The following is a 288,358-nucleotide window of genomic DNA, read 5'->3' on the forward strand; positions in this document are numbered from 1 at the left end:
TGTTGCACAAGTGGAACTCTGTGTGCAGAGCTGGATTCAACTCATTGATTTCAATGGGTATACTCTGAGGACTAATGTTGGGTATCACCCTCTAGACATAAATACCCAAGTGCAAAGACTTATATGCCAAAGGAAATGGCTCTCTTTGCTCTCACTTGTAGTCTTCTCAAAGTGGATTAACTCTTCTTAGGCCCTTTAAAAATCTTTAGTCTTTTATATTGTTAACATACGTTGAATTCTGAATGGTTCTCAAGGAGGTGAAGCTATCTATGAGTAAACAATTTTTTTTGCATTTTAACGTTGAGGATAACACTTTTCAAAAACATACTGGAATTTAATAACAAAAGCAAAAAATCCATATTAAATAATAAAAATGTAAAACAATCAGTCCAAGGTACATCAATACTGGCGATAAATGGTGATTTAAGTTCACAAAGACATCAAACTGGGATGGGAAATGCTCAGTCTCCCTCTTCTAGGACAGGGAACAGACGTTACCCTTTGCTGAAGGAAGGTCAGATAAATCAGAAAATAGCAACAACCCTGAGATGAATACATGGAAAATATTTGCTTATTAAGGCTCTGCATATAAAATTTAGGACTGCTTCACACATTGTCAAGAACAAACGCTTCCCCATTCAGTATGGACTGCAGGAGGACGTGGCCAATTGGAAGCTCCCGGAGATTTGTACCTGTGCACCACATGTTTGTTTTATTACGCATATTTTTTTCGGTATATTGTTTTTAGCATGTATAATATGCGCACATGCTAAAAATGTGACTGTATGAAGCAACCCTTATTTGCTAAGTGAGCCACAAGTCTTCAAGTCTCGCAGTCAAACCACGTATGCCAATCAACACAAAGATAGCGAGAATCCCTCCCCACCCAAAACATCTACAAAGGAGTTGACTGGCTTTCAAAGCACCTGAAGAATCCTGTGATGAAATGAATGACCCAAGGCATTTAATTGTTGAACACATAAAAGGAAGTATATTTAAAATAAAAAATTGGTCAGAATGTAGAGTCATTTACCGTTGAAAGGAATTTACAGGGCTGCGGCAGATGAGTCTTTTGGAATTGTTAGTTCATCGCAATGCCTAAACTGGTTTCTTCATTGCACAGTATTTTCTCTTAAAATGTGTGCATTTTCAAAACAATTACATACATATTAAAAATCAGCATTTCTTTGCTTAAACGTAATTAAAACGTTAATACTCTCAGACAACACAGATCTGAAATGGTGAAACCAGTAATTTTTTCCCCCTCCCACCTTTACAACAAATTAAATTGAGACAAAATTACAAACACATTTCACTACATGATTATTAATAAAAATTAGGATTTTTGTTTATAAAGTTGCCCAAAATGCAAGGGATGTGCATAGGTTTTACAACTTAGTCATAGTACTTAATTTTATTCCCTTGGGTACTTCCCCCCATGAACGGAATGTACTTTGCTGTAGATTACAGTTTTTTTTCAACACAGATACACCAACAGCATGAACGCTTGCGACTGTCCACATGCATTAAGAGTCAAGACCCAACTTCAAATCTCTATAAGTTTTACAGAGTTCTTCAAAGAGACAGTATCACATTATTCGGATATTACATGAAAGTACTTCAAAATACTATTCTAAAAATAAAAAAGCAAAGGAAGGCCATTAGAATTTAAGAATTGATCTTGTTATGATTGGGCTAATAATTTCAAATAAATAAAGGAAAGCAAGGTATTCCAATTCACAAAATCAGACTCTAAAAAGAATGTAGTGTTCCAACCCCAAGTTAAGTAACAGATCATATTATTATTAAAATAGATTATAGAAAGCAGCATCTATTTTGTGCAGTTTTAGGGGCCTTTGAAATTAAAAGCTATGATTTCCAAAAATATAACATTCCAAAGGATTGAATAATACATATATTTAAAGATACATTTTAATAAAGTTTAGGAGAACTGATTAAAAAAGATACTGTCTCTTTAAATTAGCATTTTCTCCTCCTATCTATAAGGACATGACGATAATTATAAATTTAGGTCACACTACATCTAGGTAGTCTCTAGGGGCCAAGACCTGTTGACACAAGGTCAATAACAAAGAGGTTCTTCCATGTATGAGGTGGTTCCCAGTAATGCTAAAATTCTTCCGGTGATAAGATTAATACACCCAGGAGACGGGAACCCATTGCGAGGCTGTACAAACAAGCTCAATGGCTTCCTCCAGATGCCTGATTGTTTCATCAATTTCATTGTTGATAATTGTAAGATCAAAGTAGTGTGCATATGTTCTCTGTAAGATTTCAGATTCCTTTTGCAAACGCTGAAGAGATTCATCCTGCACAGTGATTGGGAAAAAGGGGAGGTGAAACACATGTATTATTTTCTTGCCATTATATCTTGCATGTGTTACTACCAAATGAAATTCTTACCTAAAAATTTGTCAGTGATTTAGTACCCTAATAAATGCCAAATTCCACTTAATTTGTTATACAGTTTGCCATATTCTTAGGTTTCTCACAACACAACCATACACTTATCTACTTTCAGGGAGACTTAAATGGACAAGGAATGAAATGAGAAAAAAGGATCAGCATAAACAAGGACCAAGGGGTATGGAGGGCTATGTCATTAAGGACAACACACCACATACAACCTATTTGTCTTCTGTCATGGCATTGATTTGATTAAGGCACACGAGCAATCGAATTCATTTCAGTGAAAGAAGCAGATCTGCACACATAAAGGAACATGAGCTTGATCCTCTTGTCTCTTTCTAAATCAGGGGTGGGTGGGGGTGGGGCTAACCTGTGGTCTTGCAGATGTTATTGGATTCCAACTCCCATCAGTCACAGCTAGCATGGCCAAGGGTCAGGGATGATGGGAGCTGTAGTCCTGAAATGTCTGGAGGGCCCCATGTTAGTCGCCCCCTTATTTAAATGAATGGGGCGGCCCTTGTGAAATCGCTTAATTCACACAAACTGGAAGTTCCTTTATTCACAACGAATTGGTAGATGGTGTTGACTAAAAGGAATACATTGTATGCTCACTGGTACACATGAACTACTAAAGTGTATTAGAGAACAGGGAAGTTGGGAAACCATTACAGGATCATATTAAGTTTTTCTGATGTGCACACTTTTGCAAACCCTTTAAAAGTGTGGGGAACCTGTGGTCTTTCAGATGTTGGATTTTCAACTCCCATCAACTCCAGCCAGCATGACCAACAACCAGAGAGCCGTATGTATCCCACATGTGCTCTAAGCCTATAAATGCTGGTGTTGCCTTCACAGGGACAACTCTGTTCCCTCCAATAGGAGCAGCCTATGCACACAAAGAGCTTCTAGTTTGGGTATTGTGCATTAGCAACATGAGACCTGTGGTATCAACTAATCCACAGATATATTGCTCCCTCTTCATTACTTTGGCCTATATGAAATTGCCACCACGGGAAACATTCACAGATCAAACCACACTCCTCCTGAACAGGCACGTATCGGGAAAGGGAGGTGAAGCAGAAAAGTACTAAGATTCAGAGCCAATGGATTCAGAAGCCAGGCATGTTATAGCCACACCCTGGTGATACTATGGACCTTAAAATGATCATGGTGTAAGGCAGGCATCTCCAACCTGCGACCCTCCAGATGTTTTGGCCTACAACTCCCATGATCCCTAGCTAACAGGACCAATGGTCAGGGATGATGGGAATTGTAGTCCCAAACATCTGGAGGGCCGAAGGTTGGGGGTGCCTGTTGTCAGGCAAAGAAAGTGCAGTTGTTCCTCATTAGTCTAGAAGCTGCATTTTGGCTTCAGGGATATAACATTTTCCTATCAACAGAGGCAGTGCTTTTTTTCTGCAGTACTCAACAGTATGCAGTACTGGCACCCCCCCACCAATCTTGCGATAAGGTATATGGAGGGTGGGGAGAGCAAGCAAGCAAGCAAGCAAGCACCCATGGCTAAAAGGGGGATTGCGAAAAGCAGGAGGCTGAGGCAGCGGCAGTGAGGAAAAGGAGGTCCTTGTTTGGGGCTGGAGTTCCTGCTCTCAGTCAACAGGTTGCATCATTCCCCCTCTTCTGCCCTGGACATGCTCCTATGCTGCTGCCTTGCAGTGCTGCAAGTGGCTGAGCGAGTTAGTGCCACTTCCCTTTCGTCTCTGCTCACTCTTTGCATGTGTACGGGGTGGGAGGGAGAGAGAGAAGGGGGACAAGGCTCCACCGCCCTCCATTCTGTGGCTGGGGCAAGCCATAGAGGCGAGTGCGGATGGTGGCTGGGAGGAGGGGAAGGAAGGAGAAAGGGAGGGCGGGATGTTGGGTAGGTGTGAAGAGCAGAAGGGACAAGGTTGAGGGAGAGGTTAGAGAAGTGAGAGGGGCACACAAAGTAGGCCTTTAATTAATGGAGGGGGGGACAGGAGAGTGTGTGTGAGAGAGAGTGAAAAGGGAGGAAGAGAATCATGGTAAAAAGTGTCACCCTTTTTTTCTAGAAAAGAAGCACTGAATAGAGGTACTATAATTTTATATTTGGGAAAATGAAATATTTCCTTCATACATTGTTACTGAGACTCCTGCATGGATTGTAACCTGTGCATTCACTGGTCTGTGACATCATTACTGAAATGCAATTCCTGTTCCTGTCCATGTCTGGCACCTTTCCACTGTGCAACTTAAAATAATAAGGATTATATATTATTGGTTCCTAAGCTGGTACTTACAGGCAACTTTCTGCACCATTTTGGCAGCTAGATAAAATTAGTACAAGTGCAAGAAAATGAGAAGAAAAGTAAAAATGATAATTCAAGAAAAATAAACAAAACAAGGGCAGTCACATAGGAGGATATGTCTGTGACATCACCACATCTTACACTTCTTTTCATTTCAATTTCTGTCTCCTTTTGTCAGTTCTGTCATACAATTTCAGTGAACAGGTGCTTGCTGCATCTTGGAATCACGAGTTCAGCATTTTGCTTTTTATAAAACGCAATACCAAAATATATACAATTACACCTAGACACCACTGACACTTGATACAAAATGAAATTAATAAAATAGATCTATATGGAAGTTTTAAGCAGCTGGGCTTGGACGAAGTAAAAAACAAACTCCTACTTTCCCAATAAATGTAAGTATGCTAAAAATTGTTTTAAAGATTAAAGGAAAAGAAGATCTGATAATGTCTTCACATCACAAGAGATTGTCCAAACTAAATCTATACATTTAAAAAAGTCATTCTCTATCTGTGTGTAAAGAAACTTGATGTGAACTTCTATTTAGGGACAATCAGTGACATAAAACAGATAGAGAGGCAGACTCCCATCATCCTCTCATGCATTTTCAGTGAACGACTGTGCAGAAATGAGTGGTACAGACATGTCCTTAGAAATATGTGCTTTTAAGGTAGGTTTTAAAACAAGGCAAAGCAGGTAAAGAAAAAGGGATATTTATGCAAATGATGATTTGAAAGGAAAATGAATGAATGGACGTAGTCTTAAACTTCCATTACAGTACAGAGAAACAATAATGAATATAAGATTTCTTCATCAAGATTTCATTCATCACTATTATCTATCACATTAAATTCTGTCAAATAGGGATGAAGTTTCTGTTTGTGCCTATTCTTAAGTACTCTACAAATGTGATTTCACTGCAAAAGTCTTACCTCGTTAATGCCTGGGGTAATCGTAGGTGCAGCGATAAAAACAACAAAAGGAGCAAACTCTGCAGTCCTCAGGACCTTCAGGGCCTAAGGAAAGAATATTTTAGGAGGAGGAGCATGGCATACATTGTAATACATTTGAAGACAAAACATGACTCTGGATCCTTTTGGAAGCCAAATTGTAAGTTGATAAGTGTTTCCAACCTTGCAGTGCCTGAAATGTCTATGCATTGTTAGAACTTGTTTCTGTCAATGGTACTACTGAATGTAAAAAATAAATTAAATATAATACAAGGGCCCCCAGTTTTATCTGGGCTTGGCAGGCAGACACTATTTGTGGTTCTCACTGACCCCACCTGTCCTCTGACTTTCTGTTTGTATCAGGCATTGGTGACACTTGGAAGCAGGCTAGAGAACTGAGGAGAGTGACAGCAAGAGGGGAAGAGATCTTTACCACCTTTGATTTCTCTGTGATGTGCAGAGAACTAGGTGAAGGGGCTTTCATTTGCTACTAGGTAACCAGAAATAGCAGGTATGTGTAACTGCTAATGACTACCAGGTCGCAACAGTTGTAGGTATTTGATGTTTGATGTTGAAGATTTTGCAAACCAGTACTCAAGCTGATATCATTGCAATTTATACAAATGAGAGAACCCATGTGCACAATTCCTACTGTCCATAAGACAACCTGCAGTTTAAAATACTGTTTCCCTCTGCAACTGTTCTTACTAGTGCTTGAAAAATAGCAAGAAACACTTTGGGCTATGTATGAAGTCTTTTCAAGAGCCCCGTGAGGAAATGTTCCCCCACAAGCCCCTTAGCTGCACCCTTTCCCACAGCTGTTCACAGCTTGTTTATCCCTCTATTGCTGATTCAGCGGCATTTTATATTCCCCAGGTTTTCTTCCCTGAATGATCCCAGCTGATCAGGGATCATGTTGCAAAGGCAATGGTTTCACAGACAATAAGGTTTGGCTATGTGTCAACCCACATTCTAAACAGGTATGGAACATCCTTGTCGCTGAGGTGGTTATACCCCACTAACAAGACAGTGTACTGGCCTGATTACCTAAATAATTAGGGGCACCCTTGTAAATTATTTCCACACACTTTTGTGGCCCACCCGGGATGTAAAACACATTGCAGATGGACTTTTTGTTTCATATTTCTTTTTGCAAGAGACAAAAATGTTCATAAAAAGGATACATAGTTAGCTCTGTTTCATTTTATGTGGGGAAATGTCATGTTTTTCATATATACTGTGAAAAGAATTTTATGGTCTTAGATATATGGCAACGTTCATAACCACACGTACATAGATCAGCACAGGAAAGCCAACCTGGAACCATTTTGATTCCTAAACTGAGTAAATGTTTCTCTGCATGGTCAAAATGGAAAAGCCTCCCCATTGTCTCTTCCTTCACAAATCCTGTCTTAATCTGTGTTTGAATAAGGGTGTGAGCCTTATCATTACAAAAGACTGCCCAGGCTCCCCAAGAAATCCAATCAAGTAACCTGCCAGACAGGAAATAAACAAAGCGACAGGAGAAAACAACATGCAAATGTTCTGTTTTAGACCGCCTTATCTGAGGGGTGGTCTTAGGTTACACCCCTTCTGTGATGAATGCATAATGTTTCTGGGGGTGGTCTTGATCTAGAGGAGGGGAATTTCAAAAGTCTTTATAAGCCCTTGCACAGCATTTTTGGGGGTCCTCTTCCTCTCCTGCGTGTGAGGGGAGTACCCTGTTGCAACAGATCAATAAAGATCAAGCTTACTAGCTGCTTTGCTTCTCAAATATTCTCTGGTTGACCTCTGTTATTTTCTCCTACCAATAGGGAACCTATGTAAGGACTCTATATGGGCTCTTGGATACCCCATAAGGGAAAAGGGCATATTTTTATTTACCACAGATGGCGACCACGAAGGGACTTTTGGTTACCCGGATTCTGGGGGCGAGGAAGGACTGGTTATCCAGCGCGCACCAGGCAGTTTGCCAGGAGGAATAACCAGTCCTCCATCGATCCCAGGGTCTGGAAATAACTGGAGGTTCAGCGGGGTTAACCAGGGGAAGCAACGCTTGATCAGGCCGGCCTTAAACAACCAGTCAAGAGATCGTGGGATCACCAGGAACAGCGCATGCGGAAGTGAGTATTAAGTAGGAAACACGGGTAGTGGGTTGGGTTCTCTAAACCACAGCAACCAAAATTCTTTAATTCTTCCAAGTTCATATATGAAGAAAAGCTCATTAACATATCAAATGTGTTAATTTAGTGCAAAAAATAAAATCATGTTATATATTTGTAATACAATGAGTTAGTCACTTCTATATCTACCTGAGGTTCTACGTCAAGTATTGCAATTAATCCCTGTTCGTGGATCTTCCGTATTGTTTCCAGTTTTGTCCCATACATTGCATCTTCATGGCTACCATATTCCAAATATTCGTTGTTTGAAATGTCCTGCATCATTTGGTCATGTGATACAAAGTAATAATTCTTTCCATTCTCTTCATCTTTCTTTGGTGGTCTGGTTGTATCTGTAATTACAAGAGTCAGAACATTGAAACTAGCTCTTTGTTCACTCCCCATGTTTCACACCCAATCTATAATACGGACATACATACAGGATGGTTGCCAATGCTGTCCATGAGCAAGTGGAGCAGACTTCTGCTCATGTAAGGGGACTTTAACTTCCCCTCAACCCCTTTGCAGTAGCTCCTTGCATGCCCTCAAAATTTGCTCCAAAGGATTATAGACCATCCATATATTCTGATGCCAAAGACATTCATAAGTAAATATGGTGGACTATTATTTTTCTCGAAGCAACTAACATGAGTCTGACCAAACTGCGGGAGGCAGTGGAAGACAGGAGTGCCTGGCGTGTCCATGGGGTCACGAAGGGTCAGACATGACTAAACGACAACATTGTTTTTCACCTTCATATATTTGTATTTGCAAAGACTACCACTAATTATTTCAGTATTTTTACATTGTTTTGTCATGCTATGGAAAACAAGAATGATGTTTTTTAAATTGCAGAACAGTGAAGAAAACATTTCTGAACACAATTCTTTAGAATAATTTTTAAAAAATGATTTTATTACGAGTATAGCAGCCCCATATTTTTACTACCCCCAGTTCATAATATCTCAACCTCAGAAAACGTATAGGTGAGTTAATGTTGTAGTTATCCATAGCTGTATCTATTGTAAATGTGGCTGGGTGAAAGTTCCACATTTGTACTGTGAGAAGCGGACAGCCAGGGAGTTGTACTAGGGCTGGAGGTGGAAGGGAATAGGAAAAACTGACTAAATCTGCCACGACAGATCACAAAACAGTGTGAATTTATGAGGGAAAGTATTTTGCTTCTGCACTAGGGTTCTTTGATGCTGTTGAGGTATTCCTCTTCCACAATCAGCTGGAAGGGGTATATGAAAGAACATGCTATAATCCCCATTAGGTAAAGGTAAAGGGACCCCTGACCATTGGGTCCAGTCATGACTGACTCTGGGGGTTGTGGTGCTCATCTCGGTTTATTGGCCGAGGGAGCCGGCGTACAGCTTCCGGGTCATGTGGCCAGCATGACTAAGCCGCTTCTGGAGAACCAGAGCAGTGCACAGAACTGCCGTTTACCTTCCCGCTGAAGCGGTACCTATTTATCTACTTGCACTTTGACGTGCTTTCGAACTGCTAGGTTGGCAGGAGCTGGGACCGAACAACGGGAGCCCACCCTGTCACAGGGATTCGAACCGCAGACCTTCTGATCAGCAAGCCCTAGGCTCTGTGGTTTAACCCACAGAGCCACCCACGTCCCATAATCCCCATTACAATTCTGCAATGCTCATTGCTTGTTGTCAGGGCCCACTCTAGCTGGGGTGTCCCCCCTCACTTACAGAGCCAATAGACACCATCTGCCCTATGAGGAGGAAAAAGAGGGCAAAGACAACCTCAGGGCTTGCTCTAGGTGGACCACCCAGGGCCCAGACACAAAACCCTCATGAGGAGGAAAAAGAGGGTGAGGCACAGAGAACATGAGGTCAAGCAGTCTCCCCACCCCCCAAGCCAACTTTACATACTGTATCATTTGTTGTAGGCCTTTTAAACTGTAAACCACCCTGGATGCTTTGGCAGAAGGGCAATGAATAAATAACATAATTTTGCACACAGAAGATAGTTGTAGGCAATCTCCGGTAGTAGATGATGTGAAATATTCCTTCCTGAGATCCTGGAGAGCAGCTGACAGAGTAGAAAATATTGGGACAGACAGCAGAAGCTGCCTTCTACTACTTCAGATCATTGGTGTACGTGGCTCAAGTTGCTACTCTGAGATTGGGGTTAGGATGCAGAGAAAGGAAGAGTTGAAATGTCTGTATTGAAATGTGTTCCAAAAAACACAGCCAAGGGTTTTGCGGTCAGGAAAAGGACAGAAAATTTATTTTCAGCCTTATGATTGAAAGGGCACACAAAAAAGCTGGAAGCGTTTCCAGGAGGCAGTTCCTCTCATGCTGGTTTGATCAATGATCTCTACTGGGTGTAGAGAGAAAGAGAAATTGCCTTCTTAACTATCAGGTGCGTTCTTCATGCAGCACCTTCTCCCGCAGTCGTCTCTTGCAATGTATTTGCGCTCTGCTTATTGCACAACAATGTATATTATTAATTAAATTTGTATACTGCCTTTCATCTGTAGATCGCAGGGCGGTTCCCAACATAAAAGGTGTGCATTAGTTATGGTCAACCTCTGACTGCAGGATTGCAAACAGCCTGGGGATTGTTTCCAGTGTACAGTAAATTCAGGCCATATTCCATACATGGTTTACAGAATGCACAAAATGAAGCAGGTGGCAAGGGACTTGATGGATGGAGTTGGTAGAGGAACTCTGAAAACCACCACTATATTTAGCTTTTAATCAAATTACAATTGTTGGAAAGTAACAAATTAGGTATATCATAAGTAGTTAATATGCAGCTATCTGCCTCATAACACAGTTACTTACGTGGAATAGGGTATGCAAATCTGTCTGGATGTTTTGTGATTAGTGTATTTTTTATATGTCGTCTCCCAACACCATGTGCTCCTACAGGAAAGGAAATTTAATATTATCACAGAGATTCAAAATTATGTTGTTTAAATTTCAATTATAGAACAAAAATGATACTTGAAATTACCTAGTAAGACTAGTGTTTTCCTTTTGAATGCTGGCAATTTTACTACTTCTTCATATGTGACAAGATCTAATTGATCAAACACTGAAACAGAAAACAAAAGCCAGAAATAAGGTGAAAAAGTATAGCGAATCTACCTAATTTTCCACAAATGCCAAATTTATAAGCTAAACCAATATTTTAACCAACCATTTCCTTCTTTCAATTTATTAAACAAACTAATTTTGCTTCAATATTAAGATCATATTTCAAATTGCATGCTTAAGAATTTGAGATCATGCACTATGCACGTTACAAAAAATTAGTGCTTCTGGAAAATTCTGGGATTCCTGAAAGTGAGCGATAAAGTTTGTAGACAGATGAATACAAATATGAGAACATCTACTTACACAGACAATAAAGATTTAGATTTTATCAAAACTATGGAAATGCATTAAATTGTTTGGTTTTATTGTTTTACTTACTCTTCCATGTACATTTATCAGATTAATTGTAAGTAGAGTTCTCTTCACACAGAAGTGCTAATTTTATATTAACATGCTCTCTAAATTTCAGACGGTGAGTAAAGATCTGATGACAGAGGATGGCTTCACGGCACACTATAAAGCCACCACCATAATTCAAGCATTTAATAAAATATGACTCTAGTAAAGGTTCTCAATTTTCCTTATGTTTACTGCAATGCGATCTCAAAACACTGTCAATTGCTATGATACAGCAAATCAAATTAACAACCCTGTCCTTACTTGTGGCCAATAATGACAGGTTTCTGGTGCTTTAATAATTTCTGTAGAAAACAATTGTCAGCTGAAGGATTTAGGCCAATTGTAATGGTATATTTGAATAACTAAATTATGATGATGTTAATAGTGAAGAAGCCATTCTATTAAACATTGTCTACTATGATTTTGAAAAAAAAGGGAGGACCTAACAGTATGCATGGCTTAACTTTAATCAATTTATTAGAGTACCATTTAAAATTTAGATTCAGAACCAGGACATCCAAACATTTTTTCAGTCCTATGTCCCCAAAAAGCTGGAAAGATGTATTTCCAGGGCAGGACAGTCAGTGGGTGGAAATTTCGTCCATAGTACTCTCATGCTAGAGGAAATTATTTTTGTCATTGGTCAGTTTTCCCATTCTCCCGGCAGCCTCCTCTGCCTTCCTCCCAAAAAGCTGCTCTGGGGGACCAGGGAAGCCTTGGAAGAGCACGAGGAGGGGCGAGGAGGGTTGCAGAGGGAGTGGGGAAATGAATGACAATTCCCCCCTCCCCTTCTTCCAAGGGAAGTCTCCACTGGATCTCAGCCTATTTTGCCCAGCTGAGGGTCCCCTCTCATTTGTGGAAGGCTACGTTTGGACCAAATCTATTTGATGCTTATCTCCAGGTACAGCAATATTATGTCAGGAATGTCAGAAAGGTTTCAATTTGTTTTCTTAAAAAATAAACCCCACACACCATATAGCTGCTACGGTGGCAGAGGTGTCCCTTGAGATCAAAAGGTGAGGCATAAACACTTGATGAATTAAAAGCCAATATCTACTTCAGCAAGCGAAACATTTTAGTTTCAAAAACATTTCCAGGCAAATTCTAGGTATTTTTTGATAGGATATTAATATTTACATCTTTAACATTTCTTCAGAGCTATCCCTAAACATGTCTCAAGAACTATATTGCCATGTACCAAGAACGTGTGTCAGTTATATTCTCAGGTTATTAAAATCAAAGAGCTTGTTCTACAATATCCCACCTAAGTCAGTAACTAGGAATATTAAGTCCTAAAAATTTTTCCCTTCTGAAAAACTTCACTCCAGCTCCCCAAAATAATATATCATGCTAATAAGAACAAAAATGGTCACCCGGTAGTATTTTTCAGGCCCTTGCTATATTTGCTAAGAGTAGAACCACCCTTAGTGAAAACAGAACACAGTTCCTTAACTACAAAACAAACAGAATAAAACATTCTGGTAAATAATCATGACCACTAATAATTTCAGGGTTTCCAACAGAAATGAAGAAATGACTTTTTAAACACAAATTCAGGAGTACATGGACACATTTACAGACTGAACTTTTAAACACTTCTACACTTCTAGCTAATAAAGAAAAGGAGTTATTGAAAGGAAACCGTAAGAAGCAAATAAAGAGGCATTGTCACTTGACAGGTTACTTACATGCACAGAGGCCATTGGGATTAAGACAGCATGAAAAATGTACAGGGGTCATTGAAATATGGCTCATAATATATTAGTAAAATAAAAGTATATGCACAAAATAAACTTCACCATGCAATAGTCTAAACACAAGGCAAATAAATCACGTTAAATGATAAGCATGTTTTATAAAAACTTGGCTCTGTCCTGTAAGTTGCTGTCATTGGCATTACCAGACGAATAATTGAATATGCCTATGGTCTGGTGTTTAGAGAAAAGAAACCCACAACACTTGGCCTTTATAAATTCAGGGTTGTATCCAATGCTTCTGTGTGCAACTGGAAGTCCACTCACAGAGCACTAGATTCCACTCTTACTTTATAATTTTAAAATAAAACTTAGAAGTAATAACCTGCACTTCAAATTAGCTGTAGATATTGATGGGCAAGAATGAGCCTCATGGCCAGAATTTCTAAAATAACTAGGATAAAAAGGAATTCAGAGATAGCAGAAATAGGAGAGAAGGTAGGAAATACTGCCTATACACTATAAATACAGGGTTGAATTCCATGGTGTCCTTCCATTCAGGGAACAGTTTGATCTAGAGGACTATTTCCTCCCCATTTTTTGTAGGATAGAATGCCCTTTCCCCCTGAATGCTTAAATCCGCTTCACAGACTTATAAGGATAATTCCCTCTTCTCTTCTGCCAGTGGAGGTCTCCACTACATCAAAGATGCTTCTGCAAAAGGAATGATTCCTTCCAATTGTGGAAATGCACCATCGGATACCACTCAAAGGGAGGAGAAAAATAAACCAGTTTGAATTTTGGAACTTATTTTAAAGAGCTTTCCTTTCCTTGTGAAGTATGTGTCTAGCCATCTGGTTTGTTTGGAGGACACCATTTATAACTTGTATTTTTTAAAAATTAAAAAACACATTACTAACAAGGCAGCAACATGCCTCCTCATCAGTATTGAGAATGAGATGTTGTGCATGTGCAAAGGTTGAGTAATTGAAAGGAAAAGGTGGAACAATGGGGCGTGAAAGAATTAAGGGAGGAAGGGTTGCAGAGGTGGTTTTAGCAACTGGTCTGTACACTACAGATTCCATAGCATTTTTAAAAAACCCAAATATATTAAAAACACACAGATTGAGGGGTCCTGACAATCTCTATGGTAGCAGCAAAGCACAAAGAACTCTGGATTTATTTTGGGGGATTGGTGTCTGACACCCAGAAAGTTTCTGCCATCAGCCAGCAGTTTCAAATTCTCTTTGATAAGAGACTGTAGTAGGGACAGGACCAATCATTCACCCAAAGCACAAGAAACAGGCAAGAAGATAATGACACACAAATCAGGTATCCAAGTTATGTGACTCCATTTTTGCCTATGTACTTACTTGTTATTGCCTCAGATTTAAAATACATGTACAACTACCTACAATTTATTGTGACTCATCATCATAATAAATACTGGACTCCTCCTAGATTCCATAAATTATGAATGGACCAATCCCCACCAAACCTAGAATATTAGGTGAATTGGGGGCATGAAGTACGGTAGTTCAAATGAAGTGCTGTTAAATCCCATTCATTTCAGAGGGTGAGTTAAGCACATGCTTAAATCTCTCTGCTGAAATCAATTGGACTTAACACCGTTTACCTCAGATAGATTGGGCCTTTCCAATTTGAAACATTTACTGTTTGTTTTATTCCTGTTACCTTAAACACATTTGAGTTTTTCATAAGACTCTATGCAAGGAAATGCACCCCACCAGCAATATGAAGCAATTTCCAAATTGCCTGCCCATACTTTGACAAATTCCACATTTTAATGAGCATGCTTTGGAACATGGTGATTTCTGCATTTGATGGTCCAAATTAAAATGCACTAATCCTAAGAACAATTTAGAAGAAAGTCTCACTGAATTCACTGCCTCTGATTGTATTGTAACAGTTTTTTCACAAGGCAGATCCATCTAGGTAATGGTCCATTTTGAAGTACATTATTGCGCTTTATATTGGTAACTAACACAGCAGAATAGTACAGAGTATTGTGTGAGAAAATCCACTTCAGAAAAACATTCACAGTAGATTTCAATCTATCATTCAGGTGACACGCGTTTGCAGGCCATGGGGGAACTGCTTGTGGTCTCATATGAAGATTTGATGTTATACACAGGAGCTTATAACCACACACTGGAATATGTATGCAAACTATATTTTCACACTTTGACTATTACTTTTAATCTTCAACTTGTTTTTGTAAAAAACTTAAATATTTTTAAAACAAACAAACAAACAAACAAACAAACAAACAAACAAACAAACAGGCACAGTCCTAATTTTAGGAGCTTGGAGCAAAACATATAGAATAGAAATAATTATGCTAATAAATATGAAAGGAACTTTTGTCTTTAATATACAAGCAACCCTTATGAATATTTGCACTGTCCTTTTCTATTTGTCAGTGTAGCTATGTGTAGCTCGACTATAAAAAATATCCGTTCTGTTGCACCAATGGATGCCCACTCACAATACATTGTATCTAATGCTTAGATACTATTTCCAACTGTGCATAGGACACTGAAGGACAAAGTGGGAGGTGTCTATGTTAGCATGAAAAGCAAGGGGGAAGGATTTACAGGAATTTTCACTGCTGCATTCATATAATATATTTTAGAGAATAGCCCCCAAATGTAGAGTCTGGGTGTGTGTGTGTCTCAAAATGTGTGCACAGTTCTGATGAAATATTTCCAAATTTGGCGAGAACCTGGAACTGTCACATTCAAGATATCAAAACTCCTCAGTCTCAGTCATGTTCATTGCTCCTCTCCTCCCCTGCCCCACAACAGAAACTGTACCTAGGTTGTCCCAAATTTCCCACCCTTTCTTCTATAGCCCTTTCCCAAACTCCTTAAAAACAAAAATCCCTTCCTTCAACTATAGCAAAGGAATGAAAAATATACAACAAATTGTATATTTAAGCAAGTTCCAGAATTTGGAAGTGCCCTATAATGCTTAATTGTCTGAGTACCACAATACATCTTCATCACAAATACAGTGCCCACAGTCACATTAGACCAAAATGTCTTAACACAAAAACTTAAAATATAAACCCCTCAAACGCAAACATACAGTAGATGAAAATATGCATAATTTTCAGTTGCATTGTAATGAAATCCATGATGTACCCAGTCTCTTTCTTTTTGCTAATTCCCTTTGAGACTTCCTCAGAAGTGAGAAGCGTCAAATGTAATAAATTACACTAACTCTCAAAAGATATGCATAATGCTAAACTTATTTAAACTGTTTTATTTCTTAACAGCACTGTATTTTCTTGGAAGTTCAACTGCATATGCAAATTCTGTACAGCTGCAAAAACATTCTTGTACAACATCTCAGATTACCTAAGACTATCTCCAAGATGCAGATCTTGCCCCAGATGCATCAGCACGTTTTCCATATTCAACTTATGCTAACCATTGCTTTTCCCATATATTGTTTATTCACCAGTATCTGTTTAGCGCTTATGCTTTCTTACGCTTCAATGTCTGGATTTTTTAAGTTAAATGTTTCCACTGAGAGACATTGGTGAAATTAAAATTTTACTTGATAATGAACAATGCAGCAATGTTAAATACAGCTTTATGTGCATTATGTTTTTCTCACCTGCATTGTGCTTTGCTAAGTATTTGTCTTTGTATTGCTTCTTTTTCTTTCCAAACCAAGTACAGCTTGCCTGCTGCTCTTGTTTAGTCTTCTCCATAGCAATACAAGCCACTCGCCTTGTAGGTGAAGAGGAAAAAACTATCAGCTTGTTACTAAAGATTACTTTTTAAATGAAGCAATGTTAATATTTATCTTTAACATAATCTCCCCCACCATTTTTTTTTTTGCAGGACAGATTAAAATTCATTCCCCAGCCTTCACATTGGAATTTTTGATGACCCTTTTCAAAACACCAATTCATTGTTTACCACACCAGCAGCCACCGTGGAGTCAAATGAGTTATTGCTGCTTTAAAATATAGCTGCAGCTGCTGAGAGGAGCTAAGGCAGGGGCGGAGCAGCACTTTGACAGCTGTGGCTCTTTTCATCTGTCACAGCACAGGGCATGGCAGAAAGTACTCCAGTTCTCAAAGCCCCTCAGCCTGCCATGGCTACTGACTGTCATGACTGATGACAGGAGGGAGCTCCTGGGGCAACTCTCATGAATACAATCCTCCAATAGCAGGGTGATCTGAAAACAAACTTAAATTACATGACCTTCATAGTCTAAACATGAAGGAAGGCCTTGATTTCATTCGCATTGCCAAAAGCAGGATGGACTGCTGCTTAATCCATAGTGGTCCAGTTTGTTCCACCTGGTCATTTAGTGCAACATCAGCCACAATTTGGGTACGGAGTAGATCTCTGATCTCTACAGTGGTAGCCTTCCTTTTAGTAGATAACCAGTACAGACTATATCCACATATAGGATAAGGCTGAGGCTGAGATTTTATCTTAGAGACTTCCTAATAACAGACCTGGTCTTCAGGTTTGCTATTATCAAGCCTTTAGCAGGAACTTCATGGCTGCTATGACAATCATTTGGCTATGCTGATGTGTTACAAACCCAGATAATGGCCTAAGATTATATGATGCATTTCTGCTACTGAAGTCTAACAAGTATGATCTTGGAAGCTGCCTTGGTGGGGTGCTGACTAAGAACCATATATAAGTTGCTCTGAGCTCCTCAGAGGAAGACCAGGGTGTAAGTTTAATTAATTAATTAGAAACCACACACAGAAGGCAGGATACACTCTTGATTAAGTGTTCTGTAGCGGGAGGCAGTGGAAGACAGAAGTGCCTGGCGTGCTCTGCTCCATGGGGTCATGAAGAGTTGGACACGACTAAACAACAACAGCGTCCTGGATTTAGGTAGCCAGGGTATGAGGGTATCGTTGTAATACATTTTGTCATGAATTGACCACAACCTTATGTAGGCCTGAGTAGTCTCAGTTCATGCTCTTTGCAGTACTTCTCCAGAAGCTGATGGATCCTTTGGCTTACAGAATTATTTGGAGGATTTATCCATTGACACTAAAGGTCACTCTGGTGACAGAATGGTTGATATATGAAATCAAAAGTTGAGTATGGCTATAATGCTGTGGCAGCTAGGCATTCTCTTCTCACACTTTTGTAAGGTGCTACTCCTTGGTAACTGAATTGCTAAGAAACTTAAAGCAGCAGGAAAAGCAACTGAGGGCAAGCAGTGTAAGATTCAGGCCGAATCAAACTAAGCACAACACAGATATCATCTGAAGGTCATGCCATGGGAGTGAAACAAATGCCATGCCATCTGGTGGAGCTCTTCTGCGTAGGCAAGGGCTTGTTGCCCTCTCTGGTTGGTCACTTATGTGAACTAACTGCAGTTTGTTATGGACTTGCTTTGCAAGGCATTTGCAGAAAAACAACATTGTCTTCAATCTGATCTGGACACTGCTACTACATGATAGTATCCAAACAGAGGCACTGAAAGTATCCTCTTATTTGTCTGATGCCAACATGGTGTATGGGAAAATGTTAGCAACCATTTACACTAAAAGGAAGAGCAGGTTGTTGAATGGGATTACCAATACATTTTTAAATTAGAGAAAGCTGCTGCTGCCTCAGATGACAGCAATGATAAAAGCCCTCTGAAGGCTAGTGTATAAGCAGATAATTTATACAGCTACTATCTAGTGTCTAATCTCACTATTATTTTAAAGATGGTGGGGAACAATGGTTGCTGAATCACACAACTCTCCCCAAACAATTTGTTTGGTTTAGTAGACTTGGCAGTCTAGCCAAGGAAGGGCAAATGCAACACCATTTTCAACCATAAATTTCTCATGGATTGTCCACAGCACTTGTTCAAAATATCAATGAGAAAACGTCATGGCAGCACTCATCTGCGTCTTCACTGAATTGTTGATAGAAATGATTATGGAAGGCATATTTTAGTTTGTGGGGCGTCGTATCCAGTGGAATGGGTGTTCACCTTGTTGTGAGACATGGTAAACACCCATTCCGTTGGAAACGACACTCCACTCCCAAAACTACACTTCAGGTAAGACCAATTTTTCTTTTCTTTGTCACAAAGAGGCTGCCTGAATAAGTTCCACAGGGACTGATCTTATCACTGCAGTGTTACCACCACTTACCTCTCCCAGGAGTAGTCTCAGGATATATGTGCATGTTCTTGCTATAACAGTGTATGTGTGTTTTGAGCACTAGACTGAATGACCAATTTAATTGACTAAATCAAACACCTTTTTTTGCCAGAAAAAAGGGAACAAATGTTTCAAATCGTAGGCACATTTTGACAGACCAATTTATTTTAAATTACAGACATATTAATTTTATAAAATTCCAAACATACCATTCCTGAAGCTCAGGAGAAGGAATGAGGCCTGCAGTTCCATTTTTTGAATTCTCCAGTTTACCCTGCCACCAATTGTGATCATCTTTGCTAATAATCTGGATAATATCACCAACTCTAAATCTGATACCAGCTTCTTTGCAGGGAATGAGGTCATCCTTTGCTGGGTCATATTCAAATTGTGCTCTTACATATATCTATAAAACAGGAGTTTGTGAAAACAATGCGATGTTAATATGGTTAGAACTGACAAGTGAAATGTTACTCTATAATCTAACTATCACTGTTTGCATCCAGGCTTAGGAAGATACCAGTATTAGACATAAGAATGACGGCTGAAAACAAAACAGAAAAAGCTGGAAAGAACTGTGGTGATGATTTTGATGAAGCCTTTAATTGGAGTGCTTTAACATTCCATTGAAACTTTGAAATTCTACTTCACCTCTTTGTCTGTTTGCATTAAAATATTGTTACTAGTTACTCAAAATATGAAATAGAAATATGTATAACTTAATGGACAATACCTTAACTAACAAAAACTTTAATTCAGAAGATGAAAAATAATAATGCACACAGTGCATCTTTACTATGTGCTGAACACAAGCTATATTACTAGGGGCATATCTATAGGCAGCTTCCTGTGTTCTAAATCTTTCATTTTTATGTACGTTAAGATTCCATTTGACCCAGACCCTGGAGGAAGAGGACTGGGACCCCATGGCAGATCCCACCCCAACTGAAGACCTCAAGCAACTGACAGAAAGCCAGTCTATAAACCCCTGTTTCAACGATTCCTTGTCTGGGCTCCTCAATAACTTCCTCTACATCATCTCAAATCCTGTCTTAATCCTCAGTTCCCCCTCATGCACCTCCAGCCTTCAGGAGTCATGACAGCTGTAGACAAGAAGGACAGAATCATAGAAGGAATGCCTAATTTTGCTGTCAGATGGCCAGAGGTCTACTGAGAGAAGGAAAAGATCTAGCCCTTAGATTCAACATGTATTGTATTAAATATATATACTAATTTTAAATCTGGAATTCTTGGTTGTATTTTCCCAAGTCTTGGGATTTTTTTTTAATAAAGATGCTACTATTTTTGAAATTGATGAGTTAGTTTGAAATAATTTGTTGTTCAAGTGATGTTTTGGAATGAATTGCAAGCAGACAATACAGGATGCAAAGAATTTTTTTGAGAAGCGTATCACTAAAAACATTAAGAGCAACCATTTAAGGAAAAAAGACATTAGAAGTAGGACACCTGCTAGACAGGCAGTTGGACCTTTGGAAGACAGGAAAGTTAAAGATGTATTAACAGGAAGAAAAGGAAATTGTGAAGAAGCTGAATGAATTCTTTCCATCTGTTTTCACTGTGGAAGATGTAGGACAGATCCCTGTAGCTGAACTAACTTTCTCAGAAAGGGAATTTGAGGAACTGTGCCAAACAGTGATGACAAGAGATGAAATTCTGGGTCTTATTGACAAATTAAGGTAAAGGTAAAGGGTCACGACTGGACCATTAGGTAATATCTGAATCAGGGTCTAGATTGGTGTTTGAATGCAGTGGGCTGCATGAGGACACATAAACAGAGCTCAAATCCTATGTCTATTCCTCGACTGAGATAGCTTGGCCACTGTGGGTATGGTCCTGGTACCCAGAAGACTGGACTACTACAGGGTGCTCTATGTGGGGCTGCCCTTGAGCTTAGTCTGGAATCTGCAGCTGTTGCAGAATATAGATGCTAGGTTGCTGACTGGGACACCCTGTTTACACCACATAAACCTCTGCCACGGTACTGCACTGGCTACCAATATGCTATTGGGATCAGTTCAAGGTTTTGCTTTTAACATGTAAAGTCCTAAACAACTTGCCTCACCCCATATATCCCTGCCTTGGAACTACACTCTTCAGATAGAGCACTGCTAAAAGTATCACATGCCCCAGAGGTGTGATTAGTATGCAGTAGAAACTAGGCTTTTAGTGTTGCAGCTCCAGCCCTTTGGAATCAGTTACCATTTGAAATCAGACAAACACCTAGCTGTTTTTATATTTAACTAAAGGGAGTTTTGTTTTAAAAGGCTTTTCATGAAATGTGACCCAGCCATTTTGTGCAATAATAACTGTAACTACAGAACTGGTTTTATTGTCCTTTGTCCATGGTGTTTGTAATACTTATTATTATTTTATTGTATACCACTTCAGTATTTTTTTGTTGTGAAGCAGTTTATAAACCTGCAAGCAAGCAAATAAATAAATATATAAATTCTAAAGGTATTGCCAAATATTATCAGGATACCTGAGTAATAATCATAAATAAAAAATTCCAGCTTGTAAGAACTGTCCCTTAATCATCCCCTCCTCAGCATAATGAAACTTAAGAAAATCTAGTATTTATTAAGACCAAAATACTCAAGAATGCACAACTACCACACATGAAAAACTGTTATGTATAGTAAATGCCTAAATATTATTTTCAGGGCAGCAAACGACAACCATGAAGATGCAATGAAAACAAAACATGAGGGAGACTTCCGGGGTGGCGCCATCGGTAATGGCGGACTCCCTCTGAATTGGAGGGACCAGCTCCGCATGAAACGGGTCTTTTCCGCTACGGCGAAGCGGGGACCCTTCTGGAAATCACAGGCAGATGAAGCCTGTGACCGTGGGACTCAGCGGGCACCCTTAGCGCCCCCCCAACCCGCAAAGGAACCCACTAACGGGCTCCGAAGCGACGAGGGGGAAGTGGCGCGGTACTGTGAGTCAATTGCTTTTTCTGCGGAGTGAAGCCGTGTAGCCGTTACCGGAGAGCGCTGCCTTTTTCCTGGGACAATTTGGCATCTAAAATAACCACCCGTGAGTACTGAAACACTGAATAATTGGACTTGAATTAAGAACTGGCGAAATAGAAAGGAATTTGGACTTAAAATTTACCCTAATTTGGTACTGAAACGGGAAGGTTTAAACAGGAAGTCAGCCTTCCGTTTCCTTGTAGCCAGAACAAATCAAAGACAACGTAAACTAGAGCTTTGAAAATCACTTTTAAAGGATTGGCTTTCATCATTTAAAATCGCTGAACCCCCCTTCGGCAGCAGGAGAAGAAGGGGGATCTTTTTTGGGCTGTTTAAACCTGCAGAAGTGAGTTTAAAGCAAAGTAATTTTCCACCGTCCTGATCCTGGAGCGGGGTGTCAGAATTGACGTTTGAAGCTCATTGACCAGAAACAAACGATTCTGACAGATAGTTAAGAGAAGAGAAACATAGTGATTCCATTGTTTCCTTTCGCATTTTAAAAGAACAAATATGGACAAAATATTATAAAAAAGAAACTTTGTTGCTATTGTTATCAAAAGAAAGAACAACTAGAAGCTTTCCCCCTAGAGGGGGACTGTGAAATTGTAACTAATTCCTGGGAGCTTGCAGCTGTCTCAGATTACAACCGTGGGAAAGGATTTGTGACCTTGCAGGACAATGTCTTCAGAAGCACTGTTGGGTGCTTTCTGTAAAATAAATGCCCTATTGGATCAGTTAAGCCAGAAGACGGATTTAATGACTAATGCGGCCAGAACCCTTGAACAGGTAGTGGGAAATTATATGGAGCCCACCCAGGAACTAAAACAGGAGTGTGCCATGACAGAACAACTGAAAGAAGAGGATGTTGCTGAATCTTGGGCGCCAGAGACGGAGGGAGCAGCGGCCCAGCAGGAACATAAATTTTTGGAGTTGACAAATGAACTTGGAAAAAACCAGACTTGGAAAGATAAAGTCTGGTTAGGTTTGGAAGTGGGGGGATGGATAGACCCCCCTTTACAGGGAGATTTGGACTTTTCGAGTCTGGCAATGGGCCGTCTGATGTCTGGAGCTGTGGGGGCTCTCAATTTTGGAGGGAATCTGGAACATGTTTTTAAATACCATATGGAGTCCAGTCTGGTCTATGGAAAGGGGGCTGATTTGTTGAAAAGGGTCCAAAACATTACCAAGCTGGAGTTCCCGAGAATGAAAGGAAAATATGAAGAAGAGCTGCGGAAGGGACATGGAAGAGACTTGAGGGCCTCGGATATAAGGTTACCAGGTTAATGTGCTAGATTAATAGGTTAAAAAGGACTGACAAAGCCCGGGACCAGGAGGAAGGGACGCTGGATGAAGATTGGATTGTTTTTCTCTTTTTATTATATATAATTAAGATTGTTCTATAAAATTAATGAATGTTAGAAAAATGTTGAAATGAAATTACTTGGCTCTCGTAAAAATGTCTAAAGAATTAGGTAAGAATGTTATGGTTAGGAGAAGTTGGTAAAAATAAGATTTAAGCTTTAAACTTTAAGGTTTCTATATGATAAGATGAAAATAGATTAAGGTAATGTAATGACAGAATATTATGAATTAAGGAAAGGATTTGCTGCGATTATTATTAATCAGGATACAAGAAAAGGGAGGAGGAGGAGGTCAAAGAAAGAAGGTATTGAAAGTGGGGAATCTGAGAATGATGGTTTTATTTTTTATTTTTATTTTTCTGTCTTGTTTTTTCTTTGTGTGTGTGTAATTTTTTTTTATTTAAAAAAAACAACCTTTTTTCCAATAAATATCATTTAAAAAAGAAAAGAAAACGAAACATTAGAAGAATGATGGCATCAACACATCACATGGTCCTGAATCTAGCTACTATTAGAAATTACAATAAAAGTTGTAATAAAAAAATATATACAACTACATTTCAGGTCACAGGAAAATGGAACTACGATGAATCAGCTAGGTGAGTAAAACACAAAATGGGAAAAGTTTTTAGAGTTAAAGTCAGCACATCATGGAATACCACATTTGAGATGGTAAGGAGCGATTGCTACAAACTAAAGGTGCTAAATTAGGAAAGCTTCCACGTAGAATAGCTATTCACCTGTCGTCCTTTTGGTTGTGTTGTTGATGGCAAGTCCTGCAGAACAAAGCCAACCCAGGAAAAGAAAACTTCATTTTACTTTGAAAGCAGTCAACAGTATCAAAGCAAATAGTTAATTTGCAAGTATTAACAACAAATTTATTTTCAGAAATAACAATTTAATAGGAAAAAATGTCAAATCCAGGCTGTTTAGCAGCAAGCTGAAGAAAGCAGGTAAAAATTAAGCAGACAGAAAATGTGCTTTCAATAAGAATTCATCATCTTCAACACAAAAGCACCTGTAAGCAAAGGAGGACCCCTCTTTTAGTCTTAACATTCTAATTATATTCCTATTGGGACAATTATATAAATAAATTGTTTTTACAATTTGAAAGCTACTGTGTATCCAGCCGTTACGTCTAAATAGATTTCTAATTCATATAAATCTTAGTGTTTATACATAAACCAAATTATTCCTTTAGCTAATTACAATGGCAGTATTTTAAACAACATATAGAACAGTCTATATTGACGTTAATTGAAAGTTCGCAGAAACAGATACCATTTCTCATCTTATAGTACATGTGTTAACAGCACAATTATCTAAGTGTTTCTCAAGGAAGATCTGTCTACAGGTGCTTTCTAGTGTTTTACCATATATGTTCAGAGAAAAACAAATGATAAAAAATAGCGGTGTCTGCCATTATGTTTAACAGTACCTTTTTTTCCTGAACATATGACTAAAAAGAAAGTACTTTGTGTTAAAGATGTGATGTTAATAGCTTGGGATTATAAATGCAGTTTAAAGCCAGTTCCTTTTGCTTTTCATATCCAGGCAAGGCTCATATTTCACAAAAATATGTGCACATACCACAACAGCAGAGGACACACCAATTCCTTAACTGAGATAGCGGAAACCAATACTGCAATCTACAGAGCTTTAAAAATAAAAAATGTCCAGGTCTAAAAAAACCAAAACCCTCCAAATACCTGCTGTGCAAATATTTTGCTTCAAAAGACCACTTCAAAAGTTGAAAATAGAAATTAGCCTTTTTGTTTAGTTTTGAGCAAGTCAGGATGAGGGTAATGATAAGCATATTTCAGGGATGAGTGAATTTTTACATTACAGTTGAATGTAACTCATTAAAGGGATTTTAATGAGAAGATTATGTTGTCGCGTAAACCCTTGAATGAGAGCAAATGGGGAATTAGACTTCTAAGTATTCTTGATTTTATCAGCAGAACACAATTTTCTACTGAACATGTAATCATAACAGGAATGGTAGATGAGCACCAACAAGATCTGAATACTCTCTGTCTAGAAGTCTTACCGAAACAGAATTGTTAATGCTGCTATGGCCATTAGCTGGGGACTGTCTGGATGTAGAGGGGGAATCTCTCTGAAATAAGACACAAGGTTCATTATCACACAACACTACTGCAGAACACAGATATATTCATGTCAACAGTTATATCCACAGGCTTATGACCAATTATTTTGCCTTTTCTTTCCCGGTCTGCTTTCCACATCACACAAAGCCAAAGCACAGCTTTGTGCAAACTCTGGAAGAGAGGCAAGTGGCTGCTTTGCTTCTCCCAGGTGGTCCTGATGCAATATTGTACTAAGCCATAGTTTGGCTCTGTGTATTGTTTAAACCTAGTTGTAGTTTAGCTCTCTCTAGACTAATGTTAAGCTTTATCCAAGGTTTTGTCCCATGGTTTACAGTTTAAGGTTTGTCTGGGAGAGTGAAACCATGCATCCAGATTCAGATGACACACTGAATCAAGCTATGGCTCAGCTCAGCAAAACAACAGGGGAGGAGCAAAATGATTACCCTCTCCTCTTCTGAAGTTCATGCTAAACCAGTGATGGCCAAACTTGGCCCTCCAGCTGTTTTGGGACTACAACTCCCATCATCCCTAGCTAGCAGGACCAGAGGTCATGGGTGATGGGAATTGTAGTCCCCAAACAGCTGGAGGGCCAAGTTTGGCCGTCACTGTGCTAAACCATGGATTGGCTTAGCATTATGTGGAAACCAGGAATCTCGAGTGTTTTCATATTTTTTTAATACACAATCTTAATTAATGTCTATTTTTTATAACTTTAAACGTAAGTGGGACATACTATAGATACACACACGTTTGTTTGTGTGTGTGTGTGTGTGTGTGTGTGTGTAACTTGGAATGGCCTCTCTTTCATATTATTTTGAAATCTTGGGACATAACTGAATAGAAAACTTGCTATTATCTTTCAGATGTATATGGGGAGGCCTGCCTCCTATAAATAATCTGTAAATTCTCTTGGGCTCTTCATAGTCTGCAGTTCATCTGGAGGGCAACATGAAGAAACATGGCTTGCTTAAAAACAAATGGAATAGTATGATATTGTAAATAAATAATAATAATAATAATAATAATAATAATAATAATAATAATAATATGCCACCAATCTGGCTGGGTTTCCCCAACCACTCTTTAGAAGACATATCTTTACACTCCTGATGGGGCATATAATACATGACAAAGTTGTCAAAAAAGAAAACTCAACTTCTTTTGAATACTTCTGTAGTAAAACAAATCACATTATAGAAAAAAGGACTGAGGCAAAAGTACAGGACTCTGATATTTTAGGATGAGAATATTCAGTTGGGTTTAATAATTTCCCCAACAATAAGTAAAATATGTCTAACACCATATTAGATTGCAACGGGTCAATAGCTTCTTGTGTTACAAAACAGCAGAGGACATGAATGGCTTCCTCCTACATTTCGGCTTACACAGTTGTGCCTGGATCTGAGAATATTAATGCATGCATATGTATGTTTTGGGACTACAATTCCCACCATCCCTAGCTAACAGGACCAGAGGTCAGGGATGATGGGAATTTTAGTCCCAAAACACACAGACATACACACACAACAGGGGCAGCTGCATATTTTCCTCAAAAGAGCTCACCCATCTATTGATATGAGAAGGAGTAGTTTCAGTCAAGAAGCGCTATCAATGAGGAGATCTAGCAGTCTTTATTGTTGTGGGTCCCATATTTCGTATTCTTTGCCTAGGGAAGTCTGCCTAATCACCAATAATTTGCCTTCTAGGAAATATTGTAAGATCATCCATTTAGGAAAAATGTTCGGACTCTATGATTTTCAAAATAAAGTTGTATCCAATGCTAGTCCTGCTCAGAGTAGACCCACTGAAGATGAACATGATTACTCTGGGTCATTAATTTCAACAGTGCTACTCTGAGTAGACTAGTATTGGATATAACCCATGATTTTAATAGCCTTTTAAACATATACTCGCAGGTCTTGCTTATCGAGCACAATATTTTCTGTGAAAATCTTTCGTCAGGCGAGTGTTCACATAATGAGTTCATGATTTCCATTATTTCTGATACAAATACTTCCAATCTGGGATTTCCCCAATTTCTCCCCCATCCTTTTCAATTTTTTCTGCAGCCAATCAGCAAAAGAGAGACAAAGGGAAAAACTGATTTGTCTGATCCCTCCTACTGATTCATCTGATCTTGCACCCTCAATCCCTTCATAGTTTCTGCCTAAACATAGCTGCTACCAACCAGCAAAGCAGAAGCAAGCAAGCAAATAAGGAAGTGGGCAAACTCTGGATTTTTGGATATGTGAATCTGTGGTGTTTATAGTGAGGTTTGGGCACAATTCTTTACTTGTGGATTGGTGAATTTTTGCATAGCAAGTGGGTCGATAGTGGGATTTGTGCGTATAATTTCTCTCCTTGGCCATACTTTTTTCATATCTAACTCTCAGCTTGTATTTTCAGACAAGTGAGGATCTTCAACAAAATACTGCATTGTTCCTTCGCATTCTAAAACTAATCCTCCAGCTCAGAATTCCAGGCAGCCTGAAACAGGAGCCTTGCAGCACTATTTTGGACTTGCTGTGGAAGTTGACATGGAAAAAAAGAGTGTCCTGTTATTTATTTATTTCCATCTTCCTGAAACCTTAACCTTCTGTGCCATACTGTGCTGAAGAGCTCAAGTCTGGGGCTGGGATGCCAACACTGATTTTGAGTGATCTGCTGCTATATATCGCAATATCGGGTGCCTACTGTTACCCCAGCTGGATTATCCTTTCCCCCATCACAATACAATACCATTTATCACCAAGGAGAAAGAGAGGGAGACAGACAATTTCAAGTGCCTGTCCTTGAACTACTAGCTCTTCCCTTCCTATTAGGCCATAAATGTATGGGGTTTTTTGGGGGGGGGTATCCATGATGACATGTAAAACATGTTGTGAAGTTCAGTTAAGAGTAGGATGTTCAGAAGGGGTTCAGTTAAGAGTAGGATGTAAATCTATTAAATAATGATCAGGACTAAGCGGAGAGCTTTCTGGAGAGTAGGAAAGGTGTGAGGAGGCAGCCATTTGCCTTTTTTTACCTTCTTATTGCCTGAAGCATCCCCATATACTAGGGATGGCGAAACAGTGAGCCTCTAGATGGGCCTTTCTCAACCTTGGGTCCCCAGATGTTGTTGGACTACAACTCCCGTCATTGCTAGTTAGCAGAACCAGTGGTCAGGGATGATGGGAGTTGTAGCCCCACATCTGGGGACCCAATGGTTGAGAAAGACTGCTCTAGATTATGCTGGAATATTAGCCTTGACCACTGTACATTCTCCTGTAGCCAACCATACAATTTGTTTATAATGTTCCATTGATTTGTTATGCTTTATGCCTTTGTATCTCAGTTGTCTTACCAAAGGCCAACTCAAAATTTGAACTCAGTTTAAAAAGCAAGGTGTTCCTAACATAGCTACAGTTCTGAACACCTGAAATTACAAAGCAACTTGCAGAACCCAATGGAGGAAACATGGATTTGACTTCTGCACAATTCCCAATGTTCTGCTATAAATAATGAAATCAAATTTCCATTTATCCATGGAATCTTCACTTCATGCCAGGTTTTCATATGCATTGCTATTCTCTGGCTAAATTTCCTTCCTCTGTATATATTGTCTCATTTTCAGATAATTACTTTTGCTACTTGCAGAAGAAGGAACACATGGACCTTTTAGGAACAAGCGTCTCAAGCAATGCCTCATGAACTAAAAGGTGTGTTCTACCTTTCAGTATTAAGGGGGAATGTCACTTAATGGATGAGGAGCCTGAGGTTAGAAATTTTACCCTATCTCAAAGTTAAGGGATGCAATATAATACTGGTTTGTAGGGCATGCTCAAACCATAGTTTGTTAATTCAAATGCGATGGCAAATTAAGGTTGACCTCAAACCAGAAGGGAAGTAGTGAATCACTATGTTCACATAATGCCAACCCATGGTTTGCCATTAGGCCTGAACCATTCTAGAGAAAGATACTCTAAGCAACATATTTTTGGGGATGAAATTTCAACACCACGTTTGAATTCTATTAGCCTATCTTACAGCAACTAGGAGGAGAATATTTGTTAGTTCTGTTCCATGTTGAGTTTTGCTCAAGAGCTAGAGGCACAATGTGTCAGAGATTGCATTACAGTATAAGAAACTGGGCATAACTAAAATACCAGCTGTAGCATAAAAAATTCTAGTAGATCATAATAAGCTTGTGCAAAGTCCTACAAAAAAACTTGTACACATGGAGAAACTCCTCTGGATCTGGGGATTATTTTCTCACACAATGCTTTCCTGCTAAGTCAGAAACAGCCCTTCCATGCATGGAAGACGCTTTCCATCGACTGATGGCATACCTATGGTTCCAACCCAAAGCCTATATTTCATGTTTTCACAAATTTTCAGGTGCTTTTTTAAAAATGCGAAGCTTCTCCAAAGAACTCAAACATGCATTTCAAGAACTTGTGTTTTGAAATTTTGTAAACTGAGCTTATTACAGATGCTAGAAGTTGAGTTTTTTAATGAAAAATCAAAGTGTGGATAGACTACTAAAAAGAATGGCTAGTAAAAAGCAAAATGAAAAGAAACACAATAACAGATCTAATTCTACTTCTATGGATCAAAAACCTCCAATTGTATTGTTTTAACGTAAATGAAAGTAAAGTCATCTTCTCTTTTTTTATTTTATTTTGTAGGAGCAGGAGAGCTTTGACCAAGGCAGCATCTAAAAAAAGAATTCTTAAAATTCAAAGTGATTATCAAAGTCTAAAATACATCCTGAGAGTTCTAGAAAAATAGTAACTTGTTTTCAGTGCTTGACTACAGATATGTGCTTAATCATTTGCAGAATGCATTTAGAGAAATAAGATTCTACTGTATACAAACTATCCTTTAAAAATCATCTTATGCTGAGGGTTAGTATTAGAGGTTGAAGCTATTTCACCGCCTCCTGAATTAAAGCAATCTTGGTATAGTCTATAACCATGTTAGGTGTTTTGAAGGGCAACATCCACTCAACATTGTCGTGCTTTGTATCACTGAGTAGGATTTATGTGTGGGACATTGTGGGTTCCCCGCTAGCATATTCATTGCTTCTTTGATTGTTGAGAGGACTGCGGTGTGGAAGTGTCATGGGCACCTATTCAGTACAGTTTGTAATGTGACTTGTGATGCCAACACAGGGTTTTTTTTTAAAAAAAAAAATCCAGGCCATTTTGTAAGTATTACTTATCCTTCTAAAACAAAAGGTTTGGAGACTGTGCACTGAATCAACTGCACGACTCCTGAACAGGAGTGTACAACTTGTCAAGGTTTTAAAATGGAGAAACAGTAGCATGGCAAGCCTCCAGTGCAAGGTGGGCCTCTCCTTACCTTTTACATGAGTGTGAAATGCTGTGCTATTGACACAAACAAGTAATCTACATGGATGTTGAATAATGGCTTATATGCGCTTCTGGCAACTACTGAAATAAATACAATTTACTTCAAAATTAAATAATTGCCATTTTAGAATGTAAGATGATAATTTTGCGTATCTGTATATCGGCAATCTATAATATGCTACGAAAATCCACATAGGAACAACTGATACATTGAGCATGCAGTATTTTAAAGTATGACATCACTTACATAGTATTTCTCCCAGTTTGTTTGCTAAGTAGGAAAAACATCCTTCCTTAAAATGAATTTAATCAAAACAAATCTATCAAAGCATATTTTATACAGGTACAAAACCCCAAACAAGCAATTAGAAACATTTTGCATGGGAGAAAAGAGAGTGGAAGGCTCTTTGGTTTAAGAAGTTACATGTACTTCCTGGAAAAAAGTGTTTTAAATAGTTTTACAGTTAGGCATTGCAGAATTAAAGATTATGAAACTAGAAAAAAATTTAAAGAGGTAACACAACAATAATTTAAACAGAATTATATTTAAATATTTTCTGAAAGCTGTTTGGCTCACAATGTGCCACTAATTTATCTCCTTGCTAGTTTGCCTGATATCAGGATATTCCTAAACTTTTAAATCTTTTTTAAATGTACAGTTCAAAATCTATGAACCACTTCCCACTTTTTGGAAGTATTGCAAACTGTGTTATATTCCTAATTATAGTTTTCTTTTAATATTTTTGAACAGACATCATTTTCTTTGGCTAGATAATCCCCCCAAAATTTCATTCTATCCATGCCTCATTACAATTATGAACTGCAAAAAGAATCCAAGTTACCATAAGCCTCTGTGAATTTCTACTTCTTACAACTAACAGTGATTATATGGAACTTTGGGCTCAGGATATAAAGTACAGTGGTACCTCGAGTTACAAATGCCTCAGGTTACAAACGCTTCAGGTTACAAACTCCGTAACCTGGAAGAGTTACCTTGAGTTGAGAACTTTGCCCCAGGATGAGAACGGAAATTGTGTGCCGGCGGCACAGCGGCAGCAAGAGGCCCCATTAGTGAAAGCATGCCTCTAGTTAAGAACAGTTTCAGGTTAAGAATGGACCTCTGGAACAAATTTAATTCGTAACTAGAGGTACCACTGTATTAAAAGCATGAAATAATTATCTGTGATTTTGAAAAGGGCTGGCTTTTCTCATAACTGCAATTCTCATAACTGCAATCTTCTCTTTTTTTCTCTTTCTTCTTCTCTCTCTTACAAGGCATTTGATCTGCCATACTACTGCCAGGTAGATAACTCTACCCCCCCCAAAAAAAATCAGCATTTTCAACAGGAACAGACTTTGTAAATCTACCCTAAGTATGTTAGAACATTTACTTGTCTCATGAAATAAGTTATCCCATGAAATAAAATTGGTATAGCGTTGCTTACTCCTGACAAAGCCAAACATCTACTTAATTTCTATCATAAGTGAGAAGTTTCATGACTGTACTTCTCACTAGGTACTAGAGACAGAAATTTGTCCTAATGTATTAAATAAAAATAATTATTTCCCCATTTTTTCTGATACCAGTGATTCTTCAGCCATTTGGTGCTTTTGCTTTCCTCTGGCTAAATTGGTAGATTAAATGGATATCATAAATGAAATATATCATACATCCCAATGACAAATTCATTTTCAACATTCTTTTCCTGTTTATCTGTATAACTTTTACCTCTTTATTGAGTATCTTGCCCTTTGGTTACATGATTATCCTTTTTATAATAAAAAAATTATTATAAAATTTTCCCCCATTAATTGATAATCATAATCCTGCTAAGCACTTACAATTTACTTATCTTTTTGCTAATTTATTTATCCTCTGTGATGTTTAATATTTTCACTAGATGCAATATATTGGGCTGTTGGCTTGATCGGTTTGTTTCTACTGGAACATCTACATACGAAATGTTTCCCTTTTTCTATTTAAAAGCTTGTCTTTAATTCTCACATTTTAAAAAACCCTGCTGCTACAGTGTGTGTTTCCTTTTAGTATCATCCTTCTGTCTCTGACAGTGATTTGCTATAGTAGTTTAAACATTTTAACTCCTTGAGAAACAACAGACCATGCATTCTGAATTTATTTTGCCGTTACAGTCCTCCTGAACATACCATCTTATTCACTGCACTAAAAAACTTACTTAAGCCTGCTTTTTACCACCCAACGTCCCAATTATGCCTAAAATAAAGCAGGAAATAGTACAAGTCCTTTTTCATATTATAGGCTGTTAGGGAGCAATTAATGAGCTGATGTAATGAATATGAGAGAAGGACGACACAGTAGGTAGGTAGCGCTACTCCTCTGTTCCGTTATCTTTGTTGTAAAATTGGTGTGCGTGATCTAACAGCACAGGCAGAAACAATTTCCCAGAAAGCAGTAACATTCAGCCATCAGCAGGCAGTTAGGTTATAGGATTGAGAAGAAAGAGAGTAACTCGTTAAATTCATTACCTCACATGAAGAAGACTGGGTGCGATAACTTGGCACAATCTTGAAGGTGATACTACCTCGCATTTCCCTCTGGAGAAAGTGAAATACATTTTTTAAAAAACAAAAAACACAACAGAACACTCAAAACCATCTAATATTTCAAGAAAATAAAACACCTTAGGGCTTCAGAAGTTCTTTCAGAAATTCATGTTCAGAAATAAAATAGAAAATATGGCAATCATGTGGCTGTATTTCAAACCAGATGCACCTGTACTGTTCACTAGTACTCATTAGAGGTCTTCAGAAATCAGCAAGAAATCACAAACATTTTGAACCTGCAAGCTGCTTCTCTCTTGGTGATTTCAACCTTTTCTCCTTGTCATTTCCAGGCTTACTTTAGCAACAAAGACATGCGACTATTTTTCAATTCACACGTTAAATTCAAAGAAAATAATTTTGATATAGCATAAAATTTGTTATACTGAAGATGGAAAAATAGAGAGTGGCACTGAATACTGAAACACTAACATTAAAAACTCTAACCTAAATTGACCATTATTATAAGGTGAAACCTGCAGCTTGCTGCAGATTTTATAATTATTATTTATTTACATAGCACGCAAAGGCTTGTCATAATCCATTATTTCTTTAAAAACAACTATGAGGCTAAATTCAAAGAATGGGATTATTTTATGAACAACAAATGCAGGCATACAAGCAGAAGATAACAACAAGGATAATCAAATCTTACAGATGAAAGCTGCTTAATAGAATGCTTTGAAAATAACTTCCTTCCTGTGCTTAGTACTACTATTTAGATTGAGTTAAGTATTTTATATAAAAATGCATCTCCAGCCCTGAATAGAATGTGTAGATTAAACTTACACAACAAAAGACTGAACAACTTCTACAACAGCAATCACTGAAGACACAATATTTTTCATTACTGTTTTCATGAAAGAAAGATCAGTGTCACTGAACATTTTCAACTTCTGTTCCTTACCCTAACACACACACAAGTTATTTGTACAAACCTAAAAGGACAGGATCAGAATGGTCAGTCTAATTGTTGGGAGCATTACTTTTCAATGGAAGAGAAAAAGAAAATTTTTTTTAAAGACAAATGTTCTAATTTTCCCATGATGAGTATCCCTAAATCATGCTGTGTTTGTGTGTGTGTAGTACAAGTCATCCTAACTGAAACACTTAGTTAGGGTTTATTCATGCTTACCTTTCCTCTGCTATTTCAAGGCACAGCCGCGATTAAAAGCTCTGTGTCTGAGCCCCACCACCTCTTTTTGCTTTGAAGCTTTCCCCGTGAAAATCCATTCTTTAAAGCTCAACTGGAGCAAACAGCAATCCGTGGAAAACCTCAACTGATGTTTGCTTCAATTCAGCTTTAAAGAACAGTTTTTTGTGCGGGAGGCTTGGGGCACACACACCCTCCCATGTTCGGACACGGAGCATTAAAATGTGGACCAGCGTCTGGAAAGGGCAGGGCAAAAGGAAACTGTGGATAAGCCCTCAGGGACAGTAAATATCTCGTCCCACTTTAGTTGGTAAGAAAATCAGAAGAAGCAAGGGGAAAGGACAACAAATGCTTTGAGGCCTGAGGTTAAGCTTGCAAAGAATTATCTCTTGAAAAAACAGTGATAGGTGATGGGGAAGCAAAGCTCACAGCACTGGACTCCATTAGTTTAAGAAGCAAATTTGAGTTTTTATTCCTCCATTGAAGTTAGATAAATCAGATGCATAATTTGAATACTTACAAGCATTTTTTGCAGCTGTTCCACTGTTTGATTTGCTACACTGATTCCATTTATTTCCCGAATTTCATCACCCACATGAAGCGTACCTATAGAAGCAGGAAAGCAATATGGCATTGTGTAACAGAAGCATCAAATCCCAAAGAAAAAAGGATTGGCAGTAAAAGGAGTCATACCCGAAATATTATTAAACTACATCAACATACTAAATATTAACATCAAAAATACTCTACTTTCATTTCTCTTATTCAACACACACTATATATATCAGTGGGTTTTCATACTCTCATGTTTTTAATGCACATCTTTTTCTTTATTAAATGTACAGATTGCTTTTTGCTCCAAGACCTTAAAGTGGTTTCTAACAATCATAAAATGATACGATCATTAAAACTTAATACAATTTAAAATCAGATCCATACTAAGCAGTAAATGCAAGGATGGCAGAAGAGAGAGAACATAACACACAGCAGAAACAAAATAAAATGCTGTAGGAAGCCCACCATGCACAAGCCACTGGAGATGGGCCCTTGGCTGCAGTCCAGTTAGCTCATGTCTTAATGAGGCCTTACTCATGACTCTGGTTCACAAAATATAGTATGAAATCAACCTTTGCATTATATGTCGTTTCTTGAAGCATTTCTATGCTTCAGGTATAGCAGGCACATCCAACAGGTAGATCATGATCTACCGGTACATCACTGGATGTCTGTGGTAGATTAGTAGCTCCCCTCAAAAAAGCTCAGCAGCTTTGACCTGAACCCCCCAAAAGGGGGTAGATCACTGCCAGACTTTAACTCCGTGAGTCAATCGTAGTACCTTGGGAGTTGGCCACCCCGGGGTATAGCAACAGGACTTGCTGAAGCAGAGAGGTATGGGATCATAGCCACTGAACAATTCCTAGCACCAGGTACTCTTGCGTCACTTGGACTCAATGCCTCTAAGCTCTGCATGTTTGCAGGGTACCACATGAAAGTTGTGCTAATTTGCTCTTGTGCCAACATTACCTTGTCTGTGAATCATTCCTCCATGCATAATTCTCGCTACAATGCAGTGGTTCAGTTCATTCATTTTTAAAGTGATTCCCTAGTAAAAAGAAACAATCAATTCAGAAAATAGGGAACAAGTATCTTCAGAAACTAAATTTGTTCATATGAGTATTCTTCACAGATGTGTAGTAGAAATAATGTCTGACCCAGCATGTTTGAAATTGCAGAGTCTGTTTATGGCAACCCTTAGATCACTGGATAAAATTCTGTTTTTAATTATAATTGTTTTTAGAATATTTTTAACTGAAATTGTATTTAGAAGGTTTTTTTTTTAACTGTAACTGTTTTTGTTTTAGAATGCTTAAAAACAAGACATAACGAAAGTTTGGATGTGTTTGCAGCCCTGGGCTGCTTCAAGAGGACGGGGAGAATGAATGAATGAATGAATGAATGAATGGGGTCACTGAAATGATTTTATTGAAATGTACTGTTTTTGGTTTTATGTTATACCTTCTTTGCTCTGAACCTTTTACAACTTACTTAGTGACTTTTTATAGTAAGCAACTAATACAGAATATAATAATAAACCTACCACTTTCTACTTTGTTTGTGCAAATTGCATAAACATTGTAGTATTTTCCTTTCAGATACTGCACTCACAGAAATTACCAGGAAGTCACAGATCGGATGTGCTGGGAAACCAGGGATATGCCAGCTCAAACATTATTTCCTGTATGCAGGCAGAATCCTCTGGGTCACTTGGGCTGTTAGGTGATAGTTTTTAAATATCTGAACCAGCTGAAAAAATGGCCAATTCTATGAACGGATTCGTGGAAGCTAAAGGCTTCCATCTACAATATTAGCAAATAGTTGTTCTTTAGAAGGTCTATCATGCAAACTCTCCAAGAAAATATTCTGTTATATCTGTTTATGTCAGCTAACATTCTAAATCAAGGCTTATCACAGGAAAACTCTACTGCAGGTACACCAAGAAAGGTCGTAATTCTTCTCTTGAGAGAATATCCTCTATCAGATATTTGAAGTTCACTTGGAGGATACTTTTGTAAGCTAGAAATCAGATATATAAACAGGTAACCTTTCTGAGAGTATCTATGACTTTATTCTTCTGCAAAATCCCAAGTTGTTGTTGGAATAGCCATTATCATTTTTTTCATTGCAATTTAAGGATTTTACTTTCTTTTCAGCATAACAATGTTGCTTAGGTTGCCAGCAATTCAGTTCTATTTCCCCTCGCCTATATTAGCCAGAATTCTATGACAGATGAGCATGCTCAGTGTTCATCGGTTCCTTCTGCAGTTATTCCTGCCCACATGGGCTTCCCTGCCTAGTTTTGCTTTTTTTGTATTTCTGCAGAAGTTCTTAAGAGTTCTACCAACTTGGATTCTTCCTCTTGTGTGTAGATATTGTTTCAGTGATACATGGACTGGTGCTCAGCCATCTGTGTTAGCTATTAGGATGCGCAGGTGGGTCCTCACAACAGAATGGTGTGTGTCTGTTTCGAGGGGAACCTTCAAAATTTTCCCTTTTTAGGCAGAACAAGCAGGCTTCAGCTAGCAAGAGCGTGAATGGTCAAGTACTTTTATATCTATGTGTTTCTGCCTTATTTTCCAGCCATTTCATTCGATCCCCATTCCTATCCAGTTTTCAGTCCTGTCCCCCACAAAGAGCTAGCATTCCATGGGCACTGAGTCCTCACTGGTCTACTTTTGGGGATTCTTCCCATGAAACTCCTTTGTATGGCTGTTGCTTTTTTGGCTACATAAGCAACAACACTTGGAAAACTGAATTGGAATGAGAACAGTATGATATAGTTGGGCTAAGCAGCTGCAGCAGCAACACAGTTAACTACAAATTGAAGTCTGTTTCTAAAGTTAGGAAAATGCAATATGTAATGCTACAACTTGTTAAGAATCCCCAATAAAACATTTTTAATGATTAGCTATCAAATGCCATTCTAAAGATAGAAATTAAAAATGGTTTATAACTAAGTTTTATATGATCCAGTCATTAGTCACAATTTACCATCTGGTAATGAATGGATGCATATCAGATATCTTTATATGGGAGCAGCTGTCTATTTACCATTGGTTCATCTGTGTTTTTCTGGAACTGAACCAATCGCACTCTTGTTACATTCTCCATGTCCATGTCTCCATTGGCGCTCTCTGGAGAATCTCCATTTAAATATGGAGAGGTGGGAGGTGGTGTAACTCGCAATGCTTCATCACTGTAAACTTCATGTGCCACAACGTCATGAGTTTGAAGCAAGGCCTGTAAGAAAATAACAGTTAGGTTGTTCCACAATTTCTTGTGTTTACTCTACATGTATGAGGATTGAACATATTCTACATACATAATGAGAGTGTCTCAGAATCATACTATACCTTTTGTGTCAGATTTCAAAACCCAAGCCACAGTGGTACCTTGGTTTACGTTCTTAAACCAAAGCATTCTTAAACCAAGGCGTGCTTTCCCATAGCAGCGGGGGACTCAATTTACATGCAACAGGAAGCGGAACATGTCCTGCTTCCAAGGCAAAGTTCACAAACCAAAACACCTACTTCTGGGTTTGCAGCATTCTTAATCCAAGTTGTTCATAAACTAAGCTGTTCTTAAACCAAGGTACCACTGTATTTACATTATTGTGTGATGTGTGCGTACTTCACTGACACACATGCACACCTCTTAACTTTCCTTTAAAAAAATATATTGTGGTTTATTGAAAACAAGAGTATTGTACACTACGGAAATGGTGAGATAATGTTTGCTCCTAATAGCACCCTTAATTCAGTGAAAACAAAAACTAAAGAGTGGGTAGATTGATTGATTGATTGATGTTTTTGAGGGAACTGCAATTACTTTAATTAAAAGAGGAGTTCCAAGCGACAGCAGCAATACTCATCCACGTGCAGAGAAAGTATGGCTGATGGCCTCCTTTCCCAGGTCCTTTTTTGGGGGGGGAGGGAAGTGGGTAGATTTTGTCACATTCCCTACTGCAGACCTAGCTAGCTTATTCCAGAACATAATAAATTAGCTCCACATTTCCTGTCTTGATTTGGCCATGCCACAGTCCAGCTATGGCTGATCACAGTGTCAAGGCTTTGAGTTACAGGGTTCCTCTTAGCCTATAGATGGCTAAGGTATCAGACAGGCAGGACAGAAATAAGTTAAATAAATACATTTAAATAATAATATATTGCTGATTAGTTATCACAAATTTTATACTATGATAGTTGATTCATCTCAACAGATTTGCTTTTAAAATTATTTTACCTTAGTTAACTAACATCTCAATCCTATACATGTTTCTGCTCATAAGGAACACTGAATTCAGTGGTATTCCCAATGCAGAATTTCAGCCTTAGATAAAATAATTGTTTCTGGACTTTTCTGTTGTCACTATGACTAGAAGATGACAAACGCCATAGGCAAGCATGATCACTGTCAACTAAAATGTTAGGAGAGTTAATCCAAATCGTTGATTAAGCATACTTCTGTGCGCTTAGCTAGATTTTTGTTTTAATGCTCACAGGCTTCAGATGGAATTCCGCCCCCCAATGCAGAGGTTTCAACAACAAATGTTAAGAATGGCCACTGCAACATTTTACTGTTATAAAACAATATAAAATTGTTTTACATTTTTAAAACAAACAAACATTTGCTTACCATGAAATGAGGTTGTGTTAAAATACGTTTCAGTTCTTTTGCATCACTGTTTTCAGGGTAACATGAAATTTCTTCCAATACCTGGGAACCAAATCAGCAGACATGCTAATTAAATGAATTGAACTTTTAAACAAATTAATTTCTGTCCCCCGATCAGCCATAACCCCATCATATGAATGTTAACTCTATAGAAGGTCTAAAAGAAGTGAATTACTTAATTAAAATATCTTACTTTTCTTTTGACAGTTGAAATAATGAGTGTTAAATGAAACCTTTCAATTAAAATTAAACAAATTTAAATTATTTAATTCCAAAGCAAAGTGCTAATTATCAATAGCATTGTATTTATTTGTTACATTTATCTCCCACTCATTCCCTCCAAGGAACCTTGATGAGTCTACAAGAGATTCATAAATAGTCTCAGATCTGCATAACTTACTAGCCATGTGTACCCCACACTTTAGCAGAAAAAGCTCCTTAAAAAGGCCCACAGTGTCCTGGGACAGATGCTAATATGCCAGTGTCAGGACACACAGATTTGTGCAGTAGTGGTAGGAAGAGCAACGTGTTTGCTTTACCCATGAAGGGACTTTCCTAATTGGGAGAGGGCTTCACTCTGTAAGTGGATTTTGATGATTGTTGGGTGTGGATGTATCACTCAGTATGTTGTATCCATCATCGGTGTGTGTGTGTAAGAGAGAGAGGAGAGAGAGAGAGAGAGAGAGAGAGAGAGAGAGAGAGAGAACAATAGAAAAGTGGGAGCAGGTGTGTGAGAGAGACAGAAAAGGGGAGTAGGTAGATAGGTTGGTGGAAGAGGTGGGGGTGTGAGAAAGAAAGAAAGAAAGAAAGAAAGAAAGAAAGAAGAGGGAAAGTATTTAGATAGTTGTGCATTGTGTTTGTAAGAGTGAGAGAAAATGGGGTCAGGTAGATCAGTGCAGTCTAGGCATATGAGTGAAAAAGGGGAGAGCTAGATAGATTGGTGTGCATGTGTGAGAAAGAGGAAAAATCGGAGTAGGTAGATCTGTGTGGTCTATGTCTTTATGAGAGTAAAAGAAAGAGGGAGAGGTATGTTGGTTGGTTGGTTAGTTTGTGTGGGGAGTGTGAATGTGTATGTGTGAGAGAAGAGAAAATAAAGGAAGAGGAGGAGAGGTACACAGGTATGTGCTCCTTGTTGTTACTAGATAGCAACATCATTCTGTAGGGGGGAAACCAATTGTGTTATTGCCACAGTTGGGATCAGCAGGATATCACTGACTTCTTCAAGTTCCATTAGGATAATCATATTATGTATCTTTGAAGACTCTTAACACCACTGTAGTTACTCAGGCAAGCTGAACATTGTGCACGGAGCATGCCACAGCACCATGGGTAACATTTTGACAGTTATTTCATTTGTATTTAGGACATAGAAGTCTGTATTCAACCAGTTCAAACATGTTTAAAATGCTTACCTCTTTGGCTCTCTGTACAGCATCACTTGGCGGATTCCTGATTTGCGGTGAAGATTTTGTGTTAATTTTGTCATAAAGCTAAAAGGAAAAACACAAACATCATAACTACATAGTCTACCTTTTGCTAAAACATCTCAAAAAATTCTTTCCAAAACAAACATAACCACACAACACACAAAAATGGTTATATCTTATGGCTATGCTAAAGAATAGGAATGGCCCCAAACCTTTTTTGATGGCCAACATTCCCCAACACTATTTACTGGACACAGTAGTGCTGCATAAAGTGCCTTTCCTCTGCTGGCTGCCACTGAGAGCAGATATGAATGGCCTGAAACAGTAAGTAGTGCTCTGATCTGCTATGAAGTTTCCCAAGTGCTGGGGACAACCCAACATGCAGAAAACACAGGTTCACACCTCCCTGTTTCCAGAGTGCTCTGACCTGCTCTCAATGGTAGTGGCTAGAGCTGTCTCCCATCACTCCTGACCACTGGTCCTGCTAGCTAGACTGCAAGCCAACATACACTTATGAAACAGTTAAGTTGCACTGAACTCTGTGAGATTTGTTTCCAAATAAATATTAAAACTCAAGATTTATTTTTTGCAAGCACAGAAACCATTGTACAAATATCCCTTACCTTAAAAACCGTGTATGAAATAAACTTCATAAGTTGATTATTCATATATTTCCAACTATAGCTATAGAGCTGAGGACAGACAAAGGGGGCAGCACAAACTAGCCTTGGATATACAAAAACCTATACTGTTCTATCACTAAGCAGAAATTTAACTTGTAAATCGAATGTCATCTCTATTCAGAATCACCCATGTAAGTTGTCCCCGGTAGATGACTAAACTGCTTGATTCCATAAGATAAATTTAATTTGTGCCCACCAAAGTAGGCAGCAGTGAACTATTAGTGAATTGAGGATTTTTTTGCTGTCATCCCCGCCCCCCAGCAGCAGTTGTGTTGTGGGAAATTGGGCAGAATATCATTTTCATAAGAAAAGTAAAATGGAAATTCCTTATGTGGGGGTTACAAGTTTCATGAATCAAAACTAATCAATTTGTGCTATATTTTCATGACCACCTGTAAGGTACGTATATAAATTAAGAAGACAAAAGCACTGGTGCTCCACAGAGTACTTGCATGAAAGTCCTACTGAAGGCAATGCAATTTTCACAGTTTGCTTTTCAGAAGGAACAGTGTTGTACAGATTTACATGGTAGTAATTCTAAAACAGGAACCATAATTGTGATTCATCATTTGACCACTTCCAGACTAGATTATTGTTACAGACATTTTATGGAGTTTTCTATGAAATGTGTTTGAAAACTATAACTGATCATGAATCCAGTGGCCATGTTTTTAGCTGCATTCAGTGACAGGTGCCACTGAGCCCAATTCCTGGTAAAGCCTTTCTCTCTGGAAGAGCCTACTTCCTAGACAGAGAAGGGAATCCTCAGTGTCTGAGACACTGGATGGTAGCAAGTAGGGAAGAACACCAGCTTTCAAGGAGTGATAATGGCTTCCAATTAAGGTGTATGCACAATTCAAAGTGCTGGCTGTTATGACTATTTATAGAACCAGCTAAAATATACCAGGCACTGATCACGATTTTGACATGAAATGTTTTAAGGCAATTTGAGGCTAGGGTACCTTAGGCACTTCCTCCTCCAAGCTGTTTCAAGATCTATAGCAATTTTAATATTCTCCACAACCAAGAAACATTGATTTGCTCAAAATATTTCAATAACCAAATATGTCTGCCTAGGAAAATACTTACATCTAGTAACGTATGAAGATGCTGATCCTGGAAAACACTATGTAGAAAATCTAAATCTTTTTCACTGCAATCTGTAAGCGCATGGATTTCCTCAAGGCTGTCCAGCACTTGTGAGACTGCTCCTATAGCCAAGGACACAGAGAAGAAACTACTTAGAGAAAAGACTGAGGGCTCAAGTGGAACAAGAATATTTCACTATGAATGAAACAAGACAGGAAGCTGTAACTTTTGCTGAGGAACTGTTATTTGAACATAATGAACATATTTTCCATGTATTTATAGTCTATAAATTAAAAGTACATTAACACAAAACAATTTTCATATAGCATATAAAAATGGCTTCCCCAATCCAACCATGAGTTTGTCAGCACAAAGCATCTAAAGTTGGTTCCACCTCAATCCAATTATGCTTAAGTCTGTAACATGATCTGACAAGAGTGTATTGGTTTTAAATCAGAAATGCAAGAGCAGCCAACATTTTTCACTGGTTGAGTTCATACATCATGTGTAATCCACGGTGTAGCATGGTATGTCTGAGTTGGAAGGCATCCAAGCTCCCCTCCCCTCTTCCCTTGAGGCCAGAAGGACGACTTGGGCAGTGTTGTGTTTCGGTTTCCCCTAATCTCATCTTGCCATTGTCTGTGACTGTGGTTTGTAACAGTCTATGGGCAGTTTAACAATCAGCTTCAGAAAGCACAGTTTGAAATTGGCTTGTTCTGAAACTGAACAGAATTTGTTATAGATTATGAACTTTGGTTAAGATGCAAAGATAAGTGCAGTGCTAGCTGGGCTGATGCTAGCTGTAGCCCCACATGTCTGGAATGTACTAACTAGGTGAGCAAAGGCAAAAATTAAAGTAATCATTGGCCCTTCTTGAGCAGCGACCCACCCCCATCCCCAAATCTAAAATGTTAAATCCCACCATCACCAAATGGTTTGTGAAAAGCAGTTTGTGAAACGAATGGTGGACAAGCACACAAGAGGAAAAAGGTCAATTTTGCAGAGCAGAAACTGAGGTATAGTGCTCAAGACCTAAAGCAGGTCTTTAAATCCTAGCTACTACCTTTTGCTGACTGAAGCTGTCTTGTTTCCACATTACATGAAATACTGTGTTTATCAAACACCATTTCATTCAAAAGTATCATACCATAAGTACTCCAACATGCTACAATGATTTGTCTTTAGTAAATATTTGATGTGGGTGGGAAAGTCAATGTATTTCCATATGCATAAACATGGAAATATATACACCTCATATCCCTAGCTTACTGATTTTGTGCAATCTTTAATAATGGTAAGGAAATGCCACTTCTTAAAAATGAACAAAATTTAAAGGAAACTGATATACATTTTATAGTTAATTACCCCTTTTTAATACCTGACCTACTTTTTTTAGTCAGATACTAGACCACAGTTGTCAGTGCCATATACTTGAACAGTGAAATGCATACGTGTGTTCATATTAGAGCAACCAAAGAGAACTTTCCAGAAAAGTAGCAATTTTAATTCTGACATCCCATTCTAGGACCCTGAGTTAGAAACTGTGATACCCAGGATACCAAATTCTGCAGCAGATATCAGATTCCATTGTTGCATGGCAAACCTGCAGACGTGCGGAATGCATACAGCTGGTGACAAAAAAAAAAAAAAAAAGCCCATTGTGGTAATCGTATTGCCTATACAGATCTGACTCTTCAGGGCACTTCACTTAGAGGAGATCCTGAGATTTAGAACAGGATATTATCTTCTCAAGTGTCGTGAAACTTGTACTAATATTTAAAATAAAGAGGATTCTACACAGAAAGGAAAGGCATGTTCATTCACAAGTCAATCAAAAGCAAGTGAGGGGAAACCTGTCCATCTCTAGCTGCTGCCGGTCTGAACAGACAATATACAGAGTTATAGTCTGACTCACCATAAGGCAGCTTCAATATGTTTACCTATTCTAACCACAGTTTGAAGATCAGGCTGTGTGGTGGGTTCATGTTCTCCCAACTCCAGCTTTACATGCAGCTTCTCCATTCTGCTCCATGGGCTGTGATAACCAGCAATTGGTGAGGCATCTGAATCACGCAAAACTATGGTTAGCACTAACCAGGAACTGTCTCCAAACTATGATTTGAGGCCATAATTTGGAAGCAACACTAGTTGATGCTACACATAGTTTGCGCACTTTTGGAAAACTACAATTATTGCAAAAAATGAAAAAAAGGGGGGGTTGAATGCGAGAGTGGAGAAGAGAGAACACGTGTATTATAAATTACTCAATATGTTGATATTCAGTAACTTAAAATTACAGGAAGAGAGAGGGTGGGGCACACAGACCTCCCATTTCCCTTAAGGCAGGCACAGGCAAATTTGGCCCTCCAGATGTTTTGGAACTACAACTCCCATCATCCTTAGCTAACAGGACCAGTGGTTAGGGATGGTGGGAGTTGTAGTCTCAAAACATCTGGAGGACTGAGTTTGCCTATGCCTACCTTAAGGCCTTCGTGTGCTTCTTTGTGCTTTGAACTGAGGAAGAGAAACAGGGCTGCATTGATTAGTTGAGGAAACCTGCCATATGCAGGTTTTGCACCCTTGCTTGGAGAAGAATTGTGTTCTTACTACATCAAGAACAGCTTTAAAAAAAAAATCCAGAAGAAACATTTTTTATTATACTTAACTACCAAATAGTGTATACAATTACAGCATGCTTTTATGTTTCTTTTAAGCACAGGCAATATAAAACTGGGATAAAGGAGAAAATAGAAGATTTAAACATGCAAGCCAAACACAGAAGCAGAATGCAAAGCTTTAGAGGAAAACAAAGGGATACCTACTTTCTGCAGCTAGAAGTCCTAGCAGGAAAGGCAGCATTTGGACAAACAACAAATAGCATGAAGATTTCAAAATAAGCAATTATAAAAGCTGCAACCTGGCACACTAGCTTAGCCACACAAAAAAGATGAACACACAAACACTTTTTATTTATTATAGGTTATATTTTAATATGTTGGTTAAAATAAGCAATACAAAGTGGGGAAGCAGACCCTGTCATACATTTTCCCTATGCTAAACACCTGACTTTCTGGCAGTTGTATAATTTTTGAAATTAAAACAAGTACAATATTATTGCTATCAGTTATGCCATACAGGAGTAAGGAAGTATAAGTGTACATGATATATATGCAAAATCTGTGTGCATAATTATATAGCATCATAGCTTTTCACATCGTTAGTAAATTTAATCTACCAGGCAGTTTGATCATAATTTCAAAACATTAACCTGTGATTCAATTGTGAGAAAACTTTTTTGTAGCTGGAGTAGCTAGGAAAATTATTGTAAAAATGATCTTAAAACTGCTCAGACAGGAAAACAAATACATATATATAAACATTATGGTGAGTAGATGTATTCAACATCAGGAAGAAGAAGAAAACAAGTGTGATGCAAAGAACAGGCTGTTTACCTATAATGCCAGTTCTCTGAGTAGTCATCTGTGCAGATACACATATGGATTTTGCACAGAGTCTCATTTGGGAACATTCTCAACCTAAGCTAGAATTTGGCAGGCACTCCATCCTCAATGCACCCACCTTCCCACTCAGTTCAAATTTTCAGTGGTAACAACACATATATAAATGAGCCATGTAGAAAAATAGTAATGCCTGCAGCAGGGGACAGGCTGCATGGCTGCACAGATGACCACTCAAACAACAACAGGTACAAGTCTCTATACAGTCACACATATTGGTAGAGTAGCAAGCTTACTGGAGGTGGGACAAGGGCTAAGAAAGCAAAAAGCTAAGTACAGACAAAGAAGGCATCCATCCGGGATCTCACATCCAGCTAGAAGTGATGAACAAGGGCTGCAATGTTGCAGGGGGCCAAATATTTAGTAGTGCAACTCCCTGAAAGAACCCAGTGGAAGCTACAATAGCCCATGGGAATAAAGCTGGACCTGTTTCAGTAAGCTTTGCCAGTCCATACAGGTGAAGATGGACAGTCAGTGAATGAAATGTTGAACTGAGACTAGTTCACTCAAATTTTGCATACTACAGCCTTGCTCTAGCCTTGCTGTCTAACAAACTCCTGCTGAAACACATGTCAACATACTGTGCATGCAGGGAACTGCTGCTGGCATCAGCCTAGTCAAAAATTTATACTGCACCTGGGCTTCAGGGCTGAGGCTCACCAGGGATCCCTGGGCCACAGATTGAAAAATGCTGGCATAACATTTTGTGAAACTGACTCCACTTAAAAAGATGTATAGTCTAATTCCAAGTTGGGAGACACTTTTTGGGGTAGCATGGATGGAGAGGAGTGAAGTCACAGGGAACCAAATCGCACAAAGAGCAGTAATAATAACATGAAAATTAATGTTACAGTGACAATCACAGCTGATCAAATTGAATTTCCTGACAACATGCAGTCCAGCAGTTTTAAGATGGAGTCTAACATCAAAGTTCCTTTGTTTGAGGATGAGTGTCTTAAGTGTCTTGGTATGTCAAAATATTCTCTAGTATTACAAGTTCTGATGTCAAATTTGTGTCCACTTTTTGTGTTTGACCTGTTCATCCTGCATAGAATACAGAAAGACATTGCTGGCAGATGACTCTGCAATGTTTTGGCTGACATTATTAGATCCTGTAGATACAAGGTCAAAATTGGCATCTAGTTTTGTTGTAATAATGTCAACCACAATGCCACAGTTTCATTTATCTGCTTCTTTTCATTCAGGCTACAACACTACTGAAGAATGTTACATATATGCACATACATATTTTAGCTCATTAAGAAAGTATTGTGCTTTAAAGCAGGAGTGGGAAACTGGATCCAGTCAGAGGGTCTGACTGAAGCCTGGTAAACCTAAGACCTGTGGACTTGGGGCTCCCCTTTGCTGCTTCAAAGATTGCATACTGCATCATTTTAGGCATAAAGTATACAAGTAAACATTAACATTTGCCAGTTAAGGAAATGGTCCCAGAAAGTTAATTCTCTCTGCCATCTAGTGGCAAATCAAAGCACTTAAACCTTCAGTGACAAACTCAGTTCGTCATATCCAAAAATAAAACTCAAACTCCTGAGTGATGAGAGTTCTGTTAAGACAATCATATGGGTTTTTTTAAAAAAAAGAATAGTGAGATTCCCTAGACCATTTCTTTCTGTAACCAACCCCCCCCCCATTTTCCTTTCAAGACAGTTTTATTTTTCTTATACTGGTTTAAATAACTCTGTTCTTTTTTTGTTCAAGCTCAGATGTTGGTTTGGTTATGTGATCTGGTCTACCTGAATAGTCTAGCCAGTTTGCTCACACTCTATGGGCTTTAAGGGAGATGTACTTTTGTAAAGGGAAGGGTATTTAGTTGTTTTCTGATTTTTTTATTTTAATTGTTCATTGTAATGTGTGTGTTATATTTTTGTAACCTGCCCTGGGATAATTTGAAGAAGCGTGGTCTATAATTATCGGGGTGGGGGGTGCGAGGGTGGGATACATCGCAGAACTGGACTCTAGCTATCTGTAAGCAAAGTGCTGGTTTGGATCTATAAACTCTTAATACCTCAAGGACTGCCTCTCCCCATATGAACCGACCCAGACCCTGCAATCATCATCTGAGGCTTTTTTTTGTTTCCCTCCTCCACCAGAGATCTGGAGGGTAGAAACATGAGAATGGGCCTTTTATGTGGTGGATTTGTGTTTGTGGAATGCTCTCTCCAAGGAGGCTTGTCGGGTACCTTCATTACATATTTTTAGGAGCCATGCAAAAATGTTTCTCTGTAACCAGCTGATTCTGTACAGCTGTACAGCTGATTCTGTAGCCTTTTAGAAGTGCTAATGGGAGGGGGGTTATTGGTAATCTTCGGATAAAGGGTGGTATACTAAGTAAGTAAGTAAGTAAGTAAGTAAATAAATAAATAAATGTAATATCCATAATAAATAATCTAAAGTTACTTCACAGTGTGTCCTACCTTAGGATTGCTGTGACTGTTTCTCTTTTTGTTACATTATTTATCTTGAGTATTGCTTCCTTACTACCTTATCAAACTGACATCTTTTAAAACCAAAATATAATTTTCCTCTGGCATTCTGTTAATCTAACAACAAGCAGAATGACATCCTAAACTTTTGTTGAAGTGCTTAGGCAGGATTGTAATTATAGAATTTTAAAATAATTTTGGTAGTTTAGTGTATCAAGCACTAAACACCAAACATGTCTTAGATTATTTCTTATAATTACAAGCAAAGCAATAAATACAGGTAATCTAAAAATACTTCTTTTTAGCTCCTGGTATCCGAAACCACTACACATGCTGACCAGGGCTGCTGGGATTTGGGAAGACTGCTTTATACCCTACACGAGTGCTTTTTTTCATAAAAAAATGTTTAGGTGTACTCTCATTTTGACTCAAGAAAATCACCACTTTATAGTTCAAACTGGGAAAAATAGATACAGTACATGTGGAAATGTACAAAGATTCACAAAATGTTTAGGAGTGTGTGTACCCCTCTATCCCCCCAGAAAAAGCACTGCCCTACACACCATAACTTTTCCTTACCGGAACTGTCACATTCCAGAAAATTCAACTGATATTACCTTGGAAAGAAGAATCCCATTTGAAATTTGCATTCTGAAAGTTTTGCCAGTAAACAACCTGCATTTCTGCTGATTTCCATAATTTTATAAGAATAAGTATGATATTGAAGATATTGAAGAATTAATATTATTGCAGAAACCAGCAGCATTTGTACAATGCTTTTAAGTGTTCAAACCATTGCTAATCCGTACAACACACTTGTAAAGCAGACTATGTTCCCAAAATAAATGTTAAAAGACCAAGGCTGAGAATTAGGGTTTAGTGCACATTGTTCGCAGCTCAAGAGATCATGCTTCTTCACCTTTCCCCTCAGATTTAGAATCATATAGCACTACTTCCAGTGGCGTAGCGTGGGGGGTGCAGGGGGGCCCGGCCGCACCGGGCGCAACATCTGGGGGGGGGGCGCGCTTGCACTCGCAGTGCTAAAATCAGTACTAAAATCCACGGGTTAGGGGGCGCAAATTACTTGCCTTGCCCTGGGTGCTGACAACCCACACTACGCCACTGACTACTTCAGTTAAATTTAAATATAAAAGCTTAACTGAAGATTCTTAAGTTCCTTACTAATAAGCTTGTATCTCATCCCACATTCGTTTTTTAAAAATTGAATTCTTTTATTTCAAGTAATAAGGTACAAATCCCTCTGAAGGATTCTCCAGTGAGAACAGTTAAGTTAGTGTCAAAAAACCATTCAAGCCCCTCCTTCCTGCCTCTGGAAAAACAAAAACAAAATAATACAGTAGGATGGCATTACACATAGCAATATAGCTTAGTAGAGCTATATAGCATCAACACATTCCTGCAACCTAGTGTGAGAAGGAGGCGTCTTCAGTTTCATAACTCTTCCACCTGACATATTTAAGACACAAGGATGCATGCGGAGACAAAGTAAACCAACTATGAACCTTTGCTTTAATACATGCTGATATCTTCAAATGAGGAAGAGAAATCATGCTGATGCTGTACAGAAAATAAGAGGAACCATGCAAGTTTTAGAACAGGAAATATGACAGGCCAGTTATGCAAGTGGGCTACTGCTTCTATTAAGATTGAGGAACCAGTAGAAAGAAAGCCTTCCTGAATCTTTAATAGATGGCTCTTGAAAAATATAGTGCAAAATGCAAAAATCTTGAAGTGAAAATGTATATTATGCAAAGTTGTGACTGACTTTCGGTGTACTATAGTACATTTTAGAGATCAGAGATAACAGCTAGTGGGAAATATGTCAATGCATTAATAGTGTTTGTGGGTGGGTAATCAGTAAGTGCTCCCTTTTGGTAACAGAACAACTTATCAAGATATGGCATGCAGTAAAATTAGTTAACTGAATTAATTATGTTCAGATTATAAATATTATGTGAGAAAAAGAAAATTCATACAAACTGGGAATCACTTACAATATACTGAACAGGAAAGAATATTCTGAACACTTTGGAGATGCATTTGTTACATCAATCTCAGGATTATTTTTTCATCACCTTAAAGGTTCCTTTACTCTTCCTAATTGTTTTGTTATTTGGTTCTGATTGGGTTACTAGGAGGCCTCTATTTTTCCTTGCCACAACTACTCACCTCAAAGAGTGGCTGGGGAAACCCAGCCAGGTGGGTGGGGTATAAATAATAAATTATTATTATTATTAGTCAGCTAGTAGGTGCAAAGGACTTGGGGACAAAGATAGAGATTTGCCTCAATTCTACTGAAGTATGATAGAAGTAACAAAGTTAGAGACTTTTGCTGTTTTTAAATTCTTCAAATTTCAGTGTAAATAACTGAAAATACCTCTCACCCAAGCCACTATTCATTAACTGAAGTACTTGCATACCACTTTTTATCCAGAAAAAGATCACAAAGAGGTTTACAAAAAATCAATAATACAATATAAACAATAAACTTTAAAATAAATAACTGAAATAAAAAGTGAGACATCCTACAATATCAAATTATCATAAAACCTACAGAATCAGACAGCATTAAAATGTAAAGATCCATAGATGAGAACAGATACCGTACTTTTTGCTCTATAAGACTCACTTTTTCCCTCCTAAAAAGTATGGGGAAATGTGTGTATCTTATGGAGCGAATGCAGGCTGCGCAGCTATCACAGAAGCCAGAACAGCAAGAGGGATTGCTGCTTTCACCGCGCAGCAATCCCTCTTGCTGCTCTGGCTTCTGAGATTCAGAATATTTTTTTTACTAGTTTTCCTCCTCCAAAAACTAGGTGCGTCTTGTGGTCTGGTGCGTCTTATAGAGCGAAAAATACGGTAATTGTGTCCACCATAAGCCTGAGCAAGTTTTAAATGGTAACAGAAGCTCATCAAGGAAGTAGCTGTCTGTGCTAATAGGGGAAAAGTGTTTCATAATTGGGGTGCCAGCACTGAGAAGACCCTATCCTATGTCCCCACACTGTGAATAACATTAACATGAGGGAGAAAAAGCAGGACCACAGGGACCGTTCTCAAAGCCTCAACAGGTTGGTGCTGGCAGAGGAATTCTCTCAGATACCCAAATCCCAAGTTGTTCAGAGCTTTATACATTATCAAAAGCACTTTTACTTGAGTTAACTGAACTAATAGGCTGCCAGAGCACTTGCTAGAGGACTTGGGACAGAGATAGATTTCTTGCTCCGAATACGAATTGGGAAGCATAGCTCAGTGGCAGAGTATCTACAACCAACCCCAGGTTTAACCCCTGGAACAAAGGTTTTCAACCTTTTTGGGTCCATGGCTCCCTTGACCAACTGCATTCTTTCTGTGGCACCCCTGTGGGGCTCAGAAGCCCAGTTATGTCACCCTTTGCCTTCAGAGCTGGCAGCCTCTCACCCTTTTTCGAACACGTTCCCTTGTGGAGTGTTCTCTCAAGTCTCCTCTTCTCTCCCCTCTCCTTGGGAGTCCTCTGGGCAGCCGCAGCTGCCACCCCTGGTCTCTGAGCTGCACCCCATGCCCCAAAGAGAGGTACCTCCTCACACTGTCCCACAGGCCTGGGAAGCACCCCCTGACCAGCACCAGAGGCACCATTCACATGCGGAGCTTGTAGCCAGGGCTGTTGCAGCCACTGCCCTGGAATATCCATGGACAGCTGATAAAGATTCCTGTTTGAAACCCTGGAAAGCCATTCCTGGTCAGTATAGGGAATACTGAGCCAGATGTCCTAATGGTCTGACATAAATTAAGGCTGCTTTCTATGTTCCTACTTCCTAGTCTGAGCTGAAGTTTATCTCTAAGGAAGACAAAGCAGGAATCTCTTCTGCTGTTTCTAACATTCTTCAAACATGTATTTTTTTTAAGCTGTGGCTGGTAGACTACTGAGTTCAGCTCCTTGGGAATCTTATTACATCAATCCTGCTTCACTCTGAACATTTCCTGCTTTGAAGGCCAGGTGGCGATAGTCACCCATGTGGTGGTCTGACACCCAATGAAAATATCTCTTGTGCAAGCGGAAATTCTGGTTTTAGCAGAAGTGCTCTGTTGGATACCACCCAAAATTAGAATACGTCTGACCAAAGGTCACTAGAGTAATATTCTTTTAAATGGAAATACCTGAGGAGGTAGGGTCTTCAGAGAAGTCTGGCAGTTCTTCAGGGGGATCACCGTAGAAAGAATTGAATTTGTGGCTTGATACTGCTGCTAGTACTGCACCCTGAATAAACAAAAAGCTAAAGTCACAAAGTGCACTATCAGTAATGTTCCCCCCAATACTATAGATCCTAAAGCCATCATTAAGGCCAATGGGGATTCTAAATTTAGCACTAGCAAAAATAGTTACTTGCTTGTAATGTGTATTCAAATGGTCACCTATGAATTCAACACACCTTTGCAGAGCGAACTCTGTGGATATTTTAATAGCCATTCTAGGGTGAATCAGTTGAATCAGAAACTGGTTTAAAGTTTTTTACTTCTGTGAAGTGTTTATGACTGAAACAAAGGATTGTGCAATACCAGAGTAACCATTAAGCTTTATTCTCTGTAGCACAATTCCAAGTACAGTGGTACCTCAGGTTAAGTACTTAATTCGTTCCGAAGGTAAAGGTCCGTTCTTAACCTGAAACTGTTCTTAACCTGAAGCACCACTTTAGCTAATGAGGCCTCCTGCTGCTGCTGCGCTGCCGGAGCACGATTTCTGTTCTCATCCTGAAGCAAGGTTCTTAACCTGAAGCTCTATTTCTGGGTTAGTGGAGTCTGTAACCTGAAGCGTATGTAACCTGAGGTACCACTGTAGTAATATGTTCTTCAGCTGACTGAAGTCCTGAACTCGGGCACAAGTGCCCTATATAGCCGGGCCCTCTGATTGGCTGATTTGAAAACTAGGAGATGGTGGGTTATCCCACCCTCCTTTGCAACTGGTGGGGGAACTCCCCAGCAGCTGGCCACACAATGGAGAGGCCTTTGGTTCCGTGGCACTGAGGGCCTGCAGCAACAGGCTGCAACTGCTGCCCACTCAGAGACTGCGTAAATGGCCTATTACTGCTTCACTCTGCTGAAATGCAAGTTAGTGACGTCAGCTTGCAAATACTGCATGTACTTGGGCAATGTGGATTTCATTGTTCCTAATTCTTTTATTCCAATTTAAATAATTCAAATTATGAGGCTATCCACATTATTTTCATGAAGATTCCCCCCAACAATCACCACCCCCAAATATCATTAAGGCCAACAACTAGAATAGTATTCTGAGAGTGATTTTCAGCTAAGTCATATTCAGAGTAACATATAAGTCTGGCATGGATATGACTAACTTTGGCAATCACCCTGAATGTTATTTTGGTATATTTTAATATAAGTAGTTTGCTTGTTTTCTTTACCTTTAACTTCCTTCTTGCATTGAATTTCCTCAGCTGTTCCACAGTTTCTGGAAGGTGAATCTTGTATGCATAGCGATCACGTTCCTACAAATAAAATATTGGAAACAATGAATTGATATCATTTAGAACTGTTTTCAGTAAGAGTAAGCTATTAACTCAAACACATGTTCAAAACAAACAAAAATCCCCTGAAAAATGTATGTTTGTAAGTTTCAATCTGAGCCAGGGCAGTTCTCAGGAATTTCTCTCTCTCTCTCTCTCTTTAAAGATATTTATCTCTCACAAAGTGTCTTGAGATAGCTCATAATCATTTAGAAAAATATTTAATAACAACCATTAGACAAAACACACACACAAAAAACCAAGGAGCCATAAACAGAAAAACGCAAGCTCAGAGTAGCAACTCAGAGGACCCTAAATGCCCCTGAAATAAAATGGTTCTTCACTGCTGCCATAAAGTTAGGAACAAGAATGTGAAATTACAGATAAACAGAAGAGAATAATTAAGGATGGTATTGTAGATTTTTGACAAATATTGGAACATTACAAAATACCCTCTTAGAATCCATCCCTGGGTGCCTTTTGACAGTTTGAGACAAACCTTCTCTGTGGCAAGACCACAATTGCAGATTCCCTTATGAAAATAGGTTAGTCGCATCCTTGATGGTTTTTAGGCAGCAAGTAAACCCTTTTTATTTTGTGTATTTTTCTACAGTGTTTAGAACATTGACATTTTAATTTTTTCTATTCTTTTGGCTTCAAATATTAAATGTGCGCAAATATTTTTCTAATGTTTTGTTTAATTATATTATTATTATGCCATCTGAGGGCTTGGTATTAATTCACACAAGTTAGCAACAGTCTTACAAAGATTTATAAACGTTGACAGATTTGGAGAGCTGCTGTTCTTTTACACCATTTATACTGCTTACCTTCAGCCAAGGATGGTTGAGTGCCTCGTAAACAGTTATTCTTTCAGCTGGGTCCAGCATAAGCATACGTCGTACCAAATCTTTGGCACTTTCAGAGATATGGCTCCATTGCCTTGGATTCATCTAGGTCAAAAACAGTAAGTTAAGCTAAGGCACATAACAGGGGTCTTTACAACAAAGAGTTCCAGAAGCATGCTGTAGATTGTTAAAAAGCTGGAAATGTCAATCCAAGTTAAAACATTTGTGCAGATTACTGCACAACTACTTTTGTAAGAACTGAAACAGTTCACCAAGTAATCTACCAGATCAAGTCAACTGAATTCTCCAGTATTTAAAAATGCTGAACACTTTGAAATAGTGTAATTGCAAAATACTTCTCTATTTATTGCTGAATAGCCGAACTTAGACCTCAGCAGCAAGGGCCTAACTTAACACTATGTACAATGCATATAAAGAAACTCTCTCAAGGGCATTAAAAAAAAAAGTAATAAAAGACAGTTCAGGTGGTGGTGATTTAGGGTATAAGATATTTAACAAATCACCCACCCACCCATGTCGCTTTCTCTCCTTCATGTACTCCAACAGTATGTTTTTATGTATTTGAAACTTCATGCACTGAAAACAGTAACAGCAGTAACAGGATTTGGTATGCAAAAGTGAGGGGCAGGGAAAAGGTTAAGTATCCCCCCAGAAAAGAAAAGAGCAATTAGGGTTTCATTACTCATATTTGCATGCAATATTTAGCTAGTTTCTAATAAATAATAATAATAAATGTATGTATGTACGCATGTGTTCAATACAAATAACATGTACACATTACAGTGGTGCCCCGCAAGATGAATGCCTCACTAAACAAAAAACCCGCAAGACGAAAGGGTTTTCCGATTTTTAGCGGCTTCGCAAGACGAATTTCCCTATGGGCTTGCTTCCGAAGACGAAAGCCCATAGGGAAATCTCCGGGGGCAACGGGGAAGCGCAGCGCGCCTTCTCCTCTGTTCCCGGACCTGTCCTGAAGGCTTGCGGTGGGAGGTCCGGGAACAGAGGAGAAGGCGCGCAGCGCTTCTCCTCTGTTCCCGGGGCTTGCAGTGGGAGGAGGGTTTTTCCTCCCCACCAACATTCAGAACAGCATTCTGAATGTTGGCGGTGGGGAGGAAAGCCCTCCTCCCACCGCAAGCCTTCAGGACAGGTCCGGGAACAGAGGGGAAGGCGCGCAGCGCTTCTTGCGGATAGCAGCCTGCTACCCCTATCCGCAGCTTGGAGAGCCCTGCGGGGAAGTCCTGCAGGGCTCCCCAAGCTGCGAATGTCTGCCCTGCGCGAGCGGCGCTCTGAAGCAGAGCGCCCCTCGCGCGGGGCAGCAGACTGCTACCCGCAGCTTGGAGAGCCCTGCGGGGAACTCCTGCAGGGCTCCCCAAGCTGCGAATGTCTGCCCCGCGCGAGGGGCGCTCTGCTTCAGAGCGCCCCTCGCGCCGGGCAGCAGGCTGCTATCCGCAGCCTAGGCAGCCCTGCGGGAACTCTTCTGAAGGCTGGCGGCGGGAGAAGGGCTTTTCTTCCCACCGCCAGCCTTCAGAAGGCTGTTCTGAAGGCTGGCGGTGGGGAGAAAAGTCCTTCTCCCCCCGCCAGCCTTCAGAAGAGGTCCGGGGACAGACTGTCCCGGGACCTGGTCTGAAGGCGGTCTCCATAGGAACGCATTAATTGATTTTCAATGCATTCCTATGGGAAACCGTGCTTCGCAAGACGAAAAACTCGCAAGAAGAAAAAACTTGCAGAACGAATTAATTTCGTCTTGCGAGGCACCACTGTACATAATTCAGCTTTTTTTCCAATGGAATCTGTTACCTAAGTTCAGGTTTCTTTGTGTGCATGTTTGAAGTGTACACATAAACCGCCATTGAAATATAAAATACATACTCAATATTACTGCAAACTAAGGACAATTAACTAAAGATGGTTTAATTCTCTCCAAAGTAAAGAAAATTTCAGCAAGCCACAAATGGAAAACAGCCAACTTTGTGCAGCTTTTATTATATTAAAAAAATGGTTCAGAATCACTTTATAGAAAGTGTTTTTGTTGCTCTTCTTTTAAAAAAGCAGAGACTCCCCAGCTGATGAACTATAAACTAAAACCTAGTATTTGGCTTTGAAAACAGGTACTAGGAGTTTTCAAATGTCAGTTTTGAATAAAACTGTAAACTTGAAACTAGACTTTATTGTTAAACCACTGTGATTTGGAAACTATGTGGTTTCTAGCTCCTCCGTGTTTTCTACAAAAGAAGAACTGAGTAGTAAGGAAACACAGGACAGCTTACCCACAGAATGATTTTAATATGCTTTAATTTGTGTGATTTAATGGCACCAACTTTATGTAAAAAGTGTTGTCACTGTTACCAAATGATATATGATTGCAACTCCAAAAATACAAACCAATTAATAAAATCAGAAAGAAGGCTCAATACTTGCAATGACCTTTTTAAAAAGTGAACACATTAAGAGGATTTATTTGAGCTCTTTAAAAATTATGGCACATTAACCTGGCTAACAACAACACTTCCAGTGCCATGGGGAAGGGAAGCACTACTGTAGACTTCAGTGCTTACCTGCAGGATCAGGGGAAATAATGCAACAACAAATGACTAGGGATGAAGACTGTACAGGTCAGGGGTCTGCAAACTCACTTGCCGTGCTTTTTGTGGCAAGTATCCATGATGAGTGTGACAGGTCCTTTCATAGTGAATGCCCACGACAAGTCCCTGCCCCCTTCCTGAACTTGGAGCTGGGCGAGGGAGCTGCCCCTCTAGTTGTTCTGTATTTCCTCAGTGCTCAGAGTACAATTGTTCAGGAGACTGCTGATCTGATTCATTCTTATGTGGGCAAACTCCAGCCTTTTTTGATATTATAATGCATCAAAATACATTTTACAAAAATGCAGACTTCCTTCTCCTTGAGAAAAGCAATTACTATAACGTACCTTGTATTTTCCTTTGATAATGCCTTCAAATAATCTTTCCTTTGTTCCATAAAAAGGCAAACAACCACTGAGCAGAATAAAAAGGATCACTCCACATCCCCACACATCTACAGGCTTTCCATATGGCTCTCTTTTTACTACTTCTGGTGCCATAAAATGAGGCGTTCCTACCCGTCCTGAAGGAAAATACAAAAATGACTTTAGTTTCTGAAGATGGAGCTATGATCTGAGCAGCTTCTACTTGGAAAAAGATACGGCGGCCCGTAACAGTTCTACCAGTGCAGTAACAGCCCATGACACTAGAAGCTTGGCTGATCTCAGTGGCCTGAGGCCTGGTAAATGCACCCCTTTTGTCTCTCCTCCTCCTTCCTTTGTCTCCACTGAATGTTACATGACATGAACACAGGCGTCCTGGCTTTAATTGAAACAGAATAGCAAACTGGCAACTTTTAAGGAGGGGCCTCAAACGCAGGCCTAGAAGGTTTTTTCTCTCTCTCCCCACCCCAATTATACATGATTCATGGCAAAGCTAATAAGTAGCTCAAGGATTGTTTATTTAAAAGGTGTTAAGACAGTCAAAAGACACTGGGGGAGGTGGGAAGGTGATAATAATAATAAAAAATTCTCAGGAAGGGAACATTCTCACCACGAATCCTCTTTCATTTTGACTGTCATAAAAACCCCTCCCTCACATACAACCAAGAGAAGTGAAAGTGTTTTTAGGTAGTTCCTGCCTGAAATGTTAATTAGCCATTTTGAGCTCCATAGCACCTCTTTTGAAACACTTGCATTTCTTACCTCCAGCAACAAGTCCCGATTCCCCTAATTGAATAGCAACACCAAAACCACCAAGTTTCACAGGTGCCGAATTTTCCTTTGAGGCAAGTAGCACACAGTGCGGCTGAAATGACAAAAACCCCTCTGATATTTAATTTAAAAACACAAATTTTTGTATAAACAAAACATTATGACAACAGAAAATAGGCTTATGTCTTTACAACAATCACAAGCACCATATAAATGGCAAAGTATTCTTGGTGTAGGACTTCAACAGAGTTAGCTAGGCTTTAGGTATTCACAAAAATACAACACACATTTGGTAATGGTATTAAGGCTAGAAAGAATGTCAGTTGACACTAATGGATGCATCAGCTGAATAGAACCATGGTTTTGGCACGCGATATCGGGACAGCTGAAAGCGGGAATTTGTTGAGAAAGTAATTTTGTTATTCTTGTAAATTTCTGTTCTACCACCAAGGAGAGAAGCACCCAAAACCTGTTAGATTTCAATCCAGGGATGGCAAGCCTCCTTCTGATGGCTATATGATGTCATGTTTAGGGTACGGAGACATACATTGAATTGGCTACACAACTGAGCACCCTCTGGCGAACTCAATCCTGCAGCCTATCCCTGTAGAAAGCAGGGCTGAAGTTAGCTGATGGGCAGTAAGTTCAATCCTACTGGACTGGCTGCCTGCCTGAATTCCCTGTAGGGAACTCAATTGCAAAGCTGGTCTTTGTAGATAGCAGCTTGTCACTTTGCTGGCAAATCCCATCATGCTGCGGTTTGCAAGTGCCTGACAACCAGGTGGTTGCTGGGTGCTTGGGACATGTTGCACAAGGAACTTTGACAACCCACCCATCAACTGTCTAGTATCAGGTGGTTTCTTGCCCACCTGTTAAAGATGGCCTATGGGGCCAAGGAATGATAACGATCTGGCCCCTTGAGTCAAAAAGGTTTCCCACTCCTGTTCTAATCCCTCACAAGAGTTTCACTGAGTTTGTTATTCAATTTAACCAGATTATTCTTCCACTAATCTGGTTTAGTTTTCTGCGTAGCACAAGCTCAACCAATGAAGAATATGTACAGGAGGATAAGGAAGATTCTGTGTAAATCGTCAGCCTAACCTATGTTATCCAAAGGTATCCGGCTACTTCATTGTTGGCATAAATACAACCGTTCACAACAAGGGATTGGTTACTTTGTTAGGTTTCCCTACACTGATGGTATGGTGCATTTATAAAAATAGGTTTAGATGACAAATGGGACAGCACATTTATGCAATGTAGGGGCACACTGGTCACAAGAAATGCTGCATGTAAACATATTTCAGGTAACATCTTATCACATTTTCTTAATGCCAAGAACCTCAAAAAAAAGAGAATAAAGTTAAAACACAGATTTTTATTTTCATTTGTTTGTGGTGGAGGACTTGTGTGTTTTTGTGATCAACATAACACACTCAACCAACAGAAGCGTTATTTTCCTAAACCTATCTGATTTTATTCCTAATGAAAATTTCTTGTTAGTTCACCAGAGCAAATCCAAATTTCAATACAATAAAAGGCAATTAGCCTATTGCCTATTTTTGTAGAGAAGTCTTTAACTGAACTTTAGGAGCAAAAATAGAAATTTCTGTGTCATCTTGCATACCACACGTCTGGCTACCTGCAGCTAGTGCAAAAGGCACTGGTTCAACTGCTTACTGGGACCTCTTGAAGATACCATCTCATCAGGAGGTCTGTTCCAAACAATGTAGGAATCAGGCCTTTAGTGTGGTGGCACCTATTCTTTGGGACTCCTTCCTATTACATATCAAAGAGGCACTGTCCCTATTATCTGGTGCAAAAACAGAATTTACTAAAACAAGCAACACACTTGTTTTGAGCTGGAAAACTCTTGCAAAATTCTATTTGCATGAATTCTTCTGTACCTTCTTATAAATAAATAAATAAATAAATAAATAAATAAATAAATAAATAAATAAATAAATAAATACCTAGCTCTTATAATATGTCTAATTCCTTACTGTTAAATTACCTTTTCACAACAAGTTCTCATTTTGAGTATGTTTGATTCAGTAGTACCCCTTACTGTTTTACACCTAGCAAACGTTGACAAAACCAGTGCATATTTTGTCCATCCACTCCTGTGACAATACTCCTCTGTCAATCACATCTAACCTATCCACGGCAAAATTCACCACACACAAACTGTGATCTCATTTATCTCAGCTGCCTGTCCTTAGGTTGCCAAAATAGCATGATCATGCACAAAGAGGAGGTATCAGCAGACTTTGGGGAACTACAAGTTTTGCAGAGGCACGAAAAATATTTAGGGGAGGGAAGTTGCATTCTGAGGTGGACATACCATTATCGATTTGACATTTTATTTAGACATTATAGCAACAATCAGAGGAATAGCTTAAATGGAAGATTGAAGTATGAAATTTGACAGCATTACTTAGTGCCTGGAAAAGGATTGTAGGCAATATTTCTTTCACCAAAAAAGTAATTGTCTCTCAATAATCATTAAAACATTGGAAGTAGGTCCAGGAAAACACACTACCCAACCACCCTGTAAAGTATCCCTTTCTGCTGCCTTAACTCTGATTAAGCTTTGCCTCATCAGCAAGCTAAAATCATGGTTAGAGCTAACTGGGATTTCTTTTTAAATGTGCTTTTGTTTTCAGCTATGGCAGCTCTCTTATTAGAATGTGTTTCTGCGTTCCCCTGTATTTAGTGCTCATATTTTGTCCTCCACCATATCCCAATGTGTGTTTATATATACCTGCCATTCCCACGTGCATCTTCATGCACCAGAGATTTCTATTACACATAAAAGCTCATCACTACCCCCCAATCCTCCTACAGATATCTGGAGGAAAGCACAAAAGACTAAAATAGCTGATGAAGCTGATTCTTACCAGTTTAAAACAACCCTAGTCACAGCTTTCTAATAAGACAGACTTCCTTTCCTTCCTTCCTTCCTTAAACACAAGTTCTGAAAGCAGAATTCAGTAGAAAAGACTCCGTCACTAACCCAAAAGTGAGTATTTCCTTTTATTATAGTTCAATTTTCTCATATGTTAAGTGTAGAAAAATAGTTTTATATTTCTAGTGCAACTTTCTTGAAAAGCACTTTTCTCAAGAACATATTCTACTTTTCTTTCACTTTTTTTCTTTCCTTTTAAAAAGGCAGAGAAATGTTAAGACTGCCACCTGGATAACATTCACAAGCAACTTTATCAAAGTATATTTGAAACAACAGGCAGTTTAGGATTTGCTGCCGAGGAAGTGTGAATACAGCACAACCTCATTCATGGCTATTGAGGAGTAAGCCCCTCTGAGCTTAATGCTGCTTGCTTCTATTAAGAGAGAGAGAGAGAGAGAGAGAGAGAACACGAACACCCACACACCTACAGACACACACACACAGAGTATAAATATATAAAATGTGATATAAATATATAAAATGTGACACACTAGTAAAATTACAAATCTAAATCTTTCAAGGTTCATGTTTTCATTTTCAACAATGAAATCATACTCTAAACTACAAACACAAAGTAGAATTTGATTTCCCATTTTGAATCCACCCTTAAATAATCTGAATCTGTTTTTATGGTAACAAAGTCATTTTGGAATGTCACTTTATTATGGGCTCAGGTATCAACATGAAAATATTTTTGCAGGAACTCTCAATCAAGTTAATGCATGGGGAAATTCTCATAGCCACAGATCAAGCATATTGCCAGAAATCATCTATCAGCTTCCTAACAAGATCTTTGTTCCATTTATAACATTTCTTTGCCTAAACCAGGTGTGGCACCCATGGCTCTCCAGATACTGTCGGGCTCCCATCAGCCTCAGCCACCACAGACAGTGGGGAATTCCAAATAATTATATTTGGTATGTAAACAAGATCTGCTTCTTACATTCCTAAGATACTACTTAGCTAATATCAAGGCACATTTTGTATTTTTGATTTTTTTTGAAACCACTGTTTGTTTGTTTTTAATGTGCCAAAGGAGATTTTACGTACTATTTGTTTATCACCACTTGTTATCAATGCAATCATCTAAACACTGGGGATACTGGATGGATATCAGATTTTATAGGAAGCCTACTTTTTGCTCTTTCCTTACTTTAAAAAAGGAGGAGAAATAAAAGGAGCAAAATGTTTTCATAAACAAAGCAGTTATAATTGCAAACTTGCTCATAAATAGTTTCTGGGTGAAGACCCTATTTTGCTGATTTTATGCATGACTAAAATAAGGCTTATGACAGAAAAGCTTCTGAGTTTGTTTGAAAAGTTAATCAAGTTAATTCCACACTGTACTCGTTGCACTGTCTTCCATTTTATTCCAGGCAAAGTGTAAGTGAAGATTTACTAAGAATTTTGACTTCCATACCGTATGCACAAGAAAACCCCAGCGAAGAACATGAATTTTTCATTTGCTGAAAATGAAACTGGAAAAAACTCCACAGAAATGCCTGTTACTTACTGTGATACGGAAGAGAAATCACTGTCTTTAACTCTACTATTTTCATATTCGGTCATTTTTGTAATTGGATTGGTTGGCAATATTACTGCCCTGTATGTTTTTCTGGGCATTCCTTGCAAGAAGAACTCTATCCATGTTTATTTGCTTAATGTTGCCATCGCAGACCTCCTACTGATCTTTTGTCTCCCTTTCCGAATATACTATCACATAGCCCAGAACAAGTGGCTGTTGGGCTTGATTTTTTGCAAGATTATAGGAAACTTATTTTATATGAACATGTACATCAGCATCGTACTACTAGGGCTTATTAGTTGGGACCGTTATGTAAAAATTAACAAATCTATACAACGCCCTAGAGTGTTAACAGCAAGACAAAGCGTATATTTGTGTTGTACGCTGTGGACAGTTGCAATAATGGGATTTATACTGATGGTTGTTCAGTCTACCAGGAAGGAAGATAAACATTCATCAAAATGTTTCCATTACAGAGAAAAGCAAAATGCAAAAGTGGAAGCAGGTGTTAATTATATTCTTGTTATAATATTTTGGATTGTTTTCATTCTACTGATTCTGTCGTATGTTAAAATTGCAAACAATCTTCTGAAAATTTCCAAGAAGAGAACAAGTTTTCCTAATACTAGAACATATGTTGCCATTGCAAGGAAATCTTTCATAGTACTTATCATTTTCACATTATGCTTTGTTCCTTATCATATATTCAGATTAATTTATATCACTTCACAACTACAAAAAACCTCTTGTCACTGGCAACAGATCATTCACAAATACAACGAGATTACACTAGTCTTCTCATCATTTAACAGCTGCTTAGATCCAGTTATGTATTTCTTAATGTCCAGAAGTGTCCGGAAAACTGTACTTCAACTGATTTGTAAGCGACTTCATGTGGATTCAAGTGTGAATGAGAGTACTTCAGAGACAAAACAAGGACATTCTTTTCAAGATAATTCAGAAATCCCAAGTCACCATTCCAGAATGCATCTTAATAAGATTAACAATTAACATATATTTCTGCTCAGAAGTAACTTCCATTTGAGTTCAGTGAGTGAATAGGATTGCAGCTTAAAGTTAACAAATCCTGTCAACACAGATAACATTTTTGCATGATCTTAGTTTTAGTTACTCTCATGCAGAACTTCCTTAAGAATTCGCTTTGGTAACCACATATATAATTTTGTAATAGCTAAGATTTTTAAATTTAAGAGTAAGATTTCTGAGAAGAAAAAGTAGTAATAGCTGTGGATTCAGTAGACTTTTGAAAGGGTGTGCACGTAAAGTATTTTAGAAACAGAAAGTAATCTCCCCACAAGACTCTTGTGTATGTAATGATGTTTGCTAGCATTAATTCTCAATAACATTTTATAACTGTACTGCATACTATAGACTTACATTAATTAAAACTATTTGTGTCAATGGATTCCAAACTATTGTATCTATATACCGTCCACATGCAGACACGTATCTCAAATATTACAAAACAAGTTTAGTGTGCTCACTCAATTCTTTTCATTTTAATATAAAACATAAAATAAAAATTACCTTATAAAGCAGGAAGAAAAAAATGATAAGAATCTAGCAGAGTAAATATGCTTAGAATTACACGTACAATGAATTGTTAACCATGAATCCTTAACAATGAAATTGAAACAGAGCGGGTAAAAATTCTATATTGCACTTTCCTGATTATGGCTACTAACCTGTTGCCGACACTACTGAATTAGAAATGATTGGAAAGCACTCTGTATTGCCAAGTGTGGGTGCCAAGCAGGCGATGGCTGAGGATCCTTTCACAGCTATGTTTAAAACGGACAGTGGCATGTGCAGGTTGCCATGCAAGAATGAAAAGGCTGCACTTAATATTTGTCTTCTAGCTAGTTATTCCTAATTACACATGCCTCACATATAGTAGAACCCTAAAACACATCTCTGTGTTTTGATAATATTAAGATAAAATGAGAAAAATGGTAGTGCCTTTTGAGTGGGTTTGGGCATTCTAAGCCCCTGCAAGTGGTTAAAATCTCATTGTGGTGTTCCTGAATAGAGAAGAGTCAGATACTGTATCTGGTTCCTCTGATCTCAACTGAATAACACCATCAGCAGCTGACTGCTTGATTCTGCATTTGTTTTTGTAAGCAGCAGTCTAAGTTAGCAAACAAAATTTCCTGAGCCACAATAATTTAAACGATTGTTGCATTATGGATGTTTTTATCGGTCTGCTTGTAACATGCATTGCAAAGTTCACTTCCTAGCAGGCTTCTATACAGTATAATATGTCTAGAGGATGGCCGTAAATAGGTGAAATGGTGGCTCCAACATCACAACTTATGTTGGGGTCTCAGCCCATAACTGGATCCATTGCTGGCAAAATTATACAGTGGTACCTCAGGTTACATATGCTTCAGGTTACAGACTCCGCTAACTCAGAAATAGTGCTTCATGTTAAGAACTTTGCTTCAGGATGAGAACAGAAATCGTGCTCCGGCGGCGCAGCAGCAGCAGGAGGCCCCATTAGCTAAAGTGGTGCTTCAGGTTAAGAATGGTTTCAGGTTAAGTATGGACCTCCGGAACGAATTAAATACTTAACCCGAAGTACCACTGTACAATGAAGAACCCTTGCTATGTCACCATGGAGGTACAGCACTGGACAGTCACAGTCTTTTAGTCAAAAAGGACTAAGTGAACTTGAAACAAAGTGGTTATACAGGAAGGTGGGTAGAAGATGTTTCATGTTGCAGAGGTTAAGCAAAATAGGTTTGCCTAGCCCTAGCCTGCCATAATTCAGAAGTTGCTTTATCTGTAGCAATCAGAGACACTGTTTAGTCTTTGGGCCTATAAGCCCCAAATTTCCAGTTCTAAATAACAACACACATGCAGGAAATAAGTGTTCCCATACTGTACCATGCCTTTGCTAATGTTATTTATTTCTTTGGCTTCAAGTAAGAACCAAAGCTAAAGAAATACCTACTATTTTACTTATTACATTGCCTCTAAAAAGGTTTAAAATTAGTGTTGAATATCTCTCTGGTAAAGCCACATATAATCCCCAATGTATCAATGCAATTAATTAAAAGTGCTCAATCAAAATGCAGCCATAGAAACTCTCACTCTACTAAATATAACAACAGAACAGACCTTTACTCTCAATTTCTGTTCAGTATATCAATACTAATGCTGCTATTCAATTTGCAAACACATGTACAAATACGGGGTGGGGGGAGATAAATATAATTTACAATTAAATCTTACTGTGGAAAACACCGAAGCAATTTTTTTTTACAGATTACAGAAACCATTTACAGGCAGCACCATACAATATTTTCATTTTTATTTGATGTGTAGCAAAACACTGCTAAATAAAGAAGATTTTCATCAGATACTCTCCAATGCGGTTCAAGAAAAGCAAGCTCAAAACTCCCTTCAATGCAAGGAGTTAGTTGAAGAGTTCTTTGAATTCTGGCCACAGATTTAATCAAGCTATTTTGACTCACATGTTGTTAACCTAACTTGTGTCACACAGCAACTATTTTTGTTTAGTGGTTAGAAGCACCCTGTGACTTTTGCACCTTCCTGAACAAATTAAAAAAAGTTTGTTGTGCTTAGTATTGTAGAAAACATGGAAAGAGAAAATAACATTTATTCTAAAGAAGACTGCAGAATACATGCAGATAAGAATTATTGCTTAATTTTCCATTTCCAAAATCCTACCCAGACATTTAAAAGTCTAGCTATTACAAAATCATATAAATGGTTACCAAAGTCAAATCTTAAGGAAGATCTACATGACACTAACCAAAACTAAACTAACAAATACCAGTTAATAGTGACCAAATCTAATTCCTAAGCATCATAAAAGCTTCTGTACATTATTTTTTGGGACGCAGGTGGCGCTCTGGGTTAAACCACAGAGCCTAGGGCTTGCCGATCAGAAGGTCGGCGGTTCGAATCCCCACGACGGGATGAGCTCCCGTTGCTCAGTCCCTGCTCCTGCCCACCTAGTAGTTCGAAAGCACGTCAAAGTGCAAGTAGATAAATAGGTACCGCTCCGGTGGGAAGGTAAACGGTGTTTCCGTGCGCTGCTCTGGTTCGCCAGAAGCGGCTTAGTCATGCTGGAAACATGACCCGGAAGCTGTACGCCGGCTCCCTCGGCCAATAAAGCGAGATGAGCGCCGCAACCCCAGAGTCGGTCACAACTGGACCTAATGGTCAGGGGTCCCTTTAACTTTACATTATTTTTATTATGTATTACATTACATTATTATACAGTATAATGGTATTGCAATTGTTTTCAATATGTTTTTTGTTTTAACACTTGTTGTTTGCCACCCTGGGCCCTTTTAAGAGGATGGGTGGGATAAAAATTTAACTAATAAAATATAATTCATCATCATCTGAACCTTTCATGATTTAAAAAAAAATTCTAGTTGATAGCTTTAATAATTTTTAAACAGTATTACTGTTCAAAAACTGAATATATGCACATTGACAAAATGCATTATATAAATGTTATAAATACATAAATAAAAGTTATGTAATGCAACAGCATGTAGAGTTTTCTGTTTTAGTGCAGCAACTCCAGGAATTGAAAGGACACTACAGACATGGATTCATCATATTTTCATTATGTCCCAGCTAAATCTGACTCGTAAGTGTTCTCTGTTTAATTCCTTATAACTGTGAAACAAGACTGGGTTTCTTTGATAAGGCCTTACTCTATGTCTTAACACAGCTGAAGATCAAATGTATTCAAAGGAATCAAACAGTGACACCTAGCTTATGGCATTAGGGAACACAAGCAAGCAGAGATCTGTAATTTCCACATTCCACATATTCACAATAGCTGAAGGTTTGCTGTTAAGATTTATAAACTATTGTAAAGGAAAAGAAAAAGCTTCTGTTTTAATATATGTTGTAAAATCAATAAAAATTTATTATAAAAAAAGGAAAAGAAAAAGCTTCACAATAAATAACTGTTTTTGTTGTTTTAAAAAATAACTGTCACCTTTGTATGATACAAATTCATCTTCTCTAATCTTTCCATGTACCTACAATCATGATAGGGCTTTACAATCAGTCTAGACTCTATATTAATAACTGTCAATATGAGCAGAATATAGGGTGGTATCCAACACTAGTCCTACTCAGAGTAGATCCACTGAAGTCAATGGATAGGACTAAGGTTCAATGCGTTGAATTCAATGAAGTCCTACTTAGAGATGACCCACAGAAATTAATAACATGTAGTCATATCCATCAACTTCAATGGAACTATGATTAGAACTAGCATTGCATACTACCTACTGATCTCAAAGGGTCTACTCTGAGTAGGACTTAGTTGAATACCACGCATAGCATTTATTTAAAATTAACTAACATGGAAGACAAGGGTGTGATTTTGTGTGAATCAAGAGATGAATTCTATTAAAGTTTGACTACTTACTTTTTTGAAAGAGCACATGACATGTACTTTACATTAAAAGAGGGTAGAGTAAACCAAAGAGGACTTAACAAGTTAAAGCAATTATCCTTTGATTATTGTCCAAGATTATACTTCTAAGGCTTTCTGGCCTCACAACCTGTATTTTCTCGCCTCCTACAGTAGGTTAATGAACAGTTTACTGAATTTCCCCCATCCTTATATCATACCCCTAAATCAAAATAACCAGAAAGTAATTCTATACCCCTTTATTATTGTGTAGATTATAGCATTTTTGTCTGGATAAAGAGCAAGACCAAGTTGCTGCACAGATAAGGTTTATTAAGAGGCATAGCTTTTACAATCAGCTCTCTCCTTTCAGCCTTAGAGCTGATGTGTCCCCTTCCCTAGCAAAGTGACTACATAAACATTTATCTCCAGCAGCACCTCACTGCTGCTGTCTACACATTAGTCAAAAAGTTCCCCTTCTCCGTAAGCAAAACTCTTAAGAGAGAATCCCCCAGAATCTTTCTTCATACACGGCTAGTGGAGTTTAGAGATGTTTGAGCAGGGATTAGACATGTGAAAGTGTGGCTTCTAAATCAGGTGTGGAGAACCACTGGCCCTCCAGAAATTGCTGAACCACAACTTCCAGCATTTCTGCTTGCTGGGTCTGATGGGAATTTTAGTTTAGGTTTCTGGTGTGCTAAAAGTTCCTCACTCCTGCTTTAAATGTACCAAATACTCAGCAAAGAATGAGATTTCCGTAAACCTTTTATTAGCATCTATTAGTCATTAAATAAAGTTTGTACAGTCTACAGAGCAATTCAACCTCAAGTACTATCACGCTTACTGCAAAAATATTGAAAACGAAGCGAAAAGGAAACTATAGTTTGTACCTGTAATACTTTAATAGGAACATCATCACTGGCACCAGAGATGGTAGAAAGGCAGTTCAGAAATATCATTAGAAAGATAAAACAAATAATGAATAATATTTAGGGACCAATCCACTCAAATGTGGGCACAGCACCCACACATGGGCCCAGGTTGCATGTGATGCTAAACCATGGTTTAGCACTACATGCATGTGCTGGATGGAGCTTTGAGCAAACCCTCAGGCTCATATGCCCCCCTCCCCCCACGCACACCTGCCCTCTCCTGAATGGCCAGGAACTTGGTTAGCATTTAGTTTCACTATCCACTAATCCTAGCTCTCTGTTGCCAAAGATTTAAAACAAGCGGGCAAGTTAAAAAGCCAGCTTCAAAAAACACGACTTGTACTGAAACAAACTAGTTTGTTTTAAATCATGCTCTCTGGTTCAAATTTAATAAGCCAAGATTTGTGCAAAATTTTCTAAACACTGCATAACTCCTTGTCCCAGTCAAGTTGGAGGAGAAGAGGGAGGAGTGTGAGAACTGGAGGCTTACATGGGTTCGTTCTAGCTCATACATGTGGTATTAAAGTATGGTTTTAGCATTACTTGCAAACAAGCCCATTGAGTCTCACAGCACTAATAGAGCTCTGTTTTCATCATTCCCTACCATAGTAGTACTGACATTTGTAGGTGCACGGGAGCACGGCAGAGCCTTGGAGACCTATGCATACCTTCCACATTTTCACTAAGCCCTCCCTCTTTGTGCCATGCAAGTTACTCAACTGGATCAAGCCCTATGTTTTATGAAACATTAAAAATACGTATCATCAAGGGTCTACAGAGGCCCAACTGGACTCTCCTGTGCATTGAACCTGCACTCAACTGGAACAATAAATAGCAGATGTTATGGAAACAAATGAATATAATACATAGCCTGTGGAACACATGCATTTATTGTAGCCTTATGTTCTAGCTTCTATTTTAAAGAATGTGGCTGTGGAGATAAATACAGCAGCAACGTATTTTAAAGGATCATAAATTCAAGGCCAAAAAATGTAAAGACAAAAAAAGTGTGTGGTGTGTGCGTGTGAATGCATAAATGATTTGCTAATTTTCAGCATTTTGGTAGTTGTACCAATGATTCTGGAAGTCCCAGCTGCTAACAGGTGCTTTACCTTCCAAGAATGGGTTAAACTACATGGCAACAAAGAAAAAGGCAGATAATATAAATGCCACACTTTACTGTTAACACAGTAAAGGGTAAATATTTTTGTGATGTTAATATGACTTACCTTCACATCTCTGTGAATTATGTTATTATCATGACAATAGCGTAGTGCTTCCAGTATCTGTCTCATGTAATGACTGCAAAATCAAAATATAAATAAAATTATTATAGCTTTACAAATATAGCATAGGAATTGTACTCAGGTTGTTTTTGAGACCATTTTAAGGTCCAAGGCTGCAATCTTATATACACTTTACTAGGAATAAGCTCTGTTGGATACAGTAAGTGTTACATTTGAGTAAACCTAGGATTTCACCATTAGTCCCTAGAAAGAGCAGACAACCTCCTTCTCTCAGCCAAATGGATTATCAATTGACAAGGAATTGGAGAGAAAAAAGGTGTCTTGCCAGGTGTCATCCTGTAACCAACCACAGATATGATTTATAGACTTCTGCTGCCCTCTTAGACTTATGGATTAGTGCACAAAATACCTAAATCCAGTGGTTCATTTCCTAGTTTCCCTCCATGGCAGCCCTTTCTGCGTGCAGTATCTACTATTGGATCAAGCACTAGCATATGATGTATGCAACATGCACATATTAGCTGCATTTGGACTTCACATTAAGCTATGGTTTAGTGAGACACCTGCTTCGAGGCTCACACCTTATTTTTAACTATCAAAGCTAATATACTTCTTCTCCATAACACTGTCCAGTTCTTTATTAAAATCAACTCAACTAGTGGTCATCACTACAGGGATGAATTAATTCCCTGTTAATTATGCACCACATGAGAAAACTTTTCTCTGTCATGAACGTAATATATGTATGAGAATATATATATATGAGAGAGATTAATACTAGGGTTTTAAGGGAGGAATAATATTTGTTTATTCTGACTAGATTAAAGGTAAAGGTAAAGGTACCCCTGCCCGTACGGGCCAGTCGTGTCCGACTCTGGGGTTGCGTGCTCATCTCGCTCTAGAGGCCGTGAGCCGGCGCCGTCGAAGACACTTCCGGGTCACATGGCCAGCGTGACAAAGCTGTAGCTGGCGAGCCAGCACCAGCGCAGCACACGGAAACGCCGTTTACCTTCCCGCTATAAAGCGGTCCCTATTTATCTACCTGCACTTAAGAATGCTTTCGAACTGCTAGGTGGGCAGGAGCTGGGACCGAACGACGGGAGCTCACCCTGCCGTGGGGATTCAAACCGCCAACCATACGATCGGCAAGTCCTAGGCACTGAGGTTTTACCCACAGCGCCACCCGCGTTCCTATAGATCTAGTCCCTGACTAGATTACCCACAATTTATTTTGCCCCCTTTTAGTTGCCTTTTCGAAACTATGTAAAGCAGTTTTGGACACAGAGCAGTGTTCAAATGAGAGTTCATTGCACTGGAAATCTTGAACTGAAGGATGGAATAGAAATGTTTTAAATGAAGAAACAAAATGTTTATCTTTTAGGAATTCTTAACATTGAATTTGCCTTTTGTCTGCTCCAATTCTAAAATTTCCAATGAGCACTCTACCAATCACTTCAAAATTGTTTCTTTAGTAAACTGTAAGCTCCTTGAGGCAGAGAACTGTATTATGTTCTTTTGCAAAGTATCATACACAGTGATGATGCTATGCTGCTGATAATTATCATAGTCTTAATCTTCCAACTCTCCTAGTTTTGGCTGTTGGATTTATCTGGCTTTTAAATGCTAATCTGCTGAAGTCTAATTACACTGGATTGTATAAATTTCAATTGATAGTGTATCATTTTCATTTTTTGGTAAACTACTTTGGGAGGCTGTATGTGTGAAAGGTGGCATATTAATGTTTAATAACATTTCCCCTAGGGACTAGTACTCACCTATGCAATCCCACATGTTCATTCTGAAGCAACAATGGTATTTAAATTCATCACTATGTTATTTTCCCCATGCTGCAATTTACTTTGCCCAGTGGATGGCACTCTTCTACTCTGTACTAAACTAGTGCCAAAATAAGTGTTACTACATACAGAATGGTGTGAAAAATCTGGATTTTTAAAGATTTGCAGATTAACATATACCATACTTCTGAAAAGCTACCTTTTATGAAACTACCTTTTATTCAAAACAGAGCTGAAAAAGGAATAGTGAATAAAAGACCCAAAATTTATTCCATGTGTAAGAATACATCCTAGTTTTCAGTTTGCTTATTATTTACTGAACTTGTACACCTTTCACCCAACAAGGGTTTAAAGACTGTTTAAAGCAAAATAAAAACAAATTAAAAGCAATCCAGTTAAAGCCAATAACAAAAAAAACCACACAACATAAAAATCAACAGAACACAGTGGCAATTATGGAACATAAGACAGCAACTGAACTAACAAGTGTCTCAGCCTGCCTACAGGACTCCAAAAGAGCCAAAATGCACATCTTGTGGAAGAACTTTCCTCTATTTGAGGGATCAGGTTGACAGAAAGCTGAACTTTCATTTTGTTGCTACATCTAAATTGACCCACTTAAACTTAGAGTCCTCATAGAATAACAAAGCAGCAGCACCATTAACAGCTTCAACTGATCAATGTGGACCCCATCTGACTATATGGGTTGTATGCCCAGAACAATTACTTAGTAGTGCTGCAGCAGCTGGTGGAACCAAGCAATTTCAGTGCAACATCCACGTTTCCTTTACACAGCATCATAAAACAGATATTGCTTGATTCCTGAAATAATTTACATGCAGGTAAGCAATACAAGGTGGAATAACTCTTCAAAGCAAACTTTGGTGATATGCATTTTCCCATTTTCAGGGAAGAACTTACATTCATATCAGCCTGCACACACTTTAAGACTGACAATGGAGGCTCATTGCATGTGCCTGCCTCCAACATGGACAGGACCTTATCTGTAGTGGTCCCATGTCTCTGGAATGCATTACCAGCTACACTTCAGCACACACCATTCCCTCAGGTACTTGGGAAAGCATAAAAAAACCCAACTTGCTTTTGTTGGATTTTTCTTGAGTTGCTTTTATTCTCCTGTTTACAATCTTGTTGAATGCTTTATTTTGCATTTTAGTATTTGGACTGGAAGTTCACTGTCTTATTTGCTGACTTCTATTAACAGTTTTAATGTTAGATTTGTAGCATACTATACTTTAATTGTAAGCCACCTTGAGAGGGTTTTGCCCTTAAAGGGAATATATTAATATATGGATTGTATTGGAGCTATATTAAAAATAACTAAAACCCTCTTACACTTAATTATTCCTTAGCTAACTACACAGCAAGCTCACACCATAATGCCAATTTTAAAGCAACAAGCTCCTCAAGAAAACTCCTACTCTGACCAACCTGAAAAATAACGTCCATGCTTTTGGTTTGCCTTGCTTCACTAGGCAGGTAGAACAGAAAAGCACCAAATCAAAAACATCAATTATATTCTCCTCAAACCTGTTCTAAGAATCTTCCACAAAATCTACAATCACAAGAAAACTCTATTTCTCCTAAGATCATTGCACCCCATTTTGTCCATTCATTTTATTCACTCCTCCCCCCATTAAACTCATTGCCACCCTTTGCTATACTATCAAATGCACCCAAACCATTTTTCAGACACACTAGATTTCATCCTTGAGTATATTAAACTACCCTTTCCCTGCCTCTCCCTTCTGTCACCATAAACTCTGTGCCCTTGAAAGCTCTCTGCAACATTTTATGATCTATCATCTATTAATCTTTACTCATATACTTTTTGGCTTGAAAATATTCCCAATGTCAGACATCCTCAACTCTTGAAATGCCAGATAATTAAACTTTATAAAGGGTAAATAATTCTGGGAAACATAGCCACTGAAGGTGAAAAGCTTCTACCTATAACCTACAAATGTGTAAAAAGAGTGAGAGAAGAAACTCCTCAGACATTTTGTGTTGCTTTGTAAAGCATACACACACACATGCACACACAGAAATTTGGAATATGAAGTTAGTGGGATTTCATTCAGATGGCTCAACCAGAAGAGTTAAGCAATACAACTTATTCATTCAATACAGAGTTATAGAATTCTCTGCCTCACATGTAATGCTAAAACCATGGGTTAGTGTTATAAGGGTGTGCTGCTGTGAGACTAAGGCTTATGGATTGTTGTTAATAATATTATTATTATTATTATTATTATGCACTCTCTCCTTCCCTCTGCTCCTCATTGTGATGGTGCCAGGGATCTGCTTCCATTTCAAATTAACCAGAGTTTAGGATAACACCCAAATCCCAAACTGTGGTTCATAAAGTATGCTTTGGAGCTGGCTTCCTTTCACTAACCATAGTTAAATTTAACTGTAATTGGGTTTGAACACCATGAAAATGAAAGCTTCTGAACTCCTTCCTGGAGGAGGACGAGAGAGTGCACAAGGCTGGCTGTTGCACCTTGTCATAATGCTAATGCAAATGCAGCCAGTGTGTTTTTTTGGGTACTGGTTTACATGATTTTAAGAGGGGAGAGCAAATTCATGGGGATCTTTCAACATCAGCTTATGAGAGCAGCTGACATGGTGACACCAGTCACCAGTGTTACTGCTGCTTACCAGGATGGTTCAGAGGTGAGGCTGGGCCTGCATAGGCACACCAGCACAGCCAATCTGGTGCTCTTACCAGTGAACTGCAGTGACACTGGTGTCAAAGGGGCAGCTCTGTGGCACCATTCCACCCACTCTTTAGTTTAATGCAGTGTTCCACTAAATACCAGTTGTCACAGGACAGACAGGCAGGACTATGCTAGCTTCCTAAAAACATCTGACTAGTCACTATTGGAAACAGGATGCTGAAGCAGGCAGACCACTGGCCTAATCTAGCAGGGTTCTTATGTTCTTAATTTACATTTGCTAAATTTTGGCTGGACCAGGGCCTTTTATTCTTTTGCTATTTTTAATTTAAAAAGAAGTATGATTGACAACATATTGCCAGCAGCAGCGTGAGATAGCTGAGTAGTATAAATTGCTGAGACAGCACTGGTACAAAAACATTTTGTTCCACTCTGACTAGCAACAATGTAAATTAATCCCATCGGAAGTTCAAAATCATACCAGCCACCCTTTGGATTTTTAACCCAAATGCATTTTAGTCCACTTTCATACTTTAACATGCATGAAGTTGGTTATAAAAGCATACACTATATGTGCAGTATTTGTGTGTGTATGTATGTACACACACACACAAATGTTGGATATTTAAGCATCTAATATTAGTCATTTATGCCCCCTCCATTCTCCCTAACGATTTAATTAAAATAAGAATACATACCTGGCTACAGCTTCACTGTACACAAAGCCAGCATCTGCTCTCTTTACAATTTCAAAGCAGAGGTCTGCACCATCCATACTGCAGGTTAAAAAAGTAAGAAAAATGTGATTGTAGAACAGGAAATAGAAATGTAATAATGATAACGCTCCAATTTTACACTTTTAAAAGTATTCTAAAGAATCTCACACATTACACTAACCAAAATCTTAGACACAAATTTTTTATTTTTAATGACCAACAATATTTGAAGTCTTAACCATCTTTCTTATTGCAAGCTCAGTGCAGCTCAAAACGTAATAGAATTGTGAAGAATGGTCTCAAGCATGAACAGCTATCAGTATTTCTAGATGCTTATGGGTACAGTTGGAAACAAAGTTAACTAAAATACTGTATTTTTCGCCCTATAGGACGCACCGGCCCATAGGACGCACCTAGATTGGGGGGGGCGGAATAAAGGGTAAAAAAAATATTTTCCCCCTCCACAGGCACGGGGCTGGGGCGGGGGAAGCCCGAGCTTCCCCCGACCCCAGCCCCCAGAACGGCTTCAGGAAGCTCTGCACAACCCTTGGGGCTCCGCCGGGCTCCGTAGGGTTGCGCGGAGCTGCGCGGAGCCCGGGAGCGCAGGCAGCTCTGCGCAACCCTCGGGAGCCCGGCGCAGCTTCGCGCCGGGCTCCGGAGGGTTGCACAGAGCTTCCTGAAGCCCGGAGAGCGAGAGGGGTCGGTGCGCACCAACCCCTCTCGCTCTCTTGGCTTCAGCGAAAGCCTGTATTCGCCCCATAGGACGCACACACATTTCCCCTTCATTTTTGTGGGGAAAAAGTGCGTCCTATAGGGCGAAAAATACGGTATGTAAAGAATCCACCTGTACCATTTCTACATGTATACTCCTGTATACTCTGTATACTGCACCAAAAATAAGACATTATTACCAAGCCAGTTTGTGATTGCCACTGCTTCTTTGCAACAAAGCAGTGTCAGAAGGAGACAATCTATAGAAGTAGAAAAGTGCTGAGAGGAAGAGGGGTGCTTAACCCACTTCCATTTGTCACTTTCCCACTGTAACTCTCCCTTACCAGCTGGGATTCCAAACCTGTGTATGCAACAAAGCAAGTCTGTAACCAGGGAAGAAGTAGGGTGAAGAAGCAGTAGTAAGCAAAAGGTGGTTAGGTAACATCTCATTTCCTACACTCTTTTTCTGCCAAGTGTGGAAATTCATGATATGATTTATTTATTTATTTTTAGAAAATTTGCTGTTGTGATAATTGTCTCTGGAATGACAATTCACTTTTAAAAAAGACAGTTTTATCTTGAAATCTCAGACACTACATGCCTTTACATACCAAACAAAAAAATTACACTATCAGTTTGGAATATGGTGATGTAATAAATGTTTTGCCAGTAGATGGAGACAAACTCCTAACTAAATGATGTGCCATTTAGTTAACCAGCCACATGAGAATCTTAAAGTGCTTCACAAAAATAAGAAAGTGCACTTTTACAATGTGTCCAAGGACCAGACACTGTAATAAGATTTTAATATTTCCCCTTTCTGTTCCCCTTCCTCATAGATGTCTGATCAGGGTAAGAAAAAGTAAGCAACTGCTAGTGAAACTGTAAATATAATCACTGGATTAAAAAATTCATGCTTTAATAGCATCTAACATTACACAGTAAATCACTGCCTGTATATGATGGAAATCCATTAAATTAAAAAAAATGTTAAGGAAAGTAACTGTGCAATGCCCAATCTGCATTAAAGTAAAGAAATGCTACTATCTGCATGAGTCTTTTAAATAAATAATGATATATTAATATATAACTCTAGATAAATATATTGTCTGGAATCCAAATACTATGTGAGTGATAACCATTTCCAAGCATGCTGGCTATAGTGAGAACTAGATGCTTCAATATTGCATCATGCATAGCTTCTAAGGTTCTCTCAGGTGATTCCTCTGCAAGCATTAAAGGATACAGAAGGAGGGAAGAGCAGAAAAGCATGTGGATATAAGCAACACAGTTTAATAAAACAAGCAAGCAAGCAAGCAAGCAAGCAAACAAACAAACAAACATTTGCGATCCCATCCCCTCAGAAAAATCCAACTAAGACAAGCATGTTTATGTCCTACTAATTTAGAAAAGAGTTTATCATTTGCTTAGTTTTCTTGTGTTAACATCCACGAGACTTGCTCAAATTTGGCTGGACCTTTCTTATGTCGTAAACATTAAGGTTTTGCTTTGTTAGAATGTGTGCATTACAATTATAGTTCAGTATATTAATGAAGTCCTATTTTCTTCATGATACTTTTTATTATATATAGGACAAGTAGCTTGGAAGGAACCATTTGCAACTATTTGAATCCAATTAAAAAATTATGAAAGGTTAACTACCACCTAATCTAATGTGTTAGCCTATTTTGGTTGGCTTTAAGTGCATGCTTGACCATATGAGCAAAACATATGAAGAGTGTGTATGAAATATATAAATGTAAAACTTACAATTCGAAAACCATATATAGCATTCCATCGGAACTGTAGGTCTCCAAAAGTTCAACAATATGAGGGTGCTTCAACATGTGACAGATACTGGCTTCTCTTTTCAGATCTGTTGAGAGACAGTCATTGCTGTATAATTTGTACTGATAACAGAACACACACAAATGATGCACAGCCATTTGAATACTTAACACCAAGGTACTGGATTAATTTCTGAATCATTTTCAAGAGTTTAAATAGGTTTGGCATGTTGAACTCTCTCCTTATAGCTGAAGTATTAATGCAACATTTTATAGATATACATATTTTATATATAATGGTATAAAATCAAGATGATTTATTAGACACACAGTAAAGAACAACCCTGCAAATATAAATGAAGACTCATGTGCAGTTATAAAATGCAATGGAAGGGCATTTAACATATGTGTGACAATATCTGTAAAGGTTATGTAAACACCTGAATCTCATCATGAGGATCCCAACCAATCAGTTCCAGGCCTGGCAGAGTGCACGTCCTTAGAAAGCAACAGGCATATGAATAGGACACCATCAAGTAGGTTGCAGAGTGTAGTTCTTTTCAAATTACAAATGGATATACACAATCACAAACCTAGTATTCACTGTCACCCTACTCCAACTGCTAAACTTATCTAGCAGACAACCTCTGCCTCCAATGTTCCTGCAGAACTGACATTTTGAAAATATATGCATCAGACACTTCCCATTAAGTGGCAAGTTCATCAAACGCATGTTGAGGTTAAGTAAACTGTCAGTTCCTGTATGCATTTTCATGTGTACCCAACTAGCCATTCATGTGCACTATCTTTCTGACGATCATAATATGGGATCTGGTGCTCCCTACAATCCTCAGACCTACTAGTTTCCCTCGCATGATGGGAAGGCAACCTATATTGAATATATATGACCCTGCAACCTGGACCATAAGTCTAAGTGTCTGAGTCACAAAAAGGGGGGCAGTCAGACCAGACCATGAGTATTGCATTACAATTCTTCAATTGCCAAGATGCTTTGATACAGAAGCAGGTTTTGCAAGATAGAAGTGTGGGCTCTCAGTTTCAGCTCCAGGAGGTCAATGTAGGAACAGGATGATGTCACAATAAAGGCAGTGCCATACTAGGCATCCCCAGTTGCTGAGGGCAACAGGACATGGATCCACAGATGACTGCTACTGCCAAATGAAGAATTACCCCTCCAAGGTCCCTGTTTTTTAACCTAGCCTTCCAAGGCTGCAGTCAATCCACTTGCTTCCTCTGAAAAGCTTGTGCTAGACAAAGACATGTGTCCACACAACACAGCAATATTTTCTTGCCGCACCAAAATCATATAATAGTTTGTGAAGTTTGATTGGCCCAGCAATGGTACAGGAAAGACTGAGCTACTGCCTGACAAGTCTCCATATCTGTTTAGCCACCAAACAGCTTGCAGTTGTCCCTATGTTGGCCTAAAGGTGATTTTCTAGGTTAAAACCTGCTACTTGTCCTTTGAATTACACCTTGACTATGATTTCAGCAAACCAGACCTGACACCAAGCGCAGGAATCAGACTTCATTAGCAATTCTAAGTCAAATCAAGGAAGATTAAAGGAAACAAAAACAAAAAACAAAACAAAAAAAAGCCTTTCATACTGTATGAATTACATTTTGCAAGCTTGATTTCAAATCATTTTCTATATAGCAGAAGTACATTCCATGTAACTGTGCCTTGGTAGTAAACATTATTTCACAGGAGATAATTCTAAGAATAATCAGATTTTTAAAATCCCATCAACCTGAAATCCAAACAATAGCCAATTGTAGGAAAAAATGTTTCCAAGAGCCAAACATTTCTGAAATTAACTTATCTCTGTTCTAAAGGAGCATGATAGAGACAACATTTTTTTATTTTATTGCATGTCCTACATTAAGAACCACTGAATGAACTGATCTCCATCTTCTGGAAAAGCAGTATCAAGGATTTTTTAATCACTGTTCTGTATATTCTGAGAGGAAAATAACTAGTTTCAGTTAACAAGCAGACACAATGGGAAATGTTTTCACACAGCTGAACTCTCAGCATGCATAAAGAACACTACGGTAAGTAAAAAAGGACATTCCTCTTGCCTTGAATAAAGCACAAAGCTACATATACTGAAGTATTTAATGACAGACAATTAGTTCTCTTCTATTTATCACAGGGACATTTAGCAGCAGGTCATTGTTAAGGTGGCCCAGGTATCCATTCCTGCCCCCCCAATATATTTTTCTTTTCTTTCTTTGCTACAGGGCAGCTGGACACATTGCAAACTGCACTGCTGGTGAGACCCCAGCTGTCTACCGCCTTCATTTGGAGAGGGCCCATTCCAACATATTGGGCCCAGAAAACCCTGTTGGCACACCACAGATCAGAGTAAGTCCCAACAGCAGGAGCCAGAGTGTGCTGTTCCCCGCCCCCCTGAAATCTTAAATGTACATCTGGCACCTAACATTATGCCCAAGAGCAGAAAGCAAGCTTCCATTCTATAGCACATCAACTGATGGGCAGTAAAGTCCAAACCTCAGGTGGTTTAAAGTACCATACAGCTCTCTTTGCAAGTCCTGCACGGTGCTTTGAAGTCCCTACTTTGGGACTTAAAGCATCCAATTACCCAATGTCATTGTGCAGTCAAGTGATTGACAGGCAGGCAACCCTGCCCACTTGTCAAATTTGGCCCATGAGGCTAAGATCTGATGATGATCTAGTCCAGGGTGGTCCAGCCCAATAGTCCTTTTTTTGACAGTCTTTGGAAGCCATTCAGAAGAGAAGTAGCTGTGAGGCGTGAGTGAGTCCCCATCTTTCCAAACAACCAAATGCCTCTGCCACCACCCCCACCTTAGAGAACCAGGGGATGGAGCATCTCTCTATGTTACACAGGTGTGCTAATGAGCAAATCACTACAGCCTGTGAAGCACGACATTTGCCCTCTTCCTCCTTTATGGCACGGAACTGTACAACAACCAAAGTTCCCTGTTTATAACTCGTACCACGGGTTATTTTGCTCGTTGCTATGTGACTGGTGGTTTCTTGGTGGTTTTCATCCTCGAACCAAGGGTAGCTCAGGTAAGCAGAGGTGAGAGCAGGCTGATGAACTGCAGATCAAAGTTTGGAGTATGACGTCCATACTTTTCAGAGACAGCCTTTGGGCTGGGAAGCAGGGGAATGGATGTCATGGGCTGCCTGCTCTCTTCATCCTTCTGCTGCTTGGGCTCTGGTCCTCTTGCTCATTCCCATTCCAGGGGCCCTAGTTGTGCTATGTGTGCCTAAGCATAGCCACCTTGTGTCCTTCAGAGCCACAAGGGTCAGTTGACAGCATGGCTTAAAAAAAAAGCAGCAGGCAAGTAGGCAGTTTGTGCTCACACAGACTTTTCCGGCTGCTTTTCGATCATAGATGGATGAAGCTTTTGTTAAGGGCATGTGGGATGCAATCTCAGCTTATTATAGTGTAATACCCATCGGAATAAATAGGACTTACTCTTGAGTAACTGCACACAAGCTTATGACCAGGATGGGGAATCTATGATCCTCCAAATGTTGTTGGTCTGCTATCCCTTCCTATTGTCTGTGCTTATTGTGGATGATGGGAGGTTGAGGTCAGCAGCATCTGGAGGGCCACAGATGGGTGGATGAGGGAAGAGGCTGGGCTGCAGGCTGCACTGTCCCATAGCATGCTTGTGGGGTGGGGTGTGTGTGTACGGGTGAAGTTAACAGCAGTGGCAGTGGTTGGTTCTCCTTCTGCTCCTTCCTCCCAGCCTTCCCATAATGCTCATATGTTCTGCGGTGGCACCAGTGGTCCTGTGAGGAGGGGAGGGCAGGGAGGCAGAGCATAGCCTTCTAAAATAATTTGTGCATTAAATTTTGTTTAATAAATAAATACATTAAATCTTTTAATTTGGTATATTAAATAATATGAACTATATTGTGAACACTTTAATTTATGATATGGAAATTTATATTGGTGTGTGGCCCACAGGTTCTGTACTGAAGTAGTCTTGCATTTTCACTTGGTCTGAGAGGCTGGACCACCCAGATCTAGGCCATGGAGCCAAAAAGGTTCCTTAATGTGGTCTAGTTAGTATGTGCTGTACAGTGGTACCTCGGGTTACAGACGCTTCAGGTTACAGACTCCGCTAACCCAGAAATATTACCTCGGGTTAATAACTTTGCTTCAGGATGAGAACAGAAATCATGCTCCGGCGGCAGCAGGAGGCCCCATTAGCTAAAGTGGTGCTTCAGGTTAAGAACAGTTTCAGGTTAAGATCGGGCCTCCAGAACGAATTAAGTTCTTAACCCGAGGTACCACTGTATTCAATATAGGGCTAAGAATATTGTTCTGCTGTGCAAAGAGAAATCCTTCCACTGACATAATCATCTCCCCCTCTCCTCCCTTTGTGCCCCCTAAATCTGTTCTGGGAATTCCCCAAACCCCCCAGAGCATATTTGGGGTGAGCATGAGGGAAGAGGAGAAATGTCATGCTATTTTGAATACCACACTATTTTCTGATAAGCTGAAGATTATTTTATATGATTGAGACACTATCAGAATCAGCTGACACGATTTGCACAGGATAGATAGAAAATTTAAAGCTTTTAAAGGCTGACATGCCATAGCATGCAAACACACTGAACTGTGCTTGAGGACAATGAATATGTATGGTTTGTTGGCCTTAAAAGATACTGTAGTTTCTTTTTAGGCAATTACTAGAATTTAACCAGTAAGGCATGGGGGGGGGGGGGAGGGAGAACAGGAGCATAGGTCTTTACATAATTAGACACTCTTTTGCATAGAGAATTCTACAAATATAACTTCTGACTCACCACACCCTACTAATAACAAAAGGACAAATTACTGAGCAGTGCATTTTTACTCAGAGCTAATCAAAGCCTTTCAGAAGTAAAGATGGACAATAAAATAGCTAGAAATTTCAACTCCAAGACATGGGTTACTTCAAAATACAGTGGAAAATAGCTATTTTGTAAAGGAACACAACCACAAGAGAACAATAAAAATAAGAGGTACTATTCAGACAAAAGTACAGCATGTTTAATTCTGACTGAAATAGAATCAAACTTAAAATCTGCTTAACTGGATTGTGCCCAAGGACATTTAAAATTTCTCTGTTGAAGTTTCACAGATATTCACTTATCTGAGGAAAGGGGGGGAGAATAAATGTCCAGATTTGGAAATAAATTATTACTTTTCATAATGTAGCAATCCAATTCATCTGACTGAATGGACATATTTTTAAAAGGAGAGGGGAAGATCATGTGCATCAAGAGTATGATAATCAGTCTCCCCCCTACCTGTTTGAGTTCCTCATTACAGCTGACTCTAAAGACAACCCTACAACTACAAACATATAGGAAAATACCAGGCGCAATTTCTTTAGCGCAGAGCAATCTGACCAAGGGAGGTAGTAGTTGTTAATTTCTACAAAACATTAATGCTCTTGGGCACAATATGGTAAAGCAGTTTTAAGTTCAGATTCTAATTCAAGCATCCTCCCAGAGACCACTGAATTGGGCTTTAAAAAGTTTTTAAAACTCTGGAGCATTTAAGTAGTAAACTGGGGACACACTTTAAAAGAATTGCTTGTGCATGAAGATACTGCATTCATGGATTAAAGCTAAAAGATAGGAAGACTGAAATTCCATGTACCCAAAGGGAACTTTAGATTCATTCCTTAAACAGCTGCTCCTGTTTTTCTCTTCCTTCATTCACCAAAGGAGGACACTTTCAAAACCAAAAGCATGGCATGGGGCTTGAGCTTCATTAAAAACAACAACAAACAAACAAAAAACCAAAGAGTGAAAAAAGCTCTACTGGGCATACTCACAATTTTCACTCAGCTAACTGACTATTAATTTCACTTTGCAGGAGTGACACTTGCAGTTAAACCATTATCTATACTGTAGAGAGATCATAATTCAGATTAAATCAAGAGGCTGTATTTGACACAGAATCATTCAGCATTTTACAGCAACTTTTCAGAGAGCTCTTAAATTAAACTAAACTTCTAATTCACTTAATACTTCTAATTCAACCACACCAATTAATGATAATGTTTCTACTTTATGAACCATTTTTAGGAGATAAGCATCACTATGCTTGATTCTTCAGAGTGGGCATAATCTAGTTCACCAAAAGAACAGCGCCTGAACATGGAGGGATCTCCATGGGACTGAATTGGAGCCATGTTTTCTCACATTGATGATGCACACACAGGAAGTCTGTCTTTGTTTCCCACATTCCTATCCAGCCTCCCTCTGTATCTCTAGGAGGTGTACACAGGTCTTCTATTGCTCATAATGCATATACAAATCACCCATACACTTGGGTAAAGAAACATGTTCTATGATAATCCCTCCATGTACATGGATCAAGCCCAGTACTGTTTATAACTACTGTAGTCTAAAACTGTAAGATATGACTATGTCTGCAAGCTTTTCTGTTTCCTTCAACATCCTAGATGCATGACAGAAAAGAAGTTTGCTGTATAAAATTGGTCCAGGTTTTTTCAAAAACACACCCACAAAGCTTAGATTTGAGAAATCATCCAAACAAACCATTATCCTATGCAGACATTTAATTAAGTGCAAATTTCTTACCTCCTTTCATGTACATATTTAGCCATTCCCTGAATACAGTGGTGCCTCGCAAGACGAAAAGAATCCGTTCTGCGAGTCTCTTCGTCTAGCGGTTTTTTCGTCTTGTGAAGCAAGCCCATTGACGGATTAGCGGCTTAGCGCTATTAGCGGCTTAGCGGATAAGCGGCTTAGAAAAAGGGGGGGGGAGGGAAAAAAACCCGCAGGAACTCGCAAGACATTTTCGTCTTGCGAAGCAAGCCCATAGGAAATTCGTTTTGCGAAGCACCTCCAAAACGGAAAACTCTTTCGTCTAGCGAGTTTTCCGTCTTGCGAGGCATTCGTCTTGCGGGGCACCACTGTATCATCTCTAGTTCCTATTCCTAGACAAGGTATTGAAGTTAATTTATACTGTATTTGGGTTTATCGTTCACACCTGCAATGAGTTACTGTCACCATTGCTACAGTGTAATGTATTCATAAAAACCTTATTGCCAACATGCTCAGGATTTTATCTTATTTTACTGCCACTATGGTTGCTTTTATCACTTGACCAGCAGATATTTCTTATTGTTACCACCCTCTATAAAAATTAGTACTACAATCTTATTGTAATTGTAAAATAATATAGTTGAGCATTTCCTGAATTTGAAATCAATATTTAACACCAGTGGTTCTTAAACTTTTTTTCTGGGCCACACTTTCAGAATAAAAATTTGCTCACACCACACTGATCTTTTTATTAGTAGGAAATACACTGGAAAACAAAAAGAAACAACTCCTAGCGGTACTTGATTTATAACATAAAACACAACTACTTTATAATATGATCACGGGACATCCAGAAAGTATAAAACAATGCATCTACACGAGAAAATGAATCATTCCCAAAATATAATTATAAACGAGCCTCTTACATATGTACCTTGCTTTTGCTAGGTAATCTCATTTATATCACGTCTAATTTGAGAGAGACAAACTCTCATCAACATTAAGAAGCCATTCTCTTTTCTGATCTTTCATATTTGTCCGAGTTAAAAATCCCTGTTCACCACAATATGGCATGGAGAACTGTAGAAGAATAGCCAAAGCTCTTGAAGAGAGGCATGGATACTGTTTCTGGTTGTACAGTATATCCCAAGATAATTATTTTGATACTGTACTATACTATACAGTCATACCTCATATTACATCCGCTTCATGTTACATTCTTTCAGGTTACATCCCGCAGCAACCTGGAAGTACCGGAAAGGGTTACTTCCGGGTTTCGCCACTCGTGCATGTGCAGAAGCGGCGAATCACAACCCGCAGGTGCACAGACGCGCCGCTGCGGGTTGCGCTCTTTTCATGTTGCGAACGGGCCTCCGGAACGGATCCTGTTCACAACCAGAGGTACCACTGTAGTACACTGAAATGTCCCGGAATAACTGAACCATGCTTCCTCAATTTCTACAACTTCCACTCAGCTTTGTGCCCAGGCAATAGCCATAGTTCCCCCTGTGCACATCCACATTAATTCATTCCTAACCACTTCCCCACCCCCTTTGGTTCACATATGGTAATCACTGCACTTTGTCAAGGGGCCAACTGAACATGCATCTTTCCCCGTCTCCTTCTCCCTCTGTCTCCACATATTGATTAGCAATCAATTCTGTTGCAATTCTTTCTATTACAATTCTTTCTGGACTGTTTTACCTCCTTCCAAATGTCACTGGTAAAAGGCACATGGTTCTTTAAATGGCCATGTTGATAACATTATAAAGACCAGTTCGTTGCTAGGCATTCTTTGGATTTAGCAGCATGGCACGCACAGTAGGTACTTATCAGTGTTGCAATAATGGCAAGAGATGTGGGGAGAAAAGAGTATTGGTGTGATGGCTGAAATTGTCACAGTAACTGAAACCTGCTTTCAAAGTGATTTTCTCCTCTAAAACTTATGGGTAAGACATTTGAGGGGATTTGTCACAAGTGGTCACAGATGATCAATACCAGTCTACTGACAGTCCCCACAGTCTACTCAGCTGCCTAGGCTAGCAAAGATGCTGAAAAGGTGGTTGTGGATGCCCTGAGATATTTGTATATGTGAATCATTTTTATACTACAGTATCTGAAAGCTTATTTTTTAAAACCCCAAATAGTATCAGTATACTTTTATATGACACAAACAATACTAATACTCTAACTGATTCTGTCATCACATATACATATAATACTCAGTAGATTCTGCTACTTCCTGGAACACTGAGAAAGTGTCAATGGACTGTATTTGAAGTGATAAATTACAACACTACTAAGACTGATGACACAGAACCAAATACCATGAATACTAATATTTGCTTCAATAGAATTTTGCATATACAAGATTTGCTAGTTGTCAGAATTCATTACAAGGCATTTAATACAATTTTTGTTCCATTACAAGATACCTGCATTACATGGACACTTTGATAATTTCCCTCCTCTCGTTTATGTGTTATGCATATATGGAAAGTGACTGCTTCACCATTAAGAAGGATCAATGAAATAATACTCATTTTCCCCCATGAAGCATCAATTTCTTAGGTAATTGTATTTTAAAAGCAAAAACCTACTAGGCCTTTTTATTTTTCAAAATGCGATAGGGGGGATATGATTTATACCACAATCATTAATAGCAACAGCATTGTGAATCTGAATGAGATGGATTCTGTGCACATTTAATTTGAAGTACTGTTAAGTTCTAGTAGAATCAGTAGAACTTCTGAGAAAACATTACTATGGCCAGGCTCTAAGATTCCTTTTGCTAAAGGACATTATTTAATATTTGTTCATCTGTATTCTTATAATGTGCATAAAATCAAATGTAGTGCCGATGATTAAAAACAGTAGGCTCTATTTATATTTGTCTCTAAAAACTTTCTTCATTCCGAGCCAGTGTGATGTAGTCAGAGAGCTGGACTAAGACTTGAGAGACCAGGGTTCCAATTTCCACTGAGTGACCTTGAGGTAGTCACTAACTCTCAGCCTGACCTATCTCACAAAGTTATTGTGATGATAAAATGGAGAGAGGGGGAATGCGGTGTGCTGCCTTGACTTCTGTGGGATATAAATGTAATACATAAATTAAGAATCCTTGTTGCTAGTAATATTTCATAAACCATTGTCCAGTTTAGGAGCTTCTCTCATCTTCTTTGCTTCCACTATTGCCTCAGTCTTTCTAGTGGAGAAGCAGAAGCATCTTTGTTACAGTCCACTGTTGCTTCCTTAGTAGAAAAGGGCGGGGGCACGTGAATGAACATGTATATGAATGCCTGGTATGTGATTAAAGAACAATGGCTGTGCATGAACATAGCTGTATGTGTTGGAGCAGACAGATAAAAAAAATAAAGTTATATATGTGGGCACATGTAGTTTTGAAGTGAAGTCTTCCATCTGTCAAAATTAGCAATGCCCTAGTTCAAAACAAGTGCTCTCCAACCTTGACTTAAAGCTAGAATAATTCAAGAAGATGACCACCTCTCCTCTTATCACTGAACAAAATTAATCACTGATTCCTCCTATCCTCCCAACAAGAAACAGATGCAGCTGGTGCAAAAAGATACATTTACATGGGCAGTTTTTATGTTTTCCTGATTTGTGATTCCTGTCATCTCCATAAAATCAGAAGACTGGGAAGCTGTCTCAGAAAAAGGTGCCAAAATGTGATATTTGACCTTGAGAGATGCATCCTCATAAGTAATTCAAATAAGGCAGGAAATGGGTGTGGATGGAAAGCAACATAATTAAAAGGCAGAGCAAGGAGCTCTATAGCTCTGCCTGCTCTGAACACATGTGCTAGGAATCACTGAGTTGGAAGGGGTGTCGGATGTAATCGAGTCTGAAATCCTGCTTGGTGAAGGAACTACAATGCACGTTGCAACTACAACATCCCTGATAGGTGGCAATCTAGCCTATGCTTAAATACCTTAAGCAATTGAGAGCCCACCACTTCCTGAGGCAATCTGCTCAATAGATGAGCAACTTGTACTGTTAAGGAAGTTTTCCTATTGTTTTGCTGAAAGTTATTTGCCTGCAATTTGATTCTGGTCCTGCACCCTTGAGCAATGGAAAACAAGTGCACTCCATCTTCTGCACAACAGCTCATCAAATATTTGAAGACAGCTAATAATGTTAGCCAAAATGAAAGGGTAGCCAGCATGGTGTCCTCCAGATGTTTTAAACTACAATGCCCATCATTCTCTACCATTGGCCATGCTGACTGAAGCTCATGAGAGCTGAAGTCCAAAATATTTGGATGGCATCATGTTGGCTACCCTTTTGGAACAGATAAGGCATGAAGCCATGCACTCAATGACACAACTTTACACTGGCCCAGACCTTGTACAAACGATTTCTCTCCAATTAAAATCAATTGAAGGAGAAACTTACAAATAGCTACTTCCACAGCGGCAACTCATGTTGCCATGAATGTGCACAGGAATGGTGTATCTCAGTACCTTTTCACAGCTCACCACCAGTATATGTGAATGCGACACGGAAAGATGACAGTAGGGCATGTGACATAGGGCTACATTCCTCTGGATCCATGTCATGTACACATAGAGCTCACAAGGGTGACAGGAACGATTTGTAAGAAAAGGGAGCACTTTCTCCAAAACACATATAGAAATGTAAGCAATTTGCTAAAACTTTTCTTACTAGATCTCTAACCAGTACCTTGCCTCGGGACTCTAGACCCAAATACCCAACAAGAGCCACCACTTCACTGCAACAAACTGGTGGGTGTCAGAACAGAGCAGTCCACATAGACAAGAAAGGGGAAGGGCAAACATTTGTTGCAAACTGTGACAGTCTTCCATGTTTGCTCTCCAACCCCTTTGACATATGCATAGCCTAGATCTTGTCTGAACTGTATTTCTACAGCGTACTCTCCCCCCACCCCCAGCACAACAATGAGAAACCAGTGTCTTCTACACAGTGGAAGCACACAGCCCCATGTGGAGTTAAGCACTCTGTTGACAAAAGCCAGGTATTCTGCTCCAACCATTGCTGGCCCAACTCATGAGAAGGTTGCCCTGCAGGATCGCAGACGCATGGAGCAAAACAAGCTGTCACCACATATACAGAGCCCTGAAACTCCCAGAGGGAAAGGGATTCACAGTCAATGAAATCTACCCCTCTCCCCATGGGGTGGTGTGGTGACTGAAGCATGGGCAATAGTTGAACACTAAGGTGGCACCACTCATTCTTCCTTCCACTCTTTTTCTCAGCAGACTCCTCTCCAACAGGTACTATCATTGGGGCCAAGGAACTGCCCATCTCATGCAAACCATGAGGAAGACTCACCCTCATCTTCTTCAACACTGACCATGACCAGCATACTACTAGATGTTCCCTGTGAGGCTGCAAACCAAGCAGGCGTCCTGTGTCCTGGCAAGCTCTGTGGTAGTCTGTCAGACAACATATGATGTTGCCTCTAGCATAGACACTAAGCAATGAGGCTTAGCACACTTTCTTTACTTTCCTCTGTCATGCAAATGCCAAAGGCAGTGACTGCCTCGCCATGCCACATATGCTTTTCCTACTGTTTGCTGGGGTTGGTAGACAGATCCCACACCCACAGCAAGCAAACCCTAGACAGGAAGTGGAGCAACAACAGGAGAGGGGGAAACACATCCCAGAAAGACCCTGTCCCCCTCTCCAGACACCAGGTATGAGGAAGGCAGGCCAATGAGGAAATTAAGCCTAATGGCCTAATTAAGCCTATGGTCTGGAGGTTTTACACCACTGGAACAGAGCTGGATTCCATCCTCTTTGCCTGTTTAACATGGCAAGATTTTAACAAATATATTTACCGGTACATATTTGCAAGCTGCTGTCTTGTAATAAAAACCGATACCATAGATCTATACAAGCAATATGAAATATATAATATGTTAAAGATTTTTTTTATCCTGAATATTGTTTCTGCTTTATAGACTCCAGAAGAATAAAACTCCAGTATACATGGCATCAGCATATAAAAGTACATGTAGATTATAAATCCACTTGTATAACTCTGTAAAATATGCAAACATTTTTTTAAGAACTCAAGAAGAACCCTGCTGAAACAGACCAAAGTTTCATTCAGTCAAGCGTCTTGTTTTACTTAGAGGCCAAATGGATGTTTCCAGAAAGCCTACAAGCAGGGCATAAAGACAACAGTACTCCTTCACTCTTGATCTCCAGCTATTGGCGTTCATGGCAGATTGTGCATCTCATGCTCCATATAACCATCATGACTAGTCACCACAGACAGATGTATCCACAATACTGTAAATGTAAACCAGCAGCCATCACTACAAATTGTGGTAGCAAATTCCATAAATTAACTATGTGATTTTTGTAGTAGTACTTTAATCTGTCCAGAATTTATTGCTAATTATTCCACTGGGTGACCCAAAGCTCTAATATTATGGGGAAACTAGAAAGAATGCTGGATTCTCTTTCTATGTGCAATGAATAATTTTATAAACTGTTAGAATGCCCCCCATCATCTTTTTTTTTTAACACTTCAATCTTCCCTTACAAGGTGCTCCAACTACCTGATAATTCTAGCTGCACTTTTCTTTATCTTTTCCATGTCAACAATATCCTGACTGAGATGGGTTGACCAGAACTATACACAGGATTCCAAATGTGGCTTCACTGTAGATAAATAGGCATTAAATGTCAGCTGTTTTATTTTCAATCTCCTTTCTAATGAGACAAGAGATATAGAATCATAGAATTGAAGAATTGGAAGGGACCCTGAGAATCATCTAGTCCAATCCTCTGCAATGAAGGCATATACAGCTGTCCCATACAGGGATCAAACCTGCAACCTTGGCATTAATAGCACCACATGCTAACCAACTGAACTACGTGTGTGTGTGTGTGTGTGTGTGTGTGTGTGTAATACTGTACAACCAAAAATAAAGGAAAGGAAAGGAAAGGAAAGGAAGGAAGGAAGAAAGGAAGGATAACTACTGATTTTCACCTTCTGTACTTAATCCTGGACTTGAGGTGAACTTTGCTACATCGACAATCTTCACAGCAAACTGTTGCCCCGTCTCTCTGTTGATACATCGCCGCACAACACTGAATGGACCCCTAGAAAAGAAGATAACCCATAGTTAATTGAGTGTAAGCTCCAAAATAGTTCACACATAGCTTTGTTTTTCTTTTTGATCTGATTAACTACTACTAACATGAAATTTTGAGAGGTTTACAGTGATATTTAGTCATATACAGGATTTCATCATTCTAAATATTACTTATGGTTATTACATTGGTTTTAGTCAGTTTTGCCAAAGCTTATGTTTCTGGAATTAACACCAGAATAGAAGACACTAAAAATCTTTTGGGTATGACTCTACAGCAAGGGTTGCCAACCTTTTTGGACAAGTGGGCACATTTTCAGGAAATGCCATGGGCACCAGTTACACATGACTGCTATGTGAGACATCACTTCAGGCATCAGAAATCCCTTTTACAAGGTAAGAATCAAATAGTCTTTTCACTTATACCTGTAGAGCTATCCCCAAATGAGACATACCAAAACTGGCCCATGAAGAGTAGGCATATACAGAAGCCGGCATATAACTGCTTGGAAGCACATATAAAGTATTATTTTATTTTTTATTTTTGTGTTGTGAACCACCCTGTGATTATTGGATGAAGGGATATACCAATCCAATAAATAAAAAGTAAGTAACATAAATAACATAAATAAAGTCAACGTTCATTCCAATATCTCTGTCTAGAAAGCTGCTCCCTTTAAAAACAAGTATAGGAGTCAGATATTACATTGCATTTTATATCTCTCCTGCCCCCCCAAAAAACAAATCTGGGGATTCAAATGGGCTTTAGAACTGAAACACAAAATGTTATTCTGAATGTGCACACCAACTTTCATTCACTTAAATGTCTCAATTTTCAAGTACATTATTGTATTGCAAAATATTTGTATTTTCCTTCCCCCAGCAAGTATTTAAACTTGAAACACAGAAATATCACCTAAACTTGTGTATATACGGTAATTTTATTCTATTATATCAATCTTCAGAGGAGTTATTGTATTACAGTCATACCTCTTGTTATGTTTGCTTCAGGTTGCGTGATTTCAGATTTCATCCTGCGGTGACCTGGAAGTACCAGAAAGGGTTACTTCCGGGTTTCGCCGCTCGCGCATGCACAGACGCGCAAAATGACATCATGTGCATGCGCAAAAACAGTGAATCGCAACCTGCGCACACGCAGACGTGGGTTGCGTTCTGCTCATGTTGCAAATGGGGCTCTGGAACGGATCCTGTTCACAACCAGAAGTATCACTGTACTTACAAACAAATTCTTAAAATATTAAGCCAAAGGACTCACATCACTTGGCTGATCATCTGTTTACAATTCAACCCCATGCAGATTTTTCATGTAAAATAATAAAAACATACTTTCTTATTCCGCTCTGTGCTTTTTTGCGTAATGCCAAAAGAAACAAATGCTTTAAGTCTAGCTAATGTTAATCTGTCATAATAACAACATATAAAAATTTCAGTATAGATATATCTGAATAAAGAAGATCTCTGGAAGTATTACAACCAATGAAAATTGGGATAGTTGAAGCAAAGGACTTTGTCCCTACTTCATTAGCCAAATCATTCAAGAACAAACCTTGGCTGCAGCTTATGGTTAACGTGAGGAGAGAACTGAACTATGAGTCCCAGTTCGAATGACATGCTAAGCATGGCACAGCACTAAAAGGGACTAGGGAGAGAAAAAGTGGCCATCAGCTCGTCTCAGAGATCCCACATGCTTGTGCAGTCTCAGTATGCCATAGCTTGGCTTGCCATCTTGTACATACCAGGTAACTGCTCATCTCATGTGAAGGTACACTTGTAGCATATATGCTTTCTTCCCACAAAAGTCTCACTTCTGTGAAGGAAGACAGCAGTCCATAAAGTGATCCTGTATAAATTCAAAGTTCTTTTACAGGATCCTTTTTTACAGGACTAAATATATATATATTGACAGCATTAGTTTAGTTTCTAAATTTAGGCAACATGGGCGCTTAAGACTATATGCAAAATTTTGTTATGGTTTCTAAAATTCTTATGAAGGTTTCTTTGGAAGAGAAATGCATATTCACTGTATGTAGTCTTAAAGCTCTTGCAAAAATAAAATCAGCCTTAAAGCCTGTTAAGCATTCTATAGCCCAAAGCTAGTTAAACATTCTACTGCCAAAGGATTGGCTTTAGAGCTATATATAGCTGGAAACAACAATTGTCAGATAAAGCTTATTAAGCAATTTAATGATCACTTTAGGGTTTATTAAAGATGGAACAGTTCTAAAATAGCTACATTTCAATATCACTGACATTTAGAAGTAGTTAATGCATATAACACCATTTCTAGAAGAAAACTGCTCTTGTGAACAACTTCAAATAATTTTTTCAGATGGACATTCATGAAAGGGAAGGACTACTCTGAGGACCACACACCTGTGCACATTAGGGCTGGGTGGTATTTCAATACATTGAAACCCACTTGAGGTTCAGATCGCGATAACAGTTTCAAATTTTTTGAGCTAGGAATATATCATGGTGCTCACCCATGGCAGCAGAGGGAGCCCAAGAAGGTGCTCACCTGTTTGCCTGCCTTCACCGGAACAAGCAGGCTGCCTTCTTCCTCCCTTCCTCCTAGTTGCTCCTCCTTCCCTCCAGCCCAGCTGCCATCTCAGGTGATGATCACACACAGAAAAGATAAGACTTGGGAAGGACCGCAGTGCTTGCAGCAATAAGCCTTGGGAAGGACTGCTTGAGGTTCTTTTAATAAGAGTGATGGCCTTAGCAGAGAGAGCCTAAGAAGGTGCTTGCTTGCCTGCCTGCCTGCCTGCCTGCCTGCGACCGAGTAAGCAGGCTGCCTCCTTCCTCCAGGTCGCTCCTCCTGTTCCCCTCCCTCCACAGCCTAGCCATCCCTCCTTATTTCAGACATTGTGATATATCACTATACTGCAATTGTTAGCTGGTGATATATCACGATCTTGAAAACCAGATCTTGCCCAGCCCTAGTGCACATGCACACTCAACACACACACACAAATCCACACATCTGGCAGTTTCAGACTTATACATGTACACACACATATGCAGGCAGAAGCATGAACACAGGCACACAACACTCTGTTCACAGCTGGGGGAAATGCTGTATTTTGCTCTTCACAGAACCACCTCTGAAGAATAAAAGACAGGGTTTCCACTCACTCTCATCAGAGCTCTGTGGTGGTGGTGGTGGTGGTGGTGGTGGTGGTGGGAGAGGAGGAACAGCATTTTGTTCTCCACAGAATGATCTGTGAAGAGTAAGCACAGTGTTTCTTCTAAGCGTGCACACCTGTTGAGTGCTACAGAGAATACCTTCTAAAGGCATCCCTTCTTTCTCTTGCACAGCACCAGGGTGGAGGTGTTACTGACTGTGCAAGAGAAACAAGAACGAGTGCTCTTTCTTAAGCACCTCTGACCTAGCAATGGTGCCAAGCAAATTGAGGAGGGGAAGCTTTCACAAGGTGAAGTATCACCACCTTTGGAAGGCACTGATTAACTAGGGGCTTGGGCCTGATGTTGCACTGGACCATGGAGTTACCACTCTGTCCTGCAGAGAGCAGCAAGAGCTAGAATAGAACAAGACATCATCTTTTGACCTCTAAGCAAGTGCTGAAAACAGTGCACAATGGGAAACTTTGTAGACCTCAAAAGATTACCCACCTAACAGAATAAGCGCAAGCACAGGACATACAAACGTTAGTGTATTTTGTATTCATGAGGCTCAGAAGCATCATCCCACCCACAGATCCTACTTGGTCGCAGTTGAAGAGATATTCAATTCTTCCCTCTCTCATAGCATACACCAGGGGTCCCCAAACTAAGGTCCGCAGGCTGGATAAGGTCCGAGGGACCCGTTTATCCGGCCCACGGTGACCCACGCTACTTGCTGTTACCAGCGCTGCGCTGCACAGAGCACCAGAAATAGCTTTTGCGCATGCACAAATGTTATTTGCGCACGCACAAACGTTATTTCAGTGCACATCTGCGTTGGAAGAGGCCCGTGCACACGTGCACAAGCTATTTCCGGTGCTCCTCCCACCCGGAAGTGAACTGGAAATAGCGTGTGCGCACGCGTATGGGCACACACTCCCCCGCTATCTGTGAGATCGGCGCTGGAAACACCGGCCCGAGGCACGGTAAGTTTGACCCCTGACATATATAATGCCGCTTGCTGTTCTTCATCACAACCATTCAAGTCTTTCAATCTTCAGTGTTATTCCCCCACTTTGCCTAACAATTACTATAGCAATCAAACAGTTTAATCCTTTGTGGCTCCTACAAATGTTTGCTGTGGTCTAAGAATATGAACAGTTTCCAGCTCTTTATTATGCTATCACTCAACTGTACCTTTTTGCCTATAAAAGTTAAATAAATAATGCTGCACTACAGATGCATACTATGAAAGTGGATAAAATTTGGCCTGTAGAAATGTGAATACTAAACAACTAAAAAGCTAGATTCAAATGACCAGCTGGATCAAGGAACTCAGCTCTACTCTACATGGCACAGTAGGAAGAACTGTGCAATGCCCTATTTAGACTACAGAAAGCCCTGCTGGAATTGACATCTGTTCACACATTTTACAAGGTTTAAAGCGTCTAGAGACATGGAACACAATTCCTCCTGTGCATAAAGTTCTCACCACTGTACTTGTGGGAAAGGATCCTCAATAGAATCTTTCCCTCCCTCTCATCAGTTCTTGCTGTGTGCAAGCATAAACAAATGGAGCAATACTGCTAGTCACCATCACCTATTATGGGATATATACGCAAGTAAGGCTTCACTTGAAGAGTGGATCCAGATATGAGATGTTTATCCACATATGGGAGAATTGGTGAGAAAGGGGCAGAGGGAGAAAAGAGCTTGATTCAATCTTATATGGACCCCTTCTTGCAGGTGCTGCAGGCTGGAATGGGTTGGATTGTGCTCATGTGGTTTTTTAAAATGAAGATAAAGCAGATTCTAGGCTTATGTGATGAGGCCAGAGATACAGACAAATCAAACCCAGTCAACAAGTTATTAATAAAAACTGAAGGTTTTTTTCCTGATCTCAGCCCAAATAATCATATTAGGTTTAACAAAGTAACAGGAGTCAAGACTCCTCTACAGTTCTCTCAGTGCTTGTTATTAAGCCAAAGTGACTACCAGCACTACCAGCAAAATTATCAAATAAATCATCCAGTCAACTATGCATATTGCTTCCCCACTAGTAAGCTCCAGAGAAGTTGCAGTCTTTATGATATGCATGCTAAAGGCAAACAAGACAATCAATGATCTCAATTTTCTAATGCAATAATAATCAAATCTCTTCTCTTCTACAATATCTCAAGACCAATACCATGTTTGAATAACGTAGTAGCTGTAACAGAAATTAAACTCAAACATGCCCACAAAACAAGATTCAATGGACAAACTAGGCAAAAAGAAAAGCATATTATACATACACACATGCACATACACTATTGATCCAATCACACATGTTGCAACCACTTTGCTAAAGTCTGAATCTGGTCAGTGCCTTGATGAGAGACCATAAGGAAACCCAATGTTCACAACCTTGAATTCTGAATGACAAGCAGGATAAAGGTGCAACTACAAGGGGCATTCATTAAAGATTTCCCCTGATGTACCGTACTTCCCGTGGACTGAGACAACTGGGCACAGTTATTAGTCTCTACATTGTTACCAGCAAGAGTCAAACACTTCTCCCATCACTTTATGTAGCTTTGAAGACCTCGTCTGTAGAGGTTGGCAGGTTGCGACAGAAGCCACAACTTGACCTCAGAAATCAGCATTTCATCGTCTGGAAAAAGCTTACCCTTCAAAAATAACTTCATGATTGAAAAGTGGTGGAAGTCCGATGGTGCGAGGTTGGGAGGATAAGGGGGGTGAGGAAGGATTTCATAGCCACAGAACCGTGCTTCTGTCTGAGCAACATGTGAGTTATGAAGTGGTGCGTTATCCTGCAGGAGGCAGACACCTTTGGTCAGCATACCACGCCTCTCGATTTTTATGCCCTCCCGCAATTCTGCAGCAGTGAAGTGTAGTATGTCCTGGTAATTGTGGTACCCTTGGCCAGGGAATCCATTATCACTACTCCACGCTGGTCCCAAAAGACCCTGAGCATGACCTTGCCCACTGACAGTTGAACACGTGCCTACATTGGAGGTGGTGAGGCAGAGTGCTTCCATTGTTTGGACTAGGATTTAGTCTGAGTCATAATGATGGACCCATGTTTTGTCCTAATTGAAGTCTGGTGAAGAAGTCATCATGGTTTTTGTGACACATGGCCAAAAGAGCCCGTGAGCATGTGACTCGTTCCTGCTTCTGGAAAGGCATCAACAGCCAGGGAACCCATGACGCAGCAACTTTCCCATGTGCAAATGGTCATGAATGATTTTTTCTACAGAGCCCACACTGATCTTGACATCTGCAGCTAGTTGGCGAACGGTTATGCTGTGATCCTCCAAAATGGTGGCCTCCACTTGCCAGATGGTGTCTTCATCAATGGCGGACTGTGGTCGCCCAGGAATGGGAGCTGTTCCACTGAAGTCCAACCACAAGATTCAGCTATTGTGGTACACTAAGAATGAAACTCCTGCTAGTGAAGTAGCTGTTGTATGAATGGAGTACTACAACTGGACATCATTCAGAGAACTGTGACATCACTCTAGGCACATTATATACTCCTGTCCTTCTAATAGCCTTCTGGAGGAGAGTAATTACTGACAGCAATATCTGTTTAGATGACAGAGAAGTTATAGTCTGGAATGGAAAAAAAATGAGTATATAACATGGTTGGCATCAGCCTAGGGAAGCCATTTGGGCATCTGACACCATCAAGCATGGCTTATCCATGCTAATGACAGCTACAATATGTAGATCAGAATAAGGAATTAGAGTACCCTATGCCAAAACAAAACACTGGGCTAGGTATGTTTCAGTGTAATCTCATAGAGGACACTAGAGGACACTCTCCTGGAGATCATTTGTGGTGGCCCAAAGCTTGTTTTGAAGTGCACATTTACAGCTCCTTATTCTTTTCTAGTTATAATACAACAGCATTGTCAGTTGGTAGAACATGAGACTCTTAATCTCAGAGTCATGAGATTAAGATTAATCTCAGAGTCATTGCCACACTGGGCAAAAGATTCCTGCATTGCAGGCGGTTAAACTAGATGATCCTCGTGGTCCCTTCCAACTCTACAGTTCTAGGATTCTATTATTATGTTTACTCTTATTGAAATATCCCAATACTTATAGTTTGATATGCATTTTATGGATATAGGGGTCATGCTTCATGAAATAGGTATTGCAGAATGTTGGTTAACAGCCATTATTGGAAAATGGTTTCCACAGATTTATGCAAACCTGCAAATGAGGGCTACTCAATTTTCTTTCATTCCAAGCACGAATTGTCATCAGAAATGACTTTCCTACAGAATTCAAAGATAGTGACAGAATTCATATGGCAGTATATTGGCAAAGAATGTGATCTGAAGTCAGACAACCTACTGTTAAGAAATTATAGTGAAGAAAACTAGGAGAAACTATTCTTGATAAGTACTGTTAACAACCAAAGCCAGTATTGACTGAACAAAGCAAGCAGCAGAGAGATATAGTCAGCAGATGGAATTGTAAGCCTTACAAAAGATCCTAAACTACATACATATACAAGTAAGAATGCCTGTAAAGATTTTTTTTACAGCTTTGCAAGATTCCATTGTCTTAATAAGAGCTCATGCATTATCTCTCAGAAATCTATTTCAACTGATAAGCAAACATTTTTTCTCCAAATTTTTCCCCAGTCTGTAATTTGCATAGTTTACATCACAATGAGACAAAGCTTTATAGTGAGCATAGTCTATTTTAAAGAATTCTGAATACTATTTTTACAATTACAAGTCAAAGCATTGACTCTTTGTTCAGAATTTTTGTTTTATGAAGGTTGTTGTGAAACATGAAAGCTTGCCTTATCTCACCAACCTTGTACGTTTTTATGTAGAATCAGTAGGAAAACCCATACCTTTGTCAACCTACCCATCAAATGGATAATTTCAAAGTTCAAATTGATAAAAAAATAAATAAATGATATATGCTCTTCTATGTCACAAGAACACCCAGCAGGATTTGTACTGATTTCAATTGAACATAAGACTAGCAAAGGTTTGAATAACAGTGATTTGATTGAGGATTTTGCTTCAAATAAGTCTAAAAAAAGTTCATTTCATTAAACAGGGTAGCAGAACATTGACTCTTAAATCACTTAATCACTTAATCAGTGAACAGGCTATCACCAATTCATCATATGTTCCTCTTACCATAAAATCATATCATATGCTTTTTAGGTCCTCCCCTCCACCTTATTTTTGTTTATGTAAGAGCATTACATACAGTGAGGGGGGGAAAGTATTTGATCCCCTGCTAAATTTGCCTGTTTGCCCTCTGACAAAGAAATGACCAGTCCATAATTTTAACGGTAGGTTTACTGTAGCTGTGAGAGACAGAATAACAACAGGAAAACCCTCAGAAACCCAGAAGACAAAAGCTTCATGTATAAAATTAAGTGAAATGTTATGCCTGACTTGCTTTTATAACTTTAATGACTCTCCTGCCCAGGACCCCCAAAACCCTTCGGCAATTCCTAGTTTAAGTTGCAAATGGTCCCTTTAACACTGTAAAGTTTTTGGGAGTGGGATTAGCATTAGGCACATCAATATTTGTTGCTGCACTTCACTCAACCCCAATTCTCCTCTCCCTGCAAAAAACAAACAAACAAAAAAAAACACACCAGGTAAGCCTCTCTGGGGAGAGCATGCTACAATCAGGAAGCCACCACAGAAAAGGCCCATTCTCTTGTTGCTACCTTCCAAACACTCTGGGAAGGGGGATACAGAGAAGGGCCTCAGATGACAAGCACAGGGTCTAAGTCAGAGAGAGGCAATCTTTAAGGTCCTGAGCCATGTAAGGCTTTATAGGTGAACACCAGCAATATACGAGTCATCACTCTGCTCCACATACGGTACTTGTACTATTACAGTGGTGTACCGGACTTCAAGTAACATGAAACTGAAATTACAATCTAAACCGTAAAAAGAATAGGAGAAACCACAGACCAATATGGCTACACCGCTTTGTCTTTAATAATAATAATAATAATAATAATAATAATAATAATAATAATGTAGAGACATCACCTTGCCAACAAAGGTCTGTATAGTAAAAAATATGGTTTTCCCAGTAGTGATGTATGGAAGTGAAAGCTGGACCATAAAGAAGGCTGATCGCCAAAGAATTGATGCTTTTGAATTATGGTGCTGGAGGAGACTCTTGAGAGTCCCATGGACTACAAGAAGATCAAACCTATCCATTCTTAAGGAAATCAGCCCTGAGTGCTCACTGGAAGGACAAATCCTGAAGCTGAGGCTCCAATACTTTGGCCACCTCATGAGAAGAGAAGACTCCCTGGAAAAGACCCTGATGTTGGGAAAGATGGAGGGCACAAGGAGAAGGGAACGACAGAGGACGAGATGGTTGGATAGTGTTCTTGAAGCTACCAGCATGAGTTTGACCAAACTGCGGGAGGCAGTGGAAGACAGAAGTGCCTGGCGTGCTCTGGTCCATGGGGTCACGAAGAGTCGGACACGACTAAACAACTAAACAACAACAACAACAACAACAATAATTATATGCTGCCCATCTGACTGGGTTGCCCCAGCCACTCTGGGAAGCTCCTAACAAAAAATAGTAAAGGAAATACAATAATAATACAGTGGTACCTCGGGTTAAGAACTTAATTCGTTCTGGAGGTCCGTTCTTAACCTGAAACTGTTCTTAACCTGAGGTACCACTTTAGCTAATGGGGCCTCCAGCTGCCGCCGCGTGGTTTCTGTTCTCATCCTGAAGCAAAGTTCTTAACCTGAGGTACTATTTCTAGGTTAACAGAGTCTGTAACCTGAAGTGTCTGTAACCTGAGGCGTCTGTAACCCAAGGTACCACTGTAATCTGCAACCAAAGGAGAAACATAGAGTAAACAGACAGGCACTGTCCTGATATCCAGAAGTCTGGAGTATGTTGTCAGCAATATGCTGATGACACACAGCTCTACTTTTCCTTTACATCTGCAGGTGTGGCAGTGGATGTGCTGGACCATTGTCTTGCTTCGGTAATGTACTGTATGAGAGCCAAGAAACTGAAGCTCAATTCAGATAAGACTGAGGCACTGTTAGCGGATGGTTCCCTAGACAGGATGGATGGGAAGTTGCTTGCTCTTGATGGGGGTGTGTAGCCCCATCTGAAGGAGCAGGTACAAAGGTTGGGGGTACTTCTGGATGCTTTGCTACCTATGAAGATGGTTTGGAAACTTTACCTGGTGCAGAATTCTGTGGTCAGGTTGCACACTGGAACAAGGCGGCTTGAGCATATTACACCAATCCTGGCCCAACTGCACTGACTGCCAATTAATTTCCAGACCCAATTCACAGTGCTGATTTTCCTATAAAGCCTTAAATGGATCAGGACCGCAGTACCTCAAGGACTGCCTCTCTCCATATAAATCTACCCAAATCCTGCAATCATCATCTGAGACCCTCCTTCATGTGCCTACTCCACAAGAGGTCTTGAGGGCAGCAACACAAGCAGGCCTTTTCTGCAGTGGCTCCCCATTTGTGGAATTCTCTCTGGGAGGATTGACTGGTGCCTTCATTATGCACCTTTAGGTGCCAGGTGAAAACATTCCTATACCCTTTAAAATGTGTTTGTGGGAGAGAGTGGGGGCGGGGAGGGTGGTATTGTGGGTGGGGCTTTTTGTTTTGGTTTTTCTTGTGTATTTTGTGTGTTTTTCTTGTATTTTTATGTTGTGAACCTCCTGAGATCTACGGATGAAAGGCGGTATACAAAATTAATAAATAATAAGAAATAAGAAAACACTGAATGTCATGAAAAGCATTGAGGCACAAATCTGCAACTAGGAAGAGATTTTAGAAATACTGCTTCCATTTTCCAGTGGAAGACTGGAAAAAGTTGTAAATGGACACAATATGTGAGACTGTTGAATGTGCTTATTGCATTTGTGGAGAGGAACTTATGGCAAGTGCATTAGCTTTCAGCTTTCATGGTTTTCACTGCATGAGTGAATTTGTAGTTAGGTCTTCTCAAACTGAAGGACTTTTGATCTCAGAATCAATAATGATAAATGCCTTCTCATAGATTTCCTTTTCTCTGTAGTTATTGCAACCAAGTAGCCACTGAGTAGTTCAGTATTCTGAGTTGAGAATTTTTATTGTCCTTCTTTATCAAACATCTCATTAAAAATAATATGTCCCCCCCCCTTTTCAAAGTGTAAGTATGTCTTGAAGATGTAACCAGAGTTATTATTTTTATTAAATTTAATGAACAACAGCTACTCCTCTTTAAAATAATTCAATCTGACCTGTGCAACCAACTTCTGATGCTTCAATGATTCTCAGATGCTCTCTGAATACACACTGCATGTCAGCTGCTGGTTGTACTGTCCCTCAGCTCTGAATACTTCTATTAAAAACAGCCTTTCAACTATAGAAGTACACAACCATATAGCAGTGGGAGAACCACAGCATTCTGTCAGTCTAACCATACTTATAGGTATGGGAAACGTTCCCTACCAATAGATCAGGGTTTCCTAAACTTGGGTTTCCAAACTGTTGTTGGACTACAACTCCCATCATCCCTAGCTAGCAGGACCAATGGCTGGATGATGGAAATTGTGGTCCAAAAACAGCTGGAGACCCAAATTTGGGGAACCCTGGTATAAATCATTGTCATCCTACCTGGTACAAAATATCAAACCTTTGAAGAACAGCAGTTTGAATAGCCAGAGCACCTGCAATGATAGCTGAGATCCGAGTATGAAGAAGACTTGTTAGTCTCTTGTTACTCAAATGTCTCCAAGCAACTTGCAACAAATTTAAAGCATAAATATAAATACATTATTTCATAAAAACAAAACAAACCAACCCGTCTAACAGCCGCAGGAAGCTTTGGCAGCATACTAGTAACAAAATAACAACATCTTGGTCTATCAAAAGCAGGGAGGAAAGAGAAGTGAAAAAGATGTTGATGAAGGCAGAACTTGCTGTGGACAGCATTCCGCAAATGGGGAAGCACAACTGAAAATGCCCTCTTTCGTTATCACCCCCATCCAAGTCTCCCTCAGAGAGGGGATCTGAAGGCTTGAAGGGTGGAGATTGATTCTGCTGGTGGGAGTTAGAGTCTCACAATTGGCTCTGCTGGCTTGTGCTGATGGGAGCTGGAGTCCAACAAGGCTTCCCACCCATGTTACATCATCATCCGTGAAGTCACCTCTCTCTCTTAGAAAATAAAATGCTTGTTTGTGGCGTACTGTACAAATTTTGTCTTATTGTCAATCACCTTGGAATTCTTTTGGCAGGTGGAAAGATGGGCTACATTTTATATAAATAAATATAAGCAATACACCCAAGCTAATCATGCCAGATAAAAGCCAGAGCACCCACTGCTAAGCGGGCTTTGGTATGAGTGTTCAAGTTACTCTGCACTGGTTGGAGAGGGGATCCTGAACACCCAATCCACCCAGACTTCCTCTTCTGTTATGTAGCAGGCAGCAGGGTGACCTGTACACCACCAGAATACCTCTCCTATCTCAAGATCCCAATACCAGATACATATACTCAAAACTGATAGTCCAGTAGACAAAATACCCGGAAAAGGACTGGAATTCTAAGTCAACAGCACCACTGTGTCCCTGCCCTACACGCCAACATACACAAAGGAAGTTGCTTTATAAATTGTGGCACAACCACCAAGGAGACCTGTGTGCTCTTACTTGCTCCAAATGCAATTCACAGAATGGCGTTAAAGAGTTCTCAGTGAATTTGATGGCTAATTAATACTTGCTGGCAGCTGCCTCAGAAGACTATCAATGGACTTGTGGACAGGCCACACTCACACAGAACATCTGGCTCACAAATGGCAAATCAGTATAAGCTGTAAGCTAGTCAGAGCTCCTACACACTCCTAAGGCACTTGCTTGGGAGCTGCTGGCAAATGTGAGACAATCTTGAGAGACTATGGTATTGACTACCATGGATATCTTTTATGTTCAAATACAGGATATAAACCATTGAAATATATTGACAAAACCGAATGAGGCACTTTCGTAGCTATCTTGGTATCTGTTTAAAACATTAGGTCAAGCACAACAACTAAAACAGGAGTTGGTATAAAACACTGATATTGTTACGTCTTTCCATAAGTGAATAATCATTTGCTGAGTGTCCTTCCTAAGCAATTAGGAAAGAGTCATAGTCTGAAGCATAGATGTAAATTAATTTCAAAACGAAAACAAAAGAAATTCAGGAAGTGTTAGGAAGGGCTTGCCTTTTCTTCCTTGTAAAGGTTAGTGGAATGAGCTAGAATGATACCTTGTCTATTTTTCTAAGATCCAACAAATAAAGGTCACAATATCATAGGGTACTGCAGAAAATAAGTTGCATCAGAAATGCCATAGGCACTATTCAACAAGTGCTTGTAGCAATCACTTCCCAGAGTAGAAAAATAACAGATTTCAATTTTGAGTGTTAGAAAAGTTGAAGACCCCTTGAGCTTCCTGTACAAAGTTTTGCAGGAGAGCTTTGCAAAAATCCAGGTAGATTCCAGAACAACCTCAAAACTATTCTAAAGCAGCTGTGTGTGTGTGTGATTAAGAACAGTTAACTCTGGCTCACCTGACATTCCAACAGACTGGAAATTGGACAATTTATAGAATTGTCAGAGTCACAATGGAGTGATCTACTGTATCAAAATACTGAAATCAAAACATTTCAGATACTGAATTGCTTATTTACTGGCTAGATTTCAGTTTTTCTTATGCTTGCTTTACCACTCTATTACTGGAGACACTCGGGACAAAGATGTCTGTCTACATTATATGCTACAAGCAGCATTTCCTAAATGTAGCTATTGTGTTTGCCAATATTTACAACTTCAAAACCTGGAAATGATGTCACATTGCTGCCTCCCTCCAGTGCTGTAATATATTATTATTATTATTATTATTATTATTATTATTATTATTATTATTAGCAGGGGGTAGGATGCATATACATTTGTCAAACATCAGGCTAAAGTACAATTTAAATACATATTCTAGTGATAATGTAAATATTAAACACTCAGCACTAAATGCAACATAAAACAGTGGCTAAATACAGCAGTAAACAGTGGCAGTAGTTTTCTATAACACAATTGTAGTTTTGAATGTTATACCTCCTAATACTTTGCAGAGATGGGGAGCAAAAATGAAGACAACACAACATGCTCTAAACAAAGCCACCAGTTCTTCACCCACAGTGAGGTGATTCTACAAGCCTGGAATCTGTCCATTCATACTGTAAAATTCATTAAGCTGTAGCAAGAGAATAAAGAGGGAAAAGGCATAGGGAACCATAGAGTGAAACTACATATTACACTTGATGCTGAGATGCCTCCCAAAATACCATTGCTACATAACTTCTTCTTCCACATATCATGTAGGAATGCTTACCTGATAGGCAGCCCCACAGAGTGCATTACACTACCCATTAAAAAGTTATAGAATCATAGAATTAAGGAAGTAACACATGAAACAACTAAAGAAAATTTATTTCCATTATCTTATAAAAAGGCTCCTTGGTCTTCTGCAGTCAGGAATCATAAGGGTGTAGCCAAGGATATGAAAATTGTCAATGATTTTGGTACCATTGCAATGGCATCTCATATTCCCAGTACTTGGTATACTATATTTTGAACACTAAGCATGCTATTCTTGCATAGGCTAGCATATCTATTGCTTTTGAAACTACCATGTACAATATAATGATTCTAATCACAGACTACCTAAACCATTTACAGTGGAACCTCGTGTTACGGACGGGATCCGTTCCGGAGGCCCGCCTGCCACATGAACTGACAATTTAGTGCTTCTGTGCATGCGTGAGTGGAGAAACCCGGAAGTAACCCGTTCCGGTACTTCTGGGTTGCCGTGGGACACAACACAAAAACACGTAACCTGAAGCGGACGCAACTTGAGGTTGACTGTAGCAATTTTACCACCACCACACTGCTCTACCTCCTAGAGCAGTGCTTTCCAAACTTTTCACTTTTCACTTTTTAGACATGCATCATTTTGCAACCAGAGGTGCTCTCCACTGGCAGAGCATGTCTGCAAGCTGCCCAGGGTGCAGGTGTGTGCACTCAGCCCTCTGCCACATTGTTGTTGCAGCCTCCTCACACCACCATCCCTGGATCCAGGCCTTGTAAGGCCACTTGGGGAGGATGGTGCGGGGACGTGACAGCCACGCACCCTGATTGAAAGACACATAATTTTATTATAATTATTATTTATTGAAATTATATACAGTGGTACCTTGGGTTACAGACGCTTCAAGTTACAGACGCTTCAGGTTACAGGCTCTGCTAACCCAGAAATAGTACCTCGGGTTAAGAACTTTGCTTCAGAATGAGAACAGAAATCCTAGCCTGGGATCGAATGGCTGCCATATCCTCCACGCTGCCGCCCCAGCAGCCTTGCTACTTGGATTGCAGCCTTGGTGCCTGCTTTTGTGATGGAAGAATAAAGCACAGAGTTGTGCGTTTTGCTTTGCTTTGCTTGCTGCAAACCTGGAAATAAGTTGTCTCTCCTCTCTCAGGTGAGGTGCTTCAAGGGTTAAACCTAGAAACTGCCCCATTGCCTAGAGAGGCCCAGGTCTCACAGAGAGTTTTTTGGGGGGATTTAAATACTAACACCTTCCTATTCTGTTCTAGCTATTCTGGGGATAAATAAAATAAAAGGCTTTGGGATTTCCTAGGAGTAGTATTGTTGGGAGGGGGGGTTGGTAAATTTGGAGGAAATGTGAGTAAATACCATATTTTTCGCTCTATAACATGCACCCAACCATAACACGCTCATAGTTTTTAGAAGAGGAAAACAAGAAAAAAAAATATTCTAAACGAAACAGTGGATGTATGATTTTTGTGGTTCATGCTGTGGCCACAGACATGTGATCTGACGGTGAGTTTGGGGTAGCCCAATGCAAAAATCCTGAGGATCCATGTGGATCTGTGCTTTGTAACCACGTTTTAAGTGGGGAGGGAAGGAAAAGCACTCAAGGGACAAGGAACATGCGTGGGGTGGGTGGGGAAGGATGCTGCTAATAATGCAGGCGAGGGGTATAAGAGGAGAAGGCTCCTCTACTCTCCCGCTTTGCTCCTTTGAAGCAAGGAGGCTCTGCTTCTCTCCCACCTCCCCAGCTTAGCGAGCTGAAAAACTTTGCTGCTATTTAGTAAGCTGAGTGGGGAGGAGAGAGGGACAGAGAGCATGGTTGCTTTAAAGGAGCCAACCGGATAAGAGCCGCTTACACGAGTGTAAGCGACTCCTCTCCTCTTCCGCTTTGCTCCTTTAAAGCAAGCAGGCTCTCTGTCCCTCTCTCCTCCCCACTCAGAGGCTCTTCTCCCGCTTTGCTGTTTTAAAGCGAGCCACGGAGGAGGGAAGGAAGGGGAACCATGGATCCTCTGCTCATGACTGCAGCAGATCCCCCCGCCATCAGTAGGCATTCGCTCCATAACACGCACAGACATTTCCCCTTACTTTCTAGGAGGAAAAAAGTGAGTGTTATGGTGCAAAAAATACGGTAATTCCAAAAAAGGGGAGGATTTGTTGCTGCTTTTCAGAGAGTAGTGGGGGGGGGATGGAGGATGCAGATATGGAATCTCATTTCTTTGCAACCATCAAGTTCAGCCAGGGAGCAAGTCATTTGCAAAAGGGCTGATTTCAAGGGAGGAAAGTGTTAAAAAGGTTCGAAACTGTCAGATCTTAAATCGGCCCCTGTAGATGTTTGCTTTTAAATGGTGGGTGTTGACCTGCAGGAATTAAGCCCTCTGGAGCTGGCAGCACAGATCACCTGCCTGTTTGCTGCAGATGGAAAGGTGTGCAGGCCAAGGCTGGTGCTAAATGGGCTCTTCGCCGGCTGTATGCCCTTGCTGCTCTCCCCTCCCTCTCACACACCAGATTTCCACCTGGCATGCACAGAGCCCTGACAGGGGTGGCAACGGCCGAAGGAGGCGAGGAAAGGGCAGAGTGCACTGTGGTGCAGGTGGCAGAGATGGGCAGGCTGGGCAGGAAAGGGTTGTGCCGCTCTGCACCAGAGAGGCTTCAGCTGCTTCAGCAGAGGGGGAATAGTAATTCTCCTCAGGTAAAAATACTGGAGATCAGCTGGTTGGTCCAGCATGACGTGACATACCCCCACACTGAAGTCAACATACTAATGTGTTGCGACACACGGTCTGGAAAGTTCTGTCCTAGAGGAAGCAGATTAACAATTTCACAGTAAAAACTATGCATTGAAAGAGCAGCAGTCAATGTACATTTTTACTAGGAAAAAAGGGCAGATAACGTTAAAAGTATTTTGACTTTTAGAAAATATGGGATATAATCATAATCAGTCAGTTTAGGCAGAGGACTGCTGAATAAAGTTGGTGATTCTAAAAAGTCTGCCCATCAGCAGTCATTTCATCCAGCAATTTCTGTGGGAGAACAAGACCTCATCTACTAGCCTGGCTGGGACTGACAGCTATTTGGCTGCTCCTCTTCCAAAATCATCTCCTGCACTGGGCCATTCCACCTCTGACCTTTATGTAGCATTGTACACAATCAATATCAGTATTTGCCATCCCCCTTCTCTTCCCTTTTTTCTTTTCTATTTTGCCTATAAAACATTATTTTAGGTTGCAAAGCACATCAGGTGAACTGAAAAAGTATATAAATATATGAAAAGTTGCATAACATTGTATGGCTAGTTGGATCAAGGCTGAGGCTGTAGCTCTTATGTATTCTTAATGTTTGAGTAATGCCTGATTAAAAGCTCTGGATTGCTGATGTGATAAAATCAACTGATTGCCTTTATTACAAAATAAAAACCTGTGATCTTTATAACTATCCAGAAAACATATAACAGAAAATAACTAAAATGTGTGCGGACATTTAAAGGTTCCAATTTATTTTTTACATTCATAGTTCACCCTCCCCCCAAAGAGCTCAGGGCAGAACATATGGGGTTAATCCAATTTATCCTAACAACAATCCTGTGAGGCACCTTAAACCGCAGATTGAGAATCTGCAGAAGCAAGCTTCATATCTGTAAGGATGTGAATCCTGGTCTCTTAAGTCCGAGGCCAATACTTCACCTATCAGATCACACTATTAATTACTCCACACACACATCATTAATAATTACAGTAGCTTATACTGCACATTAAAATACAATATTGAGTACTACTATTCAGTGGCTGTTGCTGTGTATGCTCTCAGAATCACATAAGTGTGTGTGTGTGTGTGATATATATATATATATATATATATATATCGAAGCTAAGTTTTCTTGACCAAGTTAAGAGAGTGAGCCCATTATAAATTTATTATTATTATTAATTAAATGTCTATACAACTCTTCATCCAAAGATTACAGGGCAGTTTACAACATAACACAAAAATCACAACATTACATTAAAAACAATAATGCCTTCCTATGCCCAGTCTTTCCTTTTTAAAGAACCAGGATACCACATTATACATAGTTGTAGGATCTTCAGCAGCTTACTCAATTTCATCTCAGGATAATGCAGCTAAGAGCCTGGGTGGGGGGAATATCTAAAAGGAATGATGAACTTGATCATCATTCTGCAGATATCTGGAAAATGTATCTCACTAATTAGCTGGCTCTGGACAAATGAATTTTGCCAGGACATTTGCTATAAAGATAGTGTGGAATGCCAAAGAAAAGAGAAGCCAAGTCCTGGCTTCGAAGTTCAACAGTGGGCCAAACAGAAATAGGTGACAAAGCTTCAATACTCTTGTTTTAGAAGGTCAGTTTCTGAATGTGCCACTGTAGAATGCTGAAAATAGGATTCACATCTAAGAGAGTCATGTAAAATAAAAGGGCATTACTTTATATGCTTGGTTACAGAATATGCAAATTTATTTAAAAGCCAGATAACAAGTCAACTGGGGGAAAAAACTTTTAATTTTTAGGCCTAATACATGGTCTTAAAATAAAAATCTCCAGCTCATAACAGATCCAAATAAAAATACATTACATTTCTTTTAAAAGATACAGAACTTCTTCTGAGGCTTAGCAAACCTGTTAAGCAGCAACAGAATATACAAGAAAAAGGTCTCAAACTTTGTTCTGTGGGTCACACTTGCAAAATATTTTTTTTCATGCCACACCAATTTTTTTTATTAACAAGAAATGCATTGGAAAACAAAAAGGATCAACTCCTAGCTACATAAGAATATGAATCATTCCCAAAATGTAATTATAAACAAGCCTCTTACATATGTACCTTAAGTATATATACAAACTCAATGAGAGGTGTGAATTTGCTTGTGCCAGGTAATCTCATTTATATTCGGTCTAATTTGAGACAAACTAACTCATCTCCTCATCAACACAAAGAAGCCTTTCTCTTTTCTGATCTTTCATATTTGTCAGAGTTGAAAATCCCTGTTCATACAAAATGTCACAGAGAACTGTAGAATAATAGCCAATGCTCTCAAAGAGAGGCGTGGATGCAGTTTTTGGTTGTATATTCCCACCCCACCCCATGATACTCTACTGTACTCTACTCTACTGAAATGTTAAATGCGTCTTTGATTGTTCTTGAATCTTCCTGCCATACTTGCCATCATCTCCTGCCACACCAATGTGGTGCGCCACACCGTTTGAGAACCACTAGCCTAACCATAGATTAAAAAGAGCACACTGGATTGTTTTCAAAGTTTGCTTTGCATTAGTGGGAAAAAGTGAGATGGGCAGAAAATATACCCAAATGAAACCTTACTTTTTCTGTGGAAATATTTTTTGTAAGTTTATTAGCAACTATGAGTAGAAGCCAATTAAAATTACAACATCAGGCAAACTTAGCAATATAAAAGGCTTTAGCTTTATTTACTATATAAAAATGACAAATTAGATAACTCTCTAGAACAGCCTTTCTCAACCTTGGGTTCCCAGATATTCTTGAACTACAATTCCTATCATCCCTGACCATTGGCCATGTTGGCTAGGAATAACAGGAGTTGTAGTCCAACATCATCTAGGGACAGAAGGTCAAGAAAGACTGCTCTAGAACACAACAATTTTTTTATCAGAATTAGCTTAATTTGTATAGGAAATTTTTCCAATTCAAAAATTTCCAGAAAACCCAGATCACTGATGGAAAAGCACTTATGTTCATGCAAAGTGGGGCACCTGATTTTTACTGATTTTCCTCTATCCACCAAAGCAATATGGGATACAGCAAAGAGAGCTTCTATAGATGGTTGAGCAGATCAGTTAAAATTAGGTGTGTGAACAGAAGTATTTTCCATTAATGTAAAATCACCATTTGATACAAGCCCTTGAGTTGTGCCTACTGTGCTATATCCATAGCTAACGCAGATGCTACAAAACATCGGTATAATATGTGTCTGTCCTCCAGAAGCCAGGTTATAAAATTCCGTAATAAATCTAGCTTTGTAACTGTCTCCTAGGGCTATGTCACATAGAAAACCATTGCAGTAGTCATTTTTCAAGTATTATTGGGATTCAGCAATATATTATCCTGACATTTGTTGTTGGAGCAAAATTTAAAGCCACAGGGAAGACTTGGTTTTTAGGCAACATCAAGAGGTTACCTCTGTAGAAGAAAGTATTCTACAACAGCTTGAGAAGGAGATTACAGCAGGATTTGGCTGCAAGATACAAGGTAATGCTACCAAGAAGTTGAGTAACTCCTAGCACCATTCCAATAATTCATTCAAAACTGTTTTTAAATCTGGTAACAGGGATGGATTGGCTTGCCCACTCTAAGCCAACCGCTGAAAACTCTATCATGGTTTCACCCAATGAAACCTGGCAATTGCAGTTTTACAGTTCCCAGGATTCTTTGGAGAGGAACCCACAACTGATTTAAGCCGTATAATGCTGCTTTAAATGTATAGTATAAGTGAGGTCTGAGTCTAGGAATTTGCTTTCAATTGAAACCAATCCATTACCACTTTTCACTCCACAAAATAAGTCCTCTCCATGCCGCCCCTTGCTTACTGCAGGGATAGCCAAGTTCTCAAAACAAGCTTCTGTGGAAAAAGTTAGCAGATCATGTCCTTTAGAAATGATTTTCATCTCCAGCATCCTCTATGTAGTTAAGACTGGAAAAGTCAAACATATGCTGAATGTAGACATAAAAGGATTTTAAAATGTTAAATGTTCTGAGCACCTAATTTCCATCAACTAACAGAAATCTGGTATAATTTGCTTTCTGGTATCCTTTGTTTTAGTTTTAAGGAACCTTGGTTTCATGTAATTAGACATTCTATGCTCCAGCAATCCTAGGTGCACCCTGAAATCTACATAGCACATGGTTGATCCTAATCCAATTAAATCTGTTATCTACTCCCACACTCCATTTTAAGACTGTGACTAAATACAGACTTTGTGGCTTCAACATCAAGCCAGCTCTTTCCCTTCCTCTCTCTCCCTCCTGTCCCTCCCTTCACTTAAGTTCCAACCTGATTAAGAGTCCTAGGGAACTTAAAAAACTTACTATTTTGTGGCTTTTTGGTTTGTCCTAATAAACCTATTGCCAGTTACAGATAGGTAGCCGTGTTGGTCTGCCATAGTCAAAACAAAATTTTTTTTTTTCCTTCCAGTAGCACCTTAAAGACCAACTAAGTTAGTTCTTGGTATGAGCTTTCGTGTGCATGCACACTTCTTCAGATACACAGTGTATCTGAAGAAGTGTGCATGCACACGAAAGCTCATACCAAGAACTAACTTAGTTGGTCTTTAAGGTGCTACTGGAAGGAAAAAAATTTTTTTTGTTTAAACCTATTGCCAGTCTGTCAATTTCTGAACAATTTTTATAGAACAACATAGGTACTTTTTAAAAAAACATTGCATTAAAAAATTATGTAACCAGGAAATTCCATTCAAATTCCTAGAGATTGCAAAGTGTTTCAGAAGTTGAGCACCCTCATATTAAAATGCCAGATCAATGTATAAGATTATTTATTCATAAAATTATTTACAGACCACCCCTCATACATCAAAGCTGTGTGCAACAAAGTATGCAAGTACAATAAACATAAAATACAATAATAATCATACAAGTAACTAGCTATCTTGAAAAAAATTAAACAACTGAATAGGCCTGTCACATAAAAAGGCCTCTAAGAGGCATCTGAAAATTAACAGTGAGGATGCCTGCCAAGTCTCTGTTGGAAGAGTGTGTGACTATCAACACTAAGTGCCGGGCTTCTAATTGAAGCCAGTTGGTCTTCTGAAACACAACAGAACAACTAATAGCACTCCTCCAGGTGACCTCAGTAATCAATCTGAGATATATGGGCCGAGGCGGTCCTCAATTTTACTAAGACATTTTCAAACAGTTTAAGAACATAAGATGCTGGGTAAGACCAATTCTCTATCTAATGCAGCACTGTATTTTCAAGTGGCCAGCTGTAAGCTTCAAGAAAGCATGAACACACATATTTGCATATGTGTGTTACATTGAGAGAGAGAAACTTATCAAGCTCCCCAACCCCTAAAAATCCACCTTATAGCAAGTGCAGTGGTTACTAGCCATGAAAGCTATGTTCTAACTCCACTGTCAAGAGGCAGTATGCCTCCAAATACAAGTTGCCAGGAATCACCAGTGGGGAGAATTCTATTGTAACTGGTTTGTGCTTGCAAGCTTCCCACAGGTATCTGTTTTGTTGTGAGAACAGAATCTGACTACATAGTTCTTTGGCCTGATCCAGCAGGGTTCTTCTTGTGCCCTTAGCTGCTTTGTAGGAAAGAACATCGGATGCTGCCTCCTGCTCCAATGGGGCTGGTTGTTGTATTTTCTGAGCATATGTGGTGTATCCTCTATGATGACTGGGCCAAAGTCTTCCAGAGTTTCATTTCTGAGTGGGGAACAGAACTGGATCTCCACAGTCCAATTCCAATGCTCTATCCATTAAATCATACTGCCTCTAAGAGGCAAATCTTTCCTCCACTGCTGGACCTGAAATGTTATTCTTACTTGGAAAATTACACAGAGATGTGCATTACAAAGTGGGCCAGAAGGCCGAGCAATGTAAAAAACAGGAGTGTAACATTAAGTATGCAGAACAGAGATGAGCTGAAAATACAACCAGAACATTTGAAAGAAGTATGCAGAACATTCGAAAGAGCTGAAAATACAACCAGAGTAGATGTGTAACCCACTTGTAGTGAATACGGCAAAGTATGATGGCTAGCGAGTATAAGCACTTAAAGAGTGACAAATATTTTCTGTAGGAGCTAGCTATGCTCACTTTCAATTGAGCCCAACCCCTATAGTAAAATCTCCATAGGTACAAGTAACGACACTTTAGGCACATCCAATGGATGCGCAATGGCTTTGGGACCCAGAAGAGACAGAAAAGGGGCATAATGGTGCGGGGCACACTTATACATGTTCAGGGCTGCCATATGTTCTGATTTTCCCAGACATTACAGTGGTACCTTGGGTTACAAACACCTCGGGTTACAAACACTTCAGGTTACAAACTCCGCCAACCCAGAAGTAGTACGTTGGGTTACGAACTTTGCTCCAAGATGAGAACGGAAATCGTGCACTGGTGGCGCGGTGGCAGGCCCCATTAGTGAAAGCGCGCCTCAGGTTAAGAACAGTTTCAGGTTAAGAAAGGACCTCCGGAATGAATTAAGTCTGTAACCCAATGTACCACTGTACTGGGATATCAAAGGTGGAAGTGACATCCTTTTTGTTTTTAAAAAAAGGGGGGCTCAACAACTTTAGGGGTGTCCTGGATTTTACAGAACCCTGTATGAAATGGTCACTGCCTGTGTTCTAACAGCAGCTTCAGTCTCTAGAGTCTGCCTGTCTCTTTCTGGACACAACAATGCAACTATGTTATTCCAGGAAGGAAAGCCCTTGCCAAAATACTGCAAACTTTAGTAACTTCCCAGTAGGACTATTGTAACAAACCCAACATGAGACTGCCCTTTAAATCATGCTCAAAAATTTAAGTGGTTCAAAATGCCACTGCCAGAATAGTAACTGGCTCTGACAAGACAAGAATACATAACTTTTAAAACTGTTAGTTTTTTCACTGGTTCCCAACCCCAATTCAAAGTGCTGGTTCAGCTAGCTTTCCAAAAACTCCAGCACCTCTAACTTGTGTATGCAGGCAAAGTTGGGATACTGATCAAGCTTTTTAAAAAAATCATCACACAGAACACAAGTACTGTGCAAAATTGCCTGACCTTTTGAAACCACAAAGCTGGGTATACTAAAAAGTCCTTCATACACATGATTATGCAAATTCATTATAAGCACTAGTTCAAACTATACATTTGTAATAGTTTGTCATCCTAGAAAAACTTCATATGGAGGAGACAATATGAATGAAACATGTACCAAAGTACTGGGGACGCGGGTGGCGCTGTGGGTAAAACCTCAGCGCCTAGGGTTTGCCGATCGCATGGTCGGCGGTTCGAATCCCCGCGGCGGGGTGAGCTCCCGTCTTTCAGTCCCAGCTCCTGCCCACCTAGCAGTTCGAAAGCACCCCTAAGTGCAAGTAGATAAATAGGTACTGCTTTATAGCGGGAAGGTAAACGGCGTTTCCGTGTGCTGTGCTGGTGCTGGCTCGCCGGAGCAGCTTCGTCACGCTGGCCACGTGAGTCGGAAGTGTCTCCAGACAGCGCTGGCCCCCGGCCTCTTAAGTGAGATGGGCGCACAACCCTAGAGTCGGACACGACTGGCCCGTACGGGCAGGGGTACCTTTACCAAAGTACTGGAGTGTGCATCTTCAATATTCCGGCCAGTCAGCCACACCCTCAATTCAAGATGTTCCATTCCAGTCCTTCCTCTGTGGGGTTTTCTGTTCCCCCACCCACCCAGCTCAGCCCTCAGTGAGCTGTTTGATTCCCTGCTGTTTAGGAGGGTTGATAAAGTTTTCCTATGCTTCTGCAAACCTTGGAATTCCTCCCTCCTTCTCAATGATCCCATTTTGGTGACATTCCTATTGGCACTATGTTAGAGAGGGGTGACCAATTACATCTATTACATCATTTATAATATATGCAAACATGCCAACCTGAACAATATCAAAAACAAAATATTACTTTATCTTGGAGACATTAAAATTTAAACATATCCCAAATCTAACCAAAGCTTTACAGGCTTTACTTGGTTAGTCAATGTGAAACACAACCCACTAACTGTAATTCTGTGTCAGCCTGAAAGTCCAGCTATATGAGATTCTCTTAACCAGCAGCTACCTCTTAGGTAGATTGTTACCAACAGGAGGCTGGAGATGATGCAAGGCAAACAAGCTTTCTGTTTCAGTACACGGATAACACAAGTGGATCCCAGCCTGAGATTCTGTCCAGTTTCACTGTAGATCTTTACAACCAAACAATTGTTTAGCCAACAACACAGTTAATTCTGATGTTTTAAGCGTAAGGATGTAAAATGTTGACCTACAAAGCAACAAATGGCTTCAGCCCTGTATACCTGAAGGGGTGTACCCCATTGTTCAACCTGGACACTGCGGTCCAGCTCTGAGGGCTTCTGGCAGTTCCCTCATTGTGAGAAGTGAAGTTACAGCAAACCAGGAAGAGGGCCTTCTTGGTAGTTGCGCCTGACCAATGGAATGCCCTCCTATCAGATGTCAAAGAGATAAACAATCATGAGACTTTCCATATACACCTGAAGGCAGCCTAGTTTCAGGAAACTTAATGTTTGATGTTTTGTTTTGTTGTGCTCTGTTAAATTTTGTGGGAAGTCCTTCAGAGCGGCTGGGACAATCCAATCAGACAGGCAGGGTACAAGAACTATTTATGATTATTGAAATTAACAATTGTTTTAACTGCATACTTTTATCCTTTTTAGGGGAAACCCAGCCAGATGGATGGGGTATAAATTATTATTATTACTATTATTAGGTATGTTCACACAAAAATGTCACATGCACTTTCCAGTTTGTCTCCTGAAAAATTCACTTTTTCCTTCAATTAAACTAACTAAATATGTGAAATAAAACTTCCTAAAGTGTTAACATTATACTTGAGAGCTTTTATCAGGTCTTTATTCAGTGAGTATAGTTGAATACTATTATATCATATCATATCATATCATATCATATCATATCATATCATATTATAAGTGTGTGTCTAAATCCAGATTGTAATAAGTTTTTGCTGACATGCTAAAGTAGAAGCAAGAGTTTAATCCTATCCATTCAGAATGATGTGAACTGATAAAAAAAATGCCTATCACTTAGATGAAAGCACCATTGTTAAAGCGCTCATAAAACAGGTTCTTTGAAACTCATGTTCCTTCCACAGTAAATATCAGGAGATCATCCTTATCTTTGTGAGATATTTACACATAAAATTGCATGAATATTTTAAAGTTAGAGACTAAGCTATTTAGAAGTTAAATCAGTATATCAAAACTTTACACCTGCACAATTGTGTGGGTAGAGAAACAGCTATCCAAAATAAATTTTGGCAGATCATAAATTTAAATAAGAGAGAAACACAAGGTATGTCTACTAGATTCTAAATAGATACTGGTTATGCAGAAAGTTAATTACAACAATGATCTTTCTGACCCCTATTGAAAGAATTTAAGAATAAGATCATGTCTAGTTAGCATGTCTGGGAATGTAAAGATCTGGAATTCATCACTGGTTTCTTTCCCCCATTAGATAATAACATGTATTTTCACACACCAAACACGTTCACACAACCACCAACAGCAACTATTATTATTACTGCTATATATGATCATTCGATACAAACAATAATGGCTACATCCTTAAGCACATCTGAAAATAAACTCCACTAGAATTAATAAAACTTAAAAGTAATTTTGCTAAGGGTCCAAATATGCACGGTTGCAATCCTGATGAAGTAATCCAAACCTTTGATCTGCCATGTTGGAGGGGGTGCATGGATTAGCTGAGGTGCCTTTCTGCCCAATCCTGCTAATAAGGAGCACCCCAATGCCCAAACAAAAGGCAGGCAGAAGTTCCCACCTGCAGTACCCCTTACCAGCAGTAGTCAATGGTAACCTTCAAAATGAGACACTTTGGGGGGACTTCCGGGTTAGCGCCATCAGCAATGGCGGAGTTCCTCTGACCGAGAGGAACCCGCTCCGCGAAAATCGGGTCTTGCCGCCGCGGCGAAGGTGGAGACCCTTTAAAAATCTCATGCAGAGGAAGCCTGGGAACCTGGGATTCGGCTGACACCAGGAGCACCTCCCCTACTCGCAGGGAAACCCCTTTTTCGGGGATCTGAAGCGACGTTGGGGTGAGCGGTGCGGTGTTTTGAATCGACTGCTATTTTTACGGAGTGAAGCCGCACAGCCGTTGCTGGAGAGCGCTGACTTTTTCCTGTGGACAATTGGACTCTAAACAAGTACCCGTGAGAAGAGTTGGTGGAAGAAGACTGGAAGAAATTTAAAGACTATCTTCAGAAATACTGTAAAATTAATGAATGTTAAAATGATGTTGGATTGAAAATAAGTGGCATTAGCAACAAAGTTAACAAGAGTATGCAAAATTGAATCAATAATGGATGAAAATACAGAGTTATAATATGTTAAGATATAGAGTTAAGATAAACGAAAGAGGGTAATTTACAATTTACAATTTATTTATTTACGGCTATTAGCCCATAAAATATGTACAAACATAAAAACACAGGGACATAAAAACAGATATATCCGACATTGAAGGGTGGGTCATTGAGCAGAGCCAAATGACAGCTTGGGGCCAGGAGAGCTCCAAGGGACGGATCACAGAAAAGGAAAACTGAAGAAAGAGGGTAAGGATTTGCTTATTTGATTACTTAAATGGGAATACAAAAAGGGGAGGTGTGAGGAGGCCAAGGAAACAAGATAATGAGTTAGGGTTACAAAAATGGATTTGTTTTTATTCTTTTTTTTCTTTTTATGTATTTTTCTATGTTTTTTTTTTGTATTTCTTTTTATATGACCTTTTTAAATTTATGTTTTTGTAAATCTTCAATAAATATCTTAAAAAAATAAAATAAACAAGTACCCATGAGTAGAATGGAAAATTGGATTAAGAAACATTTTAATTTGGCATTGAAGCGGGAAGGTTCTAAACAGGAAGTCCGCCTTCCGCTTTTGTAAATAGACTGAAGCAAAAATTGTGCAAGCTAAAGTCTGGAAAGTCGTATATAAAGGTCTAAAATTCCTCCAGTTTTAACCACCAAAACCCCTCTTGGAAGCAGGAGTAAAGAGGGGGAATTTTGATTGTTCAAGCCTGCAGGAGAGAGAGTAAAGAAAGATAAATTTCCACCGTCTCAAACCTGGGAACGGGGTGTCAGAGACAGAGATTTTTGGGGAAGTTCATTGACTGTGAATGGAACGTCTTTTGACAGATAGTTAAAGAAGAGAAACAAATTGATTCCAATGTTGCCTTTTGCATTTAAAAGAAACAAAAAATTTGAAAAATAAAAGTAATTCTCTTTTGTTGGACCTGCTTTCAAAAGATGGATACAAATAGAAATTGTCTCCTCTAGAGGGAGCTTGTTAAATTGTTGCTGGAGTCGATCTGGGGATTTCACAGCTGTGGAGATTAGGATCGTGGGACCAGACTCTGACCTTGAATAAAAATGTGTTTGGAAGAAGTTTTGGTGCTTGCTTTTTGCAAGACAGGCGCTTTGTTGGAGCAGATGCATGAGAAGATGGATTTGATGACGGTTGCAGTCAAAAATTTTGGACAGACAGTGAATATTTATACAGGAACCAACCCAGGAACCTGTTTTGACAGGGCAAGTGCAAATGCAGAAGATAATGGAGGAGGTTGCTGTTGAACCTCAAGTAACACAAATGGAGAGACCCGAGGCCCTGCAGGAGCATAAGCCGCTGTTCTTGAAGACTGAATTTGGAGTGGGCCGGGGGGGGGGTCTGGAGTTGTGGGGGCCCTTAATTTTGGAGGGACTTTGAAACATGCTTTTAAATACTCTCTGGACTACACTGCTGACTGTGGGGAATGGGGCTGTGGGGAATGGGCTGATCTGCTGAGGAGAGACGGAGATATTTTTGAGTTGGAGTCTCCCCGAGACCTACTCCTCAATGAGAAAGGAAAGAAATTAAGAAAGAGATCAACAAAAGACAAGGTAAAGTGCAGGTATAAACAAGAAGAAGATCTGCAGAAGGGACATGGAAAAGACTTAAGAGCCTCGGACATAAGATTACCAGGTTGATGGACTAGATGGAATGGACAGTAAGGACTGACATAACCCGAGACCAGGAAGAAGAGACGATGGATGAAGATTAGAAGAAAATTTTTAAAAATTTATTTTTGGAATTAGTGTAAAATTAACGAGTATTAGGAAATATGTTGGAATGAAACTATTTGGCTTTAGTAGAAATGATATAAGGAGATATGTACAAATAAATATTAAGTTTTAAGCTTTAAGGTATTTTATGGTAAGATAAGGTTAAAATAAATTAAGGTAAATTGAACGACAGAATATAGTGAAAGATGGAAAGGATTTGCTGAGCTAATTAATAGGTTAGACTGTTAAGATAAATTACCCAATAAAAATTGAGAAAGATGGAAAGAATTTGCTGAAACAAATAACTAAACTAGAATACAAAAAGGGAGGTGTGAGGAGGTCGATGAAACAAGTAAATGAAAGATAAAGATATGGAATATTGGATGTGTGTTTTTTATTGTTATTGTTGTATTGGTTTTTATGGTTTTTTTTCCCTTTTTTATGTATTGTTATGTATGTTTTGTTAAATTTTTTGTTGTTTTCTTTTCTTCTTTTTTCTGTAATTTTTGAAACTTCTAATAAATACCATTTAAAAAAACAACAACAACAAAATGAGACACTTTGGGACAGAACTTTTTGACATCAAGCCCAACTGAGACCTCTCAGGTTTTGCTAGCCTGGGAGCTCACATAGCAAATACAGTAGACATTTTTGCCTCTCCCCACCCTTCTCCCCACCTGACTAGTGCATGTAGCGGGGTTGTGGATGCAGCAGTGGCTACACTGGTCTATTTAGCCCTGCCACTGCCAACCAGGGATTTGGACTGCCCATTAAATTCATTTCCATGAAACACACTTATGATCTTAGAATTGATTTGATTTCAAAGTAAAGACCTCAAAATCAGCCAGCGTATACCTTCAAATAATTTTAGCCTTTGGGTCATATTCCTATAAGACCCTTATCAATGCCAAAAAAAGATAGTTCAGATCCGGCCAGCAGGGTCAATGGTAAGAGATGATGGGAATTTGAGTCCAGCAACATCTTGAGGACCACAGGTTCAACATACCTGCTCTACAGTATGTAACAAATTGAGCAGTGAGAGAGAAAATTGCTGTGCCATTGTTCTTCCATCCCTACAGTCAAAGTTTGGGAGAATACGGAACCTAAAGATCATACAGCGAAGGCTATCATAAACCAAGGAAAAAACAACGAAGACTCAAATATAAGTACAATTAACAATTAACTGATTAAATAGTTATAAGAAAATTCAAATATAAATGTGTGCTTGTCAACTATCTCATTCATTGGTAGCAAAGTAGATTTGCGTCTGATTGAGCAAATTAGAAGAATGATGTGCTTTAAGTAAAAGGGTTATCATACAGTCTTCCACTGAAAGCTAGGAGAGGAAGAGGTCAGGAATATCTCAGAAGGAATCAGAGTGCCACAGCCTCTTCACAAATGCTTATACCTGTCTTAAGAAACCTGCTAGATGTGTATTCCAATGCACAGCCTAAAGAGAGCAATTACTTTAAAAGCTCACAAGATGCCTAGGCATTACTACTGAGAATTAGCTTTGTAGATATTTGCCAGTTTAAAAGAATCATTAAGGCAGCCCTCCTGTTGGAGCTGGGAATGTAAGAAGTTGCATTTTGCCAGGTCAGACAATTTTCCAGGACTGTCTACAGTCTGTCTTGCAGTTCATGGAACTCACATATTCATACTACACACAGCAATAGTGTGCCAACAGCTCCACTCCCCCCAAAGTATGCAATGCTTTTTATGTACACAGTCTTAATAATACTGAATACAGCAATACCTTGGAAGATAGGCCAGAATATCCAAAAAACAGAAAGGGGCTGTGTCTGATTGATACCGGTTTGTCTAAAGCCAAGTAATGCAGTAGTGGACCTTGGAGTCTCTAATTTCAGCAGCACCCTGTACCACTCCAGAATTCAGCACCTCTGCCTTCCATTCTATATAACAGTTGCAGCACCCTGAGTCTTTGTGCTCCCCTAATCCATCTCTGGTCCCGGCTCAAAACACACAGACAAAGGCTTCAACTTGTAAGTAGGAAAGATATCCTTATTCAGGCAAGTAACTGTACAGGCTTGGCAGCAGACATAGTGCTCAGAAGTCATGATTCAGGTGTTCAGGAGCATAGAAAGTAGAGAAGAAAGTATCCCAACAACTTTCCCTGCCCTCACCTCCCAAGCTTTTAAAGATAAGGTATGCCTGAGTTTAGTCACAAGAGTCACTCATCTTGTGGGAATGCTGAGATTACAAACGCATGCTGTCAGGGCAGATGGGTCATTTTTTTGTCAGTGAAGGCAGCACCTGATTCTAGGTCACAAGACAACACCATTATGTTTATGCTTCTGTTCAGTTGCTGCTGCCTCCTTTTCAGCCTTAGAATAATAGAATCAGACAGTGTTCGAAATTATCCATGCGCCAGGTTCATTTTGCACCTGGCTTTCAACCACTTGCAACTAAGAGAAGATGCTTAGGAACCAGGATGGCCCCTGGCACCTCCATCATTTGGAGGTGCATGCCTGGGGATCATTGGATCTGGACTGTTTTCACACACCAATACCCCACCCTTTAGAATTCCATCAGCTATATTTTATCTGTACTATCAGAATGAATTTCTGGAACCAAAATGCGTTGGGGTTTTTTGCAGCCTGAGCAGGAGCAGTCACTGCTAACAGAAAGAGGTAGGAATAGGCCAATAGATCTGTGAACTGCCCCTGGATTGAGTGACTTTTCTTCTTTAAATTCTAAAAGTACTTAATCTAGCTCAAGTTTGTCATCTGAACTAGCCAGATGTTTAACTGAGAATCAATCACAGTCAGTCCATCATTTGAAAAATAAGACTTTAAGGCAGTTTTACCCCAAAATGGCAACTAGACATCCCATTTTGGCAACTGTAGCCTTGGTTTAAGGAGGCATTTGGTGCTCATCTTATATATCTGAGTTTCTAACACTGGAATCAGAGTTGGAAGGAACCACAAGGGTCATCTAGTCCAACCCCTTCCAATGCAGCAATATTTTCCCAATGTGGAGCTCAAACTCACAACCCTGATACAGTGGTACCTCGAGTTACAGAAGCTTCAGGTTACAGACTCCGCTAACCCAGAAATAGTACCTCGGGTTAAGAACTTTGCTTCAGGATGAGAACAGAAATCGCATGGCGGCAGCAGTGGGAGACCCCATTAGCTAAAGTGGTACCTCAGGTTAAGAACAGTTTCAGGTTAAGAACAGACCTCCAGAATGAATTAAGTTCTTAACCCGAGGTACCACTGTATTAAGAGTCTCATGCTCTACCAACTGAGCCATCTCAGCCTCCTCCCTCCTGGCTGATCAAAGCCCACCCCTGCTCTTTAGGAAGGTCGGAGGGGACAGCCGGCATCCCAGCTTCCTCTTGCACAATGGTTAAAGACAGCGTGGAAAGGGGAGGTCCCTTTCTTACAAATAAGGCTTCCCCAATTCACCCCCCCATTTCTTCTTCTTCCTGTGAATCCAATCCCAAGGCCTATGGTCTCACAACACCTAATAAACTTTACCTAAGGCTGAATCTAGGACTTCTTCATTCATCACTTATGATCAAAGCTACACCATTTGTCATTATTTATTAAGTTACACCTACCCACCCCAATCCACCTTTTGGGCCAAACCTTCAGAAAATGGTTTAGAAACGAGGACATTAAAATAAAAACCCATAAAACAGCACCTAATTAGAACAAAGAGAACCAGCATTAAAAACCAAGAAGAGGTTTGGTAGAGCAAAAAGAGGGTTAAGAAATATTTAAAACCTAACAGAGGGCCAAATTAAGTTATCATACCAGTAAGTTCCAAAAGTGTGAGACCACAACTGAAAAAGCCCTTTCCCAACACTAACACCTTCTGATATTTATCAGTGGCAAGACAGGGAGCAGGACCTCAGAGGTCAGTCTTAGAGTCACCTAGAGGGAATTCTGCATTTCCTCAAGTACAAAATAGTGTTAATTGACTGCAACTTCCCAGTGAAGGAGGAGAACCTTTTGGAAATACATGAGTGGTAGCACATTTATTGCAAAAGCAACAAAACAAAGCCCTATCACATGGTATACTGGAGCAGCAAAGTTGAATGAATGAATGAATGAATCTGAGAACTATGGAGCAAACATGAATTTATAACTGATGCTTTTAGGGTTCTAACCAAATTATCTCTCAAAAACTGGAATTCCCATAGACAAATTAATAATTAAGAGTTGGGAGACACTTGTAACACACACAATTCAATAAAGTATTTGGCAAAAGGTGTTACAGGACCAAATGTCCTCAAATATTTTGAGCAAGCAGACACAAATTTTAGCTTCATAAAAGAAAACTTTGAGGGAAACATGACAAAATAAATGCTAATATTATTTCTGCATTGTCTTACAGTAGACAACTATCTGACAACTATTATAGCAAAATTAGAATGAAAGAAAACAGTGCAATCCTATACTCAGAAGCATACCTTACTCCCAGGTAAATCATTTCCAAAGGCGTTTTCCTCACCATGTAGTTATCCTTTCAAAATCTGTAATAGGAAAGCCACCTAAGTGCTAAAGCATCTTCAGTTAACTCCAATATGCAAAGTTACCTGTTCTTTCAAAATGGTGCATCTTATTCTACTTTTGTTTTATCACCAAGAACTATAAAAATAAGTAGAAAGCTCACAAAAAACACAGTATCACTACTAACCTAAAACTATGAAGAAAAATAAAGTGTGTTTTGTTTCCTTTTAGTATCATAATTAATTTTATTTTCCACTAGCACAGAATTGCACAAGTTACAAACTAAGAAGACTTGAGCTGCCATTTTCAAACAACCTACCAAACTGGCCACTCCAAAACAGACAGGCAGTGGCAGTTTAGCAACCGCTGCAACTTCAGTTTTATGCAAGCTCTTGAACATCGATTTAAAAGCAGTTGCATAAGCCCCAGAAAGGCAAAAATCTCCTTCTGCACTCTTCATCATTATTATTCCAAGTGGGTGGGGGTGGGGGATAGAAATATTTACAGAGAAACTGAGCATTACCTGAGTGTCACTTACATCGTCGCTAACGAGCTGGGCTATTATGCAGCAGAGCACAGGAAGGCACCTGGCGTGCAAATATACCAGGCACACCACACAAGAGCAGAAAGATGTGGAGGGAAAACATCCCCCGCCTCATCCCTTCCTTGCCTACCTTCCTGGTCACACATAGACCTCTGCCAACACCGGGGCAAGCAGAAAACCAGGTTAGCTGCAGGAGCAAACAGCCGGTTTAATCTGAGTGCCCGAAGGTGGCGAGGAGGGGGGGAGGGGAGGGAGGAGAAGAAAAAGAAACAGCCCCCCCCCCCCATTATCAAGTCACTTCCCCCACCGTGTGAAAGCGCGTGGGCGCCACGGCGGATTCACTTGTCATGTCACTCAGCCCCAACGCCATGGAGCCGGTCCCTCTCTCCCCCTTCCCTGCCTCAGACAGACACGGCGGCCGCAACAGCAGCAGCAGCAGCTCAGGTGGGAACGGAGCCGAGCATCTCTCTCCCCACCACCACCTCCCGTCGGGGAGGAGGCTTTGCTGCTTCGGTCACGGTCGCCTCCGTCTCTTTCTCTCGCCCTCCCTCTCATTCCCCCCCCCCCGGCCATTTGCCTCTCCCGCCGCCACTTACTTGCCGATCACCTCGCAGAGCTCATACACATCCTCGAAGAGCACGTCGTCGTCGGCCATGGTCCAGATGGGGGCAATTCGCCACACGGGCGGCCGAGGCGGGAAGGGGGCGCGGGCACGATCCCCTCCGCGCTCCCCGCACGACGCGCCGCCGCCACCACCGCGTTAAATCCCAGCCGCCTCACGCCGCACAGATCCAAATCCGCCCCGGAGGCTCCAACGGCCACGCCGGGAATCCCTTCAGCCGCCGCTCCTTGTCCCTTCCTCCTGTGGGCCTCAGCCTCCCCGCGTGTCTCTCTCCGTCTCTCTCGCTGCCGCCGCCGCCGCCGCCGCCGCCGCCAGGTCCTCACCTTTCCCCACCCCGTCCGTCGCGACCCTTTTCCCTTTGCTCCCCCACCGCTGCGGCCCTGGAGGCTAATGCCGGCAGGCGGCGGCGGGCGGGGTGGAGCAGGGACCACGGAGGGGATGGATACGGAGATGAACCGGCGGAAGGCAGAGCCGCCTCATTCGCCTCCCCTCCCCCACTGGTGCACACTCACACGCGAAGGGGCCGGGGAGAGAGAGGGAGAGAGAGAGGGAGAGAGAGAGAGAGAGAACGCGCGCGCGCGCACAGGGAGGGAGCGAGGGAGAGGCAGGCGCGGCTCCGACCACGCGCCAAGCAACTGCCGCGCTAAGCTGTTTAATGGAGGGCGGGCGCGCCGCCGCCGCCGCCGCCGCCACCTTTCTAATCAGTCACGCAACCGCCCAGAGCCAGCGCGCGCGCTCCCTTCTTCGAAGTGCGCGCGCGCAGTCTTCTTCTTCTTCTTTGCCTCCTCCCCACCCCGCCCGGCCGTTCTCTCGTCCCCCCTCCCTCCCTCTTCCCCCATTTGACAAGTCCTTTGCCAGAACCGCGCGCAGAGCCACGCCCACAACACCCCCCCTCCAGAGGGCGCAAAGGGAGCGCTCTGCGCAGACGCGGGTGTGTTAACGTCATAGGGAAGGCGAAGGGGAAAATGAGGCGGGGCGCCGTAGCGCTCTTCTGGGGGGCGGGCAGGCGGGCTTTCATTGTAGTAGCTTTGGAGCCTGTGCTTGGAGAGCGTAGTGAGGCTTGTAGGAGCTCGCGCGGAGAAGTGAGAGCGGCTCCCTGGCGTGGCGCGGCGCAGCAGCGTGTAGTGTTTGCGGAGAAGTAGCTGCGGTTCCTTCTCAGCGCTGTTTTCTGTCCTCCGTGACTAGTTTTTATGGGAACAAGAAGTCAGTTTGGCTTGTGCAAGAAGTTAGACGGGGCTGAGGAAGGACAGGTAATGTAGCCGGGCGTGCCTCTTTGGCGCTAAGGTACCTGACCGGGGCAGCCGGACAGGTTTTCTTCGGATCCGCACAAGGAAAGCGAGGAAGCCGCCTTGGGGAGCTGATTTTGGATGTCGTTGAAAGGCAGCACATTGTTGGCTATTTAATTAATCATTTGCATTTTCCTTGTTAAGCAAGAGGGAGAAGAGCTTGCGGGGTGTTTTTGTTTCTGGATGCTGTTTTATTAAAATACAAGTTTGGGTTCTTTACCCCCACTCCCCCAAATGCTTGTGTTGGATGTTTGACTTAAGTAGGAATGTAGTTATTTTTAAAAGGTGGGTTTAAAGCATACTTGTTAGGCTGCAACAGGAGACAGGCGTGCTTCATGACAATATTCATAACTCTGAGCTGGTAGTCACACCCCTTCTAAGACTACAGAACAAAAATGTATTTTTTTACTTATGTGGACATTATGGCTTCAATACCAAACTAGCTTTTTTTGCTTACTCAAAAGTCTGCTCACTATTTTGTAATACTTTATCTTATATGGTGAATTTATCTATGAGAAAAGCTCACTTATTTATTTGGTATATAGACTGTGATAAATAATGCTGCAGTAGATATCATCCTTGCTGTGAAATAAGTGGTGGATCCCTTTCTGGCTCTGCCACTCCACTGTTGAGTGAAATGCTTTCTCTGTGACCACAAAACAAAGTTCTCCTTTTACTCTCTCACTTAAGTTTAGCATGCCTGAAGTTTAATGGAAGAGTATGTGTTTTATGTGCAGGAGTTCCTGGAATCTACAGCTTCAGTTAAGAGCCTGTGAAAGCTGCTGCCAGTGGGAGTGGTTGGGTAATGCTTGGCTAGATGAACCAATGCAGCTTTTATGGGTGCTACTCCTGAATCTGATATCCCAAGAGCGTGAAAGCAAAATGAGAAATTGTGATATTTATATAAAACTGTTGTGAAGTGAAAGGGTACACAAAAGACATGGTTCAGATGTGCCTTTCTGCCCAGGATATGTTCAAACTGCAGTTGCATATTAATAACTTTAAGCAAATGGACACAGCAATTATATATGTAGTGCAACTGTTTCTGTGTATGACACTTTTGCTGTAAGAAAAAGAGCTTAAAGAAATGTCTTGCAGACATGCAGCCTGGTCTTCAAGCTAAGATCTCCCTTTGTTATCTTTGCATATGGGAAGGTGACTTGCAGTTACATCTACAGTCATACCTCCGGTTACAGACACTTCAGGTTGCGTTTTTTCGGGTTACAGACACACCGAAACCCGGAAGTACCAGAACGGGTTACTTCTGGGTTTTGGCGATCACGCATGCACAGAAGCGCTAAATCGTGCTTTGCACATGTGCAGAAGCACCGCATCGCAACCCGCACATGTGCAGATGCAGCACTGCAGATTTCGAACGCTGCGGGTTGCGAACGTGCCTCCCGCACAGATCACTTTCGCAACCCAAGCGTCCACTGTACATTGTATCCTGCTGTACTGTCTTTATTGAAAATTTTATCTTGACTATTGTTTAGGCTAGTCTCTCCTACTTACAAGAGTGAGTCCCACTGAGCTTGGTGACTTCTGAGTAAACATGCAGTGGATTGTGCTGCTATGCCTGGATAAAGCAATCCAAACAGTTGCTCCTGGACCTGCTAAGGAGGAGTGCCTCTAGACACCTACCCAATAATCGGAGGGATGGAAGCCTAGGTGGCATCCCAAATTCCCAAAACAGAGCATGGTGGGGAGCTGCGCCAGCACTGCTGCCCATCATGTGACAACAACAGGCCTGATCCAGACCTTTTTGGTGTAGCAGCCCAGGAGCTAGTATAACAAAGAGGCAGTTTTCCTGTCCCCTCACTTTGTCATGTTGGCACAACCAGACGGGTTGTGGCAATGGCTGTGCCACACTCCATTAAGCCCTGTCATTGCTGGCCCCTAAATGAAGAACCTAAAAAGAATCTGCAGGATCAGGCCAGTGACCCATTTAATTCCAACAATCTCTTCTCAAAGTAGCCAACCACATGGGAAGTACATGAGCAGAGCTCAACAGCACTCTCTCCACTTTGGACGCCCAGCAAGTGGTATTCTAGTTCTAGTGTTATGAGGGAGAAAAACATTTCTCTACCCACTTCTCGCACATCATACATACCGGTAACTTTATACACTTCTGTCCTACTCTTTCTCCTTTTTACTCAAAAACCTTTCCTCATAGGGGAGTTGCTTCATTTCTTTAATCATTTTGATTATAATTTTTGGATTTTTTTCTCCCCAGCTGCACAATATCATTTTTGAGATGAGGCAACCAGAATCGTACACATTACTCCAAGTGCAGGCACACAATAGATTTGCATAATGGCATTATGATATTGGCTGTTGTAATTTCAATTCCTTTCCTAATGGACCCTTGCATAGAATCTGCCTTGTTCTCTATTGCTGCACCCTTGGTCAACATCTTCACTATGACCGCAGGGTCTTTTTCCTGGTCAGTCACCACCAGTTTAGATCCCATGAGAGTATATGTGAAATTACGTGGAGTTTGTGCATAGACATCACTTTATACTCTCTTATGTTGAATTGTGTTTGCCATTCTACCAACCGCTCACTCTTTTTGGAGAATAAAGGTAAAGTTTTTTTCCAATCATACTGACTCACAAGTGGAAAATTTCGTTGCAAATCTTGGCAAAGTCTGAACCTGAAACTCTTTAAAAACAGTGTAAGTTGTTACTTGGAATTGGTTTTCAACAGTAGAAGATAGGTAGTACTGCCACAATACAAATGTATGGAAGGGGGAAGACTTGACTTCATCAACTGCTCAGCCTCACTCCCTTGCCTTAGTGGAAACTACTACCTGGGAACTGCCATCAAAGGAAGACTTGGGTTTGGCAACAGCAGAGAAGACCAAGAAAGGCTGCCTTAACAAGCCTGGTGACATGTTATTTCTGATTATATGTGCAAATCTTTTTTGAATGTGAACCTCTTGTAAATTGTTTTGAGAGCCTCTTGGACCTATAAAAAACCAGGATGGTTGAAGACTTCTGGAGATAGACAACTAGTTTTGCCTGACAGAATGCAGCTTCCTACGTTCGTGTGATCAGTGGTGACAACAGATCATACGATAGACTCAATCAGCCAAGAATTTCAGGTTTGCTTCATTCATATCTACATCGTATCTTGACACCCACCCATTCCCAGATAGACATTCGCACTAGTCCAGAGAACTCTGATTGCAACAGATAATTGCCATACCCAAGGAGCTCTACTCCCCAAAATGTAATTTGAAGAATTTGAGAACAGCACCAGTTATCTTAAGAGGTGTGGTAGAGAGGATGCACCTAGACGAAATCTGGGCGTCTTATTCACACATGCCCTAACAGGTGTGGGCAAAATGGGTGGCTTGTGAAGTGGTGAGTGACTTTTGCTCTAGGTAGAAAGCACATGGAGTGACACAATTGTGGTTTAAATATGTCAGACCTACTGGTAGTGCTGAAATATACTCAGAGTCGCAAAGTGATTTCATGCTCTTTATTCAGCTCATAGTGGTGAGGAGGAATGAATGAAAGTCCCCTCAAGGTATCTGCTTTATATACATTATTTACACAATGGGCAGCACATGATTGGCTAATTCCGGAATTCTACTGTAAGCCAATCAGGTTGTGGATTCACTTCTATCTGGAGCATGATTGGGTGGTTCCTGCCAACCAATCATACTGCTGCATTGTTCTAGGACCAATCAGACTGCTGCCTTTTGGATCCTATTGTTCTAGGACCAATCAGACTGCTGCAGTTTGGATCCTATTCAACTCAGTACATAACAAGTGCCAAGGCAGGTACACAAAGACCTGGTCATACAGTTGCTCCTAAATCAGCTGAACTGACCTTGCCTTCCCCACCTTGCAATATTTTGGAATTATACATTTTTGCCCCCCACTCCTCTCCTATCTTTCCTTGTGGAGACCATTTGTTTTATGTTTTCAATATTAAGGTTTTATAATGGAATTACTGCACTTAAGGCATTAGGCAAAAGGTAAGATATAAATCTTAAAAAGAAATGACAGCATATTGCTTATTGTGGCGGACCTGTGGTGATTTATTTGCACACAGTAGTATGCATAACTTTGCTGTGGAGCCCATTGATGAGTGGAGTAATTGCACATTGTTCCTCATTTCAATTAAAATGGACAGTGCTGGGCTCCAAGCTATATGGTAGACCTGTGATCCGACCTTCCACTATTTTAAAAAAAAAATTAAAAGCATCTCTGGTGGACTCCATCCTAAACCAGAGACAGTCCCCAATGCATGATTGATCCTTTGCCCTGTGCTGTTTTCCCAATCTAATTTGCACCCAAAGCTGCTGTTAGCTATACTGGGGGTGGGGAGACAATCAAAATTTTAGTAGAAATTGTGATTCTAAAGGCAGGCCTTGTTAGAGAACTTTATAAACTTCATAAAATGTGTCATTCTTAAAGGATCCACCTTAATGCTGTCATAAAACAGGAAATATCCTCTTGGACAGAGGACATATTGTGGTCACATGGGGAGAAATAATGTTCTAGGTAGCAATTACCACTCCCCAAATCTGGGCAACTTGACATGAATTATCTAAATCTTTTTCCTGTTATGAAATACTTAGCTTGTTTTGTTTTTCTGCCTGTTAGAGTATGTTGCAAAAAGTCCCACAATACTAAAAGCGTTGATATACTTTCAAGTTTTTACTCATATGCATTCCTTGAGTGTATTTGAATATTCGGGGGGGGGGGGGCGGAGCATGATCTAGTTTTAATTGGATTATATCAGATCATGATGCAGGGGACAAAACAGCACATTTGAATGCACCACTCAAAGTCTCTATGCATGTAAAGCTAGTATCCCTGGGAGAAATACTTACAAAATGGATCAATAAAACAACACCCCCCTTCAAACTATCAACAACAAATAGCAACATCCCCAGCCAATGAGAGCAAGTTCAAATTAAAAGTCTTCTATTAGCTCTGAAACACAGTAAGATTTGGGCACAGGCAGGATTGTAAGGGAAAGGGTTCCATAACTGCTGGCTCCGGAGGAGAGAGAGAGAAGGGAAGCTTACTATCAGCATTGATATGAAGGTAGCGTCATCAGGCTCCTCCCCCTATTAACTCACCAGGCAGCAGTCATTCCATCAACATCTAATAGAGAGAAGGGAAGCAGGGCTCTCTCTTAGGTGACTAGCAACTTTGCACCTTGAACTTTTTTCATTCCAGCTGATGGTTATAAGAACCAGTGCCTGAGTTTGCTTTTCCCTCATCCCTCCCTGTTGCTTTTTCTTTTGTGTCATGTCTTAGATTCTAAGCCTAAGGGCAGCTCTTCATAACCCAGCCCAGGAGCCTTATTTGGCTAAAGCGCAAAGTGTTTCAAATAACAATAACCTTGGCGCTATAACTGAGAACAAACATTTCCTTCTGTCCCTTTAAGACACACAGGATGTTCCAGAGCAGGTTTCCCATAGTTCTCCAAATCCATAGCAGACAAAGCTGTCTTTTAGCTTTTAGGGACTATGCCAACTGGTACTTTCTTGATTTATGCCTGAAAGCATGCCAGTAGCCACTTCAGAGTAGGACTGAGATGAGAACAATTCCCAACTGTGCCACTCTGTTTGCAGGCTACAATTAAATATTCCTCCGTGTGAGTGGAAGGACTGTGAACAGGGACAATTTTTTACCTTGCTTCCCAGCAGCAGCAGCATCCTATTCCTGACTGACATCTTACCCTTTTTATACACAAGACACCAGAGAGTGATCCAGAAGCGTTAGCTTCTGTCTGATTTGGCATCATGATGATGTCACATATCCAATGAAGTCTGACATCTGCAGCCAAATTAGAATGAGCTTGTTGCAGAGCCTGCAAAATCTAGAGACAGTCTCAGTGAAGTAGCCATGGGGCAAATGTTGATGTCACCCCAGACTCAATGGCGGCCCTACTCCAAAGTTAGCTTTGTGCTGCACAAAGTATGCTGATGACATGGGGTAAGGATTGGCCGTCTCTGATTAATGTACATGATCTTGGCAGCCTCATTTAAGGCTGAGTTCCAGATATAAGATTTACTACCAACCTCACTTTAAGTGATAGACTCAATATGAGATTTCTATTTCAAGACTCTTTCACAAGATCAAAGTCAATTTCCCTTCTCACAGCCAGGAATGTCATCTACAGCCACTCATATAAAGACAAGTCTGGAATGTGCCTCACTCCCCAGAAGTTTCCTTTCCAGCACTACTTTCTGAGATCATTATGTCCTCTCAGAGGTTTGTATGCATACATATATTTACACACCCTAAAATTAATCTTTTTTTTTTTTTTGGCTTTGAAACAGGTTTGCAAGAGATTTCAGAAAGCAAGATAATTGTCAACAGTCTCCCTCTCCCTCTATTCTCCCTCCTGCACCTCACACACATGGTGGCAGCAAAATAATTGCAATGGACTGCCACTTGAATATTGTACCACACTATGAACCTGAGCTACACCTACCCCAGGAAAAAACCCTGGTAGTCAAGGCCTCCGATACTTGGCATCTTTTCACAACTCTCATTTCTTTCAACATAAGGAACATTACCTAAGATACAGCCACACTACTTTGAAAAAAGACACTTATTTCTGGCAAGTTAAGGTACTGTGTCATGTGGACTTCATAACATTCACCAATGCCTTAGATAAATTTTATCTATATCATCTGTAGATAGAATAATATTGCCAGTCATTAATAATTATTACAGTCTTATCTGGCCAGCTACTAATGGAAACAGAATATTAAACTTGATGGCTTGACTCTTGGCCTGTTCTAGATATCATTTCTTCCATCTGAAAGAAACTATAGGTATAGTTAATAAATAGCTGTTCAGAGACAAATTAGGACTGTCCATTCTTTTATTGCCTGGAATCATGGATATAACATATCCAGTGTTTTTTCTTCAGGGTACGCAGTACCGGCACTTCTTTTTGTTGCTGTTAAAAAGTGTGGCACTTACTGTCACAACTTAATGGTGAGTAAAAGGTAAAGGGACCCCTGACCGTTAGGTCCAGTCGTGGACGACTCTGGGGTTGCGGCGCTCATCTCGCTTTATTGGCTGAGGGAGCCGGCGTACAGCTTCCGAGTCGTGGCCAACATGACTAAGCCGCTTCTGGCAAACCAGAGCAGCACACAGAAATGCTGTTTACCTTCCCACCAGAGCAGTACCTATTTATCTACTTGCACTTCGACGTGCTTTTGAACTGCTAGGTTGGCAGGAGCAGGGACCGAGCAACAGAAGCTCACCCCCTCTCGGGGATTCGAACTGCCGACCTTCTGATCGGCAAGCCCTGGGCTCTGTGGTTTAACCCACAGTGCCACCCGCGTCCCTAATGGTGAGTACCAGCACCTATTTTTCTAGGTGGGAAAGCACAACATATCACCCCGGAGGTCTTTGTATGTGTTTCATCAAACGAAAGTTGTTAGATCTTCACTATCTTCTAAATGAGACAGAACACTTCTGCAGTACAAATGAACTGGTTAAAAATGCTTTCAGCAGCTACTACCCACAAAAATTTCAGACTGGAATGAAGCAAGTGTTTTGCCTGAGGGTATGCCAGGAAAATACTGACCTTTTTCGAGCCATGTAGTCTTCTCTCCTCTCCCTTGTTGTCTTGTTCCTGATGAGACCTTCCGCTCTAAGTTCTTAGTAAACCACCAGAAAATGCTTTCCATTAGTTTCTGATTAAGTATTAAGGAAGTTTGCCTTCCTAATAAAAGCAGGTTTTGCAGGGAACCCAGCTGCTTTTCCCACAGCTTCACAGTCAGGGAGGAACCTGTCTGCCCACCTACATTATACGACTGTCACTCCCAAGTTCCACCTGCTCTGATCAAGTGTCATGATTTAAAAATTTAACCCTCGGTTATCTTGCTTCCCTAAGAATGAAATGCTTTCCATTCTTACAAATAGAGTGTTAAACCCGACAGTGCAATTACGAATATCTTTATGTACAAGAAGATCGAACATGCACTTCAAGTTTCTGAGTAAAAATTAAAGGGAAAAAAAGAAGAAGTGATAATGTAGGGGATTTGCTATAGACTGCCTCACCTCAGCAGAAAACAGACAAAACAGAGTAGGGATCACGAATATCCATAAAACATGAAATAATGCAAGTTCTAAAACACACACACCCATGTATAGTATGTTGGTTACCAAGAGATAGTAAGTGACCAAAATATGCCCATCTGAGTGGGAATTTGAACTCAGACCTCCTGGCTTCAAGTCAAATACTCTGCACTAGACTAACCTGGCACTAAGTGTTTTTATCTTGTGGATGCCCATGAAGTGGCTATAGCAGCTATTCACAGGTTCAGCAAAGGAAACAGATAAGCTATGTTAATAGTTTTCTCTCTTACTTTGGTTAGAATCAGGTGATCTGGAAAAAGGTTTTTAAAGTGTGCAATGGCTTGTTAAATAGAAGAAGAACGCTAATTCTTAAGACTGCATTTTGGACAAATGCAGGGGAAAGTATTCAGGGGGATTATGGAACATCTGTTGTCTTAAATGTGCAAATATCTGTCTCTAGTAGACTGCAAAAGACTGTTGCAAAAGCAAACCTTGCAACCAACCACCCTCTGGTATCTCTTAGTTGTAGTATTGCTTCCACTATTTTTGGATCAGTGCACTTCAAAATCAAACATGGGGGAACTTACTATCTGGAAGGGAGTCTGGTGGTCCCAAATCTGAGTTTTGAGCTGGTTCAAATCCTCCCTCAGTCAGGAATTCAGCTAGGAAAGCTTAGTCAGACTGCTGTCTCGGCCTCGGTTGTATGAAATGCTCTGAACACTAAATAAATACAATGTAAAATTTACATTCTAAAGGTTTATGACTGTCAGTCCTTAGAGTCAGTCACACTGAGCAGTTTTGAGCATTAAAGTGTATTTTATTCCCCATACAATCAGCTTCCCACTCTATGCATGCTCTTTCAAAGTCAAAATGCACATCTATATGGTCACTGTTAACTAACTTCATGCACCTACACATAGGTCAGTGATAGCCAAACTTGGCCCTCCAGCTGTTGTTGGCCATCACTGGCATATGTGAACCTTTGATTGTGTGAAACAGCAGTGTTAGAATCTGCCCCCAGTAAATGCAGTCCCCCCCTGCAGGATTGCAAGCATTAAACTAGGACTTCAGCTCAGACTTGCAAGTATTACAGAATGTCACACCTTTACTATGATTGCTACAGAGTTTCTGTCGCATTTATATAAATGGGCTACCACCCAAAAGATGCTTGCGACATTTTAGAGTGTGGAAAACATATTCCTGGTACAGTACATAATATATTTGCACTCCTTTATTTATAATGCTTGCTTTGAATACACCCATCAGAGGTGCTTCTAAGCTGCTTAAGATGCAAGCCAAGACAAAATGCTTCATTTGGTACAGAACCCTTTCCATTAAGTGGGAACAAAAAAACAAATGAGATGTAGGAGATTTCCACATGTTAGGCTACTGCATACAGATCACTGTTTTCTTAAAGTTAACCTCCTGCTGTAGAATATTCTATAGATCTGGGGTGAGGAACGTCATAGCTGAGGGCCAAGTGCAGTCCTCCAGAACTCTCTATCTGGCCAATGAGCCCCTCCCAAGGCCACACCGCCATCCCAGACTAAACCTTTCAGCAGCCTGTTAAAGAACAACAACAACAATTTATTTATTTATACCCCAGCCACTCTGGGCAGCTCCCAACAGAATATTACAAACATGGTAAAACATCAAACATTAAAACATGAAAAACTTCCCTAAACAGGGTTGTCTTCAGATGTCTTCTGAAAGGTAGTTGTTTATTTCCTTGACATCTGATGGGAGGGCATTCCACAGGGTGGGCGCTGCTACTGAGAAGGCCCTCTGCCTGGTTCCCTGTAAGCTCACTTCTCACAGGGAGGGAACTGCCAGAAGGCCCTCGGAGCTGGACCTCAGTGGGGGTGGAGATGCTCCTTCAGGTATACTTCAGGTATATATCAGTTTAATATGCATAAAATGTAACATTTGTATGCATCGTGTTTTGCAAAGAAAAGTTTGCATTAGGCATGGGATGTTTCACTCAGTCAAATGTGGCATAAAAGGTTGGATGTTTCTGTTTCAGTCTTTAGACTAACCAATGACTTGTCTTGGAAACCTGAGCAGCTGCAGATCTCTCACAGCAGGAGATGGAATGAGAACTAAGCATCTTTGTTAGCAATGAAGCCGACAGCAGTAGCAGTAGTGGCTAAGTTGCAGGATGATGCAAATTGCTTAGGATCTCTCTCTAGGATCAGAGAGAGAAAAGTTTATTGAACTGTATTAAGGACTAAAAAGAAGACAGGACCTCATTGCTTGCTTGTTTGAGAGCAATGTGTTCCTTTGAATCTTGTAATGTTTATTTGCAAACTCATTTCTGTGGGGGAGAGCAAATTATTTTCTACTCTACACAAGGTCCAGATCGGAGATTCTATTGCAGCAACTCTAACATGGCCCTGCTCTGCATTCTCCTTGAGTGCTTGTGCCTGGCTGGAATGTGTGATTGAACTGCAATAATGCCTCTTGCTTGCCTGCATGGAGGCACACAGACACACATGTGCACTTGCACACAAACAGAGTAACCTGATTTTTGCAGGACAGGAATGTAGCCTACTGTAGAGTAGTAGGAGTCACCTTCATTGCTCCACTTGCTTTTGTATCTAATCTCACTAGCATGCAGCCCTGGGAACATGATTGTTGAGTTGAAAAAGTTCCCATGCACACTGTGTCAGATGAAAAGAAAATCAGAATCCAAATTTAAATCAATGGAACCTAAGCTTTGCCACTGTCTTCAGTGGGAATACATGCCTGCACCCCGAAGTATTGTTCTTGTTTGTTTTATTGTGTGTCTCAAGAATAGTGAAGCCTTTGGGGGCCTCTCTACTCACTATCTATGTAGGTATGCACCAATTATTCTTTATTTATTTTTTGTGTATACATAACAACCAGTGTTTTAATGCAAGAAACCAGTGTTTGAAAATATTTATCATATTCCACTCTCATCTCAGATTGGCTGTGGTTCCCTGTTTGATATATACACTCAGTGGCAAACCTAGATTTATTGCTGCGTCATATATGAAATCACTCCAGGGAGAGCTGATGATATGGTTCCTTTTAGAAATTCTGAAATGTCAAATTCAGCATTACACATTTTCTTTATAACAAGTACTAAAGCAGACTCATCTCTGTATTTTTATTATATACTAGAAAATATATCTGCTATCTGCTTCCAGTTGTTTCCTCTAGCACACAGAATGATTAGTGTGTATATTACATATATGCAGGCATTAAGGTCATCCTTTTGACCAGCACAAACTAGAATATATTTCAACACTGAGGCTGGGCCGGACAAAACAATGTACATACATATTTACAGCTTCTTTATCACTGTAATTTGAATGAAGCTCAATCCTGTTATTGTTTCTGCAGAAGTAAATCCCATTGCATTCAGTTGGACTTGGTCCCAAATAAACAAACATAAGATTGCATTCATAGAAGTGCAGTCCTGTGCATATTTGATTCAGCTTGCAAACAACAACAATGGCACTCTTGCCCATTTGGAGAGTTAAGTCTGCCACCTGAAGGGGGGCAGGCAGACCTGGAGACTTCTGGCAAATCATAATGTGGACCCAGATATTATATGAAAAAGCCCAATCCCAATGCAACCTTGCATACTTTGGGCAATCTTGATTGGTTTGCCCAATGCATGTAGGTCCGCATTGGTTTGTGAAGTGATAACAGATACATGTTTTGAACAGTGGCGTAGCGTGGGTTGTCAGCACCCAGGGCAAGGCAAGTAATTTGTGCCCCCTAACCCGTGGATTTGCGCCCCCTAACCCTAACCCCCAGATGTTGCGCCCGGTGTGGCCGGCCCCCCCTGCACCCCCACGCTACGCCACTGGTTTTGAAGCATGTGATTCTATCTATTCTATCTATTTGCTTCCTCACACTGTGGCCTACATTCTGCATTTCTTACTCAGTGGCAATCCATCACTTTGAAAAGACGAAAATATGCTGCTGGGAAAGATGAACCAGTCAAGGCTTCCTGGCAGTAGCTCAGAATCAGTATTTCTCAATGCTGGCCTTGGAGATATTCACACCTGATGCAAAATTCAAGATGTCATCCTCCCTGGCTATTCTTTTGTTAAGTGATAAAAAGAGATGGAGACTGCACCCGTCTGGAATCTGTTGCCTGAAGCAACTGTTTCATGTCCAGGAAATCAACCATAACGTTGGGAAAACAATATTTTAGGTTTTAAATTATTTGCTTTAAAGGAATTTCTCCTTCTCTGTTATCTCTCCTTTCAAAATTTCAACAATTCAGAGAATAATTTTATTCCACTTCCACAACACACAGGTCACCACCAGGTACATCAAACCTTTTGAATCTCTTGGGAGTTTGAAAGCAAGTCTCAGTGCTGCATATGCTCTGCTGTGTTTCTGAAATGCATTGCATACATCTAATGGAACTATCTGAATTCAAAGAATCATAGGGTTCTTTGTAGAGGTTGGAAGGGATCACAAGGGTCATCTAGTCCAACCCCCACAGTGCAGGAAGCTTTTGTCCAATGTGGGACTCAAACCCATGTCCCTGAGATTAAGAGTCGCATATTCTACTGACTGAGCTGACTTTTTACTACAGTGGTCAATCCTCTTTTAACACCATACTGCAAATTGTTCTATAGTAAAAAAATATTGGAAACATTCTATATTTTAATGCATGAGAAAGAAAATCTGTGGTTGTTAAAATTCTTCATTCTACTCTGGTCCAGAGTATTGGCTGCTCTGGACATTTAAAATTAGGCAATACAAAGAAGGTTTCTCATCAGATGTCCATAAACCCATGCAAAACTGGTCTATGAAATCTTGTTTCTCTAAGTCAGCACTGTCTCTGCCTGTCCTGTCTTATTTTGGTGGGTGGGTGTTTGCCTCAAATAGAGAGGTAGTTGTACTAGAAAAGTCAACATGACATCGTAACCTTTTTTCTCTTTAACGTGATACACTGAGATAGAGTCTGGAAAATGGGGTCATCTCTAGACTTGCTGCCTGAATGTTGCACCCAGAATTCAGGTACCCCCCTCCCTACAATCCCATGGGAATATTAAATAATGGCTACAATCAATGTAATTTAAGGTTATTAATTCTTCTCATGGCATAAGTGATGATACAAGCAACATCCAGTATCAGAAAGTCCTTTGTGAGGATCAAAACATGAGCAATGTGTCTAGGGTACCTTGGGTTGCAGAGCCTATGAGTTCTGCTGTTTTCTGAACATTTTTATTGTGCATAATTCTATGGTCTACTGAGTTTCTGAAGTAAAACTAAGCATAATCTGATTGAATGATGGGTGAAGCTTGTAACTATGTGAGTGGAAAGCAGCCATCTGAAAAGAGATGCTGATACCAACTATTACGTTCTTATTCAACACACAGCAAGGTTACTTACTTTGTAGGCCCAGAACAAGAGGCTGTTTACTGATGGGCATTGTGAAGACAGAAGCAAACCATTCATTCAGCTGCTCTGGCATCTCTTTATGCTCCCTTAGCACAAATTTGACTTCATTGTCACCCAAAGGTCCAAAAATCCACTGTGTGAAAAAGGGAACTATATTGCAATGTCACTGGTGAAGGGATAAAGATTGCAGCTCAAGACTAATGAGGATTTGGGCAGGAAATGCCTAGCTATCTTAAATGAGTAGGCGAGGAAGGAGGGCCCCACAAAAAAGACCAAACAATATGTCTTCAACACCATGGATGATAATGGAACAGAATATACAGGAGTCTGTTTGTTAGCATCTTGATAACATTGAAGTGATCAGTAGAAGCCAACATGGAATTGTCTAGAATAAATCCTGTCAGACCAATCTGATCTCTTTCTTTGACTGGGTTACAATCTTAGTGGATTGTGGGAATGCTGAGGATGTCCTTTATCTTGATCTTAGCAAAGCATTTGACAAATTTCCCTACTATGTTTTAGTCCGCAAGTAGGTTAAATGTGACCTGGTAGGAAAATGACTCCATATGGACTAGAAGAAAGTTTTCAAATGGGGTGCTACTGGGTCCTGTCATGGGCAAAGTACTCTTCAAGATTTCACATCAATAACATAGATGGAGGGCTAGAGGATAATCCTTATCAAATTCCAGAAGAAGCAAAACTGGAAGGGATACCTAACAGCTCAAAAGACAAACAAAATTTGAAATGACATTGACAGGAGGGGGTGGGATCCGAATGTATGGGGATATCTGGTTTGGCAGCAGTACATATGAACATATTCCCAGGATTGTAATCTGCCACAAGCAAAATGTGAGTCAGCTGTGTGATGTGACTGCAAAAAAGGGTTAATGCAATTTTAGCTGCACTAACAGAATATTTGTTCCCCTGAAAGTAACAGTTCCACTTTATTCTGCACTAATAGTCATACCTCATCTAGAGTGCTGTGTTCAGTTCTGGACGTTGCACTTTAAGGTTGTAGACAAATTGGAAAAAGGTTAAGAGGAGGCCAACAAATATGGTCAGAGTTATGGAAAACAAGTACTTTGATAAGTACATTGATAAACAAGTACATCGATAAGAGCTACTGTGTGTCTTTAGCCCGGGGAAGAACGTGGGGGGACATGATAGCATTTTTCAAGTATCAGTGAAGTGTTGTCACAAAGAAGAGGGCAAATACTTTCCTTCTGTTTCCTCTGAGGACATAATTGCAAGAGGGTAGATTTCAGATGTATATTACGTGAACTAAGAGCACTTTGACAATATAGCCTACTTGACAGGAACGTTGTAGTTGAATGCAACCAGCAGCTCTAATTGTGTTCCTTGCCTAACTTGTGTAGGCTTTTCGAAGGAGACATTCTCATTTCTATATACAGTTCTGGGAAACAGCTACTTCAGGAAGGGCATGTGCGCTTTTTGAAAATGGTGAATAGCAATATCTGCAGCTGGACATACAAATGGTTTAGAACTGATGGATGAAGTAAACTGCATTTGTCTTGGGTGCTTTAGTTGAGATTCCTGCATCGCAGGGGGCTGGACTGGAGCACCCTCAGGGTCCCTTCGAATTCTACAATTCTATGATTCAGGGAATGGAACGAATTGCTTAGAGAGGTGGTGGATTCTTCCTTGCTAGACTGTGAGAGGAGAGACTCCATCAGGCAAGTCCTCTTTCCTTGCCCCACCCTCCAGCCCTAGGAGTCCTCATAAGGGAGCTGTTCCTGAAGGAAGAACTGTGAGGGGAGAGACTCCATCAGGCAAGGCCCCATTCCACCTGCCTTGCTCTACCCTCTAGTCTCTGCTTCTCAATGTGTATTGTATTATTTTATGTACTGTGGCTTGCCGTTGTTTTACTGATTATAGTTTAGATATTATTTATTGTAACTGCTGAGTGGATTTCTGTTTAACTTTTATATGTTGATATTATTTTATACTATTCTAATGATTGTTGAATGTTACTTTTTGATGTAGGTTGCCTATTTTAAAGTTATGTTTTATTATCACACTTTTGTATTGCATTATATTGTTATAAGATGTACATTTTTTGTTTCTTCAGCTTGTAAACTGCCTTGAGTATTGTAAGATATAAAGATGGTATACAAATTAAAAATGATGATGATGATGATTCCACAAACAGAAGCTGAACAGCTATCTGTTGGGGATACTCTTGTCTCTGGATTTCCTGCATTGCCTAGGGGGTTGGTCAAGATGCCCTTAAGACCCACTCCAAATATAAGATTCTATGATTCATATTTTCAGAAGGAGCCATACAGCATACAGCTTGACTCTGTCCTCTTTCCTTTGGTATGACTACTTAGGCCTTTTTGTAGGTCCTCACTGAGGAGGATATCAGCTTCTGGCAATCTGTCAATGCTACTGTTTGCAAAAGCATAGTCCACACACGTCACTAGGGCAAACTGCCCAAGAAGGCAGAAGAAAACTCTGCAACAATTAACAGTACATTTTGCAGCAGTGTGCGCGAACTCAAGCACACACAAAAAATTATAGTGTCTCTTTTTATTTTCAACCTTTGTCTTCCCTGGGTTCAAAATAACTTTCCTACAAGAAAATAAACATATTTCTCTCTGGGTTGTCTGTCAGAGAATAATCATGGTCTGCAGCTCCACTAGCCACCAGGAAGTGATAAAGCATAATTGCATCTATTAGGCAAAGAACTTTATTTCTTGTCACCATTGTTTGCTTTAGTTTCTCAGTCTCCCCTCCTGTAAACGTTACTTCAAACACGGGGATCTGGCTATATATTCCATGAAGGCAGATGCACAGAATTCATTCAGCTTCTCTGGAATCTACTAATGCTCCTTTAGCACAGCTTCGACTCCCTTGTTATCCAAAGGTCCAGCCACCTCTCTAGCTGTTCTCTTGCTATTAATGAAATTAAATAATTCCTTGTTCTGGGTCTTTATGTTTCTCAAATTACTATCTTTTGTATCCCTTATTGTCTGCTTGGATTTCTTTTGCCAACATGGGTGATCTTTTTTGTTCTCATTTGGGCATTATTTTGAAGGAAGCCTCTAATGGCATCTTGAACACCATTCCTTTGGCTTTGGCTGTGCCTTTCCTGATCTGTGGTATATGCTCCAGTTGAGCTTCTTTTTAAAAAAGCAAAACAAAAACCCAAGCATTTTGGAGCGATATTAATTTGCCTATCAACTTCTGTTTTTAACCAATCACCTTGTTTTGGGGATTCAAAATTTCCTCTTTTGAAGTCAAAGGTAACTTTTGGATTTTCTTGACAATTGACCATTTGCGCGTACATTTAATTTAAAAGTCCTATGATCACGACTCCCAATTGCTTCAACAATACATCTCACACCAGCTCCTGGCCATAACCCAAGAAAAAACCCAAGTTTGCTGCCCCTCTGGACACCTCCATGACCAACTGGTCCAAGACACAGTCACTTCAGGTATCTAGAATTTTTACTTTTGTCATGACTGACCTATGTGAGGTTTGCTGAAGTCATCTATTGTTACATTTCCATCTTGGGATGCTTCCTTGATTTCGTTCTTCATTTCAAGATTTCCTTGAGCATTTTGATCAGGGGGACAGTAGCATGCTACCAGTACTAAATTACTTTGGAGGCCTAATATTACTTACCCACAATGATTCTGTGGAGGCTTCTGGAAACCACAGGAGGGAAGAGGGCTGGGAGAACAGGATGGTGTGCTAGATGGGCCACCGGCCTGATCCAGCGGGCTCTTATGTTCTTAACATTGTCCTATTTAGTATTTCAGTACACTCCAAGCATTATTTTATTCTTCATTGTGGATTATTCATCTACCTGTTTAGCAATTTCTATTAATGTTATTTTCATACAATTAGCTCCCCTGCAGGCCGATTCGTACTGATACTATAATGCACACCTTCTAGACATCTTGTATAGAAGCTCATTTAAATACATATGTGGCTTCTTCACAAACTTTTAGGCAGACACCTTCAGATCCTTGTGATTTACTACTGTTTCATCTTGCCAGTGAGATATTCATTCAAAGTAACAATTTTGTTCCCTGTTTTTAAAGAAAGAGTGACAAATGGACTTGTTTGATTGATATCTCACTCCATTTCAGAGGCTCTGAGCAGCTTACACAAATATTTCAAATATTTACATTAAAGAAGGGAAAAAACCTGGCCTTCCTCTTGCAGATGCTCTTGCTTGGTGGAAGGGAGCTGGTGTTCTTCATCTTATTGGTGACTGACTAACACCAGATAGTTTCTCCCTCACCTCTGCAGCTACATGAAAACAGTCTATTGCTGCATACCTCTTCTTCTTCTTTTGTGTTTAAGAGTGGCTTTTGATCCTCTGCTCAATATCTGAGGCCAGGGTGATCTTCCCTTTGCTGATGTCTTGCTGGAAGGAAGAAAGGAAAGCATCTCTCAACAGAATTTCTTCATCCATCCAGGTACCAGGGTTAAAATATCCTTCCCATCACCTCCATAGCCATAGGGCAACATGCCTGCTGCAATGCCCAGTCACACATGAATGTGCTATTTATTTGCCTTACAGTTTGATGCATGCAGATCCATAGCCGGATAGCTGGTTTGAAACAGGGCCATCCCTACTATTAGGCAAAGAGAGGAAGTATCATGAAAGGGCAGCAAACTTAGTTATTTAATTCATTATTATTTTATTTTTATTCACAGGGAGGGGGAGATAGATTTGTAGGATTTTCTGCCCATGTGCCAGAATAATGTGGCTGGTCCCGGGAGCCCTACACTTTTATTAGCCATTCATCAGGGTTACCCCTTTTCGGGTGTCTCACAGTATATTAAAACATAATCTATTACAAGATTGCAAACCATAATAAAACATAATCTAAAACACAACAGAACCTCTAATATATATAAAATTTCAACAGCAGACTAAAAGCAATGGAAACAGATAAACATGATACAAGCCTAGAACCAGGCAGCAAAAACAGCAAGTTCAGAAGACCTCCTGCAGTAGAAAGCCAAACATAAATAGTGACTTACATCAGTTTGGGATAATTATAATGAACATTATTCAGTGGAGTGAACCTATGTTCGACTTCCAACTGATTTCAGTTAAGGTGCACATTTTTGTTGCAGTTGCAAAATTCTATGTACGTCACCTTAGTCAGAAGATGAATGGGGGAATTTTTGTATTTTTAAAAGCAGCTTCCTGAATGGGGATGTATCTCCTCGATCAAAAGCATCTGTTTCCCAGATGCAATGATTTACAGTGCTGTCTGTGGTCACTCCAGACATTTTATTGCTGCTGTAATCATTCATGCTAGTGGCAAGATATGCATCTATCACATTCAGCTGACCGTTCCTGTAAAATGAAAATCAAACCAAGGGAAGCAGAGGTAGTAATACTTGCATGTAGTCCCTTGAGACATTTGTCATCTTCCCAGACACGATGCTCTCAAAATAGATGAGCACCTTTATAAACCAGAGTGTGAGCAGCAGCAGCAACACAAACCTTTAAAGAGACATATATAAATTATTGCACAGAATAGGGTTTTTTATTTTATTTAAAGAATATGCAGTAGCACTGCAAGCAGGAGCAAGAGATTACACAGGAACCACAGTTTGAACATGGACCTTCAACACAATATGGTTGAAAAATTATTTCATGATTATGTGTGTCTCCTCTTTCTCCAAACAGCTCAAGGCGACTGACCTTGTGTTATCCTTGTGAGATAGGCTAGGCTGAGGGTTTCTGACTGGCCCAAGTTCATTCAGGGATTCTCATGGTCTCCATCTGCTAAACAACTTTGCTCCATTAGATAAACAACTTTTTAAATGACATTTCTTGATGCATTGTGTGAAATAGTACTTGGCACTAAACCAGGGGTGGCGAACCTTTTGCAGGACAAGGGCAACTTTCCAGGGGCCACATGACAGTGGTGGGTGAGGCCAATGGCAAAAAAGAAGGAGAAGTAAGGAATGCACATCTTTTGTTTGTGTGCAGTAGGCTCGTTTCTGCACACTCGCTCACACCACTGGCATTATCAGAGTTCAAGGGCACATTCCAGTCAGGCAGCGATCCTCAATGAAGGCAGGAAGCAAGGTTGGTGAGGTGGGTGGGGAGAGATGGTGTTCTGGGGAGGAGATGTGGGATGGAGACAGCTCCAAAGGCCAGACAGAGAAGCCCAGCAGCAGTGGAGGAACTTTGGGGTCTCAAATTTCAGCAGCACCCTGTGTGATGCCATAATTCAGCACCCCTGCCACTTGGCTTCCATTCTACATCATAGTTGCAGCACCCCCTGCAGTTCTCCCAAGGCTCTGCGCCTGGTGCAACCGAACTGACCTTGCACCCCGAAATGCACCTCTGCTGGAGGACTGTATTTGACCCCTCAGCCTGGGGATCCCATTCTCTGTTCCAAACACATGCCAGGCGATTCTAATACTAATCATGCCAGCTAATTTAGACATTTAACCTCCCATTTTTGTTACTGTTTTTCAAAAGAAGGATGCAAACAAAGTGGAAAGAGGTTTGACCTATGCATGTGAAGAACATTTAAAGGTAAAGGTACCCCTGACCTTTAGGTCCAGTCACAGACTCTGGGGTTGTGGTGCTCATCTCGTTCTATAGGCCGAGGGAGCAGGCATTTGTCCGCAGACAGCTTCCAGGTCATGTGGCCAGCATGACTAAGTCACTTCTGGTGAACCAGAGCAGTGCACAGAAACGCCGTTTACCTTCCCACCGGAGCAGTACCTATTTATCTACTTGCACTTTGATGTGCTTTTGAAATGCTAGGTAGACAGGAGCTGGGACTGAGCAACAGGAGCTCACCCTGTCGTGGGGGTTCAAACCGTCGACCTACTGATCAGCAAGCCCTAGGCTCTGAGGTTTAGACCACAGCGCCGCCCGCGTCCCTTGAAGAACATTTATGCCCCCAATAAAGCAAGAGTGCCTCAGATTTTCTGAAAGCTACAGTATAAGGTTTCTACCCAGCTAGGGTGGCTCTTTGAGAAGCATAGCAGAACAAAACAAAACAGGAGTGCTTCTTCTGATTTTGAGCCTTTTCATTATAAATAAATATTCTCTTGTATATTAACAAAACTGGATGGAGCAGAAAAGTCAAAGGTAAGTAAAGATTGATAGAAGTCCAAAGTCTGGTATGTAAGGATGGATATGGTCTGTACAAATGTAATGACACATTTCCTTTCTCTTAGTCCCCATCTTACTATTAAAGCAGGCAAGCAGAGCACCTGACATGTATGTCTCTCTCTCTCTCATCTCACTCACAGAGCTTAAATCCCTTCTCCTTGCAGCCTGCATGAAGACCTTGAGGTTACTTGGTTACTGTATCTCATCAGCAACTCGAGCATGCCAACCAGACCAAGCAGAGTTGGTTATTTCAACACAAGCGCCAAGATAAAACTGTCTCTCAAAACATATCCTTGATAGAGCACAGTTAATTGTTCATCAAACTTGCTTCACTGGTCACGGGGCACAAAGTGGCTTTCCTCTGGATATTTTTGGAGGCTCCAGCTCTCTGTTAATTGGCTAAATATGAGGTGTCGACTGGGCCATCTGTCACAGGTCATCTGAGGTCTCTCACAATTCAAAGGTGATAATCATCTATGTTTTAAAATCTATGGGCCTGCACTGGGGGAGGGATGCTAGATACAGCTGGGGCTTTCTTCGCTGCCTTTTCCCCCCTGCTGCAGCTCTGTCACCCTGAAGAGACTGAACATATGCTTTTCAATTTGAAAAGCAGCTCAACTTTTCAGCAACAACAAGAAAACTACACATGTGAGCTCCTTCTCCTAGAATGTGCATATAACTTCTTTAGACACTGAGCTAAGTGTCATATTTAAAATGCTATTTAAAAGGTGGTTATGAAGAAAAAGGAGAACAGATCATACCTGCGTGCGCGCGCGCGCGCACACACACACACACACACACACACACACACACACACTTTCTCTCTTTCTGTTGTAGTTCTTTATTACGCCTAGTGCCTGTATTAAAGTACATAAAATACAAATGAAACGTAGGCCAGTACTGACTTGCAACAATCAATACACAGTGGGGCTTACATACTGACCCCATGCTCTATGGATTTCATATCACAGCTGATTTATGCTTAGTACTACAAGACATTCTGCTCTAAAGTTGTTCTCCGTTGTTTTAAGATTTAGTATCTCAGCACCTGACTCTCAGGAGATTTAGTCCTCCCCCCCAATAGCCAAGAGTTCAATAATTTTGCATAGAAATGGCTATGGGCAACTTTTCATTCATTCTTCTAGGTTCTAATTTCAATGCTCTGACTTCCTGTTTGTGTTCACAGTGATGTGATGACAAACTGGGATTACTGCTTCCCTAGACTTTCCTTTTGATATTACATCTGTGAAAAAGATGGGGGTGAAGAACAGCTAAATACTGTTTGGAGGAGACATAAATGTGAGCCAGTCGCCACATAGCATCATTGGTAGAGTGATTATCAATCTTTTTTAAAGCTGTGATAATTGTCATATGGGCATGATAACAGTTTTTAAGTTAGGCTCTGTATATACCAGATATTTAAAGCACATTCAAAGCCTATCCCCCCCATGGACACTGATGTTTACTTATTATGCTCTGCTAGGTTTTTCTTCAGCGAGGGAGTTTATAAAGGACCTTCATTATCACCAACATTTAAATACATTGTTATAAAAAACATTATTTTGCAAATACTGCCTGTACATACGTTTCACTATGTCTGCATATACCAGCAAGCCACAAGCTAAATGCATCTGTAAAGAACACTGATGTAATTTGTATGTCAAGTACAGCAGCCTGTTAGAGGCACATCAAGTCTCATGCTCATGCTATACGGCACTGAAAAGCATATTGGTTCACTGTGTTGTTGTTGTTTTTTTAAAAAAATAAACTGCAGTACAAGTACCACAGAACACAATTTGTTCCTTCACATCATCCTAGTTTCCCCGAACTCAAACCTCATATATTGCTGTATAACTAAATTTTTGTCAAGCTGATATAAAAAGTAGACCTTATCTTTGATTTTCATTGTGCTGCAGACATGCACTGAAATTTCTAGACAGCCTTATAAAAATAAATCAAGGTTAGCCACATAACCCTACAGGCTTCAATTTGCTCATATTTTTTAATGAAGCAGCATCATGGTATGCTTCTGCAGCTCAGAGTTTATCTAATTTGACACCTGCCACCTTGTTTCTGTCAAAGGTGGTATGAAAGTTTGCTGCAGCTTCCCCCTCCGACTTTCTGGTCTTGATCCACAGGTCTTCAAACACAGCACTGGGCTATTGGATATTACCATCTTCATGCAGGCACCTGCAGAACAGATGGTTGCTGTGTTGCTGGGACAATGTCAATCATCCGTTGAGGGTAGAGAGGAAAGGGGCCACTGATATTCATGGACTCTAAACTCTGAAAATTCGACATTTTAAAGTAAGACTGAATCCAGCAAGTGCAGCTGTGTACAGCACCTCTGGTAGTGGGTGCAAGGAGTTTTAACTGCACACAGAAGCCTTTTGAACACAAAGGGTTTGAATTGAGAAAAGCAGAGTGGGGTGGCTAGTCTGAAGGCTAGATACAGACCACCAAGACATTAGAAATGGCCTGTCAGACCCCACAACTTCTGTTCCTTCTCTGCTAGGGGGATAAAATGCTCTGTCTACTTTAGAGTTCTCAAAAATTAGCATTAAGCATCCAAGAGCACTAAGATAGGAGATTAAGCCTTCTGCCTGCTTTTTAAGACCATGGCCACCACGACCACCACCATCAATTAAACGCGTATACTCCCCTTTACCCAAAGATCACAGGCTGATTCACAACATAAAAATGCAAAATGAGAACACTATATAGTAAAACAACAAGAACAAACCAATGAACCCCTTCCCTCAAACACATTTAAAAGGGCATACAATGTTAATCCGTCAAAGGCCTGGTTATAGAAAAGTGTTTTGCCCGGTGCCCAAAGATATGTAGTGAAGGAGCCAAGGAAGACTCTCTGGGGAGAGCATTCCACAAACAGGGAGACACTGCAGAAAAGACCCATTCTGTATTCTGTGGTACTGGTGAAGGAGGCACACAAAGGAGGGCCTCAGATGATGATCATGGGATTCATATGGAGAGAGGTATTGTGGTCCTTAGCCATTTAAGGTTTTATATGTCAAAAGAGAATGAATTGGGTCCAGAAACTAATTGGCAGTCAATGCAGTTGGGCCAAGATTGGTGTAATACGTTCAAACCATCTTGCCCTGGTGAGCAACCTGGATGCTGAATTCTGCACCAGCTGAAGGCTCCAGACCAACCTCAGAGGCAGCCCAATGTATAACACATTGCAGTAATCTAACCTAGAGATTACCAGAGCATAGATGGCAGAAGTTATGCTATCCCTGTCCGGATAAGGGCACAACTGGACCACCAGCCAAAGCTGATTGATGGAAGCCCCTCCATGCCACTGAGGCCACCTGAGCTTCAGTGACAGCAAAGAAGTCAGAAGTAGCCCCAAGCACTGTACTTGCTCCTTCAGAGGCAGTTGAACCCCATCAAGAGCAGGCCACCTTCTATCCATCCGGTCTAGAGGACCACCCACTAACAGCTGCTCCATCTTATCTCTGTTGAGCTTCAGTTTATTGCCCAGTCCATTGCTGAGGCGAGACGATGGTCCTGCACATCCACTGCCACACTTGCAGATGTAAAGGGGGGGGGGATATACATGAGGAATTGAAAAGAATGTTCAGAATAGCAATTGGTAAAAAGCCAGAAGCATTCCTTTTAGGAATCCTAACAAATGACATCCCCAAAGACATGAAGAGAATTTTTCTATATGCAACAGCCGCCGCTAGGTTATTGGCTGCTGAAAATTGGAAATCAGAAGAAATACCATCAGTAGCAGATTGGCAACATAATTTTTTTGAAATGAATGAATTAGCAAAAATGACAGCAACAATTAGAATGCCATCTAAGCAAAAACTCAAACAGGAATGGAAGTGTGTAGACGAATACATGATTAAAAGATGCTCCAACAAAAATTTATTGATATGTATAGACTGATCTCACAAAGTAGATATAAATAGATATACAAGAATGTATGTTTAATTATTAAGATACAAGAATACAATCACAATAATAAAGTTATAAAATAAAAATCACGCACGGGTGGAGGGAAGACATAGGGTAAGACAAGAAGTAAGTAAGAAATGACTAAATGTTGATACATAATGAAATGAAAAATGTGAATTTACAAGTATAATGTATATGTAATATTATGTAAACATTTTGTATATGTATTGAGATATAAACAAACAAACAAACAAACAAACAAAAAGTAGGGTCTGAAAAGGTAGAAGATACTGGGGCTCCTATTTTAAAGGTGTCCATTTGGTAGCCATCACTACTTCTTGTAAAATGAATTCTATTGTTTAGCAACGCATTGTGTGAAGAAGTGCTACAGTCCTGAATCTTGTATCCCAATCTTTTAAGAGATTGCTTCCTTCTTCCTCAGAATTACAGCCTCCTTCCCTGAAGCCCCCCTTCACCAAGACAGTAGGGGAGCTGTCCTCCTGGGAGCAGGACACAGCTATGACATCTCCAAAGGCCTCACCCACCAACCTCTCTGCCTCTTTCATATTCTCCAGATTAGACACTTTGGCCTTAAGGGAACAAACACATTCTCTGAGGGCCTGGTGCTCATCGACTTCCATCCTGCAGATAGATACATGTGACATACTGTGCAATACACTGAATAGTCTTCCTACCCCTACTGGCTTTCTAACTGCATGTCTATTTTTGTACTTCATTGAGTTATTTTTCTGAGGGGGAGAACCGCCCGCCCTGCTGGACTCACTTGCCAGTTTAACTCATGCACTAGCTTGATGCTCTGTCAATGTGGCCCCTTCTAGCTACTGGGCTACTTTCTGGACTGCTCTAGTTTTACAAGCCTGGCTAATTAATGCAAGCAATGAGATCAAGCACAGTGGCTGAAATTCCAGGGAGTAGGAATTTGAAAAGGGGCTCTATTTAGGTCAGTATAGAGCTAAAAAGTAGCCTTTGAGCTATAAGTTAGTACAGGATTTAGCTCCTAGTACACAGCGTCCTTACTATGCCTGTATTCTCTTTATAACACAACCATCATGTTCAGTTACTTTATTTATTTAGATTTTTTGTATCCTGTTTTTTGTACAAAAAATAAATAAGCAAGACAGCACGAAATACAGTCAGAAGATAAAAGCTCACTCCACATATTGCAGAAAAGAAAAATGGCAAGCTACAAAGATATGTTTCTACATCTATTTGTCTATCTTCATTCTGTGAGACCAAGACTCCATTGGCAATGAAGTTCAGTATTTCATTCCTCTCTTTTTTCCAATGTAATTTTTTTTAAAAGAAAGGTATGAAATATATCCTGATCAGATGCCTGGTCTAAATAAACAATCACCCACATTTCTGAGTCATGTGCACCTTCCCATCTCCCATATACCACAATTTTCCTGATCTATGGTGGAATGGAATGCTTCACAGATGTGATTCTCTGTCTAAGAAAATGTTGTTCTATCCCATCAATTAAACCTTGCTGGAAGGAAACACATACTTTTTCCCAGTGCTTGGTATAGAGAGAACATTTCTGCATCTGCAGGCAGTATTATAAAGCTGGCACTACTATGAAAAAGCCAGCAGTTTGCTTTCACCTTTAGCATCAAGTGTGTATCTCTGCTATTAACCTGACCTCTGCTAGCTCAAGAAGTTAATTCCACATTTGCTTCCAGAACTTATAGTAACATACTGTGCCGATGTCATGCTGCTAAGGTGGCCACATTAGGATGTTAAAAAATGTGCTCTGAAAGTAAGTTGCATTGTACTATTATGATTTTTTTTGGTACTTGAAACATGCCAGCATTACTGCACACAATCTACCCCCATTATAAGATTCCTTGCTAAAGAAACTGAAAATTTGTTACTACAAATTGTTACAAAAGCTCATTTAGTCCAGCATCTTGTTCTCACAGTGGCCAACCAGATGTCTCTCGTAAGTTCAGGATCTGAGTGCAAGAGCACTCTGCTCACTTAGGATTCTGAATTGCTGATATTCAGAGACATACTGCCTCCAACAGTACTGGTAGCCATCATGGCTAGTAGCCACGGAGAGCTTTCTATTATTGTCTCACGCCTGGAACATCAACTTTATTTCCCTGCGTAAGAAACGCTAGCCAGTGGTTCTATTGAATGCATATAGTTCTAATGCACATATATGAACAAGATCTCTCCCGTTTCCTTCCCTGTTAGAATTACAGACCAATCCTATGCATTTATGCTCAGAATGACATCCAATTGACTTCAAGCAGGATCATTCTCTAGTTAGAATCCCTCCTCCCACACCTGTAATTAATTAAATGAAAATTAGGCACTTAGTCACATTCCACACATTTAAGTGAATATCCGTTTTGGCTCTCAGAGATGGCTGTGTCCACAAAGCTGACATCTGCCCTTCAACCTTTATCTCAGCAGTTTTCAATACTATTTTCCTTGAATACTTTTCAAGGTAATTATTTCTGAAAGTTAGAAGGCAAGGCCAAAAACTGTCAGTTCTAACTTATTTAGATGACAGTAAAGTTCTTCTGAATCAACAACATCATCATCATAAAAAAAATTGGTGCAGGGAATAGTAATAAATATCCTTCCACATATGAAAATGTTATCTTATAGGCACATGAAACCAGTGAGAGTACCTATACATGAAAAACCAGAACAAGTAAGGTACAGTGATATATTGTTGCTATACCTCAGTTATTTGGATTTCTCATAATTTCTTGAGGTTTCCCTTATTGTTGTTGTTGTTGTTGTTTATAAAGTAAGCATGTCCAGTTGGCATCCTGTGGACCAAATTGTCCTCCAAAGCCATGTTTTCTGGCTGCCAACTAGCCTATCAAATTTTAGTCAAGATGAAACTGCTCAGTCATAAGTAAAATTATTATTATTTCTATAAGAATATGGCCTACACATGGGTTATACTGTATGTGAGAAACATTGCACATTTCAATGGATTCAGTCCCAGACTTGCTTATGCTTAGAGTAGATCCATATAAATTAGTAGGGCTTAAATCAGTTGTGATTAACTTGTTCCATTCATTTCAATGTGTTTACTCCATAAGTCTGGGCCTAATCTAGGGCTTACATCCATAATTGGGTTTTCTATACTATTCCTGAGCTCAGTTACTGTGAAACTCTTGCTCCTACTACCTAAACTCTGGTGAAAGATTTTGTCTATTCTTCTGTAAAAATTTAGCTCTGATCCCTGGTCCATTGTGTAGTTAACTGAACAGCCCCTAATATTACAGAAATTGGCCATTCCATTGGCTATCCTTGTTCTTTCATTTTGCCTTTGAAAACTGAACCTGATTCAAAATCCCTTGCTTTATATCAGCTGTGCTATGTTGTTTTTCTTTGGCTTTAAATAATTGTCATTTTAATTTTCTAAACTGTTCTGATATGTTTCATGAACAGTGGTCTAGAAATATTGTAAAATAAATAATAAAATACTACCATCCCCAACAGTGTTTGCTACAGGATCACAGCCCAGGAACCAGGGCACAATCATTAATAGAACCTTTCCACAGGGCTAGTCCTGTTGTACTTCCTTTGTAACCCCAGCTTGAACGTCCAATGACTTGACATTAGGTGATTGACAGGTGGGTATCAAGGATTCACTACTGACTCTAGCCCTTTGGCCAGATCCATTTCTCCACTCCTTACCTAAAGTGAGGAAAAAAAATATCACCAATAAAAAAATAAGTGCTCAGTTTCTGATCTATAAGAACTGGAGTTTGATGAGCTCCATAAGATCTTTCTTAATAAAAGCACATCTCAGGGTTTCATATAGATTGCTTTTTCTTTGTAGTTACCATATGCAATCCTTACCTAAGGAAAAAAATGTTTTCTCTTCCTTCTTGGCCCAGAGGAAATGAAAAAGCAAACTTTCAGCTACTTTCTGTTAATTGACTTTTATTAGGCTCCAGTGGGTCCAGCTGTCACTAATTATAAAAGTTGCAGGTTGTGCAATAATCAGTGACCAAGAAATGAGTCAGAATGGGTATCCCACTATATACATGTTTATATTTAGGTTTTCTAAAGTAGCAGCATGAAACTTAGAAAAGTAAGTGATAGACTGCACTTGCTTTGAAACTGGAGAAATTCTTGTTCCCAATTTATTTCTTCTAAGTAATCTTGCTCCCATGCATTACAGACTATTTCCCACCCAAAACATTTCTGTCCTTCAGAGAATGCTTCTGATTTTTGAGAGTGAATTAGGTCCAGTTTTCCAAAAATCAAATCACTTATTGCAGTCAGTGGTATTGGCCCGGGTTGTGCTCCCCATGTCTCTCTCCCAATGCAAGTCATCAATCAGGATGACCAAACCCATTTCGGTACTGAATCCAGGTCTAAAGCAGATTGAAATGGGTTGAGATGGGTACAGGCTAGTAACCTTTCTTGTAAGGCAAATGTTGCTAAACATTTCTGACCTAATTTGAAAGGATGTTTGGAATTATTGAAGTAAAGTAACCCCAACTTTGGGCAAACAAAGAATCCTTTTGTAATTTCACTCCTACAGTACTAATTGTTCAAATGATGGCCAGATAAATAACAGTTGAAATTATTTTAAAGCAGCAGTTCTTCTGGGGTGTTTGCCTTTGATTATCCTCAAAATTAACAAGTTAGCCAAATGAAGTAGCCAACTTGTTAATTTTGGTGAAAATGACAAACCCAGCCCATTTTTTTCTTTGTGAGGTGGTGTGAGCCATACCACTCAATTTTAAGAAAACCCAAAGTTACCCCCAGGTTCAAGTTAATTGCTGTTGTGACAGTGCCTCCCCACCTGTATGAAATTTGCTGAAATTCTGTTTGAAATGAAAAATGTTCTGAAATGTTGGGCAAGTTACTTGCTTTGGTCAAAATGAAACATTGGCAAACGTTACTATGGATTTTTATATATGTATAAAAAGAGCTGTAACCTTTCACAAGCAAACAGATGGCAAAAGTATATTTTTTAAAAATAAAGGCATCTGCATTTAAGGTTAATTCATTCTGACAAGCTGCATGGGAAGGATTTGGCCATTCTGGTTTCTCCTCTCATATTTGTATTAGGGATCTTGCAATACCTTGCTATCAAAATATTGGGCCTTTTGTAAGCAGGGGCCTCCTGCTATGCATGCCTGCACAACAATCTGTTCTTCACAATGCAACCAAGAACATGTTTCTTGTTAGGTATGAGCAAAGCGTGGCAAGGTGTAGAGTGAATATGTCAAGTTGTGAAGTTGTAATGCATATCCTGAAAGTCAGGACCAATAAAGGCAGACTGTCTTTCTAACATGCTGTTGTGCTGTAGGAGTATCAAAAGCTACCAAGATATCTAATAAAAGAAGACAGGGTGTTTCCTAGGCAAAGAGATGAGTCTAATTAAATTGTCAGATAACGCAAGTTTGTAGTGTGTGAAGAAGATTGTTGTGCAAGAGTATATCTGCATAATATAGCCATTGCCTAAGCCTTATTAGAGATAAATCCTTAATGCTGGTACATTATGTTGATTTGCTCCCAAATGAATCAGCAATTTACACAACATATTAAATGCTGGCTTCACAATAAAGTTCCTTGAACAGATAAAGGTCCTTCTCTTACCTGAAGGCAGCGTTGGAGAGATAGATTTGAAAGAGAGATCCTTGCTCTCTTGTAGCCAAGTTAAGCACAATGATGATTGCCCCAAGCACATTACAACTTGGTTAGATTTATATCTGCCCTCATTCACCTTTAAGTACATGTTCCCCACAAAAATACCTAGGCTAGAACAAATCACAAGGGAAGATTTTGCTCACAGAGTTTCAGAAGTTACAGCAAGCAAGTCTCCATCCACTGGAAGAAAAATGGTTCCAAATGACTTGAAAAGGACAAGAACTTGGTTTCCTTACAAAAAGGATCATGCAGCCTTGCAGTTAGTAAAGATGAGAAGAAGAAGAGTTTGGATTTGATATCCCGCTTTATCACTACCCGAAGGAGTGTCAAAGCGGCTAACATTCTCCTTTCCCTTCTTCCCCCACAACAAACACTCTGTGAGGTGAGTGAGGCTGAGAGACTGCAGAGAAGTGTTACTGGCCCAAGGTCACCCAGCAGCTGCAGGTGGAGGAGCAGGGAATCGAACCCAGTTCACCAGATTACAAGTCCACTGCTCTTAACCACTATACCACACTGGCTCTTCCAGGCTATAAAATCGCCCTTTTGGAAAGATTCCGTTCACTTAGTTTTTCTTGCCGTTGGGAGCCATAGCCTCATGGCTTCTTTCTTGTTTCAGGAAGCATGAAGAGAGAGAAGAAAGGGGTGGGGACTAAGCCTGCTGAGAGCCTGATAAGTCACACCCACACTGTCAACTTGAGCTCAGGGCTTAGGTTAACCCTTTCATGCACACAAGTGTGAGTTAGTAACTGTATACTACAACAGGCAAATCCCTCTATCAAGTTCAATGGGTGTAAAACAGTGGAATTTTTAACCACTACATGGTCTGCTACTTTAATACTCAACTCTTTCTGTCCATCTGCTCTCTCACCTTTGGTTCCATATCACAGGTAATTGAAGTGATTCCATGACCCCAGGATTTTAATTATAGCTGGGTGAATCAGTACAATTTATACTGTACAATTCCTATAAAAAAGAGTCAGGAAATGGTTCAGTCATTCATCTATCCCAGACTTTGGATTTCAGCTGCCTCTCTTCTTATGTACCTTCAGTGCTGGGCTGTCTACCTTCACATAGGCCTTGTTTTTACCTATCTTGGTTGTGGAAGACTCTAGCATTGGTATTTCTCTTACAAAAGAGGCTGAGACACAGAGAGTCGGCTAAAGCAGAGCAAATAAATTCAGCCTAGTTCCCTAACTACTAACTTTCTTCTTGATCTGATGGAGTTGCCCAAAATAGGGTGAAATTGTTCCATAATTAAAAGAACCCTCAATATCTCCATTATTTCCCCCCTCTTCTCTCAGAAGCTAAAGACCAAACTGTCCAGTCCCTTTATCCACATGGCACTTCAGTGGTTTTAATATGATGCAGAATTCTCCCCAGAATTTAATTCTATAAGGAGTCAAGTTAGCCATTTGACCTGAAAGCCCATCTTCAGAATCCCCAGTGTGTGGGGCTGATTCTGTTTATGTAATGAAAACACTTTGCACACATAAAGGCTGTTTCTCCTCATTACCCATTTCAGAACTGAGCCACAATCCTAAACGAAGTTTCTGGGACTTGTCAGTCCTGAACCTGTTTTGGGGGGAACCATTTGTGGGATTAAAACATCTGTTTGCTTTACTGCACTGTCAACTCTTGGTTGTGTTGAACCGCTGAAACAAATGAATGTCTCCATGTGTCTGTTTGTGCATGTGTTTGGGTATGTTTTTGTGTGAAGCAAGAACAAGAGATGGCATTTTAGTAATACCAGACACCAGCCCTGTAAATCACCACTAATCTGTTTTATCCTTTTGGGCAGAGATAATAGAGGCCTGCTGCCAAACCTCGCAGCTTCTTTCAGGACCAGCATCTGGCTTGTTGGCGTGTCCCTTACAGTTATGATGTATGACTTGCCGGGACCTTTGCCTGCAATTTTGTTTGTGGATGGAACAAACGGACATTAAACAGGAACATTATTGATTTTTGCTCGGGCCCAGTAGTCCTGCCATCACAGGTGCTCTGGTTCCCAGTGTAAACACAGAGAGGCGAGCTTGTGCTTCATAGAAGCATTGCTCCTTTCTTTCATCTCTTTGATATAAGCAGCAGGCTGCCTCTACTCATCTTCACATGGGGCTTTGTAGGTTCTCGAAAGGACATCGTCTTCTCTTGGGATTCTATTCACTGCAAAGGGTGCAAGTTCATGACGTATTGATGGCTCTTAATAACTGATTCACACAAACAATTCTGTTTTTCAATTTTTAACTTTGCCTAAGTATATCGACAGAAATAAACACATTTGTTCTTTGATAATAACGAGATATAAAGTAAATTACAAGCAGAACAATGATAAAGGACAACCATAAGTTCTTACAGTTACCTAGCCAATGGAAGTATTGAGTGGTTATTAACTTTTATTTACTTCTTTGAATCATTAAACTAAATGGTCTGTTTGGATATATGGTATTTCTTTTACAATAGTTAATATGTCCAATTTCCCCTAAACTTGTCCCATTTCTGCTGTCCTTTGTGCTTTTAACTATAGTGTGGAAATTTGGCCATAGGAAAACATTATTATTATTATTATTATTATTATTATTATTATTATTATTAATATGCCACCCATCTAACTGGGTTACCCCAACCACTCTGGGTGGCTTCCAACAAATTAAAACACAGTAATACATCATCATAATATCCAGGATGACATTTTGTGTCACCACAAACTATCTGAATGCCCTAGCTCCTCATTTAGGTTGTAGCCTTATTCACACTTACCTTGGAGTAAGCTCCATTGAACAAAGTGGGTCTGTGAATAAACATGCCTAGGATTTCACTGAGAGTTGCTTACACATGGACATGGATCACAGCAGGTGTTCATGCAATGATCTCAAAAAGATGCACAACTGTCGCACATGTGCAGACTCATTAAGATTTATATGGACGCCAGAGCACATAGGAAACTAGAACACATGTAGAGCATCAGTAACCATGTCCACATTTCTAGCTTTGTTCTAGAATCATAGTTCAGCTAGCAAATCCAATTATGGAGAAACATGGGTGTGTGTGTTATGAACACCTATTTTGTTTCTTAACTGTTTCCTCTGGCCACTGTCAGAGATAGAACACTGACACAATGTTCTATTGCAACCATTGGAGCTCACTAGGAAGTAGCCTTCAAGGCCTCATTAGAACAGTCTGAGGCTCAGTCTACACATGAAGACAGCATTCAACTAAATAATCAAGCCAGCAGTATGACTTCTGCTTGTGCAATGGGACTTCCTCCTCCCCTCCCCTCTCCCTATGCATGTTTTGCACCATTCTCAAATCTGCTCTGAAGGGTTGGAGAATACCTAGCACAGCTTTAGGGGTGCACAGGGGAAGGAGAGGAGGAAGGTCCCAGTCCAATGCACTAGCAACAATCTTTTTGCTGAGGGGACCCTGACTCAGCACTACGTTGAATACAACCCTTATATTCTTAAATTATTATCATTTTCCAACTACCTGTAATGCAAGTGGGTGGATCGGAAAGGGGGCCATAGTCATAGAACCACAGAGATGGAAAGGACCACGAGGGTCATCTGGTCCAACCTCTTGCAATGTAGGAATCTTTTACCCAACGTGGGGCTTGAACCCACGACCCTGAAATTAAGAGTCTCATGCTCTACCAACTGAGCTATCCATAGCTCCACACTGAAGGGTTTGTTTTAAAGAAGATACACAATATGTGGGTGAGTGATATTAAACTCTCACCCTGCCCACTACTTATCTCCCTACAGTTCTTCCATCCAGGTCAGGAATGGGGAACTTGCATCCCCCACCCAGATGTTGCAGGACTCCAACTCCTATCATCCCTGACCATTGGCTAGGTTGGCTGAGGTTGATGGAAGTTAAGAGTCCAACAACACGTGGAGAGCCACAGGGTCTCTCCCCACCCCCACCCCCATTCTGGGTGCTTTTGTCCCAGATAGGCACATGCCTGGTGTCAAAGCATGCCTGAAGGAAAAGTTAGATTACAGTCAATTTTGCAGTGAGGAAAACCATGGACAGATGATAGGAGAGTTCAGTACCCCATGCCTTGCACCTCATTTTGCTCTCCCCCCACAGTCTGCTTTATAATATAACTAGGACAGGCTCACATGAGGCACTTTAAAATATTTTTTCCTCACGCTAGTGGTGACTGCATCCTTTTGCATTAATATTCCAAGGATAAATGATTGCAGGCCTCCTTTTCTTTTTTCTTTTTTGTTTCCGATTTTTATTGTTACACATATAATTGCAAATGAAAGGGGAAAAGGCAGAACACAGTGGCTGAAGGGAAGAAAGGGGAAACAAATCCATTCTTTTCCTCATATACGGGCAAGAACAAGCTCCAGATTAAAACAAAATCTACAATGGTATCTCAAAAATGCTTTCTATCTTTTTTGAAACGGCGCAGCAGGAAACATCAATAAAAGGGGGAAAGATAGAATAATAATAATATAGTTTTCTATAGCGGTGAGTGTGAAACTTTTATTAGCAAAAAAGTTATAATGGAAATTGAATTTCATATGTGAGCAATAGGACATGGCGATATACAGAGTCTTGTTGCAGCTATTGTATAATACCAAGGTTTCTTTGAAGGGCAAAACAGTTTCTTGCAGCCACACAAATCTGTGCTTACACCTAGAGTTCTCCCATACTACAGTGGACTTCATATTTTACAAGAAATAGAAAACACAGTTGCTGTCAATAGTTGACTGTAATGAACAAGAACCTGCAGCTAATTATATGGCATAGGATTTCATGGTAAGATCATTCAGATTCTCCATTTTCAAATTTGCATGTAGTCTTCCAGTGCAATCCAAACCATGCCTACTTAGAAGTAAGTCCTGTTGGTTTCAATGGTGCTTAGTTCCAGGTTAGTGGAGTTAAGACTGCAGCCCAAAGAACTAATTTTTGAATTCAGGAGAGAGACCTTGAGACACAGATGATAGTTCAGTGAAAATGTAAACTCAGTGTGTGGGAACTGTTAAAATAAAGAGGCAATTTGGATGCTAGGGATTATTAAGAATGGTGGAATTGTAAAGTCTTTGTATAAGTCTGGATTCAGAGTTCTCATGAGTGGAATACTGTGCATGGGATACCTTAGCTAGAAAAAAGGTGGGAAGTGGTTCTGGGGTTGCAGGAGAAGGGAGAATCGGCATAAATTGCTTCCCCTCTTCCTGCAATGGAAGGCTTTGCAGGTTTTCAGCTCCTTCCCCAAATGAAAGAGTCCCAGGGTAACTGTAGATCCAGCCCCATGTCATTTTGGCTGTTCTTGTCTGCACGTTTTCTAGCTGTACAATATCTTTTGAGCTGGGACAATCAGATCTGTACAGACGAAAAGTGCAGAAGAGGGCAGTCAAGATGGTCAAAGGCTTGGAGTATCTTCTCTAGGATAAAAGGCTTTTGTCATCACCCCTGAGTCCAGCAGCAATACAGAAACAGGCTGCAGAGGCCAAGCTAAGGAGTCAGGCCAGGATCGAGAAGAGATTCTAAAACTTTAGAAGCCGTGGACAAAAGCTTTCTAAAATTATTTTTCAATGAAAAACTAATGTTGGGAGAAATGGAAAACAATACACAATACAGTGGTACCTCGGGTTACATACGCTTCAGGTTACAGACTCCGCTAACCCAGAAATAGTAACTTGGGTTAAGAACTTTGCTTCAGAATGAGAACAGAAATCATGCTCCAGCGGCGCGGCGGCAGCGGGAGGCCCCATTAGCTAAAGTGGTGCTTCAGGTTAAGAACAGTTTCAGGTTAAGAACGGACCTCCAGAACGAATTAAGTTCTTAACCTGCGATATCACTGTACTTATCTTTTAGCACCCTTTATAGACTGAAAGTTACTTTGTTAATATAGGAACATAAAATGTATTATGTGACAACAGAGGTGTTATGTGTCTTGAGTTCTCAAGTCTAGGATCTGGAGAGACAGCCTATTCTGGGCCGGGTTGCACTCCCTTGAAAGGAGCAGCAATGTAGCTTCAGGGTGCTCCTGGATTCAACCTCTGTCACTGGAGGCCCAGGTGACCTCGATGGCTAGTAGTGCCTTTTTCCAGCTCCAGCTGGTCTGCCAGCTAGGTCCTATATTAGACAGAAATGACTTTGCCACTGACCTCCATGCTCTGATAACTTCCAGATTGGATTGCTACAATGCGCTCTATGTAGGACTGTCCAGAAACTTCAGTCGGTCTGAAATTCAGCAGTTGGGGTTCCATTTAGATCTGGCATAGCCCCACTTTTAAAACAGCTGTATTAGTTACCAATTCAAGGCTTTCACATTAGTATTTAAAGCCCTAAACAACTCAGACCACAAGGGTCTGAAAGACCTCCTCCTTCCCTATAGACCCTCTAGCTGGTCGTCATTAAGATCAGCAAAGGGGTCCATCTCAGTAGTTCTGCTTCCTTCAGAAGCTCTTCCCCCAAAGAATTCTGGGTGCTTTAGTTTGCTAAGGTAGTGCCAGATTTATGTATAAGCTAAACAAGCTATAGCTCAGGGCCCCACTCTCTTGGCCCCCCAAAAAAAATTAAAGAAAAAAGAAACTGGATGTACATTTCCAAAATATAAGATAAAAAACAAATAAAATAAAACTTAGATACAGCAGAAGTGTTTTGTGTTGTGTAGGCTCCTATTAGGTCGATAAATTACCATATAGCATATATTCAACACAAAAAACAGCGACAATTTGTTCTTGGCAAAGGACAGCTGGACATATAAAGGGCCCCATTACCTTCAGTGGCTTAGGGCCTCATCAAACCTAAATCAGGCCCTGTGCTAAGGTGTGGGAATTGTATGTCTGTGAGAGGTAAACAACATTTCCTTGGATTCCTAGGGGTAGGGGAGCCATGCGCCTCAAATGTGCATTAAATGTATGTCTGGGTGTGATATTAGTTTGTTTTCAACCTCTGTTGGATCAGGTTGCTGACTCAGAGCTATCCATGGTTCTGCAACTCCTGGCCTGCCTTAACCGCCTGGGATCTGGCACTGGACTCAAACACGACAGCTTTTTTGTTTAGAAATGACAGCTAAGGAAAGACATAATAGAGCAGGCTTCCTCAACCTTGGCCCTCCAGATGTTTTTGGCCTACAACTCCCATGATCCCTAGCTAGCAGGACCAGTGGTCAGGGATGATGGGAATTGTAGTCTCAAAACATTTGGAGGGCCGAGGTTGAGGAAGCCTGTAATAAAGGTTTATTAAATATTTATTTATTTAAATAACATTATTGTAAATTTATTTATTTATATTATTTATTTATATTATATAGCTGCTTGGTCTTATCCAGCAGGGTGCTTCTTAAATGGACACTCATTGTTGGGATGCTATGGGAACGCAACAGATGGACCTTCTATATGTGAAGAGATTTTCAATTTTCAATTTTGTTAGCATATCTAAGATTAGAACTTGGCACTCTTACATTCGTTATGTGTAAAGAAAGTATGAGCTTGTCAAAAATGACTAATACACTGAGAAAAAGGAAGGAAACAAATTCAGAAAAAATTGTCAAACAGATGCACAATATATTTATTTATTCACTCTTTAGAAGAAAAGAAAAGTCTGCCCTTAATAAAATAATTGAGAGTGTAAAACTCCATATTCATGTGGATCAGCACAAAGCAAGATTGGAGGCTACAGCCAAAATTTTATTTAGACAAAAGAAAGATTGCTAAATATTTTTGAAAACTTGTCCATGTTTTAAAAAAAGATACTTGAAATGCCATGGTTATTTTTTTTTTTGGGGGGGGGGGTTTACACAGCCAATTGACATGATAATTATGCCATGTCCTTCTTTACACGTATATGTGAGTTGTAATTTGTTATGTAGATGTGTGCCTGATTATATGTGCATTTACTCAGAAGTAAATGCCTTTTGACTTAAGCTATGGTAAGTATGCTGAGGATTAAAACCTTCCTTTAAAAAGAGAGGGAAATGAACCAACTTGTAATTAGGAATAGCAGTAGCTGAATGTTGCTGTTAACTCTTTCCTGGGAGGAGAATAAGGAACTTTTCATCAAGTGCAATAAGAATATAAGAAGAGTTCTGCTGGATTATGCCAAAGGCCTGTCTAGCCAAACATTCTGCTCTCATTGTGGCCACTCGAGGCCCCTGGGAAGTCCATGAACAGGACTTTATACTATCCCCAATTGTGATTCCAAACAATTGGGTATTCAGAGGCATACTTGCTCTCATAGTGGAGGTTGAACACAGCCCTTGTGGCTAGTAGCCCTTCATTGTATTGTCCCAGGGTATGGTATTAAGACTTATAATGAAACAAAGTTGATGAAGCTAAGCAAATCTGACCTGATCAATTCCTGGCCAGGAAACTGCTTACAGTTCCTCCCCACCCCAGCTTCATGAATTAGTGCAGACATTGTATCACTTCAGTTTGTTGGGTTCCCTAGGATTCTCCCATGATGGTAATTCCCTTGTTTGCGAAAGGCTCAATACCTTTGCATTGAATCTTGAATTAGAATCAGCACTGGCCAAAGGACATTCTCAGATGATCTGCTCCATATTTTGAAAATTCAATATATTTTTCGTGAGATAACCCTGAGTGCAGATCTACCAACCTAAAAACAAAAGAGATACTTAACACTCCCAGTCGGTGTTAATTCACTCACACGACTATATTATGTTGGGGCTATTGTTCAGCTATGCAAAGTCTATCTAATTTGTGCCCTTAACGTATCACAAAAGGCTTAATACAAAAAAGACTTAATACATTCCTCCCTAAACTGCAACCCCCTCAAATTTACTGTGAATGCTGAGACATGAAACTCTGAAAGTAAGACGCAAGGCAAAAATGTAACTGTGATATCGTTATATAACATAGCTGTTTCTGCTTCACATTTCTGAAAGGAGTTATGTTGCATTCCAGTTTTAAATACATTTACCTAGACATAAGCATGGTCAAGTACAATAGATCTTATGTAAAAGTTAAGGTGCTTACAGTGCGGTCCTCCTAAGCATGCTCACTCAGAAGCCCATATCACTGTATGCAATAGGCTTACTCCCGAGTAAGAGGATTGCAGAGTTGCACAGTAGTCTCAACAAATTTACTATCAATTCCTATTTATTTCTATGGAAATGTACTTCTCTGCAAGTGTCAAGGCTGCAGCAATAGTGGGTTATGAGTCAAAACTCCCACAGGATGGATGTCCACTCACTGGAAATGCTGTAGAAATAAATTTCCTGTATTAACAGGCGGTTGATCTAGCTGACCTATGAGGTTCTTTTAATTTTATGACACTGTGGCTTTCCCCAACAGTATTGAGTAGAAATTACTTTTATGTTTTCTTTGCTGTGTTAGTGCTCCAAATGTGTTGTATATTCAGTGTCATTTTCTGAAACTATTCAATGCATTTTCCATGTTGGGATGAGCTATCTGACACTCATAATGATTCAGCAGCATTTATTACGCTTTCTAAGCCCACTGATTCCAGGAGGTTCAAGGCTGTTTAAGTCTGCACTGAATTGTTGTCTTTTTTGTCTAATGTCTTTTTCTTTTCTCATGAGGAGCAGAATTCATTAGCAGAATAAGGTTTTGCTACATTTTCTTCTTAAGATTTGGTTCTGCCAAGAGGTTACATATAAGTATTTGAGTTACCAATAGCTATTTGCAAGGCATTTTTTCAGCCGGAATTTGCCAGAATTCAGTTCCAGCACGTCTCTGGTGGGTGCCAATGCCATTCTAAGAGGACAAGGGCAGTGGTGGAGGAAGGGAGGTGCGGAGTGGCAGTCTGCCCTGGGTGTCATCCCTGAGGGGGGGTGACATCACCGCCCCCCCGGGACGCTCACTGTTTGCCGGGTGGCACCCCCTGGGCCACTCACTGGTGCCCCCACAGGCAGCTAGCCCTCCAACCCGGGTGCACAGCATGTGTGCCGCTCTGGGTGCCAGAGCAGCTAGCTCTGCCTCTGAACAAGGGAGGTGCTCATGGTGAATTTTGACACCCCTTTTTCTCAAAAAATAACACTGGATAGCCTGTTTGACATTCCCAGTGGCCTTGGGATTTATTTTTTATTTTTATTTTGCAGAGTGTATATCTGATGTAGACTGCTTCTACTTGTGGCATTCATGATAATGCCACTGTAGAAATTAGCATTGAAAATCCATCACTCAAGCGGGAGCAAGGGAGGACCAGAAAAGCAAAGAACACACTTTGCACTGGAAGACACAAAGAATTAAAAGCAGATATCAGAACAAGTGGAGTGAAGCTGACAAGATGACTGTGCTCTCAGGTCTTCTCAGAATATTTAGCCCTTGGGGTAGTAGCTGTTTCGAGCATTTGCACATCATTGTTTGGGTGTGACAACAACATGAGGCATCTTCTGCCTTATTATTATTTTTTCTGTATAGAAGTAAAACCTGGAAAATGTGGCTTATCTTAATGATGGCATCAAACAATAAAAAGGTCAGCTTCTGTGTGGTTCTAGGGTGACAAAAGTTGCTTAGTTCACATTATTAGCTTGAGACTTTGGTCTATGATGTTTATTCCCCTAAATATAAATACCATATCATGCAAAGTTCAGTTGTGCATGGGGTAGTTTCTTACAAAAAGCTAAGCAAAAATATTGTCAGGGCTGTTAGAAAAGGGCCAAACATTTCTGTTTCTGGTGTTAAAATGGCAGAACATGAGGATAACGCAAAATTGCATGCAGATTGTGTAACGATATCATTATTAAACTCATTCTAGTCTTTTAGCTTAGGCATAAGAATTTTTTTCTCTTTTTAAAGTATTATCAATCAGAAATGATGTAGATAATAGAATCAGGGAACAAATTAATATCTGAGGGGATGGGAGGTAATTAATTATATTAATTTATCTTCAAATTTGATGATGAATAGCAACTTTTCAAAATAAGACAGCTTTTGTTGATAGGAAGGATCTTGATCCTGATAATGAATTGCTTCCCAAATCACTCTTCTTTTTTGCTCTACCAATTTCAGTCCAAATTTTATGAGATGTATTTCAGACCTAATTCACTTTCAGTCATTTAACTGGCAAATTCAGGGTTAAACATATTCACAGTGCAATCCTGTGCATGTCTACTTAGAAGAATCACTTGATACGAGGCACACTGAACTAAAAATGTACCTGTACTTCAAAAATAAAAATGTGGAAGTGTGCAGATGCAAGATGGTGAGATATGACAACATAGATATAAGTAATTGAGAACCATATACCACAAGTGGTATATGGCAGTAGGAGAATCTTTTTAAATATTTTCTGAATATTAGACATTTATCAACTGCCCATTAACTATGTCTTCTGGGTGGTTTAGAGTTAAATCAACAAAATATACAATTAAAAATTAGAATAAATCAGTACAATGACTATATAAAAACCAACAAAATTCTTTCCAAAGTGTTTAAAAATTAGCTAAAAGTGCTGCAAGGAATAAAATTTACTAAATGTGGTGCTAAACAGCCTGGAAGAATAAAAAGGCTTTTACCCACTGTCCATTTTTTTTTAAAATGAACATGTATGTACAGTCAAGCCTTGGATCCCAAATGCCTCTGTTTTGGAATGTTTCAGCTCCTGAATGCCAAAAACCTGGAAGTAAATGCTCTGGTTTTTGAATGTTTTTTTGGAAGCCGATTGTCCAGGGGAGGCAGCGGGCGGACTGTTTGGGCAGCATGGAGTCTGTGGGTGCCTAAGCCACCATGTCACTCCTAGGAGAGACGTGTGGCTCGGGTGCGCTGCAGGCCTCACAGTGAGTGCGGTCCCGCATTTTGTCACCCCCCTCAGTGGTGACACCTGGGGTGGCCTGCCTCCACCGCAGCCCCCTTCCTCCGCCCCTGCGTGGCTTCCGCTTGAGTGCAGCAACCAATCGGAAGCCACGCATCGGTTGTCAAACATTTCAGAAGCCAAATGAACTTCTGGAATGGATTATGTTCAACAACCGAGATTTGACTGTATAACTCAGCATTCAGTGCTTCATTCACAGAAATACAGACCCATAGTGAGCTAAGCTGAAGTTGGTGACATACTAGTGTTGCCTATTGTGAAGCCTTTCCAGATCCTTATCTACTAACTCTCTGGGCTTTTATTAGGTCATCCTCAACATTAGGAAGAGAGCAACTGTGATTTCCCCTTCATGGGAAATAAGTGGAGGGCGCAGAAATTGGACAAAACCTGGGCTGTGTACACTCTCTATTTAAAGCACATTCTTTCTCCTAAGGAATCACAGGAACTGTAGTTTACTCCTCATAAAGTCCCCAGCACCCTGAACTAACTGAAGTTTCCAGGATTCTTTGGGGGAAATTATGTGCTTCAAGTGTACGGTCTATATGCAACCTTTAAAGAAGTAAAAGTCACAATTAAATGTCACTATATAGGTATAATTATATCATCAGCCATACTTGAAGGAGGTACTGGGCAGAATTAGAAAACAGTAAAGTGCAATACACAATAATCCTATGCTTCTTTCCTTAGGCGTAAGCACCATTGACTTCAACAGGGCTAAATCCCAGGAAAGTGTGTATAGAAGTGCAGCCATAGTCAGAGTAACACCCAAGCGCACTAGACAACAGATATTTCACCAAAAAGCCAATTTAACAGCTCTCACCAAACAGCATCATTTGAGTTTACAACTCAGTATTTGCTTTTTAATGGGCTCAATATTGGTCTCTTCTGAATCAGCCTTACTTCATGTTCTGAGAACTGTTTTTAGAAACAATCCCAGCTTGGCAGCTCCCATGTGCTGTTTACAGATTACAGTAAACAGCCTCCAAGAGCTGCCGAGCTGATTCAATGGAACATTCCTTTGTGTTTTCTCTGCATTTTCAACTCTTTCTCTCCACATTCGCCCCCCCCCCCACTACCCAGTGTGGCCAGCAGCCTTTGAACAGTGGAAAGATGTGGATGAAATCACAGCATTCTTTGCTGCAATTCATAGCCAGCCACAATAGGAACTGAGGAACTCAATACGTCGAACGCTCTCCTTGTAGAGTATATAACCCAAAGATATACTTTTATGTGCCTGTCTTGACTGTATTCTGCACACTCTGCACACTCAAAACAGTACAGAGAGGCTGAAGAAAGGTTTAGGAACAATTTAAATTGAGTCAAAGACGTTTTCATCTTGTTGGAAAAGTGAGTGCCTGATATATCTCAATAGGGATGCTGTTAAATGATAATTTAACATCCACATGTGCTTTGCTCTCCTTTGCTCCTGACTGTGTCACATGGGGAAAAGAAACAAGCCAGAGTCTAGCTTGCCATGACATGCAGATCAAGGATTGTGGCTTCCATCTTCCAAACAAACCATGAATGGTAAGCCAAGGTAGGGGGATAGTAAGACAGCTATAGTAATAGGAGGAGAGAGGGTCAAATCAGTATTCTCTCCTGTGGCAGTGCACAGTGCAATTCCAGGCTAATAGTGTTAATTGACTGAAGATGGAGGAGGGTGACTTGAATTTAAATCATAGAATGGTAGAGTTGGAAGAGTCATCTAGTTCAACCCCCTGCAACCCATGAATCTCAATTAATGCACCCATGGCAGATGGTCATCCAATCTCTGCTTAAAAGCCTTCAGTGAAGAAGATTCCACCACCTTCCAAAAGAGTGTGTTCCACTGTTGAACAGCTCTTACCACCAGAAAGTTCTTACTGATGTTTAATCAGAATCTCCTTTCTTGGAACTTTAATCCGTTGGTTTGGGTCCTAGCCTCTGGACCAGGAGAAAACAAGCTTGCTCCATTCTCTGCGTGACAGCCCTTTAGATATTTGAAGATGGCCATTATATCTCCTCTACGTCTTCTCTTTTCCAGGCTAAACATACCCAACTCCTTCAACTGTTCCTCATAAGGCTTGGTTTCCAATTGAAGGCTTATTGGAGTGTTACCCCAAATGGAAAATATGCACAAGCAGTTGAATGTCTGAGTGTGTTCATGTGCGCAGACAGGACATCAATCAATGGAAATAACTAAGTAAGATACAAATTTGTAACAATATCTAATATACAATACACATAGGATTTCCCCCACCCCAAAACTTTAGATGCACAGGATTTCTTTCTTTCTTTCTTTTTTAATGAAAAACAGTATTACAAAGACTGCTGCCTTCAGATGTGGGGAGTATTGTATTCATTTTCCTGATTATAATGCTACTGCTTCTGTCCTGTTCACTAATGTTCCTTTCATACTGCTGTACTTGTTGTGTTATGGAATGGTGAATTTTTAACTGATACTCGTACCAGCATATCATGCTAGATTTCATGGTTTGGTGTGACACAACAATCAACATCATTGGACAACGTTGCTATGCCCTCATCATTTCTGCACATGTATTCTTTGGTTTCCCAAGATTCTCCCATGGAAACAGCAGGAAGGAACTGTATACCACCCCAAATGTTGTCACTTTACTCTCACGATTTTCAGGGTTAAGGGGGCTGCAAATGGATTTTTTTATGGAATCAAATACCATGGAAATGAGGGTTAAACATGTACTATATTCCATTAGTTTCTTTTGGAAATGGGTTTTACATCATGTGAAAGCTCAGATAAAACGTGGAAATTAACAGTTAGGGGGACGTTGGGGAAATGGAATAAATTGCTGTGTAAATGCAGCCAAAGAGCCCATATGGTCTGTGTTTATTGGTCTGTGCAGGCTGTTGCTAGACCAGCCCTCTCTGTCAGTTGGCTGGCATATATGACTGGCATACACACTGGAACAGCAGGAGGGCCAAGATGCCATCATAAACATTTCAAGTTTATTATCAGCACTCTAAATTAAACACTCACCTGATTTTAATAAGAATCTAAAATAGAAATCTTTTACTCTTGTAAGTCTTTTCCTCCCTGGGCTGTGCTATTTTCTCTAAACTGTCCTACTTACATAACATTTCTGCTAGTATTAATTCCACTAGACTAAGAACTGCTGAAGCTCAATTTTGTCTCAACCCAAAGATGGGATTTGGTGTGTGAGTGGATTAGCCACTATCTTTTGCCATCCGAGACTGCTACATGAATCAAACAATTATTAAATTGCAGAAGATAAAAGTCTTTGGTGAATGAGCCAAACATATTTTGTTGATAGCAGGCTGTGACTTAAAATGCATCTGGGATCCCTTTGTACTATCTGGAGTTCCTAATTTTATCATATCTGTTTTTAATAAAGGGGGTGGGATGGCGCTTAAGAAACGAGTCCATTGTTCCTCTGCTATAGCCTGTTTGTGCTTGTCTGCAAAGGGATTTTATATCTGTACTTTAGAAGATAAGAATGAATAAGAGAACCCCAGTCTGAGCTGCTGACGGCCCCTAAGGACAGCACTGGCATGTCTAAGCAGTAGGAAGGCAACAGAGGAAGGAGTATATAACTTGCCACAGTTTTAATCAGAATGCTCCCTATACAGCACTTTGACCTTTCAGTTGATTTCTGAGGCTAGGAATATACAGATCTATATATCAGGGAAAAATTATCGGTAGGCCCACCTTTTGTAAAAAAGTACCCCCCCCCCAAAGAGAGTTACAGGATGCTTGGGGAGTTTTCTGGGCTCTATTGCCCAGGAACCTTCCTTACATCCCAGATCTAAGAAAGAAAACCCACTTTGGATTGTACTTCTCCCAAAGCCAGAGGACACAGAATCTAACAAAATCTTGTGAAATATCCTTAGAACACAAGGGGTATAGTAGGTGGAAAATATTCTTGTGAGAACTGAATTTTTAAAACCAAGGAGGCCAAATGTCAAAGTATAAAGAATTGTATTGGGGGTGGGGGAGAGAAAGGGAAAGGCAACATCACACAGAAATACTTGCAAACTGAACAGAAAGGGAACTCTAACAAAGCCAGTTGCATATTATCTGCTTGAGAAGAGCCTTGGGTTTCAGATAATGTGCAGAGTTCCTCACAGATGAGTTGGTGTCTTTGGTGACTGGTGATGGGCAGCGTCTGCCGGCACCATATAACACTGCCCTAAAAGAACTACATTTGCTCCCAGTACATTTCCAAGCACGATTCAAAGAGTTGGTGCTGACCTTTAAAGCACTAAATGGCCTCGGCCCTGTATACCTGAAGGAGTGTTGTTTCTTCTTCTTTTTTTAACAAAAGAGCCAACCAGTTCCATCTAGTTCAGGTGTAAAAGGATGTTGTGGACTTCCCCAAAGAGCGCCCTACTCCCAGACTCTCTAAGTGGCACTGTTGAGTTACACTGGAATATAGGAGTTCATCAAAATATATTGTGCCAGTGATCTAGATCCTAAGCATCCTTATCAAGTACTTTATTTGGTCCATGTAGTATCTCTGTCTGGATCTTCAGGTCTAAAGAAGATTCCAGAAACAAGAGGTTGCATTATACAGATTTATCTTCAGTCTGTATAGAGAACATAGAAAGCAGGCATTTCAAGATGAAGGTTAACACACATTGCTAGCTACCCAGGAGTAAATCTTCTCTAAAGGTTTGTCATGCGACAAAGTGTGTGCTAAGAATTTACAATCAAAGTAACAGAATCAACAAAGTTGGAGACAAATGCAAGGGGGACGCACCTACCGTGTGAACAGGAAAGACGGAGGACTAGAGATTCAAATACTTTCAGGTGTGGACTTGTCCAGTCCAATTCAGATGGAGAAAAAGGATTAACAGCTAAATGATGCATGAATGTGGACAAGCTCTAAGTGTCCTAGTCTGTCATTTATTTTTCACTGTTGTTCTTGTCCCTTAATTATCCCTTTTTGTGCATCTGCACTGCACACAGCAGTATGGGGACATCCCAGGGATGATGTAAGGCAAACAAAACAAAGCCGCAAGAAATGAAATGTGACAAAGAGCGATGGTGCGTGCAAGTCTAATTTGATCAGAGGCTGTTTTGTCAAAATAAGTACAGTATAGGCCAAATGGCACAGTGTGTACATGCAGGCAGTGAAATCTAGGTTAATTATGCAAAGTTAGGTTTAGCTGCTCTAGGGTACTTGATGGTGCCAGAGTGCTCAAGCGCGGTGAAGAGAGCTTTGTTTGCGTGTTTGTTTATGTATTCGTGGAACTCCTCTTTGCTCAGGAGAGGCAAGTGACTCAGCATGAATCTGCAGAAATAAGAATGGCTTCTGAAGAAGTCTTGGGTAAATCTGTTCACAAGAAGCAGCATGAAGCACTCAAGAAATGGAAAAAAACGCTATGCTTCTAAAGTTCTAGAAAAGGGAATCCCCCCACTTTCAGTCAATCAAAAAGAAAGAGAGAAAGAGAGAGAGAAAGGAAAAAAAGCTGGCTTCTTGAATCTTTACATTTGGCACATGAATTGGGCTGATGCAAGGAAGATTTTGAGTTATGAAGTAGATCCATATCTGCAAAACATGAGAACAGGACCACTCAGTGTTTCTGCACAACAGGGTTCTGACTGATTTTTCTTGGTTAGCTGACAAATGCTCAGGATTTTCCTCTCATCTAAAAATAAGGGTTTATTTTCCAGAAGACTGCAATTTCTGTGTAGCTTTGGTTTTACAAAATGTTACCAATGAATGTGGTTAAATCTTCCTCCAAGCAACAAAAAACCCACACAAATATTTTTGGGGACATTTTCCTCACCACAATCAGAATTCAATTATATCTTGTGGTTCTAATATATTCCAAAATAAGCGACCCATGTGTGTGGTGTTGGAAGGACATTGAAGACTGAATCAGTTTTTGTTTGAAAAACCACATGCATTTTTTTTATCTCTTTGTTTCCCAGTGGCAGGGACAAAAATATATTTCAGCCATAGGAATAAGCTGGGAAGTTATCTGGATATTTTTTGTCTCAAAAAATTCTTTGTATAGGGAATAAAATTGGCTTTTGTTTTTGTTAGTTTGCCTGCACCCCTGCACCCCCATATTACATTAGCAGGGACAAAATATGCCCCAAACACAAGTATCAGCTGGGATTCTTTCAGGATTTTTTTGGTCCCAGTAGCTTTTTGTGTATGAAGGGGAAGCTGTCAATAGTAAGGTGCTGAAATTTGCAGATATTCCTTACTACTGTGCAGGTGACAATTCCCAAGAAGGACTATGTTGTAAGTCTACTTTTGTGTAAATTCTGCAATGAAAAGTATGCTCAGGTTAGACTTGTACACCACCCTTCTCCCAGAATGTAACATATCTCTTCAGAAGCAGCTTGCCAGGTGGAGCAAAACCATTACACTAGCTTCCTGGAAGGTGGGTCACTGTTGCTTACTGGGAGCGAGAGGGAGAAGGGGAATGGCTAAGGTGGCGGGAAGGTTGGTGCAGTGCAAACACACCAGCTGGATCACCAGATTGGCTCCGTCAGTGTGCTGGTTGTCCAAAAACATCTGGAGGGCACCAGGTTGGAGAAGGCTGACCTAGATAATCTGAGAAGGAAGGGGACCCTTGCCCACATACTGTGCTGGTGTTATAGACCATGGTGGCCAGGGTCCATTGGGGTTGGTGGAGTGGAAGGCAGGGAAGCCAAAAGTAGGTAAAGCCAGAACCAATGAGAGATTGAGCTACCCTTTGACTGGTTGTAAGTGAGAAGGCAGGTGGGGTCTGGCTAAGGGCAGTCTGAATTTGGTGGGGCTGTGTCTCCATTGGTTGTAGATGCTGCTGCTGCTGCTGCTAAAATAATTACACAGCATCTTTCCCAACTCCTGGTTGGGGCAACAGCAGCACTGGAGAAGAAACCTACCCCCTCACAGCACACACACTTTCCCTGACAACTCCTTGGACATGCTGCCCTCCCCAAAACATATAATACCAAAGGAAATAGGTAAAGGTAAAGGTAAAGGTACCCCTGCCCATACGGGCCAGTCTTGACAGACTCTAGTGTTGTGCGCTCATTTCACTCTGGCCGGAAGCCAGCGCTGTCCGCAGACACGTGGCCAGCGTGACGAAGCTGCTCCAGCAAACCGGCACCAGAGCAGCACACGGAAACGCCGTTTACCTTCCCGCTGGTAAGCGGTCCCTATTTATCTACTTGCACCCGGGGGTGCTTTCGAACTGCTAGGTGGGCAGGAGCTGGGACCGAAAGACGGGAGCGCACCCCGCCGCGGGGATTCGAACCGCCGACCATGCGATCGGCAAGTCCTAGGCGCTGAGGTTTTACCCACAGCGCCACCTGCGTCCCTCGGAAGTACTCTACAGATAATAACATGAATAATAATAGCTGGATTCACCTACATGTTCATGTGTTTGTCAACACTGCAAGAATGCCAGCCAGAAATGGTTAAGCCAGCACTGCTTAGAGGTAGGGGCTGGTTTGGGTTTTTTTGCAACTTCTCATGCATTAGTCTTTTTAACCTTTGTACCCCAGAGGCCTCTGTGATTGTCTTTTTCAAATGAGTCAGTATCATTCATTTATAAAGCACACCAGGAGTTTCATCTGTTTTATCTTGTTCTAAAACGTTCTGTGTTTGTTTGCATGGTGAGGCATGGGTTACATTTGTACCAAACATTTAAAGCGTTATGGTACCAGCTTAAACAGTCAGGCTTCCCCCAAAGAAGCCTGGGAGCTGTAGTTTGTTAAGGGTGCACTGCTAAGAGTTGTTCGGAGACCTCTGTTCCCCTCCCAGAGCTATAATTCCCAGAGTGGTTTCTTAATCAATCCGTCTTCACAGGGAACTCTGGGAATTATAGCTCTGGGAGGGGAATAGAGGTCTCTTAACAACTCTCAGCTAGTTGTATTTTCCCCGGTGGGGCAGATAGCATATTCATGTTCTGAGGTTTGTGTGGGGAGTATAAAAATCAGGAAAACTTCTTGGGGAAATGGTTAAACACCCTTCTCCCAGCAATGCCACTCTAAGAAAAAATGGATCCCCCCAATATTGCTTTGATGTTTGGATTTCAGAAAGTTGGGATCTGGTCTATTTTGTCCTTTAGAGAATAGATCAAGTGAAGGATATTCTGTAGTCTGTCCTGAACCCTTTGAAAGACTTTTTTTTTTTAAGTGCTAGAGTAGTATTAAAGTCCTCTAATTAAAATATTCAGCAGATGCAAAAAAGCAGTAGGGCAAAGACTGTCAGATTTTATTTTCTGTGGGTTTTGGGGTTGTTATATTATACAATTGCAACAATCTATTTCAAACTTCAAGGCTATATTGCAGCAAAGCAGAAACAGTGTAAGTGTTGGGAGGGAGATCTAGTGAAAAACCAGCCTCACAACTTTTTTTGTTGTTGTTAAGTAAGCCAATTAGCAAACACCTTGGGTGGATAATATTACCCTTGATATTAGATCAGCAATCTTTTGCAAAGAAGCAAATAGCAACTTGAGCTGGATTTCTGAGCAAGTAATAAACCAAGTAGAGCTTCAAGAGATTATGAAAGAAATGAGGTCTGCTGATGTGCAGGATTCTGACTTTACAGTGTCAGCACTAATTTACAGAGTTCAGGTGGGATATGCTAAGGCATATTCCATTCTCCATAACTGGTGATCAAAGATGATAATTGTTGTTGCAAACCAGCACACATTCAATGCTTGCTTTAAAAACAGGCAATAACAGAATGTGAAAGCACAAGAGATTGTGAATGTGAAAGGGTAAAAAATACTGATTAAAAGAGGGAGAAGCCCAACAGCCAGTTAATACTTTACTGATAACTATATCAACAGGACGATGAGTTATAGATTGACAGTTCTGTGTACGGTCTCTAAAAGATCCAGCAAATGGCAATACTGAAACTAGATATTTCTCTCTAAGCTTTAATTAAATTCTGACACCTACAGACCTGTAACTATACTATTAGTAAACAGGTGCTCAGCTGAAATGGTGAATGGGTGCAAATATATATAACAAAAATAAATATTGGGTGGGTGGCTGGGAATCTCCAGCTGGCATTATCTATAAGAATTCATCCACTCTAATTTAAACATATAGATTAATATAAGCATTCTGTATGTCCAAACAGGTATCTACATTTTGTTTTTTTAAAATATATATTGAATAGTTGTTTCACTGTACACTGCATTGGTATTATTTTAATGAGAGCCAGTATATAAATATTTTAAATGAAATTTTAAAAATGCATCTTTAGCTTCACCAGTTTAGTATAATCTTCCACATATTAACACAGAATTATGTCCCACTGTGTTACTTACTCCCTGGTAAATGTGCATCAGATCATGGTCTTAATCTGAATAAATCTTCCTTTACCCTGGATTTATTGGGGGTGGGGTGGGGGAATCATTGTTAGCATTTTAATTAGCCATACTTACAGAAAGGTGGTATCTAGCTAAAGGATTAGCCTGGCATTTGGAACAAAAGGAGCAGTAGCCAGGAGCAAAATCTGATCCAGTGCAAAATTCATTGCTAAAAATAATGTGCAGGTGTGTATGGATCTGCACATGAATATATTCAGAAGTTCCAGGTAAACTGATTAACAATACTGTTGTGATTTCTAGTATACTTATTATGCATGTAATCATTTTTTAATAGCAGTGTTGGTTTCCTCCCCAGTACATTTGTGTGCCCTACTAATAAGCTTTATGCAATAATGGAAGACTCAGTGAGTGGGTGTATGATAGCAATTTCCATTTCTCATGCCTTATTTCATTCATTACTTTCCCCACATAGCACACTTTCATAAGATGTCAGAAGCTCCTATTCAAAGTCCAAATTGGGCCACCCTTGCTCAGACTAAAGTCCCATAAATAGATTACCCACCTGCTATTGGTATGCAGTTCATTTAAGGCAGCCCTCGGCAATCTGGTCTGCTCCCAATGGTTTGGACTCTTTATTTTTATTTATTAAATTTCAATACTGCCCTTCATCTGAAGATCACTGTTTAAAATAGAAAAACACAAAAACGCATGCATGCTACAAACATGCTACAACTCTTGGTGGGCCTGATGGAAGTTGCCATTCAAAACATCTGGAAGGCATCAAGGCTGATCTGGGGTGCAGATGCTATCGCATTAGACTCACCCTACTTTTTCATTGCCCTGGGACAGTGAAAGACTTGCAGTCCTGTAAGTCCTGATTCAGGTGTCTGCACTCAGGTGAGTATGCACATACTTGTTACCCTATTAAGTGAAACATATCGCAATCAGGGCAATGGCTGGATTCAACGAACCTGGTGCATTAGCAGAAGCCAGTGCTAGCACAACGGGGCTACTACTTTCTCCTCTCCCCAACATGCACCCCAACATCTTCTTGTGCAGGCAGAATGTTTGTATTAGCATGATGTTGAATTCCACCAAATATACAGTTGTCAAAGATGCCAGTGTTTCTCCACTGGCTTCAGAAAACTCTTTCAGAGACACTCGTAAACTGGATGTACATTAGTGAGTCTGAAACACTCTTTGTCATTGCTGGTTTCTGCCCATGTGTGAGATTTAGCTACTTCTGCACAGAGCACTGAGCAACAAGGAGGAAATAGGATTGCCAGATGACTAGCCTACATTCCTGGTGTGCTATCCAGTGTGTGTTCTAACTCAATTTGTAAAAGCGAGAAATGGCAAGCTGTTTTTCACTCATTTTTCACCCCAAACAGGCGAAAAATTTAGAATTGTCTATGTAGCAGTGTCAGGAAATTATTCTCTCCAGAATGATAAAGGACTAAATTAAGTCCTTGTTTTATTCCTTCATCTTTTTCCTGCCTTGCCTTTTATTTAATTCAGAGTGAGGAAAGTGTCAAAACAAGCAACATTATTTTGCCCCTTGAAATGTGCCTTTTTTTAAAAAAATGAGAAGATATATAGGCTGGGATATACATACAGAGAAATTGGTGGCAAAGTCAATGGTGACTTGTCGCTGGTCATGTATGCCTACATGTGTGGTAAATCCTGCCCTGTGCAAGGGGGAATGTTTCTTTTTGGCAGGCCTGGTGTGGGAGTCTTGTTAAAATAAAGTTATAAACTCAAACGGAAAAGCAGCTGGTTCCTGGTGCTGTTCTCTTCAACACCCTCCCTAGTATTAGTTATAGGGAATAAGCTTGGTTAAAAATGCTTCCTGAAACTCAGTAGTTTCTTAAATTGAGGTGTGTTTTTTGTGTCTTGCTATTGTATCCATTTAAATCCTAGAATAATGAATCACTGTAGTCATTTGGTCCACATGAGATTGCTTTGTAGTCTATCTTACAGCGCTGTTAACTAAAGTGCTGTTCAGAGCTCCAGCTAAGATGAGCAACAGGTGTCTCAACATGTGCTCTGAATCCGAAAGCTCGGCTGAATGTTTTATAACAAGTCTCTTATTCTCAGTGAATTTTTCACTTTCAGATGTCTGCATTTCACTAAGCTTGGACATTTCAGGGATAGTCTAGCACAGCTTGATATTACAGAGCCTGAGAAGTATACAAGGACATAGAGGTACCAAAATATGTTTTAATGACACCTCTTTGCCTTTGACTTTCATGCCTTTTTAAGTGAGCTGCTAATATATAGTCTGAGCAAGGAAATATTTTATATCAAGGGCATTTTTATGTTGATAGATTTTGCTAATGGATACCAGTATATAATAAAACTACTCAGTAGACCAAGTGTAAGTGTGATCAGTCAGAACCGTTAGTGCGATTTTTCTCCACAAAAAGACAATGCAAAACCTTTCCTCACCCCATATTAAGTGCAGACAATGCTCTTTTCTTGTCTAAATGCAAAGGGTGTTTGAACCATAATCTGTACTATCAAGCCTAGGTATCAGTTAGATGAGACGGGGTGATTTTATTTTATTTTTTTAAATGGGCAGTTGGTTTCATTGGTTTAAAAAGGGATATCTCACTAAAACCTTTCCCATGTGTTAAGATACGTTTGCCAGATGGGGTGGAGCTGCTACCCTAGCTCTCTGATCATTGCTGCTTACCAGGAGAGGCAAGGTTAGCATGGTGCAAATGCGCCAGCAGAGTTAACCTGGTGCTTCTGCACATGCATTTGCACTGCACTGGCCTTCCTACTACCTCACCCTTCCTCCTCTTAGTAAATATCAGCAGTTCACCTGCCAATAAGCTAGCATAGTGGCTCCACCCCACCTGGCTTCTCCCATACCTTTGTTTTATAAAGATATTTCACAAGGTATGATGTAGACAATTTGGTTGAATTTTGGCATCCTTTTATAAAATACTTTACTGATAACACTGAAGGAATGTCAGCCACTGAAATCACAGGCTGGGCTTTGGCAAACTTAAACACCCCCTGGAGGGGGGGGGTAAAATGGGATTTTGTATTTGTATTTTTTCCCTTTTTTCTTTCTTTTTTTTGTAATTGTGGTTATATAATGGAAATTAATAAAACTCTATAATTGAAAATAGATATCCCACAAGATTTTGCCATGTTCTGTGTCCACTAGGCTTTGGGTTCCTTAAACCAAAGCTTTTCTCTTTACTTTCTCCCCTAGAGCTGGTCCCAAGGGAGGGACTCTGGGCAAATGGGCTCAAAAACATTCTAGCAGCTGGATGGACTGATGTGGCTGAAGATTCATCCCGTCTTGTAACAGCCTGTTACACTCAGGTTCCTCACTTCTGCCCTAAAGTGAGTTTTAGATTTTCATTGACTGACAGCCCACTCCAAGCCCCACTTACCTAGGAGTAAGCCTCACTGAATTCAGTGGGACTTTCTTCTGAGTATATATGCTTAGGATTGCACTGTTGTTTTATTTTAGTTTTATTAAAGCTGATGTTTTATTATAGTCATATTTTAGTTTTGAATCTGCCATGCGATTATGAACATGAAGAAGTAAGGGACAGAAATAAAACAAACAAAAATGCCTGGGGGAAAAACCTCCGTCCTGCAGACTTTGATGTGCTAAGTGAACAAGCAAATCCTTTCTAATGAAGCAAGGTTTTGATCTGTCAAACCTGTAACCTCCTCCATGAGGGCTCAGCTTTTTCAAAGACATGAGTCTTGCCTTTGGCTAGCTCTAAGACTTGAGTCAGTAAGAACTCTCCCACCGACTTGAGTTGGCTTGGGAGCAGACTGCTCATGCAGCATACATTTTGAAAGGTAAGCTTGAAAATTCAGGGGGAGGGGAATGCTTCATCCACGTTCGCTAAAAACTACCTATAGCACTTCAAGTATCACATCCTCCTTCTGATGATTCAGCTGGAGAAGAAAATGCTCAGGTCTTTTCACACATAGATTTCTAAATACAAATGACCTTGCTTTTTTATAAGCGAAAACTTAACAGAGCATATTTATGGCATTAAGAACATAGAGACCAATTGTCCTCTCACTCAGATGTCCCTCATTCAGTCTTCAAGGTTCTGTACCAAATTCAGAATGTTATTATTATTTAAATGAAATAATAAAGGATTCCATTAGGACATCAAGACCAGGGAATTAGGAACGTCAACATCTGGGGAGAAATTATGTGAAAGTTTTAGAAGCACCCTTACCTGCTGCAGAGTAGAGTAACTATATGCAAAGGACAGCAGGACTTCCAGATGTTCAATAATTAGTACCTCACTGTAGAAAGACCCTTAAAATTCCCTTGCACCTATAGAAACATAAAGGAAGCCTGCCTTCCTGTGTTTCTGTCAACCTGTTCTTAGCAGATTCTTGTTTTTACCAGAATTGTGGTTCTTTGATAACATGGCACAGACTTTTTTTTTTAAAAAAAACCTGCTACTTGAATGGGTTATTCCTTACAATAAGAAACATGGCATTCAGAGTTTTTGGAAGTTCTTCTGGTACAGATGTAACTTTTCAGAAGCGATTTTAACAAAAACATTCACAAAAAAATCTTTTTAATCTTCTGCCTTGTACTTGAAAGATCAAATTGTGCTTTTATCCCTCGTTTTATTGTCTAATGTAGTCGGAAATGATTCATGGGGAAGAGCCAGTGCAAGAAACACTCAGGCAGCCGTTACAAGTCCTGTTTAATTGGCTTCACCCTTTATCATGAGTCGGACACTTAAACACGTTTCACTTTTTTTTGTGGAGGGCAGAAGAATGCTACCTGACAAGTAAAAAGCTATTCTTCCATAATACAGATTCCCTGCCCCCTCTTTAAAATAATGTAGTTGGACATTTATCTTTATGGAGCAAAGTTTCAAAAGCCAACTATTGCAATTTAGGTAACTTTAACACTATAGGAAGGTTCTGCAAAAAAAAAAAAAAAAAGTTTTAGTTGCAGTGGTGAAAGTGCCACAATGTTGAATAAAAACAGACGGGGTAGACTTTATTTTCCTATACTGCAGACTACACAAGCAAAGCAAACAGACATCAAAGTTTTCATGATGTTTTATTGTAGTTCAGTTTCTCCCCTCCACAAACACCCTGCTTGCTCTCTCCATGGGAGAATTACCATATTTTTTTCCCTTTCGGAAAATGTTAAATTTAAAATTGTCAGTGGATTTTCCATGGAAATCAATTGCCTGGAGCTAGGGAAATGGGCTTGCAATCTTCACTTCAGCAGATCAATAATTACTATCAGCATTTTGTGTTTTAAAGGGAATCAGACTTTAAAGGGTAGGTCTGTGTTTGAACAAATGTATTGCAAGAGGCCAAGGGAATATTCGGGAGGGGAGTTTCATTTAAGCTGAAGCCACTCTTGATGTTAGTTTTACATTTTTTGGTGGAAGGAATTGTTGCTAATACCAAAAGTACAAATCTACGCATGCCTACTGAGTTGAGTGTGCCTTACTTCTAGATAAGTGTCTGTAGGATTGCCGCATTGGATACCAAAAAGGGATACAATTTTACTGGACCAAAATCATGTCAGTTAAAAAAAAGGGTGGGGGGAGAATGAACCTTTTATGGCTCACAATGCTTTGCTTCAAATAATCAAAGTGTTATAATAATTGATTATCAAAGTGTTTTGATAATCAAATTATCAAAAAAAGGAGAGGTGTTTTCTCATGGTCCCATCAACTGAGCGTCAGCCAGTGCTGGAACTGGGACCACAAGAAGGGCCTCATTTTAAAGAATGCTTCAGGTGCCACAGCAGTGTAGGGTGGCATGTATGTGAAAGCAACATATCCAGCGCTAGTTATGAAGAAGAAGAAGAAGAAGAAGAAGAAGAAGAAGAAGAAGAAGAAGAGGAGGAGGAGGAAGAGTTTTGATTTGATATCCCGCTTTATCTCCTGTCCCTTCCTCCCCCACAACAAACACTCTGTGAGGTGAGTGGGGCTGAGAGACTTCAGAGAAGTGTGACTAGCCCAAGGTCACCCAGAAGCTGCATGTGGAGGAACGGGGAGGCGAACCCAGTTCACCAGATTACGAATCTATCGCTCTTAACCACTACACCACATTGGCTTAGATATCAAAGGGTTCTGTACATATCTTTCTCAATATACAGATCACTATATATCCAGCACAGAGCTTAACAGCTGCTCTGTGCTGGATATATGTGCAGAGGGCCCAAGCTGCCTCCCCAACACTAGTGTCGCTACAGCTTACCTGGATGGTGCATGGCAGTGAGGTCGGCTCTGTGCAGATGCACCACCAGGAACACTGGATTGGCTCTGCTGGTGTTTCTGTCCCACCCATCCCTACTGCTGTCCTGCCCCAGCCTTGTCAGCTGCAGCAGCGCTAGTGTCAGGAGGACAGCTCCACCCCAACGCCCTGACTCTCACACCTCAAAATTGATCATTAGGGACTATTCGACTGGACAGCTCCTGCCATAGGTTGGTCACCTAAGTGAGTGTGGAGAAGACATAAGCAAAACTATAATGGCAGCCCCAGGTTCCCAAATAAGAGGAATAATGTGGTATGGTACCAGATCAATTCCTATAATTCAAATAGATTACGACCAGGATCCAAAGAGCCACACTTTGCTATAATTACCCTTCTGTGTACATCCCCTCTGCCACATAGCAAGCTGCTCTGTGAAGGTCATTCATTTGATCTTCATAGAAACAGGAATCTACCTTATGCCAGGCCTATTTATACCACACGATCCAGTGAGCTCAGTATTGTCTCCGCTGGATGCCACGTGTTCTCCAAGGCCGCCAGAGCTCTTTCCCATCACTGCTACATAATCCTTTAAACTGGAGATACCAGGGTTTGAAAGTTGGCCTTTCACCAAGCAGAGCAGGCTGTCTGCCCCTGAGCTGTGGTCTTTCTCCAAAGAAATGTGTCTGTGATGACAGGCAATGAGTTTGCAGAAGAAGGGCCTGATTGGCACAGGCTCTTATGCCTGGCACCGGTTCATGTCAAAAAGAAGGACTAGCCTACAATTTAGGATGAGGAAAAGGGGTAAGAAAACTGAAAAAAGTCCCAAACAAGTACCGTATTTTTTGCTCCATAAGACGCACCTGACCATAAGACGCACCTAGTTTTTAGAGGAGGAAAAGAAGAAAAAAATATTCTGAACGAAACAATGGATGTATGATTTTTGTGGTTCATGCTGTGGCCACAGACATGCTATGTGATCTGATGGTGAATTTGGGGTGACCCAATGCAGAAATCCTGAGGATCCATGTGGATCTGTGCTTTATAACAGGCTGCCTGTATTTGTTTTGAAACTTTTAAATAAAAATTAGAAAGGGAAAAGTGAAGAAGCTTCAGTGCATATTGTTATGCTCGAGAGCAAACAGGGAAGACTCCCACTGGTCTTTTCAAGGCTTTATTATCTGTGCAAAACATTTACAGTGCAGAGCGTCTCAATTCCATGTCTGCTCAGTCGCTAGCAGAATCTGAGAGTGGGCGGTCCTTAAACTTTTCCCAGCAGAGCAGTCTTTTGACCCCCATCCTACGCCTCCCCTCTCTGCGCGTAAACCGACTGCGCAGAGAGGGCGTGGGCAAAGGGGGACCTGCCTCCCCCCCCGCTTTGTTCAGGCTCAGTGTTGCGGCTCTCTCTTGCATCTTCTGAGCCCTGCATCCCTTCCCCACTGGAGGCGGGGCTTCCCTCCTCACCGGAGGAAGAGCTGCTTCTCACGCTCTTCGGAGGCTCCCTGTAAGCCAACTGCCCTTCCACCTCTCGCCTCTGAGCTGATGGCAGTTCCCTGACACATATGCTCTTGGGATCATGGCCAAGAGCTGCAATTCAATGTGCAAGTACGCATGCTTATATTCTGATCATATGGCTGTAGTTATGCACCTGCCTTGGTGCCACTCATGCTGAAATGATCATGCTTCTGTTCATTCTTCCCTGGATAGTGCAACCTTATTCTCCGTCAAACTCCTTCCAGTCCCCAGCCTTTTGGCACAACCTGAACGGTGCGTTTCATGAAGCCAGATCCCTTTGAACTTTGTAAAAATAATTCAAGCAGGGGAGGGGGGAAGTTTTTGCTGCTGAAAGCACAGTATACTCTGAGGAAATATGTGTGACAAGGCAGGATACACATTTACATAAACAGACATTACACATGTTCTGGTGCTTTGTTGTCCTATACAAGAATGCTCTCTTTGAAAGTTTCATAGCCAATTAAAAGCCCTGTTAATTAAACATTATGCTCTTGCATCAATTAAATACGCACAATTGGCGCACTGTTTTTAAAGGCAAGTGTCAACATCCTTTAAATGCCACAATGAATAGTTTGACTTACTACATTGTTGGGCCGTGGAAAACATTGCTTTCCAAAGGTATAATTAATAAAAACTGAAAGATGGCATTTCTCTGTACACTTCATGCTACCAGCCTATCTTCAACTGCGGCTTTTCATAAGCTTGAGAGAACAACAATACCATTTCCATTTATTTAAATGTATTCTGAAGCCTCTTAGTTGTGATGAACACAAAGAGGAAAGAAATGGCATTCAGCTAAGCGATGATTTGATATATGAAACTGATCTGTAATCAAAGTGGTCCATTCAAAAATTAGCCTATATGACCTTTTTGTATATATCCAGTCTTTGTATAAACATTTTTGAATTCTCTTTGCCTGAAAGGAAGCTGACCGGTAAAAGGGCATCATGTTTGAGCTTACTACATGAATTAACCAAATTTTGGAAACTCAGTAAAACAGAAGTTTTAATTGCTGTATTAATTAGTAGGAAAGGCTGGAGCAACTAAGCATGTACAATTATGTATCTGTTAGCTGAACCTCTGTAGTATATAAAAGCCCTTGAATAGAGGTCAGGTCATACAAAAGTGGTAAAAAAAAGATGAAATTTTATACAAATAATATATCTTCCTGTGGCAAAAACATCGTGCTTTTTGGGAAAGAGATATGCCATTGATACAGGTAGCAGTCTAATGTGGAGATCCTATTTGGTTTGGTACTAAGGGGAAAATGCCCCAGAATGTTTGTTTTTTAAAATGGGCTTAATGACAAAGAGGTATTGAGCTTGTATAGGGTGCCTTTTCCCTTCTATGGATAGATGTCCCACTTAACTCATGCAGGCTAAAAGCAGGACAGCCTTGGGCTAAGAGCATTGAATAAGAATATTTTGTCCTTCCAGCATTCGTTTTGGGCACTTTTGTAATTTTAGGTCTCTGTTTGTTTACATTTCAGGCGCATGAAACATCCTTCCTGTACAGACTGTGAGCAAAATCAAGATCTTGTGGATAAGAAGCCTAACAGATGGATTTCCAGAAGATGTGAGAGGAACGCTTGGCCTGCCAAAAGGGATACTGGCAAACATACTTCAAAAACAGTACGTGGCTATTAAATCTTTATTGGGCCACACGAACTCACGTACATATGAATAATACTAATAGGCTATCTAATAGCTAGGAAATTTGCAGAGTGCAGTAAAGGCAGAGGTCATTTCTTGTGCCACTGTTGGAAAGGGATAGACTGGACGACCCAAGTAATTATAGGAGGGTTAGTCTGATATTGATTTGGGGGGGGGATGATGGAAAAGCTAATGATGGATTCAGTCAAGAAGCATTTAAAGCATATACTGCCATTAATAACAAGTCAACCTTCCTCTGTGGAAAATGGGTCTCATCAAACAAAAATAATTCAGTCTTTGCTGCGATTACAAATCTGGTTACTGATGAAAGCAACTCAGCTGATATTATACAACAAAGATCTCTCTGCCCTCCCCCCTGTAGTCAGTTGACCTAGGACTGCCTGAACAATGCATTGCCAATGAGACACAAATTAAAAGAAGAAGAAGAAGAGTTAGGATTTGATATCCCGCTTTATCACTACCATAAGAAGAAGAAGAAGAAGAAGAAGAAGAAGAAGAAGAAGAAGAGGAGGAGTTTGGATTTGATATCCCGCTTTATCACTACCATAAGAAGAAGAAGAAGAAGAGTTTGGATTTGATATCTTGCTTTATCACTACCCAAAGGAGTCTCAAAGCGGCTAACATTCTCCTTTCCCCTCCTCCCCCAGAACAAACACTCTGTGAGGTGAGTGGGGCAGAGAGACTTCAGAGAAGTGTGACTAGCCCAAGGTCACCCAGAAGCTGCATGTGGAGGAACGGGGAGGCGAACCCAGTTCACCAGATTACGAGTCCACCGCTCTTAACCACTACACCACACTGGCTCTCTTGTACAATATCAACCAGTATATGACAAAATTAAATTATAATAAAATGATGTTCTTTCTGTTCCAGACCCAAGACTTAATATCCTCATTCAAGAATCTGAAAGAGGATTTCAAAAATATTTGCTGATCACAGGAGTGGATTACACTTGCAGTAGGGGATCACATGCTTAAACATAGATGAATGTAAGACTGCATCCTGGACATACTGTGCAACACTGTCTATGAGTTGCTTATGAGACTAAAGATGTACCTCACCAGCAGACCTCTGAGTAGGCAAGTACAAAATAAGAGTAAGGAGTTTTATTTGCCCTCTGTATGCGTGGAAATGGCAAATCAGCTGAAAGGAGGAGCAAAGATTTGGCAGCCATGGTCTTAAAAATATATCAAGGGAAACAGAGACACCAAAGAAGTCCCAAGAACGAGTAAAATAAATGGAAGAGAAACTGCCCGTCACAGTTAAAAAGCTTCTTAAACAGAATTTGATGACTTTGTTAAGCTTAGGCCTCAGATACCTGAAGGTGTGCCTCCTCCCACATAGACCAGACCAGGTGTCAACATCTGCAAGGGAGGCTCTGCTTGCAGTTCTGTTGCTCTGTGAAGGGCCACCAAAACCCTTAAAAGGCCAGCCAATCCATTGTGTTGCTTCAATCTAGAAGTCATATCATTGAGGTTGAAATGTCACCCCACTAGTTTTTCAATATTGTATTTTATTTTTTTTACATCATTAGGTCCTGTAACCGTGTCAGGTGGGTAAAAATGGGAAGCACAGGTGCACTGGACCATCTCTGAGCCTGGGAACCCACACAATTTTTCCTGTGGGTGCCTGGCCTCTGCCCCCCTCCCCCCTGCCCAAGGTCACCCAGTGAGCCTTTATGGTCAAGTGGGCTTTGCATCCTGGTCCCCCAGGTCTTATTCCCACACACTTCACCACACTGTCTCTCATACTGGCTAGCATGATTGAAAGGTGTTCCTCAGTCTTGAAGGTGCTGCAGCTGCAGCTGATGGGGGCTGGGAAGAGCAGCAAATTGAGGTGAAAAGGGTAACTTTGGACATTCTTTCAGGAAACACTGCAGAGCCCCAGAAAGCCCCTTTTCATACCAAAAAATGTTTGCTGGAGAACATTCAGTTCAGCCCTAATTGAATCTAATACCAAGAGCATTAAAAATGGAAGAAAGGCACACATGTAACAATGAAGGTAATTAACCTTTGAAAGAGGCAACGAAGGGAAATCTCTTCAAATCTTCAGTGTCGACCTTCAAAAAGATGTTTTAATCAAACACACCAGAGAAGATTTGATATAGTAGTAACCGGGGAAAGTAAGATGCTGTGTATGAAACCAGTTGTTATTTCATCATCACTGCCTGACATTACAGTAAAACCTTTACACTGCCAGAATGAGAGAGATGGTAATAATAAAACCCCAACTCAGCCTATTTTTCCCTTCAATTGTTTTGAGATAGATTAGGTGCTATTAATCCTTCCCCTTTGCCAATAATTTCCTGATTAAATTTGAACCCATCCACCCAGCTGCTATTTGCCTCATAATGCAAAACATTCAGGTACCCAGATTTGCCCTCGGTGCTTGTGGCTGCTAGTTTCCCCCTCTCAGAAAATAAAAAAGAAAATGGAAGATTGAGGATGAAGTATGTGGCAAATGCAAATTTCCCAGAACACCCCCAGCCCTCCCTTTGTGTTCTAGAACTTACTGCGAGGAAGTGGGGCAGCCAGTGGCAAGGAAGGCTGGTGTGGAAGGAATGGGGAACATCTTATCTTTAAGGCCCGGGTGCTGCTGTGGTGTGTCCATTGCTACCATAAACCTTGAGTAAGCTGAATGGCTTTGGGGACAGAGTTTCCCAAGTTCCCTGGCGGCAATGGACTCTCCTGTAGAGCATTCAGGTATTACATTAATCTGTCCCTACACACAGTCTTCTTTGCTGCTAGTTCCCCTTCGTTGCATGGGTAAATTTCAGTCAAGAAGGGGAGGGCTGCTGTCAAGAAGGACTGCCTGGCAGTGGACAACACTGCAGTTTGGCAGGTTTGGGACTCAGTTCACAAGGACTTATGATTTTCTGACCACCAAGCTCAAGTGTGGGATATCAGAGCACCCTTCAGAGTGGCGGATTGTCGGAAGCACAAGGTTGGTCTGCATATGCAGCTGCCCTTTTCTTCTAACATCTGGATCCTCTGCCTCATCTGTTGCCTCGCTTGTCTACAAGCCATCTACAAATGACTACGGCAAGATTCTTTTTTGTGTGGTGTCAGACTGACATGTGTGTGTGAACTTGTGAACTTGTGTGAACGAAAAAAAAAAGCTGCAGCCAAAGAATCTTGATGTAATCAAATTCAATTTCATTTATTTCATTCATTTCCCCACCCTCCATCCCATAGAGAGGTAAAGGCAAAAGGAAGGGACTGAAAACTGCCATAAATGGCCTGCACCCCAGTTCTCAAATTAACTTTAGGAATTCTCTGACTTAAATCAGAATGCTGGGGGAAGGATGACAGCAGAAAGCAATAAAAGGACAGAATAGGGGAAATCTGCTCATCCCAAACCTTGCCTTCATTAAAAGGCAGTGTAGGTGTGTGTGATTTGTCGAGCTTTCATTTGGGTGTCTTCCTTTCAGGGGTATCAGCAAGACAGATTTATTAAGAGGAAAATCCTATATGAGTCTACTTAGAAGGAGGGGTGATGGAGAAATTTGAATCAGTTCTCATCTGAAGTAGAAAGTTTATCATTCATATTTTCCAGAACAATCAAAACACAGCTATCAATTGAAAGTCACACCTATCCAAATTTTGTAGTTCAAGAACCAAAATGCATATATCAGGAAAGACTGTGCATAAAAAGGAATGCTTTGGTGAAAATAACACATAAAAAGTGCATTATAGGAAAACTGCAAAAATGTGTCCGTTAGTGAAAATGGCACATAAAAATGTGTCAGTTAGGAAAAATTCACACTAAAATGCTGGTGAATTTTCATGAGATATTTTTTTAAATTGCTAATTGCTGTAAGATTTGGAAAATTGAATTTAAGATTAGAAAAATGAGAAACTGGGAAAACCAAAATGGACAGATCCTTCCATTCTTACTCAGAAGTCATAATGAGTTCAGTGGGGTTTACTTTGAAATATGTGGAGTGCAGCCTGAATGGGTAAATCTATCAGAGTCTTTCTACTGCTTATGAATACAATTGACCTTGAATTTGCTGAAAGGCACCCACAAGCAATTGTTTTGCTTGCAAAACAGAAGCTCAAAGACTTGTTTGCTCTCAGCCAGTTATGTCTGGAGAATGGAGCATAATCAGATGTGGCTGTGAGACTAAAGTTGCATATGCTTGCTGTTCACCCCATAATACCTGCTTGATGCGCACATTTGTAAATTAATTAAAGTTTTATAAAGTCACCATAAGTCTCCAGTGCTCCCTCGCGCTCTCCTGTGAAAGAAAACTGATCTTGCGAAAGGTGCCCTAGATTTTCTTCTGCTTAGGCAAAATGTTTAGATGCAATAATAGCAGCCATGCACAGAGGCACCAAATTTCAGAAAATTGAAGCACTGGTATATCTTTTTCTCCAGAAGGACACAAGGCCATCTCTTGACATTTTCTCTTGTGAAGTATATAACTATAAGTTGCATGATCAACAATGTATTCAAAAATAAAATCATTTTTGGCTTCAAAATACAGAGGTCCTGGAGTCTGAGTAATAATATGCTAATATGTAAAAACAACTTCCCTTTGATTTCTAAGCTTACACTTCAGGCTTCCCTATGCAACAAGAATCTAGGCATATATGCATTGTTTCTGAGATTGGGTAAGCCATGCGGTGGGCAACTGAGAAAATTATGGAGTAGAACTCTTGTCCAGGTAGAAAATGAGTAAGGTTTCAAACCACCCCCAACTCCTTTCCCTGAAATTAAAGAGCTAGTGGGTATTGCATGCACACGATCTATAGACCTATTAAGGATCAATGGGTTCAATCAGCAATGGACAAGTACCCAGTGCTGATCTGGGGGAATGCGTACTGGGAAGAAGCATTTGGTCACATGCTTCTACTCAGCCACTGAAAAGTCTTCTCCTTCCTCATGTGTCTCTGAAGCTCTGATGACCTCATGTAGGTGGGAGATAATACACTTGTGCTCCCTTCTGCCACTGAGTTTGCCAGATTTTCAGCCAGCTTCCATAACTGTGCTGTTTTAACTGCAGCATATTATGGAAACTTTAGCAAGGGATCATGTTGATCTCCGTGCTATGGAAAGCTTCACCTGCTGACTTCTGCAGAACAAGCTAGAGTATCGAGACAAGATAAGCAGGCGAGTTTTTTCTGGACAGCTGACAATCCAGTCTGAAAGTCGAAAAATACTGTCTACTATACAAGCTGAGGATGGCACTACCCACATCCTAATTGGACTGAGTTCACAGGAAAGTGCAAAGGCCATGTTTCTGCTTGCCAGCTGAACCCAGGCCCAGGCCCCACTCTAGCCTTGTTCATGCATGTTATTCACCTGGGTACAGAATATGTGAGAGGCCGACTGAGGATATACATGACTAGACCCACCCCCAGTTGCCAACATGTGCACCGACCTTGCCCCCAGCCAACACACCATCAGCATTATGCATATATGGTTGTATGTACATAGAATCCTTCCATAGGGGTCTGGTTGACCAAAGTTCACATCCCTATGAGGGATTCCTGTATATGTCAAACTGGTACCAATCACACATTGCCCCAGGGTGTGATCAGCATGTGTTTTCAAGGTAAAGGTACAGGACCCCTGGACGTTTAAGTCCAGTCAAAGGCAACTGTGGGGTTGCAGCTCTCATCTTGCTTTCAGGTTGAGGGAGCCGGTGTTTGTCCACAGATAGCTTTTTGGGTCATGTGGCCAGCATGACTAAACCTCTTCTGGTGCAACGGAACACCGTTAAACATAAAACAAGCATTTTATGTTAACAGCATATCCTTGGAAGCAGATTCACACATTTGGTACCCAGAGGTAACAAATGCATGAACAGGGCTTGTGTTGGTTGGAATGTGGGTACCCTTAGAATATGCAGGGAACTGCAGCAGCCTGGAATACAAGAAAAATATAAGTATTAGTGGCAGCTGAACACTTGTGGAGCACTTGAGAGCATGTAGAATCTTCACTAAGGGGTAGCAGTGAGGGAGGCATCCAGTACTTAGTGGGTCAGCCACTGGGATAGTGTTCAACATGAAACTAGCCATGAAGAACAGCTATGAAGCAGAGAATGCAATCCTGAACTGCAGCACTTAGGATAGTTTTCAGGCAGGAGACAACCTGCCCCAAGTTTTCTCCCTGATGGCGCTGCTACCTCTCTTACGCTCTATCCCTTCTTTGAAAGGGGAGATCTTTAAAGGTAGAGCGTGATGTTTGATGATTTCCAGATGGATTCAGTGGAAACTCTACCATGAGTGATCATGGAACTTTTGATAGAGAATGTGATAGTTCTGGGGTGTGTGTGTGAGACTTAGGGGGTTCTAGAGGTCTGCACATGGTTCAGAGTGCTTGATCAGTAGCTAAGTTAAAACGGTCAGTATTTGGGTCCTTTATAGCTGGAATTTCAAGGTCACAGGGTTACCCAGACCTCTTGTGTCTTCTCTTCCAAGTCACAATCTTGGTTACTGCTCTAGGCTGAGGTCATGAAGAGGAGGTGGTGAGCAGCAGAAACCAGAGTGACAAGCATTAAGCTGCCTGCAGAATAGTGTGTATGTGCACATTAGACATTATTCAGATGAGGCTAGATATTTCTGCCTCCAAAAAACAATATATTCAGCTGACTGAATTATTTTCTCTGAAATCTCTCCTGTGATCACTTTACACATGACCAGTTTTGTTGGTTGATTTGTATTTGCTTAAAGGAGAAATAGATGTGGCAGAATAAAAAGGAGAATTCATTTGATGCCTAGATCGAGGTTTGGGGCAAGTACTCTTTGGTGAGAGAGCCCCAGCAAAGATTTAAAATCACAAAATATGCAGCAAAGTTTGGAAATACAGGCTGTTAGACTTTTAAAATGTCCCCTTCTAAGCTGCTTCTAACTTCTCCACTTCCCTTAGCATAGAGAGAGGCTACATGTTTGGTTTACTTACAAACTCTTCAAAGGCCAGATTCATATGCTTTTCCATGCAGCAGCAAGAAAAGACACGAAATATAACTTAGGTTCCAAAATGGTAAATGCTTCTAAATTATTTGTATAGAAACATAAAGATGGCTTGCTTAAGCCACACGGTCTAAGCTTGGAGCCTCCAACTTAGACTTCCTTACCTGTAGGGTTCAAATGGTGGAAGATGAGAGAACAAATAGTTTAGTAATCCTTCCTCCCAAGATGAGGGGAAGTGACCTAGCTAAGCCTGGCAGGACAGCTTCCTCAATGGTTTAGATCATGAGTAGGCAAACTAAGGCCCGGGGACCGGATCTGGCCCAATCGCCTTCTAAATCTGAAGGCAGCCCTGTTTAGGGAAGCTTTTAATGTTTAACAGACTATTGTATTTTAATATTTTGTTGGAAGCTGCCCAGAGTGGCTATTATTATTATTATTATTATTATTATTATTATTATTATTAATCAGGCCTGCGAACAGTCTGGGAATCAGCGTGTTTTTACATGAATAGAATGTGTCCTTTTATTTAAAATGCATCTCTGGATTATCTGTGGGGCCTGCCTGGTGTTTTTACATGAGTAGAATGTGTGCTTTTATTTAAAATGCATCTCTGGGTTATTTGTGGGGCGTAGGAAGTCATTCATTTTCCCCCTCAAAATATAGTCTGCCCCCCCACACGGTCTGAGGGACAGTGGACCGGCCCCCTGCTGAAAAAGTTTGCTGACTCCCTGGTGTAGATATATAACTGTTTCCCATATTATGCAAAGGGTTGGCTTTGGAAAATTTCAACTTGGAAGGAAGTAGAAGGAAATATGTGAGGAAGGATGTTATAGAATCCACAGTTCTGCTCTATAGATTCCTGAGTTGTTGCTAACACTTGAATACTTAGACAAAGCAATGTGCGTACCCTACCAGTGTGTAAATATGGGCAAGCTGATCAGTGAAGTTGTCAGAGCTGTGAATGGATGGCAGGGCACAGGATCCATGGATTGTGAGATAAGAGGACCGATGAAGGGTTTGTTGTTATTGCCCGTCTGCATGGCAAATAAACTTCTATTCTGATTCTGTGCCAAAAAGGCATGTCCTGTAGTTGCACACCAGTACTTCATAATGCCAGCATGTCTTGAATCTAAAGTGGCTCTTAGCTATTTTATTAATGACTGTTTGCTTATTCTCGCCCAGTCTGTCTCCCGGAGTATAGATAACTGCAGTGCACATAGGCTAGCAGATAAGAAAGGATGTTAGAGAAATCTTAGCTGTGCAAACAATAGTTTAATGTGACTTGTTCAATTTTCTAAGTAATTTTGTGTGAATGTGAGTCATCTAAATGAGCTGCCTCTCATCATCTTTTGTGGGAAAGCGTTCTCATTCATAAGCGCCTGGCTAGACTGTGTCTCCGTGTTGAAGTGCCTTCCAAGAAACATGCCAATCACAGGGCTCAGGATTTTGGTCCTTGGATTTGGAAGCCAGACACTGTCAGCTGTGCTAGAAACTCGGGAGTTTCACTTCCATACAGTGCCAAGCACATTAATTCTTTCCTCTCTTTTGTAAATTGCCTTTTAACATTTCCCCTCTGGCCTGCTGTGTTTTATTTATTTATTTTAAAATTTGGATGAGGAAAAAAGAACTCCACCCTTTCTCTCTCCTTTCTGTTGCAATGAATTTGATTTGGAATCATAAGGAGGGGAGAAGGGAATAAATAGATTCAGAGGGTGGGGGAGAGAGAGAGGAAAAGTACTGTCAGAGTCTTTGCATATCAAAATGCAAAAATAACCAAATCACTCTAATACATTCATATAGTATTATACCCTTATATTTAAAAAGTCTAGAAAACAGAAAATGCTTTTTTTTAGCTGATCACATGTATCAGGAAAGGTTTCCATGAACATTTATTATGCGTTTCAGTAGGCTTACGTGTCCTGAATGGATCTTGTAAATAGCTGAGTGCATGAAAATTCATTTAAATTACAGGGGTCAGCAAACTTTTTCACCAGGGGGCCGTTCCACTGTCCCTCAGACCTTGTGGGGGGCCAGACTATATTTTGAGGGGAAAATGAATGACTATGCCCCACAAATAACCCAGAGATGCATTTTAAATAAAAGCACACATTCTACTCATGTATCATCTATCTATCTTTTGGGGGGGAATGAACGAATTCCTATGCCTCACAAATAACCCAGAGATGCATTTTAAATAAAATTCTACACATTCTACTCATGTAAAAACACGCTGATTCCTGGACTATCCGTGGTCCAGATTTAGAAGGCAATTGGGCCGGATCCAGCCCCTGGGCCTTAGTTTGCCTACCCATGATTTAAAACATCAATATTCCCCCCTTTTCTCTGCATCACTGGAGCGGGATAGGGCAGGGCAGGTGTGAACTTCTGCCAGGCTCCACCAACCTCTGGTGGAGGCCTCTGCTGTGTCCACTGGGCAGGAAGGTTCTTCACTATGCTAGAGATGAAGGGGTTTTTTTTGGGTGGGGGCACCAGTGGCTTTTGATCCTCCGGCTGCAGTTGGCACAGCAAAACAGGATAAAACAACCTCCTCCATCCCCCTTGGCTGGTGTGAATGGCAGGGCTTAGAATATCCCATCCAGTCCTTAGGACTGCTCTGTCCATCACCTTCAACTCAATGGGTCTTACTGGTTGCACTGTAAACAGCTAAAAACAAACCCAAGAGAACAAAAGGAGCTCTAGCCTTCTTGTTTAGTTACCGGTATCTGTCACCAGGCACGACTTAAGTTGTCACCTTATTTGCTATAGTGGCAAGGGGGGATTCGCCCTACTGACTCGCAGAATCAGATTGAAATATGAAAATATTTTAATAATTGTTTTTTTGAATGTATTGTAGTAACTGAAATCTGGTTATATTGGGATACCTTTAGAATACCTGGCACTGCTGTGGCCAGTGGCTGATAGATTGAGCCAAACTATAAGCAAAGGTGTGACTGCTTTGCATTTAGTGGAACTACCTCTTCTTAAGAGCAATTAATGGAAAGATGTAAAGCATAGTATGAAGGCTGGAATAAGCAGTTGAAAGAGCTGTTTTCACTGTTTATGCAGAGACCCGCTTTAGAGTGACATATTGTCTCTGACATCCAGAAGCACAACAGCACAAAGAAAGTTCTCATAGAGAATGAAAGCGAATTTAGGGCAATTCAAATAAAAATGCCCCATGCTTATAATTAACAGGAATGCAAATGTTTGGTTCCCAGTGCAGATTTACCATTTCTCAGTAGAAATCTCATTGATCTCTATGAGCTGCTTAAGCGTGTGAATATTGCGATGTGATGATGAATATTATCCGGACTACGTAACACACATTCTACCTCTTTTGAACAAAGGCTGTTTCCTGAGAAAGGATTTGACTCTTTTAATGATGCTGCCAACACTGATGGGGCTCTTATTAGGGAGGAATATTTCTGCTCCTCAAATCTAGTTATAGCACAGAACCAAACCTTCAAAGGCCTTCACGCAAGCCAGGTCTTTAAAATGAGACTCTGACGAGGGCATGAACTTGAAACAATTTACATCTAAGTCAATTTATTGACAAACTATGAAACCTCTGGGCTACCAAAGTACCGAGAATCAAGAGAATACATTCTCTGTGAAACCTTTCATGCTGTTAATAGAGTCCTAGTTACTCATATGAACATGAATTGCAATCGGTTAACAATCCCTATTAATTTGTCCACATTGTATTACAGCATGTTTGCTAATGCCTCAGTTTTAACTACTCTGTTTCTGTAACAATGGAAGAATCACTCACTTCAGTTGGACTCAAGCTTCTTAGGGAGCAGTTCAGAATTGCTTTGGCCCTTTAGAAGGGCATTCTCCATTTCCCTTCCTGACTGAAATAGAGTTCCAAGCAATATCTTCATGTGTGTTGCCACATTTCAGTATTGAACCTGTCAGACAGCATCTCCCCCAGTATAAGGGATTTCTGACTTCCCCTGGAAGGGGGGAAATGTCTCCTTTTCTCCAAAAGGACTTTTAGAGGTGAGACTCTGCTTTGGGATTCTTGTCCAGTAAAGACCTTGCAGTAAGACCATCTAATGGGGAAGTCAGCTTGGAAGCTTCCAGGGAGTTGTTAAGCACTCAATACAAATGTAAGCAGGGAAGGAAGAACGATCTATTCGAAGAAAGATATTTCTTAATTACATCCATTTGGTCTAGCCTTATCAGATGGCTGGCAGTCAGCAAATGTATTGTGGCTGAAGAGAAAAGAGGTGTGAGTTAGACTGTGGGTACATTTATCGTGTCTTAGAATGCTACTAAGCCAGTATGCTCTCATGCTTGGCATCAGTTTTAATTTGCAGATAGCTGGGATATCACCAAAAAACAGCCCAATGCTGTACCACATTTATTTTCTGGAAGAAGAGCTCTTTTTTAAAAAAAAGTCCCACCAATATGGGGCCCAAATGCCACCAACATCAAGTGGGGTGCACTGGCCAATGTGTTGTGCTTCAGTTCAAATACCTGCTCCGTCATTGTGTTTACTTTGTGGTCTTGGGCAGGTATCAGTCTCTCAGCCAAATCTACCTCATATAGTTTTCCTGATGTGAAGGGGCTGAAAGGCACTGATGGCGGCATTGAAACAAAAAAACAAAAGGAGAACGCGTTATAAGATAAAATATGGATTTTATTTTCAAAATAGCCCAACACATTTCAGCTGATGCGTTTAAACGCCTTCTTCAGGGGCTATAAAAATAAAGACAACACATCACATGACTCAAATATATGCAACAATTAAAAACAAGTTGAATTGGTTCTATTCAAAATTGCAAATAAGCCTATGTATACTTACTTAAATTGAAAAACAGCCTGCAGAGATCTCTGTTAGATATATTTCCCATTAACTTTGAAAGGAATTATTATCCAAAGGCTGATTATTTACTTTCTAAAGAATTGTACACTGGTGCTAATGTGTGGTAAAAAAATCAAGGGCTTCCAGTTGTAAAAGTGACAGTACAAAATAGTCTACAAAACAGGAAGAAGATGCAAGTCTGCAGTGGCCATCCTTTGATGCCTTGCCTCCTGTGTTACCTGCACCCTGGGTCTTTGGCCGGCTAGCTAGGTTCCACAGGTGCCTGCTGTGCTAACAGTACTGGCCTGAGTTCTGTCAGCAGACCATACAGCTCAATAATGAGGCACCAGGCCCTATGGATCCATTCCTTCTGGCAACAATGGACACTGCGTGGCCTTGCTTTGGCAATACAGTATTTTTTAATCTCCAATCTGTCTGTGCCTATGGCTATGTACACATTACCACTTACTCTGGCTTCTGTGTGCTTCCACCATGGGCATTTGAAGGTGAGTACATCTGACATTAGCCACAATCCATAGGCTGTTGTTGTTTAGTTGTGTCCAACTCTTCGTGACCCCATGGACCAGAGCATGCCAGGCACTCCTGTCTCCCACCGCCTCCCGCAGTTTGGTCAAACTCATGCTGGTAGCTTCGAGAACACTGTCCAACAATCTTTGTTGTCCCCTTCTCCTTGTGCCCTCAATCTTTCCCAACATCAGGGTCTTTTCCATGGAGTCTTCTCTTCTCACGAGGTGGCCTCAGCTTCAGGATCTGTCCTTCCAGTGAGCACTCAGGGCTGTTTTCCTTAAGAATGGATCAGTTTTTCTTCTTGCAGTCCATGGGACTCTCAAGAGTCTCCTCCAGCACCATAATTCAAAAGCATCAATTCTTTGGCGATCAGCCTTCTTTATGGTCCAGCTCTCACTTCCACACATCACTACTGGGAAAACCATAGCTTTAACTATTACGGACCTTTGTCGGCAAGGTGATGTCGCTGCTTTTTAAGATGCTGTCTAGGTTTGTCATTGTATCCTATAGCTTCTCAAGAGATATTCTTGTTTGAGGCGCTTTCCCTCAAACTAGCTTCCATTGGATTTGAAAATGGAAGCCACTGTTAAGCATGCGTTTCAGACAGTCATTGCACATGTGCAGTTGACATCACAAATGTAGCTGACAACTCCAGTGAATTGGAGTTCAGGGACTGCAGGGAAATAAATCAGGTAATGGGTATTGGGTGACGACATCACTGCCACTCTTTTGGTCTATACAACAATGTAAGAAGCCAATTTGAAATGCAGCCAGAAGGAGTTGCATTTCAAGCTGCTGATGTGTACATAGCCTTGGTATCCTCTCTCCAGTCCTCACTTTCTGTTTGCGCGCGCGCGCGCGCACACACACACACACACACACACACAGACAGCTTATTCACAAGCATGCATCCTGCCTTTGGCCTGTGTACACATTGATCTGAATCCACAAAGGTCTGTTGCGAGCAAGAGGCTGCTTTTTATTAATGGCTTACACATTTGAATGTTGAGTGTAGCTTGTTCCTAAAAACACAGCTCTGAGCTCTTTGAAGGAACATCAGCATATAAATGAAATCAATCCAGTGCCCATCCCAAAAACACTGCTTCTGAGAATGTTTAGTAATGGGTCAAGATGAGCTGGTGCTGCTTTTTGAAGAAAAAGAAGAAGGAAGGCTAACCTTGTGTTGTTGTTAGATGCATAACAGGAAAATCAGTTTGAAAAGGAAGTGTAAATCTGTGGTTTGTGTGAGCTAACTCTACTGTACACACTAATGCATAGAAAGTACTGATGGAACCGTAATCAGTTCTGAATTGGGCCAAATGCACATTAATATGGTTACTTTCCAAAAAGGCATGCGGCGCCATTCAAATAATTATTTTATGAGCCATCAGCAGCCTTCTCTATTGACATGCTCAGCATATGGCCAGTTCAACCAATGCCCATAGCTAGATTTTGGAGAAGGCTAGCAAATGAAAAAGAAAAATGATTAAAAAATTGGCATGCAGACTCTCTAGGCTCAGGGGGCTAAACTAGAGCAGACGGCTGTCTCTGACAACCTGCCGATTACCTAATGTTGACATGGAGGCTGGGAAGAAAGAGAGCTGAGATGAAATGATGCACAGCACACTGCCTAAAACACAACAAAGGAACAGATGAGATGGTACAACAGCTTTCCTCTCATTTGTCGTTGTGTGTCTGGGACATGTTTGTCAACCAAACCGAGAATTCCTTAAGTGAATGGAAGGTAACCCTCTCTGGCCTGTGGTGCCTTTAGCATCCTGGAACAAGAGCCGTGTCTGGCAGCTGATTCACAGATATCAACTGCAGAGAAAGCACTGTATCATTCATATATATATATATATATATATATATATATATATATATGTATATGTATATACACACACCATATTTTTCCGTGTATAACAGGCTCCTGTGTTTAAAACAACACCTATTTTTTTGGACTCCAAATTAAGAAACCGGGGGGGGGGGGGGTTACCCAGAGTTAGTGAGCTTTTTGGGGGGGGAATGCCCAGAGCTGTTGAGCTTTTTTGGGGGGAGACAATTGCTCACCTGCTTGACCGCCGATGCTAGTTGAACGCCTTGATGAAGCCACCAATTGTCTGCCCGCTCACCAGCAGCCACCGTAAATCACACCAACAATAGTCACAGCAGCCAATCGCCCTACCAATCGCCACAGCAGCCAATCACCAGCAGGCCTTGCCACAGCCACCAATAACCCGCACAATTGCCGCTGACAATCTCCTGCTCGCGGCTGCCACCAATCGCCCATTCACTCTCTGCACTATCCGTGTATACGACGAGCCCCCATTTTTGACATTTTTTAATAATAAAAAACCCTCGTCTTATACATGGAGAAATATGGTATATTTTATTTTAATTTTGAAAACAATATTTTTATACACTCTTAGACTTTCCCCTCCCCTGGTTTCCAATTTTTCCCTATTTTTTTTTGCATCTCATTACATTTTTCTAATCCAGTCTCTCTCTCTCTCTCTCTCTCTCTCTCTCTCTCTCTCTCTCACCTTAACTCATATTACATTATAAGTGTTATAACAATCATGCTAACGTTTTTAAGTATTTACAGTGGTCTGTAAGATATTCTATAAACTTTTTCCACTCTTGACTAATTTTTTATCATCTTGGTGTCTGATCTTCACGGTCACCTTTGCCATTTTGGCATAGTCCATCATCTTGGTTATCTATTCTTCTTTGGTTGAGACTTTCTCTTCCTTGCACTTCTGGGTGAGAAAGCACAGTATCAGGCCTTCTCAGCTGGAGTGAAGCTGTCAGGAGAGGGTTCCTACAAAAAAAGGACTGGGCTTTAGAATTTAAAAAGCCACTTTTCATTTAACAATGCCATACATGTGATGACACTGCCATATTTTTTTTTTAAACTTGCATACTTCAGAATTCCTCTTCCTGTTATGTATGCAATAAGAAGTATAGAGAATGCAAGGCCTTCTCCACCCCTTGCACACAGATCACAATCCTGCGCTTGTCATTGTAGTGCATGCGGGCTCAGAGATGTCCTTGGGGATTTTCCCTGGTGCCCACAAAGTCTCTGGGCCTCCCTCCCATACCTCCCCCCCGAAAAGTGCATAGAGCTGAAGGAGGAATTTGGAAGAATGGCACACTGTCTCACTTCCTCTCTTCAGATCTGTGCTTTCCAAGGCTTAGATTGGCACCCTTGAAAGCGAACAGAAAGTGAGTACCATATTTTTCCGCCCTCATGTATAAGATGCCCCTTATTTTAGGGGACTCAGATTTAAGAAAATGGGGGGGGGGAGATGTATCTGTGCATAAGACACCCCCTAATTTTTGACTTTATTTTTTTTAGGGAAAAAACCTAGTCTTATATATGGAAAAATACGGTAGGTAGGCAAGAAATAGGAGTGTTCTGGGAGAACAGGAAAGGAAAAGAGAGCAACCATTGGGGAGAAAGTGAGATGTCGCAGTAGTTAGGAGAGAGAGAATGGGGAGGGGGTAGAAAATGGTGTGTGTGTTTGAGGGAGAGAGAGAGAGAGAGAGAGAGAGAGAGAGAGAGAGAGAGAGAGAAAGAAATAGTGAGGGAGAGAAAAAATGACAATGGAGTGCCAGGGAGAGATGAAAAGAATAAGTGTATGCACGCACACAAGTCAAATCTAACAAAACCAACTGGTCACAGGATGAGGCTTTGAACAGAAAGTCTGTGCCATGGGCATGCCTGGGGGGGATGACAGGCAGCAGGTAGCTACCCCCCAATCAAGTAAAAAAAATAAAAATACTTAACTAATTGACCAATTGTATCGCAGATAGCTCTGCTCTGCTCCCCTGTCATAAATCCTGGCTATGCCCATGGTGTATGGCTGTGCACATGGTATACATGAGAAGCACACATACTTCCTTTCAGAATCCTGGGAGCTGTAGCTTAGCCCCCACAGAGCTACAGTTCCCAGTACCATCCACTACAGTTTGCAGGATTCATTGTGTGCGTGCTTGAAATGTGAGCCTAGAATGAAAAGCTGCCTCCTAGTTATAGCTGCTCTGCCCTTTGCAGGCAGGTAGCAAAGGGCTATGGAAAACAAGTAACTTTAGAAATATAATTGTTATGGGAATTAATGTTTTGGCAAATACAGAGGCAGACAGAGTAAAGCAGACAATTCCTATCTGTGAGATCCCTTATGGTCTTGGGTAATTTATAAGCTGTTTTGGAGGGGTAACACTCATGGAATGTGAAATTTTGTTTTTCGTGAGGAAGCTGTATCACACGGCCCCTTTTACTGATCCTTCAATTCTCCTGGTATGAAAGGCATTTCTTTAGTGGTTATTCCAGATCCAGTTCCATTTCAAATTAGCTTTTTTGCCCTCAGATTCTGATATCTGCATTAAAAAGAATTGAAAGGGAGAAAAAACATCTCACCCTGTCCAGCCGGAATACTATTTCTCTTGATCAAATCTGTATGAATTTGAGGGCTGGAAGGGGATGTTTTTCCCCAGGTTTTTTGACCTTACCTAAAAGCCAAATCACCCGATTTAAGTTTGGCTCAGTGGTGGGGGGTTAATCAAATATGCTTTTCACTCTTCATAGTTTTAGATTTCTACAGCTGTAGTATTGAAATAGCGCTGCCAGCAGAGGTGCTAAAATAATGTGATACTTTTATACTATTTGAAACCAGAATGAAAAATGACAGAATAACCAACATTTCTTCATCAGGTTTGCAGTCACATAAGTTAGGTAACTCTTAACAGATTCAAAAGTTTTTGCGAAAAGAAAGTTGTTTTTATCTACTGAGAAACTCAAGGACAAAACTAAGTACGCCACAGTTGATAAGTCAACTGTTATCTTCTCATTATCTTGAAATAAAAGGGTCCCCTCCCCTCCTCGAAGTAGTAGAATTTATCTCCACTCAGTTTCTTTAGGAAATCGCTTGTTCTCCTCTAAGATAAATGCAGGAAAATACAGAAACATACAGATTGTATCGCAGAGCAGCAACTTGCAAGCAAATGCCCAAAGGCGTAATAATGTGAAATAGTCACATCTATGGCCTTTTCAACTGTGTGTGGTGGGGTTGTTGTTGTTTGCTGTTATGCTATGCATTTCTGTGCTACTATATTGTAAACTGGGATGCGGGTGGCGCTATGGTCTAAACCACAGAGCCTAGGGTTTGCCGATCAGAAGGTTGGCGGTTCGAAGCCCCACGATGGGTGAGCTCCCATTGCTTGGTCCCTGCTCCTGCCAACCTAGCAGTTCGAAAGCATGTCTTAGTGCAAGTAGATAAATAGGAACCGCTCCAGTGGGAAGGTAAATGGCATTTCCGTGCGCTGCTCTGGTTCGCCAGAAGCGGTTTAGTCATGCTGGCCACATGACCTGGAAGCTGTCTGCAGACAAACGCCGGCTCCCTTGGCCAATAAAGAGAAATGAGTGCTGCAACCCCAGAGTTGTCCATGACTGGATTTAACGATCAGGGGTCCTTTTACCTTTATATTGTAAACCATCTTGTGCTCTTCAGATGAAGGGTGGTATAGAAATAATAATAATACTATATAATATAGAGTCTGCAGAGAGGAGTTGGCACCCCCAACATACAATCTTCGTGGTTAGAAGGGCTTCACAAATGCGCCTGTCTCAGCCTTGGCTCTGCCAGCCCTGCTGCCATCTCAACAGCAGTGGCTCTTGGTGGTGGTGGAGGAAGCCAGTAAAGGCAGAGTTGGAGCTTGCATGGCACTCTAGCCAAACAGAGAGAACTGCAAGATGGGCTGGCTGCGTGGTTGGGGGTTGTTTCAATGGGGCTGGGGGTTATTTTTATTCCTATTTTCTTCTTATTTTAAGGAGTGTGTAGTTGTAAATTGTGTTTCTTTTTAGTACTATTTTTATTGTTTTATTGGTTTTAATGTGCAGTCTGTATCAGATAGCTTGTTTATTTTTTGTAGGGAACTGCCCAGAGCAGCTGGGGCAACCCGGTCAGATGGGTGGCAAACAAGTCAGCAAGCAAGCTATATTTCTGCAGGTCAATTAGGATTAGCATTCATATTCATCTATTTACTGTAGATATTTATTTACTGAAGAATATTTTGGCACTCAGTTTGCTTGAATGGATATTTGAAATAGAGGAATAGCACTTGAAACTGACAAATCAATATTAGTTTCAAAGAAGTATATATTGAGTGTAATCTTAATATCACAAATCAAATGGAGTGGAGCTTTTATCCTAATTGAGACTTATACCTTTATGGTCTAATTCTGTGTTTTGAATGATATGGCAAACCATCATGTCAGTTTTGCAAAAACTTTATACGGTACTGGCCTTTTGACATTTTCCCTTTTTCTAATGTTTGCAACAGTATCCACCCCGCACCCCAATACTCCGAAGAGTTTATGTTTCAGATTATACACAGCACAAGAACATTTAAGGACAGAAGGCCATATGGTCCACGTAAAGCTTTAAAGCCCTAAAAACAATCTGATGATTTCTCATTACATAAATTGAATTAGTAGCAGCACCTCTGCCATGTAGCTTGCAAAATCTAGTTGCTCAGATCTTGCATCTGTACTTGGCTTTATGGTTTTTTTGTGTTTTTTTTTTAATTTTTGTTCTCCATATCTGCGATCTGTAATGTTGTGCATACCTACAGTGGTAATATGCACTAGGGATATGGTTCATTACTGGCAAATTACTACTGTTATGTTAACTGGCTTATTGGAACCAATCTGTTCTTTCTCTTCACAGGTGTTGCTTATCTTTTGCAATTCTCAAACAATTTTTCTTTTTCCATTGGCTCACAGAGGCCAATCCAGGTTACCTTTTTGCAGTTTAATATACCTAATTGCAGATCCTACTGGATTAGTTTATATTGCATCTTCCTAGTCTCCACAATATTTTCTTGTTAATGAGGTGTGGCAAAATTTGCATAGCAGTGTAAGCTTATGTGATTATTCTTGCTGTTCAAATGGAGTTGTGTTGTTGTTGGCCCCACTCTGCAAACCCCCTCTTTTGTCTTACTGAGTTTTTCATATTCCTAGAATATAGACATTTGCTTGTCTGTAATGTTTAGTTTCATCTTTATGTCTAAGGAACCAACACCTTATACTGGACTTCCCACCAAGTGTTTATTCCATGAACCACAAGAGAAATCTACCTAGGGTGAGATTGCTGCTGTTTAACATTAGGGGGGAATGTTGGAAAAGTTATATACTTAGAAGCAAATGCAGGATAAAACAAAAAGAAGATAGTACTCTTATGCCTCTTTCATGGCCTTATTTAAAACATGTACTGTGGTACCTTGGTTTTCGAACATAATCCATTTCGGAAGACTGTTCAACTTCTGAAATGTTTGAAATTTAATTGAGAAAATTGAGAATAGCTATTTGACTTCCAAGGCAGGTTTGAAATGGAAGCATTTACTTCTGGGTTTTTGGCGTTCAAAAACTGAAACGTTCAATTTCCGAGACGTTCGAAAACTGAGGTACCACTGTACTCAAAAAAGGTGACTAGATGGGCCATGATGCTCTTAAAAGTCCTTACAGGAGCAATGAGAATAGGGGTGAGCATGCCTAATGCATTTGCCCACCAACTCATAGAGGATGAAGGTCTAAAGCAAGAGCCTTCTGCAGAGGCTCCCTGTGTGATTTGGAATCCTGCACACATAGGGAGCTTCCTTGAGTACAGGAGACTCCTTCAGATCTTCGCCCTCCGTGTGTTAGTTAGGCAGAGCCTAGAGTGTCAGTTTTACACATGAGCTGAACACCTGCACAGGGCTTTTGATACTTTGCTGTTCATAATCATGGATTAGAAAAGCAACAAGAAAATGCTTGTTTTTTTCCAGGGGAAGTGAAGTGTAAATCCACACCTGTGTGTGATAAAAAGAGAGCAATGTCTCTTAATTCATTTTTGCTTAGCTGTGGTAAGGAAATTTGTTTTACAGCAAATTTAGTGCTGTATTGTAGTAAAATGCCGCCACCCATTAGTGGTACTTGCTTTTCTTCCCATCAGCTTGCGAGAACAGATTCAGATGAAGGTTGGGTTTTTTTCATGTTTACTTTACAAGCACAAAGCTGGTTTTAGAGCTGTTAACTTCGTCCGAAGATGAAGGGATGGGCACACTACAATTTTAGGACATACCCTCTGTGGTTATTATGAGGATTCCTGTTATGGCTAGTTTATCACAAAATATATTCTTTCCTCTCTATACCATTATGAAACAAAACATGCTAGACATACTGGACTTTGTGGAGTCAGCTTCCCACTTCCCACAGTGGAAGCTCTGGTTTTCCAACAGCTGTTTTTAGTGGTGTGTTACTCCAAGTATCTTGCTGAAAAAGAGTGCTTTGAATATGCACAGTACATCCCTCCAAGGTGCTTCTTAGGTCACTGAAGTTATAGCAGAAACAAAAAAAATCAACTTGCAAATATTGTTAGAAACACAAAGTGTCCTTGTTTACATCTTCACAACAGTGAACAGATGGCTTAATGTATTAACTGCAATCATCTCTAAGTCTTTTTTTCCTGATCCCTGTTCTATAATGTGATTTTGAGTTCCTTGTAGGTTACAGTTTAAGATATTACTGTAGGTGTCTGGGATTTAATTTAAGAGCTCTATTCTCTCATTAAACTGTTTTATTGTTTTGTGAAGTTAAAAAGACACAATGCACAACCAAAATGCCAGGGAATATCACACAATGAGAATGAATTACCTCCAGGTTTACAGATTTATAAATTAAAGCTTCAACAACATGCACATTTTCTTTGGGGTAAGCCCCATTGAATATAGTGGGACTCCATTGCTTACTAAATGTGCATAAGATCAGGACACATGTTGCTTAGAGTATTTCCCCAGCTAATTCCTTCAATTAGTTCAGAACTCTTTTCTTTTTCTTCCATGAAATATATTATTTTCATTCATTGTAACCATGTAAAGCACCAGTCAAGAAGGACAATGGAATGCTTCACATGTCTAATATCTCACATTTTGGTTCAATTTCTCAGTCTTTTGATATAACCTAAGTCAGTGTTATAACAAAATGTATGGGCAAGCTCAAGAATTTCCTGAATAGCAGCAGCAGTACAGAGGTACCTTGGAAGTTGAACGGAATCCGTTCTGGAAGTCCGTCCGACTTCCAAAACGTTCAGAAACCAAGGCGCAGCTTCCAATTGGCTGCAGGAAGCTCCTGCAACCAGTCGAAAGCTGCGGAAGCCCTGTCAGACATTTGGGTTCCAAAGAACGTTCGCAAACCGGAACACTCATTTCCAGGTTTGCAGCATTCAGGAGCGAAAACATTTGACTTGCAAGGCGTTAGGGATCCAAGGTATGACTGTAATAGGGTCCTGGACTGAGAACTAACTTCCTAGCTTTGCTTACACTAGATCTGTTCTTGCAAAGCAACTGGAGGAGGTGGGGGAGAGGACAGAGGGTGAAGAAAGAGCTGCGAGTGCAGGGGCCCCTTTCCCATCCTTAGGACTCCCTGGGAAACTCAACAAACCTGTTCCACCCAGGGTGGAGAATGTAGCTGAATGGGACACAGCTGTGGGCAGCCTGAGAAAATACCATCCACTTTGGTTCTGCCCATAAAAAGCAAGTCTAGAGTGAGAGACTAGACTAGATGGTTATCTGCTGTTTCCAGGAACTCTTCTCATTGAGAGACTTTTGAGGGTGAGCTGAGAGTTAGTTTGGACCCTGGGTGTAACTATGTATTCTTCTAACATTTTGTTTAAGTTGTCTGTTGTTGCTTCAATTTTTTTGTACAGCGCTCGGAGATATATTTAATATATTAAATACTGTACAGTATATATCTTTTTTCAGCGGGAACTCAGTTCTGGCACCTCTCAGGTGGATGCCATTGCCATTATAAGAGGACAAAAGGGAGGTGTTCCTGGTTAGTTCCGGCACCTCTTTTTCTTTAAAAAAATTGCGCTGGGTATGGAAAATTAATAATCAAATCACTGGTTCTCCTGAACCTGTATCTTAAACATGTATACATGTATACTACAGACCTTATTGATCAGGGTGGCAATCATAAACTCCTCCCCCAGTGGACTTCATGTGGGTTCTGTTTCAATTAGTTCTTAGGTACAGGCTCATTACTTGACATTAAATCATATGTTCACATGCTTCGTTTCAGACAACTGAGGTGAGATCTCTTGGAATCCAAAGCTTTTTTCTTTTTTTTGAAACAGAGGAAAGCTCTTAAATTTATATATGCTACACATTCACAGTAAAATGCTGTACAACACTTAAAAATAGATTTAGAATTGCCAGTTAGTCAGTCATGCTTCTGGTAACTTTATTTAACATCATGGCTGTAATCACTTCTGCAAGGCCTTGACATATTTTATAATTGAACTGCCAGCTTTGCACTAAGCTGCAATTCATTCACACATAAGTGTGACTTGTTAACCAAATTATGTTGATTTCCTCTGATGTGGCTGGATAGCAGGTTATAGTCTTAACTTTTCCCTCAATATGAGATTACAGAGCAACAACAGAGCATTAGCATAGTCAAAGAAAGTTTATTATTTTCTGAATTAAATCACAGCTTCACTTCCTTTATCTTTTGCCCAGTGCTTTTTTTGGTTAAAAATGAAGTGCCAGTTCTCATATCTTAATAAAAGTGTTGTGGGTGGCAACATAAAATGGCTGTCCTGGGCAGCAAAAGAGAGGTGCCAGTTGTTCGGATCCATCCATCACGAGAGACAATGGAGTGCGCCTCTGGGGGTGAGGTCAAACCGCTGCATTAGCAGCACCAAAGTGACCTCCTTGGGGCGCAAGTGTGTGTGGAGGTCCTGGGCTCCCCAAACATCCAGACCCCACTCTTGGCCACGCTGATGTGATCCAAAGGACAGCAGAGCAATATGTTCGGCACCAGCTTGGCTGCAGGAGTTTCCAGAAGGAGACTTAAAGGCACCATTCAACTGTCTTAGGCACTCCACTCCAAACTTTTGTAGGGTTTACTTTACTCCTTAGTGTTTTCTTCCCCTGAAGATATCCTGCAAGGCAGCAGAGGTTTAGGTTTGGAGTTTTCCTTCTCCTGGATGGGCTATTTTCCCAGGTTGATGAGCTGCATATGCCCCTCACTTCCCTCTACAGCACATGCAGAAACAGCCTTCTGAGCTGTTGGACCCACTATTGGTCTCATTCACTCAATCCACTGGAGCCTGTCTTTGCATGCAGGGCAAGTCCCTAACTCACCAAGAGTTTGAGACCCATCAGCTATCCTCACTTGATTTAGCCGATCAGTCAAAGCCATTCCTGGGCTGTGGCTGCTTTCACATTTTGACAGCTTCTAGGAGCCACAGGTGAGAGCTGAGTGCAGAGTGGGGACCAAAGGTGGACAAACTACCTCAGAAGGAGAACAACTTGTTCCCCACCAGGGGTACTACCCCACTACTAACAACCCATACACCCTAATTGCTTTTCAAAAAGCATTGCTTTGGCCGCAGGAAGCATTTAGTTAACAAATATGTGCTTCCTTTACAATACAACCCTGTACATGTCTACTCAACAGTAACTCCCATTGAGTTTAATGGTGTTTAATCCCAGGTAAGTGCATATGGCAATGTAATTTTAACCAATGTTTTATGTTGCTATGCCTGTGCTGTGGGCTTAAATTAAAACCTAAGAAAGATCCAGGAGCCTCAAACCTGCCTTATTTATATTTGGCTGTGGTTGTTTCAAATTAATACTTTTTAGACAAAAACTCAGAAGGCTCATTAAGGCTGCAAACTTACAGACGTATGCATGTTTACTCTGAAGTATGTCACACTACCACATTCACATCAAACATTTAAAGTACTATGATACCACTTTAAACACTCATGGCTTCCCCAAAGAATTCTGGGAAGTGCTATTTGCTAAGAGTGCTGAGTTGTTAGCAGACCCCCTGTATTCCCCTCACAGAACTACAATGCCCAGACTGGTTTAACAGTCAATTCTTCTTCACAAGGAACTCTGGTAATTATAGCTCTGGGAAGGAAAGGGAAGGTTTGCTTTAGAACAATCTCCATCAGATTGTTCTCTTCCCTGAACAGTTTCAATTACATCTAGTCATTTAACTTTAAGAACTCATGCCTGAGCTTGCTTTCACCCTTCCCTCTTTTTCTTTTGTGCTGTGTATTTGCTATTATTTATCTATTTATCTACTTATGGTATTTTTCTGTCTATAAGACGCCCCTATGTATAAGACGCCCCCTATTTTGGGGACTCAGATTTAAGAAAATGGGGAAAATCTATCCGTGTATAAGACATCCCTAAATTTTGGACATTATTTTTTAGGGAAAAAACCTAGTCTTATACATGGAAAAATATGGTACTTGTTCTCTTTCAGGGTTATCTCCCCCATCAGGCAGCTAACAACAAATTATAGATGTAATATGAGAATTATAATATAGAACACATCTAAAAATATAATAGCAGCTGCTGCTAAAAACTGTATTAGCAGAATAACATGGATCTAGAATAATTGAAAAACTGGCCACAATTCGTCTTTAGTGTTCTTCTAAAATGGAGAGCGGGGACATACATATCTCACTAAGAGGAAAATGCCAAAATGATGGAGCCATTATAGAAATGGCCCTGTCCCTGGTACTAAACAGTCTAACAACTCCCACTTATTTTATTTGCGAAGGCTTCAGATTGTAAGCCTGTGGACAGGTATACAATTGATTGTGTTTCGCACAGCTACTGATAACTTTGAGCCTTTTCCTAAAGAAAAGTAAATTGACATTACTGCTGCTCTGTATATGAAAAAGCATAGAGATGACCCTTCATAAGCCTTAAATATGTAGTCCTAAGATGCTGGTTGCACCTGAGATTCTTTTAAAAGAAAGACAAGGTGGAAATGCCCATTGTTTCCCACTAACTGAACTTCTAGGAAGACTGTATATTTAGGGTGCTTCTGGACTGTCACTATTTTGGGGTGGGATTCATGCATCCTGGCAAGTCCAGGTTGTGCAATTATTATTGTTTGGGAGGTCTTGTACAATGAAGCCAATCAGGCACGCTGCCTTGCCACTGTGATTGAGGGGGCCTGGGGTTTCCAGATGGGTGGGGCATAAATCATAAATTATTGTTATTATTATTATTATTTAATCAAACCTTAATTAATTCTAACTTTGACTGAATCCAGAAATTATGGGGAGGATTTGGCACCCAAGCATTTAGGTGACTCTGCCCCCCCCAAAACCCATAACAATAGCTAATGTCATTTAATTTCCCTACAAACAGGTCAGGATTAATTCTCAGTAAACGACAAGAACCCCCAACCTGAGTTTTGGCTGCTAGAAAGAGTCTGTTATCAGCGACCCTGAGTATCCCAGCCTTTGCCAATTCAGAGATTTGAACTGTAGCTTATGTCTAGATGATAAACTGCATTCTGTTGACGAAAAGCCAACTGATGGAATATACATTTTATATGCAATCTCACTCTTTTCTGCAAATAAAGTAAAAAATAATTGTTCCAGAATCTACTTTCTGACAAACACACATGTTTCTTTATAATGCTAGAAGCATACTTAGCTGGCAACTAACTCTTAGCATAAATTTTTGATTTAGGGAATTCTCCTTTTAGGGCTGCTACACATTAGAAATGAGCATGTTCTGCAGTTTTTAAGCTCATCCATCCTGGATTCTATTAGCTGCTTTTTCCAGGATATATAAAGGGAGACAAGACGTGGCTCTTAAAAATGCATGAGCTATTACAGTAAATCACTATGTTTACAGTGTGTAATCACTAAAGTTCCATGTGGCTAAGCATCTTTGGCAGGACAAGGTTTTGTAATAAACATATCTGAAGACTTCCATGGTTTTAAAAAATGTTGCGCCCATGCCCAGTCTAGCAGTGATTGACTAACAAACCCGGGAACTGAATCCCTGATCCCTTACAGACACATTAACTCATTTCTGAAGAAACTAATTGTGCTACATTTTCTTCTTTTAAAGATGCAATTCAAACATAAGAACATATAGAATGGAAAAGGACAGCATTCATTTTTCCCTCCTGAAAATATGTCCCACTAAGAACATTTTCACTTGTAGAACAAAAATTCCATCATTCATCAATTTATTGGTATGCCACCTTTCCATAGTTTAAATCATCCTCAAGGTGGCCTACAGCATGAAAAAAATTGCATAATTACAACCATCACAAAAGTGGCCATAAACAATAAATAGAACACCAAAAAGCACACAACCAAACTGAGCAATTCCCACATAAATATGAAGAAGAACTAAAATAAGATAATAATAATATCAACAAGAGCAACAGCCACAGCTCAGTAAAGATTTCCACACTGTTTCCCTTTGGAAGCTTGAGTGGTCAGAGTTTCAGCTATACAAGCCCTTGTTTAACACTGCAAATACTTCCTCCTGAAACATCTCTTAATAGGGAAGTTATAATATAGGAAGCTTAATAGGCTAGAGTTATGGCATGCCTAATGACATCTGGCTACCACAGCTGAGTCATCTTAATGACCCCTTAAAGATTAAAATAGTATAACTGAAGGGTTATAGCTGATGAGAATTGTAGAACTGGGTCAATTAAACAAAGATATATAAAAAAAGAGAGCAGTGTGAACTTTTTTTTGGTATATCATGGAGAAATGCGATCATGAAGAAATTCTGTTTGTGCATAAAGCAAATTATACATAAATCAAATTATGAATTATATAAATTATATGCACACAATAACATTTGAGTTAGTGTGTGCACACTGTAGCTGTATTGGATCAGATTGTTATAATATGTGTGATCTCTTTTGTTTCTTCAGCTTGTAAACCCTCAACTTGTGTATTGTAGTATAGAAAGGTGGTATACAAATTAAACGGGAAATGAAATGGAAAAAGTCCCCTCCCCTCACCAGCAGCCACCCCCCATTTTTCATGAGGGTGCCCAGAAAGTCATTTTTGGGAGGTGCAAGTGACTTCAGTAAGGATTGCCCTTTGTGAACTGCCTCTCTCCAATTGCTGAGGGAGCTGAAGAGTTCAGAGGAAAGTCTTCTCTTTACCTTGTGACCTCTTTGCTCACCGACAAGCTCTCTGTTGCTGCCTCTCCCCAAAAGCAGGGAGGTAAGGGGATAAGCAGAAGAGGTAACACAACCCAGGCCCACTTTTCAGTCCTGTTACCAAAGGGTGTAGGAGCTAGATAGGTACCCCTCCTGCTCAACTTTGACAGGCACATGTCTCAATATTAATGTAAAGCAGATCAAGAGTTTATTCAGTGAAAGAAAAAAGAAGCAGCGAGGGACAAGTAAAAACCAAGGAAGATCTGCTAGGTCACAGTCTGCAGTTGAATATTCAGAGTACTGGCGAATATTTGTTTCCCGTTTCAGCTACAAGTTACTACTTCGCTGCCAAGTCATAATGAGGTAGGGCCATTATTTGGTTTCTGCATTTGTTTGTGTGCTTGTTCCAGATGGTTAATTCATTGCGTTGGGTCGGGGGAAGAGGTGGGTTTTTCTGTGTGCGGAAAAAATAGCTTTGTCGCTCCATTGCTTACACTGAACGATGATGACGAGGGGGAAAAAAACACAAAAGGAAAAACGAAAAACAACAACAACAACATTTTGTGGTAAATTCCTGGCAGCAAATAGCTCCAGCTCAGAGAATGCCATCTAGAGATGAACATTGTATCATTCTGATCAAACTATTCATAAAATTAAACCCATGGCACTGGATTTGTTTTGTTTTTTACAGATATGAAAACAAGCTAAGAAGTGTGGGGCACATTTGTTTTGGACATTTTTCAAGATATGGCTATTAGTTATATTATGCATTAGCTCAGGGCAATGAAAGTGGAAATTCTAACTTAGCAGCGCTCAGTTTAGGATGCCCAGAGTGTGTGCTTTGCTCTCCATCTCAAGCATCAAAGCCAAAATAAGTAGGACATCAAATTATTAAATGCAAGGATCAGATAAAAGCTAAAAGAGAATGACATCAAAATGATATTAATTCCAATAGTGAGGATTGGGTTTCTAATGCTGTGATTCATGAAATTTCAAGTCATTTTTAGGTGACAGATGATTAATGAAGGACCCTGCGTGAGAGGCAGGGAAGAGAAGAACTCCCAGGCTGGGAGCTGGGAGAAAAAAATTGAAGTTCCAAGGTGAGTACTGGTAAGGTCCACTCCCTTCTGTGCGAAACAAGGGTTAAGATCTATCACAGAGAGAGGGCTCTGTATTCTCTCTCTCTCTTTTCCTTCCTATTTTCTCTCTTTGTTTTCTCCTTTTCTTTTCTCTTCTCATCTCTTTTCCCTTTTCTCCTCTCTTTTTATTTAGATTAGTTTTGTTTTTATTGTATTCTATGTTGAAAACTTTCAATAAAAATTCAGATTTAAAAAAGGAAATTTCAAGTCATACTAGGGAAAAGAAAACTGACAGACCAGTCTGATGCACACTGACTAGTATGATGGTGCAGACTGTAACCTGAACTGTGAGAGGGAGGGGAACCACACATCCAAACCAGTACCTTCTCTGTTGGTCTTCACTGACACCACTAAGTGGGTGTTTTTCTTTCCTGGCTGCCTCTTCTAACCCTTAGAACTTAAAAATGTTGGTTCAATGAAAAACAGGACTAAAAGGAGAATTCCCTGGATGCCAAGATCCCAGTCTGGGGCAGGTACTCTTTTGTAAGAGAACCCCAGGAGAGATTTAAAATCTTTTGTGAGTTCCAAAACTTTCCTCTTCCCCTAGCATAGAAAAAGACCATACCAAAGTAAACCAAAATGGTTTACTTACAAAATCTCCAAAGGTCAGGTTCATGCACTTTTCCATACAGCATTCAGAAAAAGTTGCACAGTCAATAAAACCTGGCTTAGTTACAGAGCTCCTGATTAAAAGTTTTAAGCCTTCATAAGCAAGTTAATTTAGCTGTGTGACTTTGTGATGCTTGGGTGAAGAACACTTCCTTTGCTTCCAGAAATTCTGATTTATAGACTTTGAGAGAACTGGACTTTAAATTCACTATTCTGAAATAGTCCAAGAACAAGACTGGGGAGCATTATCATGTGGGATCACATGTTACAACGGAAGTTTTGGTTCTGCGCATAGGATTATGTGACAATGGGATAAAAAGATATTCTTCAGACTGAATTTTAACTGTCAGTTTTGTCTCTGCTTAAACAAACACTCTCTATATTTTTATTCTTGTCATGCTTGTTCACTGGAGAAGTGATGGCTCTCCAGTTCTTAGGTTCCAGTTCTGTTACAGAGATGCCGGTCATCTGAAGGTAAAAAGTCTCAGTGATTGCAGTATGTTGTCATCCATCTTAAGAGCTCTGCAAGTGCAGAAATCCTTATATATTATTTTCCTCTAATAAGCTTTTTTAAGAAAACACTTATGGGGAAAAGGTCATAATATTGAAAGGAGCAATCTTCAATTTCACTCATTTTTAGGTGAGAGGATTAACCAATGTCAGCGTTGCTGAGCAGGGAACTGTGGAGAGGAATCCTAAACACATTTCCTTAGAAGTCTGTGTTCAATGGAACTGTCTCTCAAGCGACAGTGCAAAGCTTTACAGTCTTAGTTTTTCCTGGTCCCGGAAATGACAAGCCATGTTACTTCAGGATACAAATCAGAGGTCTATTTCTAGTAGCAGTTGCCCTTGTATGCAGTTTTTCTTGTTCAGGAAGATATGCTATAAGTAATAGCTGGTTAAATGGGTTATTGCTTGAGAAAACCATAGGAGCAGCAGAAGGCTTCTACCCTGCAAGGGAATGATAATAGCTTGCAGATAGGTTGCCAGGTGAGAATCCTTATTATCTGATAGTATATGCATTGTGGAGTTACTGTATATGGGAGTTCGCTTACACCCTGAAGCTGCTTGTGAATATCTAGCTCAGAATTGCCTACAGACATTTGCCATCAAGTGATTGCATGCCCTCCAACATTTCTCTGATGAGAATAGGGACGCCCTGTTCCATGATGATGACAACGATGATGGATGATGATGATGATAATTATTTATTTATACTCTGCTCATCTGCACTGGTGGAGGAAGGGGGGTGCAGTGGGTGCGGTCCGCCCTGGGTGTCATCCTGGAGAGGGGGTGACATCGCTGCACCACCCTCCAGGACACTCGCTGCTGGCAGCTAGCCCCGCCCCACAGAAGCCAGCTAGCCCCGCCCCCATGGAAGCCAGCTAGCCCCCCCCCCATGGGTGGCTTGCTCCACCCCCGGGTGCACAGCATGTGTGCCATTCTGAGTGCCAGAGCAGCTAGCTCTGCCCATCTGACTGGGTTGCCCCAGCCATTCTCAGCAGCTTCCATCATATATAAAAGTATAATAAAACTTTAAACATTAAAAAGCTTCCCTATACAGGGCTGGTTAAAGCTATGGTTTTCCCAGTAGTGATGTATGGAAGTGAGAGCTGGACCATAAAGAAGGCTGATCGCCGAAGAATTGATGCTTTTGAATTATGGTGCTGGAGGAGACTCTTTAGAGTCCCATGGACTGCAAGAAGATCAAACCTCTCCATTCTTAAGGAAATCAGCCCTGAGTGCTCACTGGAAGGACAGATCCTGAAGCTGAGACTCCAATACTTTGCCTACCTCATGAGAAGAGAAGACTCCCTGGAAAAGACCCTGATGTTGGGAAAGATGGAGGGCACAAGGAGAAGGGGATGACAGAGGACGAGATGGTTGGACAGTGTTCTCGAAGCTACCAACATGTGTTTGACCAAACAGTGGGAGGCAGTGGAAGACAAGAGTGCCTGGCGTGCTCTGGTCCATGGGGTCACGAAGAGTCGGACACGGCTAAACGACTAAACAACAACAACAACATACAGGGCTGCCTTCAGATGTCTTCTACAGGTTGTATAGTTACTTATTTCCTTGGCTCGGGAGTGACATAACTCCATATCCTCTGACATTTCTCCAATGAAAATAGGGACGTCCTCAGGAAAAGCAGTACATTCTGGGACTGAATCAGAAACCTGGATGGCTTCTGTCAATCCAGGACTGTCCCTGGAAAATAGGGACATTTGGAGAGTCTGTGATGGCATTCAGAATGAGGTTTAAAGAGAATCCATATTCCCCTGAACGAAGGGAGTCTGCTTACAGAATCTAATTTTTCAAGTGCTCTTCATAAATACAACAATTAGCATAAACTGTTCTGGTTCTGTGATTTCAAATGAACCCCCAGGGAGACATTCACATGGAAACTTTTTCTGTTCCCAATTTCAGCACTAGCATATAAAGCAGAGCCATGGAAAAAAGTTACCGGAATTAAAAGAAAGATTTTGCAGTGACATCACCCCTTCCAGGAACTGAACCTCCTTGCTAAACTGCAGCCTGCAGCCTAAAATATCTGTGAATTCTGTTGTGAAATACACAAACTCACCTGTACAGCTTTTAGGTAGCAGTCAATAAAAATCACTCCAAGCCTATTACAATAGGCTGGGCTTCAGCTCAGTGCAGCCTGTGGAGACGGAGGTCAGTTTTCTGCCAACAGCGTAAGGTGCTTTAGCATAATCACTGCTTCAATTTGAATTCAGCTGTACTGAGACTAAGCTCTGGAGGCATCTTGGCAGGTTAGAGCAGTACATAATGCATCAAATGACACAAATTCTAAATTTGATATGGCGTATATTCGAGTGGCAAGCTATAGAATATATTAAGCACACTTCTCAAGAATAGATGTTGCTGAGGACTGGAAGGCAGATTTTGTTTCTTTTTGAAATAAGAACTTAAGAAGAACCATGCTGGATCAGACCACTGGCCCATCTAGTCTAGCATCCTCTTCTCACAGTGGCCAACCAGATGCTTGTGGGAAACCCACAAACAGGGTTCAAGCACAAGAGCACTCTTCCTTCCTCTGGTTTCTAGCAACTGGTATTCAGAAGCATTACTGCCTCTGACTGGGGCTAGTAACCATTGTGGCTAGTAGCAATTGATAGCCTTATCCTCCAGGAAATTGTCTGTTGTTGTTGTTTAGTCGTGTCCGACTCTTCGTGACCCCATGGACCAGAGGACGCCAGGCACTCCTGTCTTCCACTGCCTCTCACAGTTTGGTCAAACTCATGCTGGTAGCTTCAAGAACACTATCCAACCATCTCGTCCTCTGTGGTCCCCTTCTCCTTGTGCCCTCCATCTTTCCCAACATCAGGGTCTTTTCCAGGGAGTCTTCTCTTCTCATGAGGTGGCCAAACTATCGGAGCCTCAGCTTCAGGATCTGTCCTTCCAGTGAGCACTCAGGGCTGATTGCCTTCAGAATGGATAGGTTTGATCTCCTTGCAGTCCATGGGACTCTCAAGAGTCTCCTCCAGCACCATAATTCAAAAGCATCAGTTCTTCAGCGATCAGCCTTCTTTATGGTCTAGCTCTCACTTCCATACTTCGGGCACTGTGGTGAGTCTTGCTTTGTAAAAGTATATTTGTATTCACCTTAAAGTCATATCCAGAGAAGTAATCTTGCCACACACAACATTTCATTTTTACTCTTGTTACCCAGTATCCCAACACTAAGATTTATGTTTCTCATTCATTTGTACTGCTTTCGGGAATAGCAGGCCTCACATTCTTACTTTTCCTCCTAAAATCATGCTTAATTGGATGAATTGTATGCATGCAATTGTGCACCTGGCTATGCATCAAAAAGTTACATTCACATGCCAAGGAAATTGAGGAAATGGCTGACCTGAGGCCAGGTTGGATGACCCTACTTTAACCTCAAGTCTTGAACAATGTACAGTCTATAGATATACAGTATATAAATTAACACATGATTTTATGTCAATCTGTGACCTCTTTTGTAGTCTTTTTTGTGATGCATTTCCTCTTTTTTTTGGAGCTGAATAAGTGGGCACCTTACATTCCATGCATCTATCAAGGAAATGTATACTGGATCCAAGCCTTCCCTGATTTGCCCATGACACCCCTCCCCACAATGCCCCTTTCTGCCCTTATTGCTCACAAAATATTATTATTATTATTATTATTATTATTATTATTATTAATAATAATAATTATTAAATGCTGCCCATTTGTCTGGGTTGCCCCAGCCACCCCATCAGAGTTTTCTGCTGCTGATCAAGGGAGGACCTCTGCAGTGCACTTCCCTCTCTGCACATGGACCAACCTTTCCTCTAGCACAGGGTTGTCCAATTTCCAAGAGACTGCAATCTACAACCACTATAAAAAACATGTCAGTGATTGGATTGGATTGGATTGACAAGAGTTGAGCTTTTTTGGGGAAACCATCATCAAAGTTGTGTTGAGCTTTTTTTTGGGGGGGGGACCCAGTGATCGACCAAGATAGACCAGGGGCATCCCACAATCGACCAGTAGATCACGATCGACCTGTTGGACTGTTGGACAGCCCTGCTTTAGCAGACAGGGAGATCCTCACTATAGATCTCTGGCAGGAATCCCTCACAGGGGTCACTGAGTCATTTCAGCTTGTCAGGCATAACCATCCCCCCTGTTCTCCCCCTGTGTGTTGTTCTCCTAACCCATTATTTTTGGCAGTGCAGGGGTGCAGAGGGTGGTAGAGAGGGGTGGAAAGCCCCGCTGTGCCAGCAGAAGTCCTTGCATGAGCTTCCACTAGCAAGACTCATTAATTGAAATCAACCCCTAGGGTTGTACTCGACCAAGTCCAACTCAGAGTAGACCCATTGAAATTAATGAACACAAGTTGGCCCTGTCCACGAGTCTAGTCTTAGTAGGATTAACATTGAATTCCATTCATAGGATTGCTCCTTAAATTATGAAGGAAATTACTCCCATCTGGGTCAGTACCATGATGGATAACATCCCCCCCAAGTAAAATAGTCAAAGGGAGATGTTTTTCATGGGCTGATACTTCCTCCCCCTCCCCACAAAGAAATACTAGAGAAAGAGGTCTTTGGGACACTGACCCAATCAGCTTCAGTGAGCAGCCAAATCTATTCAAACCTCCAAATTTACCTCCAGGCAAAGTCCACCTCTATGATCAAGTGACTTGAGTATTTCCTTTTCAATGAGCCTTCATTTAATATGCTAAAACGCTCCCCCAACCTGACTCCTTATACAAGATTAAAAAGTCTAGAGCTTGTCACTTTAAAGGGATGGATGGGCTATTAAGGTATGGGGCTGGTAAATATTTGGACAAAAGATGGTCATTTTGCATTTGACAAGCACCTTAGGCAAGCACTTTCCAGAGCAGAGGACATTTTGGCAATTTCTTTGAAATACACAATTCCTAAGAGCTACACTCAGGGCACATGATTCAAGCAGCCTGTCTTGATGGAGGCAGTTTGGTTTTATAGATGACTTGTAGTTTCAACGACAAAAACTATGGATCAAGAAAGGGCTTTTCTGTCACAGCACCAGACTGTGTGACTAAATAAAGTTGGGAGAAACCTTGAGATTCATCAGGAGATACAATGTCTGGCTCCACTGTCTGGATTATTACCCTTTGATATTCCTAAACTCAAATGCTGAACATTATTAATTAGCATCTTCAAAATCATTATCATGCCTCATTAACATGCTTTGGAAACTGCACACAGCTCACCATAAACCGTATGTTGCTTCCCAGGTTGTCTTCTATGAACAGACTTCTCTGTATTCCAGCTTTGTTGTTCCAAATATTTTGAGGAATTCAAATACATTGTTGTATATGTTGAGTAAAATGGACCAATGAGGCTATACAGAATTATACAGAATAATAAGCTTTCACTAAGCTAAAGTTTGTGGGGCCTACCTGGTTTTGCTGGTACTACTCTTAAAATTAGAAAGGATTCACTTCCTAAAATTACACCCAGAATCAGGAAAATCTAAGATTCAGTAGTTGCCCTGGCCCTGGCCATATTAGACCCAGCTGTTCAGCAGCCCATAATAAAGGAAGGAGGAAAATGCTGCTGATCATTGTTCTCATTCAGCCTCATAGTTTGCTGCAGCAAACAGCCTACGCAGACACATGGCAGCAGCATGTATTAAAGGAATTTACCTGAAATGTCTGATGCTTTATATTTCTTTTTCTTACTTCCCCTGCCTTACAACCATTTGTAGAACACTTTTGGTCCTACTGTGGGTCACTAATATTAAATAAATAAATACCAGAGAATTAGTCATTTGTTACAATTATTAGTCACTGTTCAAAACAGAATGTTTTTCCTAGGTAGAATTCTGGTTCTCTTCACCTGCCTGCTTGTCTTTGGATCTTTGCCCTATGCCTTATCTGTGCCCTCTTATTCGCTGAGCATTTTCTCACAGGATGTCCTTTCCTATTTGCTTGTTGACTTCACCCGAGACAAGGATGGGGAACCTGTTGCCCTTTAGTTGTTGGACTACAACTCCCATCATTTCTGAGCGTCGGACATGTTGACTGAGGCTGATGGGAGCTGGAGTCTTGCAACACCTGGAGGGCCATAGGCTCTCTACTCCTGAACTAAGACCTCATTCTGTGAAACTCTCTTTTCCACCCTGATCCTGCAAACCAGCTTTGGCTAGGCCCTGAGAGTACTATGATGAATCAGACATGCCATGGTTGAAAACCACCATGGGCTGAATTAATAGTTTGAAATGAGGGGTCCATTACTTTCCAGTGTTAGCAAAGCACAGAACAATGTTCATTCTGAAGAAATGTGGAGAGCAATCATAAGCAAAATTAGTCATGGGAAATCAGTTTGGGTGACAAGGAGTAATAAAGCCTATGAAATTTTCTACTGCAGAGAATATTAGCTTAATTTTGAAGGCAAAACTTTTGAAGACTGAAATGTCACTGTATCTCAGATTTACTTCAACGAGGGTTAGAGACACAAATAGGCAGAAGCCTGCTGGTGAGATTAATTATTCACTGTGGGACAGAACAAGGTGTACAAGAAGATGCTTAAAAATGGGAAATGGAGTCTCAAGGCCACAGCTAGAGAAGAGGATAAACACAACGAACAATCTGAGGGACTAATTATAGGTTCTGGATAGAGTGAAGCATTTTAAATGCCCTCTTGGGCTTACAAATATTATAGTTATAAATAACTAGCCAATACTGTGATAGTTGTAGTAGAAGTGAGAAAAGCCAGGAAGGCCAGTATTACACACAGAGGTGAGTATTTAAACCCCAAGAGCTGCTTTTACTAGGTTAACACTGCTTTAGGAGGAGGAGCAGTGGGAAGAGGAAAGGGAGCCTTCCCCTCACGGCCATTTCCCCCGAACAACACCCCCATCCTGCCAAGCTCCTTCCTACCATTCACTCTCCATGTTTATTCTAGCACATCTGGAATCTAGGGGAAGAAAATGGACTGGAGGTAGAGATGTCATTAAGCAAACCTTTGCCCCCAATTCCTGCTGCTTCTTTGTTAAAAGCCATTCCCTCCTGAAGTTGCTTTTCTGTTGGAAAAAGCTGCAGAGCTTTAGATACCTGTGTTTGCAGCTGCAATGGGCATCTTGGCTCTAATTCCAACAAAGAACTAAGACTGAATTAGGTAGAATGATTGCCCATGACTCAGTATGGGTAACAAATCACTGCTGATATGGCAACAGAGGTTGCTTCGAATTGGTTCTCAAAGGCAATGTAAAAAATAAAAGGCACGTTTTGTAAAGTTGTGTTTGTAAGTGCATTTGATTGGCTTATGCTGTGCAGTTCACTAAGAAAAGGCAGACGTAAGAGCAATTTGATTTTAACTGACACACAATAATTCTCCATCTCTAGAAGTTAAACAACAAAAAAGGGAAGAATGAAAATGATATATCAAGAACCTAGTTTTGATTTGGCAAGTTTTAAGTAAAGCATTTGCCAATTTGAAAAAAGGAGGCAGGTAAGTTCATAAATGTGTGGAGCCTAATTATTTCATAACCATTGTGGGTAAATTTAAGTAAAGGATAAAGAGATTCAGTTTGCACTTTCTCCTTTAAACTCTTTACCTGCAAAAGGACTAGATGGAAAATGTAGTTTCCTCCCAGAAAGTAAATAAATAAATTGATGATAGCAATTATTTTATATCAGTGAAATAAAGAAGAACAAACATTTTTGTGGGGGAAAGGTCTTGATTTATTGTATGAAAATATGCCACATACAACACTGACCATTCTAAAGAAATAAATACATGTTGGTTATGGTACACACAGGAACGTATTATTGTGGTTTAAAATGACTGTGAAAGATTCAAGTCCCTGAACCCAGAAGAGCTTGTTGGTGCTCTCTCAATTATGGTTTACAAAACTCTGCAAAAAAACCCCCTAAAGTTCATTCAGTACTAAAATAATGTACAACAAGAAGACACAATTGCTATCCCGAATATACATCACCATCATCATTAACAACAACTTTCTTGATTGTACTATGTCAGATCGCAAAGACTCAGTCCAATAATCTCCTTGCTAAGAAATATATTTTCTTAGATTTCCCCCTCTAGATTCTTGGGTTTTAATCAGAAATGGCTGAGCTTGTTTTTCTGCCAGACAGAGGGGCAGAGGAGATGATGGCCCTGCCATTAACACATTGCAAAATACACCTACAAGGCAAAGACCCTACTGGTAACGGAGGGAAGGTTGCCAGGACAACAATGGCATGATGTCACACAGAAAAAGTTGTTTATACAGAGGTTTACGGCAAGGTGCTCTGGAATCAAGGAAGTGGAAATTAAGCAGAACTCCTTGTGGTGCTGGCTGGAGAAGGCTGTACTGAGAGAGCAGTGGTATGGGATGCAGGTGATGCTTTGGTCTAAACTACTGAGCTTTTGGGGTTTGCTGTTCAGAAGGTTGGCGGTTCGAATCTGCATGACGAAGTGATGTCCTGTTACTGTCCCAGCTCCTGCCAACCTAGCAGTTCGAAAGCACACCAGTAGGTACTGCTGTGGCGGGAAGGTAAACGGCATTTCCATGCACTCTGGGTTCTGTTACAGAAGCGGTTTAGTCATGCTGACCACATGACCCGGAAAGCTGTCTGTGGACAAACCGGCTTCCTCAGCTTGAAAGCGAGATGAATGCAACACCCTGTAGTCACCTTGACTAGACTTAACTGTCCAGGGGTCCTTTACCTTTTGCCATTCTGCATAATTGTAGCGTCAGCCCTATAATCTGCAAGGCAGATGTGGCCAAAGAAATTGCTCAATAGGTATGTCTGTCTGGTGGGGCAGGGGGAGGTTTAGTGTAAGGAATCGTGTGACAAAAAGGAGTTTCCAACTATTTGAATCTGTAAAGAAGCAGTGCCAAACTTGATGCTGAGCCTTGATAAATACAAAAATACTGCTTTTTGCAGGTTCTTGTCTGACATTATATAGAATGTCACTTCTGATCAGTAACAAGATTTGACAAACAACCAAATAAAGAGTAAGATGCATTGACTGTGCTATGGATGGGTTGAAGTGCTTGACTGAGGTTATATTTCTCTCTACAGCTTTATCATCAGTGAGGCTTAGGTGAGTAATTGCCTAACAGTGGATCTGAGAAGTTGGTATGCATGTAGAGAATCATCTGAGTAGGCGGGGTGGAGAGTAATAATATGAATCAACACATTTATGCTGGCAATGGATGGGTTTAGGTTAATCTTCCTCCTAGCTGTTACCATTAGTGATATGTTCTAAAATACTGTGATTGAGGCTAAACCTTTACATTTCCGTGTGCTGTAGCACCATGTTCGCAACTGGGCTGCATGCTCCTCTTTCATTGCAGCTGAATGACAAAACAGCTTCCTTAATGCACTCTGTATGAAACAAATGTCACAATATTCAGAACCTATTTTTTCTCCCTCTATATGTTTGTCCTCTAGAAATATTACATTTTATTGCACATTTTATTCTCATGCAAAATTGCTTTAGCCAGAAAGGAGATGGCCACTATTTTGTAGAACCTAAGATGCAGAAGTAAAAAAATGAGCAGATACAGGGGTGGAATAAATGAGACAACAAATTTTCAAATGCATTTTTAACGTTAGCTGCCATTACAGAGGTTGGATATACTGCTTCATTCTGTGTTGAACAGATGATATTTAAACATTGTATAATTTGCTGTAGGAATATTTGGTAATAGTATTCATTGTATTTGTATAATGTTTTTAGAATAATTGACATCCTTGTGTAGATGAAAGATTGACAATGATTGCTTGCTTGAACTTTGTTTCCCCTTTCCTACTGGAAACAAACTTTAGCAATAGCTTGGGATCATGGGAACCACATCTGTCTGATGAATAAATAATAAAAAGCGAATTTGCACATCAAAATCTGACAGCATTATATTATTATTATTATTATTTGACTGACAGTGCAGTCCTAGAATATCTGCTCAAAAGAAAGCATAATTGAATTCAGTGCAGCTTAGTCCCCAAGTAAGTATCAGCAAGACTGCATCCTGAAATATTTACATTCAAATGTAAAAGAGGAAGCCTTCACTGGAATGGATGGTGTTAGGTAAAACTTTCTCTGTATGGCTGCGAGCAGAATTAATTTTGAAAAGGTCAAATGTTAAAGGGCAAGACTGTGATTAAGGCAGGCTTTACCACGGAATTATTGCCTGAGGCATATGACCCTGTTTCACATTGATTTTTCAATGATGCAGTAAGCATAATTGAGAGGCGGGAAATGAAACCTACAAATAATCAAATCACATTTAGAGAGACAACTGTTTTCCAGTTGTTCTTTCTCAGCTCCTCACATTAAGGAAACAAGAAGCCTTTTCCCCTGCTGAATTCAGATCTTTGGAATGCTTCAGCTCTAAACAGCCTAATTACTTGTCTTCGTGCTGATAGGAGAAAAGGTCAGAATTCTTAGGCATGTCAAGGCTGTTGAGAAACAAAAGCAAAATAACCAGCTCTTCAGTTGCACTGCAGAGCATTGCATGGCACATTGGCTTGCCATCTTTCCCCCCTTCCCTAATGGAGGTTTTGTGCCTGTAACAGCTGCAAGCCAGGCAGAAACACATTCAATGTTCCCTGTCACTGCATCTTCATTCCATTGGGTACTGTTACAAACATCCAGCAAACTCAGTACTTGCTATGCCTTCTTGGTGAGCTACAACCAACTGAGGTTTTTATGTCTGATGCCATGCAACCCTGTATAGGTCAGTGTTCTACAATAGCCATAGTTATTCCTTACACATTTCTTCTCCCAAGACAAGATGCCTTTATTCTAGGTCTGGTTGCGATTTGTGGTTTTGGTTTTTTTAATGCAACTTCAGATATGGATGTGAATCTTGAGAGCATATCTGCAGCTTTGAAGATTACAGTAGGAAGCAGCCCTGATGCAAATATCTGCCTCATGTTTTCCCTGTTTAAGCCACTCTTCTTCAGAAAATGGAGCTACACCCAAAAAGTCTTTTCTGCGTGTGGATGTGCAAGGTTTTGTGTAAGCGGTAAAAGCAATGTATTTATTACATTTTCATTCCTTCCTCCAAGGTGCTTAGGAAGGTGTACATGACTGGTTGAAGATATTTTGCTGCTGGAGGTAGAACAGCAGGTGGTGCCCTCCCAAATCAACATAAGAAGAGCCTGCTTGATTGGGCCAATGGCTCCTCTAGTCCAGCATCCTGTTCTCACAGTGTCCAACCAGATGGTTCTGGGAAGCTCACAAACAGGCCCAACCAAGTATAGTTCCCCTCAAATGATCACATTATTTTGGCACCTGAAGCAGAAAATGTCTGCTTCTTCTCCCTGTCAGTAAAAAACACAATTAATTTGCTGGCCCAAATCAACTACTGAATTTACCTATTTACCAGTTTGCAGCCTTAGTGGGGCCAACACTAAGTAGGGACTGATCCAAGTTACTCAGTCAGCTCCATGGCTGAGTGTGCGAAAAGTATCATGAAGAGGAGGCACAATAAACACAACTTTAATACAAAGAGTTTATGGTGAGGAAAAAACATGCTTGTAACACACAGCATGACTCAGGCAGTGCCTGGTATGGCAAGCCAGGAGGGCCAATACACTACAGTGAGGATTTAAACTTAGGTCTTCTTCGTCCATGGTCCAACCGGCATCTAACTGTTACACAATGTTCATGCTGCAGTTCTCTAACCACTTACATTGAACTCAATGGGACTTGCTTTGAGTAAACATGTAGAGTAGGATTGCTCCACCAGTCTCATGTTAGCTTGCAAGAGTTCTGCTCATGAAACCCTGGATATTGGCCACCGTGTAGTCAGTCCAGAGAAAGCAAGATTAAATCCTATTCAAATGGATAGGATTAAACACTAAAGATCTACTTGCATTTTTAAAAGCTATTTTTTAATGAAGTAGTCAACAACACCCCCTTCAAATTCCCACCCCACCCCCAGCTATTTTCAAAGATTCCATGCAGGGAAGTTTAATGGCACATTCCCCCAGCTCTTTTCTCTGAAAGTTTGCCTTCATTGATATCATTAGCTTCTATATTGTAGAGTTTCCACCCCTCCATGGGATTACATTCAAACCTCAAAAGAAAGAATCAGCCAATAGGGAAAGCCCTGGAGTTCGTACTAGAGAATTGAGAGATAAGGAAGCTTCAGAGTCTTGAAATATCTAAGGACAGACTGACAAATATGGCACAGTGAGAGATTTAAAGCTATTTTTCCCTGAAGGAAACTCTTATGTAAAACACACATTCCTGTGTATGTGTCTTTGTAATGCAGGAGGGAAGAGGGGCTGGGGAATAAGAACCGTATCGTATCAGCTCATTTCACGACATTTTGGAGGCAGAACTGCCACAAACAAAAAGCTTGCTTGATTCTTGAAAAAAAACAAAAGGACATGTTGGAATAGAATATTTGAAAAATTAATCATAGAAGCTGGTAAACTAGTAAACAGCAATGTGGACTTTTAATGTTTTCATAGATCAGATATCTAAATCTATATCTTCAGGGCTTTCTTGAAAAAAAAACTTTTAAAAAGTTTAATATACTTAAAACATTAATTGATATTCACAAATTAATGAAGTTCCTAAGAAATGTTAAATGAAACTTCTGTTGCAATCAGGATTGATAAAAGGCAATAAGAAGAATCCTGTTCATTGAACTGAACAAGAAGAAACTAAGAAAATGAGAGCCTGGAGCTAATAGTTATTGAGAAACTATCCCCATGCTTGCTAGTAAATATGAGGTCATTGCCAAATTGCCCTGCCTATGTTTTCCTCATCTCCATTTAGTTTAGGAATTGCTTTAAGGCACATTATGGGTATGGAATAACAGCTCCCTTAAAAACATTGGCTTTTCATGGGGGATTTGTAGACGTGGCCTGAGAATGGTGGCAGCAATCAAAGGGAAGTCAACAAGATAGATTTCATAGCAACTATCTCTCCCCTCACCCCATCACAATCTTATTTTGATTTCAATGAAAATGTAATTTACTCAGTGATGTTTTGTGCTATTTCTGTCGACTACCGAGAGAAAAAGTAGTCAAGGTTTGTTTTGTAAAGACTGGAATAAATTTATTCCCAACTACAAAAAGCATTTGGAAGAGAGTTTTCAATAATTCATGCATGCTAGTGGATGGCACACATATTAGATGTGATCATGTTAACATTGTACTTCCAAAACTACTAAAAAAGCTCCAGATCTTACAGTAAAATGGTTTGCATATTGCCACTGATAAATTCAGTGTTAAATTCAGTCTGTCACTCTTGGCAAGTAGTTTGAGGCAACCTAGAGTAAACAGAATTAAAGTGATAATAATGCACAGGGGTTTTTTTGTTTTGTTTTTTTAAAATAAATAGTTCTGCCCTGGCTAGAAATTGTTTGTCCATTAAGAGCATTTTGTATAGCATTCTTTTTCAGCTCAGAGAAGCCTGCATCAAAAAATCAATATATTGTAAATATACAAATCACATCTAATAAAACAGTTAATTAATTCAGAAAAAAATTACCAATTAAAACATCACCCCATGAGGAAAGATCCTGTGAAATATATCACTGAGGTTGTCCCCCCCCCCCCCCGCAGCACCTTTGTTTGAAGTAATTGCCTTCCATATTAGTCACAGGCTAACAGACAATATATGATCTCATCTCAATTTCTCTTCTCAGGCTACTCTCTTCGGTCAAGTTATTTGTTCTTGCTTTCTCTCTCCTCTACCTCAGGGCAAGATGGTTCTTCAGAAATGACCAAGAATAGTTGGACTATAAAGTTGTTATTACCAAATGCAGCATCTTTATTCCTGTTTTAGTAGTTGCACCAAAAATGGTTAATGCTGCAGTCCTTGGTGCATGAAATTAGGAGCAAGCCCCATTGAGCTCAATAGGCAACACTGGTAACTGGGTAAATACGCTTAGGGTTGTGATACACCCCCAAAACCTTTTTCAATACATAAATCAAACTGAAAAATAGGATGTTTTAAAAGACTGTCCTTCAACGATTCATCTTAACATATGTTGGCAAAAAATAATAGTGCTTTATTAGTCCTGAGTGATTGCCAGGAAGCTGAGAAGGGAAGTGTGTCAGAAGGAAAAAGAATTCATACTGATATAGATATAGATATATACAGTTTTGCTAATATAACTGTATTCTTGTAAAATTTGTTGTTGAATTTGACTGTTGTTGCTTTAGTTCTCTGTACACTGCTTAGAGTTATTTTTATATATTAAGGGGTATAGAAATGGTAATAATAGTATTATTATTATTATTATTATTATTATTATTATTAATAGTCCAACCTGTCACAAATCCCAACTGTCAGTAATGTGCAGCATATTCTACAATTCATGCTGGATATCTGCATGAAAATAAAAGCACGTCGGATTATGCTATGATGAAAATTTTGACTTCAGAAAGAAAGCCCACCTTTGACTGAGCTCTGTTTGTGCATTAATAGCAGTCCCTATACCCTTCCTGGGCTGGGTTCTCTTGAAGACTTTCCTCAGATTGAGGCTTGTTGAAAGAATCATGACCTTGCATAGCTTTGCAGAGCAGCTGTTCCAGATCTTTCTCATTCCGTTAAAACTTTTGCAGGATAAACAGGATGTGCTATTGTAGCCAGTAAGCTCATTGGTTACATTAATTTTAGAAACTGTAATGTTTCCAACTTCAAGCTTGCTTAAACATGGCTAATATTAAATTACTTTGTAATACGTATTGAGTATTTAGTGGATGGAAAAGTGCACAAGAATAATAGTTTTTAAAAGCTTTAGTGAATCGGAGAAAGGCTATCCAGATTATACAGCATAAGATTGTCATGGATGAAATATAAACAAAAGTAAGCACAGATAACGTAAGCAAAATAAACTGAGATGCACTGATCAGTTTGAAAGGGTAACCAAGGAAAACAATATATAAATGGAATATAATCATTAAAGGAGTACAGAAGTTCACTTAGTTTGAAGGATTTGTAGAGGATTTGTAGTGTGTGTGTGTGTGTGTGTGTGAGAGAGAGAGAGAGAGAGAGAGAGAGAGAGAGAGAGAGAGAGGGAGGGAGGGAGGGAGGGAGGGAGACTCTCTTTCTCACACTATGTGCATAATTAGTCTTCCTGAGTCAACAACCAGGAATATGCTTGCGCACAGTACTTCAAACTGAAATCCTGCTGGATTATACCATCATTATTCTGCTTGATGTTGTTTGCACAACTGCCCTCAAATTCATAAATGGAAAAAACGAAGGGATGGACCTGATTCTCTACTGTAGGCACCTGACATGATGCCATCAGCCTTGCTGCCACTGTGTCGCAAAATCTAATGACATCATTGAGTAATGTCCGGTTCATCCCTGGGGGCATTGTGAGGAGGTAATGCTAGGTCTGTTGTATTGGTCCCCAGATCTCCTGCCTCTTGCTCCCTTTTGCAAACTTCTCTTTTTTGCTTATAGTGCTTATAAGTTGCCGTGCTGATGAGACCCCAGGCACACGTGATCTTAACTTCCCAGAGGCATCTGGACACATTATCAGCTCATGCACATTTCATGCAAATTTGTTTCATGGGCATGTGCCCCTAGTACTTTAAGAACCTGACAACACTCCTGTTTATTCCCCATCAATAAAAACAGGAAGTATAAGCACCTATCCTACAGTTTTTACAAGAGACTTGATAATCCTATTATACTATCCTATCACCAGTTTGCTGCCCTCCATATGTTCTGGGCTACCAGGGGGTTGATGGGACTTGAAGCCAAAAACATCTGCATGGTTGCAGGTTGGCAAAGGCTGTCCTATCCAGTGGCGTAGCGTGGGTTGTCAGCACCCGGGGCAAGGCAAGTAATTTGCGCCCCCCTAACCCGTGGATTTGCGCCCCCTAACCCTAACCCCCAGATGTTGCGCCCGGTGCGGCCGGGCCCCCCTGCACCCCCCACGCTACGCCACTGGTCCTATCACATGTAAATATTTCCAAATGACACAGGTTTAAACTGCCAAATCCTTCCAGAATTAGCTGTTGACCTATATAATGCTCTTCAGCTCACTTATAAGAACCCCGGTCTGACCTATTTATCTACAGTTTTGTAAAGGAAAATGCTTTGTTCCTCATTATGTGTTGTTAGACACAGCCCACTCATTTATTTTCACACTCCTGTTAGCACATATCAGATGCCTGGCTGCTCTGTAGCTCACATGCCGTACGCAATATGCCAGGCACCTGGATCTCTTCACAGTTTCACAAAGTGTACAATTTATACCATTTCTTGCAACTCAAAGATTCAAATGTGCAACCTAGAACTGAAAGAGAATTTAAATATATAATAAGCATATCTTGTTATTGCACAGGGCTCTGAGCAATCGCGTGTATCTGAACTACTGCCTGGCTTAAGTAATACTGCTGCATCAGTGAAAAGTTATTTTGGGCAAATCATTTGCATTTGATGAGTTGAAAAGACCCGGCTTTCTCTGACTGCCAGTGCAAGGACTGTTGCACTAGCATAAGGGTGAGAATAATGGCTGTGCAATATGAAACCCAATGCTAGCATACTGATGACACACAGTTCTTTTTCTGAATAGCATCTAAATCAGGAGTGGCTATGCAAGCACTGGACCACTGCCTGAATGCAGTGGTGAACTGGGTGAGGGTAGAGAAATGAAATTTGAATCCTGGGAATACAGACGCTTTGTGGGTATGTGGTTCCTCCATCCAGAAAATAGCCCAGTTACTTGTTCCAAAGGGTTTCAGTCCCTTTGAAGAAGCAAATACATAGCTTGAGGTTACTCCTAGATAAATCTTTGTCATTAGAGACCCTTGTGGCCTCTTGGCCTATGGTTACCAGATTTTTTTTAATGAATCTGGGGACAATGTTCTTTTTTTTTTTTTTTGCAGCTGAGTATCAACAGGGAGTCAGTAGTGGGGATGGTGAGGCAAAAGGCCCTGGGCCCATGCATATTGTATAAAGGTGCAAAGCCCTTCTTTCGCACCCTGTGAAACATAAACTGGGCAATGGCCAGCTGCCCGCAACTCCCGAGCCTCCCCCGATCAGTCAAAACAAAGGGGGAAGGGGGCATGAAATATGTGATAAAACAAACTGCATATAATTTTTCATCTTTCAATTTTTCTTGGGCCTGCAAGATCCATGCCAATGTTCTTCTCTTTCATGTGTAAAGCTCCAGCAAATCACTACTTTCACAATTGTTTGTCAGCATGCCAAGTGCTTTATTACAGATAGATTGCCTTCTTTCTCTAAGGATGGCACTGAGAAGATTGGCATGTTGTGACAGTAGCTAGTCTGGCCTGGTCCTTTGTTGAAAAATGGTTATTTGGAAGTAGGCAAAGATGGCCTCAGACCTTTTGTTGTCCTATAAGACCCACCTTCATAGTCATGGTGTGTGGTGCTTAAAAGCTGCCTTAAAAACAAGCTAACAATCCCTTGCCTGCCTGCCTTTCTCCCTCTGTACTTCTTTCTGATACTCAAACCTATTTTTACGTCTTTCACAGACTTTATCTTAAAGTCTCTCAGTCTGGGGGCTGCCAGCTTCAACAGCTTCTCATGCTGATCCAGAGATGTGAATTAAATGAACTGAGTTCAGACAGATTTCATGTTATTAATTATGCTGTCAACTCTTCTACAGATATGTATATTTTAAAAGTCCTTAAGTTCTGTGACATTTCCTGGTGCTATTATTATTAATTAGCTACACAGCACTTGTGCAGTCTAATCCTCTCCTCAGCAGGGCTTGCTTCCAGCAATTAAGTGTGCTTAGGATTGCAGTCAAAACAGTGCAATCACATACTTGTCGACTCAGAAGTAAGCCCAACTGAGTTCAGTGGGGCTTACTCCCAGGTCTGTGGGTACAGGACTGCAGCCTTAATGTACTGTGTGGATTTTTATTGTTATTTTTAAAAATGATTAACACACACATTTTATACTAGCCATAATCAGTCTCAAAATAATAATTTTACTCCCAGGGGTAGGCAGTGTTAAAAATTGCAACCACGGGGATCATTCACTTTGTAACTTATGGGTTAATTATGTTAGTGTTGAAGCCAACTAGCTAAGAGGTTTTTCTCTTTAGATTCTCTCTGCTAATAGGCGGGATTTGAAGTAGATAGGGAAAAGCTGCTGACTCTCAACTGTTCAACAATAGCGAAAACAAAATCATTTTTACCATTTATGTTAAGTGGCTGAAATGAAAATGAAATGAAAAAAGCTAACAAGCTGTGGACACTTATATAAAAGAATTGTGAGCTCAGTTCTGGTACTGAAAATTTCCCAGGCTTAGAACATGCTCATAGGCACCCTGTCCTTTAATTCTAACTACATGCCTTTTTCCTCATGCTTATTATTTATTAAATTTATAAAAATACAAGATGAAAAGACAAAATACGTATAACAACAACAACCAATAACCTCCCTCACGCAAACACATTTTAAATGTCATAGATGGCTTAATCAGTCACAGGCCTGGTTATAGAGTTGCTACATAACATAGATGCGAGCCAAATCCACTCTGTTGCCACCTTTTTCTTGTCTCTGCTGCAGAAGGGAAAAAGTCCAAGTAAAGTCAACCAGTAGAAGATAAAAGAGCAGCAGAAGTCATTCCACCTGCCCCAGTCTCTCATTAAACTCCCCCTCCCTTCAAACTCCTCCTCCTTTCCTGTGCACCCTGCCAAGAACAGACTAGGCTGACTCTACGTGTATTGCTCTTTGGAGCCCACTGGGGGGAGTGTTTTGCTGAGAGGCAATTACCTCCTGGAACCATGACCCGAAGCCACCCCTTGGACCACAACAACTCCTTGCACTGAGGCAAATGCTTCCACCTGTGTTGAGCAAGGTTACTGCCCCCCTAAAGTTCTTCCAAAACTCTATGCATTTAAATGGGATCTCCCCTGTGTGAGTTCTTTGAGGTAGTCAGTTGACATAGAATCATAGAACTGTAGAGTTGGAAGGGACCCCAAGGGTCACTTAGTTCAACACCTTGTGATGCAGGAATCTCAACTAAAGCATCCATGACAGATGGCCATCCAACCTCTGCTCAAAAACCTCCAATGAAGGGGAGAGTCCACCACCTTCTGACGGAGTGCATTCTACTGTTGAACAGCTCTTACTGTCAGAAAGTTATTCCTGATGCAAAATTGGAATCTCCTTTCTTGCAACTTGAAGCCATTGGTTCAGGATCTACCCTCCAGAGCAGGAGAAAATATGGCTCTAGCTCAGGGGTAGGCAACCTAAGGCCTAGGGGCCAGATCTGGCCCAATTGCCTTCTCAATACAGCCTGCGGATGGTCTGGGAATCAGCGTGTTTTTACATGAGTAGAATGTGTGCTTTATTTTGAAATGCATCTCTGGGTTATTTGGGGGGCATAGAAATTTGTTCATTTCCCCCAAAAAAACATAGTCTGGCCCACCTCATGGTCTGAAGGATGGTGGACTGGCCCATGGCTGAAAGAAGTTGCTGAGCCCTCTTCTAGCTGGTGGATCTTCAGTTTCTAGTAAAAAACAAACCAGATGTAACAAATCTGAAGTCTGCCCACCCCTGTGATAGAAATTACTATACCAATATAATTTTTTTAAATGTAAGTAATAATAATGATAATAATGATAATGATGATGATGATGATGATAATAATAATAATAATAATAATAATAATAGTAATAATAATAATAATGTACCCTTTTTAAAATGCTGGCTCTTTTAAAGTTTTTTTATTAGGTTATTGTTTGTATTTTGGTTTTATGTTTGTGATCCTTTATGTGAACCACCCTGAGACCTTTGGGTATAGAGCAGTATAAAAATAATAAAATAAAATAAAATATCCTACTTGACTTTGAAAACAGAATTTCCAAATCTGAAGTAGTCTCATGGATCTGCATGGAGAACATGACTCATCAGGTTGTACAGAATCATAGAATTGTAGAGTTGGAAGGGACAACAAGGGTCATCTAGTCCAACCCCCTGCAATGCAGGAATCTTACGCTCAACATGGGGTTTGAACCCACAACCCTGAGATTAAGGGTCTCATGTTCTGCCAACTGAGCTATCTACTCAGCACCCTTTTGGATGAGTCATTATCTGGACACATGTGTTGAGCATTGAGAAGAGCAGGCCACCACGCCAAACCACTAAATAAACTGGCTTTGAATCAATAAGTGAGATTGGGTTTGAACCCATTACCATAATGCACAGGGAAGTCCCATGACTGCAATCTATCTCATTCCATTTCAATGTGTGTGTGTGTGTGTGTGTGTGTGTGTTTGTTGAGTTCTGCAAAGGAAAAGCAGTGTGTTGCTGGAGCTGATCCTTCCACTGAAATGAATGGATTGCCCTTGTGAGCAGAGAACTCTGTGGATGCGCTGGAGCAAAAGTCCCTGCAGCAAATGGCTGGATGTGGTTGCTTATCCACCAAGCCCATTCTCAGCACTTCATCCACCGGGCCTCTCTGGTTCTCTCTGAAGAGGAAATAAAGGATTAAATTATTAAACCAAAGTCCATCAACAGCTTTATTGTACCCTGTGCTTGCACCAAATGGAAGACATTAGTCTTTCCAGCTTCTGCATGAAGCAATAAGTGAATTAGAAGTTTAGGACAGCTATGTTAGTCAGTTAAATCACTGACACGATGTAGCATTGCTCTGAAAGCTGTTCAAGGGGAAGCTGGAAAAAAGCCATGTTTCCATAGCAACTCAGCTAGCAGTTAGTAGTGTATATCCATCTAGAAACTGAATGCTTAGAAGGGTTTCTTTTTTCTTTTTTTATTTAAAAAGCAAATTAACTACTATGTGATGTGTACAGAACTGTAACAAAGTACTCTCCACTCGAAATGCTACAATTTAATTTCAAACAAACTTTTTAGTGTTCTCAAGACCAGGCTGCGTAATGCAAGTTGCTTCTTAAACTATCTTAGTAAGATCCTTCAGAGCTCATTGCAGATGGCCAAAGAGCAAGGTTGTCACTAAACCCCTTTCTAAAGGAGCTTATCAAGGACTGGTACGAGTGCGCTTCTCCATCTGTGCTTTGTGTATGAGCTGGGGGCTCCCGATTAACAGAAGATCTCTGGCGTTTAGCAAGGTATAACTGTCAGTAACAAAAAACTGGGTGAGAAACTGTTGTCGGTGTGACTTGTATTTCAACCACATTTTCTGTATTTTCTTGCCTTTGATGATGATGATGATGATGATGATAGGAGCAAAGAACAAGGCTAGGATTAGCTGCAGCTCCTTGATACTTGTCCATCCCATCCACCTTCAGTCCATTTTTAAGAATACATATATAGCCTTTCTTGCTTGCTACAACACTGCTAACAATAAAAATAAAAAAGAAATTAAAACAGCAGATTAAAAAAAACCCAGGAAACCAACAAGTAAAATTCTTAAACAGCAATAAAAGCATTATAAGCACATACAGTATGGAGGCATTTCAAACAAAATTCTATTGGTGTTTATTGGGGATCCCCCCCTGTGTATCTAATATAGCTGTCTGCTTAGAAGTTGGACAACCACCCGTTAACGCGCGGTTGTGGATTCTAAAGATACACTACTGGTTAAAACTTTTTTTTTCCCCCGGCCGGTTTGGCTCCTTTAACACTCTTAGACACCTTTCATTCTACCTGGAAAGCTTCCCTGTTTGAAAAGATAAGAAGCTTGGGATTCTCCCCGCAGATATTGATAGCGGCAGGATATGAGAGAGCCAGAAGTCAAGTGCTTCAACGCATTAGGGACATAGAGCTGCAATGTCATATGGGCAAAATGGATAAACATGCCACAATTAGAGACTTTGGGAGAGGGTTCTCACCCGCAAATTATCTGGCTGATTTACAAATACCTAAGTACAGACACTCCTTTACCCTGGCCAGATTTAACATTCTGCCCTCTGCCCTGCTGCTAGGCAGATATGAGGGCAAACCATATGAGTCACGTGTTTGCCCATGTGGCTCATCGGAAGTGGAAACAAGTCTGCATGTATTGCTGCACTGTAGTTACTACGAGGATCTACGCCTGACCTGTATTGCCCCAGTTCTACAAAAGCTTAAAAATGAACCAGAACTCCAACGTATGAGAGCCTTGGTAGAAGATAAGGTTCCTGAAATTACGATCAATGTTGCCAAATTCTGTGTAGCCGCTATTAGGCGCAGGAAACAAGAGCTTTCCAATGCCAATATGCAGGCGAAGGCAAATACTTAATTTTATTTATGCTGTCTAATTTTAAATTGCTGTTATGGCCTAATCTGTATTGAAATTGTCCTTTGTTTTTTTCCGGTGTTATGCTTTGCTGACTAGCTGTACGAGTTAATCTGGTCTGTGACCGTTTAATAAAATTTGATTTGATTTGATTTGAGTATGATGTGCAGAATATCCCAGCAGATGCCACTCAAAGCCTGAGAGAACAGGATAGACTTGGCCTGACTAAGAAGGGAGTTCCATAATTTAGGTGCCACCACAGAAAAAATATTGTGCTGTTAGGGGGACCCAGAGGGAGGCCTCCAACAATCTGATGGGCAGGTTTTGTGTGGGAAAAGACAGTCCATTTAGGACTTCAGAGGCCAAGGACACACCTTCAGAAGCAAGTAGTTAACTTGTTCTATTATATTTCTAGGTATTGTACATACTACACAGGATGTCAGGTGTCAAGTGATTCCACCCCACCTTCACATTACTCCATGCCACTTTAAACATTCTGGGCAGGCTGGGTCTTTCTGTTATATACCTGCTGATATTGACAAGGCATTTGACCCTCACCTGAATCTCATAGCTCTCCTGATGAGGGCTTTGGTCTGCCCACCAGATACCAGGCAGTCTACTATTCAAATTAGTGTTTTTGTTACAATCCCCTTCTCAATTAAGTAATCAGTTTTAATCTAGAATTTAAATTCTCAAAACTTTCTTATTTGTTAATTTGAGCAAGTAAAGTACTGCTCTCACTTCATTACAAACAGTATTTCTACCTGCAGCACACTTGAGCAAACCTGCTCCTCTTCCTTTCACAGATATTTTGTTCTCATTTGCAACTGTAGCTGCCTCTGCTTAGTTATCATTTAACTCTTGGGGAAAATAATTAGCATCACACGTCATGTGCATGGAAGTTGTCGAACCAATTAACCAACTAGAAGGATTACTCTTAACAGCACCAGTTTTCCTATAACTTGATGTTGCTGGAAAGTTTTGATGAACTGCAAAAGCATTTTTAGTTTGCTTTCTGTTGCCACCCTGGAACTTTTCTTTATTAGTGCCACTTTGTTTTGTATGATTCCTTGCAAATGAAGGAAAACAACTTTTCTGCTTGCATATGCTGATAGTATAATTTTGGTTACTGAGGACAAACAAGAACTGTACAAAAACAAGATTGGGTGCAGGCCTGGCCAGGACATAGGCGTCCTGACAGTGACAAAGGTGACCTGAGTGCTTCCTTGCTTGCTTGATTAACAGCTGTTGGGAACTTCAAGGTCCCTGCTCTCCCTTCTTAAGGTCTTTGTACTGGACCTGGAGACTCCAATAGAGAGCATTCCATGTCAAGAAGGAGGGCAAGTGGGCACCCTATCAAATGACAGGGCAGGAACTACATGGAGCAGGGCCTTTTCACTGGTGGTGCCCATTGTATGGCTCGCTCTTTCCAGACCTGCTCTCTTTTGGCCCGTATTTTGGAGCATTATAATTTAGGAAGACTTTGGAAGAACTGGTTGACAAATCTTATCAGTTGCTGACGTATGAGCGGATTTTATTTGCTGCTATTCTGGGCTTCTGGTGCACCAGGGTTTACACCAGTGTAATAGAGTTGGCCAGGATGCCAGAAGGGATACAGTTTACGAGCTTTCTCCATTATCTGCATAGCAGGGGGTGTTCAGTAAACAGTGCAAAGGCTGAGATGAAGCATTCCCTGTTGGTTACCTGCTTTCAGCAATAGGGGTTGCTGTTTGGTAGTACCCAATTGGTTAGCTGTCAGACTCTAGAGCTCCCTATTGGTGGCTCTTAGGTAATTCACAAAATACAGAGTCCATTAATAAAACACAGTGTTCATTCATAAAGCAGTAACATAAATCTCCATTGCTACATATTGGGTGTATATTTCAGTGGTTGAATGTACAGGTTTATGGCCATGCTGTAGTGTAGTGCTTATGCAACTGTGAATAAAAGGTGGCTGGGCTCATTGTCTCAGGGTTTGGGGGCGAAGAGGTGACAAAACTGATTTCCAATAAGTGCCTCCCCTTTATTTCCACAACAAGTCCTTGAGTCTGTAGTCTGAATAGTGAAACCAGGGACCTTGAAGGTACAGGGCTTGTCAGTCCAACCCCTGCACAGTCCATCAGGGCTGACCTTAAGCCAATTGGAGCAATTTGGCCAAATTGGGCCCCGCATGCCGCTGCTAAGGGGGCACCCGCACCAGGGCAATCTAGATGGTTTTTAATCATAAGATTTTGTAGACTTTGGCTGTGAATAATAATAATAATAATAAATTTTATTTATATCCCGCCCTCCCCAGCCGAAGCCGGGCTCAGGGCGGCTAACAACAATCAAATAATCAAACAATCAAATAATCCAACATTCTAAAAATATTTCATTATAAAAATTAATTAAATTAATTAAACTTGGGTCCTACAAAAAAAAAATTCAAGTTGCACCCCACTGCTTCAAATTGGGCCCTACTGGCTAGCCCTGAGCCTCATAGTTGCTGGGCCTGAGTTGCCCTGCCCTTGCATGAAGTCTTGAGTTTACAATTTTGGGAGAGGGGAGACTGCGGCACTGGAGAGCGTGCAGGCTGGCAAGGCCCCCTAGATTTAGAGGCCTGAGTTGTCCTGCCTTCAAATGAAGTATTGGGTTTGCAATTTTGGGAGGGGGAGATTGTGGTACTGGTGAGAGGGCAGGCTGGCGAGGCCCCCTAGATTTAGAGACCCTAGGCTGAAGCCTACTTAGCCTTTACATAAATCTGGCACTGGGTCAAGGCGGCGGCTGCCTCTTTGCCACCACCACCGCTGCAGCATCAACATCCCGAATGTGTACTGTAGTATTTATTTATTTAGCCATGCCCCCTGGCCAACCAGATTGGTTGACCCAAGGACTGACTCAACCGGGGCTCCCTAATGGTGTGGGGGCTAGCCACGCCCCCTGCACAGAGGGGAGAGCTCGTGACGAGCCCACAAAAAGGAAATGGCTGGGCAGGCGCTCGGGGGCTGCAAGAGATTGCTTTTTCAAAATTGCCTGGGGGGCCACTTTAAATGCCTTCTCTATAATGATGTGTGTACAATGTGAGTAACTCAATAAGTACCACTCTTGTATCCTATGTTTTAGATCACATAATGCATGCCTCCTTTCCCTGAATGGATTTCATCACCAATCCTTGGCTTCATCTCAGCAGCACCTGCATTCATGAACTTTCCTGACAGGCAGCCACATTGAAAGCATCCTGCATTCCCTGTGCATGAGAACCACTTTCTGGTCTCAGAGAGATTTTGGTGCTCACTGATGCTGTCTAAAAAGTGGCAAGCACTTCATGCAATAAAAGCAGTGCCACGTGAAAGGAGGTTACAATGCAAAGGTCAAAACACATGAAGCCTTTTGTTTGTTTTTTTTCCAAATTTTGTTTATTGGTTTTCACATTTATCACAGAAAAAAGAAACAAGAAAAGAAAAACATTACAAAGCACAAAAACAAAGAAAAAGACATAAAAAAGAATTATTACTTCCAATCCCTAATTTCATTACATTGATAACTGACTTCCTCAAATCCCCTCTAACTGAATTTCATAATATCACCTGTTTAGCAGTACTCCAAATTTACACATGAAGCCTTTTGAGCAGGGTGTGGTGGTTAAAGGGTGGGGGGTGGGGCAAGCAGCTGCCTAAGTGATTTGGGTTGCAAATTGGATTGTGTAACTTTGTTACAATCTACAGTGCTGTGCATATTGATCTGGATTACTGTAATAACTCAAACGATATTTTCAAAAGTGGATTTAGGGAATGACTGGGGTTTACTTTATGACTGGTGCGTTGGAGTGCTGGTAGCAGCCGTCTTTAGTAATGATGTCCTACTGTGTACAGACATCTGGTCATACAAGGCCTGTGAGTCTCACAGGCTTTTCAGATATGAACAAAAGTTGGAGCATATAGTACCACTGCACTCAGTTGGGATTTCCACCAATCCCCAGAGAGTCAAATCTGTGCATGCAATACTATATATATATATATGCATATATATATATATATATATATATATATATATATATATATACTGACATTAGTCTGCATACACACACACACACACACACACACACACACACACACTCACACACTGTTCCATGGAATTGTTAGGACTTGAAATCAGCATTCATAGCCTTGAGTTATTTCTCATCCTTATATCTTCCCTTGGATATTACATTACAAAAAGCCGTGAGTGCTCATTGTCTTGATATAATGCAAAACAAAATTCTGGCATAATTAGCTTGCATATTTGTTTTTGTTTTTTTTAAACGTTTTTTCACACACAAACCTTGTAGGCCATGGTGAACTGTGGAACCAGCTGGGTAGGAATCTGCCATCTGGATCCATGTGAAATCCATATTCATTTGAGAACAAAGCCTTGTAAGCCCCTAAGACTTAAACATTTCTCAAAGGATGTGTTTAATAGGTGGCTCTTCCCAGCCATTAATTAGGGGACTTGGCTGCACATTTAATTCAAATCAGGAGGGTTGAGCTGCTCTTAAGCTATCATAATATAGAGCAGGTAATCTTGTAGATATAAACTCTGTCCAAAAGACAAAATGAGAGTAAGGCCTGGTCGAGACAAACAGCTCATAATGTGGCAAGTAGTGAGATTCTCCAGGGATGCAATGATTACTTGGGTTTGCTTGTCTTTGGAAGGTCACAGTCCTGGGCCAAAGATGGAGCAGGAGCCCGTGTTGGGGACTGTGAGGCAGATAAGAGGATCTGAGGTCCTCAGGGGACAACCCAACTTCTGCTTCAAGTCATGGAAAGCTCCTTCACAGAATTAGAGGTGGATGCCGAATGACCACCAAGCTCTAGGGCTCACAGATGCTAGCTTAGTTGGCCTCCAAATGGCAAAATGCCCACCTGAGGAACAAGAACTCCTCAGGAGTAAAGGCATACTTGTAAGTAAGCTACCCCTCATAAGTAGACCAAACCTCAGGCAGTACCTTCAGTTCCTGGCAGAGTGCTGAAGCAGTTTCTGTACCAGCTATTTGATTTTTGTATCCCTCTCCACCGAGTTCTTTACCGGATCCTCAGTGTTTAGAGGTTTTTTTATGTTTTAGGCAAATTAAAATTCTGCGCACTGAGTGCCAGAGTTGACTTGGATACTTATTTTCTCATTTCCATTGCAAACACCTGTCATTTCCCTACTTCCACTTTACAACAGTCTCTATGCCCTGGGCAGCTGATGGATATCACAAGGAGTGGAGATAGAGATCAGAAGGATCCAGATGCAGGGAACAATATCAACATGGCTGATGAGCTGCTAAGCTTCTGTGCCAAGCTGTCCTCCAAATATACAGGCAGAGGCTCTCTCTTAACAGACATTTGTTTAGCTGAGGCAAATGTCTTTGAAATTTTGGCACACCAAGTGGCTGCTGTGACTTTCATTGAACACTGAAGGAGTGCTTTTTTGTCATTTGCTTTCTTGCTATAAACTTAAGAGGTCATGAAAAGATAGGCTAGGGGAATTGCTGGCAAAGGCTTTTGACTACTTGGGCAAGGAAGCTTCCCAGAGCTTGGTCAGACAAGTGTCAGAGCTTACAGATTCCCCCCCCCCCAGTCCAACATTTGTGCTTTTTCACCAGTCCCTGGGGTTTTGGAATAATTTATTTCTAGTTCTGTGCAAGTGCTAACTGGTAAACTACTACTACTACTACTACTACTAATTTATACCCCACCCATCTGGCTGAGTTTCCCCAGCCACTCTGGGCGGCTCCCAATCAAGTGTTAAAAACAGTACAGCGTTACATATTAAAAACTTCCCTGAACAGGGCTGCCTTAAGATGTCCTCTGAATCTCAGGTAGTTGTTTATCTCTTTGACATCTGATGGGTTTAAGTTAAAAAGCACTCTGTGCATGTGCAGAAACTTGTTCTGTATTCCAAGAAGGCCTGGTGTCAACACATAGTATTGCTGGGCAGCTGCTCCTAATGCCTATGCCAGGCATGTCCAAAGTCTGGCCTGCTGGTTGGTTTAATCTGGCCCTTGTGGCAGTTTATTTCCTGGGGTAAAATCCTAAAAAATCTTTTAAAAAGCTCAACAACTTCAATCCTAAAAATCCTTTAAAAAGATCAGCAACTTTGTTTGGCCTTTTGGTCGGCCCTCACACATGTTCACTTAATCAAATCTGGCCCTATTTGAAAAGAGTTTGGACACCTCTGGTATGCGAATCCCCTTTAATTGGTGCTCTAATTTGAGTATTGAGCGGTTAGGCCTGGAGGAAACACCATTTTGATTATGCAAGATGCCTCCAGTGTGGTGTCACACTGGGGCACTGTGAGAAATCAAAATGGCAGCTCCACTGGAGTGCTGCTGCTGTTGTGCACCACCAGGTAAGCTCACCAGAAGGGCCCGCTGTAAGCAGGCCTTCACAGAAAACACTTTGCTGAAGGCCCCCTCAAACCTGGAAACCAGCTATGATTCTAAATTGGAGAAGAGCTCTTGATGCTGTAATCCTTGCCTCATATTAGATGTGAATGCTATGAGCTGTTGAGATTTCTACGTGGTGAAGTTTGACACTCTGTGATATCTCGACTTCTCAGACAGCATCTCTAATGGGCTACATCTCCTCCCAGATTTTTTTAAAATTACTATTATTATTATTATTTAGATTTCTATCCCATGCACCCTCCGAAAGGAACCCAACAACCTCTCTCATACACTTTGTCCTCACGTTAGAGAGCAAATGCTCGTATCCTTTACTTCATCAGTTACAATTTTCATCACCAACGTTGCCAAGGATGTAGCATTCCTTTTTATTCATCCTCCCTCCCAAGAGATACTTTAAAAATCTGTCTCTAACAGATCACCCAATACTGCGAAACAGAGTTCAGAAAAAGCTTTGGAGTTGGTTGTGTTCCCTCAATCTGCAATGGATATAAATTTAAAAGTTTAATTAATCTTTTGGGGAAGAAACTTTTTAACGGAGAGCTTGTTTGTAGGGGGGATGATGACTAATGCCAACAGGGACTATTTTCACAGGGTGGGGAGAAGGAAAATCCATATATGTTAATATTTTAAGTATGTCCTGCCAATTTCTTGGTCTTTCTGAAAGACCCTTTTCCCATCCGTGAGCGTTTGACTGTGTGATAGCCTGCTGCTTCTGAAAGTGTTGCATTCTTGGTAACTGCAGTGTGCAGATTTAATATATGTGTGCTCAGAAAATACTGCATCTGAATTTAGATGTGCACAGCACTTAAATTACACTGTAGCATCGAGTATTGACATTTTATGGTTGATGGTTTTAATATTACTATTTATGTCTCAATAAATTATACTTGCAGAAGTTGTAAACCCCCCTCCCCCCGGAAAATTCTAGGTTGTAATAATACTACCATAAGCATACCACTCAGATCATAATTGATATGCATATAAATAGAGTCATTTTAATAACATCAAACATATCTGTGTCCTCTGATAGGATCTGAGAAATGCAGCATGTGCTTTGGGGAATCAGGTAGAACTGCTTTTCACAGATAGATACCTGACTCGAATTCCAGAATGAAATTTTGGTTTTAGACATTGGCTTCCAAGGAGTTTCAAGCACCAATTTTAATTTGATTCTTGAAGTTCTGCGTGAGCAAAGAAAATTGAAGGGCACTCGTTTCATGTTTTATACTGCTGCTGTTTGGGCTGTTAGTGATTCAGTACAGAAACAGTTGGTGACTCTCACTGTAATAGCCCTGGTTTCTAGCCCAGCAATGCATGAAAACCAAACTATGCCTCACCTTAAATGATACAGGTGGGTTAAGGGGGGTATGTTGGATCTAATATCCCTGGTGCTTATCCCTCGTGCTTTTTTGTCAGTATTGTATATAAACTTGTCAATTATTAGTAGCAAGCCTGGGTAAGGTATTTTTTATAATGTCCCTGGACTGAGATTTTACATTTGCACTTAAATCTGAACTATATGTAATCATATGCTGGTCCTACAAAGTGTTCACATTTCGTTGACCATTGTGGTCACAGGGCAAACTGCTTGTTTGGTGAAGCTGCTCTGATTGACTTTCTGGAGTACGGAGGAAAGTAGCTGAGACATACATGAGCTGGAGGAATGTTTGGGGTGCCTATATTTCAGTGGTTAACAGCAGGAGATATGGTGCTCGAGGGTGGTCAATCCTGCTACAGATATAAATTGCCTGTTACCTCTTCTGGCTCACCCCTCAGCCAACAGGTTTTAGATGGCCTTGCTAAACAGCTCTCCAGTCTGGTGGTAAAGGACCCCTAGACGGTTAGGTCCAGTCAAAGGCAACTATGGGGTGCAGTGCTCATCTCGCTTTCAGGCCGAGGGAGCCGGTGTTTGTCCACAGACAGCTTTCCGGATCATTTGGCCAGCAGGACTAAACCACTTCTGGAGCAACGAAACACTGTGATGGAAGCCAGAGCGCACAGAAACACTGTTTACCTTGCCGCTGCAGTGGTACCTATTTATCTACTTGCACTGGCATGCTTTCGAACTGCTAGTTTGGCAGAAGCTGGGACAGAGGAACGGGAGCTCACCCCGTCGCACAGATTCAAACCGCCAACCTTCCAATCAGCAAGCCCAAGAGGCTCAGTGGTTTAGACCACAGCGCCACCCATGTCCCTTTATTTATTTATTTTTTTAAATAATATTTATTAAAGATTTTTTAAAATTATAAAAAAGAAAAAACAGAAAAAAAGACAAAACAGAAAAATAGAAAGAAAAAATACATCCATCATTCTCAAATTTCTAACTTTCATTACCTTCTTTCTTTGACCTCCTCCTCCTCCCCTTTCTTGTATCCTGGTTAATAATTATCACAGCAAATCCTTTCCATAGTTTATAATATTTTGTCCTTACATTATCTTAATCTATTTTCATCTTGTCTTATAGCAAACCTTAAAACTTAAAACTTAAATCTTATTTTTACCAACTTCTCATAACCATATCATTAACCTAATTCTTTAAACATTTTTACTAGAGCCAAGTAGTTCCATTTCAACATTTTTCTAACATTCATCAATTATTTTAAAACAGTCCTAATGATAAAAAAAAGAAAAGTAAAACAATCCAATCTTCATCCAGCGTCCCTTCCTCCTGGTCCTGGATTTTGTCAGTCCTTTTTGTCCCATTAATCTAGCGCATTAACCTGGTATCCTTATATCCGAGGCCCTCAAGTCTCTTCCATGTCCCTTCCGCAGCTCTTCTTCATATTTTCCTTTCACTCGTGGGAACTCCAGCTTAGTAATATTTTTGACCCTTTTCAGCAGATCAGCCCCATTTCCATAGTCCAGACTAAACACCATGTGAAATTTAAACACCTGTTTCAGATTCCCTCCAAAATTAAAAGCCCCCACAGCTCCAAACATCTGACGGCCCATTACCAGACTCAGAAAGTCCAGACACCCCTGAATGGGAGGGTCAGTCCAACCCCCCATTTCCAAACCAAACCAGACTTTATCTTTCCAAATCTGGTTTTTTCCAAATTCATTTATCAAATCCAAAGGCTCATGATCCTGCAGGGCCGCAACCCCCTCCATTTCTGGCAGCCAGGATTCAGCAGTATCCTCTTCTCTCATCTGTGCTGTCATAGCACACTCCTGTTTTAGTTCCTGAGTAGGCTCCATGTAGTTTCCTACTGCCTGTTCAAAATTTCTGGTCGCATTAGTCATCAAATCCGTCTTCTGGCTTAGCTGATCCAATAGGGCATTTATTTTACAGAAAGCACCCAACAGAGCTTCTGAAAACATTGTCCTCCAAGGTCACAAGTCCTTTCCCACGATTGTAATCTGTAACAGCTGCAAGCTCCTGAAGTTGGTTACAATTTCACAGTCTCCCTCTAGGGGGGAAACTTCTGTTTATTCTTTCTTTTAAGAACAATAGCAACAAAGTTTCTTTTTTAAGATATTCAGTCAATATTTGTTCCTTTGAGATGCGAAAGGAAACAATGGAGTCACTATGTTACTTTTCTTTTAGCTGTCTGTCAAAAACATTTGTCTCTGGTCAATGAGCTTCAAACGTCAGTCCTGACACTCCGCTCCAGGATCAGGACGGTGGAAAGTTACCTTACTTTAAACTCATTTCTGCAGGTTTAAACAGTCCAAAAAGAGATCCCCCTTCTTCTCCTGCTACCGAAGGGGGGTTCCACGATTTTAAATGATGAAAGCCAATCCTTTAAAAGTAATTTTCTAAGCTCTAGTTACGTTGTCTTTGCTTTATTCTGACTACAAAGAAACGGAAGGCTGACTTCCTGTTTAGACCTTCCCGTTTCAGTACCAAATTGAAGTAAATTTTAAGTCCAATTCCTCTCTACTGGCCAATCCTTATTTAAAGTCCAATTGTGAGTTTTAAGTACTCACGGGTGATTCTTTAGATGCCAAATTGTCCCAGGAAAAAGGCAGCGCTCTCTGGCAACGGCTATGCGGCTTCGCTCCATGGAAAAAGCAGTAGACTCACAGCACCGTGCCACTTCCCCCTCTTTGCTTCAGAGCCCGTTAATGGGTTCCTTTGCGGGTTGGGGGGGGCGCTAAAGGTGCCCGCCGAGTCCCATGGTCACAGGCTTCATCCGCCTGTGATTTTTTAAAGGGTCCCCGCTTCGCTGTAGCGGAAACAACCCGTTTCGCGTGGAGCTGGTCCCTCCGGTTCAGAGGGAGTCCGCCATTGCCGATGGCGCCACCCCGGAAGTCCCCATGTCCCTTTAGTCTGGTGGCACTAAGGTCATAAAAAGAGCCTGTTGGGTCAGGCCAATGGACCATTTGGCCCAGCATCCTGCTCTCACAGTCACCAACTAGATGACTGTGAGAAACCCATGAGTAGGATTTGAGCCCAAGAGTCTCCTCCTGTGTTTTCCAGCAAGTGGTATTTAGAAGAATATTGTCTCAGACCATGGAGGCAGAACATAAGACATCATGGCTAGCCTAATCCTCCATGAATTTGTCTAAACCTCTTTTAAATCTTTCCAAGCCGGTGGCCGTCACAAGTTGCACAGTTTAAGTACTTTATTTTGTCTGTCCTGAATCTCCCAACATTCAGCTTCACTGGATGGTTGGGAGTTCCAGTATTGTAAGAGAGGAGAGAGAAAAAACTTTTCTCTATTCACTTTTTCTGCTCCACACATCATTTTATACACATCTCTCATTTCTCCTCTTACTCACCTTTTCTCTATACAGTGGTACCTCGGGTTAAGTACTTAATTTGTTCTGGAGGTCCATACTTAACCTGAAACTGTTCTTAACCTGAAGCACCACTTTAGCTAATGGGGCCTCCCGCTGCCGCTGCACCGCCAGAGCACAATTTCTGTTCTCATCCTGAAGCAAAGTTCTTAACCTGAAGCACTATTTCTGGGTTAGCGGAGTCTGTAACCTGAAGCATATCTAACCCCAGGTACCACTGTACTAAAGAGCACTAAATGTTGCAGCCTTTTCTCAGAGAGGAGATGGTCCATTCCCTTGATAATTTTGGTAGCATTCCCAGCTCTACAATATCGTTTCTGAGGTGAGGTGACAGAGTGATGGCTAGAAAAAATACTTCTAAAACCAGATTTTTAGACTTTGAGTGTTTTGTATTAACAATACTCTCCCAGCAATTCTTTATGGGTCTCTTGCCACAAACTTCTGACTCTAGGCCTGCCTCTGAGTATTTTTAAAAACACTATAAACTAAGGTGTACAATTCTCCTATACAACTGTACACAACATTGGATAGAATTTTTTTGGGGGGAATGTTAACTAACTCCTGAAACAAGTTTTTGATTCTTCTAGTCAGTGTGCGATGAACATCTAATTGTTTCTGACACCGGCCGGATCCAAACATAGCGTGGCTATCCAGATGTGAAATTGCTCTCCATTAAACTGCAATTTCACTAAAACCCATTAGTGATTTTCCCCATCTCCTTTTGGATACAATGTGCTTTTAAACTTGGGAGATAGCAGTTGCTGGGAGAAAATGACTCTTTCCAAATGAATGTAAATAGATAGATATGGCAAATAGACATGGAAATTGGGAACCCTTAGCCAGTGATCTCTGCTGTCTTTTCTGCAGAGGATTCATTCATTCCAAGGGCTGCTTTTCAAGTTGCCATTGAAAGATATCCAAACTCCAGCCCTCCCCAATTCTCTATTTAGAATTCCCCATCTCTGCAAAGAGGTTCTTGTTGCCCATAATCACTACCAAAAGCAACCATGTACACAGTTTGCCTGAATATATACACAGTGATATTCAGCTTCTGTCCGACACAAAACCAAGAAGGGGAACCTTTCCTTAATTTATACCTCTATTTCCTGATACAAGTATGAAGAACCCATCTCTGCCTAAAATGCAAACAATCCCCTCAACCTTTTGATTAGACAGTTGTTTTCTGCACCACAACATTCCTCATTCTGGAAAAACTGCATATTATGGGATGATTTTTAAACATGGCTTGCCACTTTAGAATAAAGCTGGAAAGCACCTGGTCTTGAGATCCTCCCTTGTCTGCTAACCAAGAAAGGATTTGAATAGTGTTGACCTTTGCTAGAGGACTCACTGCTTTAGTTTAAACATTGTGTTTGAGAAGGTAAACACATATCTAGTGCTTCAGGGGATAAAGCTGTCCCCTTCCCTCCATGTGTTAAATTGATATCCAGTGAGGAAATGGTTAAGCACCCCCTCTTTGCCACTCGTTTATTAAAATCACCTCTCCCACTGCTACTTTGCTTTTGAAAAAAGCACTGGGCTTTGTTGTACATATTTGCATATAATGTGAAGCTTGTTATTAAAGGGAGACCTTTAAGCACATCAATAACTTTTCTATTGAAACCAATAGAACTTCTAAGTGCTTAGCATTGGCTTGATCAAGCCCATTATTTTAAAACTATAACAAATTAAGCATCAAGGCTATCAAGGATCAAAGATACTCCCTTGTATAAATAGGCCTTAAATATGCAAATGCGAGTGGCTAGAAAGTGGAAATTGGCCCATTGACTGCTGATGCCAAAAATATATCTAAGCACAAAGTCTTTATGTGTCCTTTTCCACTACAGGTGGGAGAGGTACCTTCTTCCAGTGGGTGGGGTGGGGGGTACTGGAAGAACTTCCCATCTGGTCTGACAAAACAAAGCAAAAAGACATGGCTGGCTGGCTGGCAGACATATATCACATGAAAAATATTAGAGAGATGTGTGTATAATGCTCGTACTTCCCCCTGAAAAGCAGCTTCTGCATGTTCTAGAAAAAGAAAAGTCAATATGCAAGCCCCTTACTGGGAGGTAGCAAAGTGAGGTCCCAAGTTGCTCCTGCTACTATGTGTGTAGATAGAGAATCTTTACAGGAGAGCTGGGAAAATGCTGCTAGCAGCCCGGACACTTCTTCTAAAGACTGATACAGGTAGGAGACAGCTTGATTTTCCCACACTCTTCATTTCTGTCAGTCACTAGTCTGGTTTTGAGATCATATTCACTCAACCTTTTTCCACTCAGCGTTTCAATGAGATCATAATGCAGGGATCAGTGGCTGACTATTTCCTTACAGCTCAGCAGTCTTGTTGGCTCCCACACATGGAAAAGTTTGAATTTCCGGAGAGCTTAAGCAGTGCAATTTTGCACATTAGTCTTTGAGGCTTTCCCTACATTGCTATCATAATGGGCCTAGTCAAGCTTGTGATGAAGGGGAAACCCACTAGGGGATGAACAGCAAAGCCTGTGAGCTCTGAGAGCTGCTCGTTCTCCAGAGTTTATGACTCTGGTGAGTTGCATTTTGAAACGCCACAGTGTGAGCCACGGCACTCGGTGACTGCTACCTGCCTCTTTTCATTTACGCAGCAAAAAAGACCATCGCAGGTCTGCTGTTTTCCTTTCAAAGCTGCAGCAATGCAGCAATATAATAAAGGTGCTTTTAGAAAGACAACAGTAGCTATCTTCCGTGCTGGGTTTCCCCCCCTTTTTTTTGCTAAAATGTGGAATTTTCCTGCAAGTTTAACTAGCTACCATTTTGTTACACTGTACAAGCAGTAATCATTTTGCATGCACACAATTGACGTGGGGGTCGTTTTGGACCTGGAAGAAGGCAGAACAGGGTGCCTAATGGGGCAGGGTAGAATTATGCGCACTCCACCAACATGTGCAGGGGCTGAGAATGCAACCCCCAGGCAAATCAGGGGTTGCCTATATACTGCCTTCTATTCATAAAGCTATGAGATGAGTTAAGTGCTTGAGGTGTAAGATCCTTTTCATTTTCTTGGTTCATGTTAGAAGAAGAAAGACTTTCAACTCAGCTTCCTTATTAAGGGCTTTTGTCTGATGTGAAATTTGGCATCTATACCTGGGATAATTTTTCCCTTTCTTTTAAGCCTTTGCTTTAAATAGCTCTGAAAGGAAAAGGTGACGCTATTGTCCTCCTATGACTAAGGTAAGTTCAGCAAAGCTCTCCAATGGAATCATCATTCTTTATTTTTTGAAAGAGCATCTACCCTGCATACAGAATGGCCCTGCTTTGGCATGCATATCTGTGGTATGACAAGGTTAAAGCACACAAAGCATTTAAAAACCATACTGTCAGGAAAGCATTGTTTAATGTTTGGATAAGATAAAAAGATTTACTTGAAAACAAAACCCCAAGGTGGTTATCAACGATGGAAGCGAAGGCTCAGAAAAAGCTCAATATGGAGGCCAAATGGCCGAAATATTGGGAGATTTTGGAACAAGAAGGAGACAAATTGAAATTGCAGAGTTTTGAGAAACTAAAAGATAAAGTGCGAGACTGGCTTCATTACTATCAAATAAGGGAGGCTTACAATCTGGATAAAAAAATTGGCTTCCAGGTGGAAAAATCAAAATTGGAAACAGAACTGTTAGACCCCAAAACTAAGATACTATCAAGAATGTATAACTTGCTGTTGAAATGGAATACTCAGGATGAAACGGTTAAATCTGCTATGATTAAATGGGCACAAGATGTTGGACATAACATTATGTTTGCTGACTGGGAACAGTTGTGGACCACAGGTATGAAATTTACAGCATGTAATGCCTTAAGAGAGACTATTATGAAAATGATATACAGGTGGTACATGACACCAGTCATGCTTGCAAAAATCTACCATTTGCCCGATAATAAATGTTGGAAATGTAAAGATAATGAAGGTAAACTCTTTCACCTTTGGTGGACGTGCCCAAGGATTAAGGCTTTCCGGGAGATGATATATAATGAAATGAAAAAGGTATTTAAATATACCTTCTTGAAGAAACCAGAGGCCTTTCTCCTGGGCATGGTCGGCCAATTGGTGTTAAAGAAGGATAGAACTTTTTTTATGTATGCTACAACAGCAGCAAGAATACTCATTGCAAAGTACTGGAAGACACAAGATCTACCCACCTTGGAAGAATGGCAGATGAAAGTGATAGACTATATGGAATTGGCGGAAATGACTGGCAGAATCCGAGACCAGGGAGAAGAGTCGGTGGAAGAAGATTGGAAGAAATTTAAAGATTATCTACAGAAACATTGTAAAATTAAGGAATGCTAAAATGATGTCGGAATGAAATGAAGCGGTTTTAGCAACAATCTTAAAAAGGAGTATGTAAAAATGGATTGTTAATAGATGAAAATATAAAGTTATAATATGTTAAGATAAAGAATTAAGATAAAAACAAAGAGGGAAAGGATTTGCTGAATTAACTATTCGAACTGGAATACAAAAAAGGAAGGTGTGAGGAGGTCAGGGAAACAAGTAAATGAAAGGCAAGACATGGAAAGATGGATTTATTTTTAATTGTTTTTATTTTCTCTGTACTTTGTATCTTTTGTTGTTTTTTATTTCTTTATTACTTTTGTAATTTCTTTTGAAATTTTAATAAATAGCATTATAAAAAAAACAAAACAGAATGGCCCTGCTTTAATCTCTGGCACCTCCAGATAGGGCGAGGGAAGACTGCTGCCTGAAACCAGGGAGCCTGCTGCTAGCCAGTGTAGGTAACACTGAGCTAGATGAACCAACCTCGATGGACTTAACCTACAGAATGGTGCCTCTGGGGCTGGGTGCTGGTTGCCAAGAGCTGAGGTGGCCTCGGAGTAAGCAAGCAAGTGGGTGAAGGAGCCAACCAACCAGTCCACCAACCCTTGCTGTTGAGAATGGACAGACAAGTGGGAGGCAGGCAGGCAGGCAGGCACGGCACTAGCCTTTTCTTGCTCTTACTCTGTGCAAGGCCTGCCTGGGAACTGCGTGCCCGGTGCTGAAGGGGAGCCACTAAAGCTGGGGGCATCCTCTTCCCAGGCCCCTGTGGGGCAGTGTGAGGAGGCACCTCTCTTTCGGGCAGGGGTGCAGCTCAGAGACCAGGGAGAGCAGCAATGACTGCCCAGAGGACTCCCAAGGAGAGTGGAGAGGAGACTGAGGGAACACTCCACAAGGGAGGGTGTTTGAAAAAGGGTGAGAGGCTGCCAGCTCTGCAGGCAAGGGGTGACATAACTGGGCTCCTGAGCTCCACAGGGGTGCCACAGAAAGAATGTAGCTGGTCAAGGGAGCCGTGGACTCAAAAAGGTTGAAAACCTGCTCTAGTCCAACCCTCTGCAGTACAGGAATCTCAACACGCAGTACCCCATCCAATCTGAAACCATACTGGATTAGCTTTGCGAATGTGCTAGCAGTAATTTTATTGCTGCACCATCATCCCAGAAAAATCAAACTTATATCCTTGTAGCTCAGACTTTTGTAATGCAACCCTATGCATGTTTACTCAGAAATTAAAGCCCCACAATTAAGCGAATTACTCCTAACTGGGTGTATGCAGGATTGGAATTATTCTAGCATTCAAACAAACTCTGTCTTACGCCTGCCACATCCTGAGAAGACTTGGATGTTCTTTTACAGTAACATTATCCAGATTTTCATATTAATTCAGCTGCCTTATTCTGTAACCTCAACATGTTCAGCAAATGTTAGCTTGACTCTTCCTCTTGCTAATGATTGCCATCACTCTGTGATGATTGCCATCATCTTTCCTCTTATCTCCCGGCTTCTTCTGTCCAATATTTACTTATATATAAATCAAAACTCCTGCTTTAATTTATCAATCGTCACGTCGTCACATGACTTTCACTATTTGTTCAGTTGCATTGGCTGGTTGGGAAACTGAGTACCAGCTGCAGGCGCTCTTTGCATACCCGGTGGCCTTGCAATCTCCATGTCAGATGTTTGGGAACTGACTCAGGTGTCCTCTTAGCCATCCAAATTATCGTTTATTATAGTTTATCTCCAGGTTATCTCCAGTTTATCACCTGGGGATTGTGGATTAGTTGATTTAAAGGTGGTAAGAAATGAATAATCTGTATCATAGCTGTATCTAAACTATACTTACATACATATGATCAGACTCATCCTCATGACAGCTTGATTTATAGCCAGTTTCCTCCTATGTTTGTTTGTTAACAGTACAGGCCAAGGATTGGGAAAAGCAAGCAAATCAAACTGGAAGAGATTCAGTTTATAGGCACAGGCAGTGCTTGTGTTTGTTCCCCTGTTTCAATTCACCAGGTCTGTTGCAACTGTTCCATAGTTCTCTGGAAGCCTGCTGTGGATGTGGTTTACAAGGAAGCATGGAATCACATGAGTAAATGCAGAAGGGATCCTCCTAAGAATATATCACAAGTGGGACCTACCCACCCTTTTCAGTACAGTAGTACCTCGGTTTTCGAATGTCTCTGTTGATGAACATTTCGGTTTTCGAACGCCGTAAACCTGGAAGCAAATGCTTCGGTTTTCGAACGTGCCTTGGAAGTCAAACTGGAAACACGGCTTCTATATTGAGTTTTCCGTATTGAGTTTTCCATTTTGAGGCTTCCATACTGAGTTTTCAGTTTTTGAATGTTTTGGAACTCGAACGGTCTTCTGGAACGGATTACGTTCGAAAACCAAGGTACCACTGTATTGATATCTGCTTGTTTTTTCCTGTTTCCCTGTGTTGCAAACAGAGGCACCGTCTTGTGCCCAGGACTGAGGGGCCCCAGCACTGTGTGTGTGTGTGTGTGTGGAGGAGGTTGAGTGCAGAGCCCAGTGCCATGTAGCTTCAATGGCCAGTGGCAGCTCTTCTCTCGTGCTCAGGAAGAGCCAGACACTGATTCTGCGCCATGCTCGGCTCCACGTTCGGCTTCCTCTGCCCCCTCAACATTGCTAACAAATATTGAGCAGGCCAAAAACACCTCCGCCCCTAGGAGTTGGCGCCTATGGTTGCAAACAAAACCCTGAAAGCAATTGTTAGGATATATCACAGACTGACACCACCTCGGTTCCTCATCCATAAATGTATCAATCCAATTATTTTAGTGGGAAAGTGACAACAATTTTCACAGGTTTTAGCCTTTCCTCAATGAGAGTGGCTATAGTTGGATTATTCATTCCTAACAGCACTTATCTCTCTTTTCTTGGAAATAAATAAATGGCCTGCAAATCTTGTGGGCTTCTTTGCTGCTATTTCTGAGCCATATAACTTGTAATTTCCACAGCTGTAATCATGCCACAGGTTTTTAAGAACTATATCTTCCCAGTCCCCCAATAAAGCCTTCTCACTTACGCTGTTCATCTGTTTCAGAAATGTGAATTTTTGTTCTTGGCTGTCAAAAATTGACAAATAGAATGGAATCTCTCCTGCATATCTAGATCATGGGTTAAAATGCAGCGAAGTTGGGTGTTGTTCTCCTGACCTGTGCCACCACTTAAAAACCTCCAGCACATTCAATTTGAATTTAAATAAAAGATGGACACGGATGGCGTTGTGGGTTAAACCACAGAGCCTAGGACTTGCCAATCAGAAGGTCGGCGGTTCAAATCCCCGCGATGGGGTGAGCTCCCATTGTTCGGTCCCTGCTCCTGCCAACCTAGCAGTTCGAAAACACGTCAAAGTGCAAGTAGATAAATGGGTACCGCTCCAGCAGGAAGGTAAACGGCGTTTCCGTGCGCTGTTCTGGCTCGCCAGAAGTGGCTTAGTCATGCTGGCCACATGACCCGGAAGCTGTACGCCGGCTCCCTCGGCCAATAAAGCGAGATGAGCGCCGCAACCCCAGAGTTGGTCACAACTGGGCCTAATGGTCAGGGGTCCCTTTACCTTTACCTTCTGATATAAATACTAGGTACCCAGAGTTGTAATAATAATAATTCTTCTATCGTTTATACCCCACCCATCTGGCTGGGTTTCCCCAGCCACTCTGGGAGGCTTCCAGCAGAAAAACAGGGCTGCCTTCAGATATCTTCTAAAAGTCAGATTGTTGTTTATTTCCTTGACATCTGAAGGGAGAGTACCACCCTGTAACTTTGCTTCTTGACTCCAGACATAGCTATGAGAGATAAGTATCCTTGCAAATCCTTAGCATCTATGATTCTATGGGGAAACTCTGACCATAAGGTATAGGCTTAGGAATGAACAGCAAATTATCATTCAAGATCACACAACGCCTAAGACCGAAATCCTAGCCTCCTCATTCTTAACCTCCTGCTCTATTGCCACGGATTTTCAAACTTTTACAATGGTAAGATACTTAAATGGTCACAAGCATTTCCATTTCCATTACTTCCTGCCTTCAGCTTTCCTCTCTTTCTGCCCGATTAGTGTTCTCTGCCAGAAAAGAGAGAGCAAGTGAATGATGTCATTTGGCCTCTTTCCCCTGCTGCACATTGCCAGGACATTATTGAGTGCCAGGACATTTCCCTCCCCATTTCAGTGCACAGGTCCATTGGGCTTCATATGTGACCTCTCTTTTAAAGTAAATTATTTATTTATCACTGCTAGGAACATCTGGGGCGCACACAACACATTTATCTGTGTGCAAAAAGGGGGTGTAGCTGGTTGTCAGCTTCAGGCCTGCCTTGCTCAGCAAATGTTGGTGTGGACTTTTAATTTCAGCATAAACCAACTCAACTGGATTTTGTTCTAACACTAATTCTCTTTGGGGAGCCTTTGCATCTGATTCATTAACCTCCTTTGTTCTACCAAATTTCTGTAACCTGTCCTTATTTTTAATGGTTGGTTTTTTTTAATGGTAGATGTTTTATTGTGCTTTTAATATTTTGTTGGGAGCTGCCCAGAGTGGCTGGGGAAACCCAGTCAGATTGCTGGCATATAAATTTCCCTCTCTCTCACTCACACACACACACTCACTCACTCACTCACTCACTCACACACACACACCCACACACATCCACACCACAACATTTATATACAGTGGTACCTCGGGTTACAGACGCTTCAGGTTACAGATTCTGCTAACCCAGAAATATTACCTTGGGTTAAGAACTTTGCTTCAGGATGAGAACAGAAATTGTGCTCCGGCGGCAGGAGGCCCCATTAGCTAAAGTGGTGCTTCAGGTTAAGAACAGTTTCAGGTTAAGAACAGACTTCCGGAATGAATTAAGTACCACTGTAATTTATATAAATATATAAGCATATAATAATTATTTAATAATAATAATAATAATAATAATAATAATAATAATAATAATATAAATAAATAATAGGAGCCTTTAACTGTAGACCTCTGGAACATCTTTGCGGATTGATACCAAAGAGGATGGATTTCCCCTTTGAATCTACTCTCCCTTTTCATCCCCACCCTCAATTTACTAAGGAGATCCACTTATGGAAGCAGCTTACCACCTGCATTTCACTTGCTGGATTAGGAACATCTTGCCTAAATCAGATGTTCATTCAAATGTGCATTGGAGAATGGAAGCTGTCTCCCTGCATTGCATTACTTTTAATGGAACAAGCACTTGGATGCGCATCATAATGCACATCCTGCTGTGGATGGAGATGCACATTTCTTTGGGTACCAGAGTGAACATTCTATTGAAAGCGTTAAATGCAGATGGGCTGCATTTTCATTTGGATGGTCACGTTATAACCATCCTGAACATGCTGTTTGGTAGTGGTGGATAACCTGTGGTGCGGGGGCCAGTGATGTAGCATAGGGAGGGGCAGAGGGGCAGTTGTCCTGGGTGCAAAATTCTTAGGGGTGCAAAATTTCAATACCTGGTGCTGCTTCAATGCAGCTGTGTGCTTCCATTGCTGGGCTACATTGCTGGGTTCTTCATGTCACCAGGAAGTGACCTCTCCAGACAACAGAATGAGTCTCCTTTTCTTACCTCCGTAGGTGCAAAACTCTGGGTGATGTGGACACCGTTAGGCAGTTGAAAGTGCATTTGTACTCAATTTCCCTCCCTCCCACCCTCCCCTCCAAGCGGTCCCCATTTAAACAACACTGTAGCAAAGGTGAAAGATGCAGGAAAGTGTGCAGGGAGGCATCTCTGTGCCTGAGGGCAGCTGTGAGGCCTATTAGGCAGAGCAGCTCTTCCTGTGGGGCTGCTTCTTGGGTAGTGGAAAGACCTCCCCTGGCTGCTCCTCTTAACCCCTTTTGTGGGGCAAACACAGCACATGGGGCATGGGTAAGGGGGTATAATACTTACCTTGCCCCGGGTGCTGGCAACACATGCTATACCACTGCCAGGGGCATGTGCAAACCAAAGCCTAATTTCATGTTGCATCACAGACACTGTAGACCAGGGGTCAGCAAACTTTCTCAGCAGGGGGCTGGTCCACTGTCCCTCAGACCTTGTGGGGGGCTGGACTATATTTTGAAACAAAATATGAATTAATTCCTATGCCCCACAAATAACCCATTTTAAATAAAAGCACACATTCTACTCATATAGAAACACGTTGATTCATGGACCATCCACAGGCAGGATTTAGAAGGTGATTGGGCCGGATCTGGCCCCCGGGCCTTAGTTTGCCTACTCATACTGTAGACCTCCCATTACTTTCTAGACCATTCCTCTGCTAATCAGTTTTGGTCCTTATTCTGTCTACTTCTGGCATGCATTCTCCAAAAAAATTACCTTTTCCCAGAGGAATGCAGCCCCTTGACAGGAAATAAGTGTCTGCCCCCCCAATTGTTTGCTCCATAAATTTAACAATACACGGAGGGAGAATTCTCACTAGTATTTCCACATAGGTGCTTTACTTAATGTTTGGTCTGACAAAGGGAAAAGGTACTGAGTGATAGATAAGGACAACGGGATGTCTTCCCTAGAAATTAGTCAGCGTAGCTGTGGTTGAACAGATGGTCACCCAAACAGCTCAGGCATTAACTGATGGATAATAGGCACTCAGCCTTTGCTGGAAGCAATTGTGTTTCCCCTCTCTTTTTGTGAGCTGCTGTATGACTGAGCAGATCTACAGCATTCCAGAAGCCTTGCTCAAATTCATGCCGAGTGTGTCTGTAGAGTTTGTAGGCAGAAGGAACCTGTCTGTTTTGTTTGGGGACTGGTTCCTTAGGATTCCAATAAATAAATAAAATAAAATGAGTTTATTCCATACAGAGCCTTACTTTGTCATTAAAAATACCATTCCTTTTACAAGAGAAATATGCCATCCATATCACCAATGACAGAGGCACTGTCACCTTTCCTTTTTTTCACTTCATAGCAGGTGCAATGAAGCCATAGCTGGTAGGGCTGAGGTGAAGTGAAGTAACAAAAGGACAACCACTGGGAATTTAAACAGGCTACAATTTTATTGATTACAGGTGTCAGCAGATTTTGATAGAGACATTGGGTATGTATCCTGAATCAACCAACCTGTCTGCTGGTTGATTATCTGGCATGGTTAACCAAGGTTAAGAATCACCCTATGACGTACATCAAATCAGGGTTGAATGCTCTCCAAGAAGGCTTGCCTGGCACCAACATTATATATCTTTAGGCACCAGGCATTTGTCTTCTTTCAGGCTGTTGTCTAATTAAATCCATGGTCTTTTCAATTGTGGGGATACTGTTTTTGTTTGTAACTATGTTAAGTGGTTTTGTGGTTTTATATTATAAACTACCCTGTGATCCTCAGATGACGGACAGTATAGAAATGATTTATTATTATTATTATTATTAGGGGAGGAAGGTTGTGCCTGTTTGAGTTTATGCTGTTTACACACAAGCGTGTATAGATTCTATACATTTTTAGGAGTATTTCTCCCTCTGCAGAGTATAGATCAGTTGAGAGGAATGCACAGTAACTTTTTAAGTATGTTATCTGTCTCAGATATATGCTGGAAGAGATGAGTAAAATAATTTTTTCATTTGCAGGCACAGTGGGGTGGAGTGTTGATAGAAGAGTTCTAAATATAATAAAATCAGAATTGTAGTCTGGCAAAGTGACAATCTGCTTACGGCTATCCCTGTTGGAAACACAGGATGATTTATATACAGGATAATGCTGTTAAATGCCAATGCTAGATTGATAATTATAGAAGTCTGCGTGTTGCTCTTGGAAAAGAGTCAAGGCTGAATCTCCTGTCTTTGAGCATGCGGTAGGAAAATGTGCTGCATAGCACATTGGTTTCACCAGGGGTGATGCACCCCCCCATTTGCCGCTTGAATCGAAATGGGAAGTCACCTTGCCCTGCTCTGTTACATCTGCCACCAGCACTCCCCTCCCGCCCGCCCATCTCTACTGTTGGCAGAGACATGGTGCTGTCATCAGCACCAATCTTGGGGGAATCTCGCCAAAATTGCACAAGATCTTGCCTTACCTCTGGGGTCTGGCAGCTCTGCAGGAAAGTTCCCAACCAGCCACTCCTGCTTCTCTGCTATTAAAGTATTCTCGGAAGATTTAGATTCAACGCTAATCTCCAGTTTCTTCCTTTCTTCTGACAACATACTGTAATGAGCATGTAAGATACACCACCAACCAATAGGTGGTGGTGTTCCACATACTTAGTGATTAGATAAGGTTCTACCTGGTCTGTCATTATCTTGTCTTTGAACAATCCCCATAAAGAGCAGTGCTTTGTTGGGGGTCTGTGCTGTCACTTTGTTATATTCCATGCCTGTATGGTGGTGGCAGCTTTGGACCCGGAAGATGGTGTCCTGGATTTGGGTTGTATTGTGTAAGGTTGGTTGTGGCTAGCCTGACAGAACAGTTGCTTCTGTTGGTTTCTACTTGCCAGTAAATGTGGACTCAAGAGAAAGAAGGCCCAGTTGCTGGAGAGACAGCTAATGGTAGCGTCAATTGCACCCTGCTTATGTTTGAACAATTTTGTGATCCAGTATTCAGCTTATGCAAGGACAGTTCATGTCCTTATTTCATGGTATGATTCTGATTATTACCTGCCATATTGGTAGTGATACTTTTTATTTATTTATTAAATGCATCCTTTCAAGGTGCAGATATCGGTTTGCGGTGTTACAGATTAGGAAGGGACTTGGTAACTACTCTGCAATGCAAGCCCAGCTGAATGGAAAAACTTCATGACAAAAAGAAGGAACTGAGGCTTGGTAGAATTTGTTGTTTTTGAGGGGAGGGCACTGGTTGTATTCCGTAGTTTCTCATGGCCTGACTAGAAAAGAAGGTTGTGCGCATGGTAACAATGTCCTTTCTGATTCCAGGGTGAAGTTCTCTGATGTCTCATGACATCATGTTTTAGTCATATTATGTACTTCTGACATTGCCAGGAGCTGTTGGATCCAGGAACAATTGTTGTGTTGATCCTGATCCTAGAAAAATATGTTCACAGAATTCTGAAGTGGCAACACTGCAGTATTTGACCATTTCCCATCCCTACCCCCCGCTACAATTCAGCAGCAAGTCTATTTAGGAATGACTAACATTGCAGTAATACACACACAAGACTGAAATGCAGCACAGAGTGAAATATAATTCTAACACAGCATGAGGATAGTCCATGCTAGCAGTATGTCCACTCTGTTATCTTTGGAAGAGTATAGGCAGTTGGTAAGGAAAAAAGGAAGAGTCTATTGTGGTCACAGTTTGAATAGAGTTCTTTAAATAAAAGATAATTTGTTACGCGCAGGTTCACATTTTTATCTGTCTAAAGATACCTTGGAAGAAGATTGCAGTTGCTTATGGCGCTATTTGCTTACAATCTAGTTATTTTCAGCAGAAGTAGAAATGTACATTAAAAGGTGCAAATCATTGCGATTGAATCAAATATTTACATTTGCTGTTTGCAGGTTTTAATATTACATGCGATCACATCTTGTAATAATGAAAAACAGAGAGCCAGTGCAGGGAACCTCACATTGGACAGCATGTTTCTGAATACAGATTGCATATCTGATGGGCTGCTTTCTAGAACAGAGCCGAAGACAGAGTCTGTTCCATGGACTCTTAGATTATGCTTAGATTGGCCTAGTTGAGAGGATTCAATCAATCAATAAATAAAGCAGTGAAGAAAAATATAGAAAGTAATAGCTAAAGTGAATTTATTATTTTATAAACAATAGATGATTGTGATAAAGGAACTTCTTCATTTCTAGTTGCATTTATTTCTTATAAAAATTACCTGATAACCTTATAGTTGTGTGTGGGCCCCCTTTGTCTCCTGACAACCAATATTTTTAGACCCAGTCTACCACTGGGTATCTGTAGCATATGACTGACTTTGTGAGACTTTGTTTTATATATACACACACAGAGGGCTGTACACATTCTCATATGCACACAAGTACTACAATGTACACTTTCATGTTTCATCAAGGTGCGTCTCTTTATCAACTGTGAAACAGTTCTCACCAAAAAATGAATCTTTAAAGATACCCACTACAAAAATGTCTGCACCTATTTGTCTGAAATTCAGTAGGCTTTATTTTTTTAAAAAACTAATATTTATTAAAAGTTTAAAGATTACAGAAAAAAGAAGAAAGAAAAAATGAAAAGTTAAACAAAACAAATCAATGCATTACAATCCATAGGAAAAAAAACAACCAAAAGACAATACAGCAAAACAAAAAGAAAAGCAAAAACAATTAAAAACACATCCAATATTTCCATATCTTTGTCTTTCATTTACTTGTTTCATCGACCTCCTCACACCTCCCTTTTTTGTATTCTAATTCAGTTAGCTATTTCAGCAAATCCTTTCCATCTTTCTCAATTTTTGTTCTATAATTTATCTTAACACAATCTAACCTTAATTTTTCCACTTTGGCCCATTAACAATCTATTTTTACTTAATTCTTTATAACATTTCTGCTAAAGCCATATAACTTCATTCCAGCATCCTTCTAACATTCATTAATTTTACAGTATTTCTGTAAATAAACTTTAAATTTTTTCCAATCTTCTTCCACCGACTCTTCTCCCTGGTCTCGGATTCTGCCAGTCATTTCCACCAGTTCCATGTAGTCCATCAACTTCATCTGCCATTCTTCCCGGGTGGGTAAATCAAGGTGCATCTCTTTATCAACTGTGAAAAAGTTCTCACCAAAAAATGAATCTTTAAAGATACCCACTACAAAAATGTCTGCACCTATTTGTCTGAAATTCAATAGGCTTTATTCCTTCAGAAGAGGAAACCATGCTTATAAATTTCACCCCATCCTTCTAAAAGATAAAAAAAGTTATAGCCATAATAATGATTTCACCCTAATAGTCAATGGAGAGACATTTGAAGCTTTGGAAAAAGGAACTGAAGCACTGCTGAACCGAAGTGCGATGCTTGTCTGGGGCTATGAGCTGAAGCAGCTCTCCACCCAAAGCAGGGCCTGAACCACATTAATTCTGTGTACACATTCCCACAGTATAAGGCAGAGTTTTCGAAACTGTGTGTCGCCATTAGTGTGTCGGCTGCAGTATGTAGGTGTGTTGCGTGAACACTCCCTGCACTCCTCCCGGGCTGGAAATGGGTTAGTTTAACCTCTGGTTTCCTAGTAAAACTGAATTACTGTGGTGTGAAATGATTCATGTCTAAAAACTGTTGTCACCAACATGAAAAGTTTGGAAAGATCTGGTACAAGGCAAAACATAATAGCTGTTCTGTTCAGAATGCAGGACCTACATTTGGAAAGCATGTTAGGCAGAGAGTTAGTTGAAGTCAAATTCTGTGGTATTACCAAGATGTTTCTGGAATTGCTGTTGTGCTATCGATAGTTCAACAAATCCCAATCATTCAAAACTCATTTGCAAACTTATAACAAATTAACAGCAATACAGTAGCTGCTTGCGACTCCAAAAAGATTCAAATGAATGCACTCCTTTCCACGAAGTAGGTAATAGGACTGACATCAGTTACTGGGAGAGAATGCACAAGCTCTCAGGGTCTAAAAGATGCTGAGAAAATCATTTTGAAAGCCAAGAATGGGAATTTTGCAATAGACCTCACAGCAGGCAGCTTGAAATAGCTACTGGCAAAGAGACTCTGATGATGACTATGACTATATGTATTTGCCTTTTAAAGAGCATTCTTTAGGGTCTGTTAGTTTAGGAAGTTAAAAACATTATTTGAATTTTATGTCATAAATGAAACTTTGTGGCAGGCCCCATGAGAAATATTGGGCCCTGCATCCATATTTATTTTATTTATTAATTAATTTTGTTCGTGACTTTACTTTGTCCAGGGCAACCCAAAGCAACTTACAACCAACCAACCAAGCAATAAACCCACATAGATACATTAAAACCAAGAGGAAAGAGAAATACATTAAAAACATCCCACCCACTTCTAAAAGGCCACAGATACTTAAAATGCCTGGTTATAGAGAAAAGTTTTTGCCAGGCACCTAAAGATATATAATGATGGCACTAGGTGAGTCTCCCTGGGGGGAGCATTCCACAAATGGGGAGCCACCACAGAAAAGGCCCATTCTTGTGTTGCCACCCTCCTTACCTTTTGTGGAGGGGGCACGAAGAAGGGCCTTGGATGATGAACGCAGAGTCTGGGCCAGTTCATATGGGGAGAGGATGCCTCTCCTCCATTTTAAATTTCTCATCCCTTCTTTCCATCCACTACCACATATTGGGGTGGCCACATGTCCTATTCTACAGTGGACAATCCTCTGAAGGAATCCTATGTTTGAAAGGCTGGCTAATCCAAGTCCAGTTTAAAGATGAAGAATCCTGAGAAGGGAGAGAGCAGTTAGCACCAGGATAGCAGGCTGAACAGGCACATTGGTCATGGTTTTCTCTGCTATGGTGAGAATAAATGGCATTGGGGAAAGGAGGTGACAGTTGGCAGTTGGCTGGTTGGTTATTCTGTTAGTTGATTCTTTGACTAAGAATGTGGAAGTATAGTGACTTCAAGCAGACACTGTCTGGAGGAGTTTGTGAATATAGGCAAGCTACGGATTAATAACTTATACACTGCTATGAAGGAGTTTTGAAAACAAAAGGGATTAAATCCTCTCTTGGGCTTAAGGGAGAGAAACACATTGTATTCATTAGTAGATATATGAATAATACTTGTTGTTCAAGTGTTGCCGACCTGACAAGTAAAGCTTTGTCTTCAAGTCTTGTGTAGGGCGTCTATTTTATCACAAGTAGCTAACAAGATGAACTTATATTTACGTAATAGAAATGATTTCTAAATTTGCATCTTTACATATAGAGTAGCATATGGAAATCGGCCCCCTCTTTTGCCCTCTTTTTGGTGATGCATTTCCTTGCTTGAGGTGATACCACTCTACCACAAATCCAGGATGGCTATCATTAGATGTTGAGTTGGTAAGATGTTGTGTAGCCAAGGGAAAGCTGAGTCGATCAAGGTGTGCTTGGGAAAGAAGAGTGGGAAAAGTCCTTCCGTGTGCTTGCCCTTGTCTCACAGTCACCTGAGTGTCATGGGCGGCAACCACAGACTGCCAGGAGGCACAGGGAAGGCTCTGCAGGTCATTACAGTGGTACCTCAGGTTACAGATGCTTCAGGTTATAGATGCTTCAGGTTACAGACTCCACTAACCCAGAAATAGTACCTCGGGTTAAGGACTTTGCTTCAGGATGAGAACAGAAATTGTGCAGTGGTGGCAGTGGGAGGCCCCATTAGCTAAAGTGGTACCTCAGGTTAAGAACAGTTTCAGGTTAAGAACGGACCTCCAGAACGAATTAAGTTCTTAACCCAAGGTACCACTGTATATATCTCCTGTGTGACACAGCCCTAGCTTTTAGGAAAAAACTGGGCTTGGCAAAAACAAAAACAAAAACAAAAACAAAAACAACCCCAGAACAAACAAGGCACTTTGTCTAGTCCTGTCTCTGAAGGCCCAGGCCTTTGTCTTTGTGATTAGCCCAGAGTGGATAATCTTAAGTCTGGTATGGCTTGCTGCTATCTCTTCTCTCAGCAGTTCTGCAAGCACTAATGAGCTCACTTTCTTTGGCTGCCTGGCTGCCTATTAGTTTGTGGCAGGAAGTCATCAGAGCTGCTCCTAACCATCCCTTCTTACAAAGCAGAAACTTTTCAAGCTATTAACACAGCATGCCGCCCTTTGATTCCGTGCGACCGTTTTGAAGTGGGGCATCAGGAGAGCTCATCTTTTTGGTTCAGATCAATCTTGCGGTGACACTTTTGATGTATTGCTGACAAGCAGGACTGTGATAAGGTTTTGATGAAGATAGATGTGGGGGATGGGAGGAAGAGTAAAAAGGAATTGCGCAGAGGGCCACCTTGCCTTGTTAATACCAAGAGATAAAGGTCACTCGGGAATAAGTACTGCATTCTGTATGTTGTTTCAGAGTGACTGGCTCCTGGTGGCAGACTGCCAAACGGTGCAGCGGTACAGGATGAATGAAAACATAGTATGTCTGAAGCCCAACCTTAGATAAATCTTAATTTGAAATGCATGACCAAGTTCCACCTTGCACAGGGCATGTAATGCATTAAGCCCTTAAAAAAATTGATTACTTTCCAGATGCATTATGAGGATGGTTCTGAGAGTCTTCCTGTTCATCATTTATTTAGTATCTATTACCTAACTCTTTAAAAATTTAACATTGTGATGCATATCCTTGCCAGGATTCCAACCACCCTTGCTTGATTTTTGATATGATTTCACAAAGGCTTTGCATTATATGTTTGTATTATAAGAGACTGAGATCCTGATAAAAGCCTGCTGCAGAATCTCAAGAAATATGTTTCCCTTGGCTAATCAAACAATCTTGGGTGAAGGCTTAGGAAGAAAACTTCATTTTTATATTACTATGATAATGTATATTAGGCTAAAATGCAACTCAGGACTAACTATGAGGACAGAGGATTTACTATACGCTCTAAACCACAGAGCCTAGGACTTGCTGATCAGAAGGTCGGCAGTTTGAATCCCCACGATGGGGTGAGGTCCTGTTGCTCGGTCCCTGCTCCTGCCAAGCTAGCAGTTCGAAAGCATGAAGTGCAAGTAGATAAATAGGTACTGCTCTGGCGGGAAGGTAAACGGTGTTTCCGTGCGCTGCTCTGGTTTCGCCAGAAGCGGTTTGCCAGAACCCCAGAGTCGTCCGCGACTGGACCTAACGGTCAGGGGTCCCTTTACCTTTACTTTACTTACCAGACAAGTTGGCATATGAGGTCTGCATCTAAACATTTAGCAAAGTTTATGTTTAGAAACTTAATCTTAACATGATCTCAATCAAGGTACTTAATCTTCAGCACCTTGTCTGTACAAAGTGATCTTATCACACTTGTCTGCTGCTGTTTGTCAACACACTGTGGATCCTTTGTTCCCAAACTCAATCTGTTCCGGGAGTCTGTTCGACTCCCAAAATGGTTCGGGAACCAAGGTGCAGCTTCTGATTGGCTGCAGGAAGCTCTTGCAGCCAATCAGAAGCTGCGCCAGATGTTTGGCTTCCAAAGAATGTTTGAAAACTGGAACAATCACTCCTGGTTTTCAATTGTTTGAGAGCCGGAACGTTCGGTTCCCATGATGTTTAATGGTAAATTAAGCTTTACTCTTGATGAGGCCTGAGAACTTGCACAAGCTAATTCCTCCAGCAGTGACAGACCTTGGGTTCTCAAATTTCAACAGTGCCCTGTGCAATGCCAAAGTTCAGCACCCCCCACTCTCTTTCTGTCCTGTGGCTCCCCCAAGGCTCTGCGCCCAGTGCAACCAAGCTGTTGTGCTCCCCTAAAGCCCTCTCTGCCTCCCACCAGGTCACATGCCTGCACTTCAGGAGCTGGTCATACATGCCTCTCTTATGGTGGCCATGCGCCAGAAATTTAGTTGATAATGCATGTATTACAGTATGCTGGATCATTCTCTGATTCTCTTTGTGATAAATGATCTCAACTCACATATTCGTTGGTTAAATCTTTCCCACCATCACTCAAGCACAACAGTGTTCTGCCAGAAGTTTCATAATTTGAAGTATGGGTGGTCAATTCTGTTTTAAGGGAAGGATTTAGTACAGTCATACATAATAATTTTTCACAGCACAAGAGTATTTATAGCGTTTAAAATACTTAAGTCAGTACATTGGTTTATGAATACTAGGGTCACTTCCCAATGAATCTAAACTGACGAATTGTATAAATTTCATTTTGCAATCCTGTCTTCAAGTTACACCAGCTGGTTAAGGATAGGAATGATAGTAAACCCCTTATGCTGGAATAAGTTATGAAAAAATGAGGAACTTATAAATGAAGTTAACACAGTGTAACTTGTAAGTCTATGCTAAGTCCTAGGCTCCTATGCACAAGGTGATGTAAGGGGGGGGGAACTCTGTGATTCTGGGGGCAGGACAGTGTCAGGAGAGTGACGAATGAGGTCCAGGTCATATATTCTTCCAGGGCAAAGTCTAATTTGTGCCACTAGTGTGGGGTTATGACAGCAACAGAGCCAGTGTAAGTAACTGCACACTCATTGATTCTATTGGAGAGCCCAACATGGCTGCCCCCACCTACTCCTGCTTCATCTGCACAGCCATTATAGAAAATAGGCTATTATTAATAATAATAATTTATTTCATTTATTAGTTGCTTCCTACATCTCAAAACAATTTCGCAATACAATAAAGACCATATACATATCAACCGCATATATAAAAGCAGTTAAAACAATTACATGTTAAAGTACTTTTTTGAATGGCATATATGAAAACAATTTCAAATAAATTATGATACTGACCAGGGTAATCTAGGTTACCAGCTACCTCTGCATCTGATCACAGCACATCCTCAGCAATAGATAAACCCAATAAGGTCTTCCTCCTTATTGGGGGTGGTGAGAGTCAGGTGGCAAAGTCACCTCCTCATTCAGAGTCCTGTTGGCTGACAGTGGGGTTAGCTCCGCCGGTGCATCTGAGCAGCTTTATGCTGTGTCCTATTAACATGAATTGCTGCAGCCACTGCTAGGGCACTGCACCTTTTTCAGAGTTCTCAGCGAAGCCCACCAAGTGGTTTCCTCCACAACATGAAATCTGTATCACTGTGGACTAGGTGTGTAATATAAATGCACACTTTTCACAAACTCACTTAAATAAAGGCCTTTTGAGACATGCAAAAAAACCAGATCCCCACCCCCACCCCTTAATATACATGCACCGTGATCCTGGGTCAGCAGTGCAATATCCTATCTGCTTATAATAGATTTAGGGCAAGGGGTGGAGAAGGAATAGTCTTGCTGCAAGGGAGAGCGTTACTGCTTTGCAACTCCCCGCCCTCAAGCAGTGGAGAAGTGTATGGCAACGCTTTACAGAACTTACAATGAACTAATAAGTCAGATCAGTTGATGGCCAAACTGTTGCTGGATAATGTGGTGAGTTTATGGCTTTCACTTTTGGGTATTAAGTTTTCTGGTGAGATGAAGCATACACAAAGATTCCAGGAAGTAAAGGGGATTACAGAACTAGCTCTAGTGTGTGACTTACTATGGGATGCTGTTATCTGCTTTGAGTACAGTCATTTCCCGCTAGCCTGAGAAATAAAATATACTGCAGCGCTTTGTTATTGTAATGCATCGCTACTGCATTCAGCCCTAATGATCAGAAAGTAGCACAGGGACTTTCTGCCATCAAAGCTTTATTCTGTTTTGCCATCTACACATTTCTTCACCCATGTATACTCTGGAGCCAAACTTAGTTCAAGAAACATGCTGGACTCACAGATTTCCCCCCTTCTGCTATCAAGTGGCTTTTGTGTCTGCAGTTAGCTCAAGGCAGAGGACCCTGTGGATCCCAAAACTAGGCAGTGTTGGATTACATGCATTGAAATTCATATTTCATGATCTTCGTAGTAAAGGTAAAGGCTGGGCTTGTATTTTATTTTTGAAATACATGTGAGTAATATAAATAATAAAACTGTGTATCTGAAATGCTAATATATATGTGGTTTTCCATTCTGCAAAGTGGATGGAATTTCCTTCTCTCTTGAGCATGGTGGAAGACCCTGCTGGTTGATGGGGGCAATGGAAGCTAATGAAGTTAGCTGCATCGTGAAACATTTTGTCCCTAGCCACCAAAATGGTGCTGCGCAGCCACATCCAAGGCTTGCGGCATAGCCAGCGAAAGCAACAAGCTACTATAATATATCTGGGGCTGCCTTTAAAGAATAATTCAGAAATGTCAGGTGGTCTAGAATGCAGCCATCCTAGTTCTTTTGGTAGGTGGACAGTTGGATCATTTAACACCATTACTGTTCTAGCTGCACCTGAGACTGGGGCTTTCCTGAGCCCAGTTTAAAGTATTGATTATGACCTTCTAAAGGTTCAGGTCCAAGTTATTTGAAGGACTGACAGAACTCCAAAGATGTGCTCTCCCAAGCCCACATTCCCAACATGTTCACACTCCTGTCTCAGTGATGTCTATGCTGGTTTGTTCATGTCCACAGAATGGAAGATGGCAGGATCTCCAAGGACATGCTTCCTCCACCAGCCCCATTGGCAGACCAACTCTGCATTACAAAGATGTCTGCCAATGTGACCTGAAGGCTGGCGACATCAACTCTGCTGTGTGGGAATCCCTTGCAGACAACCACAGTGCCCAGAGACGGGCAGTCAAGTCGTGAATCCATAGCAGTGACCAGAGGAGAAATGACCACTGGGAGCAGCGCAGAGAGAAGTAACCTACCCTGTGAGGTAGGTTAGGCTGAGAGGCAGTGACTGGCCCAAGGCCACCCGATGAGCTTCATGACCAAGTGGAGATTTGAACCCTAATTTCCCAGGTCCTGGTCTGACACTGCACCATGTAAAAGAATTACTTTGCAAAAAAAAAAAAAGTACATACTTTGTAATGGAATTTCCGATATGATGTGAATTAAAAGGAGCTCACTAAGAGACTAGAAAGATTAAGATATTTGAGTAAAACTGCTAACTAGGCAAATCAAGAAACAGGCTTAACCTTGAAAAGGCTAGTGGATTCTTAGAGGTGAATGAATACTGCATTTCCCAAATGAAAGTAGATGAACAAGTAATCAAATAAGTGAAGTGCATCTAATTAGAATTGTATGCTGAGGCATAAGGATGTAATGTAACAGTAAGCCAATAGCAAAGGTTAGCCTTATTTGTTTTAAATGCACTGTTGTTTTGTCTAAAAGTATCCAGCATGAGCTATTGCAGCAATAAGAGCAACCGTCTGCTGAAGTGTATGGTGCTCTCAGCACAAATAGCAAAGGGAAGGCAAAGCAAAATAGATTGATGAAAATACAGGGCATCGTTATGATGACACTGAACATGATAAAAAGTAACGATCCCATGCCTCTGTTGAAAGACTGAGATTCAGTAATAGAGGCAGTTTTATCAAAAATAAAAGGGAAAGGCCTCAGGATGCAGCCTCATGAAGAGTTCTAGAGAACTCAAAAACTTGAACCCTATTTTGTGGCATTTTGGTTGATCCTAATAAACTAACTGTATATTATGGATGGTTTCTTACGACCTACACAACTTCTTTTGTTTTTATGTATATCTGCATGCCTGTTGTCTTTGTCCATGGAGTTTTCTTGGCAGGGATACTGGAGTGGCTTGCTGGTTCCTGCTCCAGGTGGATCATGTCTAGTCAAAACTCTCCACTATGACCTGTCCATCTTGGGTGGCCCTGCATGGCATAGCTTCTCTGAGTTGTTCAAGCCCCTTCACCATGACAAGGCAGTGATCCACGAAGGAGATGAGCCCCTCAGATCAGAAGGCATCCAACATGCTACTAAGGAAGAGCAGAGGACAAGTACAAGTAGATTCAGAGCTGATGAAGCGGCTGGGCCAAAGCCAAAAGGACGCTCCGTTACGGATATGCCTGGAAGCGAAAGGAAAGTCCAATGCTATAAAGAAAAATATTGCATAGGAACCTGGAATGTAAAAACCATGAACCTTGGTAAGCTGGATGGGGTCAAAAATGAGATGGCAAGAATAAATATTGACATCCTGGGCATCAGTGAACTAAAATGGACAGGAATGGGCAAAATCAGTTTGGCTGACCATCATATCTACTACTGTGGGCAAGAATCTTGTAGCAGAAATGGAGTAGCAGAAATTGAATGCAGATTTCCAAAGAATAGCAAGGAGAGACAAGAGGGCCTTCTTAAACGAGCAATGCAAAGAAATAGAGGAAAACAATAGAATGGGAAAAACCAGAGATCTGGAGATATGAAAAGAAATTTTCATACAAAGATTACCATAATAAAGGACAAAAGTGGTAAAGACCTAACAGAAGCAGAAAACATCAAGAAGAGGTGGCAAGAATACACAGAGGAGTTATACCAGAAAGATATGGATGGCTCGTACACCCCAGGTAGTGTGGTTGCTGACCTTGAGCCAGACATCCTGGAGAGTGAAGCCAAATGGGCCTTTAAAAGCACTGCTAATAACAAGGCGAGTGGAAGTGATGATATTCCAGCTGAACTATTTAAAATTTTAAAAGATGATGCTGTTAAGGTGCTACACTCAATATACCAGCAAGTTTGGAAAACTCAGCATTGACCAGAGGATTGGAGAAGATCAGTCTACATCCCAATCCCAAAGAAGGTGAGTGCCAAAGAATGTTCCAACTACGGCACAATTGTGCTCATTTCACACGCTAGCAAGGTTATGCTTCAAATTCTACAAGGCAGGCTTAAGCAGTATGTGGACCGAGAACTCCCAGAAGTGCAAGCTGGATTTTGAAGGGGCAGAGGAACCAGAGACCAAATTGCAAACATGTGATGGATTATGGAGAAAGCTAGAGAGTTCCAGAAAAACATCTACTTCTGCTTCACTGACTAAGCAAAAGCCTTTGACTGTGTCAACCACAGCAAACTATGGCAAGTTCTTATGATAATTGTCACCCAGCAAGTTTTATGTGTGAATGAGAATTTGAACCTGGGTCTCCGCAGTCCTAGGCTAATGTTCTAATCACTGCTCTTTAAATGGTGGTTAAAGGTTTAAGGTTATGAATGGCTATAATAACTTGTAAGGGGTTTCATATCAATTAAGCTTCATTTACTTCAGAGCACAAGCTTCTTTCTCTGAAGTGAACATAGTAAACTACACACTTAAAACACCTAGCTTGCAAGTAGTACACGTGAAAAGGATCTAGGGGTCTTCGTAGACCACAAGCTTAACATGAGTCAACAGTGTGATGCAGCAGCAAAACAAAGTAATTCTGTTGATGCTTTGTTCTGCTTTGGACAGGCCACACCTGGAATACTGTGTCCAGTTCTGGGCACCATAATTTCAGAAGGGTATTGACTGAACATGTGCAGAGGAGGGTGACCAAGATGATCAAGGGTCTGGAAACCAAGCCTTATGAGGAACAGTTGAGGGAGTTGGGTGAGTTTAGCCTGGATAAGAGGAGAATGAGAGGAGATATGATAGCCATATTCAAATATCTGAAGGGTTGTTGCATGCAAGATGAAGCAAGCTTGTTTTCTCCTGTTCCAGAGGGCAGGATTCAAACGGATGGATTCAAGTTACAAGAAAGGAGATTCTGACTAAACATCAGGAAAAACTTTCTGATGGTCAGAGCTGTCCTTCCCTCAAAAGGTGGTTGACTCTTTTTTCTTGGAGGATTTTAAGCAGTGGTTGGATGGCCATCTGCTATGGATGCTTTAGCTGACATTCCTGTATTGACAGGGGTTGGACTAGATGACCCCCAGCATCCCTTCCAACTCTACAGTTCTATGATTCTAACATGTTTTCTAAAAGACACAAAGCCGGACATTTCCTTTACCACAAAAGCTGCTGACAAATGAAAAACAACCTAAGGTTGCCTTCCAACCAAGGAACTTTACAGCTGAGTGATGCTAAACATTTTCTATTAAGTGGAAGATAATAGAAAGATTTAAAACATTAATTTAATATCCTTTCTGACTGAGAACAAATGGCTATCATGGAGCTGAAAATATGTACCTCCCTTGTGTAAGAAAGAATAGAAGAAGCTACAAAAATCTAGAATGACTTAGACAAGGAGGAAAGAACAATGGAATGTAAAATATGGGCTGAATGCCCATATCGTCCTCCTATTCTTGTACCTTAATTTTAAGCATGTTCAGCAGAAGTGAGTCTCACTGAAATGAATGAGACTGATTTCCAAGCATGTTGATAAGGATTGGTGTGTAAGAACTTTAGAGTTGAATAACACAACCTTATAAGCAAAGGACAGCTGAGGATTTTGGCAGACAGTGATAAAGTGTACTGATATGGCACAGAAAAGCTAGACACCACCCATAGCCTAGGCCTAGCCTTGCCACAGTGGTTCGTGGTCTAGTAAGCTCACATTTAGACTACAGTGGTACCTCTGGTTATGAACTTAACTCGTTCCTGAGGTCCGTTCTTAAGTTGAAACCGTTCTTATCCTGAGGTGCGCTTTCGCGAATGGTGCCTTTCGCTGCGCATACACCTCTGGCACTCGACTTCCGCTCACATCCCAGGGCAAAGTTTGCAGCCGGGAGCAACTGCAAGTGTGCATAACCAGAAGCGTGCGTAACCAGAGGTATCACTGTATTATAATGTTCTCTGCCCAGAAACTGCAATTAGTGCATAACGTGGCTGCCAGAATGCTGATCGATCCACTGGTACACAGTCACATAGCACTTATTTTGCAGGATCTGCTCTGGTTGCCTATGCCAGGCCCAATTCAAGGTGCTAAAATTGCTACATAAAGCCCCGAACAACTTCAAATCCTTGAGAAAGCATCACCTCTCATACCAGCTGACCCAGAACCTGAGATCAGCAGGGTGTCCATTCTAGCGAGTGTACTTTGTTGTGCAGTGACACAAGAAAGGGCAGTCTTTTAGTGGCACCCTGACTGTGCAACTCTCTTCCCTTTACCGTACAAGATCAAGATTTCCGCACTGCAAGTGCTAAATCATGGCAGAACAGCAAGCAGAGTTTCTGCATTAGGTTGGAATGATGCAGCGGCGTAGCGTGGGTTGTCAGCACCTGGGGCAAGGCAAGTAATTTGCGCCCCCTAACCCCTAACCTGCCGCCGCTGCCAGCTTCTTCTTGCTGCTGCCTGGGCTGGGGTATTTACGGTAAGGTAGCCACGGCGGCGGCGGCGGGTCTGTGTCAGGTGATCTGAGGCGAGTTGCCGCTGGCGCTGCCACCCAAACGACGCCGCTTGCCCGGAGGAGGAGGAGGGCAGAGGCGAGGAAAATGCAACATGGCCCAGCAGCTGCAGCAGCGGTGGCAGCGGGCTGTGAGGAGGGGCTGCCTGGCGCACCCTCCGCGGCCCTGACGCGCGGTCCCCGGCGAGCGCTGAGAGCCGCTGCCTGCCGGACGCCTTCAGCCCGGACGTGCACACAGCTCGTCGGTTCCGCGAGACATGGGGCTCTGCTACAGCCTGCGCCCGAGGCTCTTCGGCGACTCTGGAGGCGGCGAGCGCACCCCCCCAGATGTTGCGCCCGGTGCGGCCGGCCCCCCCTGCACCCCCCACACTACGCCACTGGAGAGAGCCCCATGCTGACATTACAGCTGCTTGCAGAGTAGGACACAATGGCTGATCCAGCCTATGGTTCAGATGAGGACACAATCAATGCAAGGGAAAACGCAGGTTCCATTGGTTGTATACATATTAGTATGATGAACAGATGGAAAATGGTTGCTATGGGTATTTCCTTGGTTAGCAAAATGATGGAGCTAATATTTTGTTTTGCTATGATGCACCCTACATGATATGAGTAAGATGAATGAATCTGTGAATTTCAATTTTTTTCAATTTCTCATTTTTCCAGCTCACATATTTCACAATAATCTTTTTTTTTTTAAAAAAAAGATTGTCGCAAGAAATTGTCACTGTCCTGCATTTCTCCTAATATATGTATTTTGTATATCATTTTGCCCAATGTACACAAATAGTGACTTCTGCTATATAATGTATTTTGTATGGTACATTCACTTATATGCACATTTTTATATAAGCACACTTTACCCTAACATATGCATTTTTGCAATAATAATAATAATAATTTATTATTTGTACCCCGCTCATCTGGCTGGGTTTCCCCCAGCCACTTTTGTAGACATGCTTTGGCTGGACAATTGCATTGCAAACTTCAGAGATGTGTGGATTTCAAATAATAGCTGTATTTCAGTTCACATACTTTTAGGAAGTGTGAATTAAAAGGTGAAGCAAACTGACTCCCCCATCCCTGGGCATGAGTTGAAAACACCTCTAAGTGTCTTGCTTACTATCACATGCAAGTGCTTCCCTTGAACTTGCACCTTATCACTGTGGATTCACTACCTTTCTTATTGTACATTTTTTTAATAACACCCCACCCCACCAATAATACTGTGTTAAGATGAACTTCAAAACTAGTCTTAGGGGTCCATTTGTTTTTTGATGGCTTCTATTTACAAGTTGTCTTAGGGTGCAAATGTGTGTTAGACCTAAAGATGTGGAACACTGTAGTCATGTTGTTCTCAGAGTGCAAACCAGAAAAACACAAGGCGCCAGCAAAGCTGTGAGTCAGGTCAACCTCCCATGACAGTGGTATAAATTGTCCTTCAATGTCACTGATGAAGCAATTTTTGGAGGTAAGCCACCACGCTAAGAAATATCAGATTTCTTCCATGATGCTCCTTTCATAAGCAGCATCCATCCATTGCCCTCGGAAGCCTTATAGGAAGCTGCTGTAGAAGAGTGACTGTGAGCAACATCTTGGAAGGCATGTTTCTAGGACTAAGGTGAAACTATGAAGCCGCCTTGTGATTTTTGCTGCTGGACGCTGCATGTTGTTTTATTTCTGGTTTTGGAATGTGGTTTTTTGCCCAGGCAGGCACATTATGTGACCCACGAGAGCAGCAGAATAACCAGAATGTACAACGGTGATGGGATAAAATCAGGCCAAATCTTTATTGACAGCAGCAGGCAGGGCAAGGGTTGGCATGGCATCGAGTCCCAGGATCAGTTCATCATTCCACAAGCCCCATGTTGATGGATCCACTGGGTTTGGATTGCTCCAAACCTGTAAGATGGGAGTTGGTCATTGTTGAACCTTGCTGTGATGCAAGCCAAGCAAGCAAGGTCCCACTGGGGGACCAGGGGTCAGATTCCAACCAGGCAGATACTGAACCCATGCCTGGGTTTGCTGTGGTCAATCCTCCCCTCAGGCCCTTTATAGGGGGCCCCCTATACTATGCTGATCCTGCCTAATGTCATTTCCACCCTCATTCAAACAATGATCTTCCACCTAACAAAGCAAAGCCATAATTTCACTGAGGGAAAGGTGGGGTAAAAAACCAGGTTGGGAGAAAAAAATTCATTTCTGACCCTATCAACCAGTGACCCAAAATTGCAGAGTGAAAGCTCTAACTCTGAGGGTGTTTGTGGGGGGGAAGCTCTCAAAGCAAAATGGCTGTGAGCTCCAGGGGAAGCAGCCTTATATATGCTTTTCAGTCACCTCTGCAGCAAGGGCTCATGGGACAGCTTTTTCCCATGAGGCCATCACAAAGAAAAGATACTGGGCAAAACCTGCTGCAATCTATGGGCCGCAGTGCCACTGGACAAAGGCATCCCATGCTTATTGGGCATGTATTTGCTGTCTTTTTTGTTTTGCTATGCTATTATGAAATTATTTTTGTGGTGTTTGTTTGAAACTCATCTCTGCTTCTTTGTTGTAAGCCTCTTAGAGCATGATTTTTGTGTGTGTGGAAAAGTAGCATATAAATAAAGATGAATGAATGAATAAACCTACTGTGTCACTTTGAGCTAGCCAAAGGATTTCTCTGGTTTCCAGTTTCCTCAGATTCAAATAGAACAACATCTACCCCACAGGGCTGTTGTAGGCCTTAGCTAATTAAAATGTATAAAGCCCATCCATTTCCTCGACTGAAAGCTATGGTTTAGAAGCAATAGTGCAGAGTAATATAGGAGTACACTTCAAACACCTGTCCTCTAGGTGGGCTTAGATTTAATTCAAATTTTCCGTATGACCTGGGAATGGTTTTTATGGGACTCATTAACAGGGTTGCAGGCACATTATAACCCAAAATCTCTGGGTTACCTCAGATGCTTTGCAGTTGCCGTGGTAACACGTTTCTTATGCCTCTTGTCAAAAAAGCCAGTATGTGTTTGTTTTAAAAAGGCTTCTTGAAAGAGTGGGATATTTAGCAACTAGCAGGCAGAAGCAGGTTTCGGAATAAAAATGTTCTTCCAACAAATTGTAGGCAATGCTTTTCTTTACTTCCCTCAGTAGCTAATGTCTTCCAGACCCGAATTTGTTTTGCTTTATTTTGGAATCTGTCAGAATTTCCATTAAGTACTCTTAATTTTTCACCAAGTGTTCTTGTCTGAGTTTAGCTGTGTGATTCCAACCAGCCCTAACATTAATGGGAGTTGAACAGATCAATCTCCTTGAAATATTTTGAACATATATGTCACCAAGTCACTGGTCAGGTACAAATAAACACACATTGTATTTGACACTTTCAAGTGCAAGCAAAGTGTCTAGAAGCATTTATGTTGCTGCCTGTTTTGGTTTTTTTTAGCAGCTGATACATTCCACTTTGAAAAATGCTCACGTTGTGTTTCACCAGCAACTACTTCCAAAGCTTTTACTAGATTCTTTAAAAAATATTATACTTCAAGAAGTTGTTTACAGATTTAAACTTTGATTATTAATTTTCTATAAATTAAAATTTGGGAGGGGGGGATGCAAAACCTTTTGCAAAGTTTTATCGATCAGAAAGTTGAATTCCAAAGTTGTTGCCATTCCAGTTTTAGAGATCAGTAGCCAAATACATGCAGAAATTAAGGACCAGTTCACGTGTTCCTTTCAACATGCTGCATGTTGCAAACAGCTCTCTTATTGTATATTGAGTCCATGTTGAGGTAAATGTCTGAATCTCTGAAAACCTCACAGTGGGCTTAGATTGTTGATCATGATTTTCAGCTGAAGCTGGTGCTTCAAAAAGAGAAAAAGCTGTTGTACCATCTGCAAATTACCACAATACAAGCCAAGCTTGTGGCTGTGTATTGACTTAAGGTCAGGAAGTATAACGAAAAATCACCTGGCAGTTTGACTGTAAATTTTGGGCTCACCATGAATTCAGTCATCCACAGCCTAACCAGCTAAAGCAATCATAAGAACTGACTTAAAGTTAGGGATGGGGAACCTGTGACCCTCCAGATATTCTTGGACTACAACTTTCAGCATCATGGACCATGCTGGCTGGGTCTGATGGAAGCCGGAGTCCAACAACACTTGAAGGGTCACAGGTTCCCCACGTCTCGCTCTCTGATAGTTCACAACCTTCCGAGACCGAGAATGAGTTCAACAACTAGAGAGGACTGTCAAAGCCATGTGTATGAGACAGTGGGTGAATGTTTCCCATGCCAAACTGAGCTGAGCTTCATATGTGAGCTGCATGTTTCCCATGCATAACGGCACGTGTCAAGGCCAGTTTGTGAAATTTGATCACCTGACAGATTCATCATGCACACTGAGCATACATGTGCGCAATCTCTTTGTGGATTATTATCTGGCTTGCAGAAGGCTGTAAGGGGCAGGATCACAATTCAGTGGAGGAACAAGTGCCTTGAATGCATATGGCCCCAGGTTCAATTTCTGGCACCTCGAGTTAAAATCATTAGGTAGCAGATGACCTCCACTTGAGACCCTGGAGAGCTGTTGCCCAACAGAGTAGACAATACTTGGGCAGTTTCCTATACTTGTTCTCAAGTCACCAGGATTGCAAAGGAAACTGCTGTATGAGAACGAAAGAAACCTGAAGTCTTGCAAGCAGCACAAGCATTGTCTGTGACTAGTTTTTAGTAAAAGGTATTTCTATGAGAATCTTCAGGGAATGCAGGAGAGGATATATTGTTTGATTATATCCTTTCCTACTTGTGTTAACAAGTTCTACAATTTAGCAGAGTAACATTCCCCTTTTTAAACTTGCACAGCGGATGCGTTTGCTCAGGCTCGCTAAAGCCTCTAAAATAAGTTACCTGGTAATTTCCCCCTTAGTCCCTCATAAAAGAAATAGACATGACACAGTCTTCTATAAAAGTAGACAGACTTAAGTTACAAAAGTAATATACCTGGAAACTACCCCATAAGGAGACAGCTCCTTTGTCCTCTCTTGGCTGGAAGCCAAGAGAGCATCTTAGGCTAAGCAGATGTTGCTTCTTCAATGAATGTAGTTAGAGAGAGAGAGATGGCGTCCAGTCCTATGCTTTTGTTACCTGCACAGGTGAGGCCATGCCCACCTCTGGTCTCATGTAGAGGAAGTCTGTCCCAGCCTAGGAGGAAACAGGAAGTTCTGACTGGCTGGTCCAGACATCCCCTTTTTATGTCCACTCTAGGGATGTTGTACTTGACTGCTCTGTGTTTCACATCCCACAATTTCAGAGTACACCACCATTCATGAAATCTTCCTTAAGTTATTGCCAATGGAAAGACACAAAGGTGGATGGAGTCTTGAACTGACTTGGTATGGCTCTTCTAATATTTCCCTCTTGCTTGTTCAGGTTAACTCCTTGTTACCGAATGGGTAGATACACTCTGTAATGATAAGATGAACAGTTGACAGACTGAACAAATTACATTCCGGGTACCACAAGTTGCAATGGACAAATTTCTCACTGGATGGCATGCCAAATAAGCCAGAACCCAACTATGGCATTATCAGCTTTTCAACACTTGCAAATTACCCTTGGAAGATATAACAAATCCAGGTCTAATTATGAATGAAGAACACTTAAATTTCCTTTTAAGAAGGTGTGTTTTGTACATACACAAAGAAGAGTAACCTCTGCCGTAAAGGACTGTTTCAAACTAAAGAATGACATTCTGTTTACACTTTAAAATATACATCGCTGTCTTGTGACTTTTGTTCTGGGAGATAAACATGTCCCACCCACCCACAGCTCTGAAATACCTTTTGTTAGACTGTATTAAAGGGGAGGTCTGGGTATCTCAGTAATGAATGGTTTAACGACAGCAATTGAAGAGCTGTCTATTATTCTGAAGCATCAACAGATTTTAAATACCGATAAAACACAGAGGCTTCATTTTGTTAAATGCCTTTCACAAGAATGGTTATAATTTCAGTTAAGGGGCAATCGAATAGGTGGGAATTAAGAGCTGTAAATAATTTTGAAGAGGCACATACTTAGGCATTGCTTAAAAGAGCAATTGCAAGATGGCTTCATTTGCTCTTTCCTGTCCTTCCTCCAGTGGATTTGAAAAGGTAAATTTATGTCAGAAAGTTGCAGTAAGACAAGCAGCTGAATGTTTTGATACTGTCTAAAAAAAAAACCCATTTCATACCTGTAAAAGTACTTTGCCCCAAATTAAGTTATAGCCTGTAATAAATTGTTAGGATACAACAGTACTGGGAGGTTGCTTGAGTGTGATTAACTGTGCCTTAAAATGTTGTGTTCAAAAGGTACAAGCCAGTGAATTATTCCAGCTGGGTTACCTAACAAGAGATTTCTCTGACTCAGTGCCACTGTACTATGGAATGGTGACTGAACATTTTCCATGTATAAAATACTGGAACATGAAGTTACAGTGCAGCGTCTAAACATTACAGAGGACAGGTGTGCATTGCACAATGCTGCAGGTGGCTAAATATACCTCACACCAGATGAGCCTGTTGGATAAATAATTGGTTTATACCAGGAGTGCACACATATAGTAGTTGAGCCAGCTATCCATTAGTTGTAAATAACTTATCAGTCTTAGCCAGCCTACTGCATCCCTCTGCATTAGAACCTCATTTCCCTCTCACTCGTGTCCCTCATGGTCTCTCTTAACTTATAACTGTGGGATAATCAGCCCCCAAAAACTCCAACGAGCTTAAGTCCAATTTCACACATTAAGGGGTTAAACTGCAAGCTCCAGCTTAGCCACATGACTCTCACAAGCCATTCTTGTGTTCCTTTACCAAAAATTGAGGAATTCCCACCACTTTGGAACTAAACTAAGCCTTTCTGACTGACAAATGGAAAAGCACATGAACCTGACCTTTGAAGATTTTGTAAGTAAACAAATTTTTAACTTGCCAAATGTATGTTCTTTTCCAATGCTGGGGGGAAGAGAAAAGATTTGGAACTCACATGGGTATGTTTTAAAGGTCTAACAGCCTATATTTCCATGTTTGCTACATATTTTCTGATTTTTAAATCTCTCCTGGGGACTCTCTCATCCAAGAATACTTGCCCCAAACTTGGATCTTGGCATCCAGCAATTCTCAGTTATCAGAAAGTTCCAAATTGACATAGCTAGGCTAACTATCAATTTTAACCAATAATAGTCAGGATGCACAACAGCTAGACAGTAGCTGTCCAGCTGAGTCATGGCTTCCGTTGCCATGAAATAAATAGCGGCCAGCAAAAGCAACTAGTGGGGGTGAAAGAGGTAGGCCAATTTCAATTCTAAACTGTTCATAAAATTCAGCCCAAGGTTTTCATGGGGGAACTTTCAGCCCACTCATAATCAGAAGCCATTGGATATCCTGTGTTGCTTGAAGCCAGAGCACCATCCCTTTAATCCCTTGCTACCTCAGTGGCACAGTTTGCAGATCCATTTGCATTTTTAGGCCTTAGTAGGGTCTTGTTCTTCTGCAGCTGCACCCTGCTGCCAGCCACTGCTTGTCTTCTCCTTGAAAGTGGCTTCCCCAGACCACACATGCATCCTGAACAGTCACTTATAGGCTTTTTCTTTGCATATGGCGACACTAAGATGTGGGTGCTTTGAAAGAGGGTCAGGCAGCACGCAGGATTCCAGGGTCAGGAGCACAGCCCCCCATATACTTGCATAATGCCCCTTCACATGAGTAACACATGGAGGAGGCTTAAGAGAACCGCTTTCCCCTGCTCCCCTGCAGCCTTCCGTATTATGTTCTATAAGTGTCAAGCCTGCTCCTGTATCAGGGCTAGTGACATGGCAGCGCAGAGGGTAAAATTGCTGCCTTTTCTCTACCGAAATCACGATGTGAGCCCAGCCTTAGGATGTTTTCAGTCAACTTCAAAGGACTCTCTGTGGGTCACACAAGTAATTTCTCTATTGCTTCCTAATGAGCCTCATAATTTTTTCAGACGTAACCTTCCCAGCGCTTAACATACTTGCAGCTGTTATTATTATATCTATCATAGTCTCAGTAATTGGAAAGAGGAAGCCCCTCTGGATTTAATTAGATATGTGCTGAAGCAATAGACACACCTTTACTGGAACGATCTGTTGCAGAAAGTGATATAAATAATTTTACTTCCAGCTACCAGCTCACTTGCACCTTGTCCTACATGTCTAATATGAGCTATCCAATAAGGAGTGGTGAATGCCTCATTGTCAGAGGGGGCAGTTCCAGCCTCTTTGAAAGAGGCAGTGCTGCTCACCCTTCTTAATACCCCCCCCAAACTTCAGGTTTGAAACAACTACCACCCAATTTTCATTTCTGGGCAAGATGTTTGAGAGTGTTGTAGCTGTACAGCTTTAGACATACAGTGGTACCTTGGGTTACATATGCTTCATTTTTTTTAAAAAAAATAATATTTATTCAAAATTTCATGAATACATAAACACAAAAAAACAAGAAAAACAGAAAAATACAGCAAAAAATAAAACAAAAAGAAAAAAACAAAAAAGAAGAAAAATACAAATCTCAAATTACAACTTTTCATTTGCTTATTTCTTGAACCTCCTCGCACCTCCCTTTTTGTATTCTGATTTAATTCGTTATTCCAGCAAATTCTTCCCATATTTCTCAATTTTAATTTAAATAATTAATCTTAATAATCTATCTTATTTATTAATTCAATATATCCTTTCCATCTTTTAATATAATCTGTTATTCAATTTACCTTAATCTCTTTAACCTTATCTTATCTTAAAAATCTTAAAATTTCAAAATTTAAATCATATTCATACATATCTCCTTAAATCATTTCTGCTAAAGCCAATTTAGTTCCTATCCAGTATATTCCCTAATATTTCATTA

The 288,358-nt window shown here is 40.7% G+C and overlaps 2 protein-coding genes across 23 annotated transcripts; one reads left to right on the plus strand and one right to left on the minus strand.

The window, feature by feature from the left end:
* Nucleotides 1–313: 313 nt before the first annotated feature.
* Nucleotides 314–128,660, minus strand: CASK (calcium/calmodulin dependent serine protein kinase). 21 transcript variants are annotated; one of them, XM_083612523.1, is made up of 29 exons: nt 127,748–128,547; nt 126,568–126,630; nt 92,634–92,746; nt 79,019–79,124; nt 76,520–76,597; nt 71,309–71,381; nt 59,215–59,317; nt 58,417–58,592; nt 55,452–55,574; nt 54,520–54,603; nt 53,258–53,357; nt 45,963–45,980; nt 43,141–43,262; nt 41,354–41,431; nt 39,903–39,983; nt 38,319–38,507; nt 36,234–36,312; nt 35,230–35,315; nt 33,482–33,550; nt 31,224–31,247; nt 25,562–25,630; nt 24,252–24,287; nt 19,364–19,560; nt 16,631–16,746; nt 10,810–10,890; nt 10,638–10,718; nt 7,978–8,180; nt 5,648–5,731; nt 314–2,330 (listed from the first exon to the last, which is right to left on the minus strand). In XM_083612523.1, exons 2-29 carry the CDS (start codon nt 126,609–126,611, stop codon nt 2,154–2,156), a joined length of 2,790 nt encoding a protein of 929 aa, XP_083468649.1. In that variant the 5' UTR covers nt 126,612–126,630; nt 127,748–128,547; the 3' UTR covers nt 314–2,153. The 21 variants fall into 21 exon arrangements, with proteins under 21 accessions (XP_083468649.1, XP_083468655.1, XP_083468652.1 ...); XM_083612529.1 differs by lacking the exon at nt 45,963–45,980; XM_083612526.1 differs by lacking the exon at nt 126,568–126,630 and having other exon boundaries at nt 10,810–10,875; nt 127,748–128,477.
* GPR34 (G protein-coupled receptor 34) lies at nt 61,321–65,142 on the plus strand. Of its 2 annotated transcripts, none has more exons than XM_083612582.1 (3): nt 61,321–62,673; nt 62,981–63,108; nt 63,568–65,142. In XM_083612582.1, exon 3 carries the CDS (start codon nt 63,615–63,617, stop codon nt 64,725–64,727), a length of 1,113 nt encoding a protein of 370 aa, XP_083468708.1. In that variant the 5' UTR covers nt 61,321–62,673; nt 62,981–63,108; nt 63,568–63,614; the 3' UTR covers nt 64,728–65,142. The 2 variants fall into 2 exon arrangements, with proteins under 2 accessions (XP_083468708.1, XP_083468707.1); XM_083612581.1 differs by having other exon boundaries at nt 61,982–62,245; nt 63,020–63,108.
* Nucleotides 128,661–288,358: the final 159,698 nt, after the last annotated feature.

This window comes from Podarcis filfolensis (assembly GCF_964270895.1).
Source record: "Podarcis filfolensis genome assembly, chromosome: 4".
NCBI lineage: Eukaryota > Metazoa > Chordata > Lepidosauria > Squamata > Lacertidae > Podarcis > Podarcis filfolensis.

Bases quoted from the DNA above. Each gene is read 5' to 3' on its own strand.
- GPR34 (XM_083612582.1), top strand. From the start codon at position 63,615: ATGCACAAGAAAACCCCAGCGAAGAACATGAATTTTTCATTTGCTGAA.
- CASK (XM_083612512.1), bottom strand. From the start codon at position 127,806: ATGGCCGACGACGACGTGCTCTTCGAGGATGTGTATGAGCTCTGCGAG. The intron at 59,318-71,308 runs GTAAGTCATATT...TTGTCATTTCAG, and splicing joins TAATTCACAGAGATGTGAAG to CCGCACTGTGTGCTACTTGC. The intron at 2,331-5,647 runs GTAAGACTTTTG...ATCACTGTGCAG, and splicing joins TTACCCCAGGCATTAACGAG to GATGAATCTCTTCAGCGTTT.